Source organism: Lygodium microphyllum, chromosome 3 (genome assembly GCF_053477565.2).
Source record: "Lygodium microphyllum isolate KBCC chromosome 3, Lygodium_microphyllum_v1.1.10, whole genome shotgun sequence".
NCBI lineage: Eukaryota > Viridiplantae > Streptophyta > Polypodiopsida > Schizaeales > Lygodiaceae > Lygodium > Lygodium microphyllum.
In genome coordinates, this window is record NC_141137.1 from 19,066,007 (window position 1) to 19,354,364 (window position 288,358).

The 288,358-nt window shown below is 43.2% G+C and overlaps 1 protein-coding gene across 6 annotated transcripts; it reads right to left on the minus strand.

The window, feature by feature from the left end:
* Nucleotides 1-27,696: 27,696 nt before the first annotated feature.
* On the minus strand, nt 27,697-237,475 carry RNEE/G (RNAse E/G-like protein). Of its 6 annotated transcripts, XM_087669128.1 has the most exons (11): nt 235,945-237,475; nt 213,268-214,560; nt 212,579-212,896; nt 212,442-212,483; nt 173,414-173,538; nt 165,487-165,631; nt 165,337-165,409; nt 117,383-117,495; nt 49,948-50,067; nt 28,992-29,138; nt 27,697-28,823 (listed from the first exon to the last, which is right to left on the minus strand). In XM_087669128.1, exons 1-11 carry the CDS (start codon nt 237,409-237,411, stop codon nt 28,668-28,670), a joined length of 3,999 nt encoding a protein of 1,332 aa, XP_087525254.1. In that variant the 5' UTR covers nt 237,412-237,475; the 3' UTR covers nt 27,697-28,667. The 6 variants fall into 6 exon arrangements, 4 of the variants coding, with proteins under 4 accessions (XP_087525254.1, XP_087525255.1, XP_087525258.1 ...); XM_087669129.1 differs by lacking the exon at nt 28,992-29,138; XM_087669132.1 differs by lacking the exons at nt 27,697-28,823; nt 28,992-29,138 and adding an exon at nt 45,423-45,537.
* Nucleotides 237,476-288,358: the final 50,883 nt, after the last annotated feature.

Sequence of the window (288,358 nt, forward strand, 5' to 3'; positions counted from 1 at the left end):
TCAGATTGCATATTCTATTTACCTTATAATCATTACACATGAATGAACAAGCAATAGGGATATTTAGGTTCTCGTTTAGTACTTGATGTAAAGAGACATTTTTCCTTACATTGAGCATTGTTAAGAGCTCATCCTCTAAGAAAACCTCTAACATTATCATAGGATTATCAATGTTATCTTGTAAGACTTGATCTATTGCTATAATCTTTCCATCCACATAATGTCATCTCATGTAATAGAAAGCCAAAATAAAACTTTGTGATGTTAATAATATATTTACAAACAATGGATTTCCATTCCACTTTGGATGTAATCCCATAAACTTCTTTTATATCCCAGCTTTGACTTACGAAGTCCATGCATTTCTCTGATCTGCATATGAACATTGAATATGTTTTTTGAACTTTGACATCATAAAGGAAGTCCACAAAAACATATAATGACATGAAGATTGTGATCTTCACTTGATGACTTGCTACATTAGATCATAGATATCTTTAAATATTTGTATAAATCTTTAATCTAAAAGATTTCATGTTTCCTATTTTGGAATTGACCACTCTACATTGTCTCGAGTTGGGGGTGAAAGAGGCTTGAGAGATCAAAATCTTGTCATGCTTAATAGTGCATTGTGAAATGTGTAATAAAAGAAAATCCCTTCATCAACTAATGAATTATTTTAGGTAGCTTTATACAATTGCTCGCAATAGAGCCATGAAATACATCAAATATGCTTATCTTGCCAATCAACAATTTTTTGAAATACAAAACCCAGTTTGAATGCTATTGAAATTTTTTGAGCTTACACTTTAGTTTATGGGCATGACATGTCATGGGCTAGTTTTGCAAGCATAAATCTAAGTGTATATATGCATGTTGTATAAGCACCTCCTTGATTTTTTCCCCTGATCCTTTGAACTTAAAATCCTTGACTCCTCCCTTGACAATGTCAATGAATTCATTTTCACATCTTCTCCCTTTCTTTGTTTGTAGCATAATCCAAGTACTGACGAAGATGGTAGTAGGAATCCACCTATTATTTTTTCAAGATCAAAATTGTTGTATATTTTGATTGCTCTGATAGAAGAGGAAGGATGTCAAGGATGTGAAGCTTCCATTGCTCTGATGAAAGAGAAAGTATACCTAGGATGTGAAGCTTCCATTGACATAGAAGATGAAGTAGAAAAAGACATTGAGTGAAAAGAGAGAATAGTAAATCTTGTGCAAAAATGGAGGGAGAACATGCAATTTGTTGAATTATTTGAGATTTTCTTGAAAAAGAGAGTGATAGTACAATGGAGAGAAAATGTTTAGGTATATTAGTCAAGAATTCAAGAAAATGATTGGGAGACTGTGGGATGATAAGAAATGTCCCCATCTAGTATATTTAATTGTACCAATACCTCTTATTTCTTATGCCTTCATGAATTTGTTCTCCAAAAATGCCTAAAATTTATTTTTTTTCAAAAATATATAAAAAGGAGATAAAAGGCTTCAAAATAGGAAAACCCCATATAGCTCTCCCTATTGGTTGAGAGGCTTTCTCTCTCTTAAGAGTTAAAAATACACAATTTAGTATAGTGATTGGAAAGTCATTGCTAGTATCAGTACATAGAGTCCATGAGTATACTTTGAATTTTTCAAAAGATAATGTCCCCTTAATGTGGGATTGTAATTGTTAAAAATCATTGGATAGAAGGGTTTCCTAAGTCTTATGATCATACATTCCAATTGATATTTTGTACTTGGGAGGTTTGGAATTTACATGGCACATGCATAATCAAATTGGTTTTACATACTCCAAAACAAGTTTGCGAATTCAAAACTTACATGATACTACCTTTGGGAAATATAATAGGTGTTAAATATGAAAGGTATTTATTACAATGCTCTTAGTCATTTGCTTCTATCATTTTTGTATCCCTCATATATAGTTATGCCTTCTCTCTCTCTCTCTCTCTCTCTCTCTCTCTCTCTCTCTCTCTCTCTCTCTCTCTCTCTCTCTCTCTCTCTCTCTCTCTCTCTCTCTCTCTCTCTCTCTCTCTCTCTCTCTCTCTCTCTCTCTCTCTCTCTCTCTCTCTCTCTCTCTCTCTCTCTCTCTCTCTCTCTCTCTCTCTCTCGTATTTAGGGTATGCTTGATTGAAAAAATCCCTCAATTATTCTAAGATGAGACCACAAATTCTACATTGTAGAACACATAGTATGGAGCATGAAGGTTAATTATGTGCATGAAGTTGATGAGTACAATGGAAAATTTCAATGTACAATGTGGAGAATGTTTAACCTTTCCGCTATACTTTGAATGTAAAGTTGAAATAGGTTTGTCATAAAGAGGGCTTCTCTATATAGTAAATTAGGTATATTGCAAAGAACATGTACATGCATTGTGTTAGTTTTTTGGGTAGACTTTCAAGTTAGAGAATGTGTGAGATTGAGCCATTGCACATTTGAGGTGGAAAAAAATATTTTTTAAGGATTGGGAAATGTTGTTGTGCTTTCTTATGCATGTAGACAATGTTGGAGATAGAGAAGCCTTCAAAACAAAACTTTGTAGTAACTAGGGTTGTTTATGGAATCTTCATTTTGCTTGTACACAATAAATTCTTGACAGAATCTCATGTAAGATTCAAGAAACTAACATGGTCTTATGAAAGAAGAGTGCTCTCCCTAACATGACACTAATTGTGGCATTTAATGCCTCTGTCAAACACTTATGGCATCATGTGTCACCACTCGCCCATCCATACCCATTAACGGCAACATGTGGCATATAGGCACGCATGTAGACTTATCAAGGTAATGCATGCAGAGCCTCAACCAAGCACACATGATTATAAGCATGCACTATAGTATCGCAAATGAGATCGATATGGTTGAAGTAGATCAATTTCCCAATAAGGATCAAGAAAGCTTCAATGTAGCACAAAGAAAAGGTGCAAGAGGGTGCCAAAATCCACAAGGGCAGCATTGTCTTGCTAGAGTTGGATAGGGTTTGTTAGTGGTATGCTACTCTACTTAGTTTAGGAGTCTATTTCTTCTTCTTGGGGAGCCCCCTTGGAGAGCAACTTCTACAAATAATGTACCAAGGTAAGGTCGACTTGGTATAGTTTTGATTTGTTGGTTGGGCTTCTACTTGGTTATTCTAGACTCCAAAGATGAGAGCAATTGGATCCTAGCTTTGGCGGTGGACTATAGAGGCAACCTTGTTTATGCCCTCTTCTAGTTGTCAACATTTTCTCTAGATCGTGTCCATGCCCCAAAATTTCCAACCTGGGTTGAGTTTTGTGATATGTCACCATGGTCGATGGACAAGGTGGCCTTGATTGTGGGCACATTGGGTAAGGTTCTCTACTCTCCTAAGCCAGCCACAAATTGGGGATTTCTCAAGTCTTCTATTTGGGCATGCATTCTCTAGGATAGTAGGAATGAACCCCCAGAGTTTCTCCAATTTCATGTCAAAGGAGTTATGCATGTGGATCTTAACATTAAATTCTCAGCATTTCTAGATGCTTGTTATCTATGGAAAAAGAATGGCCATTTTTCTCACAATTGTCCCTTGAATGTGGGGACTAATGATGGGCACAATGGTGTGGATGCTAGGGAGAATCAAAAGACTATTGCTACTATTGTGAAGGATCTCTCAAGCTTGACAAGCCTACTATGGTGGAGTTTTCAAAGAAGGAAGCATCGCAAAAAGACCACATCATTAAGAAGATGGCTAGCAAAGAGCATGAGGGCATTGCATCTACATAGACTTGCAAAACTTTTGGCAAGGAGGTGCTACAAATGCTCAAACACGATAGTAAGAGTGACAAAGAAAACTTTGACCCTAAGGCCGTGGAAGGAAAGAGCGTAGTCAAGAGGAACAACAAGAGACCATCTCTCAAGCACCTCGCAAAGACCCCCCTTGTTGACCAAAACTATTTTGTGCCTATCAAAAATCATGAAATGTTGGTTGAGCCACAGGCGATGTAATGAACAAGCTTCTCTCTTGGTGAAACTCAAGTTTTGCACATGGAATGTGAGAGTGCGTGTTCACACATCAGAAATAGATTATCTATGGAATAGTTAGAATATGTAAACCCTAGATGCTTGCTCTACAAGAAATTAAGTTAGATCTAGAAGCAGCTGCCTCCTTCAAGATCCTTGGTTATCTAACCATCTTTGATGTGGCCATTAGAGGGAACGGAAGCTCAATGCTACTAGTGAGAGAAGAAATCACTCCTTCCTTTGTACGAGTGGTGGGAGTTATGTGGGAGAACATTTTAGGATTGATTAAGAGACCTTTCTAGTATTTTTTGGTCTATGCCTCCAATTGCTCAGCCGCCCCAAGGGCCAAACTATGGCATGCATTGTATCAGTAGACGTGGAGTTAATGTGATCATTGAGGGAGATTGGAATATGACTTGTAGAGTGGGAGATTGATCTCGTGGAAGCAATGATATGATTTTGAAGAAAAGAATGCATGGGATCACCTTGCAGCAACTTGTGAGATGGAAGATCTAGCACTCTTATCAAGCAAAGTTGATAACATCAAATTCACGTGGCACAACCAAAATTTGGGCCTAAGCTAGAGAGGAAACAGATTGGATAGATTTTATGCTTCCAATGGTGCTTGGTGGATAGATGGGGGATGCGTCTATAGAATGTTGGAAGAGGTTGTAGCCTTGAATCATGTACCTATTGTGATAGCCTTTAGGCTTATTCTCCCCTGTGGAGCCAATAATGGATCACTCCCATTCTATTTCAACAAATCCTTCCTAGAGGGGACAAATCCTTCGTACAAAGGCTATCTAACGAGTGGGAAAGGGCAAGGGACTCTAGTTCTTCCCTTGGATTAAATTCCATGAAGTAAAAGTTGTTGTTACTAAGGAGTATGAGAAGTGAAAAGTAGCTTACAGAAGGAAAACCCAAAAATTAGTGCATGAGGCAAGGGAAAATGTTCTTGTAGTTCTATATTTCTAGCCACACGATAAAATAATGCATGTATGCTTAAGAGGCATTCAAGACTTCATCAAGATTCACGAGGATGAAGTAGCCAGGCCTACAAAAATCGAGCTAAAAGGCAAATGGAAAGTGTTGGGTGATGGACCTTACTTGTTTTATTTCTCTTATTTAAGGGAGAAGCAAAAAAGGGGGACTATAACATGTTTGGCAGACAAGGATGGTACCTTGGTTCATGATCATTCATCCATTATGAGAGTCTTCAAAGATCACTTGGCCTCAATGGAAGGCAGCAAGCCACCGGCTATCCCTCTATGAAGCCAGAGTGAAAGAATTTCTCTCGGATGTTGTGTCCTCTATCCCTATGGATTTGGTGGCTTCTTCTTGATAGACCTTTCTCTAGGTCAAAGATTAAGGAAGTAGTATTTAGCTTTAAGGGTGGAAAGCCCCACGTCTTAATGGACTCCCAAATAGAGGTTTTCCAAAAATTGTGGGACACTTGTGAACATGATCTAGTGGACCTTCTCAATTGGTTAAGGGCATTTGGCAACATGCCCCTTATCATGAATCAAGGTGTTATTAAGATAGATTCAAAGGCTTAGGACCGTAGGAAAGCTACAAATTACAGCCTTTGACCTACTCAACTTTGCCTACAAGGTATTAGCTAAAGCCCTTGCTCTATGAATTAAATACTTATTAAGGAGGGTAATTCATCCGAAGCATATATGGCTTCGTGGATGGTAGACGCATTTGCAATATGATATTAAATTTGATTCTTTCTATGGACTATGAGCCAATAGGCCTGCTTTATCCTAGTGAACATGGACTAGGATAGAGCATATGATAGGGTGAATTCGGCTTTTATCCTAGCAATGATGGGTACAATGAGATTTGGACTACCTATATACAGATGGTAGCAATGTTGCATTAGCGAGAGTTTGAGGTCATTTTTTGGTTTTTTAGCGAGAGAAGAGAGGGTACACTCCACTAATGAGGAGAAGGCTTTTGTTACGTAACTTTTTTTAAAAAAAATCATTTTGGAATTTTTGAAATTGTTAGTTTTATTGAAATGGCTCAAGTAATTGTTACTTTCTAGTAATAAAGTGGATCGATTATAAGTTTCCTTGAGATGGGCTAGAGTGATTGTCATTTTCCAATAGTAATATTTTGCCATCACATTTTAGCCATTTCCCTTAATGAGATGAATATAAAGGGAGCATAATCCTCCTATTTGAAATATTTTGGTATTCATTTCCTCTCTCTCTTTCCTTCGATGAACAGCCTTGGGAGTTTCTCTTTATTTTTCTCTCCTTTTGCAACATGTTTCTGCTCTCCATCTTCCTATTCCATGGAGGCATATGCTCAGTAGTACCGAAGGCCCAATGCTTCCATTGAGCCATAGTCACTTATAATATTCTCAATGAGAAAGATAGGTGGGTTTCCTTAACCAAAACAAAGGGAAGTTGGATAATCATGCATCAAAAAAGTGAAACATATCCTTAGTCATCACCGGCCCTTTCTTATCATGCTAGAAGGGCAGGATAATGGATTTTAAGCTCGATGGCTCTCCAAGAGGACAATCAAAGAACTGCATGTGCAACATATTTTTATGCATTGGGAGCTTCATCTTGAGCCCAATGCTTTCAATTTGCCTCTACATAGATCCAACTATTAGTACAATTTGGTTGAGTTTACTTTTTGGCATGAATAAAGGTTTGTGTTTCTTATTCATAGTGTGTAACTTATAAGACCATTTGATGATAATAGACTTGTATCTATCAAGTCTTGAGGAGTGACAGCCAATGGAATGTGTGGTAGATATTCTAGATTTCATCCAGGCCTCCATTGGTGAGGAGGTTTATAAGGGGAGGACCATAGTAGCAATAGTTGAGAGAGGCATATTCTTTAATGATCATTTTTCCATATCACCTCTCTCCAATGAGTAATATGGAACCTTGTCCAACCTTCCCCTTGCATATTTTAAGAGCAGAGAGTGACCATTAGCAATCTTAAGGATAAGCAAGAGTTACATGTAAAAATATTTTCACGAGGTGTAGACATTTCTAAAGCCTAAGGCCAGATGCAAATAGCATTGTACAGCTTGTGGATGCATGTTGGGATACAAAGGTGCAACGTGGAATCTCTTACAAGGTGCAACTAGATTCTGTTGTCTACAAGTATATGATTGCCACTCAAAGTTTCATCACATGGCATTCTCATACAAAAGATGGCACCATGTTTGCAAGAAGTTGGTGCCATTAGACCAAGACATGAGGGAGTTTTGTGGAGATTCGATACTAGACATTGATATTTTGCTGAACTGTGAACTATTCATGTTCTTAGTGAAGTGCCCAAATGCAAATAGCAGTGTAGAGTTTGTGGACATAGGCTAGGGGACAGAGACTAGGATACAAAGGTGCAAGTTGGAATCTCTTGCAAGGTGCAACTAGATTCTATTGTCTACAAGTATATGATTACCACTCAAAACTTCATCATCATGACATTCTTGTACAGAAGATGGTACCATGTTTGTGGAAAGTTAGTGCCACTATGCCAAGCCATGAGGGATTTTTTTGGAGATTCAATACTAGACATTGATATTTGGTTGAATGATGAACTATTGATCATTATGAAACGAGGGTCAACATGCACATTACGACATTTGAGGAGGGACCTACACAATGAATACATTCAACTTTCTTCTATATTAGTGGATAAAAGGGTGCATTATATATTTTGCTTTATATTCACATGATTAATGGGCTTTTTTGCATCACATTATCTCTAATTACTCTCTCTTGATGTATACCATGTCTTAATGAGAAAGGAAAATAGCATTACATGCAAAGAGATAACAAACAATGTCATGTATTTGCATATTAAGCATATGGGGCAGCTACAGCCTACACGATGAGATTGTTGTGAGCAGTCATGTTGGGTTTGGGATTGCCAAGGAGGTTGATAAGGAGATCAATGAAGGTCATATCCTTTTTCTTAGAAACAAATGGGATAAGAAAGATATGATTGACATGGTAGTGAAATTGGGGTTGGATTTGGGCTTGGGAGGGTTGGTGTGTAATGGTGTTCTCCATATCACACCATAAAGCTTCCAACCTTGGTCCCCATGTTTGTACCTCCCATGGCCACTCATTCAACAATTGCGATCCGCTCTCCATAGCCTTCCTTGATTGTACTCATTCTTCGATATCTGCCATATTGACTTCAAATTTTTGTTTAGGCCACTCATACTCATGCACATCCACTAACTAAGCTTCTACATTCTAGTGCTAGGCCTATTCTCTGTCTCTATCCACTTCATCTTCTTGAACCACTTCCTCCCTATGGCATTGGGCAATACAAGCTATAATGAACTAAAGGACAATAATCTTGAACTTTTTAACATCAAAATTGGAGTAGCTTCGTAAATTCATATAGTACACCAAATACAAAGTTACAAAATACAAACTTCAATTGGCAAAAGTAAGCTTGCATTGTAGAGACCACTCACATTTGGAAAATTAAATATCATTGATGATCAGAAACACGTTGAGGCATGTTCTCCATCCACAACTCACACAATCCATGTGGTCATTATACCCACAAGGTCCTATTGATTAGCAAGAAGGGTCTCAATGTAGACACCAAGCTTGTGTGTGGCCTTAGAGACGCATGCCTTAAGTTTATTCTCCACGACACCTTCAAAGAGGACAAAGTAACCTCAAAGGAAAAATGTAGGTACTTACCATCGGGCTCTTTTGTGGGTAGCAGCCTTTTCTAGTAGTATTTGTAAAGTAACATATATTTGTCTCCAAATTTTATACTATAAGACTCTAGTTTTCCTTATTCAATCATCAAACAAGATAAGAATTCCAAAGCACTAGCAACAAAACTAGGATAGAAGAAGCTAGTGAGCACAAACAAGCAATGCTCTTGATCAAGCACTTACTATTATTATAGGAAATGAAAATGATTTGCACATCATCAATCCTCATGTAAGGAAAGCTCCTTAAATGCATGGGGTATGATTTCTCATTGTTTTGTAGGGCCCTTGATATTGATGGATAAAGACAATATATAAAAATGTGTAGGGGCAGTGGGGGCAATAAAGTTATAATATAACTATTAAAAACAAGGGGGAAAGATGATTAAAGAAATATAACTAATTAGATCAAGGATAAAGATGAACAAAATAATAATAATAATAATTTATTATTGTAGGGTAGCAATGATGGAGTTGGTCAATAGCTCTTCATGAGGATGAGAGAGCACTTGAATGTCAACATGGTCAATTTCAACCCATTGTCAAGGCCATCATATTATAACAATCTTGATTGGCTCTCAAAGTAGAGTGGGTAGAGGACTTAGTTAACATAAGGTGATGGATAAGGTTTTGTAAGGATTAGGTTAAAATTGCAATAGAAAATCAAGGGTAGGGAGTTGGATGGCAAGAGTATCATCATAAAAGAGCTGATGATCACAACTCCTCTCTCTCTCTTACAATTGGAATTAAAGCATCCTCTCCCACTCACAATTTCTTTAAGTGAAACCCACATCCTCTTTATATATTATTAGAGGGGGCGAGGGTCCCCTTTTAGCATCATAGATTACATCATCAATGATATCATGCCAAGGTTTAAAGCATTGGAGAGAAAAGATGGTGATGCTTTCTTTATCATAGTCAACCTTTATGGTTAGAAAAAAGGAAGAAACAAGACAAAGAATCTTTTAATCCACTCAAACCAAAAAAGAAGTCTATCATTATCCAATCATAATGGTTGTATAACAGTGGGCGGGTATCGCATTAGATAGTATCCCTCATATGGATTATGATGACTAAGGCAATGACCAAGGCATATACCTTGGCATACTTGGTAACGAGGCTATAAAGGCTTTGCTAACATCATTGGTTGCACATAAGGAGCAAGAATTTGATTGAAGGAAAAAACTTCTCAGGAGATCACCCATCCTGGTAATGTCATCACCCCAAGTTCTCTCAACCAAAAAGTGACTATCTATCAATCTACTCCATGTTGCGACTCTATGCTACAAAGATAGTTTTTATAAGCTTTTTTGAAAGAGATCTACAAGTATCTTACACTTATGAATTGGCATACAATACTCCATTAATAGTGACTTTTATCATTATTACTGAGATAGATTAGAGCTACTGGATTTTATATATATATATATATATATATATATATATATATATATATATATATACATATATATACATACATATATATATATGTATGTATGTATGTATATATATACATGTATATATGTATGTATGTATGTATATATGTATGTATGAACTTGGGATACATAATAAAATCCCATGTGTCATGTTCCTTGAATGCATCCATTTCTTCATCTATAACATGATCCCAATGCTCATTATCTGTTGTATCCTCAAACTAGTGGATTTTGTATCATGCATAACCTTAGCCATGTAAGCACAGTGATGAGCTATAAAAATTACATGGTGCAGTAGTGAACAGAATCTGAGAAAGAGATAGAGATAGAGAGTACACAACAGATAAGAGGAGAATTAGAAAATTTCTTTAGCTCCTAACAACTGATACAGAGATGGCTCTGTCCACCCGTGTGCTTCCACAGTGAAGCTTAGATGGCGATCTAGACAGAAGATAGGTGAAGAGCTTAAGGCTAGCTGGAACAACTCTGACTGGGTGAAAGATAGATGATCGATGGCTATGAAGGGGTTTAGCTTTTATAGCCCATTGAAGGCGGTTATGTCGGCATGACCAACCTACCATATGAGCCCCACTAGTCGACCAGAGAATATTCCCTTTACCATCGACCGGGCCAGGGGCGCTGCCCCTGGACCCCCGCCAAGGGGGCCACTGGCCCCCCTGGGACCCCCCAGCCAGGGGCTACTTCCGTAGCCCCCAGACGCCAAAATAGGGGCCCCTTTTAACTCCCTTACCCCACAACTCGATGCAGTGTGCCTCGAGTTGCTACTAGCTTAACTACTTTGTCCAACCCAAAGATTAGACCCACAATGGTCATCTTTTTGCCATCCGGTCACATAGACCTCATCTGATATACAAGTCAGGACTCAACCAATGTCTAGGCTCACATTTGGCTTCTCCTCATAATGGGAGCCTTACAACTTTGAGCACCATGCATCATTGGTGGCACCTTATGAGGGTGGTGGCACCTTCTCCTCATAATGGGAGCCTTACAACTTTGAGCACCATGGATCATTGGTGGCACCTTATGAGGGTGGGGCATTGTGCATATCTAACATGAGATACATAACTATCATATGTTAATCCATAGCATTGTATTTTTCACTCTAGTTGACTTATTGGGACCTAGATCACTACTAAATGCCTTACTATCCTCTTGTGACTTCTTTACACCAAGTATTTTAATGGTTGAAGCCTCAAACTCTTTATTTAAGCTCAACTTAGAGCCATTTGAAACTACAACATGAGAGAAGACTAATGATATATTAGTAATAATAACACGTGAGTCTCCATGGAATCCAATGTACCATGTAACTCATTATGAATATTTACATAAGTAATACATTCAAATACTTTCAGAAGGGACAGATTAGCTTTTTTACTATATACTTCTCCTCACATGTCACATGATGTTCAATCATCATGGGTATGATGTTCATAATGTACATAATAGTAGTATTGCTTTAGCCCAATAGTAATAAGATAAGTTTCTCCAGACACGAATGTACGAGCCACCTTTGCAACATGCTTATTTGTCTACTCAACAACTCCATTTTGTATAGTCAAGAATCTCACTCTCCCATATAGATCAAACAGGCTACAAACTTAATATATCGAATTGGGAGGTTGATGCCCCTGGAAGAGCACTCTACACATGGTGTCCCATAGTTTTTGCACACTAGAGACCATAGTTGTTGTATAACACTCCTAAAAGAAAGAGACAAGAAGAACAAAACAAGAGAGGAAAAGAAGATGAACATAGCTTTTTGGTAATTTGAAATTAGATTCAATTGTCATTATCATACTATCCTGGATATGTCATGAGACCCTATGCCATTAATGTAAAGGATATCATAATCACAATTATGAGATAATAAAAATAAATATTCATTAAAAAATGAGTAGTAATGGTGTATCCATATATATTTTTTCTTTTTTAAAAATGGAACTCCTATTAAGGAGTCTTTACTCCCATTGGTCTAGAGAACTCTCTTTTTACATGCTAAAAGGCATTTTCAAGATCTCTAATATACCATATCTGTAAGTATTATGGCAATCAATGTTAGTCCTATGTATGTAAGTACTATGCCTAGTCCACATAAGTACTATATGTGTGAGTATTATGTTAACAATGTGTGTAAGTACAATGGTAGCCTATATTGGATCCTATTAGTACTCTATGATGATGGTCTATATCAATCTATATTAGTGCTTTGTGTACTATATTAAGTAATATATCAGTCTATGTTGGTAATGACAGGTACTTGTCACTAACCAATAGTTGAAATTCTATGAACTTACTTTGGTACCGAGCATGGTAAGGGAGAGCATGATGCTATGGGTTCTATGATAAAGCATAGTCTAAGAGTTGAGCAATTGGATGCAAATGGTGCCAAGATACAAAATGCCCATGATGTTGAATGGTTGACTTGGAAGATGGTTGATGATGGAAAGCAAAGGCTTTTTGTGGAGTGAAGATCAATGATGTTAACATGAGTAATGTATACACCTAATAAATAGTCAACGGTACTCACAACACACATTGTGTGTTGGGATTTAGGTAGAAGACCTTATACAATTTTTATTTTGAAGCTCCTCATACTTTTTTACCTATTGTGTTGATCAATCTTGGGATAAGTGTGTCAACATAAGCTATGTATAGCCATGAAAATTGGATGATAGAGAGTTGAATGAAATAGGACATGTTGAGCAAGATGACATTGTCTACTCAAAGTAGCATGAGTAATTGGTTGATATTTTGGAGATTGGAGACCATGTAACACTTCTAAAGTCTCTATGAATAGAGAATATGAGGATTACTACATTGTTCTATGAAAATAATTCAAGACAATCCTCTTAGTCAATGTTTTTAACATTGAAGACACGGTGGTGTTATAAAAGAAGAAGAAGAAGAATAGCTTTCACATTTAAAAGAAGAAGAAGAAGAAGAAGAATAGATGGTGTTATAAAAACAAGTAAGGATTTGAAAACCTTGCCTTGATAATCCCCTTGCATACAATTGCATTGTCCCTTCACTTTGCTTCATGGTCACTTGCGAAGTTGCAACCCTCTTCCTCTAACAATGTCCCTAATGAAGTTGTGAATGTAAAAGCTATGGGGGCAAGCCACTCCATCCTCACAGAAGAACAATGGAATCTTGCACCTCACACATCAATAAGGAATTGGTAAAGGATATGGTGGGACACCAAATGCAACAAAGGAAGGAAGAGGAGGGGGCACAAATATATAAAAGAGACCATCAAAGACATTAATGCGGTAATTTTTTTATATATGGCTACAATGCAATGATACTTTATATAGCAATAAATTTCCTTTTGATTATCATTATACTAAGATAGATTTTCTTTGGAAAATGGATTCCAAAGTAGGAAAATAGGGCAATATCAACCAATTGATGAAGCATTTGTGGAAGAAGCAACAATAACTGCACATGAATGTGGAGGCTCAATCTATCATACACTCCATTACAGAGGAGCGGGAGCTTTGGTGCATCATTAGAGAAATCAACAATGCCACCAACATTGAGCAAGATGTTTCACTATCGCCACATTGTAATTGGTCTTTAGCATTATATAATTTTAATTGACTAACTATGGTCCTCTAACTACAATTGCTGAGCCATCCAAATGTTTTTATATTCTCAATATCAAAGCTTGAACTTATTTTTTGTAAGGTTTTAAATACTTACTAATACAATACACAATGTCCTTGTCACATCAATTGATTTTTGTAAGCATTAGATTTTGAAGCTCATTTTGAAGAAGTTGGCTACCATGGTGTGCCTTGTCACATCAATTGATCCTATAAATACTTTCTTTACCTTGTAATATAGAACACATTATTCTAAAAAAGTCATGGTCTTGTAACCATTTTGTGTTTGAATACATAATGCACATTTTTGACAAAAAGAATGTGTTGTTTTATCATATGGATTACTACCAAAGGGTACTATAATACTATGGGTTAGTACTATGGATAGCATAGTATTAACCATAGTACTATTGGCACAAGAACTTTGAACCTTGGTAAAGTGGTAAAATTGAATATTGTTAAGTATTTTGTTAGTACTAACCATTACGAGATTTATTTAGTAAAGTTCCGGCATGGAATTGGCAAATGGAAACTCTGTAAGCTCCTTGTTTGGTTGCATCTAGTGCTCACCATGTAAGAGACTTCCACCTATGTTGTACTCCTTGATTGCTATGCAAGAGATGTGACCTCCTCTTTTTCACCTCTAGTGTGTTCAATAAAATGAGGTCCCAATAACTATTAGTCTATGGATTAAAGGCAAAGGCTAAGAAAACGAACACTTTGATTACCAAAGATATATAAATGTGTCTAATTTTCACTTAGAAGAACTTTGTATACAATGTACATCGTTATATACATACTGATATATGGAACTAATTTACAATATACACTAAATTTACAATCTACCTAGTGGTCATTAATTCATCCATCTACAAAAGGGAGTCAACTCTCTGATGGACTTACAAAATTGGATGTCAACATCTCAATGATTTACCTGACTATTGTCTAGTTTCTTGGTTTTAGAATAACTCTCATGAGTTCCATGTTAGATTGGGTGTTCTCAACACTAGCAAAGTCAACCTAAATTGTACTCAGTAGTCCATGCCGCAAATTTCTATTATTTCTCTTAGCAATCTTTTCAATGACAAATCCTTCATAAGGAAATGTATATGAGAAATGTGGGACGATGCCTTTAAAACTATATAGCCTATGTAGGTATGTCAATGGTGTGTCCACCAACTCAATGTTGGTCGAATGACCATTATATGTGTTCATAGAACAAGTTATCATGCAATGGGATTCAAATACACCTTAGATGGGGCGTCATCTAGGAGTAATGTATGGTGAGTTTCCATATGAATGCCCCATAAGCATGGAGAATAGCTTTAGGACCAAAAGCTCATTGTTTGTGGTAGATGCTTGGTTGCTACACATAGTCTTCTTGTGACTATTTGAATTTGAACTTGAGACCTAAACCAAACACTATGAGTTGTTTCTCTATCAAATCAATAGCAACATGTTCCCAGGGGTCATGCTTTTCCGAATCCCCACATCATAACAACACTCCAACTCTGCAATGAACTCGACCAACTCAGGTCTTAGAGATGTAAGATACTTGTTGAGTTTGTGTATTTGACCATCCTAACACACATGGGGTGGAGCATATTGGTACCATATTTTCACCATAACTCCACTTAAGCAAAAAAAGTAAAAGTCTTGTAGCACAGCTGGTGTTGAGCATTTATCTAAATATAAATTTTATTTTTATTATTTGGATACACAAAAGGTACTAAATAAATGAAAGGCACACTTTAAACTACATGTTTATGAGAGAGATTCTGATATAACAAGAGAAAGGTTATGATATTAAAAAAGAACTTTACTCAATATTAAAAGAGAAGGCGCATTGCATAGAATGCAATGCATTCATAGACAAAGAGCAATACATCGAAATATGCTCAGTTAGAGAGCTCTAGGATCTAGCCAATGAAAACAAGCTATATAGTTTTAAATCATCACCAAGGGATTGGGCAAAGGCCTCATGCTCTTTGACAAGCAACAACATCCTCATGCTTCTCAACATTGACCTTATGTATTATCCTCAATAATGGGTGCCTCCTCATGCTCCTAGGCAATGTCTTGGGTAGTAGGTGCCTCCTCATAATCCAAGGCAATATCCTTGGGTAGTGGGTGCTTTCTCATGCTCCAAGGCAATTTCCTCGATAGTGGGTGCCTCCCCATGCTCTAGCCAATGCCCTTGGGGGAATGCAAGAGCAGCCTCCTACTCCTGGACAGTGGCCTTCTCATTCTCTTGGGCCTCTTCATGGACAATGGGGTCTTGCTTTTTTACTCTATTTCAATAACCACTTTAGCCTCTATTTTATCATTTGGATCATAGGAGTGACAAAGCCCATTAGAATTAGATAAGATAAATATGCAACATAGGAAAAAAAAAAAGAACACATCTTGCTTACTAATCTTTTTCTATCAGTATAACTTTCATTTCATGTTTTTTTTTTTGAGAGGGCGATCCCTTGCACATTATCATGGAAAACCTTACTAGTAGCTGGACTTGAGGCATATTTAAAATACATATAAGGCAACATGCTAGATTTAAATCTATTATATAAACAAGCATGGGAATATGTACACACCTTCACAATGTGCCACCTCTTGTGGAAGAGGAGGTCCACCTGACACCTCACTAAGTAGCTTTTATTATTATGGTTAGAGCTTAAAAGCTCTATTTGGCAACTCAAAGCTTTTTATTGCACTCTCTCAATCACAAGAGCCTTGTGCATCCTCAAGATTATCCAAATTAGGGCTTATTTCCACTCCTTTCTCTACCATATCATTATTGTTAAGGTTGACATGTGTAGAGATAGCTACAAGCTCATTAAGCTTTGCAAATGAGACTAGTGCAGACCTACATGCCTCAACCAAGTAGCTCTTATTACTATGGTTAGAGTTTAAAAACTGCATTTTTCACTTAGAGCTTTCTTGTTGCACTCCTTTTCATCGCTAGAGTCTTCTCCATCCTCCACATCATTAAGCTTTGCACATGAGCCTTGTGTAGACCCATGCATACTTGTTGTTGCTCCTCCCTCATGATGAAGGGTGCAAATGCTTCTAAGCATTATTTAGAACTGACAACTAGATACTACAAATATAGAACTAATTATTGATTAGACTATAGTAGTCATAACAAGAAATAGATTAATATTTGGAGGGAAGGTGCCCCCCCTTGTGGGCATTGAGTATGTGATTCTAATGGAAACAAAAAAGAGAGGAAAAGTCTTTATAGTGCCAACCTCCACTACTCAGAGAAAATACTACTAGTATTAAAAATGACTTCTATGACACTAGTAACAAACCATTTTCATGGACCTAATCTATTCACATGAATCATTTTTTGGTAGATTATTATATTTGGAGCTTCACTATATGATTTTTAAAGCACTTTTATTACCTCATGGATATCTCGTTATCATGGTTGCATTTTTTTGTGAGGATGGGGCTCATGTGCACATTTGTATCATCAACCACCATTATATTTATTGCAACTAAAATAGTTGTGTGGGATAGGTACATGAATTTAAACTTCTAATAGCATAGGCTAGGTCTAATTAGGTCAAGGTAGAAACATGCATCAAGAAGTGACCGCAGATCTAGATCCCATAAAGTAGGTAGGACACCTAAAAAAGGGTTCAAGCTCTAATTCATAGTTGTGGAAACCCAAAAAAAATACAAAAGAGGTGCAAACCAAGAAATGCAAATAGGGTTCCTCTTAGAGAAGGAAATCAGGAATGGAACCCTACAAGAGGAAGAGCTGAAGGAAACATTGATATCAAATTTGGATGGAGTTTTAGGAAACTCTTTGAAAACTCTTGAGGAAATAAGTGCTAGTGAATATGGTTATAATGAACTCAATGATAGTTTATGCATGACGTTTCCTTTAGAGGTAGATGTTATGCATTTTGAGTTTGAGTTACTTCCACTTGTAGCAAAGAGAAGTTTTTACCATCAATTGGAAAAGAGAGGAAGAGATAGGCAAAATAGAGATGTTTGTAAACCTTTATAATGGCTATCATTAAACAATGGTAAGGACAATCCATCACAAGCCATGAAAAAATTTGAGTGTAGCACGAATATGTGAGGGTAATCATGAAATAATAATAATAAACTTAAACGAGGCATTAGAAAGTGAGTGAGAAGTAGTAGTGATTATTGTGAATGGAACGATGCAGCAAATTGCTGAGCTTCAAAAGGAGAGGTTAGAATTTCAACTTAGGGAAAGACAATACATTGGGATAAATTAAGTATTAATATCTTTAAATTGAAATCCATTTTTACTTTCTCAAATTCTTCACTTGACTTACTAACATTAGGCATGCACAAATTAAACAACTATAAAGGAAAATCCTAATAGTGTTAGGAAAATTCTGTAAAATTTTGAGTTTATTCTTTAAAAATAGTAATAACTGAAATTTGATCAAAGTAAGACCCAAGAAACCAATATAAATTTTTTATTTTTTAGGAATGATAAAACAAAAAGAAAAGGCAAGGGTAGGCTAATTCACCACATGATCCATTCAATAAATAATCAACGCCTTTTGCTTGTCATATGGCTATTTGGTTGGATTGTGCTTAACTTATTCTAGATCTATGCTTATGATAGCTAGACAAAAAAAAGAATATTATGTAAACCATTGTTGGGATCCCTAGACCACCAAGTCTCGAGTATCTTCAAGATGCTTAAAAAGTGTCACACACCTTAGAAGGTGATGGATGCTTTCTTTTTTGTTCATAATTGCAAGATAGTTTCCACTTTTATTTCCCCTAGGTCCCCAACCACTTCTAGTTTTATCTCTTTATCTTCCCCCCTCCCCAAGTAGGTTTTTCTCCCCCTAACATCTTACTTTATAGTAAAAAAAAACGTTTTTTGGTGCCTTTCTACAAGAAATGCTTCAAGTTGGATCAATCTCTTACCTTAATGTTACAAAACTTTTAATCAAATCTCTCCTTGTATGCTCACATTGCCATAGCCATATAGTCACCAATCTCTTCTAAGAGCTCTAAACTTCACCCTTTCATCCATCTGCATTTCTATCATTATCCTATTGTCTTTTACTTGCTCCTAAGTGGCACACATATGCTTCTAAGTAGAATTCTTCTTGAATCCATTCCAATTGCATCTACATGTTTTCAAAGGTGTCCTCAAATGATTCTATATGTGCCATTATATGCACAATATGAAGGATAAGCACAACAAATGGGATAGAGCAACAGGATTCATGGGTTTATGTGTAACCTTCATCAATTGAGCCTCATCAAGTCATCTACACGGTGTACTATGGAATCATTGGAAGGTTAGATTGCATGGTTTTTGGCAAGCTCAAGATGGTGGTCCCCTTGCATTAGTTCAACACTTTTATGGTGCAAAGGACTTGAAACTATCCCCTAGGAATGCTCAATATGTCTTCCCCTAAAATTGTAAGTCATTGTTTTTCATGTTCTTGGTTTTTTGTGTATTGATAAGATTTTACTTCTTCAAATTTGTACCAATTCATGTTTTTGTGTATATATTTAAGATCATTGTTAATACATATCATTGTCTCTCTACATTTGTTTGTAAGGACATAAGTGAGGAACCTAGTATTTACATATTTGTACCTACTAGAAAAAAACATAGCTTTTCCTTTGCTTTTATGTTAGTAAAAAAATCGTGATTTGTAATAATCATAATTGATTACTTAGCTTCTCTTGTAGTAGAAAAATAGAAACCAAATCATCAAATTACAAAGCATTGGGATTGCCTTTAATCACATCGAACTAGAGTAGATACAAAACTCTAATAAGAATTAGCAAGACGATTGAGGATGATGTACACAAGTGAACTATTTGGAAAAGCCTTATTTGTAGCAGTTAATTGCTCCTTAAGATCTTTGATCTTTTTCAAAACTTTATCCATAGAGTCACCTTCATCCATAATATATTCATTCTTTGATTACTTACATACACAAGCAAGCAATATGAATCTCATTTCTTCCTCGAGATAAACATACAACTTGCATGAGAAAATGTTCATATTTAATAAATAATGCAATCAAGGCATGACCCTTTCGAACAACAATCCCAACAAATCAGCTCAAGATTAAGTGATGGTGGTGCTCTATATTAACTTGAGCAAAACTAAAACCTGCAATATCATTGATAGCACATGTTTCTACTACATTTGCATATGCCAAAATCCACAAGAGCATCAATGTACTTTAATTTCCTACATAATGTTCTAAATCCCTTGTGCAACTAGTATTTGTTATATTATATAAGCCCTTAGTGGATAGTTGGTTCCATCCAACTTGTCACCAATAGGCAATATACAAAATACATCATTATTTCCAATAATGGCCATTGACTATAGTTGATATAAAAATTTCCTACATAGATGAAAATTTGTGCATATTCAAAGTGTACTATATAGCATAGCATAAAATAAACTATTAGAGACCTTCTCTATTGAAACGATTTCTATAAAAAATTCTATACAAAAGGATAAAATAGCATATCAATACTTCTAATAGTGCAAAAGATGCCTAGATAAATCCAAATAAAAAATGTAGTCATGGCCTATAGGCTTACTAATAGTATTTGTCGACCTGCAAATTCTTGTCCAATCTTGTTTTGATTGAGATGAAGTGGAGTGTGTTGAAAACTCTATATAAGAGCGCGAATCCCATTGCTCTGACACCAATGGTTGGATTTAGGGTTGTAGGAATGCGCACACACACAACTTGGAGAAGAAGAAGCTTCCGATCACACAACACAAAGTGCATTGAGAGTACCAAAGTAGAAGGCTTACAAGACTAAGTATAACCTTAGAGTGAACACACACACACACACACACACACACACACACACACACACACACACACGGCGAGGGAAAAAAGTGTCCCAACAATCCTAAGTTCGCTCACATGTATCACTACCAAAATAAGGTAACATTTAATCAATGGAAGGGATGGTTGTGTATTGAAATTAAAGGTGACAAGTGTGTCATGCAAGCTCGATGGCATCTTTCCTTAATGTGCATTGAATTCCCATGTGGGAAAATGGGCTAGGGGGTTAGATATGGAGGTGTCCAACAAAATATTAATTTTCTTTTTCTCCTTCTAAATAAAGTGAACTTGACTCGTTAGGTATTCTTTGATGGGGAGCCATATCTAGATAGGAAGGTGCAAGAGATTGGGATGAGAGCAATACAAGAATCAACCCTTGGCCATATCTATGGTAGTTCTCGGTAGAACGTTGGTAAAAAAGCTGCATCTTAGCCATGGAAGTTTGGTCAACTTTGGCATTTACTACGTTTTGCTATCTGTGTAAGCTTAGACAAAAGCCCCTTTCTCAATTTGATCAAACCATCTCCCAACAGTGAGTAGATATGTAGTAATGAGCCAATCAATGGTGGAGATGGATGGTATCCTTTTCAGGTCTTGAGGAAAGGAAAGTTCAAAGGATATGGAAACTTTTGCCTTGACTTGTGCTAAAGAAAGTTCATTATTGGATACTTCTAGCATCTCTAACGCATATGAGGTACATCTTATAGTGGATCAAAAAATATGGATCATCTTGTTGACTACCTCTAGGCCCTAGTATGGTAGTTTTGTGGCAGGTCTTCATTAGTATGCTCCTCACTCTGCTCCTAGGACTGGTCTTTAGTTTTCATCTCCCTCTAATCATCGTTGTAATTTGTTGGTGGAGAGGCCACTCAACATGGCTCTAGTGTCACATACATCAATACTTTTCTCTTTTCCTACACTGTCTAATCTCTACCTCTAAGGTCTTTGTGCTATATAGTAGAGACTCATTGATAGTCTATTTGAGACTATTGAAGTTTTTCACTAAGTTTTCATGAGACTACTTGGTGTTTTGTAACTTAGTGGTGAGCACTGTAATCTTGACATTTTCTTGTGCTAATTGCACCTAAAGGTTTGTAACTTGCCTTGATGGTTTTCTAGATTCTCCTTTAGGATTTCTATTTCTTTATGTCAACTCCTAATCATCTTATTTTGCTCCTCTAAAGTTCCTTTGAGTATGTTCTCTTAAGTGGCATCGAGGATCTCTCGAGTTACTTTCTTTATGTTTTCTTGATATAATGTAGTTTGCACCAAGCAGCCTCTGCACCTTGTATTGATCCTTGATAGCACTACCATTATCATTATACAACTCTTGGTAGAGACATTGAAGGGTGGAAATGGAAGCATAACTCTAGGTACCTTGGTGGAGCAACTAGTCTCTATCTTTGTGTCAATTGGCCCTTTTGTATTGGAGGCCAATGCATTAGTGTCCATGGACCTTTTCTCTAAAACCTCCACCTTCTTACCCATCTACTTCACCATTGTTGCTTGGCCTTGTAGGTAGTCAAGGATTTTCCTAGCAAGTTATACCCAGAGGAAGCCATTCCTTCAAGTACTTTTTCTTTTTCCTTCCATGTACTTGAACTTGCTTACTCATGGGCCTTTTGTAGCCTTTTCTCAAAAGTGTTAGATATGCTCAATGCCACACTCTCGTAAGGTGCCAGAAATGATCCATGGTGCTCTAAGTTGTTAGGCCCAATTGATCGGATCTTAACTTCCATGTTAGATGAGGTCTATGTGACCTAATGGCAAAAGGTGACCTTCGTGGATCTAGACTTTGGGTTAGATAGAGTAGTTGTGCTAGTAGCAACTTGAGGCACAATGCACCAAGTTCTAGCCCCTTGCTTTGGGGTCTCAAGAGGGCTAGCAGCCGCCTAACAACGATTCAAGGGCATTTCCATCAACCCAATGATAAAGAGAATATTTCAAGAAAGGGAACATTCTCTAGAATATTTATTGGCTAACTAGGGAAGGTTCATAAAATGGTTCCATAGGCTGACTAGGTGACCTTTCCAGGCTATATAAGGAAGACCCCTCAAAAGCCATTCTCAATCTATATTAAACCTAGTCAAAGTTCTTTCAGCTAGCCTTAAGCCCTTCTATCATTTGTCTAGATCACCATCTAAGCTTCATAATGGAAGTGCATGAGTGGACAAAGCCTATTAGTTTATTTGAAATTAAAATAGTTTATGTTCTTATCATATTTCTTGTGTATTCTCTATTCCTTACTTAGATTTTGTCCGTTGCGCCATGTAATTTTTACAAAAAGCTTGTTGCATAGAGGCTCCTCTCATAGTCCTCCCACTCTTTTTCTCTTTGGGTCAAGGCAACTTCCTATCCCTTTATAAATTACTCTAATGTTACCCTCAGTTCAACTTCTTCTTGCTAGTCAATTGTATCTTGCTTCTTTTGAGACATATTTGTCCTAATCTTTATTCTTAATTTCCTCATTTTTCTAATTTGGAACCTTTCTATTTTGAGATTTCTTAGTTTGACCCTTTTTTTAAACTTATTCCACTATTTTATTCTTAGCTTTCCTAGGAAAGTTGTCATTTCTTCTCCTATAGATACAAGGTTTTGGTTTAGCAAAGTGGGGCATGTGGGTCATTGTTGAGACCTTCCTTGATCATTGTTATAAGCACACTACCAAAGTTGATTATCATAACTTTGGTGTGAACCCCCTTTCTCTTTTGTGGAGTGCTATCTATATCAACAAATGCTCCTCTCATCTTGTAGTTGCCTCATATGCATTCTCCAACTAGTAATAATTTGTATTTTACTCCATGATTGTCTAGGTATTATATCCTTCATTGGGCTCTTCAATATTCTAGTAATATGGCTATGTAGCACATACTTGAGGGCATGATATGGAACATTTGGGTTCTGAGCCTCTAGTTTCATCCTATATGGCTATAAAGTACAGTACATCCTGATTGAGCACGAGAAGGTCTCCTCATCTCATGGTAACTTTGACAACCTTATGACTCTTGCCATATGGCTTACTCTTTTTGACAACCTTATGGATCTTGCCATACGGCTTACTCTTTTTGGCAACCTTATGACTCTTGAAAAATGGCATATTCTTTCTCTTTTTCCTAGTGCTTTATCTATTTTTCTATCAACATTATGGGATGCTCCATTAGACCCTTAGGTATTTCCATGCTCACAATTTAAGTCTTGGCGAGATTCTATAAGATTTTAGAAATCTAATGCACATTCAATGATTGGTGTTGTCGCCCAAGAGTTGCACATAGTGGCATAGACTACACTTCTCTATGCAATGCTTGATCCCTAAATTGCCATGGATCATGCAATCTAGGTTTTGAAAATTTCAAAACTTAAGCTCCTTGAACTTTTTAATCTCTGGATCTATTCAATACCTTGGTTATTCTTCATTTGTGCATGCAAACTATAAAGCACCCTTAGTCTCTTTGATTTCCCTACCATCTACACAAAATATTATTAATATTAAAATATTAATAATTAGCTAAAATAGTTTTCTTACACAAAAAAATTGATATGCAAAGTTTGCGAAAAAGTTATAGTCCCTTTAATGATGGTTTCAATTAATAACTTATGGTCAATGCATGTATGATACTTCTTAGCATTATTGGTACGGATACAAATTCAATAGTGTTAGACAAGCAAGATAAAAGCCCACTCTAAAGCTTTTGCAAACCTTTTGAGTTATTTATTCAAAGATGGGGTGCAATCACCTTTATGCAAAGTTTTTGGAAAAGTTATAGTCCCTTTGGTGATGATTTCGATTAGTAACTCGTGGTCAATGATTGTATAATGCTTTCTAGAATTGTGGGGTACCATAGGTCTTAGATATGCAATTTTCTTATGTATAGGAGCTTCTTAAGTATGGGTAAAAGAATCAACTTTTAAATTTGTATACAAGGAATTCAATTCTTCTAGACAAGCTCATTTGGCCGTGGAAGAAGCCATTCATAGAAATGTAGGTTATATTGGAGAGATATCACATGAGGAAGTGGTGGCCACAAATGTTGGATCACACTTGGAAGTCTTGATGGCCCACCTTTGTTCAAATCAATAATTGAAGCACAAGTGGTATACCATTCTTGTTCAAATGAGTTTTGTCCCTCTATTTTCATTTAGTTTTTATACCTCTAGGCTCTTTTGCTTGATTAGTATGAAAAGATTGAACAAGTGTCAAATCCTTAAAAGTGTCTTTTCAATACGAAGCGGAGGAGTTTGTACAATCAGCAGGTCACATACACACACACACACACACACTCTCTCTCTCTCTCCCTTCTAACATGCCGTTAGCATTGTTTTGTGAAGTTTTATTACTTTTTAGTTATGCCAATGTTTGCTTGTTCAAAGAGAGAGCAAGACTGATCATGGTGAAGATACATGATTGGGTTAGCGTAGTAGATTATGGGTGGCTTTGATAGAAAAGTCAAGATTCGTCTTCAAAGTCTTTAGTATCTCTTTTCTATAAAGATCCATTGGCTTTTTGGCCATTGATTTCTTTTGTTTGTCCATTTTGGTCTCCTCACTAGGTGTTGCTAATGGCATGGATATGCACTTGGATCTCTTGTTTTTGGTCTTTGATTTAGGAGAAGCTTCTATGAAGAAGTGTAATAAGAAAATTTAGATGGTGGTCTAAGTAACCAAATCAACAAATTACTAAGGTAATAAGCTTGAACATCAAACAAGACTTCAAGAACACATCATAGTATCAAACTACTTCCCTTACTACCTATAGAGAAAGATAATAGGTTTCATTGATTTCTTTGTTGGGGCTATTTGGTGTTTCTAGATGCTAGGTTTTGGGGTTATTGTGACCTTAGGAATGCAATGAATGCTCACCTTTGTCTTGTAGGGAGAATTCAGCCAAATTGTTTATATTACTCCCTTTCAACTTTAAGAACCTTGAAGCTCCCTTCAACTTTAAGTACCTCTTCAAGTCCACTTCCATTTTTGTATCTTCAAAACCCACTTCCATTGCCATTGCCAATAGTTGAGTGGTTTGTTAAGCCAAATATGTAGCTAACGATTCTCTATCAACCCCATGGATCTTGTTACAAAAGAATTACATCCAATTCTCTTTATGCAATTTACTTATCAAACATGTTTTCTTGAAATGTCCCAAAAAAATGCATATCCTTTTCATTTTTCCTAAAAAGTATCTAGTCTAAATGAACCTTGTACAAAGATCCTCAATTGGGGGCAGCAGAAGATGTGATACTAAAAAGAAACAAGAACGATAACAAAATCCCAAAGCACTAGTACATGCAAGGAGCTCCACAATTAACCAAAACAACATAGATAATTGGAAAGGACCAATGCTCATGTAGAACCTCCTTGTAGCTCAAAGTTGGATACAATATCACAATCTTTAAACCACAATTAATGAAGCATGGTGTATGTACTTGTCAATAATTCAAAGAAAAATTCCTAGGCAAGGGCATCACCTCATATGCCACAAATACAAAACAACTCTCTACTTTAGACGTGATACTTGGTGTATGCACTTGTTGTCAATAATTCAAAGAAAAATTCCTAGGCAAGGGCATCACCTCATATGCCACAAATACAAAACAACTCTCTACTTTAGACGTGATACCTCCATAGTCAAAGTCATCATCTACAAAAATCACTCTTAGACCCAAGACTTACACCACTCTCCCTTGAAATCTCCAACTTTAATCTTTTTAATCTGAAAGCCACATCAACACCTCCACAAACACACTCTTGAAGTATTTGGGCCATAAACACAAGCACATATGCAAGTCTTTCTTTTTCCATCATGTAACTTGTATTGTATTTGCAATCTCTCCACTACATTCACTTGTATAATTTCCTTTCCTCTTCTTAAGAAAAACTACCACTTCAAATCCTCCACCTCCACAAACTTGGCTTCAACACCACCAAAATAATGCCAATTATACTTTTGCCCTCCTCGACTCTCTTGTATCTTCAATACCATATCCTTGGTCCTTTTCTGCAACAACTCTATGCCTTTGTTCTCCACTATATCAAGGTGTTCTCTCCTCATATATAAGCTCTTCGGAGAGCTTTAAAGTACTTTGTTTTTGTTGCCATCTACCCAATATGACATGCTCCCTCCATTGCTACCTGTAAATGGCATGCTTTTGCATTTTTGAAGTTTTGAATGGTGTTCCATAGCCAACTCTAAATCAACCTATTCATAGGTGTTTGCAAAAAGTACAATATAAACAAGTGCTTTTACCACGACAAAAGCATGTTTCTAGAGTTGATATAGCATGTGATCTTCAACTCATTGGCATGTAGAATTATTATCCACTTGACATGTAGGCATCCATGCAATCATCCTCATCAATCCACCATGTCATCAAGGCTTATAAACCCCCTATCACATGGGAAAATAGACCTATATTCAAATGAAGTATACCAATCATCATCTTGAACACCTTGTCCTCCTATGAGCAACCAGGCATCACTAGTGCATGTCCTTCCAAATCCACCTTCTATATCCATGTTCTTGAAATACTATAAAAAAATCACGTTTTCTTTTCTATTTGGTTACTAAACCAAGATAGAATTTAACTTTACAAACATTAGAAGGAACTACTTGTGTATGGGCCTCCAAAGATTGACCTTGACTCATGTTACACAACATTTTCTTATTTATCGTCTCCTCAAATGGATTGGCATTGGGACATTTGGAATACTACCAATGGGTTATTACACTATGCCACTACTTCATGACTAGAGGTTATGCATAGGACTTGTATTGTTTTTTGTACCTAATATGTAGGACACTCTTAACCTCAAAGGGCATTAAGAAGCTTCAATTCTTTACTATAGCCATGTAGATTTTTTTTGCTTTGGTTCTCCTTTTAGTTGTGCATGCTAGCCAACCAACCTTATTTCATCCATCCTTACAAAAGACTAGTAATGCACAAGCCTTGGTTGGTCACAAAGTAACACCATTTGCTCAAACCATAAAATTAATGAAAACCCCAAAAATAAAATATACCACCCTTTTCGCCTAGATTAGAGACTAAGCGTCAATGGCAGAGATTTTCTATATCGTTAGCTTGCCAATTTTCCCATAATCAAACTAGGGCACATTATGAATAAAATTACCATAAAAGGATCTTTACCTCTCGATTTCTTGTAGTACGAATGTAAATGTTAAAGATTTAAAGCAGCCATACATGAACATGCAAGAACCAATGATTCTCTGTTGCTTGGAGGGAGGTATCGCGTGTGGGGCGCATTCCGAATTGGTTTCCAACCAAGTTCCCATGGCCTAGGGTCAAAAGGCGCAATCCGTGTGCCCACTGTTGTTATTGCAAGAGAGTCCAATTAGAGTACTCTTCTACCTGGTTCACTGCCTTGTGGGGAAAACTTCAGGCCAATTACAAAGTTCGTGTGTATTATTGCCAGGATAGCATGCAGTACAACGAATTAAAGATACATACACCGCAGTGACAAGTTAAGCATGTCAAGGGATACGTAAAATATAACTCAGCATATGTGGCCCCTTCATACAGGTCAAAGCATGCTGTACTGGCAGCCAGACATGGGCCATTATAAGTCAAAATGGCAGCCAAGACCCCTAAAGATGCTGAGGGAGGAGGACCGCTCCAATACCATTGCAGAGGATGGCCCAGCCACTATCATTGCACAAAGCTGGTGAGCATATTAACCCAAAGAAAGATGGATTTAGTTGGACCCAGGGGCCAGAAGTACTTGCACTAGACCTGGATGTTGCTGGTGTATCTCCACTTCAACAATCACGTGAGTGGATTCCTTCGATATGATCTGAATACACTGACAGATTTCTGAAATGGTCAAAGGAGCTCCTCAAGCTTGGTTAAATTCCTGCTGATACAGGAAATAAAAGAAGATTGATGCTCTTAACCAATCTCCTCTACGTTGCTCTCTGTGCCCAATTTTGAAAGACATGGGGTCCCAATCCTCCTCTGGAACATGGGATCTTTAAGCTGTTGAAACAATCAAGATGTCATTTGAGCAGGGCCAAGTGCACCAATCTTAACTTGAACTGTACGAGTGCTGCTCAAGTCTTCAAGCCCGCTGCTTTCTTAGTCACAGAACTGTGTTGTAAGCCTTTACGAGCAAAACTGCGTTTAGGACCTTCTGTTGGCACATGCTTGTCACTTCCAGGATCCAACGGGCTTACTTCAAAGGATCCCCTTGGCATCTCCCTGCCAATCTGCAAAAAGGGCATTAACCATCTAATATAACCTTATGATCACAAACATGCAGTTTAGTTTGGCTTCTAGGATCTCCAAAAACCATCATTACACTGACTGTTGACAGCATGCCTATGCCATGTTCAATTGAACAACAGTAAACATGTAAACCGTTATAATTCATTTACCTTCAAAATAATGTAGACCTTGAGGGAGCTGCTAAGTTGTGCTACACGTTGCCTCCTTGTTAAGAAGTCAAACATGACAGGATCAACTCGAACTAAAACTCGTCGCCATGCTCTACCATCAAAGTGAATGTTCTCAGAGTGATTGGCCTGTTGCATTTGTGAAGCAAAACCCAACTGTTAGATTGAGTGCTTCACTCTTAGATCCCTTAAGATGTTATATAACGGCCTGCCTCCTGCTGGGGGGGGGGGGGGGGGGGGGTTTGGGGGTTGATAAGAAGAAGAGTCAACTTTCCACCTTGCATGAGTGGATTTTTCACTTCCCAATGGCTTCAAACAGAGAATCATTATGTATCAAGGAAATTGATATTGGAGTCTTAAGTAAATGGAATTTTGTTTGAACTTCTCTGGTGGGTTCAATGTTGGATCACAGAAAACATATCATCATCGGTTGAGAATTTCTGAAGTGATTGCCTGACATCTTGTAACAAGTGTCCAGAGGAAATTTCCTGTTAGAGGTGAATGGGCCCTTCCCAACCCAAAATTGCACTCGTGTTTCTCGTCTGAACCTTTTCTTTTCAGCTATTCTATTTAACCTGATTTTTTGGAACGCAGGACTCCAGCGTACTTAGAAGTGGCCCACAGTCAACAAAAAATGAGGAGAGAGAGAGAGAGAGAGAGAGAGAGAGAGAGAGAGAGAGAGAGAGAGAAAAAGAGAGAGAGAGAGAGGTGCTGAAAGCCATCCTGCATTTTGTAATCATGTAAGAGAGAGATGTGCTGAAAGCCATCCTGCATTTTGTAATCATGTAAGAGAAAGATGTGTTGAGAGCACAATGGCCTAGAGCCATGCTGTATCTTGTAATCATGTTATCTTGGACTTTTTCATAATTAATACAGTTACCTCTGACGAAAAAAGAGATGTGTTGAGAGAGAGAGAGAGAGAGAGGAGGAGACCCCTTTCTTTATAGATACCAAGTGCGGGTCTAGTGCAGAGTGCCAGCAATAGTATAGATATAGATCTAGATTAGGGGGAGGGCTAACACTCTGAAACATTGAGATCAAAACCTGAAACAAAGAGGCACTCCCACATGGACAAGAAGCTCAAAAGCAAGGAAAAGAAGCAGACAAGATCACAATCAGCACGCAAGCACATGTCAGGTCTACTGGCAGATTGAAGGTGCACCCTGCAGCTTTCAGGAGGGGGTCATGACCTGATTCAGGGCAGGTCACGGCCCCTTTCAGGACAGATTGTGATCAGATTCTGGTTGTAGATTCAGGGGCAAATTCAGGGCAAGATTTGTGGCAGGTCACGGTGGTCACAACCAAGTTGCAGACCTGTACAAAGAGAGAGAGAGAGAGAGAGAGAGAGAGAGAGAGAGATTTACGGAGAGAGAGAGAGAGAGAGAGAGAGAGAGAGAGAGAGAGAGAACGGTTTGGTTTGTCACACATCCATAATTGTGTTTATGATCAGCTGCCTCTCACCATGACCAAGCTGAACATTGATCAGGCAGTTGAAGCCTTAGGCCTGGATTTGAAAGAGGAGGACATGGTCTCAAATTCTGATTCTGAACATCCTGAGCTGCAAGTAAAACGTACTAAGCATGTCATTGATGCTCCTACGTGTAGGGCAACAACACCATCAGCTGAAAAGCCTCAGTCATTTGTCTCGTACCCAAGCCATCAGCCAATTGGATGCTTCTCAACACTTGGATTGGGAGCATTTTCTTGATTTCGTGGATACATTGCTTGGGGAGTATGTAGAGCAAAAGCAGAATAATCTTCCAGATTTTGATGAAAATGATGTCCTGGACACTTCTGTGGATACAAAGGTGCTGCAATATTTCTCCTCTTGTCATGAAAGAGCTGTGATTTTATTTTTCACTGCTAAAATTCCAATGATATCCTCAATATAGCCATGGCTTCTGGGTATTTTGCAAGAGGAATGCGTTGAAATTCCAATGGTAACCTCGATATAGCCATGCCTTCTGGGTATTTGGCAAGAGGTCTGTGTTGAGGAGATTTCTGTAGGTCCTAAGGGATTTATGATGTTATGCTTAAATCACCTCAGCAACGTGATCTGCTTTTGGGCAGGCCTTCGCTCTTTTTTGATCGAAAGTTAGTGCATATTGTTCCTTGTTTGTCAATGGCCAATTTTTAAAAATAACTTACCCAAGAATGCTGAGTTTGGGTGGAGGTTAAGAGCTGGCTAGCCATATATGGGTCACTTTTGTCTGATGCAATGGCTAAGAGGCAACAAAGTGATGTGCTGCATAAAGTCAAATCAAAGTATTTAAAACGCAACTTGTTTAAGAATTATAATATGATCAGCATTAAACTTTGGTGAGCCACTAGTGGGTGAACTAGGTGGCTAACTGCTTATATTTAGCCAACTTGACTTTCGAATCATACCCTTCATAGAAAACCCACGCAACCAATCATGGAAGCAATGTTCCACACCTGTTCTAAGAACACACGATACACAAACGTATGGCTGTTGGGCCCATGATTGGACCATCTCCCTAGGATCTTACACTTCCTCAAGCATAAGTCACATGCTTTCATATATTTTTCTGCTTGGGTGTTGCTAGTTCATAACCAGACTAGACGTCATGTTGGTTGCATGAGGAGTGATAGCTGTGGTGAGTTTATCTCCCACAAGTTTTCCGAGTTTCTATAGCAGCATGGCATCTCTCGCCAGCTCACCTCTACCAACTCCACCTCTCAAAATGGAGTTATAGAGCATAGGAACTGGACAATCATGGAAATAGCCTGCTCTATGCTATTCGCAGTAGAACTCCCTGAGCGCCTTGGGGTCGAGACTGTTAACATTGCGGTGTACATCCTCAACCAATGCCCGATAGCGGCTCTTCCTCAAAAGACCTTGTATGAGGCATTCTTTGGCTCTCAGCTTGTTATTTCCCACTTCGAGGTCTTCGGGTGTCGTGCCTGCACACACACACACACACACAAGCCTGATGATAAGATAGGAAAGCTCACTCCCCGATCTGGTATCCTTATTTTTGTCGGATATTCCTCTGAAGCGAAAGCCTATCATTTGTTCGATCCTCGGATAAATAAGGCAATCGTTCGGAGGGACATCGTTTTTTACGAGAGGGATATCTTGCAGTCCTCTCTACAGAATCCGATCCGATTCCTTCGAAAACATCATCGGAGATCGTGCCTACTGAGCCAAGTCTACTTCTTGCTCCTGACATTCCTGCAAATTCTTCAACTCTTAGCCCCCCCTTTATCTCACTCCTTGAGCTGATATCCTTATTTTTGTCGGATATTTCTCTGAAGCAAAAGCCTATCATTGTTCGATCCTCGGACAAATAAGGTAAATGTTCGGTGGGATGTTTTTTATGAGAGGGATATCCTGCAATCCTCTCTACCAAATTCCAATCCGATTTCTCCTTCCACATCATCGGAGATCATGCCTACTAAGCCTAGTCTACTTCCTGCTCTTGACATTCCTATAGATTCTTCAACTCTTAGTCCCCCCTCCGCAAGACCTGTTACCTTGCTAGTACTAGCAGACCATGCGGGATTCGGGGATCTTACCACCGGATTCCACTCCGAAGCGACCTAGAAGATCTGCTCGGCTTGCTCCTCGGGCATCATTTGCATCGCTATTTACAACTCATTACATAGCACATTCTAAGCCACATACATGGTAGGAGGCTCTTTAGCACCCTCAATGGCGAGAGGCCATGGAGGAAGAGCTAGAGAATATTGACCGAAATGAGACTTGGACATTGGTGGATTGTTCAAGCCACAAGAAAGTCATTGGGACAAAGTGGATTTTTAGGACCAAGCTAAAAGCTAATGGGATTTTAGACAAATATAAGGCTCACCTTCTAGTGTAAGGGTTTCGATAGAAGCATGGCATTGATTATGAAGAGACCTTTGCCCCTACTGCGTGGTTGAGATCTTTCCAATTGCTTCTCGTGTTAGCCGCTCACCACAATTGGCTGATACATCAGATGGATGTTAAGAGTGCCTTCCTGAATGGTTATCTCGAGGAGGAAGTCTATGTGGAGCAGCCATTGAGCTCTTTATGGGCTGAAGCAAGCGCCGCGGTCTTGGTTCCATAGGATGCATGAGTTCTTACAGACTCATGGATACCATTCTACCCCTTATGACCCAAACTCATATGTTCGATCTACTGCAGAGGGGGTCAGCTATATCTTGATATATGTTGATGACTTACTCATCACAAGCTCAAATTTTGCTGCCATCACAGAAATTAAGGCAAAGCTTAGTGCTCTCTTTGAGATTACAAAGCTTTGTTTGTTGACTTATTTCTTGGGGATAGAGGTAGTTCGATCTGGGGGCTGCATTTTTGTGTTGTAGCAAAAGTACGCACTTAAGCTTGTGGAACAGTACACTACAGATCAAACACGGCTACTGGCCACACCTCTTGATCCTAGTGTCCACTTGTCGAAGGATACCCTAGGTCAGAGCCCTTTAATACACACACCTATCGGTCTGTTGTAGGGAAACTTCTTTGGTTGATTTATACTAGGCCAAATTTAACTTACTCAGTTAGCATATGCAGTTAGTATTTCACATCACCTAGGATGTTACATTGGAATGTATGTCTTCATGTGTTGCATTATTTACGGTGTATTTATTCTTATGGCATGACATATAGTTCTGGTTTATTTTTGCAAGGGTACATTGATTCTGATTGGGCAGGAGATCCTAACACCCAACATTCCCATGGGCTACCTCTTTACCTTGGGCACGACTCCCACTTCTTGGTCTACCCATAAACAGGAGACAGTGTCGGCTTCCACGACAGAAGTTGATTATAGGGCTCTTTTCGATGGCACCACCGAGGCCATCTACCTGAGGAGTTTACTAGCGGCACTTCATTTTCCTTGTTGCAACTCTCCCATCATTATCTACTGTAACAATCAGAGTGTCATTGCCCTTGCGGAAAATTCGATCATCACACCACAGACGTGACATGTGGAAGTCCAATTTCACTTTTTCAGAGAGTAGATTAAGCTAGGCACTATCCGCTTGAAGTTTGTGCCTTCGTCAAATAATTTTGCAAACATCTTGACCAAAGTGGTCAACCGGCCGGTTCTTTAGTACCTGCTACCTAGGATCAACTTTTTTTCTTTTCCAAGTAAAATGTGGCTGATTATATTACTCAAAAAAATTGATTACAACGGAGTGCTCATGCTCAATAGACGAGCTGGAGGTGATGAAAGTCTCAAATACATCATGTATACAAGCCTCTCAAGGCGGTCTAGGGGGGATGGGGGCAAGAAGCCATGGAGGGGAGGTGTATCACCATATGGGGTTTCCTGTCTACATCACAAAAAATAGATCCTGGCCGCCCCAAGTGCACATGAAATGACATCGAAGCTCCTGACGAGCCCTGGACTCGCCCTGCACTTGATCCCATGGCCACGGAGGAAGTGGATAATGGAGGTCTAAAGCTCTACTAAGGTCACCTATATTGAAAGTCTCTCTTCGCCGAAAGCCTCTTGACACTGCACCTTCCAGATATGCCAACTAGTGAGACTCCCTATGATCTCCTATACCTCAAAGCGGTTTGCTGTGGGCTCCAGTACTTGGCGGATGGGTAGAGCCTCCAAACTGACCATTGCGCAAGACCATGCCTCAATAATGAATATCGTGTCCTGCATCCTGGCCTCATAGAGAAGGTGACGGCCTTGGCTAACTACCTCCCAACATAAAGCTCCCATGAGATACATCCAAGGTTGGGTGCTATGCGACAAAGGATGCGGCAACATGAGTTGCACCGCCTTACACGACCAAAGGCAATGCTTTGGGGTTTCTAGAGTCTGTTTTGTGTAGCGCTTACAACCTCCCTTCTTCTACATCTCAGAAAGTCAACTTTCCACCGCCAAGTCTTCATGTGCCACCAGCCATAAGAAATACGATACCCTTCTCGGCCTCCAGCAATCCCATAGGTGGTGCTAGAAGGTCCATTGAAAAGGCTCCGTGATGCTGTGCTCCGCCCAATGCCTACTACTACATGACGGTGCCCAGTCCATATTCTCTTGTATCAGTACCTGTCTACCAATCCTGGTGGGGTACTCCAGAAACCTCGATGGCTTCTTGGTGACTGCAGTGGCCGGCCATAGCCACTCTCCCACATCCCACTCTAGCGCATTAAGTAGCCTGCCCTCCTAGATTTAGAGGTACCACTCCCTGAGCTCTTGCCAAAAGACAAAAGGGTCCAGCCGCCACGTCTTTCCTTGAAGGCCAATCACCTGGATCCTCCTCCATGAAAGGATAGTTGTCCCCTCATCCTGCTGCCCTTTGTCAAGAGCTACACGCCCCCTCTCTATTAGACAGACAGTCAGTGGATAGGAGAGTACGGCAGAGTGCTACGTCAGTAGTACGGATGTCAGCAGCCACGTCAGCAGTCTACGCAGGTGCCACGTGGCAGCCTGCAGTCGGAAAGTTTTTTATTATTTTTTATGCAATCGGGTGCATTTAATGCAGCTGACCTGGTGCTGGGCATTCTTTATTTCTTGGCTATTTATAGTTAGGTTGTGGCACACTCTCCCATATATTCACTTCAGATTCTGATCTTGAGATCTGTTGGCTGGGATAGCGGGCTGACGGAGATCGAGGTCATCAAGTCGGAGACATACGTAGATATTTCCTCTGCCCCCGTGTATATTTTTGCACTCTTATACAGCATACTACACTGCAGATTTTCTGCGTTTACACTGTCTCCTTTTCTCTCTCTCTCTTCTCTCTGTGTTCACTCTCTCTCAGCCTATGTCCTATGCTTTTGCATCACTGCACTCTGACATGGTATCAGAGCGGTGAAGACGGATTGACTGAGGGCTGAATCTATCTGAAGAGGAGATTTGAGCGCAACACAAGGCTGCGTTTCCAGGATTCGAGGGCAAGTGGGAGGGCTGCGCATCAGATCAAGGCTGAAGCGAGCGTGGGCATGTGGAAAAGGAGTCTAATCGGTGAATTTGCTGCGAGTTATTGCTGTTCGAAGGGGAGGAAGGCTGCCTTTGAGGCCTTCCATTGCAGATTTTACTTTTTCATCACCTTCGGCAAGTGAAGAAGGTTTGGGCAGCGGAGGAACCAGCCCTAGAAGGCTGCGTTTACATAGTCAAAGGGGGTTGATTTTGTGTTTGTGTAGGTATTACAAGTTAACATGCCTACAAAGACTGATTTGGAGTTCCAGGCGATAATGGACAAGAAGATGCCTGTCCTACCAGCTCTTCCATCGGATCAAAAGCTTGATGGTGACAATTACCACATTTGGCGGGTGATGATGTTGGCCGTTTTGGAGTCTCGTGATTTGACGGAACTGGTGATGGAGGAGATTCATAAGCTCTCAGGGAGGGATGAGTCCAAACTCTCTTCCAATGCTCATGTGGAGTTGACCAAGGCCTAGTCTCATTGGAACAAACTAAATGCCACGATTCGATCTGCTTTGTTTCTGTCTTGAACTACAGCCGTGATAGCTCATATCGAGCACTTGACGGTGGCTCGAGAGATATGGCTGGAGCTCGAGCAGATGTACAACCGGATGACCCTAATGAACAGGGTTTCTTTGGAGGTACAGATGCGGACCTTGTTCGTGAATAAGTCTCCTTCGCTTCGGGAACACATCAACAAGTTTCAGTAGCTTCAGATGCAGATTCAAAATGTGGGGAAGCCTATTTCCTCCAAAGACTTGGCGATCACATTATTATCCCATTTGCCACCACGATTCGGTACTTTTTATTCCGCTCTTATTGCATCAGGGCGGGAGTCGACTCATCAGTGGAAAGAATTGGCTCCTATGATCTTGGACCAAGGGGAACAGTTGAAGGGACAGAATGCTTCCAAATCGGAGGCTTTGGTTGGTCAAGCCTCTCAAAAGAATGACAACAAATCCAAGAAGAACAAGGAGAAGGAATCAACTTGCCATATTTGTGGTAACACCGGTCACTGGAAGAAGGATTGCCGAGATGTGGTAACACCGGTCAAGCGAGATGTCTACAAGAGCCGAGATGTGCGGTTCGTGGAAGTTCCGGCCACACAGGGGGGTGAGGAGCACCCCGTCCTTGGAGATCCAGGGGAGAGTTGGACTCCTGAGACAGTTCCTTTGGAGCCCTAGCCTTTTGATGGAGATTCTTCTTCTAATTCAGAGTCTTCTCTTCCACCAGCCACCCTCGAGGAGCTTCCGCCAGTGCATATATCCGAGTCTTTAGCAGATGAAGAGTGACAGGGAGAGGTTCATCCTTCTCCTCGTTGGGCCCGTGACATACTCCCAGATTTAGGGATCGAGGGGGTCCTTGAGGAGTGGGAACTGCAGGATGGGCTGCAGAGGTCATGAAGGAATCAGACACATTCTTCAGAGCTTGTTTGCTCCAACTATTGTTTGTTGACCTGTGTTATGTAGGATCATGAGCCCACTTCAGTGAAGGAGGCTTTGCAGTCTGATCATTGGCGGAAGGCTATGAAAGCCGAGTTGGAGGTTATTGAGAGAAATGGCACTTGGTCTCTTGTGCCTTGTCCCTCTCACAAGAAGGTGATTGGCGTTAAGTGGGTCTTCAAGACCAAGTACCTTAGCAATGGTTCTTTGGACAAGCACAAGGCTTGGCTTGTTCCTAAAGGTTTTGCTCAAAGCCTACGCATTGATTTCCATGATACTTTTGCCCCCACTGCTCGTATGGCACCTATTCGAGCTATTCTTGCCTTGGCTGGCTATAGGAGATGGCCTGTCTATCAATTGGATGTGAAGTTGGCCTTTCTGAATGGTGACTTGTAGGAGGAGATCTATGTTGAGCAGTCTCCTGGCTTTGGATCTTCAAATGGGAAAGTTTACAGGTTGAAGCAGGCCTTGTATAGCCTTAAGCAGGCTCCGCGTGCATGAAACGAGAAGATTGACAAGGTTGGTCGTGTGTTGTTTGTGTTGTATGTTGATGATTTGATTCTGACAGGGAATCATGCACAGAAGGTCCGAGAGACCAAGATAGCTTTACATCAGACATTTGAGATGACGGATTTGCGGCTTCTTCATTTCTTCTTGGGTCACGAGATTTATCAGTCTCAGAGGGAGATTTTCATCTCTCAACAGAGGTACATTCAGGAGCTCTTGGTGACTTTTGAGATGGAGACTTGTCAACCCATTACTACTTCTATGGATCTGAATTGGTAGGCCACTTCACACTCAGATTCTCCCGTGATGGATGCTTCACGCTATCGTCAGTTGATTGGATCCTTGACTTGGCTTCTCAACACTCGTGTTGATCTTTGTTTTGTTCTGGGTCTTTTAGCAGGGTTCATGATAGAACCCAAATAGATAAATTGGTAGGTTGTCCTGAGGCTTCTTCGATATTTGATGGGGACCTCTGACTTAGGGATTTCTTATCGCATAGGTACAGATGCTTCCGATCTGGTTCTTGCAGGTTGGAGTGACTCGGATTGGGCTAGCGATGTGGACCGTCGACGGTCTACTACAGGCTATTGTTATACCTTGGGTACAGGTGTTGTCTCTTGGAGCAGCAAGAAGCAGCCCACGATAGCCCTTTCTTCTAATGAGGTGGAGTATCGGGCTACGTCTTCCACCACATGTGAGGTTGTGTGGCTTCGAAGATTGTTGGAGAAGCTTGGCTTTCCCCAGACTCATCCTACTCTTCCACGGTACAACAATGAGAGTTGCATTGCCTTGGTACAGAATCCTGTATTCCATGTTTGGACGAAGCACATTGAGATCCAGTATTACTTCATTTGGGAGAAGATTCTAGATGGGACCATTCATGTGGAGTACTGCAAGAGGAAGGATAATCTTGCAGATTTGTCTACGAAGGCGCTTCCCCAAGCTCTTCTTCAGCAGCATTCCAGATCCCTCAGTCTTTTGACCTGTCTAGGATCTGAGAGGGGATGTTAGACAGTCATTTCCTGGACAATCGGTGGACAGGAGAGTACGGTAGAGTGCCACACCAGTAGTACGGATGTCAGCAGCCATGTTAGCAGTCTGCGCAGGTGCCACATGGCAGCTTGCAGTCGGACAGTTTTCTATTATTTTTTATGCAGTCGGCTGGATTTAATGCGGCTGACCTGGTGCTGGGGATTCTTTATTTCCTGGCTATTTATAGTCAGGTTGTGGCACACTCTCCCATCTATTCACTTCAGATTCTGATCTTGAGATCTGTTGGCTGAGAGAGACTGTGCTTGGGCTGACGCAGATCGAGGTCATCAAGTCAGAGACATACGCAGATATTTCCTCTACCCCCGTGTATATTTCTGCACTCTTATACAGCATACTACACTGCACATTTTCTGCGTTTACACTATCTCCTTTTCTGTCTCTCTTCTCTCTATGTTCACTCTCTCTCAGTCTATGTCCTATGCTTCCGCATCGTTGCACTCTGACACTCACCTATATGGTGAAGAAGGTCCCAGGTGGAGCGCTGCCCACTCTACTTGCCACCTATAAGGGGATGCCTACTGGTGAAAACCTAGCGGCTCAAACATCCCCACGCTCTATCGGCTCTCATATTGGGGGAGCACGCCACTCTTGAGGTATTGCTGCATCCTCGTTCACCATCCTCTATACCTCCCATCATGTCCTAATGGTACGAGCCGGGCCAGCCTCCCAACCAGCCGAGTAGATGTGGGGGCGGTCGCCAATCTGTGCCCCTTTCCGATCTTTGACCTAGGGGTTCCAGATCATTGGCTGATGGTCTATCTCCTCTTGGCAGCCTGGGGGGCTCTAGATTAGGGCCTTAGGGAGGCCTTGCCACACGCGGAGCAAGCTGAATAGGAAAGGTGATCTAGGGAGGTGATCTGGGCTGACGTAAAGATCCATCTTACGAACAGCCTCCACTCACTACTGCTAATACCTAGGATCAACTTGGGTACACCCTCCCTTGCTTCTTCATATTAACAGGGGAGAGGGTGCTTCCCTCTTGCTTTCCCTTCTAGTTTGAGAAGCGATAGCTTTTTCTGTTGAACTGACAGTGATTATGCTTACAGTTTTTAGACATTTAATTATTCTTTTGCATTGTATTATGGACATTTGAAACTTCATCCGCATTATCAGAATGATATGATTGTAAAAGGGCACTTGGGCAAGTGAACAATTCCCATGCAAGGGCACTGTCCAAGTGGCACTGTTGCATAGCATTTTGGATGAGCATGACATCTTGCATGTCCCTTTGCATTGCCTTATGCATTGGCATTCTGTTCATGTAAACATGCATCTGTGCGCATTCATCCCTTTTCGATCTTTTGGAGTGATCAACTCTGGATCCACCATATTTGTAGCATTGCACATGGGAATCTCCAAGGAAGATTTTTCCTAACTTGCTTGCTTGCTTTGCTTCTCTTGCTTGCTTCACTTATTTACTACACCCATACCTTAGTCATTTTCCTTCTTCATTGACACTCAGTAATGGTAGGGATAATATGCTTGTTATTTGAAGGTCTTGGGTCTAACAATCCCTTATCACTCTCTGGTATTGGGGCACAAATACTCAATAGAACGAAAACTGATTTGCAACCCTCATTTAATGGTAAATCTGTTAAATCTAAAAAGTCCTCAAAACAAAAAAGTCCAGAGCCGATTCCATCCACCTTTATAGGGCTTGGGTCACTTGGGCTTCCTTGGTAAGATAACCATTGGCTCTGTGGTCTTCCTAGGCCGTTAGGTAGGTGATGGCGGGCACCCTTTGTCCAATGCTCGGGCTACTTTGGGGTGTTGAGCTAAAAATGCATTAGCTTCACTTAAACAGCCCCAAAACATGTTTAATTAATGAAGTAACCTCATTTCTTTAAAAGAAATGTGTTCCTAGTCAGTGTCTGTGTCCCATAAGCACAAACCCACTTGGGAGGACCCAAACTTTCTATAAATAGGTATGCTGCTCTCCATTCAGCAAAATATCTCATTTTTGCCGGTTTCAAGTGTTTTCAGCTTGCTACCCACATCCCTTTCGTGGAGGACATCACAATCTCAGCTATCCCTTGATGTCATCTAAAGTCTGGCGCGTGTTTCCAACCTTCCACCCATAGTTTGCTGCTATTTGCAACAGAGAGACTGTTGCTGATCACTCTCCAACTGCCGCCTACTCAGTTTTCTCTCTCCTCCCTACTGTCACTATTGTTTTTCTCTCCTCAGCCTGTTGCAGCAAATTTTCTCTCCACTGCCTACATTTGCAGATTTTCTCTCTCCTCTGACTACGTTCAGCTGATTTTCTCTCTACAGCCTGCATTTGCTGTTTTTCTCTCTCTACAATCTGCATTTACTGCACACTCTCTCACTATACTGTCATCTGCTTGAGGTCCAGCCATACACAAGCTGTATTTATTGTTGTTCAACATCCGGAGGCTGCTTTGCTGCGATTCGGGATCCTTTCGGAGTACGACACACTCTCCAGCTCATTATCCTTGCTCTCATACTTGAGATACAGGAGTTCAAGGTTCAGTATTCATTCATTGCATAGTGTGTTTGTTGCATGGCCATTGTATATTCAGCAGTCATATCACTTCATTTATTTTCTGTATTCATTGTCTCTGAGTTACCCTAACCCTAACTCTATTCTTTTATTAGTGTGCACTTTGTTGTACGGTTTCTGTTTGTGTTTGTGTTAGGGTATTTCTTTACATCCACACCTTGTGGAGATTGTCCTTGCAAGTCCGGATTTTCTGGTGGCCATTTGGCATTTTTCACGTATTTATTGTGCCACCAGTAGCATTAAATGCTGATGGACCAGGATTTATGGCATTTCCGACCACACGTCGACCAGTTGAGGGATTTTGCAGCTATTTATAGGTGTCCCCCACTTGGCAATCATAGCTCTTGCTCAGTCTTCTCCCTCTCCAACAAGTCCACATTCCAACACTCCGTTTCCTCTATGCTTGGTGCTGCCATTGTCATCAGCATACTTTGGTGCCCTCATTGACACTATGGGCTGCGTGTACGGACTGATCACTCCCCCTATTGTATTCGGCATTCTTTCCTTGTTCAGTGCAGATTTCTTTCTTCTTTTCTTATAGCCTCTCTGTGTTCCTTTGTCTTTGTGTTCATGTTCCTTCTACCATTGCACACTCTCATAGACACACTGTGAGAAGACAAGGTATAGACAAGAGGAGAGGTTTTGGAAAAGATAAAAAGAAATGACAATTCCAGCTTCAAGGAATGCCAGAGAGAAGAGCTGGAGAATCAGAAATTTTTTTTCCCATTTAATGCAGCAAGGGGAATATTTGTTATTATGGGAGGGGTTTATCGTTTGGCATTTTTTCAGTTTGACCAAAATTTGAATCTTCTTTCCCTCAAAAAAAGAAATTCAAATGTGGCTTGACAAGAGAACCTCCACAATAAATCAATACGTGTGCTGTCCTCCATATTCTTTAACTCCAAAAGGGATTGTCTTTTGATGCGGCAACCTCAAGTCAACCCTTCCCAAAACCGACTAACGTCTCATTTGAGGGGCTGCCCATCCATGCCAAAAGACAGCTACATTGCTGTGCCTAACACATAGTCAATAGCCCCTCCTCAAGCAAAGAAGGAAAAGAAACTTTTCTTTCTTTCACAACATAAATATTTCTCCCCCCAATCGTGGCTTCTCTTTCCACAACTGGAGAGAGATTATGTTCCATCTCTCTCTTTCACGATTTTCCCTATATTTAATATATTCACTCTCCATGAGACACCCTCAAAACTTGACAGTAACATTTACATTAACAATTACTATAACAGTAGCATTAAAATTAATAATAACACTAATGTAAGCACTAAATGTTAATATCGCACTAGCATTTTGATGTTATTTTAATTTTAATGTTGTTGTAGCATTGACAATAAATATAAAAATTTTACTGTCAACTGATATTCTAATGCTCATTTGGGCCACAAGATTTCAGCTTTCGATATCAATCTACCATATAGCCCAGCAGTGGCAACTCCCAAGCATCAACCCAACACAAAACCTGAGCACAAGTACTATCATAACCATCATGGCAAATGCTATCCGGATGTCTATGGACATAAACACTTAGGCCTTTTCTTCCTAGAGGTCCAAAGGTGCTGCATAGCACTACTACGAATCCAATCCTACTCACACTACTAGCCTTGCAGAGACAACACCACCCTGCCAGACATCTCATTCCACACCCTGGAGTTTGATTGGATAGATCCATTTCACTTTGTTGTGCATGATAACCCTATCTAGCAGGACCACAAGTGAGGAGGCCACACCACACTCGATGGATCACAACCATTATCACTAGATACCGAAGACTCACCACCAAGCATATCAATGGAGTAGTTAGGGATTGCATCATAGCTGAGATCATGGGTAGAACTTGAGATAAGCTACAACCTAAAAACTCTACCAAAATTTCCTCTACATAGTTTTGTTAGGAACAATATCCATGCATAGGGTAGCTCTCTCTCCAACTATGAAGAAAGCCAAAATCATGAAACAAATCTGCCATAATAGCAAGCCTCGCACACAACCCACATGACCATGGATATCCAAGGCATTGTGAGTCTGCCAAATGTGCCAAAGACCGGTCCATTGCATGAACTGAAGGAAACAAGGACAGTGACTCTGTGTGCGTGTGAGTGCGTGCGTGCGCGCGCGTGTATGTGCATGTGTGTGCATGTGTGTGCGTGTGTATACATATATAGACGTGCATTTCCCATAGCTTTTGCTTATCACTCTTCGAATCAACATCCAATAGCCATATCAAAATCACTATTCCCACCGACCCCACGTCGTCTCCAACTTTGCCAGCCACTTGTGTGAGATCACACACACGCGCGCATGCACATGGACACACACCATAGCCATTGCTCATCACTCTTGGGATCTACACCCAATAGTGGTATCGCTTGGCCAACACCTACAATGCCACTTGGCCAACACCTACAACGCCACTTGGCCAACACCTACAATGTTGCCTTGTAGTTGTTCTCACCATGCCCTTCCAACACTTCCATCAGCTCCATTGTTAGCTATGTTGCTTGCCTCTCCCAAATGCGCTCAAGTCACCAGTGCTGCCTACACCCAATCCGCCTAGTCCATACCACTTGTATTGCCTTCACCAACTCGTCACCAGCTGCCACACCATGTGAGCATTAGTTCCCTACAATGCCCATTGCCACCACCGAAGACTCCAAATGCCACTTATTAACTACCATGCAACATCACCCAATAAGATAGCATTATCGATGAAGATCCACTAAGCTGTTGATGGTGAAGTATACATCACTCAATCACGACAATCACTCATGTTGGAATGATAGATTAGTCGCTCACCCCCTATCTCACATCACTCGAGAAAAATGATTGAAATTTGTATCTCACATGTGGTTTAGAAATAGACAAGAAAAATGGTTTAGAAGGGAGTATGCCAGCGTGCACATTTGACAATGCATTAATGCATCCCAACTCATCATTTGGTATAGGTGCAAGAAGGAAGGCAATGGAGCCTTGTAGTGCAATGTGCTGAACAGAGAGTGATGTGTGTGTAGTGATGGTGGAGGCCCGTCTTGTGTGTGCATATAGGGGATGCCATCTTGTCTTCCAAATGTAGCATTGTAAAACACCGCCCCAACTAGGGCTTTTATCCCTAGGAATTGTAATAAGACATCCATAACTTCATCCTCACAAATATAACCTTTCAAAACAACATGTAAAGAGAAACCTAATGCATAGTCAAGGCATACAATACAAAACAAGCCTGGGCAATCTGGTCAGAAAGTGTGTCCGTCAAACCAAGAAGACCCACAAAATATTGTCTACACATATGACAGTGGACTGGGGTCTATGACCATCTGACCATCAACATTCTGCAACCTCACCATGTTCTCCCGAGTAGATGATGCAAGCAAACCACAAAAGAATTTGTGGAACTAACAAGAGTTATCCTACATGCCCTCTATCGAGGCTTTCAACTTGGCTTGCTGATCAGCAAGCAGCTGAAAGTGCTTAACAAGATCAGCCAAGTGTATAGACAATGGAGCCAGGAAAGCATTATCCAGAGAGACAAACAACAAGGAATGAACCGAAGCCAATAATTCTTTAGCAGCATACATACACTGCTTGCAAAGTGAAGTATGATGGATCCCATATTGACTGGCATACCTCTACATGTTTCGAATCAACTGTTCAAAGGAGGCACTACATGCAAATGGAAAGTCAAGCAAAAACCTCTCAAGCTGCTGTCCCATGTAACCATCGAAAGTTGCATGGTTCAAAGAGGAGGAATCAAAATGCAAAGGAAGCCAATCCAAAAATTATGCAAAGGGGCTCATGGGCTGCCTAAGCATGTCAAAGTACAGAGGAAAGTGATTAGAGAGAGCATATTGTGGCAACACCTTCATCTCCTTCAGTAAGAAAGTAAAATCATGTATAGCATACATATAATCCAAGTGACTCCAAGTCACAATATGTTGAGCTGAATGAAAGATAAATATTGAAGTCACCCATGAGCAAGCCTGATCTACCAAGGAGAAAGCTCGCTTTCAAATGGTCCCGTAACTTATGTCGATGCAAAGAATCATTCAAAGCATAGACCCCAACCAGCCATAAAACTTCACCTGCAAACATAATCTTCAATCACTAAAAATTGGCCAAACACATCATTTTGTACAAGCAGCAGCTGAAATCATTCATGAACAACCGTAAAGACACCACTGTGATGCACTTCAATGCGAGTGTAAAAAATTAAAGCCCATGGCAGTCAACAATTCTACTTGCTTCGCTATGACTCTTATGCACAACACTGCATGATGCACTCCATTTATTCTCATGCAAGACATGCCACATGTCATGCTATTTGATGCGAGAGCAAACCTCACAAACATTCCAAGTGGTGATCTTCATTTACCAACAAAATGAAAATCGGTTTCAAGGCAGATCTTGCCTTGATTTTAACTCTTTCTACCAATGCCTCAAGTACCCTATCATCTAGAAAATCAGCGAGCACTACAAGGCATTCTGTCTATGATGCTCAAACTTGGATGAAGAGGGCTTATCCTCATTTTTAGAAGCTAAGCATGGGTATCGGCGATCCCAAGGTGTAATCACCTTACCCTATTTATGAAATGGGTAGTTGGGTGTGAATGAATTAGAGGGCAGGGCGAAATCCTAACCCTAGCCTTTAGAGGCTATTTAAATAGCCTAATATCATCGCCAATGTAGAGGAGAGTGTTCTAGTTGTACTTGTAAACAACTCATTAAGCAAGATTTCTTCTTGTACTTGAGCTCTCTCCCTCTTGTGCACACTTTCTCTTGCTCCGAATTTGATATTGCAACATGGTATCAAAGCCATCTCTGATCCAACAAGCGTCCTTCAACTCCATTTCCATTTAAGTGCACATGAGCATGTCATTTTCTCACTATACCTCTTCACCTCCATAGCTACCTACCATAAACACCTATGTTGGAGGACCTGTTGGAGGACCTGGGGAGAGCAAAAGAGAGCATTTCAGCTCAAGACCTCTTCTGAAGATCTCTTCTCCAACTCAAGGCACAATATCCTAGAGCTGTCTGACATTGGGCAGGTAGGAGGCCGGCATTTCAGAAAAATGAAGAAGTGACACAATTTAGACAGCGTAGACTTCTTCGACTTGGTGCAACCTCCAGAAGGCGCAATGTTGGCCTTCAATGGGCTTTTGTCCTCATCCCTCATCTCATTTTGTAACATATCACATTTAAGCCTGCTACTTACTAATCATCTCTTTTGCTTCCGCACTTATTGGCCATTGTGTAAAGGACTAGACACTGCCATTGCCCAGAGCAATCAGTAAGACCTTCCTATCAACACTATGGCCTATGCTGATGTTAGACCTCAAATTTGTAAGTTCGATGGAGAAGAATTTCATCCATGGTAGGTATTAGTGAAGTATAAAACGATGGAACAGGGATATTGGCCCTTCATCAAAGTGACCAAGGTTATTGATCCATCAAACCCACTTGATGTAGAAGATGATGAAAGAGCCCAAGCCATAATCATGCTTCATCTAGATGAATCCTTGATTCATCACATTGACCATCTCTCCACTACTAAGGAAAAAAGGAATGAACTTGAAAAGCTTTATGGCACTAAAGGAAAGAAACCTAAAATTTTCCGTATGATCGAATTTTTCAGCCTGGACTACAAACAAGGAGAAGACCTAGATAAATTCATTTCTCACATGGAGGGCCTTATGGCATAGCTATCCTCAGTTCAAGCTCTAATTCATGATGAAGATACCATTGCAATTTTCTTGAAAGCTATAAAGAAGATATTCCCAACCCTTGTAACTACTCTTACAAATATTCCTAATCTAACCTTAGAAAGCACCATCCAATCTTGTTTACATGAGAAAAAAAGAAATCAGAAAGAAGGCAACACCAATCAGGCATCTACTTCAACGGCCTGTGAGCAACTTTTGGTTCATACTGTCTCCACCAAATGTTCTTTTTGCAATAAGAAATTACATCTTGTCAAGAACTATTGAAAAAAATAACACGACAAAATGAATTGCAATAAATGTCACAAGACTGGGCATATTAGTGGTAAATGTCCTACCATTAATATGTCCTACCATTAATATGGAGGCTCGAAGCATAACCAAACAAATCCCAAACAAACTTGTGAAGGTTATCCCTATCTACTTCCAATATCATGAAAGTGTCAACAGCCAATGCTCGCCCAACATAAAGTTAGCTGCCCAATCTCACCTAGATGCGACAACTTGGTGAGAACCAGATGGGTAGCAAAGTCAAAACCAAGGCACCTAGCCAACCATGCAAGGGCAAAGGGCTTAGTGACACCACCATTCAACATGACATGTAAAGAAGCATCACCACTAATATGTATATCAATTGGGACATGGGTGGTCAAAAACCATGGTCTGCATAAGCTCTACAAGAAAAGACCATTCCAAGTAGTCAAAGGCCTTCTCCAAATCCAACTAGACTACAACAACCTCCTAATTGGACTGTTGATGCATAATCTATGCCCATCTTTGCATTCAAGATATTATGCAAAATATTCCCACTCTTAATGAACCCATTTTCATGGGGGTGCACCATGATAGAGAGGTGCTTGTGGAGGTGATTATCCAATACCTTTGAGAATATCTTGTACATGGAACCCATCAAGGAAATTGGTTTCCAATGTTTGAGCATCAAAAGGGAAGGGACTTTGGCGATCAACTTAATAACCCTTTCTTTCCAAGATGTGGGCATGATTCCAATAACTCAACCTCCTAACACATGGCTATCAAAAGTTTGAACAAACGGGTGGCATAAGTCTCAAAAAATACATTTATGAGACCATCCCAACCAGAGCTTTCATCCCATGGCAAGTGCAATAAAATATCCATCACTCTTTCATCAGAAGTATGAGAATCCAAGGTAGCATGGATGCCACGTGAAACCTGATCCCTGATCAAGGCATAAAATATTGAACAAATGTATCTGATCAGAAGGTGCTTATCCTGAAGATTCACAACCACGAAAGAATTTATGGGACTTGCAACACAACAGCATGCAAGTAGGGGATGTATACAATTTCATAAAAGCTCCATAAGCAAATACTGGCAACCTCCCCTACCTCTGAGTGAAATACAAAGATGGCATTAGTGACCTGTAGATATCATTTAAGACTGCCTGTCACAAGGTTCTTCACCATCTAGAGAACCAAAATGAGCCCACTCTAAATAAAACTCAAGATGACACAACCAAGCCTTGAGTGAATCTGCAAAGTAAATATCCTCCCTCAAATTCCCATCCATAGATGAGTACCTCCGAAACTTCAGAAGATAGTGGCATGAAAATTTTCCTTCAACTTTTCTTCCCTTGTGTCCCAATCTCTACATCAGTACCAGAACTTTGGTTTAGCTCTTCCACTTTTAGTAGAATCCAAAAAATATATATTCTCAAATGCCTAACTAGATTGGCATCAGAAGCATTGTGAACCTTCTAATGATCTAGCAACTTCTGATAATAAGCTGCCCTCACTGATCATTTCCAAGACTTGAAAGGGCCCAAAATCAGGCATGCTTGAAATAAGGATGAAGAAGAGAAAACTGAAGAGGGGGATGTAGATAAGAAGAAGAGGACCTGCAAAAGGGCTGCAGGGTGTGAGGATACAAATTTGGGTGTCAACATGTGGGGATTGGAATGGGAGGGGAGGAGAGTTGGAAGGAGGGCGCTAGGTTCAGAACAAGGAAGGTGGCTGGTGGGCTGAAGAGGAAGAAGAAGTCTGCACGGAGGAGGGAGGAATCAGGGGGGCAGAGCTGGAAGAAGAAGACATGAGGGCTGCAAAGAGAGGCAGAGCAGACAGGCACAGATGTTGGAACTGAAGCAGGCATAAGCATTGATGCTGGAGCAGGCAGGGAGGCTGAAGAGAGCAGGGGCAAAGGATGAGTTGACTGGTGAGAAAGAAGCGAAAAGATGGGGTTGGGAAATGCAGGGCCAAGGCCGGGAGGAGAAGAAAAGGCAAGACAAGGAAAGAGCAATGCAGAAAGGGAGAAAGTGAGCAGCTGAGAAGGGCAGATACAACTCCGGCTAAGGAATCTGAAGACAGGACATCAGCAACAACAGAAAAGGACTGAGAAAGGTATGAGACCACAGGGATTGTGATGCAAGGACTGGAGTAACACTTCTAGCCCAGGGTAAGCACATGGACTTGCAGCACGTCTCATTGGGTTGGGAAGCTTCCATGATTGATTTTTCCATCTCAACTGCAGAGAGCTTCATGTTGAGGCCCCAGTAGTCACTTCAACCTCAGAACATGTGACATCCATTGTGTCTATTTTGAATGGCAGATCATAGAGATGAAATAACCACATCTGTCTCCATGAACAGAAGCTTATAGCAAACAAAGGAAGCTAGGATGAAACAACCAATACAACCAAATAACAAGTACAAGAACATGATTCCACATATTGAAAAAAGAATGCATTACGACTGTTTGTTGTCTAAGCACGACGTTCTCATGGTTGTAAATGACTCACAACAAGGCGAAGAATTGCTCGTTCAATCTTTGAAAGTGTTGACTCCAAAGCTTCAACTCGACCAGTGCCATGACAACATGAGCAAGGATCACTAATCATGAATGTTACACTCGGACGAACCTGGGTGGAAAAAGAATATCAACAAATAAATCATTCATTACAAAAGGCCAATCTGACCCGTACAAGTATCTGATACCAAAAATCAAACAGCAAGATACTATATTATAGAGTTTGGAAGAACATTCCATCTTTTATGCATTAATTTTTGAAAGGCCCCTGCAATATAATGAAAGTTCACAAGATTTTAAAAGTAGCAACTATGAAGATAACACTCGTAGATGATGTTCATTTTCACCATGCTATTAATTGTTGCTAAGATTTGATTAAACTATCACTTAAGATTTTTAAATAAAATGAGTCCTAATTTTGGTACCCCTTGCTCTCAGCATGGGGCATGGTGAGCATTGCACCTATTTGACACTGGGCATGCAGTGGACAAGTGTACCAGCTATGCAACACAACAGCAAGGCAAGAGGAAGAAGGTTAAATGTGAAAATTTCATTAAATTCAAAATTTGTACTCAAGAGTTAAATTGCATTCAAAGTTTTGTCCAATGAGTAGATGTTAAATGCAAAGCAGCCCCTTTGTGTTTTAATGGGATTAGAGAGAGAGAATCATTTCAGAAGGCATGTATTGCCAATTGCAAACCCGCCCCCCCCCCCCCCTCTCTCTCTCTCTCTCTCTCTCTCTCTCTCATGAATAAATGTATATTAAATTTTAATGTTCAAATATTTGCAATAAAAAAACTTGGATTCCAATTTTTGCAACATCCATTTTAACAAGACTTTTGACTGCACCTCAACCCCCAAGGGATAGCCAAGTTGCCTCACAATGTTGCCTTGATGTACAATCTTACCCTGCCATCCTAAATCTAGTAGATTGGAGGTCGTGCAATAATGAAGAAGGATTGTGGCATTGATTCTCATATCACACATGCCCAAATAACTCCCATACATCCAAGGCTAGAACCATCAGCTTTTAAAATCATGAAAGTATCATCAGCCAACGCCTTGCCAACAAACTGTCACTGCAAAGGTAGAGAAAGACCAACTAACTACCCCATATCCACAAGATGCGATAAGGGTGAGTAGCAAGTGCAAACAAGAGTGGGTTGAGAGGAAGGGAAAAGGACTTTGTGACTCCACCATTTAGCATGACATCGGAGATGGCACCCATATTGATGGTGTATATAAACCTTGGCAAGCAAGGTCCAAAACCCAAAGCTTCCATGAGATCTGCAACAAAAGACCATTCGAAGAAGTCCAAGGCATTTTCCAAGTGTGTTTGCACCAAAACCACCTCCTGCTGCGTGTGCTACATATAGTCTACGGCCATCCGTGCATTGAGGATATTATGAAGAATATTTATGCCCTTAATAAACCCATATTAGCAAAGATGAACAAGATCTTATACATGGAGCCCATCAATGAAATCGGTCTCCACTAGGTGTTGCTTGATTCCCAAATCTGTTGGCACATGGTGGCCAAGAGTTTTACCAAAAGAGATACGTAGGTGCCAAAGATTTCATTGGTGACATAGTTGTCAAATATGAAAGGTACAGTAGGATATGATAAAATACGGTACTAAATAGTACCTTATGATTTTGAAAGGTACATTACGATATTAGTACAAAAAAAAAATCACATGATTTTTAAAAAAACCATAAATCATTAAATGATAGAAAACATGTTAAAGTGGAAATAGCCATTTCATTGCAAAATAAGATGAATACATGAGGGTGACCATCGTGGTCACATGGGCTGCGCAAAACATACGATATAACTACTGACTATTGTCTAGACTCTAGTGTATCATAGCGGCATCATGCATGTGGATACAATGATAGAAGATACAAAAAAGAAAGAACTATGAATCTATGATAAGACATCACTATCGTTATCATTATCATCATCATCGTCATTAGAACCATCTAAGTGCTCATCAAGAAAGTCTGTAGATCACTCCTGGGCACTGAATGATGAGACACACTCATACTCATCTTCACTGATGAGGTTACCATCATTATCAAATGATGGCTCCCTAGATGGTAGCTATGTAGGCAAGGGGGAAATATCATCATGAGACAGAAGATGTGAGCTACTTGAGCCCCGCCTTACATATGTTTGTAAGCCACTCGAACCACCCCTCCTCGATGTTGGAGGGTGTCGAATAACCATGCCCCTGCTACCACCTACTCGAACTCCTCGCCCACCAACACGCTGACTACGAGTGTCACGAGTATTTGCTACTATAATCTCTCTATAGAGCTCTACAAAAATCATCTCCTCCTTATCCATCTCCCGATATACACTCGAAAGAGTGTCGCCCGTCAACTTGAATATATCAACATTCATCTACACAATGCACGTAAGATTGTAAATGCTAAAGTCTAAATTGTAAAGTATAAACTTCAAAGTTCAAAGTTTAAAACAACAAATTTTAAATTTTATGGTTAAGTGTTTAAACTTTACCTTTCTCCAACTACCCATGCTCATCATAGCCCTCATCATGCGTAAGTGCAACAATAGACTAGCTGCTCTAATTGTTGTGTGCTAAGCCATCCTAGCTCCTCTAGCACTACATTATGGTCATCCAGAGGAACCACACGAGTCAAATACGCAAGCTCATCTAAACAGAACTCTCTATCATCCATGATCACCGGTGACTTATAGGCCTAATGTACCAATGTGGCAAAACCATGGATGGGCTTATCCATCCATACCCATCTCCTCTGTACTATCTCTAAAACATGAGCACGTTGTGTCTCTGTGATCACTGTACAAGAACATACCTCAACCAATGCCACTCTAAAGAAGTAAACAAGAAGGGCCATGGTGGACCCCTCGCAATCACTCATACATAACACCCTATATGAGAGAGTCACGACAATAACAACGGCACTGATTTTTTAACAAAACTCCTCATTCAGGCACAAGCGTTGCATGGCTATGGACTCCTCTGTCTCACGCTCATCCCACTCATTCTATAGAGTAGACACCACTGTCTGGCACGAGGGAGACTGCACCTCATAAAGGCGCTCCACCAATAACCACATGTAAGCAAATTGACTTGATGAAGGCTTCTTTAACTCCAGTATGCTATACTCATAATACATCCCAAGCACCTTTACCTTTACCGTGAAGAAGGTGACAATTGATGTAACTTTACAGACCACCCTCTTCACCCACTTGAGCTTCCCAATGTCCTCTACGAGAAACTTCAAACAATGACTTGCACATAGAGTCCAAACAATCGTGGGAAACTTGACCTCAAGCAAACGACCCATATGCTGACAATTGGATGGATTGTCAGTAACAACTTGCACCATATTTAAGGGGCCCACCTATAACCACAATTTATAAATTACAAGTACACTGAGAATACTTGGACGTTAGAGAGAGAAAGAGAGACTCGAGAGTTGAGCCTTTCAAGTTTCAACTTTCAAGATTCAAGAATAAAAAGAGATGGGGTTGGGGCTCGCGGTGAAAGAGAGAATCGAGATAGATATTAGAGAAAAAATAGAAATTAGAATAGGGAGATAGATAGTTATACATAAATCAATTATAATAATGAAAGAAAGTAAAACAAATTTAAAAGGCAATGAGAAACATATACCTCGATGATAGCTTCTGGAATGTGGCGGTAGATGAATGCGTCTGTCATTTTCCTCCCCCTCCTGCCACTATCTACAGCCAGTAAAAAGTAAGTGCTGAGTGGACATGACATGAGTATGTTGATGATGCCATGCTTCTTATGATCACTCCATCTGTTGGTGAGAATGTAGCAACCATAATTTATCCATGCTGCCCGAATAGGATCAAGGGCTCTATCAATCCTCTCCTCTTCATCAATATTTTTTCATCCTCATCACACCGGTCCATCCTTCACATGGACCCACATTGGCAATGGCTTTTACCATCCTCTTCCATTGCTCTTGCTTCGGGACATTAAATGCAAGATTGCACTCAATCACCGTGCATGCAATTTCAATGTCCGCAAGGCATTGCCTTTCTCTAAGAAAGGCAATCAATCCACACACATTACCAACAGCTTGAGAGAGAGAGGATTGTCTCTCTGACATCGCATGAGCCTCCACTCTTTGTCTTTTACCAGAGCTGGATGCGGATGTGAAGCCCTTACCTCCAATGGTAGAGGCCTCTCCTGCATTGGTTGAAGATACACATTCGATACTTCCTTGTTAGTAGGAATAGAAGTTAGTGCCGATAAGCCACTTCCTCCTCCTTCTGGAAAGATATTGGAGAAGCTGAGTTGCACCAATTGTATATAGCACTTCTCACAATACTTGCATGTCCAATAGTGGGAGTTGGACTTCTTTGTGTCCCTCTCCACATGGATCGTGTGCAAATGAAGGCCTCATATGGAAATCACCTTCCAAGAAGTCTTACATGTCACGGGAAACTTGATTTCTAACCAAGGAAAAAACGGGCACACAAGCTTGTGCAACCTACGAAGAAGATATTTAACGCAAACCCAAAAGTCTTGTAAAGTATTCCCTACATATAATAACAATTAATCTCGGATCTATGACCATGTCACCTTCCACATCTTGCAATCTCACTATATTTTCTTGCGTTGAGGATGCATGCAAGGCCTTAAAGATTTTGTGAATCTAGCAAGAACTATCTTGAACATTGTGAGTGAGATTCCTTAGCTTAGCTTGTTGGTAAGATTGCAATTGAAAGCCTTGAATAAGTTCACCCAATTGAGCTACCAATAAGATCAAAAAATCATCGTGCAGCAGGTTAAACAACAGCAAACAGAGCGAGGCCAAGATGTCTTCCATAGCATGCAAACGCTACCTATTAAGCGAAGCATGATGGATGCCATAGTGTCTTGATACCTTCTGCAAATTTGAAATCAATCTAGCTAAGCAATCTAATCCTTGTAGTGAAAGATCACATGAAAACCTTTCCAACAGCTCGGTCATGTAGCCCTTGAAAACTGCATGACTTAAAAAGGAAGAGTTGAATCTCAAGGGCAGCCTATCCAAGAGACAGGCAAAAGCATCCATCGGTTGGCTAACCATGTCAAGCTGCAAAGGAAAATGGTCAAATAATACATAGTGCTGTAACACTCACATCTCCAAAATTTCTGGTTAAAAAAAGTCTTCATGCATGGCATAAAGGCAATTAGTGGAGACCAGGAGTCCACATATTGAGGTGAGTAAAAGGTAAATCCTAATGCTGATGGAAAATGCGAGGACCAAAGATCCTGCTTCACGACACCCATCGCAAAGGCTTGCCACGCCCTACTTTTCAGGACTATCCATCAGAGTGTTTTCTGAAGTGGACTTGGATGGGTAAACTCTCTCTATAACCCTCATCAGATGCCTCGTGTAAAGAAAGAAGCCACACTACCGATCAAAAGTTCAAACAAAATATACCAACTATTTTTGGGACGGGATAGTCAAAGAGCACGGAGAATGTTTCATGAGAGACAACCCTGTATAGAGATTTGATTACCCGACGCTTGGCTCCATTAGGAAACACAATTGTGTGCCATAGTATTACAATTTCCAGCCCTCCTTTCATGAACTAGATACAATGGCTTCAACAAATCCAAAAGAACAAGAGTGCAAGAGGCACCCCCGACGCAAAGGATCAAGAGTTTTGAAATGATTTTGCCACATGGGCATGGGTCTTTGCTGTCAATGTCTCCTAGACACCATCTTCAAAGAATTCACCCAGCACCGCAAAGGGATTGAGCCTCTCATGTTGAGCCCATAAGGAGGAAGATCCATCTACACGGTGGGATGTAGAACATGGATACTTGCGATCACATGGAGTGATGAATTGACCAGCAACATCAAAAAGACAACTGGTTTGGAGGCTCACAAGCACACTCTTGTTGCTGTTGCTCTTTGAGGGGCTGTGTATCCTTGGTAGTAGCAGCAAATCGAGCAATAGTCTCATCAAAAGATTTGTCTCAGCAATGTGAATAAGTGTAGAGCAGGTCCTGCAATAAAGAAAAACGAGCAAGGACTATGCGCATGGGAGTCTTCTTCACTTTTTCTTTATTGCATGGGTCTTCCATCCATCCCTGTCTCTCCAAGTTAGAACAAGGAGCTGCTTGCTTTAGACTGGCTAGGCTGAATAATCTGATGGTTGGTAGAACGAAGGGGCATATTTTGATTCTTATCCATGGGCTGGTCCAACAAGGTACTTGCCTGCCTTCAAACTGGGGGGGGGGGGCACCAACACATGACCTACTACAGCCATAATATCCCTGAGAAGAGCCCAGTGAACAACCAAGCAATACTCCACTTCCACCCATACAGGGCATGCCTACTTCAGCAAACATCCCTGAGAAGGGCCCAGTAAACAGCTAGGCAATTCTCAACTTCCACTCGTACAGGGCATGCCTAATTGAGCAAACATTTGAAATCCACCATCGCACAAGAGACAATATGCACCAACTATTTATCAAATGAAAGAGGTTGTTTAGTGAGAAGAAATGTCAGTTATTTCATGATAGCATACCAAGGACCTAGAGGATACAGTAGGTGTCCAAGGCAAAAGTTGTGATAGGTTATGCTAGCTAGTCTTTGGTTGTCAATTGGTGTCAGTTTTGACCCTACGATAGTTGTTTGGCCATTGAGTGTCCATCGTGACACTAGAAACTAGGTTTTAATTAGTTCATTAATGCAAGTCTGAGGGTCAACAGAAGTTGTGGACCACTCCAGGTTGCAAATACCCAAGCCAATTTATTTATGGATACACACATTTAATTTTGGGCAGGGTCAAAAGGGCTGAAATTAATTTTCAGAATTAATTGTGGCGAAGCGGAGCTACACAAGACCAGGAGAAACACTAGCACAACGCGATGTACCATGCCGTCCCTAGGAGGACCTAGTTGACCACCAAGGCTTGGCCTGCTAAGGAAAGATGGGTAGTACTCCAATAGGTCAACTTCCACCTAATAGAGTCGAGTACAAGAAGAAACTGCTGGGCAAGAGTGATGTTGAGTCCCACCTAAAACCCCAGGTATCGGACGGTCTACGCTCTGCACACCCATCTCAATCCCAAGTGGATGCCCCACTCCGTGCTAAAGTTTGGGTCCGTAAGAAAACCAACCGACTTTTGCTAGTTGATTTTCGCTCCCAGTGCAGTGCAAAACACCTCCAGAGCTAGTCTCACTCTCTCCAGCATCAACTCATCGTCCTCTATATATAGTGCGGTATCATCGGTATACTCTGAATCTGACAGCTCCGTCTCCTCCCTCACCGCAAGTCGAAGGCTACATAGCCCGCTCACACGTGACGGGAGGAAGTAGGACATTGCCTCTGCAAAAAGTAGGAACAAGTACGGGGCCAAAGGGCAACCCTGACGGACCGATCTCTCCAGCCAAAACTCCTCTCCCCTCCTGCCACCTCTGAGAACCCTACTGGTGGCCGATCTATAAAGTGCAGAGACCCCGCGGATCCATGCCTGGGGGAGACCCAACCACACCATGGTGCCCTCCAAGAAGTCCCAGTCAACCCTGTCGTAGGCTTTCTCAAAGTCCAGGAGAAGTACAACCAATCCCTGACCAGTGTGGTGGGCCCACTCAGTCGCCTCAAAGAAGGTGAAGACATTGTCAAGGATGCTCCTATCCTAGGCAAAACCTATCTGTATGTCATGAATGATGTCTAGCGGAGTCGCCTATTAATCATCTTAGCCAGTGTCTTATAGGCTATTGACAACAATGTGATCGGTCTCCACTGGGATAGCTCTAGCCGGTCTCCCCCTTTCGGGAGGAGACTGATATAGTGCAATGGAATCAAGCAGTGATGATGCCTCTCAGTATGAACATTCACATGGAGAAGAAGAAAATATATTGCCCGCTGACCTTGGACAAGGCTCACATGATGAACAACAAGCTGAAAATGTTGTTGGGCTAGATGAAGGGCCTTCAAGGCAAAATGAGGTTGATAACCAACAAGAAGAGGAAGACAATAGCAAATCTCTTTTCTGAATTCTCAAAGGATCCTCAAGTTGTTTGATTTTTAAGTGCTCCAAAGAAGGATAGCAAGGACAAGAACGACAACAAGATACACTGAAGGTACTATCAAATTCTTCACGTGAAGCAACCAAAGAAGCCAATGAAGGAAAAGTGTCGATTCCTACAGGGCAAGATATGTATATGCAAGGCTATTATGAAAGTGCCAATCCAATGGATTTTGGCCAACCGGGCATATATACAATGATGGGGCAACTAGGATACTTTGGTGGTAGCACGATTTTTCATGCAATCGTTGAACAAGGACCGCATACGGAAATGTATGGCACAACTCCATATGGTATATAGCAGCCATTATATGGTGTGCAAGGCCCAATGTATTTGGGTATGGCTGAAAATGTACATAATCCTACGTATGGCAACATTGGTTTGATACCCAAGGCATAAAGTGGCATGTTCGGTAATGTATCTATACCCTGAATGCTTATGGGGCTCCAAGAATGAGTGATGTTCATGCAAATGCTTCATTTGGGTTTCATCACAATGTAAATACAGCAAAGGCTGTATGACAACTTGACTCCCAAAGGGGCAACAAAAGACTATGATGAGGGTGAAAAAGTAATGAAATTTGAATCCTTCAATAGTACACAAGATAGGCTGAAAGCTTTGAATTTCATTGAGCAATTTGATGCAACCTATTCAGGGGGAAACTTCACCGAATCCTCTACGATTCGAAAGGCAATCACTTTCTTGAAGAGGAATACATTGCAGTGGTGGTCCACACTTTTGATGCAAGGTAGAGAACCATCAGCATCGGTACAATTCAAGTAAATATTTGCATCAAATCAGTTTTGGGATGCATCGTTGCCCATCACTTCTTATTGTCAGATAGCCCTTCATGAACAAGTAGGAAAATATGTATGTGGACTACCCATAGGAATTAGGGGTTTTTGCATAAAATCCATCGTATCTAGCATGTCTCAACTCTAACAAGCTGCTGCTATAGCCAATGTTTTGTTGCATGGGAAGGATTCCGCTTCCCAGAGAGTGGGGAGAAGCTGAATAAAAAGTTGTTTAAGGTTGAGAAAAGGGACAGATCTGAAAACCAGTCTCAAATGAGGCCAGAAGAGCAAAGAAAGGGTTGGAAATCATTGGCACAACATAGGGAATTGATGGCTATAAATAAATGTTTCATTTCTAAATAGAAGGGTCACATTGTAAAGGACTATCCCAATAGGCAGTAAGCTTGAAAATAAAAAAATCAAGGAAATCAAAAGGAAACAAAGCCCAAAACATCAATGGGATTGGTGCCCGATGTTGTTAGTGATCAGCCCAATGATAATGCTCCCGAGTTATGAAGAGCATAGGGAAAAATCAAGCATCAGCATACATAGAGATACTTTGATAATGGTGGACGAGCCAACTTCATCTTTGTAGATATGGCAGCTCATCAAGGCATCAAAGAGGATGAGATGTGATCCATGGGGGAAGTTCAAATGGCATAAAAAAGATCATGCAAAGCTTGTCACACCGCTCATTGGAAAGCTTTGGTTGCACATTCAAGGATATGTGGATTGCAAAGAGTTCTGTATTGCTCCACTTGAGGGTTGTGATGTGTTGCTTGCTATGCCATGGAGTCACCATATGCATGTACTAATTGATTAATGTACAAAAGAGATCACCATTTAGCATAAGGAAAAGACTCACACTTCATGTAAAGTTGAAAGGGGAATCTATCCTTCTTGTATCTGCAACTGTCATTTCTAAAGTAATGAAAAATCATCTTTCAATATACTTGCTTTTTACTAAGGATAAGGATGATAGTTCGAATGTTGGGAACAAGATTCTCAAGTACGAAAGCTACAATGCGATATGCTACAGTAAAATACGGTACTAATTGATACCTTACGATTTTATAAGGTATGGTACATTATTAGTATGAAACAAAAAATTGCATTGGTTATTTTGGACTATAGATGATAGAGCACATGTTTAGAGTTAAAACAACAATAATACTGAATAAGATGAATATACAAGGGTAACAAGGGAAAACCTAATGTGCAACATGCGCAACACACTACAAACTAATAAAAAACTCTTCGTTATCCATATATCCCTAAATGTGCAACCGAAGCTTTCCAATGAGTGGTGCAACAAGCTCTACATGGCCCTTACATACCATTCAAACTTCCCCAATAGATCCCATCTCATCCTCTTTCATGCCTAGACGAGTAATCATGTCTATAGAGATGAAATTGGCTAATGCATCATTATCAAAGAATATCAATGCATGCTGATCTCTGATTTTTTTCCATGCTCTACATAACTTAGTAATATCATCATTGGGCTGATGACTGACAACATCGCGCATCAATTCAACCGATGTTTTGGGCTTCTTCCCTTACGATCTCCCTGATTTTTTGACTATTCAGTTTGCTGCCTATTGAGACAGCCCTTTGCAATGTGACCCTCTATGTTGTGCCAATGATTTTCAACCCTTTCTTTGCTATTTTGGTCTCTTTTCAGGGTGATTTTCAGATCTACCCTTTGCTCAACATTAAACAACTTTATATTCAATTTCTCCCCACTCTCTTGGAAGCACGAATCCTTCTTATGCATCAAAGCATGGAGTGTATACATCATACATCATACAAAAAACCAAAGTGTAGGGTTGATGGACATAGAGGCTCTTCATTGTTGTGTGCATGTATGTGAGAGAGAGGCTTGGGAGTTTGGGGGAAAAGGGGGAAAAGAAAGACAAAGAGGGAGAGAGAGAGTCTTGGAATTGCATATTCATCTTGAAAGTTGGAAGAGAAATTATGACAGAAGCTTGAAATTATGATAATAAACATAAGGCTTAGAAGTTGGAAGATATTATATGGTCCAATCTTCATGGTAAAAAAGTAGTCTATTTTTTTGTACGAATTGGTAGGGACACGTACACTATGGTACGGTATGAACAGTAAGCCCATGTAAGGGAAGAAATCTGCAAAAAGAAGCACTCCAACAAACCATTCTGTACGTAGTACAAATGCAACTATGGTTCAGAATTTGTCTACATAGAAAAGGATTCCATGTCATTTCTGAAATTTCATGTTGATTGCTTCTCTCAATCACTTCCAAGGCAACTACTACCGAATAGGCCCGAAGATCATGGCATAGATCTTATCCCTAGGAGTGGCCCACCTAATAAGCCACCCTATAGACTTAGCGCAGCTTAGCAAGAGGAGATTACGAGTTGGGTGAATAAGCTATTAGAAAAAGGGCTAATTCAGCCTAACTTATCCCCTTTTTCTTCTCCAATGCTTTTGGTGCAGAAAAAGCCACCCTACAGTGTCTGTGCAGCCCAGTAAGAGGAGATTATTAGTTAGGTGAATGAGCTATAATAAAAAGGGCTCATTCACATCTTTGTCTCTTGCTCTATTGCGCCACACATTTGTAATTTCATTTCCCGTGTGTGGTTCTCGCTGACCCAGCACCGCATACTAGTTCATTCATGGATTATGGGAAATATGTCCTCTATGCCCTCTTTGTCTTCAGATTGTTCCTGTCTATTCCATTTTTTTAGATGGACAGTCTTGGGACACATATGGCGTACTCGTAATGCCTTTATTTTTAATTCAGCATCGGGCATCCATGGGCACGTGGCCTGTGTGCGTGGATTGGTGTTATGGAAAATCACTTCTATGATGTCAGCTGACCTGGTCCTTCTGGACATTGTTGCTCCCTGGCTAGCGATTGTTCGCTCTAGTCCAGCTACTCTTTCTGTCTGATTTATTAGAATTGGTTATGTAATGGGTCGTTCTGAGAGCTTACTCACATCTTGTAAATTTCTACAGAGACTGTGTGAGAGAGATTGAGTATGCTGACCTGATGGTTTGATGTAATAGAATGTAAGAGATAGAGAGAGAATGTTGACATGATGGTCTCATGTAAATATTTACTACTTAATTCAACTATCTTCACGAAAAAAAAAAGATCTGATTAAGCCCAACTTATCCCCTTTTTGTTCTCAAGTACTTTTGGTGCAAAAAGAAGAGGATTCATAGCATATGTGCATTGAGTATTATGCCTTGAACAAAATCACAATTAAAAACCGGTTTTTGATCTCTCGAATCGATGATGTCATGGATAGATTGCAAGGGATAGCCAACCGTATAGATTTGAAAAATGGGTATCATCAAGTACAGATTAGATTCAAGGATGTGCCTAAGACAAGTTTCAAGACATCTTTTGGGTTACATGACTTTCTTGTCATGCCTTTTGAACCTACAAATGCTCTAGCTACTTTCAATCCGATGACGCATTGCATCTTCCGGCCACAGAGGATTTGTGACCACTTCTTCGATGAAATGATTATCTATTCAAAGAAAGATGCAGAGCATAGAAAGCACTTAGACATTGTGTTCAATGCATAGCTTGGTCATTAATTACAAGAAAAGTGAATTCTTTTTGCATAAAATCCACCTTTTAAGGCATATTCTATCAGCTAATGGTATTTGTATGGACCATGTAAAGGTTGAGGAAATACGCTCATGGCCCCCTTTAAAGAATGTACATGAGATCTGCAACTTCTTGGGTTTATGTTATTTCTTACAAGAAGTATGTACTAGGTTTGCTAAAATTGCATCCTTTGCAAAAGAAAAATATGCCATTTAGATAGACAACAGTCGATATTTCAGCATTTGAGAAGTTAAAGGAAAATATGACTTTAGATCCTATGCTTCTATTGGCCAATCTAAGGAGGTTATTTGTGGTTCAATGTGATGCATGTGGAAACAACATTGGGGCTATTTTAATGCAAGATGGCGGAGTTGTGGCCTATGAGAGCCATCTCTCCATGGTGCAGAGAGAGAATTACAAGTCTATGAGAAAGAGCTCTTGGCTGTAGATCATGCAATGTCTACATGGAAACATTACTTCTTAGGAAATGATTTTACAATGTAGACAAACCATCCAATTTTGAGATACTTTTTAAGACACATAAGATGGGTACGCTTTCTCTGTATGTTTTGTTCTCAAATTGTGCATATTGATGATAAAAAGAATGTTGTGGCTGATCCATTATCACATAACCTGGTTTTGTTCTCAAATTTCAGCCATCAACATGGTTTATCATGCTAAGCTAGATGCCATGACGAACAATATGCTGCTGATTAGAACTTTGCTAATGTTTATGAGATGAGTTTTCCAATGGCCAGAGGCGTAAGCACTTTGTTCTAAGAGATTTCTGATTATGCATGGACAATTGTGCATCCCAAAGCAGTTGAGGTCTAGAATGATAACTAAAATTCATGCTCCTCTGTACGCACAACATAGAGGTATTGATACCACGATCAAGGTGGTATAGCATTTCTTTTATTGGCCAGGTTTGATGCATAATTGAGAGCAATTATTCAAGATATGTGTAACCACCCTTCCTTCTGTGGATGGGTGGTAAATCCCTAATTACAACTTCATTACAGCAGCGAACAATTAATGCAAATTTGAAAATACAAATTTACCTACTAATCTTGGACAATGCACACCCCATTGGCCCCAAAATTGGCGCCCCTTTTGGTATTTCTTTAGCTTTATTGAAGAAATTTTTGATTTACAATGGGATTCCAAGGGTGGGTGCTATACGAAGAAGGATGCGACATGCTCCTCTCCACATGAGTTGCGCCGCCTCACACAACCAAAGGCAGTGCTTTGTGGTTTCCAGAGGTTGCTGTGTGCAGCGCTTACAACCTCCCTCCTACATCTAGGCAAGCAAGCTTCCCACTACCAAGCCTCCATGTGCCACCAGCCATAAGAAATACGATACCCTCCTCGGCCTCTAGCTATCCCATAGGCGGCGCCAGAAGGTCCGTCGGAAAGGCTTCGTGATGTTGTGCTCCGCCTAGTGCCTACTACATGACGGTGCCTAATCCATATCCTCCTACATCAATACGTGTCTGCCAATCCTGGCAATGTACTCCAGGAATCTCAATGGCCTCTTAGCGACCGCAATGGACGGCCATCGCCACTCTCTTGAATCCCACTCCAGCTCATTAAGTGCCATGCCCTCCCAGATCCATGGGCACCACTCCCTAAGCTCCGTCCAGAACACATAACGGTCCAGCTGCCATATCTTCGCCATCAGACCAATCCCCCAGATCCACTTCCATGAAAAAACAACTATCCCTTCATCCTACTGTCCTCTATCAAGAGACAGAATCTCCTCATCCTACTGTCCTCTATTAAGAGCCAGACACCCCCCCTCCTGTAGGGTGAAGGTCCCCCGTGGAGTGCCACCCACTCTACTTGCCACCTGTAGGGGGATGCCTACTGGTGAAAATCTAGCAGCCCATACCTCCCCGGGCTCTATCAGCTCTCATATCGGGGGACCAAGCCATTCCTCAAATATTGCTGCGTCTATCTCCCTTCTCCTCAACTCCACTCCTCTCTAGTAGCTTGATACTCGCCACAGTGCCTCGTCCACCATCCTATACACCTCCCACCATGTCCTGATGGTATGAGCCGAGCCGGCCTCCCATCCAGCCCACTGGATGTGGGGGCGCTTCCCAATCTATGCCCCTTCCCGATCTCTAACCTGGGGGTTCCAGACCACCGGTTAATGGTCTATCTCCTCCTAGTGCCTTACGAAGCTCTAGATTAGGGCCTTACGAAGTCCCTACCACAGGCGAAGCAAGCTGCGTAGGAAAGGTGATCTAGGGGGGGGGGGGATCTGGGCTAACGTGAAGATCCATCTCAGGGACAGCCTCCACTCATCGCCAAGCCTCGGTCTACAATCCTGAAGATCCTTCTGCAATAGGACCTTCCAGGTCTGTCCTCCTCGTGTGAGGCCACGCACAACTAGCTTGCCCAAGAGGGCCATACTCTAATACTCTGGGTGTACGATCCCAAGCCCTCCCTTTGAGACCAATGCCATATGATGGTCGCCCATGCCACCTTGGCCCTGCAATCCTTGGAGCCATCTAACCCGGACCAAAGGAAATTCTGCACTAGGCGGTGGAGCTACACTATGTAGGATGAGGAGAAGCACCAAGACGAGGCGATGTACCAGGCCGTCTCTAGGATAACTTGGTTAACTACCAGGGCTCAGCCTGGTAGTAAGAGGCGAGCCGTGCTTCAGTAGGTCAGCTTCCTCCGGATAGAATCGAGGACTCAAAGAAACTACTGGGCGAGAGTGATGTCAAGTTCCACCTGGAACCCTAGGTAACGGACGGTCTGCCCTCTGCTCACCCATCTAAATCCCAGGTGGACGCCCCACTCCGTGCCAAAGTCTCGTTCTGTCAGAAAACCAACCGACTTTCAGCAGTTGATTTTCGCTCTCGCTGCAGAACAAAACACCTAAAGAGCCAGCGTCACTCTCTCCACAATCATCTCATCGTCCTCTATGTAGAGTGTTGTATCATTTGCATACTGTGGGTCTAGCAACTCAGTGTCCTCTCACACTGAAAGTCCGAGGCCGCGTAATCCGCTCACAGGTGACCTAAGAAAGTAAGAAAGTGAGAGTAGGAACAGGTAAGGGGCCACGGGGCAGCTCTGTCGCACCGAGGTCTCCAGCCGAAACTCCTTGCCTCGCCTAGTGCCTATGAGAACCCTGCTCGTGGCCGATCTGTAAAGTGTGGAGTCCCCGCGAATCCAAGCCTCTGGGAGACCCAATCTCACCATGGTGCTCTCTAGGAAATCCCAGTCCACCCTGTCATAAGCTTTCTCAAAATCCAAGAAGAGTACGGCCAGTCTCTGCCCATTGGGCTAAGCCCACTCTAACGCCTCAAAGAAGGTGAATACATTGTCGAGGATGCTCCTACCCTGGACAAAGCATGTCTCTGTGTCATGAATGATATCTGGAAGCACGGGACGTAGTCGCCTACCAATCATCTTTTCTATTGCCTTATAGGCCATTTACAATAAGGTGATCGGTCTCCATTGGGAAAGCTCCAACCGGTCTCCCCCTTTGGGAAGAAGACTGATAAGGTGTGCGGAAAGACTCCCTAGCATTTGTCTTGAAGTGAAAACTTCCTGGAAGGCCATCACTAGGAGGTCCTTCACCACCTCGCGTAGGTAGTAAAGAAGGACTTAGAGAGGCCATCCTCTCTCGGGCTTACTGCCTGTCCTGTGTGTGAAAAGCCGCCTCTAATTCCCTCTCTGTGAATGGGGCTAGGAGGGAACATCCCATCTCCTCTGTGACAAGGGACGGGATGTGATCCCATAACGGCTGTCTACAACGTTGTCCTCTGGTTGAGGCTGTCTCCTACTGGAAAAGGCATCTATAATAGTCAGTGGCAATCTTCATCACCTCATCTGAGCTAGAGCGAATCCTCCCATACTGATCCCGAAGGCTACGTATCTGCTCTCCTAAGGTGCGGAGCTAGTGTGCCTAAAAGAACTCCCTGCACATCGTGTCCCCCTTCCACGCCCAGAAGCCTCTTGAGGTGAGAAATGAGAACTCCGAGTGCCTGTCCTCTAGGCCAGGAATGGCTGCTCGTGCACGCACCTCCTGTGCATGGAGGATGGGATCCCCTGGTGTCTCTTGTAATAATCTCTACGTGGCTGCTAGGTCCCGCCGTAATGTTCTCTCCTCCTCCTAGCATTGTTGCCTGGCCTGTAGAGCTACCTCCTGGTAGATACTGCTTGGCGCGGCTAGTACCTCTGCAACCTCCTCTACGACCTAGTCCCTCTTGCCCACTCCCTAGTCCAAATTTGCTCGATCTAACTCTTCACCTCCTTTCTCTTATCGATCGCGTTAGGGATCCGACAAGATCGTGTGTCTAGGGAAAATGCTGGGGAATCAAGTGTCATGAGAACCAGACAATGATCGGACAACATGGTGGGTGCCTGCCAACTGTCCAGCCTAGCCTCCACAAGAGTATCCCCACTCTCCTACATAGAACTTGTCCAACCGCTCCAACAAACTCCACCTAGCCGTCTATAATCCCAAGAGATGTCCAGCGAGCTCTCCCTCCTGTGGAAGGCTGGGTCTCTCCAACCATATCGTGCTCATACTACCAGTAGAAAGATCTTCCATGCCTTATGCTCCTCCCCAACCATGCTCTAGTATTTTCTACCTTTGCACTGCTGGTCCTATAAAGCTCCAAGTTGTTGAAGTCTCCAACAACAATCCAGGAGTCCACCACTGGGAGTCCTGTGATCTCCACCCAAAACCTGTCGCATGCCCTAACCTCAGTAAGGGCATAGACATTAGGGACTCCCAAGCACGAGTCCCCAATATCCAATCTGATACATAGAACTCTCCCTGCCACTATCGTCCCTTGATATCGTACACACATCGTGAGACTCGGGCCAATAGAGGTGCAAACACTCCCACTCCTACCATGGTACCGATGGCGTGCTCCCAATAAGTGTGTGAGTTGCCCGCGAGTATCTTCCCTACCCGTTGGGCCTGGGCCGGAGTGAGCTTGTACTCCTGTAGAAGTAGAATGTCGATCCGTCCAACAAGGGCAAGCTACAACTCCTTCCAGACAATCAACTTCCTAGAACCACATGCCCCACTATAGTGGAGACTATTCACTTTCCAATAAAACTTTTGGCCTTAACTATTTTGTAATGCATAGTCTTCCATGCATCATGATAAAGCCTTCCTTGAACACAACAATCATGATGTTGGCCATTGATCAACTATTCATAGATTTCAGAGAAATCTTCATCATCAGCATCATGCTCTTTCATATCATCCAATTCATGATATAAGAAATTGAAACAGCTGACACCTGTGGTTTGCCAGAGAAAGCATCTGCAACCACATTCTTCTTGCCTTCCACATGCACTATTTAAAATTGAAACATAGATAGGAAATTTGATGATCCGTTTCCACTACAAAACCAGCACCAAGTAAATAGTGTTTCCAACTAGAGAGTGCATGAATCACAGCCAATAGTTCTTTCTCATAAACTTGGTTTTTTTTTTTTTTTTTTGCAACTAAAATGTGGCTGATTATATTACTCAAAAAGCTTATTACAACAAAGTGCTCATGCTCAACAGACTAGCTGAAGCTGAAGCATAGTCACTAGTACATCATGTATACAAGCCTCTCAAGGCCGTCTAGGGGGGATAGGGGCAAGAAGCCATGGGTGCCTGCATAAAAAAGAACAGACCCTGGCCGCCCCAAGTACGCATGAGGTGACCACGAAGCCCTGGACTCGCCCTGCACCTAATCCCATCGGCCACGAAGGAAATGGATGATGGAGGTCCATAGCTATGCTAAGGTCGCGGCGAAGGGGGTAGGGGGGGGGGGGGGGGGGGGTTTGGGGGGGGTTATTATATCCCCAAATGGGGCTGCCTGCCTACATCAAAAATAACAGGCCATGGCCCCCCCAATTACGCATGAAGTGACCACGGAGCTCCTGACTCGCCTTGGACTCGCCCTGCACCTAATCCTATCAGCCGCGGAGGGAATGGATGATGAAGGTCCATAGCTATGCTAAGGTCGCATGTGTTGAAAGTCTCTGTCCGCCGAAAGCCACCTGGCCTCGTGCCTTTCAAATATGCCATCCAGTAAGACTTCCTATGATCTCCCATACCTCCGAACGGTCTACTGTGGGCGCCAATACTTGGTGGATGGGTAGAGCCTCTAGACCGACCACTGCGCATGACCCTGCCTCGATCATGAATATCATGTCCTGCATCCCGGCTCATACAAAAGGTGACGGCCTTGGCTGACTGCCTGCCAACAGAAAGCTCCCCATGAGATACACCCACGGCTGGGCGCTATAAGTCAAAGGGTACGGCATGCTCCTCTCCACACGAGCTGCACCTCCTCACAAGACCAGAGGCAGTGCTTTGGGGTTTCCAGCGGCTCATGTGTGCAGCGCTTACGACCTCCCTCCTTCTGTATCTGGGTAAGCCAACTTCCCACCGCCAAGCCTCCATGTGCCACCAACCATAAAAAATACGACACCCTCCTCAGCCTCCAGCTATCCCATAGGTGGCGCCAGAAGGTCCCTCGGAAGGGCTCCGTGATGCTGTGCTCCGCCCACTGCCTGCTCCGTGACGGCGCCTAGTCCATATCCTTCTACATCAGTACATGTCTGCCAATCTTGGGAGTGTACTCTAGGAACCTGGGTGGCTTTCTCACGACCGTAGAGCCCGGCCATAGCCACTCTCTCGGATCCCACTCCAGCTCATCAAGTGGTCTGCCCTCCCCTGAAGACCCACCACCCGAATCTGCTCCACAAAAGGGTGGCGATCCCCTCATCCTGATGCCCTCTATCAAGGGCCAGACGTCCCCCCTCCTGAACGGCGAACAAGGTCCCCTGCGAGGCGCCACCCACTCTACCTGCCACCTAAAGGGGGATGCCTGCTGGAGAGAACCTAGCTGCCCATACCTCCCCAGGCTCTATCGGCTCTCGTATTGGGGGGGCAAGCTACTCCGGAGGTATTGCTGCGTCTATCTCTTTTCTCCTCAACTCAACTCCTCTCGGGCAACTTGATACTTGCTGCAGCACCTCCTCGTCCGCCATCCTGTACACCTCCCGCCATGTCTTGATGGGACAAGCCGGGCTGGCCTCCCACCCGCCTCCCACCCAGCCCACTGGATGGGGCGGCGCTCACCTACCTTTGCCCTTCCCGATCTTTTGACCTTGAGGTTCCAGGTCACCGGCTGACGGTCTACTTTCTCCTAGCAGCCTGGGGGGCTCTCGATTAGGGCCTTACAAAGGCCCTGCCACACGCGGAGTAGGCTGCGAAGTAAAGGTGATTTGGGGGAGGTGATTGGGGCTGACGTGAAGATCCATCTCAGGGACGGCCTCCACTCACCACCAAGCCTTCGTTTACAATCCTGAAGGCCCTCCTGCAGTAAGACCTTCCAGGTCTACCCGCCTGGTGTGAGACCGCGAACAACTCGCTTGCCCAAGAGGGCCATACTCTGATACTCTGGGTCTATGATCCCAAGCCCTCCCTCTGATCGATGTCGTATGATGGTCGCCCACACCACCTTGGCCCTAGAGTCCCTGGAGCCATCAAACCCAGACCAAAGGAAATTCCGCACTAGGCGGCAAAGCTGCCCTACGCACGATGAGGAGAAGCACCAACACGAGGCGATGTACTAGGCCGTCACTAGGAGGACCTCGTTAACCACCAAGGCTCGACCCGCTAGCGAGAGGCGAACCATGCTCCACTAGATCAGTTTCCTCCGAATAGAATCAACGACAGGAAGAAACTGTTGGGCAGGAGTGATGTCGAGTCCCACCTAGAACCCTAGGTATCGGACGGTCTGCCCTCTGCTCACCCATCTAAATCCCAGGTGGACGCCCCACTTCCTACTGGAGTCCAACTCTGTTAGGAAACCAACCGACTTTCGCCAGTTGATTTTCACTCCTGCTACAACGTAGAACACGTCAAGAGCCAGTCTCATTCTCTCCAACATCACCTCATCGTCCTCTATGTAGAGGCTTGTGTCATCTACAAACTCTGCGTCTAATAACTCAGTCTCCTCTCACTGGAAGTCGGAGGCCGCCTAATCCGCTCACATGTGACCTGAGGAAGTGAGACATCGCCTTTGGAAGAGTAGGAACAGGTATGGGGCCAGGAGACAGCCCTGTCGAACCGATCTCTTTAGCCGAAACTCCTCCCCTCGCCTTCCGCCTATGAGAACCCTGCTGGTGGCCAATCTGTACAGGCCAAAGAACCCGCGAATCCAAGAGTGGGGGAATCCCAACTTCACCATGGTGCCCTCTCACCATGGTGCCCTCTTGGAAATCCCAGTCCACCCTATCATAAGCTTTCTCGAAATCCAAGAGTAATATTGCTGGTCTCTTCCCACTGTGCTCAGCCCACTCCGTCGCCTCAAAGAATATAAATACATTGTCTAGGATGCTCCTATCTTGGACAAAGCTTGTCTGAGTGTCATGAATGATATCTGGAAGCACGGGGCGTAATCGCCTACCAATCATCTTTGCCAGTGCCTTATAGGCCACTTACAATAAAGTGATCAGTCTCCACTGGGAGAGCTCCAATGGGTCTCCCCCTTTGGAAAGAAGACTGATAAGGCCTGCTGAGAGACTCCCTTGCATTTGTCCTAAGGTGAAGATCTCTTGGAAAGCCCTCAGTAGGGGGTCCTTCACCACTTCCTAGTAGGTAGTGAAGAAAGCCATAGAGAGGCCATCCTCCCTCCGGCATTTCTGCCCATCTTGTGTATATAAAGCCTCCTCTAGTTTCTTCTCTATGAAGGGGGCTAAGAGGGAGTGTCCTATCACCTCTGTGATGAGGGACGCGATGTGATCCCATATAACCGGTTTGCATCTCTGTCCTCTAGCTAAAGTTGTCTCCTGCTGGAAAAGGCGCATGTAATAGTCGGTGGCAATCTCCATCACCTCATTCGGGCTAGAATGAGTCCTCCCATATTGATCCCGAAGGCTGCGTATCTGCTCTCCCACGGTGCGGGGCTAGTGCACCTGAAAGAACTCCCTACATGTCATGTCCCCCTTCCGCGCCCAAAAGGCTGCTGAGGTGCGGAAAGAGAGCTTTGAGCGCCTGTTCTCTAGGCGAGAAATGGCTGCACGTGCGCACACCTCCTGTGCATGGAGGGTGGGATCCCCTAGTGCCTCCTGCAATTATCTCTGCGTGGTTGCAAGGTCCTGCCGGAGTGCTCTCTCCTCCTCCCAACACTGCTGCCTGGGCTGTATGGCTGCCTCTTGGCAGATTCTGCTTGACTTAGCTAGGACCTCTGCAACCTCCTCTGCTATCCGGTGCCTCTTGTCCCACTCTTTGGCCCAAATCTGCTCTATCTGTCTCGACACCTTCTCCCTCCTATAGATCGAGTCTGGGATCCGACAAGATCGTGTATCTAGGGCGGATGCTGGGGGGTCAAGTGTCAGTAGAAACCGGGCAGTGATTGGATAACGTGGTGCCTGCCAACTGCTCAATCTGGCCTCCAGGAGAGCCTCTCCACTCTCCCACATAAAACCTATCCAACCACTCCAGCAAGGCTCCACCTAGCCACCTGTATCCCCAGAAGAAGCCCACCTCTCCCTCTTGTGGAAGGCAGGGTCTTTCTAAGCATCATGTGCTCCGACTGCAAGCAAAAAGACCTCCCATGCCTCTTGCTCCTCCCCAGCCATGCGTTGGTAGTTTCTTCCTCTGCCCTGCTGGTCCTCCAAAGCCTCCAGGTTGTTGAAGTCTCCCGCAACAATCCAAGAGTCCACCTCTTGGAGTCCAGCTGCAATCTCCACCTAGAACCTGCTACGTGCCCTAACCTCCGTAGGGCATAGACACTAAGGACTCCAATACATGAGTCCCCAATATCCAATCTGATCCATAGAACCCTTCCTGCCACTATCCTCCCATGGTCTCGTACACAAGTGGTGAGACTCGAGCCAATAGAGCTGCATAGGCCTCCACTCTTGCCGTGGTCTCCTATGGGGTGCTCCTAGTAAGTGCGCGAGCTGCCCGGAAGTACCTCCCAACCCGCTGAGCCTAGGCGAGGGTGAGCTTGTGCTCCTGCAGAAGCAAGGTGTCAATCCGTCCGGAAGGGCAGGCTGCAACTCCTAGTGAACAATCAACTTCTTGGAGCCACGTGCCCCACTGTAGTGGGGACTGTTGACATTCCACGATGCAAGATGTAAGCTCATGGGAAAACCTGTGACTAACCGAACATGCATCTATTCGGTGTGGATGTTGCAAATGAGGAGGAGAGACTGTGAGGCATGCAAGGGCACTTTGCCGCCGGTCTGGATGGTGAACTCCAGTCCCCCATGGTGGCCCTCTGCGGAACCATAGGGGTGATAGATGCTCCAGGTGCTACTATCAATGCATCTATCAGCCATGCTGAAAATCACGACTCTGTACATTGGTAGAAGCGGGCCGCCTCTGCCGAGGGCCACTCGAACATGTCCCTCGCAGCTCTCCACTGTGGAGGGGCTCGAAAGATAATGCTCAAGTGTGGGACCTCAGAGCCAACCCACTAGTTAAGGTCCATCATGCAACCTGGCCACTGTTATGCAAACAGTGCTAATCCTTCATCTCCCATCCACTGGGAGATGTGATGGCTAGAGATCCTTCACGTGGCTCACCTGACCTAGGCGCGGATCAGGGGGGGTGCTCGGTAGGGGGGACTTAAGGGGGGGAAGAGGATCGAGGGATGGTGGGATGGCTAGAGATGCATGGCGGATGTTGGGAGGGGGGGGTGGCCCTAGCAAGGGGGGGCTGTGGGCCAAGGTTAGTGGGAGATTGGGAGGGCATGGGATGTTGTGGGGGGGGAAGGGGGGGCCCCTGTGGGAGCTCAAGCGAGGTAGTCTATGGCGCCGGTAGAGAACGTGGGGGGCTGCGGTCCTATCGGGTGGGGAGGACAGGGGGGGCTGTGGAGTGCTCTGCCGAGAGGGGGTCGCTCGCCCGCTAACAACTTGCTGACGAGGCTGGGTCTGAGACGTTGGATGCGCCCCCCCTTGCCGTCTCCCTCTCTGTCGTCTTTGGACCCATGTGAAACCGTCAACGTCCACCTGTGGACCTGTGGGTGGAGCCGCCTTGGCTCCAAAAAGCGTACAAGCTGCTACCTAATGCCGAAAGTTGTGGCAGCGCAGGCACTGCCCTGGTTGCCCAGTCACAATGACCTGCTGCCTAAAGGAGTGCCCCCTTGGCCCAATCTCTAGGAACTATGGGATATTCTTGACCTCTTTCACTGCCACCCGTACCTTCGGGACTCCAGCTGCTGTCACTACAACCACGAAAGACGCAGGAAGGACAGTGCCGAAGAGCCGTCCAAAGTCTTCCACCAACTAGTGATACTCAATCGCCAAGCCAAGGAAAAGGAGGGTGACCAGGTGCCGAAGAAACCTGTTGTGGAGAGCAAACGCCTCCACATAAAGCCACTGTACCAAGGGACCTTGTATATGACCCCCTTTGTGGATGCATATGGTGAATTAACGAGTAGCTCGCCAACTATGTCTGCCAAGCTGAGCTGGACCATGAAGATCCCCGGCCCAATAGGACCACCTCCATGATCTGCACTGTGCCGATGCGCAACGTAGAGTGGAGCCAGTCCCAAAGCTGGGCCCTGGCTGGAAAAAGTCCTACTACCTAACCATAAATCATTGTTTCCATTAGCTCTAGCTCTTTAGCTCGGATAGCTAAGAGCTGCTCCTCAGAGAGGACTACGTGCAACATGTTTGACTGGGGGGCACTCCCTAAGTGCATCGGCGTCTAACCATAGGTTTTCATTGCGTGTCCGTTCTGGGAGAACCTACCTATCACGCTGTTGTGCTACTAGAAGGGGAGTTGCTGCACGGGGAGGGAGCAACTTGGAGGGGAGAGGGGAGGAGGGGGGGGGGGGGGGGGGGGGGGGGGGGGGTTTGGTTTGGGGGGGAGGGGGTTGGGGGGGTGGGGAGGGATGTTGGGGGGGAAGGGGGAGATTTCTGTTTTCGATGGGTGTGGTGTGACAGCCTGACAAAGGGCCACGCCTCCCGGTAGGACAACACATGGGGGGCAGCGGGAGGAAAAGATAGGCGGGGGGGCGACGGCCAGGGGGGAAAAAATGGAGGGGATGGGACGGGCGGGACAGGTGCAAGGGTGGGGGAGGGGAAGATAGGCGCAAGCGGAGGGGGCAAGGCGGGCGCAGGGGAAGGCATGGCAGGCGCAGGCGGCGCGAGGGCATAGGCGGTGGCGCAGCGAGCTGGTGATGGGGGCCCTAGCGAAGGCGAAGGGAATGAGGCGTAGGTGATGACGAGGGGAGTGGTGATGGTCCTATCGATGGCGAGAGGGGGTGACGCTGGCGATGGTGTTGTTTCGGTGGGGCATAACGATCACACGAGGCGAGTGGGTTAGCTCACGGGATGTGACGGGCAGGAGAACGTGAGATCTTCTTATTCTCTTAAATTTGGTTAAGTCCTTTCAATGACAAAAAGTACTCTATTCTCGTATGCTACAACTTCGCCATTCTGTATTAATACAGCACTAATCTTGTTTCCACATGCATCACACTACACTACGAATGGCCTAGACAAATCTTGCAAAATAAGTACTGGATCTGTAGTCATTTTCCCCTTCAAACATCTAAATGCTGATTTCTCTTTGTCAGTCCATTGCCATTTGACATCCTTCTTTTCAAGCATGTATAAAGGAGAAGCAATCTTTGCAAAGTGTCTTACAAATCTTCTGTAGTAAGAGCATAGGCCAAGAAAACTACAGACATCATGAACAATTTACAAGTCTGGCCAAGAGACAATTGCTTCTATCTTTGCAGGCTCCATCTTCACACCATCTTTAGAAACTATGTGCCCAAGGAAGTGAATCTCTTCCAAAAAGAATTCACTCTTCTTACACTTAATGAGCAATCGGTTACGCTTAAGCTCATTAAAGACTACAACTAGGAGTTTTCTATGCTCCTCTTCATTCTTTGAAAAGATAATTATATCATCAAAGAATGTGCCAATGAAACTTTGATAAGGGCGGAAAATTCTATCCGTCGTTCTGTTAAACATAGCAAGAGCATTGGTCAATCCAAACGGCATGGCTAAAAATTCATAGAGACCGAATGCCGTTCTAAAAGCAGTCTTATGGATATCCTCTGGCTTGATTCTGATTTTATGGCACCCACTTTTCAAATCTATACTGCTAAACATTTATAATCCCTGTAATCGATCAAGAATGTCATCTATCCTCGGAATTAGAAACTTATTCTTAATCGTGTTCTTATTCAAGGCTCTGTAGTCAATACACATTTGCCAAGAGCCGTCCTTTTTCTGAACTAAGAACACAGGTGAGCAAAACTGAGAACTACTGGGCTGAATTAGTCCCTTCTCTAAAAGCTCATTAACCTGTGTCATAATCTCTTTTTGCTACGCCGCACTAACCCTGTACGGTGGCCTATTGGGCGGACTAGTCCCTGGAATAAGATCTATGGTATGATCTTCAGGCCTCTCAAGGGGTAACTCTCTTGGTAACGAATCTCAGAAACAGTCACTGAATTTATCCAAGAAAGCCCTTCTATTTTCATCTAGTACAGACACATTACTATCAACTTCATTAACTTGCTTTGCAAAAACCAAGTACGCAAAAATATGATTTTTCATTACAGAAGTAATTGGAAAAGCAAAAACAACTGAGACATACTCTCCTTTAAGCTTCACATCTAACACATGAGTCTTGCCCCTTTGTACAAGACTAATCATTCTATTGTAAGTATCCAAGATAGCGTGCTTTCTATGGCACCATGGGATACCCAACAGAACATCACAGTCCTCTAAAGGCATAATATGGAACTCCTCTGTGTCCACATAGCTCTGAATATGCATACGAAGTTTGCCAAGAATGGGGGTGACAGGTTCAGTATGTCTTGGGCATGCCAAATCAGCCTGTCCAGCTGGTCTTATTTCCTCAGGACATATACCTAGCTTAGCTGCCAATGTCAGTGAGATAACGTTTGCACGAGCTCCAAGATAGAAGAAAATAAGCACTGTGGAATCTCAGATCTTTTCCCAAGCTCTGCATAATTATGTAGCGTCATCAACTGATTGATCTCCCACCATATCATGCCCTAAGCCAATGTTGGGCTTCTTTTTACTTGGCACATCTTTATCGTCCGTATATTTAGAAGATTATTGTGGGCACTTAGAAGCAATATGGCCTTTCTGTTCACATATAAAGCATTTACCAGCCATCATTAAGGCTTTCTTTCTTCAAATGATTTGCCAAAAAGTGGCCTCTTCTGTCCTTTACCCTGTTTAAAAGAAGTCTCAGGTTGCTGAAATCTTTTCTTCCAAAAAGACTTCTTTGTAAAGCTGGTCCTTTCTGGAAATTGCTTCTTCTTCTTGCTAGGATCCTGCTTAAACTCAGAATCCTTCTTTTCAATGCCGTTAAAGTTGTAGCTTTTCCTTTCAACAATGCATTTGCCACACCTGCATTTTCAATTAACTATACCATATTTCTAACCCTAGTCTTGGTACAATAATCCTTGATGGCTTCGGGCAAGCCAGAACAGTACTTTTCAATTTGTTCTGACAGTGGCACTATCCTATAAGAACTCACGGACAAAAATGTTTCCCAAAATTTCTTATTGTACTCTTCTAAATACGTACAATTTGCCACGTCGAATTTATGCCAGGCACTCATGACATCTACTTCAAACGTGTTGGTTAACCATGAGGCTGCAAACAACTATTTGAAATGGACCCAAGTGGCAAGTGCATATCCTTGCATCAACAATATGTTCCACCACTGCAAAGCATTACCTTTCAAAAAAGTTACAACCTTCCGCACCTTAGAAGTCTTGGTAAAATTTCCTCCTGTGTAAGCTGCATCAAGCTGTTGTATACATTTCAAAGCTTTCAGCTTATCTTGCATACCACTGAAGGTCTCAAACTTTATTGCCTGACCACTCTCTTTATAGTCTTTACGCTTTGCACATTTTTGGAGTCAGGTTGTCATAGACAGGTGGCTGTAAAAAGGGGAGTCCCTTACACGCATTATCAGCATTCATTTCACTTGTCTTAGCTGCCATATATCCACCAGACTGAAAAAAACCAGTGGCTGCATTTTGTACTCCAGGCATCAAATAAGGACTCTGCAGAGTCTGATAACCGGGCTGTAGACTAATATTAGCATAAACCGGGTTCACTACCTCAATGGACATCATTCCTGGTGGCCCTCAAGGCAAGTATCCCTGATAACCCGTGGATAATCCAGGCATTGCTTAAAAAACTGACCCACCACCAAAGTAACCAAGAGAGGTAGCAAACTGAGGAGGAATAGTCTGTTGTGTCACTTGTGCATTATTGCCTTGACCATTTACTCTCTAGTCCTGTGCTCGTGCTTCTTGTTGCAGTGGACCTGTCTCCATGTTTGGTATTATTTCCACATGCTCACGCACATTAGAAGTTTGCCTTTTTGAGCACTCCATGATATGATGTAATGATTCAGCCTGAGAATCCTCATTATGTGACTTCAAAATTTTTGCATCCGAGGATTCTTTACAAGTTGTTTGAAAGAGCCAACCATACTGAGGAGTTGTGCCATAAACAAGTCCTCCTGTTCTTGCTCCTCATCTTGTGATTCAATGTCGGTTCTAGAAAGTGTCGACGCCTGTGCACCAATACTCTCTCTTCGATGTCTACGAGCAGAAGAACTCTCTTCTTCATGAGGGAGTTTTCCTTTGCCTCTATCCATGTCTGCCATCTCTCTAGTCCTGTAATCTCTGTAAAACCTGTGGTATAGCCTTTTCACCCAAAACTGTCTGTGCTTAAATTCTAACAGAAAAGAATTCAAATCCCAAGAATGAAACCATGCAACCGGTCTATGACTCACATAAAGTGGTAGGTCCTTCAATTAACACCTGTGAATAGTTAAAAGATGGAAAATTACAAAAATGATAATGTTTCAAAATATGTAACCTGTGGACAGTTGGTTTTTATCTCTTCTCAGTAAATCCCAGCTGCATAAGAACAGTACAGCATGTCTAGATCAACATCCCTTTTAGGAAAGCATTTTCTGTGACCAAAACTCAATGATTCCTGTGCAGAATTGCAATCTGCAGATCTCTGAATTCACTGTTCTTACTGTCCAGCATGTGCAGAATTTATTGTTCTTATTGTCCAACACGCTGTTTTTACTATCCAACATGTGCAGAATTCACTGTTTTTACTATTCAGCATGTGACCAAAACTCAATGATTCGTGGGCAGAATTACAATCTGTAAATCTCTAAATTCACTATTCTTACTGTCTAGCATGTACAAAATTCACTATACTTACTATCCGGCATGTGCAGAATTCACTGTTCTTGATGTTGAGCATGTGACCAAAACTCAATGATTTGTGTGCAAAATTACAATCTACAGATCTCTGAATTCACTGTTCTTAGTGTCCAGCATGTCCTGCATTTTCTATGACCAATTCTCAATGATTCATGTGCAAAATTTTAAAGAAAACACAAAATTGTACCTTTGATGGAATTAGCCCATCATGCAAAGCATTTTCTCTGAGAATAGAGAGAGTTGATCAGACGGACCAAGCTCTACCTCCGTACTTGGGTCAGAGATGTAGAAGTACTCTCCATGGCTGATTTTCTTGTAGCAATCTGCCCTCGACTCCTCAAAACTTCATTCTCCCATCTGTCCCTTATGCCTATTACGTTTTTTTAAATACTCTCTCTCTCTTTTGGGAATTTGTACCACATGGCATACATGTAACAATTTTCCCGTTTAAATCTTTTGGTCTAAAATTCTTCATGATCGGTGCAAAATTTGAACTCCGCAAAGACCAGAGAAATATCCCGCGTGCAAAAACGAAGATAATGACACAAACAGATTTTGGGGTCTAAAAATAGTAACTTCCTAAATTTTAGGGATAGTGACCCCTGCATTCCTCAAGTTGTTCTGAGCAACTTTTATCATTGTCACCACATTAAAAAGCGTAATGTGGCTCAGTTACAGTGACTTTTATTCCCTCAGCATTCTCACATGTGCATCTTCTATCTTGGCCATAGGCTCATTGTCCTGCACCATCTCCAATGGCTAAGCACACACTCCCAAACCACTCGCATTCTATTCTTCAGTGCCCATTCAATATGGAACCGGTCCTATGGCTCAGACAATCCATTAGTTCAATTTGTCCCAATGGCTGTCTCTTTTGGCCATGCAAAGATTCCAGCTTATTTCAAGAGAAGTCTGGGGGTAAGAAGAACCAGCAACAAAAGAAAATAAAAATAAAATATTTTAATAAGTAAATGAGAAAAGCAACTGTAAAAAGTATCACCACCTGGTGACACATAGTCAATACTACATTGCGCACTATTGTTCAACCATTCCATATGCCCAACATATGCGGAAAATTACTGACCAACATAACATAACATAAGACTCACAAAGAATCTCAAAAACGTTGCCAGATTATCATGTGACATATCTATTTCTCATGAGCTCAACTCATCTGGCAAAACCAAACCATAGCATAGCATAACCAAGCATAAACCATGGCAGAAACATCAATGGCATCATAAGACATGTTGTCCACAAAACCACCTGAATATCACTGAAAACATAGCATAATCTGATCATAAATTGATTACTTGCTGATTAGGATGGGTTGTAAATCCCTGATTACAACTTAATTACAATAGCAAACAATTAACACAAATCTGAAAATACAAATTTACCTACTGATCTTGGACAATGCACACCCCATTGGCCCCAAAATTGGCGTTTCTTTCGGTATTTATTTAGCTTTATTAAATAAAAAGTTTATTTACAATGGGATTCTCCCGATCCCCTTCGCAATCCCAACTACCCTTGCTGTCAGAAGTGGCCACCAAGTCTTCCATCTCATTCGCCCTGTTGATTTCGGCACTTCATTGGCCTTCACCCACTTCATAGATGATAGACAATGCCCCAAATTCAATGGTTGGTTAGTCCTCCGCTTAAATTTAGCTGAAATTCACATTCGGCCCTAGAAAATCCAAGTCATGGAGCTTCCAATTTCTAGCACGCTTCCCGATATTGTTGCTAAACCCTAATTTTTGCCCTAAATTAGGGTTTACAACAAAGAAATCTGCAATTTCTCAGCCTCCAAGGGTCCAAATGCTGAGATCTTCGGAGCAAGGTTGGAAAATGGATAGGAGATGAGAGAGAAAGCTATACAAAGAGAAAATTCACAGTTTCTTGACGAAGAATTGAAGAAAATCTGTCATTTACTACTACTGCCATGTCTCAACAACTTGTAGATGCAAAGAATTGAAGAAAATCGGTCATTTACTTCTAGTGCCCTGTCTCAACAACCCTGTAGATGCTATCACCTGCTGTTGATTGGTCTTCTTCAGCCCTTGGCTACCTCAGAAGATCGTTCAATGGTTGCAAATCGAACCAACAGCATCTCCTCCCTCTTTCTTGTAAGCTGAATATACTTAAAATGCCTATCTCCAGTCTTTAAAGACGTTTTTAAATCTTGCATGGGGCATTTTTGAGAAGTGGCAACCTTCCCAAATGGTTTTTCTAGCATTATCCATAATTAACTATTAATTTTCAATCTTTAACTATTGAAAATTAATCTAATAATTATTTCGATGCCTTGAAAAATAATTTGACTGGCCAATAATTAAATTGTCTAGACAACTTCCATTCCCGAATGTCTTTGTGCCATCTTTGACCATCAAATTAGCATTACGTACCATTAAATGTCACTTCTCTAAAGTCAGCAACTGACACTTATGGCTAAATGAATGACCTAGGCCAATAACTGGCACCAGATACCACCAAGTACTTGTGCGGCATAACTTATAGCAACTTTTGCCTTTGACATTCCGTGATTTTCTCGGGTCCCGAGCTCGTAAGTTTACTCTAACCCTAGTTGCACCTCACATGTGCAACATTTACTTAATCATGTGATTAAGAATTAATCCATATATTACGTAAGGTTTTCAAAAATACATGTCCTCATGACACATGCATCATATATTAGAAGGGTAAGCATGATAGGCAAAAGATATAACGTTTGTTACAACCCTTGCCTATTCCAAGCAAACCTTAGTAGAGTATTACAATGGATTTTATTTTTGTGCTTCCTAGGACATACAGCGAATGATGGGAAATGGACTATTATTTATAGGTTTAGCAACACATCTTTCAGTATCATGGTATACCAAAGTCGATCCTGACTAATCAAGATCCTCAGGTAATCAATTTATTTTGGAAGGGATTGCTTGATAATATGGGTACCACATTGAAATTCTGATCATCCTTCCGTCGACACAGAGAGAGTTTGTTTGAAGAGGCTAGCTCCATAATGTTGGATCCTCTGAGGTACTATATTTTAGATTATAAGACATAGTGAAAGCAGTATTTACCATTGGTTGAGTTTGCTTACAACAACACAGTCCATAGTTCCACTTGCAAAGATGATTTGAGGTGGTTGAGGGTGACAAGAAGATACCACCTATCTTACAAACTAAGAATAAGATCTTTGAGATTGATCGCTATTCTAATGCCTTGGAGGAAATTGATAAAACATTGCGAACTGATATTAAGGTGCGCTCCTATTTTTATCCGTAGATCACATTTATACTGAAGATTCTCAAGACCTTACTTAGAAACACTTACTGGAGTTTGCCAATATTTTGTTGGGTGATTATATTCAATATAACCGTGAAGCATTCTTTGATTGGGATCAGGATGATGTTTTAGATGCAACCGTTGATACCAAGATAGTACTATGTTTTTTCTTGGCATTTTATGAAAGAGGGGTCATAGTCAAAATCCCAATGCTTTCATGGATTCAAATCAACAAGGCTCCATGACAACGTCTTGGCAAAGGTGCCTTTGTTGGCATTCATCCCCTTCTCCAATAAGAATGCCCGGTTTGGAATGAAGTGCAAGCTTGCCATACTATCTATTGGCCTCTACTTAATGAAGCTATGGCAACCATTGGTACGATCTTCGTGCCCCTAGCTTAACGGCCATCAATCACAATCACATGTGTATGTTGTGGGATACTGCTCGCAAGCGGCCTAACTAGTTAAGGCTAAACTCTCCTAGAATGCCATCCTTCCATTACCGTTTGAAATGGGGCACCTTTGCTATTCATTGTTTCTCTTACGTGCAATTGGGGCATTTTATGGTTGAGTGCCGGGATAAAAAGGTAATTCTAGGGGCCGAATTTCCACCAATGATGATTGACTTGAGGCCACCTAGGCAATCTGAGGATCAATCAGAATAGGGTTGGATGGATGTTCCCCGTTCCAAAAGGAGACAAAAAGATTAATATGGACATCTCAATTGCTAAATCTGGCGCTGTCCAAGCCTCCTTACGGACCTATGTGCGATGTAAGGATAAGCAAACCATGGTTCATCCATCTGCTAGCAAGGTCTCTTTTGCTCCATGGAATGATTTTGCTAGGAAAACACTTATGGATTGCTTTAAAGATCCCCATAGTCACACTTGCTTTTGATACACGAGGTGAGGTCATCACTCCATGGAATCAGCGTCATTCCAAAATTGTTTCCAAGAAGGGAAATGATCCCTCTACCTCTATATCAATGAGTTAACACATGAATTCATTTGCAATATTGGTAGATTTCTCAAATGAGGAAATGCTTCAATTGTTAGCACAAAAAGTTAAAGCCAGACATGGCAAATATGCACGGCATCTGCTCGCGCAACAAGCAATATGACATATGGTGCATCTTGCACGAGAATCAATGGGATGTCTATTTTGAATTGCCATGGCTTTCGTCTCTTTTACGCCGGTGGCTCTATACGACACTACTCTTGCCTTTCGGTGGTGGTTCATTAGAGATACAGCTAGTCCTAGTCAAAAATTATGTGCATAATTACTTTGTGGGGATTGAAATTGTACTTGATAGGCAGGTCTTGTGGCTAGTTGGTCTCTATGCTCCAAATGATCCCATGTCTAGACGTCATCTGTGGAGTAGATTGATAGCCTCTTTGACACTTGGCAAACTGGGGTTGTTGATGGGAGACTTGAATATGTGTGTGGATTCATTGCAGTCTACTTCTAGGCATTCAATGATTAATTCCCACTACTATCCACCAAATCAAACTAATAACACCCTCAATTGGCTAAGAATCACTGAGATACTTAGAGAATGGACTAGAGAAGGCGAGACAATGCTGAGGAGAGAAATTTCTCATTTTTCCATGCAAGAAAACCTGAGAAATGGCTGCTGCCTCTCATAATCAGCCCCAAATGTTGTCGCCTACTGCCAGGGACTGCATTAAATGCTCTCCCTAGCCCCTCTCTCCTATCACTTGCTCCACTAAGGGTCAAAACTGCTGTCACCAAAAGGTCTTCCAATGGCAGAAAAATAGACCAACATCCCTCCTCCCATCTCTCTTGTAGCCTGCACACGTTGAATGAGTCTCTTTAGTCCCCCAAACAGCCTTTTCCCCCATTGCATGGGCATTTTTGCCAAGTGGCAACCTTCTAATCCCATTTTCTAGCGATTTCGAGTCAATTAATTAATTTTCAGAATTAATTAATTCTAAAAATTAATTTCAGCCTTCCTCCTCTTGAAAAGCAGCTGTAACATTAGCATGTCAAACCTATAATGCAAGGGCGAGAGGGAGAAGAATGTAGTGTTACCTCCCAAATGACATGGCGGAATGAAGAACAATTTGGAAACTAAGAGTATTGCCAATTCCCACAACCTTTGTTTGCCTTCAGTAAGGACAAGGATCTTCAGCTCTCACAACACTTATCCTATAATAACAGGTAAAGAAACAATAAGGTTTGAAGGGAGAAACATAGAGTGTGCATGGCAAACATTGACACCCAAAACTGTAAAACTAAATAAGTGAATGAAATAATCAATCATGTACAATGATGAGACACTGGAGCCTCAGGGTTCCATGCCTCAGGGACCGATACAGAGGTGAGCCCATTTAAGTAAATGATGTCGATCAAGGCTCAGAGATGACTGCATTTTCCTAGCTGATTATGTGACAACACTGTGTATGGAGAACGCTCAATGGAGGAAGTGAAATGCGGTCCTCCAAGCAAGGAGGGGTGTTGGAGAAGACACCACATGCTGATGGACCGCAGTATAGGCAGCATAATGCAGTCCTCAGGAGCTGTAGGTGATGAAAGACTGATCTCTAGAGGTTGTTGTACCAAAAGGCACACGTAGACTAGCTAGACACAGGTGCCAAGAGGTAAGTCACTGGCTGGAATGCGAGCAGCAGTCAAAAATATAGGTGAGCGAGGAAGATCAGATCGGCTGCCAGCAAACCCACATCCTGCAGGCGTCGGTGACGGCTGAGAAAGCCTCAAGTAATACTGGGTGGCCTGAATCAGCATGAAACACAGCCAGCTCACAGCAGAAGATGATGCCAGCTCCTGTCCAACAAAACAGGTGGTGGAGGCAGGCAAATCTGGTCACCATCAGTTGGAGGGAAGTCGCCAGGTTGTGGGACTACTCGCCAAGCTTAGATAGGCTCATGGGCAGCTAAATGACAGGGAGAGATGAAGAGGAATGATCTGCTCTGAATGAGAGTGAGTGGGGGGAACATTGGAAGTGATGATATAATGCCCACAACATAACCTATTAATAGGCCCGAGAGAATTTTGGTGCATTTGTCCTACCATGTGAAATAAGTGTCCTATATAGCCACATGGAATGGCAAGATGTGGCCATCCTCATTCCCATTCCCCATTCCATGTGACTATGATAAATACAAATAAAGACTTTTTGAGGCTGTTGCTTGAGACCAAAAATAGTGGATTAATGCAATACAATTAAATGCTAAAGCATCTAATGACTTTGGTTGTTGAAATTCCCCTTGTTCTGAGAGGTTCCAATCATGTTCCGATTCCCCTCTCTCTTCATCCATCATCAACCATTGGTAGTTTGCTGCACTGGGCATCTGTTCCATTGGAATCAGTCTCCAATACACTCCCTCAGCCTGCCACCATAAGAGACAATTGCTGTTGGACAGCACTCTCCTCTTCAACATCTATTGTATGACACCTCTCACACACTGTTTGTTCATTGAATTTTCATTTAGCATTCTTCATTTGACTTTTGTCCAAGTTCATTCCTTTTGCCATGTTGTACATTCCCTAATTTTTCTATACAATCTATTTGTGGTGCGAAGTAACAGGAGAAAAAAAAAATATTTTTGTTAAGGAAGAGATAAAAATAAGAAAAGGAGACTATGATAAAAATGCTGGAATTTCCCTTTGGTCAACATGATGCTTCATACTAAAGAAAAGATTGAAATTCCAATAGTTGTTTCAACTATACAAACATAGAGAGAGAAGAAAAAACTTATTTTCACATAAATTATGACAATGTCAAAGAGGAATGGCAAGACATCAATGAGAGAAAAGGAGAAGATTATATTCATAATGTGGCATCAAGGCGTGTGTCAAAGTTGACTACTACTGGGTAGATCTATCAAAATGATGACAACAAATTTGACAAGATGGTTTATTGGACAATAATTGGATTCAATAGATGGAAATTTAAATGGCCTTTGGCTTGTTTCCGTGAGTAACAAAGTTTCAACTAGTTGTCTATCACAAGGACATAAATGTTTAACTTAATGCTCTTGAGCTACTTAAGTTGTGATGCTCCACTAATGCACATGTGAGATGAAGTTGAATGTGTAACAGTGACACATAATGTCATAATCCTATCTTGGGCAGTAGGGAATATTGGCAAAAGTTGTGGACATGTTCGAGAGAGCTCAAATCTTGGTCAAGGACACTAAATAGCCCCATGGAAATGATTTTTGGTGTGATGGGGATTAGGGATTTACGTGATTGAATGCCCTAGTCTAAGGTTTGTGAAAAGTTTCAACACCTTCAAGTTCAAAGAGTTCAGGAATTTAAAACTAAGGTTGGCCAACATTTCATGTAATTTCAAATGAGGATAAGATCAAAGGGTCATCAAAAATATGAATTTGCATGTGGAGACTCCAGTGAAAAGGAAAATTTGGCAAGCATCATGCTGGTCTAGTTTTGGCTGCCATGCAAGTATATCTTTGATGTTGGGCTCTCTCTGCCATTCTGGTGTAGCTTTTGGACCATGGAAGATTGGAGAAGGCTGTAAAGATCAGCTTTGCAACCATACACAGCAATTGATCCAGATTCTGGAGCAATTAATAGCTGATGAACCTCAATTTGGTGGATTAGACAGTAGAAAAACACTAACAAGATGTAGGTGACAGCATTTAAGGCATAATGAGATACATGCAGCTGCTGTTTGGACATTTTCTGCAACCTCTCTCTCTCTCTTTTCGTGAAGATAATTGAATTTAGTAGTAAATATTTACATCAGACCGTCAAGTCAACTAAGAAAACAAAACAGAAAATCCTCTCTCTCTCTCTCTCTCTCGTCAAGATAATTGAATTAAGTAGCAATATTTACATCAGACAATCAGGTCAACTAAGAAAACAAAACAGACACAAATCAAACCAAAAGTCTAACACACAAATATCACACAGAAAGGACAGCTGGAGTGGAGCGAACAATATCCAGCCAGGGAGTAGCAATGTCAAGAAGAATCAGATCGGCTAAAACCACTAAGGAGAACTGCCATAACACTAAACCACGAATATGGACCACATGACCATGGATGCTCAAGGCAGAATCAAAAATAAAGGCATTCCAAGTACGTCAAAATTTGCCACAATGCTATCCATCAAAGGAAATGGAAAAGGCAAGAATAATATGAATGCAAGGCGGACATAGAAGGCATCCTTCCCATATTCCACGAACGACCTTCAATCCGCTGCTAAGTCGCTGAATCCACACACCAGAAACAAAACTCCAAATCTGTCGAGCAATAGGGCAAGAGACGAAGAACTGATGCAATGTCTCATCATATGTAATGCAAAATACACAACAAGCACTAGAGATCTTGCAAGCACACAACAATCCCCAGTTGGAAGAACCCCAATAAGCAGCCTCCACAAACACTTTACCCTCATAAGCAACCCTAGACTTCCAAAGTTGGAGGAATCTTTCCTACCACTTCTTTTTGCTCTCCCGAATATGCCATATTTTATTGGCCCTTCCAATCACCCATCTCTTGGCCTCAATCATCTAATGATAGATCTGATTAGCTGACCTTTTCTCAAAATCATCAAGAACCACAAACATCCAATCCCGACAAGGAGAGGATGGTTGTAAAGCAAGCAATGGATAGAACCTCAGAAGCTTCTCCTATAAAGACAACCAAATGCCATGATAGCCACGAGGCACCCGAAAGTGCTAATGAATGCACCAGTAAGAAAATAGATGAGGCTGCCTAGGAATGACACCATCATGGATTGCCTGCAACCCCAAGAGAGCCATCCAATTACACTTATCTCGCTCCAAGTCTTTATCAGGCCAGTCCAACAACCTAGAAGTAGCCAGCAATTCTCCTTGCAGTGAATTCTCCTCCTTACGAAGATCACGATAGCGCCAGACTCCAAAAGGAAAAATGTCCTGCCAAGATGCAATCGAAGGAGGAGAAAAAACTAGGAAACCTTCATAGGCCACGTGGGGTTCAACACATGCCACCAACAAACTTCAATAATTGTGCAACCATGTGAGATACCAATCTTTTCAATGAAAATTTTTGGAATATCTCACAACGGATGACTTTGCACACATACTACCTGCAAAAGTGCCAATCTCAAAGCAACCATATACACATTAACATCCAAAAAAGCTGCTCCCCCCATCCTTTTAGGAGTAGTCACATGCTGCCAAGAAATCCACACCTATCTCAAACAATTCCCTTTCTTTTTCCACAACATCAAGCGGATAGACTGAACAAGTTCCAAAAAAAATCTCTTAGTATAAGGAAGTAAGGGCAGAAAAAACGAGACCATACTAATCACGATGCATTGAGCAACTTTAAGTCTCACATGAAGAGGCCAGCCTTGAGATTTCCCGTACATGAACCGATCATGTAAACGGGATGATATCCAATCAAGCAAGGCACAGGGAGCTACATCCACACCAATAGGATAACCCAAGTAACAGGTAATATCTCCTTTGGAAATCACTACTCCTTGCCAATTCAAAGCCTGCAAATCACTTTCCATACAAGAAATCATGGTAGATTTCGGAGCATTAATATGAAGCCCCGACACTAAAGCAAAAAGATTCCATGTAACCATTGCCCCATTAACATTAGTGCGATCAGCCTTAACAAACATAAAAAAATCATCAGTCAAAGATTGACCCAAAAGTACAGCACCACTGAGAAGAGACAAAAACAGAGCAATGGGTGAGTGACCGAGGAAATAGCAAAGGACTGAGAGGGCAACCTTCGCAAAGAGACCGATACAAGGCAATTTCATCTGTGATCCCCCATTAAGTGCAATATGAGCCACGGCACCCTAACTAATGGTATCAACAAGAGAGGTCATGCGAAACCAAATCCCATGGTAGGCATCATCTACCGCAAGAAAGACCAGCTGACATGATCAAATGCCTTTTCAAGATCAAGCTGAAGCATCACAACCTGCTGCTTGAGGCTTTGGCATAATCAATCCCCAATTGAACAATCAAAATGTTATGCATTATATTCTATCACTTAATGAGACCATATTGAAGTCGATGAACCAAGTGCAATAATACTTTCTCCAATCTATTGGCAATGATTTTTGAAAAGATTTTCTACAAAGAACCCATAAGATAAATGGGTCTCCATTGTTTCAAAGAAGTCAGAGCAAGAACGTTGGGCAACAACCAAATCACAACAATCTTTCACTCTGAAGGCATCCTACCAGAATTCCAGACTTGCTGACACATGCGAGTTAATGGGTCCTTAAGTTGCTCAACATGGGCTAAAAACAACTCATTAGGAAGCCCATCCTAGCCAAGGCTTCAACCTCTGAGATATCAACCTCCATCAAATCAACCCATCCAAGCTTAACCTGATTACTTACCAAGTCACGAATGTATCAACAAGCAGAGTGAAAAGCATTAGAAAGAATCTCTTGTGGACCCAACAAAGATTTATAATAGTCCACGCAGATTTAAATGACAGAGGCAGGTTCAGTAACCATAACACCTTGCTCATCCAACAAATGCACAATATTTTCCCAAGTGTATTTCATAGGTTCATAGAGGCAAACGAGCAAGCAGAGCCTTAAGGGCATAAACTAGCCTATGAATCAAATCCAAAACCAAGAGATAGTGATCTGACAAGACATGTTGTCGCTCCACCCACATATCAATCACTACGGGAAGAAAGGAATCACCCTGGCAAATGTAGATCCTATCAAGTCTGGCCCATGTGTTTAGATGCTGAAGAGAACGATAAGTATATCCGGACTATGAAGAATGCATCCAAGACCACATGTCTTGTTTCGAACACACAGCTGCCAGTACATCCCAAGCCTACCGTTGAGGGTCATCCATGACCAAGTGTGGTGAGGTCACCTGATCCACTGATACACATGCATTGAAATCACCCATAACAAAACCTTGACGAGCCATGGAAAGGCAATGCAAGTCCTCCCACAACCGAGGCTGTTCCCAAGCACTAGAAGGAGCATACACGCCCACCATCCACAAGACCTCACCCTCATATATGATTTCTTGCATCAGAAATCTATCCCAAGCATCCTGAGAAACCAAGGGTAGTTGCAAGAAAGATCTAATAACCAACATAACTCCAAATTTATGAGGAACTTGACCACTAAAAAACATTGTATAATCCTTGAATACATAAGAAGAACTTGTCAAAACATTTTATTTGTACTTCACAGCATAGAAAACATCCCAATTTCCAGCTAACACAATTGTCCACAACTGATACTGCTTACTACCCAAAGAGATGCCTTTAACATTCCATAAAGTGACTCTCTCTCTCTCTCTCTCTCTCTCTCTCTCTCTCTCTCCGTAAAAGGTAATTGTATTAATTATGAAAAAAAGGTAGAAGTTTACATGATTACAAGATACACGATGGCTTTAAGCCATCGTGCGCAAAATCTCAGTATCAAACAACAAAAGAGTTACAAAAATCATGGCAAAGACGCAGAGGAAATTGCCATATCCCAAGGAAGTAAGTCCTCCCGAGGGCGTAAGTCAGAGGGCCGAATGAGATCTATCTGCCAATGCAAGAGACCTTTAAGCCTCGCAATATGTCCCGGAACATTAGAGGCCGAATCAAAAAGAAAGGCATTCCGAGTGGTCCAATTGTGCCAACATCCCCAGTATCTAAGAAAGTGAAACAAGATCTTCATATGCGACTGTGCCGGTGTGGGGTATTTTGGTCGTGCAAAAACCCAATCAAAAGGGCTTAGCCAGAAACCAACCACTCCTCGGCAAACCGCTGACAAGAGCGACTAGATATTCTTAGCGAGAGGGAAAGAAATAAATCGATGACGGGCCGATTCCACACTAGTGGTGCAAAACAAACAATTGCCGTTAGAGATTCGACGCTTGGAAAGGGCTAAAGCAAGAGGAAGACCACCAATCATCACCCTCCAAAGAAAGACCTTGCATTTGCAAGGTGTCTTGTTCAACCAGCCCTCCACCACAATTGCCTTCCACCATGACTGAGATTTCCGCAATCCCCATACAATGTTAGCTTTAGTAACCAGCCATTGATGATCTTTAATCAAAAGATGATACACCTGGTTAGCTCAGGCCTTTTCCAAATTCAACCGACCTGCAAGGTCCCAGTCCTGCCAAGGACGATCCAAACCAAGGGCAGGGAAGGGTTGCCTACTCTGGAGCACTAAAAAAAGCTGTTTTCATAAATCAAAGTATCCATGAGGGATTGTGAAAAGCCTCCTGGCTGTACAAAACGATATCAAGACATTACGAATGGCAAGGGTGGCATCTGCAAAACTGAAGTCAAGCCGAAACGTGCCATACGGTTAAATTTTGGTCCGAGCTCATGTTTCCCTTCCTAAGAAAGTAATCGCGAGGCTGCCAACAATTCGAGTTGAAAAGAGTTAGTATGTAAGCGGTCCTCCGATGGATGCCAATGTGCCTTCTGGAGAACCAATTTCCAAGAGGAGACCAAATAAACAAGCAGGGATGAGGAAGGAATAGAAAACCGAGAGTCTGCATTAAGAACATGGCACCAGGAGCTCGGAATTTGAGTATTACCATGCACAAGCCCGTGATTCTCAAGAAAATAACGGGCTACCAAGACTCACGGTGATGATCCAAGCACATGGCACGAAAAAGAGACCAACAGAGTGCCAGCATATGAGTTTCTACATCCAAAATAGCCCCACCACCCATGCATTTGGGGGTATATGCATGTGACCAAGAGATCCATGAAATACCTACATGTAAGGAGTCCTTCCATAACATGAAACGAATGCACTGAGTAAGAGCATTCAATGTAGTAGTCGTCCAAGGCAGCAATGGCAAGAACTATGTGAGCATTGGCAACATAATTGTCTGAGCCACTTTGAGGCGAACATGGAAAGGCCAAGTATGTGACTTCCAATATAGAAACTTAGCTGTCACTTTCCGTGAAATCCACTCTAGTAGTTGCTTTGGCCGAACATCAACACCCAAAGGGTACCCAAGATGCCTAGCAATGGAACCACGGGGAACAACCTGTCCCCATCAGCCCAATGACTGTAAATCGGACTCCGTACCACTAAGAATGGCTGATTTAAAAGCATTGATATGAAGACCAGAACCATGACCAAAGAGCATCCAAACATCTAATGGTTTGTGAAGATTGTCCTTGTCCGCACGCAAAATCATTAAGCTCATCGGCCAAAGATTGAGAAATGAAGTGATGTCCAAAAGGAAGGGACAATCCACCCAACTGAGTAGAAGCTGCCATAGAAGATAACATCGAAAGAACCGAATGAGTCGCAAGAGCAAAGAAGAGAGGACTCAAAGCGCAACCCTGTCTCACAGAGTGTGCAAGGACAAATGGCTCGGTAATACCACTATTTAGCATGACCCACGAAGAAGTCGCAGCAATAATGGTGTAGATCAAGTGGGACATCCAACTACCAAAGCCCATCGTAGACATAAGTTCTGCAATGAAAGACAAGTCTAAATAATCAAAAGCCTTTTCTTGATCCTATTGAATTAATACCACTTGCTGATTAGAGTGCCTTGCATAGTCAATAGCCATTTGCACATTTAAGATATTATGCAGAATGTTTCGGCCTTTAATGAAACCATATTGCAGAGGATGCACAATGGCCGGAAGATGCTTGTAAACCCTACTCACCATCACTTTGGAAAAGATTTTACACATCAAACCCATCAAAGAAATTGGTCTCCAATGTTTCAACATTGACGGCAAAGGAACTTTTGAAAGCAGTTTGATACGACCTTCTTTCCATGAGAAAGGCATGAACCCCGTTTCCCAAACCTGCTGAAACATAGTCATCAATGGTTTCACCAGTTAGGTAGCAGAAATCTCAAAGAATTCATTGGTGAGATCATCCCAACCGGGACTTTTTTCCTTCGGCAGCTGTAACAAAACATCCATCACAACTGCCTCACAAATATCTATCTCCAAAGTAGTTTGCATATCAAGTGGAACCTGATTGCGGACCAGATCATAGAAAACTGAGCGTGCATGAATAACTTGGTCAGAAGGTGAAGGAGAGGAACCAAGAAGGTCTAGAAAATAATTCCTGCACATATTCACAACAGTCTGAGAATCAATGATCATTCGACCTTCCGCATCCTGGAGTCTAGTCATATTTTCTCGAGCAAGAGACGCATGTACAGCTCCAAAGAACTTATGAGTCTCACAAGCACTAGCTTGCAAATTCTCAGTCAATTTTTGCAATTTGGCCTGCTAATAAGATTTCAACTGAAACTCTTTAATAAGATCAACCAAACGCATCGCCAATGACAACAGAAATACATCCTCTGGAGTGTCCACCAGCAGAGAACGAACCAAAGCCAGTAAGTCCTCCGCTGCTTGTCAACGCCGCCGACAAAGAGAGGCATGATGGATCCCATATTGCTGAGCAACCCGCTGCACATTAGAGATCAATCGTTCAAAGGAAGCATTGCCCTCAGAGGCAAAGTCCAATAAAAATCTATCAATCAATTGCAGGATATAGCCCTAAAAGATTGAATGCTTCAAATAAGACGAGTTGAAACGCATCTCAAGCTGTAGAGGAAAATGGTCCAACAAGGCATATTGCTGCAACACTTTCATTTCCAGCATCTCAGGAAGAAAATCATCATCCTGCATGATGTACATGCGGTCCAAGCGCGACCATGTAGTTGCATACTGTGCAGACTGAAAAGTAAACACTGTAGAAGAAGCGTGTAGCCAAGACCAGAGATCTTGCTTAAGTACAGCAAGAGCAAACACATTCCACACACGACTTTCCGGAGCGTCCATCACCGAATGCTCTGATGTGGATTGTGAAGAATCAACACACATATTAAAATCCCCCATCAAAAAGCATCGTCTGCCAAGTAACAAGGAGATCTGCAAAGTATTCCAAAGATCCCGATGGGATAAAGGGTCATTTGGAGCATAGAGGCCCAGCAACCATAAGATCTCTCCTTTAAATAAAACTTCAATAACCACAAAATGGTCATGTACATCATTTAAAATAAGAACAGGCTGATATTTCTCATGTACAATCATAAGCACACCAGAATAATGCATGGCATGTGTCCCTGCATTAAACAAGTGAAACCCATGGCAATCCACAACTTTTCCAACTTCACCATGACTCTTGTGCTCCACACCACACAAGACATCCCACTGATTCTCATGCAATACAGTCCACATGGCATGTTGCTTACGATGAGAACAAATGCCTCCCACATTCCACGTGGCGATCTTCATGTGTATACAAAAAGAAAATCAGGAACGAGACACAACTTGCCTCGATTTAATCTTTTATGCTAGAATGTCAAGGACTCCCTCATCCAAAAAATCAGCTAACACTGCAAAAGAGTTCTGACGGCCAGCTTTTGAGGTAGACGGAATATCCACTGTCTTGGGGATGGAACGGAGATAACGACGATCCCATGGGGTAATCACATTACCTCTAGTATCAAAAGCCAACTTTTCAGGTGGGCCCTTTGGACCGTCGGTATATACTTTCCTAGTAGACTGATTTGCGTATATAACTGTGCATGGAATCTTGTAAAGCATTAGGCCCAGTATCCGCCAGGCCAGCATCAATCTTTTTATCTTTTCTTGCACGTACATCTACCCAGTCATTGCCACCGGAATCCAAACCCGAAACATGTTGTTTACCTTTATGCAAAACTTTAGGTGGCTGGGTTGCATCGTGCGAGGGAGCATCAAGCACCATAACTTCCATGGCCAGCACAACATGCTCAGCATCCGAAGTCGGTTGCTTCTCTGTGCATTCGGCCATAAAATGACCCAATTTTCCACACGAAAAGCAATGCCCTGCAAAGTTTCCCCATTTCAAACGAATGTGCAAAGGATGCATGCCAGAGCAATTAAGACGTAACCAAGGGGGCCTTTTCCTAGCAATGTTCCATAACATACACAAACGGTTACGATTCATGGCCCTAAGGCTCGGGCGGACGAGAACAGTGCCCACAACGGCCATGGAATCCTTTAAAAGTGGCATTCGTGTTGAAGCAAGCGCTGAAAATCTGCCATTGGGCGCCATGGCACAACATGGACCAAACGGCGATCAAAGAACAATGGCAGTTTAGACAGGAGATCAGCACGGTGCTTCTCAGATTTCAACAGTACCTCATAGAAGCCTTGGGGCCCAACAAAAATCTCCTCAACACACTCCCCTTGTAGTAGATTATGCAGCCACTGGCGAATATGGGAAAGCAGTAGGATCCTCCCAGTGAAGAACAGTATAACAGCATGGTCATAAAACACCGAAAATGAGCGCAAGACATTTTTCAGGTCCACCATGGCATCCAAAACATCTTTAGTTCCAGAGTCAGAAAAAACTTCATGATTATGTTGGACATAATCGCCAAGCAGAATGTTGGCAAAATCTAGCAAATGCTCCCAGTCAACATCCTGAGAATCCACTGAATCAGAGGCAACCTGAGCATAAGAACGTTCGTGATGATCCATTGTCTCTCCCAAAGTATGCTTGGTGCATTTGCCCGTGGGCTGGAAGTCAAGACCAGGAGGCATCTGCTCTGTGCAAGGAACGATATCCTCTAGTTCCTCGGTATCAGAATCGCGACCAAGAGTTGGCACTGTTTGGTCGATAAAAGCCATATCCACACGAGCCATGTTGTATCTCCACTTGTGCAGGTCAGATGCAGAGCCAAGAGCTCACGGGCGGTAGAAACTCTCTTTTTCTTTTCGTAGAAGGTAATTGTATTAATTACGAAAAGTTTTCATGATTACAAGATACACGATGGCTCTACCCCATCGTGTGTACAAACTGACTCTTTACAACAACCAGAGGGCCAAATAGTTACAAAATCATGGCAAAGACGCGGAGGAAATTGCCATGTGCCACGGGCGTAAGTCCTCCTGAGAGAGGATGTCAAAGTGCCGGAGAAGATCTATCTACCAATACAAGAAACCGTTAAGCCTAGCAATATACCGCTGAACATTATAAGCGGAATCAAAAAGGAAAGCATTCCGAATGGTCCAGTTGTGCCAACAGCCCCAATATCGAAGAAAGTGAAACAAGATCTTCATATGTGGCTGTGTCGGTGTGGGATATTTGGGCTGCGCGAAAACCCAATCAAACGGGCGAAGCGAGAAACCAACCACCGCTCACCAGACGGCTGACAAGAATGACCAGATTTTCTGAGCAAGGGGGCAAGAAATAAAACGATGAGGGGCGGATTCCACAATGGTGGTGCAAAAGAAACAGTTGCCATTGGAGATTCAGCACTTTGAAAGAGCTGAAGCAAGCGGAAGACCACCAATCATCACCCTCCAAAGAAAGACCTTATATTTGAATGGTGTCTTATTTAACCAGCCCTCCATCACAGTTACCCTCCACCATGACCAGGATTTATGCAATCCCCATAGAATATTAGCTTTCGTAACCAGCCATTGATGATCTTTAATCAGAAGATGATACACCTGGTTAGCTGAAGCCTTTTCTAAATGCAGCCGGCCTGCAAAGTCCCAATCCAGCCAGGGACGATCCGTAGCAAGGGCAGGAAAGGGTTGTCTGCTCTGAAGCACCCACAAAAGCTGTTCCCATTAAAACCTGTATCCACGAGGAATCCTGAAAATCCTCTTGGCCGTATGAAACGACATGAACATATTGCACCTGGCAAGAGTAGCATCCGCGACCGAAGTTAAGCCCAAACGTGCCATACGGTTGAATTGTGGTCGAACTCATGTTTACCGTCCCACGAAATTAACCGCGAGACTGCCAACAGTTCCAATTGAAACGAATTAGTGGCTAAACGATCCGCCGTTGGATGCCATTAAGACTTCCGAAGAACCAGTTTCCAGGAACACACCAAATGGGCAAGCAGAGATGAGGAAGAACTGGAGAACCGAGAATCTGCATTAAGAATATGCCACCAAGAACTGCGGATGTGGGTATTACCATGCAAAAGCCCGTGATCCTCAAGAAAATAACGGGCTATGACGACCCAAGGATGACAATCCGAGCACATGGCGCGAAAAAGAGACCAGCGGAGTGCCACCATATGAGTGTGGGCATCCAAAACAGCCCCTCCACCCATGCGTTTTGGGGTGCATGTATGCGACCAAGAAATCCAGGAACTACCCGCATGCAAGGAATCCTTCTTCCATAACATGAAACGAATAGACTTCGTAAGATCATTCAGTCTCGTAGTAGTCCAGGGTAGCAATGGCAAGAAATATATAAACATTTGCAACATTATTGTCTGGGCTACTTAGAGGCGAACATGGAAGGGCCAAGCTTGAGACTTCCAAAACAGAAACTTAGCTGCCAGTTTTTGTGAAATCCATTGTAATAGCTGCTTTGGGGAAACATCAACCCCCAAAGGGTACCAAAGATGCCTGGCAATGGAGCCACGGGGGACAACCATGCCCTGCGAGAGAAACTCTCTCTCTCTCTCTCTCTCTCTCTCTCTCTCTCTTCTTTTTTTTTCGTAAAAGGTAATTGTATTAATTATGAAAAAAAATACAAGATTACTTGATTATAAGATACATGACGACAATCTAAGCCATCATCTGAAGAGGTCCTAAGTACTACAAGTTACAACATCATGGCAAAGACGCAAAGGAAATTGCCATATGCCAGGGACGTAAGTCCTCCCTAGAGAGCAAATCAAAATGCTGGAGAAGATCTAACTGCCACTACAAGAGGCCCTTAAGCCTCGCAATATGCCGCCGAACATTATAGGCGGAGTCGAAAAGAAAAGCATTCCGAATAGTCCAGTTATGCCAACAGCCCCAATATCGAAGAAAGTGATACATGAGCTTCATATGTGGCTGTGCCGGAGTGGGCTATTTGGGCTGCCCAAAAACCCAATCAAAGGGGCGCTGGGTGAAACCAACCACCCCTTGCCAAACAACCGACAAAAATAACCAGACTTTCTTAGCGATGGGGCAAGAGTAAATCGGTGGCGGGCGGATTCCACAGTAGTGGTGCAAAAGAAACAGTTGCCATTGGAGATTCGTCGCTTGGAAAGAGCTGAAGCAAGCGGAAGACCACCAATCATCACTCTCCAAACAAAGACTTTATATTTGAAGGGTGTCTTGTTCAACCAGCCCTCCATCACAGTTGCCCTCCACCATGACCGGGATTTACGCAATCCCCATACAGCATTTGCTTCAGTACCTAGCCATTGATCATCTTTAATCAGAAGATGATACACTTGGTTAGCAGAAGCTTTGGTTAAATTCAGCCGGCCCTGTAGGTCCCAATCCTGCCAAGGATGATCCGAAGCAAGGGCAGGAAAGGGTTGTCTGCTCTGGAGCAACCTCAAAAGCTGTTCCCATAAAGGCCTATATCCACGACGGGTCCTGAAAAGCCTCCTAGCTGTACGAAACAATATAAGCGCATTGCAACTGGCAAGGGTGGCATCCGCAACCGAATACAAGCCCAAACGTGCCATCCAGTTGAATTGTCGTCTAAGCTCCTGTTAACCTTCCCATGAAAGTAAACGCGAGACTGCCAGCAATTCCAATTGAAAAGAGTTAGTAGCTAAGCGATCCTCCACTGGATGCCACTGAGCCTTCTGGAGGACCTGTTTCCAGGAACATACCAAATGAGTAAGCAGCGATGAAGAAGAACTGGAGAACCGCGAATCAGCATTAAGAACATGCCACCAAGAACTCCGGATTTGGGTATTGCCATGCAGAAGCCCATGGCCCTCAAGGAAATAACGGGCTATATCGACCCATGGATGATGATCCGAGCACATGGCGCGGAAAAGAGACCATCGGAGTGCCTGCATGTGAGTTTGGGCATCTAAAATAGCTCCGCCACGCATGCGTTTCGGGGTGCACGCATGCGACCACGAGATCCAGGAAATACCTGCATGCAACGAGTCCTTCCATAGCATGAAACGAATAGACTGAGTAAGAGCATTCAAAGTCGTAGTAGTCTAGGGCAACAATGGCAAGAAATATGTGAGCATTGGCAACATAATTGTCTGGGCTACTTTGAGGCGAACATGGAAGGGCCAGCCTGAGACTTCCAATACATAAACTTAGCCACCATTTTCTGAGAAATCCACTGCAGAAGCTGCTTTGGGGAAACATCAATACCCAAAGGGTACCCAAGATGCCTCACAATGGAGCCACGAGGAACAACCAGACCTTGCCAGTCCAAGGACTGCAAATCCGACTCCGTGCAACTGAGAATGGCTGATTTGAGCACATTGATACAAAGGCCGGACGCCTGACCAAAGAGACCCCAAACATCCAATGCTTTTCGAAGGTTATCCTTGTCCGCACGCAAAATCATAAAGCTATCATCCGCCAGGGATTGGCTAATGAAGTGCTGTCCTGTAGGAAGCGACAGTCCGGCCAACTGAGAAGAGGCTGCCATATGAGATAACATCGAAAGAACTGGATGTGTCGCAAGGGCAAAGAATTGAGGGCTCAAAGGGCACCCCTGTCTGACAGAGCGGGCAAGGACAAATGGCTCAGTAACACCTCTGTTCAGCATGACTCGCGAAGACGCTGCAGCGCTAATGGTGTAGATTAGACGAGACATCCGAGCACCAAAGCCCATAGCAAACATAAGTTCAGCAACGAAAGACCAGTCCAGATAGTCAAAAGCCTTTTCCAGGTCCAGTTGAATCAGTACTACCTCCTGATTAGAATGCCTTGCATAATCAATTGCCAATTGAGCATTCAATACATTGTGCAGAATATTTCGGCCCTTAATGAAACCATACTGGAGAGGGTGCACAATGGCAGGGAGATGCTTATGGAGCCGATTCGCCATTACTTTGGAAAAGATTTTGTACATTGAACCCATCAAAGAAATTGGGCGCCACTGTGTCAACTTAGATGGCAAATGAACTTTTGGAAGTAGTTTAATAAGTCCTTCTTTCCATGAGGAAGGCATGATCCCCGTTTCCCACACTTGCTGAAACAAAGCCTGCAATGGTTTCGCCAGTTGGGTAGCAAAAGCTTCAAAGAACTCATTGGTGAGACCATCCCAACCCGAACTTTTATCCTTGGGCAAGTGTAACAAGACGTCCATAACCTCTGCCTCACAAATATCTAACTCCATAGTAGCTTGCATATCCTGCGGAAGCTGATTTCGGACCAGGTCATAAAAAACCGAACGGGCCTGAGTAATTTGGGCTGAAGGTGGATAAGTGGAACCGAGATGGTCGCAGAAATAATTCCTGCACATATGCACAATAGTATGCCGATCCAGGATAAGGTGGCCTTCTGCATCCTCGAGTCTGGTCATATTCTCTCGAGCAGGAGAGGCGTGGAGAGCTCGAAAGAACTTATGGGTCTGACATGCACTATCTTGCAAAGTCTCCGTCACATGTTGCAATTTGGCCTACTGATATGATTTCAACTGGAACTCTTTAATAAGATCAGCAACCCACATGGCCAGTGTGAGCAGAAATGCATGATCCGGAGTGTCCACCAGCAGAGAACGAACCAAAACCAACAGGTCCTCCGCTGCCTGTCGACGCCGCCAACAAAGAGAGGCATGATAGATCCCATACTGCCGAGCAACCCGCTGCACATTAGAGAGCAATCTTTCAAATGACGCAGTGCCCTGAGAGGAGAAGTCCAAGAAGAATCTGTCAGCCAATTGCTGCATATAGCCCTGAAAGATTGCATGCTTCAAGTAAGACGATTTGAAACGCAAAGGGAGTCTCTCCAAGAATTGCTTAAAAGATGCAATGGGTTGTGCAAGCAGCTCGAGCTGCAGAGGGAAATGGTCCGACAAGGCATATTCCTGCAACACTTTTATTTCGAGCATGTCGGGAAGAAAATCATCATTCTGCATGATATATATACGGTCCAACCGCAACCATGTTGTTGCATACTGGGCAGAATAAAAAGTAAACCCTGTAGAAGACGGGTGTAGCCATGACCAAAGATCTTGCTTAAGAACAGCAAGAGCCAACTCATGCCACATACGACTTTCCGGCGCATTCATTACCGAATGCTCCGATGTGGACTGGGAAGAATCAACACACATATTGAAATCCACCATGAAGAAGCCCCGTCTGCCAAGTGACAAGGAGGTCTGCAAAGTATGCCAAAGCTCGCGACGAGATAACGAATCATTCGGAGCATAGAGGCCAAGTAACCATAAGATTTCCCCTTCGAATAAAATTTCACTCACCAAAAAGCGGCCATGAACATCATTTTTAATAAGAACAAGCTGATATTTGTCATGTACAATCATGAGCACACCCGAATAATGCATGGCCTGTGTCCCTGCATAGAACAAACGAAAGCCATGGCAATCCACAACTTTTCCGGCTTCACCGTGACTCTTGTGCTCAACAGCGCACAGGACATCCCATTGATTCTCATAGAATGCAGTCCACATGGCATGTTGCTTGTGTCGAGAACAAATTCCTCGCACATTCCACGTGGCTATTTTCATGTGTATTCAAAACAAAATCAGGTACGAGGCATAGCTTGCCTCCATTGGACTTTGTCGGCGAGAATGTCCAAGACTCCCTCGTCCAAGAAATCCGCCAACACCGCAAAAGAGTTCTGAGGACCAGATTTGGAAGTACACGGCATGTCTGCTGGCTTGGGGTTGGAACGGGGATAACGACGGTCCCACGGGGTAATGACATTACCTCTGGTATCAAATGCCAGCTTAGCAGGGGGGCCCTTTGGACGATCCGAATACATTTTCCTGGAGGGCTGATGACAGGGGCCAGAGGAAACCATAGCAGGAGCAGAGCGCTCGGAAGACAACATTTCCTTCCTGCGCATATATGTATGTATGGAATCTTGAGAGGTAGTAGGCACAGTATTCTCCATGCCCGCAACAACCCTGTTGCCTTTTTTTGCACGTACTTCAACCCAATCAGTGGCACGGGAATCCAAACCCGAAACCTGTTGTTTACCTTTGGCCAGAACTTGGGGCGGGTGGATAGTATCCAGCGACGGAGCATCACACACCATATCTTCCATGGGCGGCGCAACATGGCCAACATCTGAAGTGTGTTGCTGCTCCGCACATTCAGCTATAAAATGCCCCAACTGTCCACAGGAAAAGCAATGTCCTACAAAATTGCCCCATTTCAAACGAAAGTGTGACGGATGCATGCCAGAGCAATTGAGGCGTAAGCACGCAAGTCTTTTCCTTGCAGTGTCCCATAACATACACAAGCGGTTGCAATTCACAGACCTGAGACTGGGAGGGACCAGAACAGTGCCCACAGCGGCCATAGCATCCTTCAATAATGGCCAATAAACAGCCGGACAATTTTCCACTTCTACCCACACAGGGCATTCACGTTGCAGCAAACGCTAAAAATCTGCCATTGGGCGCCATGGAACCACATGAACCAACCGGCGATCAAAAAACAAAGGCAGTTTAGACAGGAGAGCATCACGGTGAGTCTCAGATTTCAACAGGACCTCAAAAAAACCTCGGGACCCAACAAAAATCTCTTCAACACATTCCCCTTGTAGCACACTGTGCAACCACTGGCGAATACGGGAAAGCAACGGGATTCGACTAGTGAAGAAGAGTATAACGGCGCAATCATTAAACACCGAAAAGGAGCGTAGGACAGTTTTTGGGTCCACGGTGGCTTCCAGAACATCGTTAGGAGCAGAGTCAGAAAAGACTTCCTGATTATGTTGAACATAATCGCCAAGCAGAGTGTTGGCAAATTCCAGCAAATGCTCCCAAACAACATCCTGAGAGTCCACAGAATCCGAAGCAACCTGAGCATAGGAACAATCCTGATGAACACCTATCTCTTCCGAAGTATGCTTGGTACGTTTACCCGCAGGCTGGATGTCAGGACCAAGGGGCATCTCTTCGGTGCACGGAACCATATCCTCAGGTTCCTCAGCATCAAAATCCGGGCCAAGTGCTGCCACAGTTTGGTCTATGAAATCCAGATCCAAACCAGCCATCGTGTATCACGATCTGATCTCGAAGGAGGACTGATGCACAATGCAGATCGCTGTCAGCTGAGTTAGAAATCTGCACCCCTGTAAGCTGGTTTCTCACACGGCGGAGGACGACCCTCTACTGTATCACTCTCTCTCTCTGTCTCTGCAGGCCTCTCTCTCTCTCTCTCTCTCTCTCTCTCTCTCTCTCTCTCTCTCTCTGTGAACACAGTCAGCACAGCTGCTGTCACGCATAGATGAAAACGAAACCCTAGAACAGTTCTGCAGCTGCTTTCAAAACCCTAAAAACAGGTCTGTACAGGAATTTCGAAACCCTAGAACAGCATCACAGATGAAAACGAAACCCTAAAACAGTTCTGCTCTCTCTCTCGCTGAGGCTGGAATCATCAATCTGCAGGTCGCCTTTTGCCTGCCACGTCAAATTGTTGTCTTCTTTCTTGTCACGCCAATATACACCGCGCTGGTCCCAAAGGCTCTGGACTAGACCCCTGGACTGCGCCTCTGCCCGTCACAACTTGCCCTGGCCTTTAGTGTCACGAATACCCTGCTGCGCTCAGATTCTCAATATTGCCAGGGGCCAGAGCAGGCGTGAGGTCTGACGGGCGTGAGCTCGGATGGTCCACAAGAGGACGGGAGACACAGCTGGGGATGGAGATACAGCGACACCTCAGAAAACGATCTGCACAGCTAGCGGAGTATGTTCAAGTGGCCAGGCGTGCAGCGAGGGAGAGACTGCCTGACGAAAGCAATCAGGCACAGAAGCAGTGGTAGACGGGGGTGCTGCCTGTCTCTCTCTCTCTCTCTCTCTCTCTCTCTCTCTCTCTCTGTGTGTGTGCAGATTCTGCACAACTGCAAATCCAGGTTACAGCAGGGCTGCAGCAACACGACTGCGTGCAAAGTCACATAGAGTGCACAGAGTACAGTAAAAAATGGGCACGATAAGAATCTAGTTCATCAAGCTGAAATGACACTTCCTTTCGTTGACGATCAAGATGAGGGTTTCCTGCAATGTGGCGTCTGTGCAGATCAGGACGAGCTCGATGAGGTGAACCACAGACCAGCAAGGCGTTCGAAATCGGCGAGCGTCTGCAGCGTGGTGCAGCAGGAGATTGTCTGAAGGGGCAGGTCCAGGCGACTGTCAGGCGACTAACGGCTCGTTCCGTCAAAAGGCTCAGCAGGCAAGATGTCGAGGGCAAGGCGTGACATGGATGTCAGGGCAGAGCGAACTCCAAGCAGGTCCGGGGGAGAACTCCAACAACGCGCAGGGTAGGAGGCACGTCGCCAGGTCACGGGGAAACCGGATCTCCCATCGCGTTCTCTCTCTCTCTCTCTCTCTCTCTCTCTCTCTCTTCGTAAAAGGTAATTGTATTAATTACGAAAAAAGGTACAAGTTTACATGATTACAAGATACACGATGGCTCTAATCCATCGTGTGTAAAATCTCAGTACAAAGCCACAAAAGAGTTACACAAGTCATGGCAAAGACGCAGAGGAAATTGCCATATGCCAGGGAAGTATGTCCTCCCGAGGGAGCAAGTCAGAGTGCCGAATCAGATCTATCTGCCAATGCAAGAGACCTCTAAGCCTCGCAATGTGTCCCAGAACATTAGAGGCCGAATCAAAAAGATAGGCATTCCGAGTGGTCCAATTGTGCGAGCATCCCCAATATCTAAGAAAGTGGAACAAGATCTTCATATGCAATTGTGTCGGTGTGGGGCATTTTGGCCGTACCAAAACCCAATCGAAAGGGCTTAGCACGAAACCAACCACAGCTCGCCAAACCACTGACAAGAGCGACAAGATATTCTTAGCGAGAGGGCAAGAAATAAATCGATGACGGGCCGATTCCACAGTAGTGGTGCAGAAGAAACAATTGCTGTTAGAGATTCGACACTTGGAAAGGGCCGAGGCAAGAGAAAGACCAGCAATCATCACCCTCCAAAGAAAGACCTTACATTTGAAAGGTGTCTTGTTCAACCAGCCCTCCATCAGAGTTGCCTTCCACCATGACAAAGATTTCCGCAATCCCCATGTTAGCTTTAGTAACCATCCATTGATGATCTTTAATCGGAAGATGGTACACCTGATTAGCTGACGCATTTTTCAAATTCAACCGACCTGCAGGGTCCCAGTCCTGCCAAGGACGATCCAAAGCAAGGACAAGAAAGGGTTGCCTCCTCTGAAGCACTAACAAAAGCTGTTCCCATAAATCACGGTATCCACGAGGGATTCTGAAATGCCTCCTGGCAGTACGAAACGATATCAAAACATTACGACTGGCAAGGATGGCATCTGCAACTAAAGTTTGGTCTGAGCTCATGTTTGCCTTCCCACGAAAGTAATCTCAAGGCTGCCAACAATTCCAGTTGAAAAGAGTTAGTATGTAAGCGGTTCTCCGCTAGATGCCAACGCGCCTTCTGGAAAACCAATTTCCACAAGCCGACCAAATGAACAAGCAGGGATGAGGAAGGACTAGAAACCCGAGAGTCTGCATTAAGAACATGCCACCAGGAGCTCCGAATTTGTGTATTACCATGCACAAGCCCGCGGTCCTTAAGAAAATAGCAGGCTATAACGGCCCATGGGTGATGATCCACGCACATGGCACGAAAAAGAGACCAACGAAGTGCCAGCATATGAATTTCGACATCCAAAATAGCCCCACCACCCATGCATTTGGGAATACATGTATGCGACCAAGAAATCCATTAAATGCCTGCCTGCAATGAATCCTTCTTCCATAACATGAAATGAATGGGCCGACTAAGAGCATTCAAAGTAGTATTAGTCCAGCAAGTACAGCAAGAGCAAACGCATTCCACACCTGACTTCCCGGAGCGTCCATCACCGAATGCCTTGAGGTGGACTGTGAAGAATCAACACACATATTAAAATCCCCCATCAAAAAACCTTATCTGCCAAGTGACAAGGAGGTCTGCAAAGTATTCCAAAGATCCCGGCAGAATAAAGGGTCATTCGGAGCATAGAGGCCCAGCAACCATAAGATCTCTCCTTCAAATAAAACTTCAATTACCACAAAGCGGCCATGTACATCATTTTTAATAAGAACAGGCTGATATTTCTCGTGTATAATCATAAGCACACCAGAATAATGCATGGCATGTGTCCATGGATAAAACAAGCGAAACCCATGGCCATCTACAACTTTTCGTGCTTCCCCATGACTCTTGTGCTCAACAGCACACAAGACATCCCACTGATTCTCATGCAATAACGTCCACATGGCATGTTGCTTATGGTGAGAACAAATGCCTCCCACATTCCACGAGGCTATCTTCATATGTATTCAAAAAGAAAATCAGAAACAAGGCACCGCTTGCCTCAATTTAACCTTTTCTACTAGAATGTCAAGGACTCCCTCATCCAAAAAATCAGCTAACACTGCAAAAGAGTTCTGACGGCCAGCTTTTGAGGTAGACGGAATATCCACTGTCTTGGGGATGGAACGGAGCTAACGACGATCCCATGGGGTAACCACATTACCTCTAGTATCAAAAGCCAACTTTTCAGGTGGGCCCTTTGGACCGTCCGTATATACTTTCCTAGTAGACTGATTACGGGGAGCAGAAGAAACCATAGTACGCGCAAGGTGCTCTGAAGACAACATTTCTTTCCTGTGCATATACGTGCGCATGGAATCTTGTGAAGTATTAGGCCCAGTATCTGCCAGGCCAGCATCAAACTTTTTACCTTTTTTAGGACACGCCTCTACCCAATCATTGCCACCGGAATCCAAACCCAAAACATGTTGTTTGCCTTTATGCAAAACTTTAGGTGGCTGGGTTGCATCCTGTGATAGAGCATCAAGCACCATGTCTTCCATAGGAAGCACAACATGCTCATCATCTGAAGACCGTTGCTTCTCTGGGCATTCGGCCATAAAATGCCCCAATTTTCCACACGAAAAGCAGTGTCCTGCAAAGTTTCCCCATTTCAAACAAAAGTACAAACGATGCATGCCAGAGCAATTAAGACGTAGCCACGCACACCTTTTTCTAGCAGTGTCCCATAACATACACAAACGGTTACGATTCATGGCCTTTAGGCTAGGGGGGACCAAAACAATGCCCACAACGGCCATGGCATCCTTTAACAGTGGCCAATAGACAGCCGGGCAACTTTCCACTTCAAGCTACACCGGGCATTCATGTTGAAGCAGGCGCGGAAAGTCTGCCATGGGGCGCCATGGCACAACATGGACCAAACGGCAATCAAAGAACAATGGCAGTTTAGACAGGAGATCAACACGATGCTTCTCAAATTTCAACAGCACCTCATAGAAGCCTCGGGGCCCCACAAAAATCTCCTCAACACACTCCCCTTGTAGCAGAATGTGCAGCCACTGGCGAATATGGGAAAGCACTGGGATCCTGCAAGTGAAGAAGGATATAACCGCACGATCATAAAACACCGAAAATGAGCATAAGACATTTTTCAGGTCCACCGTGGCTTCCAAAACATCTTCGATGCCAGAGTCAAAAAAAGCTTCATGATTATGTTGCACATAATCGCCAAGCAGAGTATTGGCAAACTCCAACAAATGCTCCAAGTCAATATCCTAAGAATCCATAGAATCAGAGGCAACCTGAGCATAAGAACGTTTCTAATGACCCATTGTCTCTTCTAAAGTATGCTTGGAGCCTTTGCCCGCAAGCTGAAAGTCAGGACCAGCAGGCATCTCCTCTATGCAAGGAACCATATTCTTCGGTTCCTCTGTATCAGAATCCACACCAAGGGCTAGCATTGTTTGGTCGATAAAAGCCAAATCCAGACCAACCATGCTTCTCTCTTCTCTCTCTCTATCTCGCTCTCTCACTCTCTCACACTCTGTTTCTCGCTCCCTGTACAGGGACAGATCAGCTATCTGAGCTCTCTCTCTCTCTCTCTTTTTTTCGTAAAAGGTAATTGTATTAATTACGAAAAAATACAAGATTACTTGATTACAAGATACATGACGACACTACAAGTCATCATGTGAAGAGGTGCTAAGTACTACAAGTTACAATTTCATGGCAAGGATGTGGAGGAAATTGCCATATGCCAAGGACGGAAATCCTCTGTAGAGAGCAAATCAGAACGATGGAGAAGATCTAACTGCCAAAACAAGAGGCCCTTAAGCCTCACAATATGCCGCTGAACATTATGGGCGGAGTCAAACAGAAAAGCATTCCGAATCGTCCAGTTATGCCAACAGCCCCAGTATCGAAGGAAGTGATACATGAGCTTCATATGTGGCTGTGCGGGAGCAGGGTATTTGGGCTGGCCCAAAACCTAATCAAAGGGGCGCAGTGTGATACCAACCACCCCTCGCCAAACGGCCGACAAAAGTAAACAGACTTTCTTAGCGACGGGGCAGGAAATAAATCGGTGGCGGGCGGATTCCATAGTAGTGGTGCAAAAGAAACAGGTGCCATTGGAGATTCGGCGCTTGGAAAGAGCCGAAGCAAGCGGAAGACCCCCAATTATCACTCGCCAAAGAAAGACTTTGTATTTAAAGGGTGTCTTGTTGACCCAGCCCTCCATCACAGTGACCCTCCACCACGAGCGGGATTTACGCAATCCCCATAAAGCATTCGCTTTAGTAACTAGCCATTGATTATCTTTAATCAGGAGATGATATACTTGATTAGCAGAAGCTTTGCACAAAGGCAGCCGGCCTTGTAGGTCCCAATCCTGCCAGGGATGATCCAAAGCAAGAGCAGGAAAGGGTTGTCTGCTCTGGAGCACCGTCACGAGCTATTCCCATAAAGGCCTATATCCACGAGGGATCCGGAAAATCCTCCTAGCAGTACGAAACGAGATAAGCACATTGCGCCTGGCAAGAGTGGCATCCGCAACTGAAGACAAGCCCAAACGTGCCATCCGGTTGAATTGCGGTCTAAGCTCGTGTTTACCTTCCCACGAAAGTAGACGTGAGACCGCCAGTAATTCTAATTGAAAAGAGTTAGTAGCCAGGCGATCCTCCGTTGGGTGCCACTGAGCCTTTCGAAGGACGTGTTTCCAGGAACACACCAAATGAGTAAGCAGCGATGAAGAAGAACTGGAAAACCGTGAATCCGCGTTAAGAACGTGCCACCAAGAACACCTGAGTCAGGTATTGCCATGCCGAAGCCCATGACCCTCAAGGAAAGAACGGGCGATAGCGACCCACGGATGATGATCATCCGAGCACATGGCGCGGAAAAGGGACCAACCGAGTGCCTGCATGTGAGTTTGGGCATCTAAAATAGCTCCGCCACCCATGCTTTTAGGGGTGCACGCATGTGACCACGAGATCCAGGAAATGCCTGCATGCAATGAGTCCTTCTTCCAGAGCATGAAGCGAATAGACTGAGTGAGAGCATTCAGAGTCGTTGGAGTCCAGGGCAACAATGGCAAGAAATATGTGATCATTGGCAACATAATTATCTGGGCTACTTTGAGGCGAACATGAAAAGGCCAGGCCTGAGACTTCCAGTACATAAACTTGGCCACCATCTTCTGAGAAATCCACTGCAGAAGCTGCTTTGGGGGAACATCAACACCCAATGGGTATCCAAGATGCCTAACAATGGAACCTCGAGGAACAACCGGACCCTGCCAGTCCAAGGACTGCAAATCCGACTCCGTGCAGCTTAGAATGGCTGATTTGAGCGGATTGATACGAAGGCCTGACGCCTGGCCAAAGAGACCCCAAACATCCAATGCTTTTCGAAGGTTATCCTTGTCCGCACGCAAAATCATAAAAGTATCATCCGCCAGGGATTGGCTAATGAAATGGTGTCCTGTAGGAAGCGACAGTCCGGCCAACTGGGAAGAGGCGGCCATACGTGATAACATGGTAAGAACTGGATGTGTCGCAAGGGCAAAGAATAAAGGGCTCAAAGGACACCCCTCTCTGACAGAACGGGCAAGGACAAATTGCTCAGTAACACCTCCGTTCAGCATGACTCGCGAAAACGCCGCAGCACTAATGGTGTAGATCAGACGAGACATCCGACCACCAAAGCCCATAGCGGACATAAGGTCAGCAACAAACGACCAGTCCAGATAGTCAAAAGCCTTTTCCAGGTCCAGTTGAATCAACACCACCTCCTGATTAGAATGCCGGGCATAATCAATGGCCAATTGGGCATTCAAAACATTGTGTAGGATATTTCGGCTCTTAATGAAACCGTACTGGAGAGGGTGTACAAGGGCAGGGAGATGCTTATGGAGCCGATTCGCCATTACTTTGGAAAAGATTTTGTACATGGAACCCATCAAAGAAATGGGGCGCCAGTGTGTCAACTTAGATGGCGAAGGAAATTTTGGAAGCAGTTTAATAAGTCCTTGTTTCCATGAGGGAGGCATGATCCCTGTTTCCCACACCTGCTGAAACAGAGCCTGCAATGGTTTTGCCAGTTGGGTAGCAAAAGCTTCAAAGAACTCATTGGTGAGACCATCCCAACCCGGACTTTTATCTTTGGGCAAGTGTAACAAGACATCCATAACCTCTGCTTCACCAATATCTGACTCCAGAGTAGCTTGCATGTCCTGCGGTAGCTAATTGCGGACCAGGTCATAGAAGACCGAACGGGCCTGAGTAATTTGGGCTGAAGGAGGAGAAGCGGAACCGAGAAGGTCACGAAAGTAATTCCTGCACATATGCACAATAATCTGTGGATCCAGGATAAGGTGGCCTTGTGCATCCTCGAGTCTGGTCAAATTCTCTCGAGCAGGAGAGGCATGGAGAGCTCGAAAGAACTTATGGGTCTGACATGCACTATCTTGCAAAGTCTCTGTTAGATGTTGCAATTTGGCCTGCTGATACGATTTTAATTGGAATTCTTTAACAAGATCGGCCACCCGCAGGGCCAGTGTAAGCAGAAATGCATCATCCGGAGTGTCCATCAGCAGGGAGCGAACCAAAAGCAGCAGGTCCTCTGCTGCCTGTCTACGGCGCCGACAAAGAGAGGCATGATAGATCCAATATTGCCGAGCAACCCGCTGCACATTAGAGAGCAATCGGTCAAATGACGCAGTGCCCTGAGAGGAAAAGTCCAAGGAGAATCTGTCAAGCAATTGCTGCATATAGCCCTGAAAAATTGTATGCTTTAAGTAAGAGGAGTTGAAACGCAAAGGGAGTCTCTCCAGAAATTGCTTGAAGGGGGCAATGGGTTGTGCAAGCAACTCGAACTGCAGAGGGAAATGGTCCGACAAGACATATTGCTGCAACACTTTTATTTCGAGCATCTCAGGCAGAAAATCATCATTATGCATGATATATATGCGGTCCAACCGCGACCATGTTGTGGCATACTGGGCCGAATGGAAAGTAAAGCCTGGAGAAGACGGGTGTAGCCAGGACCAAAGATCTTGCTTAAGAACAGCAAGAGCCAAGTCGTGCCACATACGACTTTCCGGCGCATCCATGACCGAGTGCTCCGATGTAGACTGGGAAGAATCAACACACATATTGAAATCCCCCATGAAGAAGCCGCGTCTGCCAAGTGATAAGGAAGTCTGCAAAGTCTGCCAAAGCTCCCGGCAAGATAACGAATCATTCGGAGCATAGAGGCCAAGTAACCATAGGATTTCCCCTTCGAATAAAATTTCAACCACCAAAAAGCGGCCATGAACATCATTTTTAATAAGAACAGGCTGATATTTGGCATGTACAATCATGAGCACACCCGAATAATGCCTGGCCTGTGTTCCTGCATAAAACAAACGAAAGCCATGGCAATCCACCACTTTACCGGCGTCACTATGCCTCTTGTGCTCAACAGCACACAGGACATCCCACTGATTCTCATACAATGCAGTCCACATGGCATGTTGCTTGTGACGAGAACAAATGCCTCGCACGTTCCACGTGGCTATTTTCATGTGTATACAAAACACACTTAGGTACGAGGCACAACTTGCCTCGATTTGACTTTGTCGGCGAGAATGTCGAGGACCCCCTCGTCCAAGAAATCTGCCAACACCGCAAAAGAGTTCTGAGGACCAGATTTGGAAGTTGATGGCATATCTGCTTGCTTGGGGTTGGGACGTGGGTAACGACGGTCCCACGGAGTAATGACGTTGCCTCTGGTATCAAAAGCCAGCTGTGCAGGTGGACCCTTGAGACGATCCGAATACATTTTCCTGGCGTGCTGATGACGGGGAACTGAAGAAACCATAGCAGGAGCAGAACGCTCGGACGACATCATTTCCTTCCTGCGCATAGATGTTCGCATGGAATCTCTCTCTCTCTCTCTTGGCACATGGCACGAAAAAGAGACCAACAAAGTGCTAGCATATGGGTTTCTGCATCCAAAATAGCCCCACCACCCATGTGTTTAGGGGAACATGCATGCGACCAACAGATCCATGAAATACCTGCATGTAAGGAGTCCTTCCATAACATGAAACGAATGCACTGAGTAAGAGCATTCAAAGTAGTAGTAGTCCAAGGCACCAATGGAAAGAAATATGTGAGCATTGGCAACATAATCCTCTGAGCCACTTTGAGGCAAACATGGAAAGGCCAAGCCTGTGACTTCCAATACAGAAACTTAGCTGTTAGTTTCTGTGAAATCCACTCTAGCAGTTGCTTTGGCCAAACATCTATACCCAAAGGATACCCAAGATGCCTGCCAATGGAACCACAGGGAACAACCCTTTCCTGCCAGTCCAGTGACTGCAAATCTGACTCCATGCAACTGAGAATGGCTGATTTCAAAGCATTGATATGAAGACCAGAAGCATGCCCAAAGAGAGTCCATACATCCAATGCTTTGTGAAGATTATCCTTGTCCGCACACAAGATCATAAAGCTATCATCAGCCAGTGATTGACTACCCTCTGCACATTAGAGAGCAATCGTTCAGAAGAAGCATTGCCCTCAGAAGGGAAGTCCAATAAAAATCTGTCGATCAATTGCTGCATATAACCCTGAAAGATGGAATGCTTCAAATAACACGAGTTGAAACGCAGAGGGAATCTATCCAGAAAATGCTTAAAAGGTGCAATGGGTTGTGCAAGCATTTCAAGCTATAGAGGAAAATGGTCCGACAAGGCATATTGCTGCAACACTTTCATTTTCGGCATCTCAGGAAGAAAAGCATCATCCTACATGATGTACATGCGGTCCAACCGCGACCAGGTAGATATATACTGCGCAGAATGAAATGTAAATCCTATAGAAGAATGGTCTAGCCAAGACGAGAGATCTTGCTTTAGTACTGCAACAGCAAATGCATTCCACACACGGCTTTCCGGAGTATCCATCACCGAATGCACTGATGTGGACTTCGAAGGATCTACACACATATTAAAATCCCCCATCAAGAAACCCCGTATGCCAAGTGTCAAGAAGGTCTTCAAAGTATTCCAAAGCTCCCGGCGGGATGAAGGGTCATTCGGAGCATAAAGCCCAAGTAGCCATAATAACTCTCCTTCAAATAAAACTTCAATCACCACAAAACGACCATGTACATCATTTTTCAATCACCACAAAACGACAATCATAAGCACACCCGAATAATGCATCGCATGAGTCCCTGCATAAAACAAGCGAAACCATGGCAAGCCACAACTTTTCCTCCTTCACCGTGACTCTTGTGCTCAACAGCACACGACATCCCACTGATTCTCATGTAATAAAGTCCACATGGCATGCTGCTTATTACGAGAACAAATGCCTCTCACATTTCACGTGGCTATCTTCATGTATGTTCAAAAAGAAGATCAGGAACGAGGCAACACTTGCCTCGATTTAACCTTTTCTGCAAGAATGTCAAGGACTCCCTCGTCCAAGAAATCAGCCAACGTGGCAAAAGAGTTCTGACTGGCAGATTTAGAAGTAGACGGTATATCCATTGACTTTGGGATGGAACGGGGATAACGCCGATCCCATGGGGTTATCACATAACAACTAGCATCGAAAGCCAACTTAGCAGGTGGGCCCTTCGGACCATCCGAATATACTTTCCTCGTGGGCGGATTGCGCGGAACAGAAGAAACCCTAGCTTGAGGAGGCTACTCTGACGACAACGTGTCTTTCCTGTGTGCATAAGTACGCAAGGAATCTTGTGAAGCATTAGGCACGGGATCCGTCATGCTAGCATCAAACCTTTTATCTTTTTTAGCACGTACATCCACCCAGTCATTATCACGGGAATCCAAGCCCGAAACATGTTGTTTGCCTTTATCCAAAACATTAGGAAGCTGGGTCGCATCCTGCGACGGAGCGTCAAGAACCACGTCTTCCCTGGGAGGCAAAACATGTTCCGCCTCTGAAGTCAATTGCTTTTCTGGGCATTCCGCCATAAAATGCCCCAGTTTACCACACGAGAAACAATGACCTGCAAAGTTACCCCATTTCAGTCAAAAATGCAAAGGATGCATGTCAGAGCAGTTAAGACCTAACCAAGAAGGCCTTTTCCGAGCAGTGTCCCATAACATACACAAACGATTAGGATTCGTAGCACTTGGGCTCGGGGGGACCAAAACAGTGCCCACAATGGCCATGGCATCCTTGAAGAGTTTCCACCTCAACCCACACCGGGCATTCATGTTGAAGCAGGCGCTGAAAATCTGCCATTGGGTGCCATGGCACAACATGGACCAAACGGCGATCAAAGAACAGTGGCAGTTTAGACAGTAGATCCGCACGGTGCTTCTCGGATTTCAACAGTACCTCATAAAAGCCGCGGGGCCCAACAAAAATCTCTTCAACACACTCCCCTTGTAGTAGACTCTGCAACCACTGGCGAATATGAGCGAGCACTGGAATCCTGCTAGTGAAGAAGAGTATAATAGCACGTTCATAAAACACGGAGAAGGAGCGCAAGACATTTTTTGGATCGACCGTAGCTTCCAGAACATCTTTAATTCCAGTGTCGGAATATGCTTCATGATTATGTTGAACATAATCACCAAGCAGAGTGTTGGCAAACTCCAGCAAATGCTCCCAATCAACTTTCCTAGAATCCACAGAATCAGAAGCAACCTGCGCATAAGAACGTTCCTGATGATCCATGGCCTCTTCCGAAATATGCTTGGTGCGTTTGCCCGCAGGCTGGAAGTCAGAACCAGGGGGCATCTCCTCCGTACAAGGAACCATATCCTCTAGGTCCTCCGCATCAGAATCCGGACCAAAGGCTGCCACCGTTTGGTCAAGAAAGGCCATATCCAAACCAGCCATATTGTATCACCACTTGTGCAAATTGGATCACAGATCTCTCTCTCTCTCTCTCTCTCTCTCTCTCTCTCTCTCTCTCTCTCTCTCTCTCTCTCTATTTCTCTCACTATGTGTCTGCCGTATCACAGATCTCTGTCTGCTGTGATGGAAATCTGCACCTCTGTAACTCTCTCTCTCTCTCTCTCTCTCTCTCTCTCTCTCTCTCTCTCTCTCTCTGTGTGTAAAGGAGCAGATCAGCTCTCTGATCTGCGCAGGGTAGGAACCCGTGGGTAGACGCCGTGCAGATGACTGACGGGGCACCAAACGAAAGGTACCTGTTTCTGCAAAAGCCGTGGCCTGTCAAACTGTCCTGTGGACCCCATCCGCTCTGTGGATGGAACAATCCGTCGCTCCTTGCGCTGAGCCCCACTAGTCGCGAAAGACAAACGGAAATGAAGAGGACTGCAGGCGCCGCCTGCAGACAGGGCAGCAGGTCGAAAGATGACGGGCGTAATCTGGACGACGAAGCAAACTGAATCGCACGCAGGTCTGAGGTCGCCCACAACATCGGAATCGCATCGCATGGTCAGGGGGGCACCAGATCCACCATCACCCTCTCTCTCTCTCTCTCTCTCTCTCTCTCTCCATGCCAATTGATGCCTCATCAATGTTCGGCTCCCCCAAGCTTTTAGAAACAGGGGGAAATTCGAGGATGAATGGTGCCAATCACTGTTGATTGATCTTGGTCACTATCTCAAGGCTGGAAATGTAGAATTTTCTCTCATCTTGGTTAGATGCATGTGTAATCTAGCAACAGAAAGTGAAGATGAGAACCTCAAGACGGAACCTAATGTGTTGCCGATTGGTAGTTGTTAATCCTGAGTCTAAAACCAATAAGTTTAGGGTTTCCATGGCCTCATGGGGATACGTACATGCATGCCTCAATACTTTGTGAAAGTTGTGGATGCAAATTTGGTCAATGGACAAAAAATTTGGAGAGAAGCTAGATGTCTATTGCAAGGTTGATTCCCATTTAAAAGTTGTTAGTTACAAAGAACAACAAGATATTTCAAATTCCGTAAGAGATTAGTCAATAGAGGAAGTGGAGACCCAAGGGTCTATCTCTGGAGTTTGTGGTAAGGCCTTCCATCTTCATATTGGATTCAGCCATTCTCTAGGTTGTAAACAAGATTTTGGGATAATGTCTAAAGAAATACCACAAGAGGCTCCAATGTTTTTTGGGGCAAATTGGGTGTCGGTTCATCTTAATTTCTTGAGGGCATTCTAGCCCAAAGTGGTAAAGTGTTGAATTTAAAGCTATTCTTTACTTTATTAACCTATTGCTTTTTGTAATTGTTGTAATTGAAAAGAAAAACCGCAAGAGATGCCGACATTTTTTGGGGCAACTTGGATGTCTGTTTGTCTCAATTTCTTAAGAACATTCTAGCTTAAGGTGGTAAAGTGTTGAATTTGAAGCTATCGTGTCTTGTATTAATTTATTGCTTGCTGTAATCATTGTAATCCAGGGTCACCACCCACCTCTTCTATAAAAAGGAAGGCTGGTTTCATGGGTGGTGGTGGAAACTGTTTAATTTCCCTGAGGAGTAAATGTGTACCTGGTGGACATCCAATGTTAGACAACAACTTCCTTGCAAGCATGGGTGAAGAAAATCACAATCTTTTTGGCAGTGGGTCCAAAAGGATGTGTTAAATAACAACCACGTCTCTTTTTTCCAACATCTTAAGATTTTAAGAGCCTTTCATCATTTTCATGGTTAATATTTGTGGATCTTCGACTCATACTTCTCTCAATCCAAATTCTAAAATCTCATTTTGGCCCAAATGATCGCCCACCAACCATCCATCAGAAGAAAATTCTCTCCATTGAAAAAGACCTTTGACTCCAACGATGCGCACAAAGCCACCTGAGTGTTCACACTGCACACATAATAAAATGTATTCCCAACATGAACTTTTGGGAACATCTATTGTGTGCTAAACCTTATACAAGGACTGCCTCATATGATGAGTCCCTATGCACAATCTCAAGAAAGCCCAACAAGAGGCAATACACCAATTGCTGCCATTGTTTTTAACCACTACTCTTAATAAAGGCACAAAATTCCAGCTCCAGTTGTCAATAACCAGGACTCACAAATAAAATAAAGTTCAATGTAAGTTCTCAAAGAATTGCACGTGATCGAGAGAGGTGTTGCTCTTAAAGGACTGCAATCGACCTTCTTGAATTAATACCGGACTTGTGGTGTTCAATTTTTAATGTTTGAACTTTGAAGACATAATATGGCACCACAAAAGGAACTAGCTAAGGACATTAGCGTTTGTCAAATCCTGTTTTGACTCCAGCGTATTACTGCATTTAAACAAAATACAACTTCCTTACCCTTCTCCTAGTCACTTCCATGAGACCACGTTCAGAAATTTCAGAGATGTGGATGACTGACCGATCTGATTCAATTGCTTTGCTCATCTCCTCATAGACAAGAGTCTCATGTTCTGAAGCAAAGAAACAAAGATAGAGTTATCATCCCTTACAATTCCCTTTACAAACAGAGGATTAGGAAAAAGTATAACATAATTCTGTTCTCATAAAACCATAGTTTTTTTACAACCCATTGTATAATAAGAGACCCTTAATGTGGGGACCACCCTTGTAAAGTTGTTAAATAAAAGCTTGAAAAAAAACCTAGATAAAATGGAACTGTTTGTAGCAGTTTATTATTGCCAAGATTGACTGGAATAGGAGGATTGTCAATTTGAAGTCTAATATCCTTAAATGTAAATAAGAAAGCAATCAGAACAGCCAATCTCATTTCCTTAGACACACAATTGATTAACTAAATGTACAAGTATTAACCGGTGCTTTCTTAACACCATCACTCTATTTACAAAACATATATCCACTCTTAATTTGGGTGAAATAACTGGTTTGACTACGCCAATGTATGATGGGCAATGTACCAAACCTTTTCTTTAGGTCCAAATACCTAATCCCTACTTTTCATCAAGGCAGGCCTAAATTTGAACCACGTTAGTTAGAGTGCAGTGTACAAATCACAAACATAAAAAAGACCTAATAATTTGCCAATTCTATGGGCAGTGCCCAATGTCTTACTTAGTTGGTTTGTAGTGTGAACTCAACTACATTTATAAGTGGTGTCACCACTTCTAGAGTTAGTTCCGGAGTAAAATCAACTCTATAGTTTAGTTAGGGATAGGTGACCTATTGTACTTTCATTCTATCATTCTAGCAATTGCATCTTCTGCATAGGGAACTGCATCCTGCTCTCTCTCTCTCTCTCTCTCTCTCTCTCTCTCTCTCTCTCTTTTTCGTAAAAGGTAATTGTATTAATTACGAAAAAAAGGTACAAGTTTACATGATTACAAGATACACGATGGCTCTAAGCCATCATGTGTAAAATCTCTCTCTCTCAAAAGTAGTAAATGACAAACGGGTTACAAAAAGTCATGGCAAAGATGCAGAGGAAATTGCCATATGCCAAAGAAGTAAGTCCTCCTGCGGGAGTAAGTCAAAGTGCCGAATGAGATCTATCTGCCAATGCAAAAGGCCTTTAAGCCTAGCAATATGTACCTGAACATTATAGGCTGAATCAAAAAAAAAAGCATTCCGAATGGTCCAATTGTGCCAACAGCCCCAGTATCTAAGAAAGTGAAACAAGATCTTCATATGCGACTGAGCCGGTGTGGGGTATTTACGTCCTGCTCTCTCTCTTTTTTTTTTCCGTAAAAGCTAATTGTATTAATTACGAAAAAAAAAATACAAGATTACTTGATTACAAGATACATGATGATGCTAAGCCATCATGTGAAGAGGTTCCAGTATTACTAGATACAAAGTCATGGCAAAGACGCGGAGGAAATTGCCATATGCCAGGGACATAAGTCCTCCCTAGAGAGCATGTCAGAATGCTTGAGAAGATCTAGCTGCCAATACAAGAGGCCCTTAAGCCTAGCAATATGACGCTGAACATTCTAGGCGGAATCAAAAAGAAAAGCATTCCGAATGGTCCAGCTATGCCAACAGCCGCAATATCGAAGAAAGTGATACACGAGCTTCATATGTGGCTGTGCTAGAGTGCGGTATTTGGGCTGCCCAAAAACCCAATCAAAGTGGCGTAATGAGAAACCAACCACCGCTCGCCAAACGGCTGACAAGAATAACCAGACTTTCTTAGCGATGGGGCAAGAAATAAATCGGTGCCTGGCGGATTCCACAAGAGTGGTGCAAAAGAAACAATTGCCATTGGAGATTCGTCGCTTGGAAAGAGCGGAAGCAAGCAGAAGACCACCAATCATCACTCTCCAAAGAAAGACCCTATATTTGAAGGGTGTCTTGTTCAACCAGCCCTCCATCACAGTTCCCCTCCACCATGACCGGGATTTACACAATCCCCATACAGTATTTGCTTTAGTAACCAGCCATTGATGATCTTTAATCAGAAGATGATACACCTGGTTAGCAGAAGCTTTGCTTAAATTCAGCCGGCCTTCAAAGTCCCAATCCTGCCAGCGATGATCCGAAGCAAGGGCAGGAAAGGGTTGTCTGCTCTGGAGCACCATCAAAAGCTCTTCCCATAAATGCCTATATCCACGAGGGATCCGAAAAAAGCCTCCTAGTTGTACGAAACGATATTAGCGCATTGCAACTTGCAAGGGTGGCATCCGCAACTGCAGATAAGCCCAAACATGCCATCCGGTTGAATTGTGGTCTAAGCTCGTGTTTACCTTCCCACACCATCAAAAGCTCTTCCCATAAATGCCTATATCCACGAGGGATCCGAAAAAAGCCTCCTAGTTGTACGAAACGATATTAGCGCATTGCAACTTGCAAGGGTGGCATCCGCAACTGCAGATAAGCCCAAACATGCCATCCGGTTGAATTGTGGTCTAAGCTCGTGTTTACCTTCCCATGAAAGTAACCGCGAGACTGCCAGCAATTCCAATTGAAAAGAATAAGTAGCTAAGCGATCCTCCGCTGGATGCCACTGAGCCTTCTGGAGGACCAGTTTCCATGAACATACCAAATGAGTAAGCAGCGATGAAGAAGAACTGGAAAACCGCGAATCAGTATTAAGAACATGCCACCAAGAACCCCCGATTTGGGTATTGCCATGCAGAAGCCCATGGTCCTCAAGGAAATAACAGGCTATAACGACCCACGGATGATGATCCGAGCACATGGCGTGGAAAAGAGACCAACGGAGTGCCAGCATATGAGTTTGGGCATCTAAAATAGCCCCTCCACCCATGCGTTTGGGGGTGCATGCATGCGACCAAGAAATCTAGGAAATACCTGCATGCAAGGAATCCTTCTTGCATAGCATGAAACGAATAGACTGAGTAAGAGCATTCAGAGTCGTAGTAGTCCAAGGCAGCAATGGCAAGAAATATGTGAGCATTGGCAACATAATTGTCTGGGCTACTTTGAGGTGAACATGGAAGGGCAAGACTGAGACTTCCAATACAGAAACTTAGCCGCCATTTTCTAAGAAATCCACTGCAGAAGCTGCTTTGGGGGAACATCAACACACAAAGGGTACCCAACATGCCTGACAATCGAGGAACAACCATACCCTGCCAGTCCAAGGACTGCAAATCCGACTCCGTGCAGCTGAGAATGGCTGATTTCAGCGCATTGATGCGAAGGCCGGACACCTGACCAAAGAGAGCCCAAACATCCAATGCTTTTCGAAGGTCATCCTTGTCCGCACGCAAAATCATAAAGCTGTGATCTGCCAAGGATTGACTAATGGAGTGCTGACCAGAAGCAAGAAACAATCCAGCCAACTGAGTAGAAGCTGCCATATGAGATAACATCGAAAGAACTAGATGAGTCGCAAGGGCAAAGAAGAGAGGGCTCAAAGGGCACCCCTGTCTGACAGAGCGGGCAAGGACAAATGGCTCAGTAACGCCTCCATTCAGCATGACTCGCGAAGACGCCGCAGCACTGATGGTGTAGATTAGACGAGACATCCGAGCACCAAAGCCCATAGCAAACATAAGTTCAGCAACGAAAGACCAGTCCAGATAGTCAAAAGCCTTTTCCAGGTCCAATTGAATCAGTACAACCTCCTGATTAGAATGCCTTGCATAATCAATCGCCAGTTGTGCATTCAATACATTGTGTAGAATGTTTCGGCCCTTCATGAAACCATATTGCAGAGGGTGCACAATGGCAGGGAGATGCTTATGGAGCCGATTCGCCATTACTTTGGAAAAGATTTTATACATAGAACCCATCACAGAAATTGGGCGCCAATGTTTCAACCTAGACGGCGAAGGAACCTTAGGAAGCAGTTTAATAAGTCCTTCTTTCCATGAGGCGGGCATGATCCCCGTTTCCCACACCTACTGAAACAAAGACTTCAATGGTTTCACCAGTTGGGAAGCAAAAGCCTCCAAGAACTCATTGGTGAGACCATCCCAACCCGGACTTTTATCCTTGGGCAAGTGTAACAAAACGTGCATAACCTCTGCCTCACAAATATCTGACTCCATAGTACCTTGCATGTCCTGCTCTCTCTCTCTCTCTCTTTTTTCTTTCGTAAAAGGTAATTGTATTAACTACGGAAAAAAGGTACAAGATTACATGATTACATGATTACAAGAGACACGAGGGCCCTAGCCCAACGTGTGGGAAATCCCCGTACTAATGCACTAAAAAGGTTACACCAATCATGGCAACGACCCAGAGGCAATTGCCATATGCCAGGGATGCAAATCCTCCCGAGGGAGCAAGTCGGAGTGCCGGATGAGATCTAGCTGCCAATGCAAGAGCCCTTTGAGCCTGGCAATATGTCTCGGTACATTAGAGGCCGAATCAAAGAGGAAAGCATTGCGCGTGGTCCAAATGTGCCAACATCCCCAGTATCTAAAAAAGTGAAAAAAAATCTTCATCTCTCTCTTTTTTTTCGTAAAAGATAATTGTATTAATTACGAAAAAAATACAAGATTACTTGATTACAAGATACACGACGACAATCTAAGCCATCATGTGAAGAGCTTCTAAGTAGTACAAGTTACAATGTCATGGCAAGGAGGCGGAGGAAATTGCCATATGCCAGGGACGGAAGTCCTCCCTGGAGAGCAAATCAGAATGGTGGAGAAGAGCTAACTGCCAATACAAGAGGCCCTTAAGCCTCGCAATATGCCGCTGAACATTATAGGCGGAGTCAAAAAGAAAAGCATTCCGAATGGTCCAGTTATGCCAACAGCCCCAATATCGAAGAAAGTGATACATGAGCTTCATATATGGCTGTGCCGGAGTGGGCTATTTGGGCTGGCCAAAAACCCAATCAAAGGGGCGTAGGGTGATACCAACCACCGCTTGCCAAACAGCCGACAAAAATAACCAGACTTTCTTAGCGACAGGGCAAGAAATAAATCGATGGCGGGCGGATTCCATAGTAGTGGTGCAAAAAAAACAGGTGCCATTGGAGATTCGTCGCTTGGAAAGAGCTGAAGCAAGCAGAAGACCACCCATCATCACTCTCCAAAGAAAGACTTTATATTTAAAAGGTGTCTTGTTCAACCAGCCCTCCATCACAGTTGCCCTCCACCATGACCGGGATTTACACAATCCCCATAAAGCATTCACTTTAGTAACTAGCCATTGATGATCTTTAATCAGAAGATGATACACTTGGTTAGCAGAAGCTTTGCTTAAATTCAACCGGCCTTGTAGGTCCCAATCCTGCCAGGGATGATCCGAAGCAAGGGCAGGAAAGGGTTGTCTGCTCTGGAGAACCCTCAAAAGTTGTTCCCATCAAGGCCTACATCCACGAGGGATCCTGAAAAGCCTCCTAGCTGTACGAAACGATATAAGCACATTGCGACTGGCAAGGGTGGCATCCGCAACCGAAGACAAGCCCAAACGTGCCATCCGGTTGAATTGTGGTCTACGCTCATGTTTACCTTCCCACGAAAGTAAACGCGAGACTGCCAGCAATCCCAATTGAAAAGAGTTAGTAGCTAAGCGATCCTCTGTTGGATGCCACTGAGCCTTCTGAAGGACGTGTTTCCAGGAACATACCAAATGAGTAAGCAGCGATGAAGAAGAACTAGAGAACCGCGAATCAGCATTAAGAACATGCCACCAAGAACTCCGGATTTGGGTATTGCCATGCAGAAGCCCATGGCCCTCAAGGAAATAACGGGCTATATCGACCCACGGATGATGATCCGAGCACATGGCGCGGAAAAGAGACCAACGGAGTGCCTGCATGTGAGTTTGGGCATCTAAAATAGCTCCGCCACCCATGCGTTTGGGGGTGCACGCATGCGACCACGAGATCCAGGAAATACCTGCATGCAATGAGTCCTTCTTCCATAGCATGAAGCGAATACACTGAGTAAGAGCATTCAGAGTCGTAGTAGTCCAGGGCAACAATGGCAAGAAATATGTGAGCATTGGCAACATAATTGTCTGGGCTACTTTGAGGTGAACATGGAAGGGCCAGGCCTGAGACTTCCAATACAGAAACTTAGCCACCATTTTCTAAGAAATCCACTGCAGAAGCTGCTTTGGGGGAACATCAAGACCCAAAGGGTACCCAAGGTGCCTCACAATGGAGCCACGAGGAACAACCAGACCCTGCCAGTCCAAGGACTGCAAATCCGACTCCGTGCAGCTGAGAATGGCTGATTTGAGCGCATTGATACGAAGGCCGAACGCCTGACCAAAGAGGCCCCAAACATCCAATGCTCTTCGAAGGTTATCCTTCTCCACACGCAAAATCATAAAAGTATCATCCGCCAGGGATTGGCTAATGAAGTGCTGTCCTGTAAGAAGCGACAGTCCGGCCAACTGAGGAGAGGCTGCCATATGAGATAACATCAAAAGAACTGGATGTGTCGCAAGGGCAAAGAATAGAGGGCTCAAAGGGCACCCTTGTCTGACAGAGCGGGCAAGGACAAATGGCTCAGTAACACCTCCATTCAGCATGACTCGCGAAGACGCTGCAGCGCTAATGGTGTATATTAGACGAGACATCCAAGCACCAAAGCCCATAGCAGACATAAGTTCAACGACGAAAGACCAATCCAGATAGTCAAAAGCCTTTTCCAGGTCCAGTTGAATCAATACGACCTCCTGATTAGAATGCCTTGCATAATCAATTGCCAGTTGAGCATTCAATACATTGTGCAGAATATTTCGGCCCTTAATGAAACCATCCTGGAGAGGGTGCACAATGGCAGGGAGATGCTTATGGAGCCGATTCGCCATTACTTTGGAAATGATTTTGTACATTGAACCCATCAAAGAAATTGGGCGCCACTGTGTCAACTTAGATGGCGAAGGAACTTTTGGAAGCAGTTTAATAAGTCCTTTCCATGAGGACAGTATGATCCCCGTTTCCCACACTTGCTGAAACAAAGCCTGCAATGGTTTCGCCAGTTGGGTAGCAAAAGCTTCAAAGAACTCATTGGTGAGACCATCCCAACCCGGACTTTTATCCTTGGGCAAGTGTAACAAGACGTCCATAACCTCTGCCTCACAAATATCTGACTCCATAGTAGCTTGCATGTCCTGCGGAAGCTGATTGCGGACCAGGTCATATAAACCAAACGGGCCTGAGTAATTTGGGCTGAAGGTGGAGAAGTGGAACCGAGAAGGTCGCGGAAATAATTCCTGCACATATGCACAATAGTCTGCGGATCCAGGATAAGGTGGCCTTCTGCATCCTCGAGTCTGGTCATATTCTCTCCAGCAGGAGAGGCGTGGAGAGCTCGAAAGAACTTATGGGTCTGACATGCACTATCTTGCAAAGTCTCGGTCAGATGTTGCAATTTGGCCTGCTGATATGATTTCAACTGGAATTCTTTAATAAGATCGGCCAGCCGCATGGCCACTGCGAGCAAAGATGCATCATCCGGAGTGTCCACCAGCAGAGAACGAACCAAAACCAGCAGGTCCTCCGATGCTTGTCGACGCTGCCGACAAAGAGAGGCATGATAGATCCCATACTGCCGAGCAACCCGTTGCACATTAGAGAGCAATCTTTCAAATGAGGCAATGCCCTGAGAGGAAAAGTCCAAGAAGAATCTGTCAATCAATTGCTGCATATAGCCCTGAAAAATTGCATGCTTCAAGTAAGACGAGTTGAAACGCAGAGGGAGTCTCTCCAAAAATTGCTTCAAAGGTGCAATGGGTTGTGCAAGCAACTCGAGCTGCAGAGGGAAATGGTCCGACAAGGCATATTGCTGCAACACTTTTATTTCGAGCATCTCAGGAAGAAAATCATCATTCTGCATGATATATATACGGTCCAACCGCGACCATGTTGTTGCATACTGGGCAGAATGAAAAGTAAACCCTGTAGAACACGGGTGTAGCCAGGACCAGAGATCTTGCTTAAGAACAGCAAGAGCCAACTCATACCACATACGACTTTCCGGCGCATCCATTACCGAGTGCTCCAATGTGGACTGGGAAGAATCAACACAAATATTGAAATCCGCCATGAAGAAGCCCCATCCGCCAAGTGACAAGGAGGTCTGCAAAGTCTGCCAAAGCTCCCGGCGAGATACTGAATCATTCGGAGCATAGAGGCCAAGTAACCATAAGATTTTCCCTTCAAATAAAATTTCAACCACCAAAAAGCGGCCATGAACATCATTTTTTATACGAACAGGCTGATATTTGTTATGTACAATCATGAGCACACCCGACTAATGCATGGCCTGTGATCCTGCATACAACAAACGAAAGCCATAGCAATCCACAACTTTTCCGGCTTCACCATGACTCTTGTGCTCAACAGCGCACAGGACATCCCACTGATTCTCATACAATGCAGTCCACATGGCATGTTGCTTGTGTCGAGAACAAATTCCTCGCACATTCCACGTGGCTATTTTCATGTGTATTCGAAACAAAATCAGGTACGAGGCACAGCTTGCCTCGATTTGACTTTGTCGGCGAGAATGTCCAAGACTCCCTCGTCCAAGAAATCCGCCAACACCGCAAAAGAGTTCTGAGGACCAGATTTGGAAGTAGGCGGCATATCTACTGGCTTTGGGTTGGAACGGGGATAACGACGGTCCCACGGGGTAATGACATTGCCTCTGGTATCAAAATCCAGCTTACCAGGTGGACCCTTTGGACGAACCGAATACATTTTCCTGGCGGGCTGAGGGCGGGGGGCTGAGCAAACCATAGCAAGAGCAGAGCGCTCGGAAGACAACATTTCCTTCCTGCGCATATATGTACACATGGAATCTTGTGAGGTAGTAGGCAGAGTATTCTCCATGCCAGCAACAACCCTGTTGCCTTTTTTTGCACGTACTTCAACCCAATCAGTGGCACGGGAATCCAGACCCGAAACCTGTTGTTTACCTTTGGCTAGAACTTGGGGCGGGTGGATAGTATCAAGCGACGGAGCATCACACACCATATCTTCCATGGGCGGCGCAACATGGCTAACATCTGAAGTGTGTTGCTGCTCCGCGCATTCAGCCATAAAATGCCCCAACTGTCCACAGGAAAAGCAATATCCTGCAAAATTGCCCCATTTCAAACGAAAGTGTAACGGATGCATGCCAGAGCAATTGAGGCGTAACCAAGCAGGCCTTTTCCTTGCAGTGTCCCATAGCATACACAAGCGGTTGCGATCCACAGCCCTAAGACTGGGAGGGACCAGAACTGTGGCCACAGCAGCCATAGCATCCTTCAATAGTGGCATATAAACAGCCGGACAATTTTCCACTTCTAACCACACAGGGCATTCACGTTGCAGCAGGCGCTGAAAATCTGCCATCGGGCGCCATGGAACCACATGAACCAACCAGCGATCAAAAAACAAAGGCAGTTTAGACAGGAGAGCAGCACGGTGCGTCTCAAATTTCAAGAGGACCTCAAAAAAACCTCGAGACCCAACAAAAATCTCTTCAACACATTCCCCTTGTAGCAGACTCTGCAGCCATTGGTGAATACGGGAAAGCAACGGGATTCGACCAGTGAAGACGAGTATCACATCGCGATCATAAAACATCGAAAAGGAGCGTAGGACAGTTTTTGGGTCCACGGTGGCTTCCAGAACATCGTCAGGTGCAGAGTCAAAAAGGACTTCCTGATTATGTTGAACATATTCGCCAAGCAGAGCGTTGGCAAATTCCAGCAAATGCTCCCACTCAACATCCTGAGAGTCCACAGAATCCGAAGCACCCTGCGCATAGGAACGAACCTGAAGAACACCTATCTCTTCCGAGGTATGCTTTGTACGTTTACTCGCAGGCTGGATGTCAGGACCCGGGGGCATCTCTTCGGTGCACGGAACCATATCCTCACGTTCCTCAGCATCAGAATCTGGGCCAAGTGCTGCCACCGTTTGGTCGATGAAATCCAGATCCAAACCAGCCATCTTGTATGACGATCTGATCTCGAAGGAGGACTGACGCACAGTGTAGATCGCTGTCGGCTGAGTTAGAAATCTGCACCCCTGTAAGCTGGTTTCTCACACGGCGGAGGACGACCCTCAGGACGTCACACGAACAGGTTGCAGGCATTGACGGGCGAGGTCGCGAAAGGCAGGTACAGTCGACAGGTGGCAGGCATGCAGGGATAGAGCTCGCAGGAGAACAAAGCCAGAGCTTGCCAAAGGCAGAAAGGGCACAGGCGAATACACAAAAGCAAGGACCCGCAATACCTGTTTTCGTCAACGCCCAGGAGAATTGGCCGGAGTGCAACGGCAGTATGCCGAAACGAGACGGGGGCCTGCGTAAAAAGTGGCGCAGTCCACTAACAGCAACGGAACAGCAACAAGGGCGGTGGGTCGCACGAGCACAGGCGGGCGAGCACGGGCACAAGCGGCAGTTCGCCCGGGCACAGGCGAGCGAGCACGGCGACAGACGAGCACAGGCGGACGAGCACAGGCGGACGGCTACTGTCGCGGCGGACAGGCAAGGCGACTCAAGCGGACAGGCGAGGCGACTGAGGCGGCGGACAGGCAATGGCGTGTCAGGCGACGGCAACGACAAACTCGATGGCGTGTCAGGCGACGGCGGCCACAGACACGACAACGGCGTGCCAGGGTTTCCTCTCTCTCTCTCTCTCTCTCTCTCTCTCTCTCTCTCTCTCTCTCTCTCTCTCTCTCTCTCTCTCTCTCTCTCTCTCTCTCTCTCTCTCTCTCTCTCTCTCTCTCTCTCTCTCTCTCTCTCTCTCTCTCTCTCTCTCTCTCTCTCTCTTTTCGTAAAAGGTAATTGTATTAATTACGAATACAAGATTAGTTGATTACAAGATACATGACGACAATCTAAGTCATCATGTGAAGAGATTCTAAGTGCTACAAGTTACAACGTCATGGCAAAGATGCAGAGGAAATTGCCCTAAGCCAGGGACGTAAGTCCTCCCTAGAGAGCAAATCAGAATGCCGGAGAAGATCCAACTGCCAATACAAGAGGCCCTTAAGCCTGGCAATATGCCGCTGAATATTATAGGCGGAGTCAAAAAGAAATGCATTCCGGACGGTCCAGTTATGCCAGCAGCCCCAATATCGAAGAAAATGATACACGAGTTTCATATGTGGCTGTGCAGGAGCGGGGTATTTGGGCTGCCCGAAAACCCAATCAAAGGGGCGCAGGGTGGAACCGACCACTCCTTGCCAGACAGCCAACATAAATAACCAGACTTTCTTTGCGATGGGGCAAGAAATAAATCGGTGGCGGGCGGATTCCACAGCAGTGGTGCAAAAGAAACAGTGGCCATTGGAGATTCGTCGCTTGGAGAGAGCCGAAGCAAGCGGAAGACCACCAACCATCATTCTCCAACGAAAAACTTAACATTTGAAGGGTGTCTTGTTCAACCAGCCCGCCATCACAGTTTCCCTCCACCATGACTGGGATTTACGTAATCCCCATAAAGCATTCACTTTGGTGACGATCCATTGATGATCTTTAATCAGAATATGATACACTTGGTTAGCAGAGGCTTTGCTTAAGGTCAGTCGGCCTTGTAGGTCCCAATCCTGCCAGGGATGATCCGAAGCAAGGGCAGGAAAGGGTTGTCTGCTCTAGAGCACCCTCAAAAGCTGTTCCCATAAAGGCCTGTAACCACGAGGGATCCTGAAAAGCCGCCTGGCTGTACGAAAAGATATAAGCACATTACGACTGGCAAGGGTGGCATCCGCAACGGAAGACAAACCCAAACGGGCCATCCGGTTGAATTGTGGCTTGAGGTCCTGTTTACCTTCCCATGCAAGTAAACGGGAAACTGCCAGCAACTCCAATTGAAAAGAGTTAGCAGCTAAGCAATCCTCCGCCGGATGCCACTGGGCCTTCTGGAGGACGTGTTTCCAGGAACACACCAAATGAGTGAGCAGCAACGAAGAAGAGCTGGAGAACCGCGAATCAGCATTAAGAACATGCCACCAAGAACTCCGGATCTGGGTATTGCCATGTTGAAGCCCCTGGCCCTCAAGGAAATAATGGGCTATATCGACCCATGGATGATGATCCGAGCACATGGCGCGGAAAAGCGACCAACGGAGTGCATGCATGTGAGTTTGGGCATCTAAAATAGCTCCGCCACCCATGCGTTTAGGAGTGCACGCATGCGACCAAGAGATCCAGGAAATACGTGCATGCAATGAGTCTTTCTTCCATAGCATGAAACGAATGGACTGAGTAAGAGCATTGAGAGTCGTAGTAGTCCAGGGCAACAATGGTAAGAAATATGTGAGCATTGGCAACATAATAGTCTGGGCCACTTTGAGACGAACATGGAAAGGCCAGGCTTGAGATTTCCAATACATAAACTTAGCCACCATTTTCTGAGAAATCCACTGCAGCAGTTGCTTTGGGGGAACATCAACACCCAAAGGGTACCCAAGGTGCCTGACAATGGAGCCACGAGGAACAACCAGACCCTGCCAGTCCAAGGACTCCAAATCCGACTCCGTGCAACTGAGAATGGCTGATTTGAGGGCGTTGATGCGAAGGCCGGACGCCTGACTAAAGAGGCCCCAAACATCCAATGCTCTTCGAAGGTTATCCCTGTCCGCACGCAAAATCATAAAAGTATCATCCGCCAGGGATTGGCCAATGAAGTGCTGTCCTGTAGGAAGTGACAGTCCTGCCAACTGAGAAGAGGCTGCCATATGAGATAACATCGAAAGAACTGGATGTGTGGCAAGGGCAAAAAATAGAGGGCTCAAAGGGCATCCTTGCCTGACAGAGCGGGCGAGGACAAATCGCTCAGTAACACCTCCGTTCAGCATGACCCGCGAAGACGCTGCAGCGCTAATAGTGTATATGAGACTAGACATCCGCGGACCTTCTTTCCATGAGGAAGGCATGATCCCCGTTTCCCACACTTGCTGGAACAAAGCCTGCAAAGGTTTTACCAGTTGGGTAGCAAAAGCTTCAAAGAACTCATTAGTGAGACCATCCCAACCCGGGCTTTTATCCTTAGGTAAGTGTAACAAGACGTCCATAACCTCTGCCTCACAAATATCAGACTCCATAGTAGTTTGCATGTCCTGCGGAAGCTGATTGCGGACCAGGTCATAAAAAGCCGAACGGGCCTGTGTAATTTGGGCCGAAGGGGGAGAGGTGAAACCGAGAAGGTCATGGAAATAATTCCTGCACATATGCACAATAGTCTGCGGATCCAGGATAAGGTGGCCTTCTGCATCCTCGAGTCTGGTCATATTTTCTCGAGCAGGAGAGGCATGGAGCGCTCGAAAGAACTTATGGGTCTGACATGCACTATCTTGCAAAGTTTCCATCAGATGTTGCAGTTTGGCCTGCTGATATGATTTTAACTGGAATGCTTTAATAAGATCAGCCACCCGCATGTCTAGTGCAAGCAGAAATGCATCATCCGGAGTGTTGACCAGCAGAGAACGAACCAAAGCCAGCAGATCCTCTGCTGCCTTGCGACGCTGCCGACAAAGAGAGGCATGATAAATCCCATACTATCGAGCAACCCGTTGTACATTAGAGAGCAATCTTTCAAAAGACGCAGTGCCCTGAGAAGAGAAGTCCAAGACAAATCTGTCAATCAATTGCTGCATATAGCCCTGAAAGAGTGCATGCTTCAGGTAAGATGAGTTGAAGCGCAAAGGGAGTCGGTCCAGAAATCGCTTGAAAGGTGCAATGGGTTGTGCAAGCAGCTCAAGCTGCAGAGGGAAATGGTCTGACAAAGCATATTGCTGCAACACTTTGATGTCGAGCATCTCAGGAAGAAAGTCATCATTCTGCATGATATACATACGATCCAGTCGCGACCATGTTGTTGCATACTGAGCCGAATGGAAAGTAAACCCTGTAGAAGACGGGTGTAGCCAGGACCAAAGATCTTGCTTAAGAACAGCAGAGCCAACTCATGCCACATACGACTTTCAGGTGCGTCCATCACCGAATGCTCCGATGTGGACTGGGAAGAATCCACACACATATTAAAATCCCCCATGAAGAAGCCTCGTCTGCCAAGTGACAAGGAGGTCTGCAAAGTCTGCCAAAGCTCGCGACGAGATAACGAATCATTCGGAGCATAGAGGCCAACTAACCATAAGATTTCCCCTTCGAATAAAATTTCAATCACCAAAAAGCGGCCATGAACATCATTTTTAATAAGCATAGGCTGATATTTGTCATGTACAATCATGAGCACTCCCGAATAATGCATGGCCTTTGTCCCTGCATAGAACAGTCGAAAGCCATTGCAATCCACTACTTTTCCGGCTTCACCGTGACTCTTGTGCTCAACAGCGCACAGGACATCCCACTGATTTTCGTGCAATACCGTCCACATGGCATGTTGCTTGTGGCGAGAACAAATTCCTCGCACATTCCACGTGGCTATTTTCATGTGTAGTTAAAACCAAATCAGGTACGAGGCACAGCTTGCCTTGATTTGACCTTGTCAGCAAGAATGTCCAGGACTCCCTCGTCCAAGAAATCCGCCAACACAGCAAAAGAGTTCTGAGGACCAGATTTGGAAGTAGACGGCATATGTGCTGGCTTGGGGTTGAAGCGGGGGTAACGACGGTCCCATGGGGTAATGACATTACCTCTGGTATCAAATGCCAGCTTAGCAGGGGGACCCTTTGGACAATCTGAATACATTTTTCTGGCGGGCTGATGACGTGGGGCAGAGGAAACACTAGCAGGGGCAGCGCGCTCAGAAGACAACATTTCCTTCCTGCGCATATATGTACGCATGGAATCTTGTGAGGGAGTAGACACAGTATTTTCCATGCCAGCAACAACCCTGTTGCCTTTTTTTGCACGTACTTCCACCCAATCAGTGGCACGGGAATCCAGACCCGAAACCTGTTGTTTACCTTTGGCCAGAACTTGGGGCTGGTGGATAGCATCCAGCGACGGGGCATCACACACCATATCTTCCGTGGGCGGCGCAGCATGGCCAACATCGGAGGTATGTTGCTGTTCTGGGCATTCAGCCATGAAATGCCCCAACTGTCCACAGGAAAGGCAATGCCCTGCGAAATTGCCCCATTTCAATCGAAAGTGTAACGGATGCATGCCCGAGCAATTAAGGCGCAACCAAGCAGGCCTTTTTCTTGCAGTGTCCCATAGCATACACAAGCGGTTGCGATTCACTGTCCGGAGACTGGGAGGGACGAGATCAGTGCCCACCGCGGCCATAGCATCCTTCAACAGTGGCCAATAAACCGCCGGGCAATTTTCCACTTCTACCCATACAGGGCATTCCCGTTGCAGCAGACGCTGAAAATCTGCCATTGAACGCCATGGAACCACATGAACCAACCAGCGTTCAAAAAATAAAGGCAGTTTAGACAGGAGAGCAGCACGATGCATCTCTGATTTCAACAGAACCTCAGAAAACCCCCGGGAGCCAACAAAAATCTCTTCAACACATTCCCCTTGGAGCAGACTGTGCAGCCACTGGCGAATACGGGAAAGCAGGGGGATTCGACCAGTGAAGAACAGTATCACAGCGCGATCATAAAATACTGAAAAGGAGCGTAGGACAGTTTTTGGGTCGACGGTGGTGTCTAGAACATCGTCAGGCGCTGAGTCGGAAAAGGCTTCCTGATTGTGTTGAACGTAATCGCCAAGCAACGTGTTGGCAAATTCCAGCAAATGCTCCCAGTCAACATCCTGGGAGTCCACAGGATCCGAAGCAACAAGAGCATATAAACGATCCTGAGGAACACCTATCTCTTCCGGAGTATGCTTGGTACGTTTACCCGCAGGCTGAATGTCGGGACCAGGGGGCATCTCTTCGTTGCACGTAACCATGTCCTCAGGTTCCTCGGCATCAGAATCCGGGCCAAGTGCTGCCACTGTTTGGTCTATGAAATCCAGATCCAAACCAGCCATCGTATGACCATTTGATCTTGAAGGAGGACTGACCCTGTTTTTCTCTCTCTCTCTTTTTTTTTTTGAACAGATCAGTGGGCACTCTGGCCAAGACGCTGTCTCTCTGACAGCCAACGGGCGTGGGGCTTCACAGAAGCTGGACGCCTCAGCAGAAGACGACACGCACAGGCAGGCTGAGCTGCAAACAGCAGCACAGACGAAGGCAGCAGGGCGACTGGTGACGTGGCAGCGCGATGGGGCAGGGGACAGGATGGGACAGGAGGCAGGACACGGGACAGAAGGCAGAACAGAAGATGACGGCTCTTGCTCTGACGTCTAGGGTTTTCGCTGACGGCGCAGGACAGGGGGTGAACAGCGTGCGAAGGCGGGCGGAACTGCAGGCGTCGGCGTTGCAGACAGGGCACGAACGACAGACGGGCCGAGGCGGAACGTCAGGCAACGACGGTGCTGACGCGCGCGAGAGGTGACGACACGCGGGTCGTCAGTCTTCGACGGCACAGGGCTACGCGACGGCAGGGCGTGCAGTACCAGGCGACGGCAGGGCCACAGGAAACGGCGGCACCATTCGCGACGGCATCCCTCTCTCTCCTCTCTAAACTCTCTCTCTCTCTCTCTCTCTCTCTCTCTCTCTCTCTCTCTCACATCATCTCTTTTTTTTTTTCGTAAAAGGTAATTGTATTAATTACGAAAAAAATACAAGATTACATGATTACACGGGTACAAGAGACACGAGGGCCATAGGCCAACGTGTGGGAAATCCCCGGACTAGTATACTAAAAAGGCTACACCAATCATGGCAAAGACCCAGAGGCAATTGCCAAATGCCAGGAATGCAAATCCTCCCGAGGGAGCAAGTCAGAGTGCCTGATGAGATCTAGCTGCCAATGCAAGAGCCCTTTAAGCCTTGCAATATGTCGCGGTACATTAGAGGCCGAATCAAAGAGAAAAGCATTTCGAGTGGTCCAAATGTGCCAGCATCCCCAGTATCTGAAAAAGGGAAATAAGATCTTCATATGTAACAGTGGCGGCGTGGGATACTTTGGGCGCACAAAAACCCAATCGAAAGGAGTCAGTGAGGACCCCACCACTGTGCACCAGATTTGGGACAAGAGAGACCAGATATTCTTGGCGAGCGGGCAAGAAAGAAAACGATGTCGGGCCGATTCCGCCGTAGTGGTGCAGAAGAAACAACTGCCATTCAAGATTCGACGCTTGGAAAGGGCCGAGGCAAGAGGAAGACCACCAATCATTACCCGCCACAGAAAGACCTTGCATTTGAAAGGTGCCCTATTCTGCCATCCCTCCATCAGCGTTGCCTGCCACCATGACGTTGATTTCCGCAGCCCCCAAACAGAATTAGCTTTCACACACAGCCATTGGTGATCTTTAATAAGAAGATGATACACCTGATTAGTAGAGGCCTTTTCCAAAGTCAGCCGGCCTGCAAGGTCCCAGTCCTGCCAAGGGCGATCCATAGCCAGGGCAGGAAAGGGTTGCCTACCCTGAAGCTCCGACGAAAGCTTTCCCCATAAATCACAGTATCCGCGCGGGATCCTGAAAAGTCTCCTAGCAGTCCGAAACGATGCGAGGACATTGCGAGTAGCAAGGGTAGCATCTGCAATCGAAGTCACACCCAAACGGGCCATGCGATTAAATCTTGGTCTGAGCTTATGTTTATCTTCCCATGAAAGTAATCTAGATACTGCCAACAATTCCAGCTGGAAAGAATTAGTCTGCAAGCGGTCCCCTACAGGATGCCAACGGGTCTTTAGGAGCACCACTTTCCAAGAGCCGACCAAGTGCAGTAACAGAGAGGAAGAGGGGCTGGAAAATCGAGAGTCAGCATTAAGGACATGCCACCATGAGGCCCGAAGCCATGTGTTACCCTGGCGGAGCCCGCTGTCCTCAAGAAAGTAACGGGCTATGATGGTCCACGGATGATGATCCACACACATGGCACGAAAAAGGGACCAACGAAGAGCCAGCATATGAGTTTCTGCATCCAAAATAGCTCCACCACCCATACGCTTAGGGGTACATGCATGTGACCATGAAATCCAGGAAATGCCTGCCTGCAATGAGTCTTTCTTCCATAGCATCAAACGAATGGGATGGGTGAGAGCCTTCAAAGTAGTGGGCGTCCATGGCAGTAGTGGTAGGAAATACGTCAGCATTGGTAGCATAATTGTCTAAGCAACTTTGAGGCGGACATGGAACGGCCAGGCTTGCGACTTCCAATACGTAAACTTCGCGGCCAGTTTTTGTGAAATCCACTCCAGTAGGTCGTTTGGCCGTACATCCACCCCCAATGGGTATCCAAGATGCCTGACAATGGAGCCGCGGGAAACCACCTGGCCCTACCAGCCTAACGACTGTAAATCCGGCTCCGTGCAACTGAGAATGGCTGACTTAAAGGCATTGATGCGAAGACCAGAGGCTTGACCAAAGAGCGTCCAAACATCTAATGCCTTGCGAATGTTGTCCCTGTCCGCCTGCAAAATCATAAAGGAGTCATCAGCCAAAGATTGGCTAATGAAGTGCTGCCCCAAACGAAGAGATAACCCTGCCAGCTGGGCCGAAGCCGCCATGGAGGATAACATTGAAAGGACCGGGTGAGTCGCCAGGGCAAAGAAGAGAGGGCTCAAAGGGCAACCCTGTCTGACCGAGCGTGCAAGGACAAATGGCTTTGTAACCCCACCATTAAGCATAACTCTTGAAGAAGCCTCCGTACTAATGGTGTAGATCAATCGGGACATCCGGATACCAAAGCCCATGACAGACATAAGATCTGCAAGGAAAGACCAGTCCATGCAATCAAACGCCTTTTCCAGGTCCAATTGAATCAAGACAACTTGCTGATTGGAGTGCCGCGCATAGTCAATAGCCATTTGCACATTTAAGATATTATGCAAAATGTTGCGGCCCTTAATGAAACCATACTGGAGAGGGTGCACAATAGCTGGAAGGTGCTTCTGAAGCCTATTTGCGAGTACTTTGGAAAAGATTTTATACATCGCGCCCATCAACGAAATTGGTCTCCAGTGTTGCAGCTTGGACGGCGAAGGGACCTTGGGAATCAGTTTGATAAGGCCTTCTTTCCATGAAGAAGGCATGACCCCTGTTTCCCAAACGTGCTGAAACATGACCACCAATGGCTTTACCAACTGCGTGGCCGAGTGCTCAAAAAATTCATTAGTGAGACCATCCCAACCAGGACTTTTATCCTTAGGCAGGTGCAACAAGACATCCATAACCTCCTCTTCGCAAATATCCGCCTCCAAAGTGGCTTGCATATCAAATGGAACCTGCTGGTGGACCAGATGATAGAAGACCGAGCGGGCATGCGTAACCTGACTAGACGGCAAGGAAGAAGAACCAAAAAGATCCATAAAGTAATTTCTGCACATATTAATAATGGTCTGCGGATCAGTAACCATGCGACCTTCCGAATCCTGGAGTCGAGTCATATTTTCGCAAGCCGGAGAAGCATGCAAGGCGCGAAAGAACTTATGAGACTGGCAGGCACTATCTTGCAATGTGTCAGTCAAGTTTTGCAGCTTGGCTTGCTGATAAGATTTCAAGCTAAATACTTGAATAAGATGGGCCAAACGCCGCTCCAGGGACAGCAGGAAATCATCATCTGGGGAGTCCAGGAGCAAGGAACGGACCAAGGCCAATAAGTCCTCTGCTGCATGTCGACGACGGCGACAAAGAGAGGCATTATGAATCCCATACTGCCGAGCAACCCGCTGCACATTAGAGAGCAGGCGTGCGAACGAAGCCAAACCCTCAGAGGCGAAGTCCAATAAGAACCTCTCAATCAATTGCTGCATATAACCCTGAAAAATTGGATGCTTCAAATAAGAGGAATTGAAGCGTAAAGGGAGCTTATTCAGCAACTGCATAAAAGGTGCAATGGATTGTGCCCGCATCTCAAGCTGGAGGGGGAAATGATCCGACAACGCATATTGCTGCAAGACCTTCATCTCCAGCATCTCGGGAAGAAAATAATCCCCCCGCATGATATACATTCTGTCCAATCGCGACCAAGTAGTTGCATATTGTGCGGAATGAAAAGTAAAACCTGAAACAGAAGGGTGAAGCCACGACCAAAGATCTTGCTTAAGTACGTGCAAAGCAAAAGAGTTCCACACCCGGCTTTCTGGCGTATTCATGACCGAATGCCCTGAGGTGGACTGAGAAGAGTCAACACACATATTGAAATCTCCCATCAAAAACCCCCTGCGGCCAAGTGCCATGGAGCCCTGCAAAGTCGACCATAGATCCCGTCGGGATGCGGGATCATTCGGAGCATAGAGTCCCAACAACCATAAAATCTCTCCTTCAAATAAGACTTCGATTACCAGAAATTGACCCTGCACATCATTTTTAACAAGAATAGGCTGGTATTTCTCATGGACAATCATCAGCACGCCCGAGTAGTGCTTAGCAGGTGTCCCTGCATAAAACAGACGGAATCCATGGCAATCCACAACTTTTCCTGCCTCACCGTGACTTTTGTGTTCCACTGCACACAATACATCCCACTGGTTCTCATGCAAGACAGACCACATGGTATGTTGCTTATGGCGAGAGCAAATGCCTCGCACATTCCACGTGGCAATCTTCATATATTTGCAAAAAAGGAAGTCAGGAACGAGGCGCCTGTTGCCTCGATTGCACCTTTTCCGCGAGGGCATCCAGGACACCCTCATCCAGAAAATCAGCCAATACTGCAAACGAATTCGGGCGACCTGCTTTAGAGGTAGAAGGGAAATCCACTGCCTTGGCAGTAGGGCGGGGATAACGCCTATCCCAAGGTGTAATCACATTACCTTTTGCATCAAATGCCAACTTAGCAGATGGGCCTTTAGGGCCTTCTGAATAGACTTTCCTTGAAGACGGATGACGGGGGGCGGACGGGGCCATAGCACGCGCATCCTGCTGTGAGGTGACCACGTCTTTCCTGCGCGTGTACGTGCGCACGGAATCCAAAGAAACATTAGGCCCAGGATCTGCCAGGCCTGCGTCCAACTTTTTACCTTTTTTTTGTCGTGCCTCAATCCAGTCAGTGTTAGGAGAATCCAAACCCCGGACCTGTTGTTTGCCTTTATCCATGACAGTAGGTGGCTGAAGGGTCTCCTGTGCCGGGGCATCGAGCACCATGTCATCCTTGGGCTGCACAACCTGCGCCTCCTCAGAAGACGGTTGCCGTTCCGGGCATTCGGCCACAAAATGCCCTAATTTACCACATGAAAAGCAGTGACCGGCAAAATTGCCCCATTTCAGGCGAAAATGCAAAGGATGCATGCCTGAACAATTGAGGCGAAGCCACGCAGGCCTTTTCCTGGCCGTATCCCATAGCATGCATAAAAGGTTTCGGTTCATAGCCCTGAGACTCGGGGGAACCAACACTGTGCCCACAACCGCCATTGCGTCCTTCAACAATGGCCAGTATACCGCTGGACAGTTTTCCACTTCCACCCACACCGGGCATTCTCGTCGAAGCAGACGCTGAAAGTCAGCCATAGGGCGCCATGGGACCACATGGACTAAGCGGCGATCAAAGAATAGTGGCAACTTGGACAGGAGCTCAGCTCGATGCGATTGCGATTTCAACAGCACCTCATAAAAGCCGCGAGGTCCAAGGAAAATCTCCTCAATACACTCCCCTTGCAGTAAATGGTGCATCCATTGGCGAATATGTGAGAGCACTGGGATCCTGCCGGTGAAAAAAAGTATAACCGCACGGTCATAAAACACCGAGAAGGACCGCAAGACTGATTTTGGGTCCACCGTGGCTTCCAGCACATCATCCGCAGCCGCAACAGAGAAAGTTTCATTATTATTCTGGACATAATCGCCAAGCAGAGTATTGGCAAAGTCCAGCAGATGTTCCCAATCGATTTCCTGCGAATCCACAGGTTCCGAGGCAACCTGCGCATAGGAACGGTCCTGAGGACCCATTGGCTCGTCTGAAATATGCTTGGAGCGTTTGCCTGCAGGCGGCAGTTCAGAACCCAAAGGCGGCTCCTCCGTGCATGGCACCATATCCTCCGGCTCCTCTGTATCAGAATCAGGGCCAAGGGCTGCCACCGTCCGGTCGAGAAAATCCATATCCAGGCCAGCCATACTGCTGTCTTCTCGCTTTCGCTCGCTCCCTCACTCTCTCTCTTTCTCTCTCTGTGCAAGTCCCGGAGGGCTCTCTCTCTCTCTCTCTTCTCTCTCTCTCTCCCTCTCTCGCTCTCTCTCTCTGTACAAGAGCAGATCAGATCTCGGAGCTGAGCAGGGTTGCAGTCACGTGCTGCTAGATTAGGGTTCCCTTTCCCTGTCACGGCACCGCAAGATGCAGAGGGCAGGCACCCGCGGGCAGCAGACGTAGAGCAGAGGGCGGACAGGACGACTGACGAAGGGGCTGAACTCGCTCGCTCGCTCAACTCCTCTCTGACGAGCTCTGTCTCGCTCACGGGCACGCGCAGAGGTATCCAGCGAAGATGCGTACCTGCGGACGCAGACGCGCAGAAATCGACGGCGACTGACGTGGGCAAACGACGGGGGCTCAGGCGACGATGGCGCAGGCAACGAGGGCTCTGACGGGCGACGGGGGCCCAGACGGGGGCGACGGCGACTGACGTGGGCAAACGGCGGGGGCTCAGGCGACGGGGGAACAGAGGACGGGAGCTCAGGCAGGCAACGGGGGCTCAGGCGACGAGGGCGCAGGCACCCGACGATCCATCGCGCAGCTTACACAGACCTCTCTCTCTCCCACACATCATCTCTCTCTCTCTCTCTTTTTTTTTTTCGTAAATCCCTCTCTCTCTCTCTCTCTCTCTCTCTCTCTCTCTCTCTCTCTCTCTCTCTTGAAGATAATTGAATTAAGTAGCAATATTTACATCAAAACATCAGGTCGGCTGAGAAAAACAAAGCAGACACAAATCAAGGCGAAAGCCTTCCAAGACTCTAACACACAAATATCACACAGCAAGGATAGCTGGAGTGGAGTGAACAATATCCAGCCAGGGATCAGCAATGTCAGAAAGAACCAGATCAGCAATGTCAAAAAGAACCAGATCAGCAAGGATAGCTAGAGTGGAGCAAACAGTATCCAGCAAAGGACCAGCAATGTCAAAAAGAACCAAATCATCTGACACCATAAAGGCAATCTGCTATAACACTAAACCACGAACACACGCCACATGACCATGGATGCCGGAGGCCGAATCAAGATAAAGGAAATGGAAGAGTCTGGAATAATTTGATTCCAAAGCAGACATAGAAGTCATCCTTCCCATAATCCACGAACCAATCGATATCCGCTCCTGAGTCGTTGAGGACAACAAAATATTTACATCAAAACATCAGGTCGGCTGAGAAAAACAAAGCAGACACAAATCAAGGCGAAAGCCTTCCAAGACTCTAACACACAAATATCACACAGCAAGGATAGCTGGAGTGGAGCGAACAATATCCAGCCAGGGATCAGCAATGTCAGAAAGAACCAGATCAGCAATGTCAAAAAGAACCAGATCAGCAAGGATAGCTGGAGTGGAGCAAACAGTATCCAGCAAAGGACCAGCAATGTCAAAAAGAACCAAATCATCTGACACCATAAAGGCAATCTGCTATAACACTAAACCACGAACACACGCCACATGACCATGGATGCCCGAGGCCGAATCAAGATTAAGGAAATGGAAGAGTCTGGAATAATTTGATTCCAAAGCAGACATAGAAGTCATCCTTCCCATAATCCACGAACCAATCGATATCCGCTCCTGAGTCGTTGAGGACAACAAAGAGGAAACAAAACTCCAAATCTATTGAGCAACGGGGCAAGAGAAAAAGAGATGAAGCAATGTCTCATCACATGTAGTGCAAAATACACAACGACCACGGGAGATCTTGTTAGCACGCAATCCATCCCCAGTTGGAAGACCCCTAATAAGATACCTCCACATGAACACTTTACCCTTATAAGGAACCTTAGACTTCCAGAGTTGGGAGGATCTTTCCTATGCCACATGACCATGGATGCCGGAGGCCGAATCAAGATAAAGGAAATGGAAGAGTCTGGAATAATTTGATTCCAAAGCAGACATAGAAGTCATCCTTCCCATAATCCACGAACCAATCGATATCTGCTCCTGAGTCGTTGAGGACAACAAAGAGGAAAGAAAACTCCAAATCTATTGAGCAACGGGGCAAGAGAAAAAGAGATGAAGCAATGTCTCATCACATGTAGTGCAAAATACACAACGACCACGGGAGATCTTGTTAGCACGCAATCCATCCCCAGTTGAAAGACCCCTAATAAGATACCTCCACATGAACACTTTACCCTTATAAGGAACCTTAGACTTCCAGAGTTGGGAGGATCTTTCCTATGCCACATGACCTTGGATGCCCGAGGCCGAATCAAGATAAAGGAAATGGAAGAGTCTGGAATAATTTGATTCCAAAGTAGACATAGAAGTCATCCTTCCCATAATCCACGAACCAATCGATATCTGCTCCTGAGTCGTTGAGGACAACAAAGAGGAAACAAAACTCCAAATCTATTGAGCAACGGGGCAAGAGAAAAAGAGATGAAGCAATGTCTCATCACATGTAGTGCAAAATACACAACGACCACGGGAGATCTTGTTAGCACGCAACCCATCCCCAATTGGAAGACCCCTAATAAGATACCTCCACATGAACACTTTACCCTTATAAGGAACCTTAGACTTCCAGAGTTGGGAGGATCTTTCCTACCACTTCTTTTTGGTGTCCTGAAAATGCCATATTTTATTGGCCTTTCTAGTGACCCATCTCTTGGCCTCAACCATCTGATGATAGACCTAATTAGCTGACCTTTTCTCGAAATCATCAGGAAGCACAAATATTCAATCTCATCAAGGAGACAATGGTTTTAACGCACTCAAACGAGAGAACCTCAAAATTATGCCCTCTATGGAGAACCAAATATCATGATATCGTCGAGGCACCCGAAAGTGTTGACGAATACGCCAGAAGGAATAAAAATGGGGCTGTCCAAGAATGACACCATCATGGATTGTTTGCAACCCCAAACAACCCATCCAATTGAACTTACCTCGTTGCAAATCTTTATCAGGCTAATCCAACAACATGGAGATAGCCAACACTTCTCCTTGCAATGAATTCTCCTCCTTACAAAGATCACGAGGGCGTAAGACTGCAAAGGTAGCATCTCGTGACAGGATGCAATCAAATGAGAAAGAAGAAAAGACTAGCAAACCTTAATAGACCTCGTCGAGTTAGGCACATACCATCAAGAAACTTGAATAACCGTGCTACCATTAGAGATACCAATCTTTTCAATGAAAATTTTTGCAACATCTGAACTGGGATGACTCTGTATACATACTACCGGCAAAAGTACTAGTCTCAAAGCAATCTTATGCAAATTAACATCCAAAAAACCTGCTCCCCCCATCCGTTTAGGAGTAGTCACATACTGCCACGAAATCCATACCTAGCCCAAACAATTCCCTTTCTTTTTCCACAACATGAAGCGGATGGGCTGAACCAATTCCAAAACTGACTTCTTAGTTCAAGGAAGTAAGGGCACAAAAACGAGACCATATTGATCATAATGCATTGAGCAACTTTAAGTCTGACATGAAGAGGCCAACCTTGAGATTTCCAATACATGAACCAATCATGTATACACGATGATATCCAATCAAGCAAGGCACGAGGAGCTACATCCACACCATAGTTGTCAAGTACGAAAGGTACAATACGGTACAATAAAATAAAATATGGTACTAAATGGTACCTTGTGATTTTAAGGTACGGTACGATATTAGTACGAAAAAAATTTAAGATGATTTTTTAAATAACAAAAACCATAAATCATTAAATGATACATCATAGAATACATGTTTAAAGTGGAAATAGCCATTTCATTACAGAATAAGATAAATACATGAGGGTGACCATCATGGTCGCATGGGCTACACAAAACATGCAATGCAACTACAGTCTAGTATATCTAATACAAAAAAAAAGAGACCTATGAATCTATGATGAAGCATCACTATCATCATCATCATCATCATCATCAGAACCATCTAAATGCTCATCAAGAGAATCTGAAGATGACTTCTCAACTTCTGATGATGAGACAAACTCATACTCATCCTCATTGATAAGGTTACCATCATCATCAAATGATGGCTCCCTAGGCGGCCGCTATGTAGGCAAGGGGGAGATATCATCATGAGGTATAGGATGTGAGCTACTACAGGCCCACCTTACATATGTCTACAAGCCACTCGAACCACCCCTCCTCGATGATGGAGGGCGTCGAATGACCATGCCTCTGCTACTACCACCTACTCCAACTCCTCGCCTACGAGCACGCTGACTGCGAGTATCACGTGTATCTGCTGCTATAAGCTCTCTATAGAGCTCTGCAAAAATCATCTCCTCCTCCTCATCCACCTCCTTATGTATACTCGGAAGAGTGTCACCCGTCAACTTGAATGTATTAACATTCACGTACACAATGCAATGACGCACGTAAAGATTGATCATTATAAATGGTTAAGTCTCTTTTAAGTTCAAAGTTAAAAACTTAAAACAACAAATTTTGAATGTTGATGGTTAAAAGTTTAAACCTTACTGACTTCGAACTACCCATGCTCATCATAGCCCTCATCATGCGTAAGTTAGTGCAGCAATAGACTAGCCGCTCTAACTATCGTGTGCTAAGTCGATTACGAATCTTTGTCTGAATGAGAGAATAAGCACTCCAATTTCTCTCACATGCACCCGAAGAGCAATCTTGCGCAAAGACCCTCATGGCTAAGAGCTGAAGGGTCTCCAGTGCGTATCCAAAGTTTTGCCACCAAAATAAAGGCTTTACAAGTAACTCTCTCCTCCAACAAGTGGGAGAAGCAAAAGCCACATGCCCTCTCTGATCTGCATAGCATCCTAGCTCCTCCAACACTACATTGTGGTCATCCACAAGGACCACACGAGTCAAATAAGCAAGCTCGTCCGAACGGAACTCTCTATCATCCATGACCGTCGGTGACTTATAGGCCGGATGTACCAATGCGGCAAAACCATGAATGGGCTTATGCATCCATATCCATCTCCTCTCTGCTATCTCTAAAACATGTGTACGATGTGTCTTTATGATCACTGTACAAGCAGGTGCCTCCACCAATACCCCTTGAAACGAGTCTTGTCATTAAAAGCATGCTTCGCAAACGAGAAACAAGAACCGTGAGGTGTTGGTGAAGAAGGATAACTGAAGTAGGATAGAGGATAAGATGATCGTGGGAGTGTTGAATAAGAAGAAGGAGGTAATGGTGGATAAGTAGAAATAGAATGTTAATGTCCAATGAGTACCAATTGATATAGAGATACCAAAACTACCATAGCTCCATGTGGTACGAAAGCTAGAGATGAAGCATTAGGATATGATAGCCCTATCTAAATGTTGGCTAGGACACAACATAATGACCAAATGGTCCACTAGGTAATACCATAGAGGCAAACTACGGTACCAAACGATCCACACTCGAGTATGTCTAGGATGCACTCCCAGAGGGACAACCTGAAAGTATGTGAGTGGGAGATTGAGCCTGCGTCACACATGCACCACCTGGAAATGGGTATATAGGAGCCCTGGAGATTATGCCTAAGTATGCAGAATCCCCTTGTGTAGTGTGTGGTGATAAATGTGGTACACTCAATAGAAGCAGAAAAGAAAGATGTTGTAGAAAATGAGAAAGGGATAGATGGGAGCCCAAATGGATTAGTGATAGATGTTGTGGGAAACATGATTGGTCCATTTGTCCATTGAATGCATTAGATGAAGATATACTTCAAATTGACCATGAGAAACAAAATCTTTTAAAGAAAGAAGAAGGGAAGGAATACTTACAAGTTCTTCTTTCAACTTCTTACCTAGTTTTAAGTTCATTAAAAAATACGTCTTCCTTATTATTCAAAAACCAAAGGTTATTTTGAAGAGTTCTTTCTTCACAAGAAGCTCCCGATCCAACAGAAAATACAAAATCAGTTGGCATAGAATCTAACATAATAAGATTTGTACCTAACATTGGAGAAAAGAAATACTATAGAAGTGAAGTATAATCTGATCCACATTCCACTTGTGAATGGCCAATCCTTAGTGGACATTCAAAAGGTCCTGCAAGATCATTAGTTATGTGCACCGAATCAAAAGGAGATAACTCAAGCTTACCTTCAACATGCTCTTGAACCCTATACATAAGAATGAGATCATACTTAACTATGGAAATCTAATATGGTCTGTGGACTCCATAGTAGTCCGATGGTTCTTTACCCATGTGGGATCAGGTAGTAGGAAGTTGGGAGCTCCACTTCTAATCGTTTCTATCCATGTTTGGCTGTGCAAAGCGGTGGTGAGAATGCATTGAAAGTCATTCGATCCTTCTATTGTTCTTGCTTCTACGGATAAGCGTCCCAATCAAAGGCCAAGGTTTCTCAAAGAGTATCTAGCTGTGATACCGTCTGAGAAAATACTCTAAATGCAGAAAAGACAAAACCAATTGTACGACAAAGCACAAACTGATAAACACATAGCACAGTTAGGGTTAGGACAACTCATAGATGGTGGATACAATGAATAATGAAGTGAATGACTATTGAATATACAATGCTCATGCAGCAAATACACTATGCAGTGCATACAGAACCTCGAACTCTTGTATCTTTGGCATCAAGAGAGAGATTATGAGTTGGAGAGTGTATCCTACTCTGAAACCGATCTTGAAACCCATCAAGTCAGCCTTCATGTGTTGAACAACAATAAACACAGCCAAAGAGCCTCGATCTGATGCAAATAGGTAGTGAGGAGAGACAAAGAACAAAAACACAGATACGTGAGGAGAGAGAAAAATTCAGCGACAGCTGGAAACAGCAGATAACCATGCAAGAAGTGTAGGCGAGAGCTCAAGGCGAGAAACACAGATTTTGGATTATGGCATCAGTGTCTAACTAATGGCAACAAGTCCAACTAATGACATCAACACAAATACAAGGTGCAAACAATAGGCAATAGCTCAAAGGTACCAAGTGATAGCTTCTACATGCATGCAACAGCTCCAAAGATTCAAGCGACGGCGCACAAATAGAGTTGGAAACTGGAATCAGGTGCTACATAGTAGCACATGGCAAAGGGAAGCTCTGACCAAGCTGTAACCAGCAAAGATATGGCTCCTGAAACCTGCAAAAACCAGATTCAGGGTAGAGTGGTGGTTTGCATGCTGATTCATAGAAAGTTTGGGACACCAAAAATAGGGTTTGACATGTGGGACACAGTTACTCTCTAGGATCCCATTTCATTTTGAAATAATAAGATTTTCTCATTAATTAAGCATGTTTTGGGACTATTTAAGTCAAACTAATGCATTTTTAGCTCAATAGAGACTGTTTAAGTCAGACTAATGCTGATTATCATTCTTTATGTCGATGGCATGCTACTCACTGGACCTAAAGAGAATAAAATTACAAATTTCAAGGCTGAATTGAAACATGCATTTGCTATGTCACATATGGGCTGCCCACACTACCATTTGAAGATTCAATTCATCCAAAATCAGCATGGCATCATCATGTCACAATCACAATATGAAGCCAATCTTTTACATAGATTTAACATGCAACATTGCAAACCTATGTGCACTCCCATGGAGCCAAAGTTGTCTATACATAATGGTGAAGAGATGACAATGTTGCAATTTACATCAAAGCTATTGGTTGTTTTATTTATCTTTGCAACACATGCCATGACATTGGTATGCAGTATCTTAGGTGAGTAGGTATATGCATAGCCCACGTACCATACATATGAAAGCTCTTAAGCAAATCCCCAGATTTCTGCAAGGTGCTCATTCAAATGCATTATTATTTCCCAAAAGGGGAGAGACTTCCCTCTACAAGCTAATAGTGATTCAAATTGGGCTCTTGATGCAAACAATGGGATGAAAGGGTTTCATGTATGCGACCCTACATGAGCACCAAAAAAGCCACGATGACGTGGTAAACTCCTTGTTTGTTGGAGGGAGATATCAAGGTGGGCTGTTGTGACACATTATGTTGTATCACGGTACCGTGCCCTATTTTGGTCATGGGGGCGGCTCCTAGCCCAAAGTAGTAGTCTATTTGCCGTGTGGCATATCAAGTTATGGTACTATCCTGTGTTATATTATTGTGTTGAGATGGTTGATGGCATGACACATGAAGGTGAGACCCACGAGGATCCATGACACTTGCTATAGCCTACTAGCAGACATTGTTTCTTTCTGGGTCACTCATGCATTTCATGGCTAAGTAACAACAAACCTACAGTGGCTACCTCATCTTGCGAGACTCAGTACAAGACAACCTTCACTAGAGCAGTGGATTGTGTATGGCTACATACATTATTGGCTGATCTACAGATTTCTTTGAAGGGTCCTACACCCATTCTTTTTGACAGCTAGAGTGCTATTGAAGTGACATGGAATCCTGTGTTTCATACTTGCACGAAACACATTGAGCTACATTATCATTATGTCAGAGAGAGATGCTATGCAAGAGAGATCAGTTTGATGTATGTTCCTAAACAAGAGAATGTTGCAGAAATTCTTACCAAAGCACTTCCTCGTGAGAAGTTTGAGGCTTTTCGAAAGTCCTTGAACTTGCTACCCTTTGGTGATTGATCTTCATGTACTTCTAGCACATTGGCATTGCAAAGAGGTATTAGATTTTGCCAATTCTATGAGCAATGCCCAATGTTTTAGATAGTTGGTTTGTAGTGTGAACGCAACTACATTAATAAGTTATGTCACCACTTTTAGAGCTAGTTCTAGAGTCAAATTAACTCTACTTGAGTTAGGAATAGGTCTAACTTACTTAAGACCTATGACACTTTCATTCTATCATTCTAGTACTTGCTTCTTCTCAGTGTGGAACTGTTGCCTGTCAAAAGATGACGTACCAGTGAGACGGTAGGGTTTGCAGGGAGGAACACATAGTGAACTTGGCAAACATGGAGAAGAGAAGAGAAGAGAGAAGAAACTCGGATGAATGAAATGATGAAGTTTTGAACCATGGAGTGAATGTGATACAAGGGGACAAGGGTGCCGTAGCACAAGGAAGATGATGAAGACAGCCATGAACTACCAACCACAATGTCCTCTTGAAGGGGTGTGACGGTAGTGGAGAGGCTAGAGAGAAGAGGTGACGCACTGAATGAATCAGCCGTCAGGAATCAAGGAGAGACTGGCTTATAAATAGGCACAGTCAATCTAGGATGGTGCCCCTTTCTAGGGCTGCAAACTCTAAACACAAAACGCAAGCAATTATGGTTTATGTCAACACCTCGCCCAAGAATTTATTTCATTAAGAACTCTATACTTGAATGTTTTTCACAAGTTAAGGTCTAAATCCACATAAGTATTTCCTTTTAGAACACAGAAATACACAACACAAAAGGTTATTATAGAGCATGTGAATTCAAGAACAAAAATAGAAAATTGCCATTAACAGAATGTCATGAATTGTTCCTAAAAGAAAGAAGGCACTACAAACTACGTCTACTCTTTCCATTAATGTGACTATTAGCTCAAATTTATCGTTTGTTTGATGCACGATATGAGATGTAGTGTTATCATACGAAGGTGATTCCATTATTCTTACCACACCCATAAGATTTAAAGCACACTTAAACCTTATTTAAGTTGCTTGTTCAAATTGTAGTCTCAAGGAAGTTGTTCATGGTAAATATTATTCCAAGGTTTTGGATGTTTCTTTTTTTAAATGTATACTTCATGTCAAAAATATTGTTTTAGCAAAGAGCTTCCAGAGATAGCCTCTCGAACTTGAGTAGTCGAGGGTGGGGAAGGGTGGGACTCAGAATGAGCAAGAGGTGGGCAACACTCGTTGTCTCTCAATGGAGCGGACTGGGTAGCCAAAGAAGAGGAAGGAGTCGAGCAGCCACTGTCTTTCGAAGGAGCGGACTAACGAGGAGACGGTATCAAACAATCACTGTCTCTTGATGGAGCAAATTGCAGATCCGTACGTCCTAGAAACCACTATACCAGAAAATAAGTGACAGAAGACTCTCGCTAGCATTGCCACAATCTCCAGGAGGTCGTAGCGCGAATCGATCTTCCATGTGCTCGAAAGGACTTGCGCATCAAATGCGTCTTATTGCCTTGACCATAGTACTCTGAGAGCCGATGCAGAACGTTCTCTGTAGCCCAGAAAGGAGAGGTGGCACAAGGAGTGCCTAGTGGAAGATGCATATACTCCGGGGGGGTGGGGAGCCAAGGTCCAAGTCGGCAAGCATCGGTGGTTCGTCCGGTGATGCCACGGTAGGAGCACCGAGTAGTCCGGTCATCTGTTCGTAAAGAAGCCATGGATACTAGTGTGCCTTGCTGAAGAAGGAAGAGGTCAGCCACCATGAACCATGAACAGCAATGTCCTCCTCAAGGGCTGTGAGAACAATGTGAAGCATGAACCACAATGTCCGCATGGGAGGACAGTGGAAGGGCTCGAAGTGAGTTGTCAGTGGGAGGAGGATGTGACCAACAAATGCAGGTGAGGAGAGAGAAAGACTAAAAACGGAGGAAAAACCAGCAACAACAGTCAATATGCTGAAATCAACTCCGAACAGTGTGTGGGTAGGCTAGAAACAGGTGCCACACTGTTGTAGATAGCAATGGCAAGCTGAAATACCTGGAGTCTGCAAAAACAAGATTGTTTTTTGAATGGAGAGTGATCAGCAACAATCATTGTGCTGTAAACAGGTGCCAGACTATAGATGACAACAAGGGATAGCTGAGATTGCAATGTCCTCTATGAAATGGGTGTGGGCAGCAAGCTGAAAACACCTGAAACCTACAAAAACAAGATTTTGATGCAGCGGAAGAAGAAGAGAAGTGGATGTTCAATCCGCCACAGGTCTTTGCCTTCACTGGAGTGGAGGATCTTTGCCGCTGTTTGAGCAGATCTAGCTTTGATACCATGTCAAAAGATGACATACTAGCGAGGCAGTAGGATTTGCAGGGAGGAACACGCAGTGAGCTCAGCAAACATCGAGAAGAGAAGAGAAGAGAGAAGAAACTCTGATGAATGAAATGATGAAGTTCTGAATCATGGGGTGAATGTGATACAAGGGGACAAGAGTGCTGTAGCACATGGAAGATGATGAAGATAGCCACGAACCACGAACCACGAACCACAAACCGCAACATCCTCCTGAAGGGGTGTGAGGGTAGTGGAGAGGCTGGAGAGAAGAGGTGACGGACTGAATGAATCGGCCATGAGAACTCAAGGAGAGAGTGGCCTATAAATAGACACAATCAGTCTAAGATGGTGCCCCTTTTTGGGGCTGCAAACCCTAAACGCAAAACGCAGAAACACAAAAACGCAAACTGCGGGTGAAGGGTGAAGGGTTTCTCAACACTGCTCACGCTTGTTCATTATCTTGTGTTCACTCTCTCTTTCTCTCTCCTCCTCCACTTCCAACACTTTTTAACAGCTGGTTTTCGCAAGCTGTAATCTACTGCTATTACACAGAGATTGCCAAGTTGGAAGCTTGAAGTAATGGAACTAAAAGAGCTAGCAGCCTCCAAAATGGTTATAAGAAGTCCATACCTTAACTAGATGCCCGAGACCCCCAACCACAAAACTTGCAAAAAAGACTAAAGAGAGTGAGCAAAACGGATCCAACAATGCCAACTGAAACCACACCCTGACTTGCAGTTCTCTAACTGATGCTAAGGTGTAAAACAAAGCATGGAGGGATAATGCAACCAACCAATAATGCGAAAACCAAGTAGACAATGCCACAGAAACATCAGCTTCTTAAGGCCTACTCATTAATGCCAAGTTGACACAATGTCCACTTAAACCTATTCTTAAGGGCCCATGCTCAGAGAACCATGGCAAGGGTGAGAGAACCATAATCTACCATCCAATGACATGCGGCAGCTGGAACAAAGGGCCAACATAGACTCCATAGCTTAATGCATAATGTTTTTGTAATGCATTCCTAAATGTCACCTGCAACAGCCTAAACAAATGGCCAACACAGACCCTATATCCTATTGCGTAATGTTTTTGTAATGCATGCCTAAATAGCACCTTCAAGATGTTGCAACCTTCTTTTGACAGCACTACCAATGCATAAACAGTATATATGCATCAGAGTTTACTATGTGTGTGGTAAGATTTCATGTGTTTCATATTTTTAAATAAATACTAACCCCATTAGCGGAGTGACAGAGAGCATAATGTCATCTGGAAATGTCACGCCCTTTGATGTGAAATATAATGTGTCATGCAAATAGGTTTGTATCATAGGCCCCATCATAAGGATTTATTTATATCTCATGTGTGATCACTAATGTGATGGCACATGTCACTAAAATAAGCTGATGTAATGTTGCAAAGACAGAGAACATGTGGAGAAGCTTTTTCTTCTGTCCCTTAATGAGCACTTTGTGAAGTCCTAGTTCAGGTCAACTTGAAATGTACATTAAGGATTCAACCTCTGATTAGCACCAAAGCTTGAAGAGTATTGGCAAAGCTGGACAAAAAAAAGACAAATTGTCAGAAGTGGATTGCTAAGATTTCTTGAAGCCAATCCTTTAGATGCTAGCATGCAGCCCTAGAGACAGTGTAATCACCTTTTGGTAACAAGGTGATCATTCCTTGCAAAAAGACACGAAATTCTCAACAAAAATGTCAAAAAAAATGGAGAATAAAATTGTCTCCATGTGAGAGAGGATCACTCAAGGAATCATAATAAACTACATAGGTTGCCCCTTAGACCTTGTTGTCTAGGTCTTCACCCTCTTGAGAATCCTCGATAATAGGCTCCAAAGTGTAGTATAGCCACATCTCTACATGTGACATGTTCTTGCACCTTCTCCAATAGCTACTTCTATAAACAAAATAAAATCATGACGACCACTTTATTTGAAAAACATAGAACTATGCAATAGACACATTGCTTTTTTTTAAAGGAGAACTTTACACTTTCCCAAAATTTTCCACACACCAAGACATGCACAACTGTGTGCACATAGCCTAAAAACATGTTCCCATGCACTTTTACAATTCCATACCATTTCTTCCTACCCAAAAAACACCAAATCCTTAACAAAAATGTCAAAACACAAAGCTTTTGTGCAAAACACGATTGTACAATCTGTATCCTTTACTTTCACTAATGTACCCCACAAATATACACTTGACAGTCTTATTATCCAACTTTTTTCTCAATACTTTGGGAATATAAGCATATGCAAGACACCCAAAAGTACGAAAAGTGACCAACTAAAGGTTTATCGTTGCTCCAAGCCTCAAAAGGCATTATATTTTTCAATGCCTTAGTACGGCACCCATGTGAAACATGACAAGCACACATAACTGCTTCCATCCAAAATCCATGTGGCAATTTTTTAGCTTTCAGCATACATCTCGCCATTTCCATGAGTGACTCATTCTTCCTTTATGCAACCCCATTCTGCTCTGGAGTATATGCAGTAGTATATTGATGTGCAATGCCTTTTAGCCTCAAAAAATTATTCAACAATGAAGACATATATTTCCCCATCGATCCGAACAAACGGTCTTAATCTCACAACCAAATTAATTTTCCACAAGTGCACTAAAAGCCAAAAAATGCATCATATACTTCTAACTTTTTAACCAATGAATAAACCCAACAAAAATGTATAAAGTGATCAATGAAGGTGACACAGTCATAACATCCACCCAATGACTTTGTGTGCATGGGTCCACATACATTTGAATGCACAATTTACAACCTACTCCTAGCTTTAAAGGCAACATCACAAGGAAAGTGCATTTTTCCCAAAATGCATCCCTCACATATGTGCTCAAGAGGTCTCTCCAAGAGAGGTAAGCCTTCCAACATCTGAGTATGCTACATAAGCATCAAACTACCATAATTCACATGCCCCATAAGACCATGCCATAACTCTACCTCTGACATAGCAAAAATACGAGTAGATGCCAAATAAACTAACTGATCAACCGCGTGAGCATTTAACTCATAAAGTCCATGATATGATGTGCTAGTGAGTACCAAAGTTAAGAACTCCTTATTCCTAACCATGCATTTATCATCATCAAAAATGATTTGCATTTCACCTTTTGCTAGAGAAGAAATGGACAGCAAATTCTTCTTTATTCATGGCACATACAAAGCATCTTGCAAACGGAGAGTAGAGCCATCAATGGCCTCCAAAATAAGCTCTCCAACACCTCTAAGAGGATAAGATGCATTATTAGCACATTCCACTGATTTGCCAACCAGAGCTACAACAACAGAAGTAAATAAATCCCTACAAGATGTAATACACTTAGAAGAACCACTATCAAAGAACCAAGTGCTAGCATCCTCTATAGAGCTGAATGCTCTATCTACCTAAGAAGAATCATAACTGTAAGTATAAAAATAGTAGTCACGGTCATTGACAAAGGATACAAACTCTGTAGCAGCAACAGTAGAACATGCATCTGAAAATGCCATCCCAAACTCCTTTTTCTCCTTGGCATTACATTTTCTTACATTCTCGATATAATGACTTGGCTTTTCATAGTAATGGTACTTGCCCTTCATGGATTTCGTGCCCCCCTACTTCTTGTTGTTATGTGAAATTTCAAAACTTCAACAACTCTGCAGAGCATTCTTGGACTAATTGCCCTTGCCCTTCTATCTTGCCATAAAAGCTTATTCAAAAGCTACAACATCCACCCCACTATTCTTCCTTGTTCGCTCTTCGTGCAGCAATAAGCTAACCAACTAAAGAAAAGTAAATGGTAAAGCAGAAACCCACATTGTGAAATTCAATGTTGTATGAAAGGCCAAATAAGAAGGTGGCAAACAGTTCAGAGTCATAGAAATCATTTCAGCGTCAGAATAATACTCATCTACATTCATCAACTACTCACATAAGTCCTAAATTTTATTCATAGCAACTAAGAAGCATGTTTCTTTGAGTTTGAAACTTACGAAACGTTTCTTGAAGTATGAAACGTTTCTGAGAGTCAAAAACGTGGGTTTTTTTTTTTTTTTTTTTTGTGAGTTGAAACTCAAAACATGGTTTTTTTTACAAAAACTATTGGGCAATGTTAAACATGATAATGATGATGTGTAATGACTCGTAAGGGCTCGAGATTTTGGATAAGAGACTGATTTTTTTGTGATTTTATTTAGTTATTAGACTTTGTCAATCTAGTATCTATTCTTGTCTTTAGATTTAAATATTATACAACTTTAGTCTCATTTGTGAGTTATTTATGATATATTAAGATTCATTCTCGATTTTGATATTTTGTCAGTTTCTTTTGAAATGAGAATCATGATGTTACAACTTGACTCAGTCCATATTATAGATAGGCTATTTACATGTTAATTTCAATTTTCTTTGTATGATATGTATGAATCATAATGTTTGAGTTCTAAACCATAGTATAGCTTAGACTAACTTTGACTTAAGTGATAAGTCAATAATGGATCATGGATATGTAACGTATAATGTATTATTCTCAATTGACTCTATTTATACTCAAGCTCAATTAGCCATTCTTTGTTTAAGAGAGAGGTACATGGAGGTTTAGAACTTCTTTCCCCAGTCAAAACTATTGAAATTCCCTATATAAAAAAACCTGTGTTTCCTATTTTACCCCCTTTTGAAAGAAAACTTACAAAACATGTTTCTGACGTTTCGTTTCTAAACGTTTCTAACATTTCTAGCTGCTATGATTTTAGTAAGGTAATCTTGTTAAAAGACAGATCTAGAGTATGGCATCTATGGAGATTAAAAGATGTAAACTAGATTCATAATGACATGAACTAACTATTACACAAGTGAATTAGGTTACAAGATGGAAGCTTAGACTCATAAACACAATCTTGTGTAAGAGACTGACAATGACAATGACACTAACTAAATGTACAAAGCATCATGATATTGCATTACTCATCTTAAAAGTGATAGTCAAATACAATGCTTTATAGTAGTTGGGTTATTCCACTCTCCTCAATGTGCATATAGGATTCAAGACATCTCTTCCTGGAGCATACATCATATGGCTATCTTCCATACAAAGCCACTAATGGACAAGCCTCTTTTGGACACATATCGAGTCTCTATGGATATACATATCAAGCATCATTTGCTATCCTCAACACTCCCTCTCAAATTATAAGTTCCTACCCTTGCTGGCTTTTTCCTCCCCCTACATGATGACATGGCCCGGGAGACTAACTCATAGGCAACCTAGTTAAGTTAAAGCTTGAAACTTTACATCTTTGGTAAGGGTTTTGTTTTACAAAGCAAATCCACTAAGGGAAACAAAATCCGCTATGGAAAAACATAAGATCCACTATGGAAAAGATAATTTCTTCAAAACAATCTGTCCGAGTTATTGTTGATGGCGGAAGCATCTTCTTCATTCTTGAACTGATTTTAATGATGGTTACCGTTCTATACTTGTTATGCTCTTTTATGGTGGAAACATTCAGGAGCTACATGGCCACTCTTACCACAATAATGGCATGTCATCCGATCTTTATTGTCGAAGCTAAATCCTTTGCCTCTTTCTTTAGGTCTAGTAACTCCTTTGGTGTATAAGAGGTTTTCCCTAGATGATGGAACACCATCTTTTGCATTTTCATTCTTCTGTTTATTCTCTTCATCAAGAAGAGAGTGCTCAATATCTTTCTATTAAAAATTAGGTACATTGTTGAGAGTAGACACCAGATTTTCATAAGGATCTTGGTTTACACTAGTAAGCAGTACAGCAATGGCTTCATCTTTATCTATTGTTTTCTTCAAAGTGGCAAGTTGAGTTTTTAGACTTTTGAATTTGTTAATATGCATAGTCATTGAAGTGTTGTCTTTTATGTCAAGCTTATAGAACTGCATTAACAACTTGACCTTAGAGTTTTTGGCTTGACTTTTAAAGATCCTGTCAAAAGCTCATCCCAAGTCTTTTTAGCATCTCTGATGCTAGAGATATGGTGTAATACATCGTCATACAATCCGCAAGCAATAATTCCTAGAGCTTTATTATTCGTCTTTTTTCACTCTTTGGACTTTGGTTCTTTAGGCTTTGGTTCGACCCTTCCAAGGATTTTTCCATCTTCACTCTCTTCTTCTTTCTCCTCTTCCTCAAAGAGGTCCCACAAGGCCTGAGGGTTGGGGTAAAGTTAAAAGAGCAAGAGTGAGAGAGAGGGGATGGGAGATGAGAATTGGAAATGCTTTGATAGGGTACGGGATAGAGGGGATGGGAGATGAGATTTGAGAATGGCAAATGCTTCGATAGGGTGCGGAAAAGAGGGGATGGGAGGTGAGATTCGAGAATGACAAATCACAAGTCCATTTAAGAATCAAGATCCAAGAGAGGAAGATGAGAATGGTGAGTCACAAGTACTTGCGAAATTGGTGTAGAAGCATGGAGAAGAGGAGCACCTTTTGTAGATGAGAGAAGGGTCAAAGTTCAAACACTCAAAGAGGGTTCAACGGTCAAAGAGAGGGCTACCAGCTAGAAGGAATCCAAAGAGGACTGAGGAGGGGAGTGCATGGCTAGAAAAGGGGGTGGAGTGAGGTATCCAAGGCTTCCCACCCCCCAAAAAAAGCCACGCAAGCAAGCAAAGTAAAAGTGGAGGCGCAGAAAACGTGTGACGCGGGATCGATGACGCGCAAGCGACGTGGCCCAAATAGTCCCAAAATTTCATACGGATACGTACCGTACGGTTCATACCGTATGAACCTCTCCGTACGACGTATAAAGGCAACTATGGGTACCCATAGCTTAGCATGGTGGTCATTGCACATGCAATGAAGGATTTCACACCTAGCATGCAATAAACGAGTATACAAACTATGTGGTACAAGAGAAACACAAAAGTAACAAGGTGCAACATGAAACTTTTATTGAATTGAAATTGTATATCTTAGAATTAAGCTACATTAAAGGTTTCACCCAATAAGTGGCTCAATTAGGGCACTTGGGTTATAAAGCAAGCCTTGAGCTTAAGTTTGGTCCAATGATAAGCAACTTACCTATGATTAATGACTAAGTCATTAATTAGCCCTTAATCAAAACCGAGATCTAATTGAGAAGCAGCCTATTTTTCATTTGACAAGCTTATCTTGGCTATTTTGGGCTCCTCCTCTCTCATTTTCAATTACCAAAATTTAGAAACGCTCATTTTTCTCTTATTTGCTTTTGCAGAAATTGCATGTTTCAGCCATGGAATATGAGCCAACGGCATGGATAGAGTGTGGATAGCAACCAATTTTCTCCTCTTGGCATAGGGAATCCACTAGGCAACTTTGTATCTCTGGTTATAGCAAGGTGTGCTGCTGATTTTTGAACTAAACATCAAAAAAACAGTTTATTATAGTACTACAATTCTCCTCTAAAATCTCAAGCCTAGTGCATTTTCTAGGCAACTGTCGCAAAGAAAATCGCATTCTCATAGTTTCGTCGTGAGAAATTCCTCTATTTATGAGATAAACGGAATGGGATTGCATGGGAACTATGTAAGACAGTTGTCAAGGCGAATGCTCTCTGCTATGGGTTCAAATGTTGGTCCTAATCTTTAGGGTTTGGCAAGCAAAAAGGTTCATTTGCATTTTTGAAAACACTATAATTGGTTCGAGGCCAACATTGAAGGTGACAAGGTCATTGTGCACCCATGGATCAGTTGTGTCACAAGAAATCGCTGAAAAAAAGAAATGTGTAATCAATTTTAAGTATACATCCATAATCTAAAGAAATACTAAATGGGGCACCAAGCTTTGGAGCCAACAAGTCTCGTGTGTGGTGCACGAGCACACTAGCTTTAGTTGTATGCGAGATTTTCTTGTTGAATTAACTGGTTAAGCTGAATTTAATTGTTTGCTAAAATGTGGTCTACTGCTCTTTGGGTGCTCCCTTCAAGTAGTGAAAATAGCAAGCCAATATTTCTCAAGTGTTTGTCTAACTTTTGGTACTACTTTCTGATTTTTAATAAAGACAATGAGTGCCCACAACATGTCCTTAAATTTTTGGGCATTTGTTTTACTACCAAAATACCATGCCTTTTTAATGAAGAATAAAAAAATTTTGTTGTTTTTTTATAGTTAATTAGGCTGAAATTCATGATAATTTAGCCGTGATTTAGGCCTTTTAATTTGGCTTGCTCAATAAACAAACTAATGGTTGAGCACAAAGGTGACAATCTCACTAGCTTTGATAGTAATTGGCTCCACCCATGAAAACTTGAAGGTATCCTTTGAAAAACTATTCAAACACTAAGTGATGCAATAAGAGATTGTAATGTATGGGTAATACTCCTCACAAAGCACCAATAACTCTACTTGTTGGCTGACCATATACCACAAAAGCCACAACATTCTTCGTCCCAATGTGTAGTGCACCATCACTTCTTTTGGCAATAGAAAGAATTGAAACCTTATTTGAAGTGTTCCTAGACCATAGATATATAATTGGTCAAAGCCTTAGACATTCAAAATAGCCCTAATTTATTAGTTTAATCATCAAAAAGTGCGATCTAATTATTTTACCAATTTTGTAATCATTATAGAAGGTTGGGCCTACTTTATAATTTATTTCAAGAGTTTTAAACTATTTAAAGCAACTCCTCGGTGCTCACTTGTCAAATAAATATCAACAACATCAAGTCTCTACTTTTCTCAACAAGACCTGAACTAGAGTGATCAAGATCTTCTCTTGACGAGTCATTCATGAGCTCATGAGTACAAGAAGGTGCAAGCATGAGCAATTCGACTAAAGAGTGTGGACTCGAGCATTCGTAAGTGCACAAGTTCGAGTGAAGGCTTATCGTGATTGATCGACACTGTCTTGGATTGGGTATGGGCATGCTCCCCGGACACACAGTGCACATTCTATTCTACATAGCTTGGGCTATTGAAGCCTAAACCTTGTATAATCTGATATTTATTCCTATAAATATAAGATTAGAGGATAGTTTCCACCTTTAAGTTCTCTCATCTTTTGTGAGTTGTGCATTTACAACCTATTGTCTTACACCCCACCAACCATCTCAATACGACCTATCCACTTAAGCACGAGTACATGAGCACTTCTTGCATGTGTCCAAAGCATCATGCGATGAAACAAAAAACATCTCACAACAAGAGAATGGAACAAGCCCATGGATTGATCTTCTACATGTGTGGCTCTACACATCTACAATCATGGCCACTTTTACTTCTTATCATCTTTCTCCTTTTTCTTTGGGCAAATCCAAGCAAAGTGATTGTGTTGCACAATTAAACCAAAATTTTTCTTTCTTTGTCTTTGGGATAATCCCCTTTGTTCAATTTATTTTTTTTTTCGTAAAAGGTAATTGTATTAATCCCCTTTGTTCAATTTGACCCCAATGTTTTGCTTTTCTACATAAGTTGAAGTTTTTTACCTTAGGGTAAGTTGATTTTCTTCTAAAGTTTCTTGTGGGTTTAAATGTGTCCAATTTCTTAGACTTGGATCTAGGCATAGTTAGTGGTGACAAACAAATGAACCCAAGAAAAAAAACAACCTTTGTTTTGGGATAATCTTCTTTGTTCAATTTGACCCCAACGTTTTGCTTTTCTACATAAGTTGACGGGTCTTTTCCCTTAGTGCAGGTTAATTTTCTTCTAGAAGTGTCTTGTAGGTTTAAACATGCCCAATTCCTTAGACTTGGGTTTTACAACAATGAGGTTCATAAATGTACTCAAGTGTGTAGTTCTCTTCATAGACTAATGTGAACTTAATCATCTCTTTACAGCTCCCCTTTTACAAGCTTCATCTAGTGCCCAAATGACACCCCTAGTCTTATGAAAGTCATAAACTCCATCTCGTTTGAGGATTATCCCCTAGCACACCACAATATAAGTCAATGAGGGTTGATCCCTTTCTATGACCTTATCCTAATCTTCCCAATTTCTTTCCATTTTAGTTTCACGAAGAAATTCTTTCAGAAATATGGTTTCAAATGGAGCTCAATTTGCAATAATTATGTTGGTCTCTTTTAAGGTTCTAAACCACTTTATGTTGTAGGCCCCACAAATGGACTAGCCTCAAGCACTTGATATTCTTGTGGTGCATGTTTTAGCCTATCCAAGTCTTGTCTTTTTTTCTAAACATGAAAATGTAATCTTTGGTATCTTTTTCCTCCCCATTAAAGTGTGGTGGTTTCATACCTTTAAAACAAGGTTATCCCTTATCCTTGGATGTTGTTCCTTGGGCTGAATCTCAAAGGAAATAGTGATGGGATCCCAACTACCACCACCAACATCCTTCAACACAGAGCATGTATCTGAGTCTAGATGTGCACAAGGTGCACTAACATAGCTAAATGTGACTTTATAGTGTCCAAGGTTTCCATGAACATTTCTAATTGCATTTCCATCCTATCTACGAGACTGTTAGTAAGTCATGTTGCTCATGAGAAGCAACATGGTCTTCCCAATATCCTCAGCATCTTTAATTTTTGAATTAACCATATCCTAATTCTTTTCTATCAGTGTTTGCCTTTCCTTTCCTTTCATGTTTTGTTTCCATTTTCTTTCTTTCTTCTTATTTATACATCAAAATCTCAAAAAGAAGGATAACCATATTCAGAGCCTACTAACAAATATACAAATTAATCATAGTAACAGCGGATGCCTATCCCGCGCCCCCGAGATACCAAAACCCCATCCAAAGACGGGACACCTGCGCAGGACGTGGAGGCAGAATGGGGGATATGTCCTCATTCAGGAGTGTCACAAGGGGACCTAGGTCCTACAGTGAGCAACTGAGCAACCAGCATGGCTTCTTCATGACCGGCTTGTCGAGTCAAAGGGAGAGACAAACGCTCCGACACATGGTCATGGTGGGATGAGGTAAATGTTGAACACCCATCAAGTGAAGGCGGATCATACCCTTGATCATGCAAGTTGTGTCCACACTAGCGTACGAGTGGCGCAAATAAAGTAAGGGCCCATTTATTGCATGATCCAAGATTGGAAGTGCAATTTTGTCCCATTGTCACCCCGGAGAAGAGAAGGGAGCTTCTAGATCATGTGGCTAGACAAGAGGCTCTATTTGCATCGAGGCGTGCATAAGTGGCAATGAATCAAGCTACACTTGCGGCAACGGCAGCAGTAGCAACAGCTAATAGACCTAGAGCTTCATCTACAGTAGCAAGTGTGACATCCACACCACATGGAGTTGCTGGATTGAGTCCATATTCACCATCAGTGCCTTCGTCCTCAACCATTAGACGCCAGACTACTCTCGAGGAAAATTGGAACCCAATCAAAAAAGAGGAGACAGATTCAATAGTGGCTCGTTTCTTCTACCACGACCATATTAACTTTCATACAGCCAAGTTTTGAGTCTTGACAAATTGATATGCTGGAGTCTTTACTATTTACTTTTTTTTCCCCTTAAATAATATAATTTTTAAATTTATAACTTGGTTATAACTTATGTAATATAAACTTATAACTTATTCTAAAATCATGTCATCATGATAATTATTGTGTTTACTATTTTATGTTCTTAGGTCGGAGTACTTTAGAGCCATGTTGAAGAAGGTTGGAGAGTATGGGCCTAACTATGTGCCCCCCTCTTCTGAGACTTTATGCACTACCTTGCTCCATAAGAAAAAGTGTACTGTCAAGCAAGCTGCAGCAAACATAAAGAGAGAGTGGGAGAAAATTCGTGTCACACTTATTCTGATGGATGGAGTGACACAGGAAGAGGTCTATCCATGGCATTGTAGCTTATTCTTGGAGGGACATGTATTTTATGTTATCCCATGATGCTTCACGGACCGGAAAGTCCGCAGATCAACTTGCAGCCATTGAGATTGTTGGGTCAAATTTGGTGGTTGGTTTTGTGATTGATGATGAGCCCACAAATAGGACAGCAAGTGCCATTGTTCAGGAACTGTACAAGCATATCACATTTTCTTATTGCATGGCGCATTTCTTGAATAACCTTTTGAAGGATATTACAAAAGGATATTAGTGAGTTATCATGGATCCATCTTGTGATACATGATGCAAATCAAATGGTTACTTTTATTTTAAATCACCAATACCTTCGCTATGAGTTTACAAAAAGATCAAGAAAGATGTTGTTAAAGTATTCAGACACACGGTTTGCCTACAACTTTTTAATATTGGGACGCCTCAAAGAGTGCATAGGTGTAGTGAGACAGTTGCTTGTCAGCGATGAGTTTAGTACTTCTTCATTGGCAATCACTCTCGTGGGCATGTTATGCAGAGAAAATACAGAGAGCAATGAATTTTGGGATAATGTAAAAAATTTTGATGCAATGGATGTGCCTATTGTACAGTTGTTGAGACTCATTCATGGTATACAACCATGTATTGGCAAAGTTTACGAGACAATGGATAGGATGATTGAGAAGTTAAAAGATTTAGTACCTGATGTTGAGCAATATGAGAATATGCATGATTTGTGTATTGAGAGGTGGAATGCCTATAGCTCTCCTCTGCATTCAACTACATTTGTTTCGGACCCTGAGTTTCAGGGGTAAGTATCAAGAAAATGATGTTTAGGTCAATCCCCATTGGAAGTAAATTCTCAAGCGCATGGTGCTTGATGTTAATACTAGCACAAAATTAGAGATCAGCTTCCTCTCTATAGGAGAGCAAAAAACTCTTATGGTTGTGCCAATGCTCCACATGACCGATGCAGGGTTGGGGCACCTTTGTGATGGAAGGATTTTGGATTAGATGGACCAGAGTTACAGAAGTTGGTTGTTCGTATCTTAAGTCAAGCAGTCCTCTTGCTTGGAGCAATTATGGAGCACCTACAATCATATTGCTTTAAGGAAGAGAAATCGCCTTGGAGTAGAAAAAGCAAATGATTTAGTCTTTGTTAGTGCCAACTTGAGAATGCTTTGCAAAAGTATTACATCACACGCCGATCCATTTACCCAACGGGAGATGGAGCAAGAGGAGGAGCATACTCGTTTTATGGAGACTATGAATGGCACCCATGATCATGAGGCTAGCACTTCAAGAGCTACAGATGCGCATTTTGCTAGAGATGATGATGATTCCCTCTAGATTTGGCCTTATTCCTTGCTAGAGTTCATTTTGTATATTGGTTTATGGCTGGTTATAGCTTGGCATCCAGCTACCAGCTGCCTATAGGTTGTCATGACCTATTGCTACAACTTGTAGATGCTCATTGTTTCCAAATGATGATAATTTCCTCTAGATTTGGGAAATTCAATGCTAAAGTTCGTATTGTATATTGCTTTATGGCTGATTACAGCCTAGCAACTAGCTAGCTGCAGCCTACGCCCTAGGGCCTACATGATGTCATGAATGATAAAGCTACTTTAGTCTTTCGTCTTTTACTACTCGATGTTCACTCTTTTTCTCCTTGAACATTTGTTTTTAGTTCCTATCTTTGAAGTTTGAACTCTTAAGCTTTCATGTCACATGACCAATGATAGGTCACGGTGGAGTTCGGACGCATGCTCTTTTGCAATACATTGATTGTTAAAGTTTTTATCCACACGATTTGTATTTGTCATTTACTCATCTCATGTTCGTTATGTGATATGCTAATAAAATTCAATGAAAAATGATGTTTTTAAAGCTTAAACTGTGCTTGTTTATATATTTCATTACAGTAGAGTCCAAAGCAATGAGCAGAAAACTGTTTTATACATGAAAATGCTTTTTGTAAATATGCCGTTCCCCCCCCCCCCCCCCCCGGTCCCTGGTTTTGGCCGACCTCCGTACCCAATCCCGTCCCCAACCCCGTTCCGGTTCCCGTCCCCCGTCCCTTGTTTCTATGAAATTAATACTTCCCACCGATGTCCCAGGCCGGCAAGGGTCAATTTACAGGTATAAGAGCAATTTCTCAGTCGTGACAGCCTGTAGAGAACTTAAGACAGAGTGGCTGACCAATTGCTGATGTGGCAACCCTATATCAGACTTTCATACAGAAACTCCAGTTGTGTCAGCAAGAAAACAAACCATGGATGTTGCTTAGTTTCCTATTTTCACTGCTGAAGCCGTCATGATCATTAATCATCACATTGCTGTCCTAACACAGGTTGCTACTGGATGGAACAGAAAATGCAGTTGTTCCTCACCGTACAGGAGTCATGAGCACTTTTTTGAAGTCCACATGGCCAGGTTGACCAGCACAATGCAAGTTCACTGCTGTCCTAACTACTAATTTCAGTCAGCAGTATAGTTATTTTTTGCATTTGCTGCAGTTGTGAGCAGGTTAGGGTCTCCTGCCTGATTGAGGGTTCTATTCAAGAATTATAGCTTAGCTGAGAGCAAGAGAGAAAAAGTGTGGGAATTGAGCTGTTGTCTCATCACCCAGCCTTGGCACAACTCCTTGATGATTAATCTAATAATCACTTACTAAGTTTAATGCATGCCTGCCACATCAACTTACTTGGCTTTGGGCCATATTCACACACATTAAATGACCTGATCCGGCTCTTGAATTGGCCTTAGCCAGTATCAACACATGTGCATCCAATCATGCCCCCTTGAACCCTGTACATGTTTATTCTATAACACACAGCCCGTCACAGCTCCTAACAACCTTTCCTGGTAATTGTCCCCTTACATGATAGAGGCAGAACGTGTAGGATGGTGGGTAGGAAGGAAGCAATGGCAAGCAAGATGGTGAGAGAAGGGCAGGTAGGATGACGGGAATGAAGAGGCAACGTTGGGCAGGAAGATGGGGCTGAGAAGGGATCCAGGTCGCAGAGCCACCCCACCACGATGTTTTCAGTAGCCATCCTCCACCACACTTTAAGGTCCTTGCCTCATATCAAAAACCTATTATAGGTAAAATGGCAAAAAGAAGACCTGTACCCGTAGTAGATAACTTAACTCAAAGCAATCCTGTCAAATCTTTAAGAGATTAGGAATAGAATAAACTCACCAGCCTCATCCATGTCAATAAAATCTATAACAATGATACCACCAATATCTCTCAGCCTTAATTCAACAGCAATCTGTTTGGGAAAAACCATCAGTATTTCGTCCATAATCCCATTAGAGCACACAAAAGGTGTAATAGCTTGCAAATCACCTGTCGTGCAGCAGCAAGATTTACTTCAAGGATAGCAGCAGACTTTATATTTTTCCCAAGCATACCAGCACCCCCATTGACATCTATTGAGACCAAAGCTTCAGTCTCTTCGATAACCAAGTAAGCACCATTGGGAAGCTGCACACTGTTGAAAATTTTCCAACAATTAACAAAATGTCTCTTAGGCAGACAGGCTTTCTAAACTCAAACATACAAACGATCGCGTCATAGTCATTAGCATATTCCGATTCAAATTCGGATACATAAATGTTTAAATTTCCTGAATTACAGGTTGCCTATGAAGCCAAACTCGGTACAAAGTTATAAAAGAATGTGCTTAGGAAGAACTCAGACACTACTAAACTGAGCATTTGAGCCGAAAATCAGACTTCACATGTTTAAGAAGTGCTTGCAACAACCCAAAAAATGCTACTGCCCAAAGAAGAATGGTCCATGGAAGAGGAAAGAAATCAACATTAATTGTGTACGATGGCACAGATTGTGCCCTTGAATCACTTTTGTTATCAAGATCGATAACTCCTTTTTTTATCAAGTGTTGCATGTGAGGCTAATTATGTTGCATATAAAATTTGCTGTCATCAGTGTGTTTGTGTTTATCTCTAGGTCTTACTTCATGCTTCCATCAACAATTAGATGTGGCCAATCTGCAACGTAATGTAACATTGACCATTACATAGTAAGAAATGTATGACTATCTATGGCAATTACTACTCAAGCATGACATTGGGGATCAGGGGTATTGACAGGGTTGAGAACAAGAAACCGCCAAAATGAATTCGAGGTGAAAACATAAATGTTTATTACCAGGAGGCTAAGGCATGTATGGAAAAATGGTGCATAAGATAGCACAGGCGGGTAACAGGCCTCTAAAAATGGCCACATAGTGGACGCAATGGCACAACTAACCCAAGCTTGGGCATACTACTTTTGCTTCATGTATTTCTCTTCTTGCCTTCCCATGTACCAATCACCATGGACTTTCATAATTATTTGCATGAGATGTAAAAAGAAAACCAAGCCACATTTATATTCACATGAATCTGTGAAAGCAAAGGGCTCAGTCTTGTTTGCAACGTGTGTCTTGAAAATGATCATCTTTTCAAGCCAACATATGCATGTTCTCTTCCTGTAACCATATCAAATGTAGAAGCATTTGTAGCAGGTGATATCACAGCAACATCCATTTAATTTGCGAGTTGAAAAATGCCTTGAACATCCAAAGTAACACAAAAACAACTTCACATACCCTGAAAGGGCTTAGGTTCAGTTTCTTACCGATTAATATCATCAGTCAGTATCATCATTGTCCTCATTGGCATCCACAAAATGTGTGGCTGTGTTCGTATGTTTAGCCCATAATTCCGCCACTCTTCTGGAATCTATCTGTACCAAAGAAGTGAATGGACAAATCATGATTCAAATTCTTGTAGAAGGCTGTTTGAGTTGCCTCACTATCTTCTTCAGGATCCTCTACCACTTCTTCTTTTCCATTAATTGATGCATCAGAAAGCCCATAGGTAGATAACCCTGGCTCTTCTTTTTTGACTGTTGAGTCTCCATTAAAACAGATGAAGCCTTTCAGGCTTTCTAACGAACTTGTCCAATAGCAACCGTGTCCTTTTGCTTTTGATTGCATTGACTGATCGGTTTCCATCACACACACTTCTCATATGCCATTAGTTGATTCAAATTTTTGAAAGAGGCTGTCAGGATTGCCTTACTATCTTTTCAGGGTTCCTGTACCACTTTTCTTTTCCTTTAATCCGTGCATCAGAAACCATAGGCAGATAACCCTTGTGATTTCCTATTGTTCTTTCCCTTCACAAAGAAAGCCTTTGTGGCTTTCTTAAGAACCTATCCCTTAGCAAACATGTCCATTGGCTTTTGTTTGAATTGACTGATCAGTTCTCTTTACTTGCACTTCACGTGGAGCACCACAGGGAGTTGATGCACATTGAATAGAACTGAATTTTTCAAATAGGAATAACCCCACAAAATTTCTCCATTTCCATTTGAATGGAATATACTAATGAGTTTCCAGATCAATTTCAATGGCAGCATAGATAGATCATTGAATGCAAAACTGCAGAACAAATGAATATAAACACTCAGTCCCTGGGAACACACAACTTTTCCAGGAGATGCCATTACCCAGGGAACTATTTCATCAATGCTAAATAGGTCAACTAAGGATTGTACACTGAAGAGAAGATTATGCTACTGAACTCTTCTGTGTTCATTTATCTTGGAAACCACCTCATCTAAACAACATGCCCCCAGAAAACACCATCTATACAAATGATTTGAAGAAACATCTACAGCCAATACTAGGGGAAAAGTATAGCTGCAGTTTTTTCATTCTTAGAGGGCTGCTCGATTTTATATGCAAGAATGATGTAACATAGCGAATGAAAAAGACCTCCGCATATCTTACAAGCCCCAATGAAAGCCTCCTAGAGAACTGAGAATACTTTATCATACTCTAGAAGTTCCATACTTGCTGGCATTTCTCTCTTCATGACTTCAATCATTCTGTCCTTACACTGACATGGTAGCCTCTTTACACTTTTAAAAAGAACAACTCGAATCATAAAATGAGTAAGCAAGTTTCTGGATTCTCCATGCTAAATCTCTAGCAAAACCGCATCATTACAGCTAGCCCTATACGATGATCAACAAAAAGGGTATCGGATTATATATGATGATTGATCAGAGACTCAGTTAACTACAGAACCCTTAGTCAATGGTGCATCAATGGTGAACCAGTTGATCCATGTGGGCTTTGGGGAATTACAGATGGTCTCTTTACAAGATCCAATCCAGTACAATGAAGATCACACTGCACCATTTTGAAAGTCTGACAAGTCAGAACATGATTTCGTGCGACATGTCTGCAATGTCAATATTTTACACATTATATGCCCTATACCATTAGCCATTACAACCTTTTACATGAACCATATGCCTTTTGTTAACAAGTTTTCGCAGTGCCTGAACAAATGGAGGGATCACAAAACCTTCACCCACTGACTGCTTTCTTCCCTCAAGGACTTGATCTCGAAGATGCATCGATCATTAATCAAACAAAAGTAGTCTGAACAAAAGAGTAATAAAAGAGCTTAATAAATAGGATACCAATTCTACTGACAAGAATCTAATTGTTTAACCTGCAAACAATCCAATTAACATGGGCTCAAGGAAGCGGCAAACATAAAAAAGTCAATCTTCAATATCACAACTTTTTTGATTCTATCATTCTAAGGTGTCTAAATGGTCCAAAAAGCACAAAGCCAAAGCCAGCTTAAAAGGGTCCCAAGCCAATGTAAAGTTGAGTGTGTATCAAGTACCAAAAGAGATGAATGAGAGGTTTTACCTTGAATCGAGACTCCAAAAATCCAGAAATAAACCACCTAATATATTGACACCTTCAAATAAAATCATGAACTATTTCATTTGCTGAAGTGCACCATAATGGTGGTCCTCTTTCTCTCACCTGGCCTGCTTCAACTAATCCTCTTTTAAACCAATTATGCAAATCCCAGAAATTTTTCACTGCCCAGAAAACCAAGGTGGATCTATAAATAATATTTTTAACACACTGCAGCAGTAATATAAAAAAAGCCTCATATGTGAAGAGTATCAGAATATGCAACAAACCAGATAGACCGTAGGGTTTGCAGAAACACAATGTGTGTACAGCAAACACTAAGAGAGAAGAGAAACTTAGAAAACACAAAAGAACAAGATGATGAAACACTGGATCGTGCTATGTCAAGAAAAGCTGATACAGCAGAGCCAAAGCTTAGAAGATGACTGCACTGTCCTGTCTAAATCAAGCAGCAGCACCCAAAGGAAATCTGTATAGTTAAGGGAGTGAAACACGGTCCTTTAGGCAGTCGGCAATCAAAGTAATCACTCGAAGGTTAAGGACAGTTGTCGAGGAAGCAAAGCACAAACCTCTGATGCCATCAAGGATGAAGAAGATGATCATCAGCTGTCGAGGGAGTGAACCATGGTCCTCAGATTCCAAGAAGAGGGCCAGGGCTGCAAACGTAGATGCCTCGAAGGGCCAAGACTCCAAACATGGATGCTTGGGTGTGTGTGAGCTGTCAAACACAAGGAGAGCAACCTAGATGCTCATGCCTAGGGTTGGATGATGATGCCAAATAGTAGGACCATCCACGCATTGCAAATGCAAATGCCTAGGAATGTGTGGCTGGCACCAGATGTGTGGAGGCTGACAACAAGATGGAGAATGTTGACACCAAACTAAAGGTTAATGTCGGCAAGCATTGATGGGGGGTCCAGTAATGCCGCAATGGAAGCACCCAATAGTCTGTCCATCTGCTTGGAGAGAAGTCATAGCACCAAAGTGTCAACCTGTAAATGGGATGGTGGGAGGGAGAGGAAGAGAAGGGTATCTCTATCTCCCAACGACGCAGCAAGAATAAAGGGAGAAACCAATACATAATACCAAACCCGCAACATGTCTTTATTTTCTTCAATAAACAAGATCTTTAGCTCTTTGAGCTCCTACGCTCTAATGACATGTCAAAATACATGACAAACTAGAGAGACAGTATGGTTTGCAAGGAGAAACACAAAGTGTGTATGGCAAACATTAAGAGAGAAGAGAAACTCAAAAAACACAAAAGAAGAAGATGATGAAGCACTAAATCATGCTATGTGAAGAAAAGCTAATACAATGGAGCCAAAGCTCAGAAGATGACTGCATTGACCTATCCGAATCAAGCAGCAGCACCTAAAGGGAATTTGCACAATGAAGGGAGTGAAACACACTCCTACGGACAAGGGGCTAAGCACAATCCTCTCGTGCCATCAAGGATCAAGAAGATGATCATCAACTATTGGGGAGCCAAGCACAGCCCTCTAATGCCAAGAGGAAGGCCGGGGCTGCAAACACAGATACCTAGAAGGACCAAGACTGCAAACACGGATGCCTAGGTGTGTGTGAGCTATAAAACGCAAGGAGAGCAGCCCAAATGATAATGCCTAGGCGTGGATGATGACACCAAATGGTAGGAGTGTCAATACGGTGCAAACGCAAATGCCTAGGAATGTGTAGATGACACCAGATGTGTGGAGAGGGACACCAAGATGGAAGGGGGTAGGAGTGTCAATACAGTGCAAACGCAAATGCCTAGGAATGTGTAGATGACACCAGATGTGTGGAGAGGGACACCAAGATGGAGGATGTTGACGGCAAGCGAGAGATGATGATGCCAAGATGGGAGAGAACCTCCAGACAGCCAAACACAATGACACCAAAGCTTTGTGTGCTGATGCTAGGCTGTAAAAGCTCCAAATGCAAAACCTGATGGTGTCGAACAAGGTGCCTGAAGCAGAGGGTGAAGATGGTGTGAGCCAACCACAAACCTCAAACCACAATATTCTCCAAAAGGGGTGTGAGCAAAAGGGGCGATGCTCGAGAGAGAAGGAAAGGGTGTCTAATGATAGAAGAAGAGTAGTGATGAGTGTGAGTGGTGGTTTCTAAATGAGGGGAGAGGTGGCCTATTTATAGGCCCCAACCAGTCTAGGGTGGTGCATCACTATGTGGGAACCCACTGAAAATTGCTGAGAATGAGGGTGTTAGCCCTTTTTGGGGCTGTCAATGTGAAACCCTAACTAAGAAGATTAAATTGACAAAGTGGTTTCTCAACAAAGAGAACATCCTCTATCGTTTCCTGATTCATTTGAGAAAACAATGGTGTCATATTCAAGCAAAGTATGAAGTGCAGCATTGAATCTTTAAAAGTAAGCAAGCTTTGCACTTCCGGTGACCAAACCTCTAGCATTCTGACAATTTGAAATCATCAAGACAAAATGAGAGTTGTATGATAGAGCTTGAAAGGTGTAAAAATCTTTGAGACTTAGACATGTTGCCACAAAGCCAAGATGTGAAAAGGCAATGTGCACTTTGCTGTTATCATGCAAACCTATCAACTTAAATATTTAGACAAAGCTTTATTCAGATAGTTCAAGGTTGTTCTTTTATATGCACGGTATAGCACACTCAGCCAATGGAAATGTTTGAGGAACAAACTATTTCCAACCTGAAAATCCTACACAATTTCTTTAAGTTTTTAAACCAGTCATCCTCCCATGTGTCTATGAATGGTTGGTATATTGTTTTGCTGATCTTTTATCATACAAAGGAATTCATGAGCAGAGGGTCAAGCTATCAGTCCTATTTTTACACAGTGAATACACAGTGCTAGCAATGTAGCAAACATAAATCTTTTCAATGTCCACTTCCACCAAACATTCTGCTTAGTTTAGTATATCCGTTACATACATTGGAAGTATTTAATTGGAATCTGTCATTTAGGACCATATTGAGCAGGATAAATGAACCTATGTAGTAGGAACCAATCTAACCATGAGCAACTAAGCGATGAGCTAGTTAATCACAACATCAAAGCACTGGCCTCTAAGCTTCGAGTCTGGCTCCTGCACAAGCAGCACTTTTTGAAAGTTGGAACCAATAGAACTGCACCATTAAGCCATGAAAGAACTTATATCTAATGATATGGTGTAGCCACTGTATCTAAATTAGTACTGAGATCTACTGGTATATCATTTTTGGACAACCATATAAGATCTGTCAAGGGTACTATACTACTATGTTAGTGGATTATGAAAGTCACCCGAACGGAAAGCAGATCACAAACATGACTAGGCATTAACACATTGCCAGAACTTAGTGCTCTGAGCAGAAACCACCAGTGCGTTAATTGATCACATTCTAATTTGGACCTTCCCATCTTTTTGTGGTATCCAAATTCTAATAAAACAAACACCAACAACTTTGGAACCTGCCCACGTTCCACTTCAAAAATCGAGGGTCCCAGTTATGTATTCTTTTGTCACACTTAGGAACTCATGCAGAAGCAAGAAGAACAGAAATCAGCTCAATAGAACACTTGGAATAAGGGTGACCAAATCTGTCACATTGAGGAGCCACAAAATGCAGCCTTTGCACTTACTGGCCGTTCATCAAAGCCAAGAGCTATTGACTCCAGTTTCCACATCATGTCCCACAAAAAGGAGAACCTACTCCAATTTCCTTAGGTTCATGAGGATCTTGTACCTTTCCCAGAGAAGTTTCTGGAGAGGGTAGAGTGCTCTCTAATTGGAAGGGAGAATTCTGTGTCATCAACCATATGGGATAAGCATGCAGTATCGAGGATTTATATGGGCTGGGTTGGTACAAAAGGCAAAACATGCACCATCCCAACTATATGAAAGAGAGGAACTTGTCCATCTAATTTTTGTTTAACCTCCATACAGGACAGGTGTTGGAGACAGCGATAGGGAGGGGGATACATATTGCCATCCCTTATCACCATAAGCAAACTGGGATGATACAGGGGACAAAATGGGACTGGGACAGGAAGCTAGAAAATGGCCATTCCATGTCACTATGGCACATACAGATTCAGACCATCTTTCCCCCACAGTGAACTTCTTGACTGATGGACCCCACAAACCTCTTTTGCTGCTTCAAAAGTACAAGCAGAGACAAACACAAGCTGCAAAATTAGCGCAAACAAAATGCCTGCACAAAGGACATATTCCTCCCTCCTTGCATGAGAAAAAAGTGAAAAGTCTACACAGAAAACTGCCTGCCAACAACCAATCTGTTTCTCCCTGATTACCATGCAAGATACCTCCATCCCTCCCCAGCCCCCCATGCCCACCTGCACCTGGGGCCCATTCCTTGCACCCTCCTCCAAAATTACACAGAAAAACTACTAAACATTTTCAAAAAATTTCATATCAGAAGTAAGCCACAGTTATATAATGAGAACTGAATTTTTACAAAGTCAAATGTTCATTGCTGCTTACAAGATAAACCATGCTCTTGTGAGGACCAAAAACATACCGCTCATTCAAAATCTTGTCAATCTCTTCCTCAAGATTGAAGGCATCAAAAATCGGCACAGTTCCAGTGTACAAGTCAACACGGTTCAAGAGTTGCGGAGCAACTTCTTGGAGGTAAGTGATGACCTGTGAATCAATGTCAAATGTATCTATTAAAACTTGTATCTTGAAGATAAAGATTTTTTCAAAGCTAGCAACAAAATAGAAAGTAACTATTTGTAACGGATAAAGAAATTGCTGATAATAGCTTTTGACATTCCCAGCCTTATGTAAACATGTTGCACTAAAGCATGCCGAATTCAGAAGTCCAAGACAATAACAAGGTTTCAGTAGTTGAAACCAGCCTTCCTTGTTGGCAAGAGTGTTGTGTTGAACGACCTGATTTGCCACACATTACAGCAAGCAATGCATACACAAATCTGAAAATGCAAACTTTACCACTTAATCTTGGACACTCGACACCCAATTGACCCCAACAACTAGCACCCCTTGCAGTATTTCTTTATCAGATTTTTGTATGGTTGAAGTACACTGAGATATGGCCTGATCTCCTTCAATCTTCAATACAATGGCTAACCTTAATGACAATACTTCTTGGGTACAATTTGCCCCTTGATTGTATTACAATCTAGGCGAAGTTTGGGTCTCAATCTCTTGCATGCGGCCACAATAATTAGGGAATGGGCTACCCCTTGATTCAGTTGCAAATTTCTTGCCTCCAACTATTATGTCAAGCACTAGGTCTTCATTAATTAGGCATGGAACGTGAGGTGGATGTGGAAACCCTAATTTAGACTCTACACTAGGAATTCAGCAGCAATATCTTCAATTGCTCTTCACCACAAGCTGGAAATAGCTGAGAAGTACTGAGGAATTGTCAACAGATGAGAGAGAAAGCTGTAGAGAGAGAAATTTCCACAATTCTATAGCCACAAAGTATCTAGATACGCTGCTGCCCTGATTTAGGACAGCATAAATGTTTTTGCCTGCACATCTGTGAGCTCCTGATGTTCTCGCCAGCCCCTGTAGGCAGTCAACAGCTGCGGTCATCTTCTATGAGCAGTTGCTTGTTGTAGAAACCCCTCTAGCTGGTTGAAAATGCTCACAAACTGCTGGTGTATGCTGTAGCAGAGCGCGCGGGCGCGCACACACCATAAAAACAGGAAACGGCTGGAACGGCCCCGTGGCACGCCGAATCGCCGTCCCCAACACAAAACCGTTATGGTACGCGTTCCGAAACTATGGAACGATCCCTGTCCAGTTTCTGACTGCTGGGTTCCCTGTCCAAAGCAGGATAGGGGATGCCACGTGGCATCCCACTTACCTCCTATTGCTCCCGTCCGCTCGTTTTGCGCCGTCTACTGCTCCCGCCCAATCCTCGCTTCTGCGCGCTCCTATCTGCCTACAAATGCACGCTCCCGCCCGCCTCTTGCATGCTACAGACAGCCCTGGGCCCCATTGCTCCAACAACCAGTCCCCCTGTCTGCTCCAACCTCTCCTCTTCTTCCTTCTCCTTCTTCCTTCTCTTCCTTCTTCTCCTCTTCTCTTCCTTCTTCTCCAAGTTCCAAGTTCTCCATTCTTCTCCTCTTCTCTTCTTCCTTCTCCCTTCTCTCGTTTTCCCTTTTCTCTTCTAAGTGCCAAGTTCTCATCTTCTCCCTAGGGCCTCAACCCTCACTCTTGACTCTTGAGCCTTCTCCCTTCTCTTAAGACTGTCTCGCTTATCTTGAGCCATTTTTATTTCAATTTTCAGCCTGAAATATCTTCATCATCCCACCCCGCACGTCAAGCCCGTGGTCGAGAAAGGTCCGATGATAATGCTGAGTGGCTTGCAAGCTTTACCCATACAAGCGAACTAGTGGACCAAACAAGGTAATCTGTTGAACCGAGCATTTCTATTTCGAATTTTATTGATTTTAATTTACATGTTAGAATATGGAATACCAATTGCCACTTGTTCTGTTTTATGCATAATTAGGTCCGAGCTCATCTCCTCCATGAGCCAAATTCAGAGGTACAATTTTGTCCTAATGTGACCTTGCAGAAGCAAAGGGAGCTTCGTGACCGTGTAGCAGATCAACAAGCTTATCTTGCATCTAGACCACGACATATTGCAATTAACCCTACAACTTTTGTGACACAATCCCCATTAGATGTGTCTAGAGCAAGGTCAGTATCAAGAAGTGCTACCTCAACACCTATAGTAGGCATTGCATCGGCCATGACATCAACGACACCATATGTTCCACGTAGACAGAGCACACTTGATGCTAGTTGGGATCCCAAGAAGAAGGAAGAGGTGGATACATCAGTGGAACGTCTTTTTTATCATGATCACATTCAATTCCTTGTAGCCAGCTCAGAGTATTTTAAATTGATGTGCAAGAAGATTCATAAGTATGGCCCTTCGTAAGTACCTCCATCATCAGAGACCTTACGCACCACTTTGCTCGACAAGAAAAAGCACCTTGTTAAGCAAGCAACAATGATTAGAAAGAGCCTGTGCGTTAAAAATGGAGTTTCCTTGATTGCTGATGGTTGGAGTGATATACGGAAGCGATCCATTCATAGTATGGTTGCTTATTCTTGTGGGAAAATGAATCACAAAAAAATCAGTCTCTCGTTCAAAATCTTGAACCCTCACAAGTCATTACACATCATCATCATCATGTTTAACTTGCCCAATGGTTTTTGTCAAAAAACCATGTTTTGGGTTCCAACTCACCAAAAAATAAAATAAAATAGATACACCCACGTTTTTTACTCTCAGAAACGTTTTGTACTTTAAGAAACGTTTTCTAAGTTTCAAATTCAAAGAAACGCGTTTCTTAGCTACTATGCTCATTGCTTGAATAACCTGCTAAAGGATATTGGTAACCTGTCATGGATGGCACCTCTCATAGAGCAAGGAGCTCAAATGGTTATCTTTGTTTTGAATCACCAGTTTCTTCGCCATCAGTCCTATTTGCGGTCGAAGAAGACACTTCTAAAATACTCTAATACCAAATTTGCCTTTTAACTTCTTGATGCTAGGCACATTAAGAGAATGCACTCGTATCTTGAGGGAGATATTTCTTAGTGAATAAGTTCACCTCATAGGACCTTTCAAGGTTCTTTTGGTTGTGGGGATGCACAAGATGATCGTTGTAAGATTGGGGCAGCTTTGTGGTGGAAGGACTATGGTTTGGATGGTCCTCAGTTGCAGCAACTAGTCATCCATATTTTGAGACAGTCAGTTAGCTCATCTTATTTGGAAAAATTGTGGAGTACATACAGTTACATTGCTTCAAACAAGAAGAACCTTCTTGGTGTGAAGAGAGCAAACAATTTAGTATTCGTTAGTGCTAATTTGAGGATGTTATGTAACCGTATGATAACAAAGCCCAATCCATTCACAGAGTGGGAGATTTAGGAAGAAGAGAAGACACATGCTCATATTGAAGGAGATGCAGTAGTTCATGGTACACATGATGATGAGGCTAGCACTTCAGGAGTAGCTAGAGCAACCTCGGATCATGATGATGATCTTTGATTTAGTTTACTTATCATGAGTCTCATGATACATGACACATGTACATTGTATATGATATTATGATCATTGATGACAGTGTGACACTTGGACCGTTGTGCCATGCTAACAATATATTTGTACTTGCAGTCTTCCAGTTGCCCTTTGGGCTATTTTGGCATGCCGCATGTTGCTTCAGCCTAATATTAGACTTTATATCTGTATTCTTTTTTGGGGCAATAAGCATGTTCTTTTAAACATTAGATTTCATATTTGTAATCTTTTAAGTTTTTTGGCAATGGGACCATGGGCATTTTCTTTAAACTTAGACTTTAAAATTTAGTTTATTATTCATTGTTTTAAAATTTATGGCATATGTATTATGCATTTTATAATTGAATAGCTTAACTCTTGAGCCTTGTAAGTTGTAATTCAATTCTAATGAGTAGTTTTAGAACGATGCATGATGTCTTTAAAGTCAAAACTTAAAATGATTTGTCCTTCTAGATTGTATATTTAGTTTTAACACTTCACATGCATTATGAGTGAAATATTAAATTTTTTTTCATGAATTTTAGTTATCTAAATGACGTTCCCGTTTCCAAGTCACCATTCCCTAGGTTTGGCATCCTCGTCACCATCCCCGTCCTCGTTCTTGTACCCCGTTTCATGTTTCGATATCACACACACACACACTCTCTCTCTCTCTCTCTTTTTTTTCGTAAAAGGTAATTGTATTAATTACGAAAAAAATACAAGATTACTTGATTACAAGATACATGATGACACTAAGCCATCATGTGAAGAGGTTCTCTCACTCTTTCTCTCTCTCTTTTTTCTGATTACAAGAGACACGAGGGCCCTAGGCCAACGTGTGGGGAATCCCCGTAGTAATGCACTAAAAAGGTTACACCAATCATGGCAACGACCCAGAGGCAATTGCCATATGCCAAGGATGCAAATCCTCCCGAGGGAGCAAGTCGGAGTGTCGGATGAGATCTAGCTGCCAATGCAAGAGCCCTTTAAGCCTGGCAATATGTCGCGGTACATTAGAGGCCAAATCAAAGAGGAAAGCATTGCGCGTGGTCCAAATGTGCCAGCATCCCCAGTATCTGAAGAAGTGAAATAAGATCTTCACCTGCAACTATGGCGGTGTGGGATACTTCGGGCGCACAAAAACCCAGTCGAAAGGAGTTAGTGAGGACCCCACCACCGCGCGCCAAATGTGCGACAAGAGTGACCAGATATTCTTGGCGAGCGGGCAAGAAAGAAAACGATGTCGGGCCGATTCCGCCGGTGTGGTACAGAAGAAACAATTGCCATTCGAGATGCGACGCTTGGCAAGGGCCGAGGCAAGAGGAAGACCACCAATCATCACCCGCCAAAGAAAGACCTTGCATTTGAAAGGTGTCTTATTCAGCCAGCCCTCCATCAGCGTTGTCCGCCACCATGACAGCGATTTCCGCAGTCCCCAAACAGTATTAGCTTTCTCACCCAGCCATTGGTGATCTTGAATGAGAAGATGATACACCTGATTAGTAGATGCCTTTTCCAGACTCGACCGGCCTGCAAGGTCCCAGTCCTGACAAGGGCGATCCACAGCCAGGGCAGGAAAGGGTTGCCTGCCCTGAAGCTCCGACGAAAGCTTTTCCCATAAATCACGGTATCCACGCGGGATCTTGAAGAGTCGCCTAGCAGTCCGAAACGATACGAGGACATTACGAGTGGCAAGGGTAGCATCCGCAACCGACGTCACACCTAAACGGGCCATGCGGTTAAATCTTGGTCTGAGCTGATGTTTATCTTCCCATGAAAGGAGTCTCGATACTGCCAAGAACTCCAGCTAAAAGGAGTTAGTCTGCAAGCGGTCCCCTACTGGGTGCCAACGGGCCTTTTGGAGCACCACTTTCCAAGAGCCGACCAAGTGCACTAACAAAGAGGAAGAGGGACTGGAAAAACGAGAGTCAGCATTAAGGACATGCCACCAGGAGGCCTGAAGCCGTGTGTTACCATGGCGGAGCCCGCTGTCCTCAAGAAAATAACGGGCTATGAGGGTCCACGGGTGATGATCCACACACATGGCACGAAAAAGGGACCAACGGAGAGCTAGCATATGAGTTTCTGCATACAAAATAGCTCCACCACCCATGCGCTTAGGGGTACATGTATGTAACCATGAAATCCACGAAATACCTGCCTGCAGTGAATCCTTCTTCCAAAGCATGAAACGGATGGGATGAGTGAGAGCCTTCAAAGTAGTAGGCGTCCATGGCAACAAAGGCAGGAAATACGTTAGCATTGGTAGCATGATTATCTGGGCCACTTTGAGCCGGACATGGAATGGCCACGCTTGCGACTTCCAATACATAAACTTCGCCGCCAGTTTTTGTGAAATCCACTCCAGCAGGTCTTTTGGCCGTACATCCACCCCCAATGGGTATCCAAGATGCCTGACAATGGAGCCACGGGAAACCACTTGGTCTTGCCAGCCTAATGACTGTAAATCAGGCTCCGTACAACTGAGAATGGCTGACTTAAAGGCATTGATGCGAAGCCCAGAGGCTTGACCAAAGAGTGTCCAAACATCTAATGCCCTTCGAATGTTGTCACTGTCCGCCTGCAAAATCATAAAGGTGTCATCAGCCAAAGATTGGCTAACGAAGTGCTGACCCAAAGGGAGAGACAGCCCTGCCAGCTGAGTAGAGGCTGCCATGGAGGATAACATTGAAAGGACCGGGTGAGTCGCCAGGACAAAGAAGAGAGGGCTCAAAGGACAACCCTGTCTGACCGAGCGTGCAAGGACAAATGGCTCTGTAATCCCACCATTGAGCATAACTCTGGAGGAAGCCGCAGCACTAATGGTGTAGATCAATCGGGACATCCGGGTACCAAAGCCCATAGCAGACATGAGATCTGCAATGAAAGACCAGTCCACATAAGCAAACGCCTTTTCCAAGTCCAATTGAATCAATACCACTTCCTGAGCGGAGTGCCGCGCATAGTCAATAGCCATTTGCACATTTAAGATATTATGCGGAATGTTGCAGCCCTTAATGAAGCCATATTGGAGAGGATGCACAATAGCTGGAAGGTGCTTGTGTAGCAGATTCGCCAGCACTTTGGAGTAGATTTTATACATGGAGCCCATCAAAGAGATTGGTCTCCAGTGTTGCAGCTTTGACGGCGAAGGGACCTTTGGAATGAGTTTGATAAGGCCTTCTTTCCACGAGGAGGGCATGACCCCTGTTTCCCAAACCTGCTGAAACATGACCACCAATGGCTTCACCAACTGCGTGGCCGAGGTCTGAAAGAATTCATTAGTGAGACCATCCCAGCCAGGACTTTTATCCTTCGGCAGGTGCAACAAAACATCCATAACCTCCTCCTCGCAAATATCGGCCTCCAAAGTGGCTTGCATATCAACTGGAACTTGCTGGCGGACCAGATGATAGAAGACCGAGCGGGCATGCGTAACCTGGCTAGAAGGCGAGGGAGAAGAACCAAGAAGTTCCATAAAATAATTTCTGCACATAGTCACAATGGTCTGCGGATCAGTGACCATGCGACCTTCCGAATCCTGGAGTCTGATCATATTTTCGCGAGCTGGAGATGCATGCAAGGCGCGAAAGAACTTATCAGACTGGCAGGCACTATCTTGCAATGTGTCAGTCAAGTTATGCAGCTTGGCCTGCTGATAAGATTTCAACTGAAACACTTGAATAAGATGGGCCAAACGCCTCTCCAGTGACAGCAGAAAATCATCATCTGGGGAATCCAGGAGCAAGGAACGGACCAAAGCCAATAAGTCCTCTGCTGCATGTCGACGTCGGCGACAAAGCGAGGCATGATGGATCCCGTACTGCCGAGCAACCCGCTGCACATTAGAGAGCAGCCGTGCAAATGAAGGCAAGCCCTCAGAGGCGAAGTCCAATAAGAACCTCTCAATCAACTGCTGCATATAGCCCTGGAAAATTGAATGCTTCAAATAAGAGGAGTTGAAACGTAGCGGGAGCCCATCCAACAATTGCACAAAAGGTGCAATAGATTGTGCCCGCATCTCAAGCTGGAGGGGGAAATGGTCCGACAACGCATATTGCTGCAAGACCTTCATTTCCAGCATCTCGGGAAGAAAATCATCCCCCTGCATGATATACATTCTGTCCAGCCGCGACCAGGTAGTTGTATATTGTGCGGAATGAAAAGTAAACCCTGAAAAAGAAGGGTGAAGCCACAACCAAAGATCTTGCTTGAGTACGTGCAAAGCAAAGGAACTCCACACCCGGCTTTCCGGCGTATCCATTACCGAATGCCCTGAAGTGGACTGAGAAGAGTCAACACACATATTGAAATCGCCCATCAAAAACCCCCTTCGGCCGAGTGACATGGAGCCCTGCAAAGTGGACCAAAGATCCTGTCAGGATGCGGGATCATTCGGAGCATAGAGGCCCAACAACCATAAAATCTCTCTTTCAAATAAGACTTCAATTACCAGAAAGCGACCCTGCACATCATTTTTAACAAGGACAGGCTGATATTTCTCATGGACAATCATCAGCACGCCCGAATAGTGCGTAGCATGGGTCCCTGCATAAAACAGACGGAATCCATGACAATCCACAACTTTTCCTGCTTCACCATGACTTTTGTGCTCAACTACACACAATACATCCCACTGGTTCTCATGCAAGACGGTCCACATGGCATGTTGCTTATGGCGAGAGCAAATGCCTCGCACATTCCACGTGGCTATCTTCATGTATCCTCAAAGAAGGAAGTCAGGAACGAGGCGCCTACTCCCTCGATTTCACCTTTTCCGCGAGAGCATCCAGGACACCCTCATCCAGAAAATCAGCCAATACTGCAAACGAATTCTGGCGACCTGCTTTAGAGGTAGAAGGAAAATCCACTGCCTTGGGAGAGGGGCGGGAATAACACCGATCCCAGGGTGTAATAACATTACCTTTGACATCAAACGGCAGCTTAGCAGGTGGGCCTTTGGGGCCGTCGGTATAGACTCTCCTTGGAGACTGATTACGGGGGGCAGACGGGGCCGTAGGACGCGCAGCCTGCTGTGAAGTGACCATTTCTTTCCTGCGCGTATACATACGCACTGAATCCTGGGAAGCAGTAGGCCCAGGATCCGCCAGGCCTGCATCCAACTTTTTACCTTTTTTGGGACGTGCCTCAATCCAGTCAGTGCGACAGGAATCCACACTCAGGACCTGTTGTTTGCCTTTATCCATGACATGAGGAGACTGAAGGGCTTCCTGGGGCGTGGCATCAAGCACCATGTCATCCTTGGGCAGCACAACCTGCGCATCCTCTGAAGACGGTTGCCTTGCAAGGCATTTGACCATGAAATGCCCCAATTTACCACATGAAAAGCAGTGTCCCGCAAAGTTGCCCCATTTTAAGCGGAAATGCAAAGGATGCATGCCTGAACAATTGAGGCGAAGCCAGGCGGACCTTTTCCTTGCCGTGTCCCATAGCATGCATAAACGGTTTCGGTTCATCGCCCTCAGGCTTGGGGGAACCAGCACTGTTCCCACAACCGCCATCGCATCCTTCAACATGGGTCAATAGACCGCCGGACAATTTTCCACCTCCACCCACACCGGGCATTCTCGTTGAAGCAGACGCTGGAAGTCGGCCATGGGGCGCCATGGCACAACATGGACCAAGCGACGATCAAAGAATAGTGGCAACTTGGACAGGAGCTCAGCTCGATGCGTTTCCGATTTCAACAGCACCTCATAAAAGCCGCGAGGTCCAAGGAAGATCTCCTCAACACACTCCCCTTGCAATAAATTGTATTAATTACGAAAAAAAAGGTACAAGTTTACATGATTACATGATTACAAAATACACGAGGGCCCTAGGCCAACGTTTGTAAAATCCCAGGACTAAGCCATGAAAAAGTTACACAAATCATGGCAAAGACCAAGAGGAAATTGCCATGTGCCACGAAAGCAAGTCCTCCCGAGGGAGCAAGTCCGAGTGCTGAATGAGATCTATATGCCAATGCAAGAGACCTTTAAGCCAGGCAATGTGTCTCGGTACATTAGAGGCCGAATCAAAGAGAAAGGCATTCCGCGTGGTCCAAATGTGCTAGCATCCCCGGTATCTGAGAAAGTGGAATAAGATCCTCATATGCAACTGTGGCGATGTGGGGTAGGTTGGGCGCACAAAAACCCAATCGAAAGGAGTTAGTGAGGACCCCACCACTGCGCGCCAAACTTGTGACAAGAGTAACCAGATATTCTTGGCGAGCGGGCAAGAAAGAAATCGATGTCGGGCCGATTCCACAGTAGTGGTACAGAAGAAACAATTACCATTCGAGATTCTATGCTTGGAAAGGGCCGCGGCAAGAGGAAGACCACCAATCATCACCCGCCAAAGAAAGACCTTGCATTTGAAAGGTGTCTTATTCAACTAGCCCTCCATCACAGTTGCCTTCCACCATGACTCTGATTTCTGCAATCCCCATACAATATTAGCTTTCATATCCAACCATTGATGATCTTTAATGAGAAGATGATACACCTGATTACCTGAGGCCTTTTCCAGACTCAACCGGCCTGCAAGGTCCCAATCCTGCCAAGGATGATCCACAGCAAGGGCAGGAAAGGGTTGCCTACTCCGAAGCACCGACAAAAGCTGTTCCCATAAATCACGGTATCCGCACGAGATCCTGAAAAGTCTCCTGGCAGTACGAAACGATGCAAGGACATTGCGAGTGGCAAGGGTAGCATCCGCAACTGAAGTCACACCCAAATGGGCCATGCGGTTAAATCTTGGTCTGAGCTCATGTTTGCCTTCCCATGAAAGTAATCTCGAGACTGCCAACAATTCCAATTGAAAGGAGTTAGTATGCAAGCGGTCCCCCCCTAGATGCCAACGCGCCTTTTGGAGTACCACTTTCCAAGAACCGACCAAATGCAGTAACAAAGAGGAAGAGGTACTGAAAAAATCGAGAGTCTGCATTAAGGACATGCCACCAGGAGCCTCGAAGTCGCGTATTACCATGGCGTAGTCCGGTGTCCTCCAGAAAATAACGGGCTATAATGGTCCACGGGTGATGATCCACACACATGGCGCGAAAAAGAGACCAACGAAGAGCCAGCATATGAGTTTGAGCATCCAAAATAGCTCCACCACCCATGTGCTTAGGGGTACATGTATGTGACCATGAAATCCATGAAATACCTGGTTGCATCTCTCTCTCTCTCTCTCTCTCTCTCTCTCTCTCTCTCTCTCTCTCTCTCTCTCTCTCTCTCATGAAGATAATTGAATTAAATGGCAATATTTACATCAAACCATCAAGTTAGCTAAGAAAAATAGAATAAACACAAATCAAGCCGAAAGGCCTCTAAGACCATAACACACAAATATCACATAGAAAGGACAGCCAAAGTGGAGCGAACAATATCCAACCAAGAAGTAGCAATGTCAAGAAAAACCAGGTCAATTGAAACCATAAAGGAGATCTGCCATAGCAATAAACCACGAACATAGGCTACATGACCATGGATACCCGAGGTAGAATCAAAAATGAAGGCATTCGGAGTAAGCCAAATATGACAGAGCTATCCAACTAAGAAAATTGAAAACGCAAGAATGATCTGATTGCAAGGCGGGCATAGAAGGCATCCTTCCCATAATCCACGAACAAGCTGATATCCACTGTTGAGTCACTGAGGACCACACACAAGAACAAAACTCCAAATCTATTAAGCAACAGGGCAAGAGACAAAGAGATGAAGCAATGTCTCATCGCATGTTATGCAAAATATCATGGTAACCATGAGGCACTTGAAAGTACTGACGACTGCACCAAAGAATAAAGACGGAGCTGCCCAAGAATGACACCATCATGGACTATCTACAACCCCAAGTGAGCCATCCAATTACACTTATCTCGCTCCAAGTCTTTATCAAGCCAGTCCATCAACCTGGAGGTAGCCAACATTTCTCCTTGCACCAAATTCTCCTCCTTACGAAGATCAGGAGGGCACTAAACTATGAAACACAAAATCTCTTGCCAAGATGCAATCAAATGAGAAAGGAGAAAAGACTAGAAGACCTTAATAGGCCTCCTAGAATTCAGCACATGTCACCAACAAACTTGAATAACCATGCAACCATACAAGATACCAATCTTTTCAATGAAAAATTTTGCAATATATCTCCAAGGATGACTCTACACACATAAAGCTTGCAAAAGTGCCAACCTCAACGCAACCATACAGAAATTAACATCCAACAAAGCTACTCCCCCCATCCTTTTAGAAATGGTCACATGCTGCCATGAAATCCACACGTGGCCCAAACGATTCCCTTTTTTCTTTCCACAACATGAAGCAGATAGGCTGAACGAGTTCCAAAAGAGACTTCTTGGTCCAAGGAAGTAAGGGCAGAAAAAGCAAGACAATACTGATCATGATGCATTGAGTAACTTTAAGTCTCACATGAAGAGGCCAGCCTTGAGATTTCAAGTGCATACACCGATCATATATATGGGATGATATCCAATCAAGAAAGGAGTGAGGAGCTACATCCACACCAATAGGATAACCCAAGTGTCGGGTAATATCTCCTCTAGAAATCACTGCTCCTTGCCAACCCAAAGCTTGCAAATTACTCTCCATACAAGAAATCAGTATAGATTTCTTAGCATTAATATGAATGCCCTGTTGAGAAACCCTTCACCCGCAGTTTGTGTTTCTGTGTTTTGCATTTAGGGTTTGTCGCCCCAAAAAGGAGCGCCATCCTAGACTAAGAGTGCCTATTTATAGGCCAGTCTCTCATTCATTCCTTACGGCTGATTCATTCAATCTATCACCTCTTCTCTCCAGCCTCTCCACTACCCTCACACCCCTTCAAGAGAACATTGCGGTTCGTGGTTCGTGTCTGTCTTCATCATCTTCCTTGTGCTACGGCACCCTTGTTCCCTTGTATCACAATCACTCCATTCATCAAAGTTTCTTCTCTCTTCTCTTCTATTCTCAGTGTTTACCGAGTTCACTCCATGTTCCTCCCCGCAAACCCTACTATATCGCTAGTACATCACCTTTTGACATGGTATCAGAGTTGGATCTGCTCACCTAGCAGCAAATATCCTCCACTCCAGTGAAGGCAAAGACCGGTGGCGGGTTCGGCATCCACTTCTCTTCTTCTTCCACTGCATCAATATCTCGTTTGTGCAGGTTTCAGGTGCTTTCGGCTTGCTGCCCACACCTCTTTCGCGGAGGACATCGTAGTCTTAGCTGTCTCTTGCTGTCATCTACAGTCTAGTGCCTGTTTCCAGCCTTCCACCCGCAGTTTGCAGCTGTTTACAGCAGAGAAAATATTGTTGATCACTCTCCATTCAGAAAATAATCTCGTTTTTGTAGATTTCAGGCATTTCAGCTTGCTGCCCACACCCCGGATGTGGAGGACATTGCGGTCCAAGCTGGCCATTGCTGTCTATAACAGTTTTGACGCCTGTTTCCAGCCTACCACACACTATTCGGAGCTGATTTCAGCATACTAATTGCTACTACTGGTTTTTCCTGCGTTTTTAGTCTTTCTCTCTCCTCAACTGCGTTTTTCTACTAATTGCAACTCTTACAGCTGGTGGCATCCTCCTCCCACTGGCAGCTCACCTCCAGCCCTTCCACTGCCCTCCCACCCCTTGCGGCAAACATTACGGTTCGTGCTTCACACTGCCCTCACACCCCTTGAGGCGGACATTGCAGTTCGTAGTTCATGGGGTGACCTCTTCCTTCTTCAACAAGGCACACTAGTACCCACGGCTTCTTTACCAACAAATGAATAGACTACTGGGTGCTTCTAATGCAGCACGAACGGTCATCCCACCAAAGACTGTTGACATAGACCTTTGCTCCCAACCCCTCCGAAGTATATGCCTCTTCCACCAACCACTCCTTTCTGGGCCACAGAGATCGTTCTGCATTGGCTATCAGAGTATTATGCTCAAGGCAATAAGCCACACCCGACGCACACTAAGTCCTTTCGAGCACGCGAAGGCTCTAAGACCTTACGAGGCAATAAGCCCTCCTAGAGACCACCCCACTGCGCGGAGGTTTCCCCCATCCACTTCCAAGTACAGTGGCTTCCACGGCCCACTTCTCCTCCACAGTCCACTCTCTTGAGAGCCCGCAACTCTCATTCATTCCTTACGGCTGATTCATTCAATCCGTCACCTCTTCTCTCCAACCTCTCCACTACCCTCGCACCCCTTCAGGAGGACATTGCAGTTCGTGGTTCGTGACTGTCTTCATCATCTTCCTTGTGCTACAGCACCCTTGTTCCCTTGTATCACAATCATTCCACTCATCAAATTTTCTTCTCTCTTCTCTTCTCTTCTCTTCTCAATGTTTACCGAGTTCACTCCGTGTTCCTCCCCACAAACCCTATTGTCTCGCTGGTACGTCATCTTTTGACAAGCCTGAAGCTAAAGCAAAGAGATTCCATGTAACCATTGCCCGATTCGCATTATTCCAATCAGCCTTGAGAAACATAAAGGAATTAAAGATTGACCCAAAAGTTGGACACCACTGGGAAGAGACAAACCAACAATGTCGTCTTAATCAACCAACTTATCCAACAAACAAAGCATTGGGTGAGTGACTAAGGCAAATAGCAAAGGACTAAGAGGGCAGCCTTGCCAAAGAAAACGAGATAAGGCAATTTCATCAGTGACCCTCATTAAGTACAATACGTGCCACAACACCCTAACAAATGGTATCAACAAGAGACGTCACACAAGGACCAAAGCCTACGATAGACATGAGCTGCTGCAAGAAAGACCACTTGACATGATCAAATGCCTTTTTAATATAAAGCTAAAGCATGACAACCTGCTGACCAGTAGCTTTGGCATAATCAACCCTCAACTGAACATTCAAAATATTCTCATTTATGCATGTTATTCCGTCGCTTAATGAAACCATATTGACATGGATGAACCAAGTGTGGGAATACTTTTTGCAATCTATTGGCAATCATTTTAGAAAAGATTTTATACAAAGAACCCATGACAGAAATGGGTCTCCATTGTTTCAAGGAAGTCAGAGAAGGAACCTTGGCAACAACCGAATCAGTGCAATCTTCCAATCTGAACGCATTAAACCAGAATTCTAGACTTACTGACATAGGTGAGTTAATGGGTCCTTAAGCTCCTCAACATGGGCTAAAAACAGCTCATTAGGAAGCCTATCCCAACCAGAGCACTTCCTATGTGGTAAATAGGACAACACATCCTCCATTTCAACCTCTGAGATATCAGCCTCCATCAAATCAACCATACAGGCTTAACCTAATTACTTACTAAGTCACAAATGTATCGACGAGCAGAGAGAACAGCATCAAAAAGAATGTCCTATGGACCCAACAAAGATTTATAATAGTCGATGCACATTTGAATGATGGAGACAGGTTCAGTAACCATATCATCTTGCTCATCCAACAAACGCACAATATTTTCCTTAGCGTATTTCTGGCGTAAACGAGTAAAGAACTGATGAGATCGATAGTTATTATCATGCAAAGCTTCCACTCAGGACAACAATTTGTATTTAGCATATTCCTCCTCTTGAAGAGATTGGACTCTACATTTCAACCATTCAATGCATGTAACCAAGTCATCAATCATATCCCTTGACTGATACAGAGACAACGAGTGAGCCAACAAAGTTTGTGAATGCTGCAACTCAGCTCGAAAAGAAGAAGCGTGATGAATGGCATACTATCAGGACAACACACATGCATTATCCCTAAAAACAGACCATGCTTTCATACCCCCAGACAGAACCCTCGAGCTAAAAGAAGCAATCAATTGTGGATACACTCCAAAAACTGATTTTGCAGCAAAAAAATTGGTTGAAACGCAAAGGCAAACGAGCAAGCAGAGCCTTAAAGGCATAAACCAACCTATGAGTCAATTCCAAAACCAAAGGATAGTGATCTGATAAGACATGCTCTCGCTCCACCCACATGTCAATCACTGCTAGAAGAAAAGAGTCTCTCTCACAAATGTATATCCTATCAAGTCTGGCCAAGTATCTAGATGCTGAAGAGATCGATAAGTATATCCAGACTGCGAAAGATGCATCCAAGACCACAACTAGAAGTTCAAATTTCCATTAATTTTGAAGCATAAAGCTGATCAAGATTGTGCAAAGTCTAGTTGCAATTACACCCTAGTCCTAATAGTCAATATGGTTCACCTTATCCCATTGGAAGGAAGTTGATTTGACCTATAGTTTTTGGTGGTCATTTGCATTCTAATCTTACCATTAAAATCACCCATAACAAACCTTAAGGAGCCATGGAAAGGCAATGCAAGTCACCCCAAAGTTGACGGCATATCTGAGCAATAGAAGGAGCATGCATGCCCACCAGCCACAAAACCTCACCCTCATATATGATTTCCAGCATCAAAAATTTGCCACAAGCATCCTGAGAAACCAAGGACGATTGTAAGGAAGATTGAACAATCAACCTATCCACTAAAAAACATTGTATAATCCTTATATACATAAGAAGAACTTGCCAAAGCATGTAGTTTGTGCTCCACGGCACAAAAAACATTCCAATTACCAACAAAAACAATTCTCCACAACAGATATTGCTTATTGCCAGAAGAAATGTCTTTAACATTCCATAAAACAAGTCTCATGATAAACAAAAAGAGAGAGAACTACCGAATCACTACTTTCCCTTTAACATTTGTTGCTTTAGCAGCGTGAAATCTCTCCATCTCACTACAGAGCACATCCACAAGATCCGCCCTCTGCAAACTAGTAATCGAAGCACAAGAAGGAAACTGCTATTGCTGAGAATGGAAAACATCCCGAAGGGCAAAAGCCTCCCATGAGTATCAAAGTGCAAAGCAAAATCAGAAGCACTTTTATCAACCACACCAACTATAGATACACGTGAACATTGAAGTTTCATGTAAAAACCCCTACCTCTACATTGAAAAGTCTAAGTAACAAGATGAGAAGATGGGTGAGCAAGAGTCGAATGAGATTCCTGTCGAGCATTGCATCTAACCACAGTGACCCAAGAATCATCCTAAGGAGGCAGATCCCGACCAACTCAATGCGACCCGCACTCAATACCCTGGGAAACATCCTTATTTCTATTATCATGTCCATGCACAACAAGAGGCGCAGGAAGAGCAACATCTTGCTGCTTAGTCAAAGGCTAGGGATCGCGCTCTTGCATATCCATGTTAGGGTCCAAAGAACGCTGTAAAACCTCAGGGCCACTATCACATTCAAAAATAAAATGGCCCAATTGACTACATCGAAAGCAATGTCCAGCAAATGTCTCCCATTTGAGCTAAAAAACCAATGTCGACAACCCAAGGACCTCAAAAGGAATTTTAGCAGGGCGAGGTTTCCCAGTGTCCCAAAGCATACAAGCCATGTTTCTATTGCGGGAGGCCAAACGGGGCTCCACCCACAACTCGCCAAGGGATCTCAAAACCAAAGGAAGAAGTCTCCAAAGATGTGCAGGAAAATTAACTATCTCCATCCAGATTGGGCATGCTTGCCTAAGAACCTCCTGAAACTCAGCCAAAGGTGTCCATGGGACCATATCGACAAACTGACCATCCAAAAAATAAGGAATATGTTGCATAATGCAAGCATGCACATCCAGAGAACAAAAAAGAACCTCGGAAAACCCCTTTGATCCATCATAAATCTCTTCCACAAGAGGAGCCTGCACTTGCCCAAGAACATCATCATCACACACATCACCACTCAAAGCATGGACTGCAGCAGCCAAGCATGAATCCAAGCAATCAAAGGAGTCCTGCCCGTAAGATGGTTGCCCTCTCATGAAAGGCAACAATCCGTTGTAAAACTGGGTCAATTCCCATGACAGCAACCACATGATCCTCCTCCAGCAAAGAGCTCACTTTACCCTCATTAGCATGAACATAATCAAACATAAGATTGTTGGCAGTAGCAAGCATGAACTGGAAAGACTCATCAGCCTGTGAGCAAGAAACACGAACGCCTTGCTGAGGCAAATCTGCAGCACACAAAACCGGTTCATCAACCGTCATCTTGCAGCATTTTCCCATCTCATCCCCTTCCACCAAAGAACCTGTCTCTGTCTTCAGACCCTGAGTGTAGACTGCACCTGTTGCAGTCAGGCTGTGCTGGACTGCAATTGTGCAACAGACCTCACGATGTGCCTTCAAACCCTCAGTGCAGATTGTCAGTCTGCAACTCGTCAGTCAAGCAGGTTGTCCCTGAAGCAGGTCGTCAGTCTGCTGGTGATCTGGTCAGTAAGATAGCAGCAGAACAGGAACAGGGGCAAGGTGGCTTCAGCTCGAGCTCCTCCATAGCCTCTCTCTCTCTTTTTTTTTTTTTTCGTAAAAGGTAATTGTATTAATTACGAAAAAAAGTACAAGATTACTTGATTACAAGATACATGACGACAATCTAAGCCATCATGTGAAGAGGTTTTAAGTACTACAAGTTACAACGTCATGGCAAAGATGCAGAGGAAATTGCCCTATTACAGCGACGTAAGTCCTCCCTAGAGAGCAAATCAGAATGCTGGAGAAGATCCAACTGCCAATACAAGGGGCCCTTAAGCCTAGCAATATGCCGCTGAACATTATAGGCGGAGTCAAAAAGAAAAGCATTCCGAATGGTCCAGTTATGCCAACAGCCCCAATATCGAAGAAAATGATACATGAGCTTCATATGTGGCTGTGCAGGAGTGGGGTATTTGGGCTGCCCGAAAACCCAATCAAAGGGGCGCAGGGTGAAACCCACCACTCCTTGCCAAACAGCCGACAAAAAAAACCAGACTTTCTTTGCAATGGGGCATGAAATAAATCGGTGGCGGGCGGATTCCACAGCAGTGGTGCAAAAGAAACAGTTGCCATTGGAGATTCGTCGCTTGGAAAGAGCCAAAGCAAGCGGAAGACCACCAATCATCACTCTCCAAAGAAAGACTTTACATTTGAAGGGTGTCTTGTTCAACCAGCCCTCCATCACAGTTGCCCTCCACCATGACCGGGATTTACGTAATCCCCATAAAGCATTCGCTTTGGTAACTAGCCATTGATGATCTTTAATCAGAATATGATACACTTGGTTAGCAGAAGCTTTACTTAAAGTCAGCCGGCCTTGTAGGTCCCAATCCTGCCAGGGATGATCCGAAGCAAGGGCAGGAAAGGGTTGTCTGCTCTGGAGCACCCTCAAAAGCTGTTCCCATCAAGGCCTATATCCACGAGGGATCCTGAAAAGCCTCCTAGCTGTACGAAAAGATATAAGCACATTGCGACTGGCAAGGGTGGCATCCGCAACTGAAGACAAGCCCAAACGGGCCATCCGGTTGAATTGTGGTATAAGCTCATGTTTACCTTCCCATGCAAGTAAACGCGAGACTGCCAGCAATTCCAATTGAAAAGAGTTAGTAGCTAAGCGATCCTCCGCTGGATGCCACTGAGCCTTCTGGAGGACCAGTTTCCATGAACATACCAAATGAGTAAGCAGCGATGAAGAAGAACTGGAAAACCGCGAATCAGTATTAAGAACATGCCACCAAGAACCCCCGATTTGGGTATTGCCATGCAGAAGCCCATGGTCCTCAAGGAAATAACAGGCTATAACGACCCACGGATGATGATCCGAGCACATGGCGTGGAAAAGAGACCAACGGAGTGCCTGCATGTGAGTTTGGGCATCTAAAATAGCTCCGCCACCCATGCGTTTGGGGGTGCACGCATGCAACCAAGAGATCCAGGAAATACCTGCATGCAATGAGTCCTTCTTCCATAGCATGAAACAAATAGACTGAGTAAGAGCATTCAGAGTCGTAGTAGTCCAGGGCAACAATGGCAAGAAATATGTGAGCATTGGCAACATAATTGTCTGGGCTACTTTGAGGTGAACATGGAAGGGCCAGGCCTGAGACTTCCAATACAGAAACTTAGCCACCATTTTCTGAGAAATCCACTGCAGAAGCTGCTTTGGGGGAACATCAAGACCCAAAGGGTACCCAAGGTGCCTCACAATGGAGCCACGAGGAACAACCAAACCCTGCCAGTCCAAGGACTGCAAATCCGACTCCGTGCAGCTGAGAATGGCTGATTTGAGCGCATTGATACGAAGGCCGAACGCCTGACCAAAGAGGCCCCAAACATCCAATGCTCTTCGAAGGTTATCCTTCTCCGCACGCAAAATCATAAAAGTATCATCCGCCAGGGATTGGCTAATGAAGTGCTGTCCTGTAAGAAGCGACAGTCCGGCCAACTGAGGAGAGGCTGCCATATGAGATAACATCAAAAGAACTGGATGTGTCGCAAGGGCAAAGAATAGAGGGCTCAAAGGGCACCCTTGTCTGACAGAGCGGGCAAGGACAAATGGCTCAGTAACACCTCTATTCAGCATGACTCGCGAAGACGCTGCAGCGCTAATGGTGTATATTAGACGAGACATCCAAGCACCAAAGCCCATAGCAGACATAAGTTCAACGACGAAAGACCAATCCAGATAGTCAAAAGCCTTTTCCAGGTCCAGTTGAATCAATACGACCTCCTGATTAGAATGCCTTGCATAATCAATTGCCAGTTGAGCATTCAATACATTGTGCAGAATATTTCGGCCCTTAATGAAACCATACTGTAGAGGGTGCACAATGGCCGGGAGATGCTTATGGAGCCGATTCGCCATTACTTTGGAAAAGATTTTGTACATTGAACCCATCAAAGAAATTGGGCGTCACTGTGTCAACTTAGATGGCGAAGGAACTTTTTGAAGCAGTTTAATAAGGCCTTCTTTCCATGAGGAAGGCATGATCCCCGTTTCCCACACCTGCTGAAACAAAGCCTGCAATGGTTTCGCCAGTTGGGTAGCAAAAGCTTCAAAGAACTCATTGGTGAGACCATCCCAACCCGGACTTTTATCCTTGGGCAAGTGTGACAAGATGTCCATAACCTCTGCCTCACAAATATCTGACTCCATAGTAGCTTGCATGTCCTGCGGAAGCTGATTGCGGACCAGGTCATAAAAAACCAAACGGGCCTGAGTAATTTGGGCTGAAGGTGGAGAAGTGGAATCGAGAGGGTCGCGGAAATAATTCCTACACATATGCACAATAGTCTGCGGATCCAGGATAAGGTGGCCCTCTGCATTCTCCAGTCTGGTCATATTCTCTCGAGCAGGAGAGGCATGGAGAGTTCGAAAGAACTTATGGGTCTGACATGCACTATCTTGCAAAGTCTCCGTCAGATGTTGCAATTTGGCCTGCTGATATGATTTCAACTGGAATTCTTTAATAAGATCAGCCACCCGCATGGCCAGTGCGAGCAGAAATGCATCATCCGGAGTGTCCACCAACAGAGAACGAACCAAAACCAGCAGGTCCTCTGCTGCCTGGCGACGCTGCCGACAAATAGAGGCATGATACATCCCATACTGCCGAGCAACCCGCTACACATTAGAGAGCAATCTTTCAAATGACGCAGTGCCCTGAGAAGAGAAGTCCAAGAAGAATCTGTCAATCAATTGCTGCATATAGCCCTGAAAGATTGCATGCTTCAAGTAAGACGAGTTGAAACGCAGAGGGAGTCTCTCCAGAAATTGCTTGAAAGGTGCAATGGGTTGTGCAAGCAGCTCGAGCTGCAGAGGAAAATGATCCGACAAGGCATATTGCTGCAACACTTTTATTTCGAGCATCTCGGGAAGAAAATCATCATTCTGCATGATATATATACGGTCCAATCGCGACCATGTTGTTGCATACTCGGCATAATGGAAAGTAAACCCTGTAGAAGACGGGTGTAGCCAGGACCAGAGATCTTGCTTAAGAACAGCAAGAGCCAACTCATGCCACATACGACTTTCCGGCGCATCCATTACCGAATGCTCCGATGTGGACTGGGAAGAATCAACACACATATTGAAATCCCCCATGAAGAAGCCCCGTCTGCCAAGTGACAAGGAGGTTTGCAAAGTCTGCCAAAGCTCCCGACGAGATAACGAATCATTCGTAGCATAGAGGCCAAGTAACCATAAGATTTCCCCTTCGAATAAAATTTCAATCACCAAAAAGCGGCCATGAACATCATTTTTAATAAGAACAGGCTGATATTTGTCATGTACAATCATGAGCACACCCGAATAATGCATGGCCTGTGTCCCTGCATAAAACAATCGAAAGCCATGGCAATCCACCACTTTTCTGGCTTCACCGTGACTCTTGTGCTCAATAGTGCACAAGACATCCCACTGATTTTCATACAATACAGTCCACATGGCATGTTGCTTGTGTTGAGAACAAATTCCTCGCACATTCCACGTGGCTATTATCATGTGTATTTAAAACAAAATCAGGTACGAGGCACAGCTTGCCTCGATTTGACTTTGTCGGCGAGAATGTCCAGGACTCCCTCATCCAAGAAATCCGCCAATACCGCAAAAGAGTTCTGAGGACCAAATTTGGAAGTAGACGGCATATCTGCTAGCTTGGGGTTGGAACGGGGATAACGACGGTCCCACGGGGTAATGACGTTACCTCTAGTATCAAATGCCAGCTTAGCAGGTGGACCCTTTGGACGATCGGAATACATTTTCTTGGCGGGCTGATATCAGGGGGCAGAGGAAACCATAGCAAGAGCAGAGCGCTCGGAAGACAACATTTCCTTCCTGCGCATATATGTATGCATGGAATCTTGTGAGGTAGTAGGCACAGTATTCTCCATGCCAGCAACAACCCTGTTGCCTTTTTTTGCACGTACTTTAACCCAATCAGTGGCACGGGAATCCAGACCCGAAACCTGTTGTTTACGTTTGTCCAAAACTTTGGGCGGGTGGATAGTATCCAGCGACGGAGCATCACACACCATATCTTCCATGGGCGGCGCAACATGGCCAACATCCGAAGTGTGTTGCTGCTCCGGGCATTCGGCCATAAAATGCCCCAACTATCCACAGGAAAAGCAATGTCCTGCAAAATTGCCCCATTTCAAACGAAAGTGTAACGGATGCATGCCAGAGCAATTGAGGCGTAACCAAGCAGGCCGTTTCCTTGCAGTATCCCCTAACATGCACAAGCGGTTGCGATTCACAGCCCTGAGACTGGGAGGGACCACAACCGTGCCCACAGCGGCCATAGCATCCTTCAATAGCGGCCAATAAACAGCCGGACAATTTTCCACTTCTACCCACACAGGGCATTCATGTTGCAGGAGGCGCTGAAAATCTGCCATCAAGCGCCATGGAACCACATGAACCAACCGACGATCAAAAAACAAAGGCAGTTTAGACAAGAGAGCAGCACGGTGCGTGTCTGTTTTCAAGAGGACCTCAAAAAAACCTCGGGATCCAACAAAAATCTCTTCAACACATTCCCCTTGTAGCAGACTCTGCAGCCATTGGCGAATACGGGAAAGCAGCGGGATGCGACCAGTGAAGAAGAGTATCACCGCGCGATCATAAAATACCGAAAAGGAGCGTAGGACAGTTTTTGGGTCGACGGTAGCTTCCAGAACATCGTCTGGAGCAAAGTCAGAGAAGGCTTCCTGATTATGTTGAACATATTCACCAAGCAGAGTGTTGGCAAATTCCAACAGATGCTCCCAGTCCACCTCCTGAGAGTCCGCAGAATCCGAAGCAACCTGCGCATAGGAACGATCCTGAGTAACACCTATCTCTTCCGGGTAATGCTTGGTACGTTTACCCGCAGGCTGGATGTCAGGACCCGGGGGCAATTCTTCAGTGCACGGAACCATATCCTCCGGTTCCTCAGCATCAAAATCCGGGCCAAGTGCTGCCACCGTTTGGTCTATCTCTCTCTCTCTCTCTCTCTCTCTCTCTCTCTCTCTCTCTCTCTCTCTCTCTCTCTCTCTCTCTCTCTCTCTCTCTGCCAATCGCTGCAGGAACAGGCGACAGGCAGCTGAGATGCAAACGGGTGGCTCACAGGTCACAGTCCCACAGGGGTGCAGTGTTACGCACGCAGGCCTTCGTCACACAAGCAGCACACGCGCAGGCGCAGGGTCGCACTTTCGCTGTCTCTCTCTCGAACCAGGGCGACCCCAGAAGGAAGGTCGCAGCCAACGAGCAGTAGGGGTCGACGGGGTAGTCACAGGACAACCAGCGCGTAACACTGTGGCGATGGGGCAAAACGGACCCGGCAGACGCCTGAGGGGAGAACTCAGGCAGGGCGCAGCTCGCGCGGACAGGTGACGGCAGGGTTAGAGGGGTTAACAGGCGACGGCAGGGTTAGGGTGAACAAGCGATGCAGGGCAGATGGGCGGACAGGCGACGGCCCAGATCTGACGGCAACAGGGCCAACGGGCGACGACCACACGCAGGACACGCAAGTCAGATGGCCGGCGGCAGGGCGGAATCCACCGTCGCGTGCTCTCTCGCCATCGCGTTCATCAGCTCTCTCTCTCTCTCTCTCTCTCTCTCTCCCCTCCTTGTAATGAGTAATTATATTATACCATATCAACGTACAAAATACAAAAGGAGTATGAAATGTCACAGCAAAGAAACAAAAGAAATTGCCATATCCCAAAGAGCCAAATCCTCCCTGGGGAGAAGATTCGCTTGCTGAGTGAGATCTAACTGCCAATCTTGAGTTTTAGTAGCATGTCTTTGAACAACAGTAGCTCAGTCGAAAACAAATGCATTCTAAGTGACCCAGATATGCCAACATCCCCAAAATCACAAAAAGTGAAACAATATCTTCATATGTGGCTGTGCCTAAGTGGGATATTTTGGCTTAGCAAAGACCCAATCAATTGGACACAATATGGGGCCAACCACAGCTCTCCAAATGTCTAACAAGAGCATCCCAATTTTCTTGGCTAAAGAGCATGAAATAAATCTGTGACGAGATGATTCCACACTGGTAATGCAAAAGAAGCAATTTCCATTGGAGATTCGACACTTTGAAAGGACAAAGGCAAGGGGAAGACCTCCAATCAGTACTCTCCAAAAAAAGACCTTGCATTTGAATGGGGTCTTGTTTAGCCAATGCTCCATCACAATCATTTTCCACCAAGTCTTAGATTTTTGCATGCTCCAAATGAAATTGGCTTTAGTGACTAGTGCTTGACAATCTTTAATCATGAAATAATACACCTCATTAGCCAAGGCCTTTTTGGGATTGAGCCAACCCACAAGATCCCTTCAACCAATGACTAGCCAACAAAATGCTGATCAAAAGGAAGGGATAAACTAGTTAATTGTCTAGGGACCACCAAATGGGATAACATGGTAAGCGCCGAATGGGTTGCCAGAGCAAAAACAAAGAACTCAAAGGGCAGCCCTATCTGACCAAGCATGCAAGAATAAAAGGTTTAGTAACACAAGCATTCAATATGACCTGCAAATAAGTGTCGGAATTGAGTGTATCAAATGAGATATTCGCGGGCCAAAATCCATGATATGCATAAACTCTGCAACAAAGGACCAATCCAAGTAATCAAAGGCCTTTTCCACATCTAGCTGAATTAATACCACCTCCTGATTGGAGTGTTTTGAATAGTCAATACCCATCTGCACATCCAATACATATGCAAAAGGTTTCAACCTTCGATGAGCCCATACTAATAGGGATGCACAATCCGAGAAAGATGTTTGTGAAGTCAATTAGCCATCACTTTTGAGAAAATTTTATACCCTCAGAGAGATTGATCCCCAATGTTTCCAGACTGATGAAGAAAACTTTCGAAATCAATTTCATGACTCCTTCCTCCCATGATATAGGCATGACCTCTGTCTCCCCAACTTGTTGAGACATGGCTGTTAAGAGTTTACCTACATGAGTACCAAAAGCCTCGAAAAATTCATTAGTGAGGCCATTCCAACCATAACTTTTGTCTGTTGGGAATAAAGGGCCCTTGTGCCTTTTATATGTGCTCAGGTGTGAACACACCCTTAGCACACTTGTACTTTCATATATATATCTATCTAAAAACCTAAAGTGGTACACTCCTGATTGTACCTACAAGTGTTCACTCTTCTTACTACCTTGCACTCTCTCTCTCTCTCTCTCTCTCTCTCTCTCTCTCTCTCTCTCTCTCTCTCTATGCTACTAGCAAGCACTACGTGTCTCGATTCTCATGCCTCGAAGCTCAACAAACTGGTGTCAGAACCATTAGGTTATGTGCGCTTCCCGAGATCTGACAAGACCAGATGACTGTGCTAATGACCAGCTGACAGCTGGAGTTCTTGGAAACCTATGTGTCGAGCTGAGGCAAAAGACCACGTGCGCAGAGGGTTACCAGCATGGTGATAAGACAGCTCACACGCGAGCAAGAGTCACAGGCGAGCAGGAGTCGCTGGCGCTCAGCAGTCAGCAGATTTGACAGGCTGCAAACAACCAGTCGCTGCAGGCGACCAGACTTGGTTACAGGACCAGCTGCACACTACTAACGGACAGGGACCAATGGGGACAACAGTCGTGTGACAGGCTGGTGATAGGCAAGTGCAGGCAACGACTAGGCGAAGACCTGCACGAGGTCAACCGAAAACCCCCCCCCCCCCCCCCCCCAGTCACATCTTTCGAAAATCAGGTTTTCTTTCCTTAAAAATCTCTTTTATCCCCTTTTCCCTCTGACACGGTTTCACACATGGAGGCACAACTTCCAAACTCGTGCAATCTTGACCCGAATATTTGAGGCTTTTCTCGGATTTGGGAATTGTGATGCAGAGCAAGACCATTTGTCTCAGAAATTGCGAGAATTTGTAACATTTTGCCTCCGACATTTGGGGCTTTTCATATATATGCAAGAATCAGGCTGAAATTTACCCAATTTCTCGACATTGATGCACATTGGACCCCGTGAAATTTGGGACTTTTCCTGTTTGGGAAAAATTTGTGCGCCACTTGGTCATTTTATGTACATGCGGGTTTAATTCCATGCAATTTGGACACCTAGCACTAGAAAATCTTGGGGGTTTTGCTGAAATTGCTCTATTTTGGCAAAATTGACCTATTCTATGCATGTCAAAGACAGTGGAGATGTATGGTTGATGCTTTGAGCACAAAAATTTTGGGGCTTTTGACCTTGTGTGTCAAATTTTGTGCCCATGGGTACATGTACAACAGAAACCGCAACTAAATTTTGGGACTTCTCATGTAATGTGATGTATTTGCCCTTGGAACAGCTGTAATCAGTTGTGGAGTGTTATAGCACATGGTTTGGTGCTTCTAAAAAAATTTACTTACTGATCTGAAATTTATGCTTCTCCGTGGTCATTTATTGCTGGTTGGTACTTGTTTGTACCTTGGTCACTTGTGTGACAGTTTGGGCCTGCATTTGCTGAATTTTTTTTTGTCACATTTGGGCTGAAAATCATGGCTGGCAGCAGTGACAACAGTAATCTCATGCACATTAAGAAGCTTGAAGGAGCACATAACTTTGCAGTCTAGCAAAAACACTGCTACAATATCTTGTTGCAGAAGAAGCAGGCAAAGTTGATTAAGACCAAAGGGGCAAAGCCTACAGATATGGAACAACAAGATTGGGATGAGTTAAACGAGCTTGCACGCTCAACCATCGGGCTATTGATTTCTGATGCCTTGCTGTTTAACATTGAAGGTTTGGATTCTACCTAGGCTATTTGGACTCGACTGGAAAAATTGAATGCACAGAAGAGTGCCGCAAGCAAAGTGTATTGGCTGGAAAAACTTATCGATTTGCGTAGGAAAGAGGGTATAGCAATGTCTACTCACTTGAGTGAGTTTAACTCCATTTTCAACCAGCCGATTGCCTTGAAGTTCTTGATTGATGAAGAATTTAAGGCTACATTCTTGCTTTGCACTCTACCAAAGAGTTGGGATACATTCAGGACTGCTATGACCAATTCTAATGCAATTCTTTTGTATGCTGATGTAGAGACTGCTCTACTCATGGAAGAAATGAATCGGTAGAACAATGCCTCCAATAAGTCTTCTAGTGCTTTTCATACTAGAGGCAGATCACGACAAAAAGGCAAATTTGATAGCAAGGGACGTAGAAAATTACGCGGCAAGGATGTTGAATGCCATCATTGTGGCAAGAAGGGTCACTTGAAACGTGACTGCTACAAATGGAAGAAAGAAAAAGAAAACGCCAAGAAGACAAATGATAGCAAGGAAAATTAAAAAAAAGAGTCTGCCTTAGAATTGCAATGTCAAAATTAAAGAGGTGAATGTAGTCACTCATGACAATGACAGTGGGAATGACGTACTCTTGGTCTCTTCACACTTTAGTACACATGCTTTACTTGTAGATACGGATGATGACATGCATACTTGGATTCTAGATTCAGGTGCTTCCTTTCATGTCACCCCTCATCCTGAGTGGTTTTATGACTATACAGGGGAGAGACATGGTGTTGTCCATCTTGGGAATAACTATGCATGTGACATTACAAGTATTGGCAATGTACAGTTGCAGTTTCAGTATGGTTCTGTCTTCACACTGCAGCATGTACGGCATGTACCTCAACTCAAGAAGAGCTTGATTAGCACAGGGTAACTAGATGACAATGGATTTCAAACCACCTTTGGTGATGGGTAACGGAAAATCTGTAAGGAATCTAGATTGTTTGCTAGAGGTTGTAAAAGTGATACCTTGTATCCCCTCCATGTATCTAGCATGAGTAATCATATTGTTGCCGTGATTGAGCAGCCAAGTGTTTCTTTGTGGCATGGCCGGTTGGGACACATGAGTCAAACTGGAATGAAAGTGCTCTCTCATTTGGGTTACTTGCCTTGTCTTCGTTATGTTGATTTTGAGCATTGTGATCATTGTGTTTATGGTAAACATGCAAACATCTCATAAGAAGTCTCTTTCACTAAAGTCTTCTCCTCAAGAGTTAGTACATTCTGATGTATGTCAGATGCCAGGGTTATCTTTAAGGGGAAAGAAATATTTTGTCACTTTTGTGGATGATGCTATACGGAAGGTATGGGTTTACCCTATTCGTAGAAAGTATGAAGTGCTTGACAAGTTTAAAAATTGATTGGCATTGTTTGAAAATCAGATTGATAAGACACTTAAGTGTCTTCACTCTGACAATGGTGGGGAATATGTGTCCAAGGCCTTTCAAGCATTTTGTGACAGCAAAGGGATAAAGAGGGAGCTCACTGCCCCTCATAATCCACCCAAAAATGGAGTTGCAGAACGTATGAATCGGACCATACAGGATAAGGTCCGTACGATGATCATGCAAAATACACCACATGTCATGCTACTTACTGCCGGAGTAGATTCCACACACATTCAAAGTGACAATTTCCATATATATCCACAAAAGACGAATCAAGGTAGATGCTGGTTTTACCTCAATTTAACCTTTCTGTCGAAATCTCAGGGGTGTCCTCATCAAGGAAATCAGCCAATGCTCCAAATGAATTCAGACCTTGACAATGAGATTTAGAAGTGAAGGAATCATCCCCCTTCTTAGGGGTGGATCATGGATAACGACAATCTCAAGGGGTAATCGCCTTACCTCGATTATCAAAAGCACATCTAGCAGGGGGATCCCTTGAATGGTCCGCAAAAGCCTTCACAATAGGAGATTTCCACGAGGTAGAAGGAACCATATCATTAACGGTACGAGAGAGAGAGAGAGAGAGCAAGCAAGCAAGCCACCTTTTACGAAAAAAAAAAAGCAAGCAAGCAAGCCATCTATGGTCATGTAGGTCGTGTGCAAGGCTTGCTTTTATGGCAGATTTCTTCCGTGATTTCGGCGTGCCTCATAATTGGAGAAGTGGCTGCTCCATACATGGATTCTATTCGCTCCGCCTCTCTTGTACCCCCTGTATGATCCCCTTCTTTTGCTCCTATAAAAAGGTATTTTGATAGCCTTTTGGCTTCATGAGCATTTGCTCTTGGTGGGCTTGGTTGGCCTATAGGCTTGATGTAAATATTTCTATGCATTAATTTAAACTTCTTCATGAAAAAAAAAAGAGAGAAGGTGCCTATGTGCAGCAAAAAGATAAGCCCTCCTTTTTTTGGTAATAGGTAATTGAATTAATTACAAAAAAAGTACAAGATTACATGATAACAAGATGCAAGATGGTTGTAGGCCATCATGCTACATAAACTCACTTTATAAAAGATCAGATAACTAAAAGAGTACAAAAGTCACAGCAAAGAAGCAATCAAGAGACCAAGTCCTCCTCAGAAAGGAGATCAGTGTGTTGAATAGGCTCAAGCTGCCAATGTAGAAGGCAGAGAGAGAGAGAGAGAGAGAGAAAGAGAGAGAGAGATTCAAACCCCAAACAAAAAAAAGAGAGATTCAACCCCCAAACAATCCTCATCCAATTTGCTTGGGTAATTTTGACAAGTGGCAACCTGTTTTGCCACTTGGCAGCCTTCCAATTTATTTTTCAGCATTAATTAATTAATTTTTGAAAATTAATTTCTGAATATTAATTAATTATTTGTTTGACCTACCCAAGGACAAGAATGTCCTAGCCCTAATGGGACATTTAATTTCCCCAGCATTAATTGGCATTGGACTACTATTAATTAATGTCTAGTCCCCCAACATCACCACTGGACATTTAATGGCCCAATTAATGGCCTAGACCAAACTAACACCCCACACCCACAAGTACCTGTTTAGCATAACTTTATATCACTTTCGCCAATGTCACCCACTAATCAATTAGGGTACTTTGGCCATCATTGTAACTTAACTGACTTGCACTTCACATATGCACCTCACATTTGCACAGCTTAATAATGCTTAGGCTAAGCATTAAAAAAGGTTAAAACATACATCCCCGTGACAGTAGTGTATAAGAGTCTCTACTCAAATTAAGTCATATTGCAGTGAAGCAACACAAGTATACAAGTCCTCTTGTCCCTCTACTAGTTAAAGTGAAAACTGAGTAGAAACAATCAGGGGTACAAAAGGACAAAAATACAGACAGCAGTGAAACTACATCTTTGGCTAACCAATCTATTTGGGGAGGGGGGAAGGCAAATGGGCACCAAGCAGTGCTATCTAATTGGACCATGGTCCCCTATCAAAATGGGCAGCACATCATGTAAGAGTGCAGCATTAGATTCAGGGCTGGAGTGCAGCATGGATTCACCATTGGCAGCCTTTACCCCTGCATACATCAATATTACTGCTATAAACATTTGACAAGAGGATTGTTTTTCCCTTTGGGATGTCTTATCTTTCTTTGAGTTGTGCAATTAGGACACTAGTTCTTACACTGTTCGAAAAACAAATGGGTTGGGGTTCTAAGTAGACATGGGATATTATTTGCAGCCTTCTTAGAAAGGGAGGGACAACAGATGTTTTTGTCCATCAAAAATAATCAGCAGCCCCAAAGGAACCTTAGCCTTGGAGGAGTTCAGGGGGCATTAAACATCGACAGAGAATCATACAATACCACAACATAAAATGGTTTGTTGATCCTAATCCAAGTACCCTGTTAATACTCTAGGATGACGCACAAGCCATTCAGACTTGGGAAAGCCTTTTTGGCACAGTCCCGCCTTCCATTAGATGCTCCTAATGCAACATTCTTCTGGAGTTGGGCATGTCTGTGAGATCCAGATGGTCAGGATTGTGAGTACTCTAGTCACAGCAGAGCAATATATGACACAAGATCTATCCCCAAATTTTTTGGCAGAGACTCTGGGACACAGCTTCAGGCCTCGTGGCTATCAACAAAGGATATATCTCAGAGGCAGTTGGTAAACAAGAAGTCATTTTCCACTAGATTATTTCAAAATATGGAACCATTTGAAGACTTGAATAAATTGCTTAAGGTTCCTGCTAGGAGTAAGAATCAATCTTTTACCAGATTAATTCAAATCCAGATCCCACTTGAAGGCTCAGATATGTTGCATTTGGGATTTCCCTGAGAAGATTTGGCAAAGAACTTGCAGGTTCCTATTGTTGGGTTTGTGTGGACAAACTATCATCTTTTACAAGCAGTTACCTTGTCATCTTCTTCAGAGTCAGTCTTGATTAGGAGGATTTTCCAGAACATTACTCTTACAACCACTCCAAATCTCATGTACACAGTGACAGTTTAGTAAGCAGCAAAGTCGCCTGGCATGTCAGGTAGAAAGATGCAGATACTGTAATCAAGAGCACAAGACTTCTTCCACAGAGAACGTTTCAGCCATCTAATTTGATGGAAGTCTAAGTATAACAAAAAGGGATGAAGCAAACACGAGAAACATTTGCCAAGTCATTCCCTCCCAAAAGAAGGGAAGACTCGGTGGCCCTACGAGTGATCAGTGTTGTTCACTGCTGCTTCCCTCTACACAACCAGCCGTGTCACTCCACTTACCATTTGGATAAAAGGAGTCTTTGTGGACCTTTGATAGAAGATCTTGCACTCTCTCTCTCTCTCTCTCTCTCTCTCTCTCTCTCTCTCTCTCTCTCTCGTAAAAGGTAATTGTATTAATTACGAAAAAAGGTACAAGTTCACATGATTACAAAATACACGAGGGCTCTAAGCCAACGTGTCGAAAATCCCAGTCAGGAAAAAGTTACACAAGTCATGGCAAAGACGCAGAGGAAATTGCCATATGCCAAGGAAGTAAGTCCTCCCGAGGGAGAAAGTCCGAGTGCCGAATGAGATCTATCTGCCAATGCAAGAGACCTTTAAGCCGGGCAATGTGTCTCGGTACATTAGAGGCCGAATCAAAAAGAAAGGCATTCCGAGTGGTCCAATTGTGCCAGCATCCCCAGTATCGAAAAAAGAGAACTAAGATCTTCATATGCAACTGTGGTGGTGTGGGGTATTTTGAGCGCATAAAAACCCAATCAAAAGGGGTTACTGAGAACCCCACCACTGCGCGCCAAACCTGTGACGAGCGACCAGATATTCTTAGCGAGCGGGCAAGAAATAAATCGATGTCAAACCGATTCCACAGTAGTGGTGCAAAAGAAGCAATCGCCGTTCGAGATTCGACGCTTGGAAAGGGCCGAGGCAAGAGGAAGACCACCAATCATCACCCGCCAAAGAAAGACCTTACATTTGAAAGGTGTCTTATTCAACCAGCAGTCCATCACAGTTGCCTTCCACCATGACTGAAATTTCCGCACTCCCCATACAGTATTAGCTTTAACACCCAGCCATTGATGACCTTTAATCAGAAGATGATACACCTAATTAGCAGAGGCCTTTTCCAGACTCAACCGACCTGCAAGGGCCCAGTCCTGCCAAGGACGATCCACAGCCAGGGCAAGAAAGGGTTGCCTACTCTGAAGCACTAACAGAAGCTGTTCCCATAAATCACGGTCTCCACGCGGGATTCTGAAAAGTCTCCTGGCAAAACGAAACGATGTGAGGACATTACAACTGGCAAGGGTGGCATCCGCAACTGAAGTCACACCCAAACGGGACATGTGGTTGAATTTTGGTCTGAGCTCATGTTTGTCTTCCCATGAAAGTAATCTCGAGACTGCCAACAATTCCAGTTGAAAAGAGTTAGTATGCAAGCGGTCCTCCGCTGGATGCATCCGCGCTTTTTGGAGCACCACTTTCCAGTAACCAACCAGATGCAGTAACAGAGAGGAGGACGGACTGGAAAACCGAGAGTCTGCATTAAGGACATGCCACCAAGAGCTCCGAAGTTGGGTATTGCCATGCCAAAGCCCGCTGTCCTCAAGAAAATAACGGGCTATAATGGCCCACGGGTGATGATCCACACACATGGCGCGAAAGAGAGACCAACAAAGTGCCAGCATCATATGAGTTTCGGCATCCAAAATAGCTCCACCACCCAGGCGTTTGGGGGTACATGTATGTGACCAGGAAATCCACGAAATACCTACGTGCAATGAATCCTTCTTCCATAACATGAAACGAATGGGGCGAGTGAGAGCCTTCAAAGTAGTAGGAATCCACGGCAGCAATTGCAAGAAATATGTGAGCATTGGCAGCATAATTGTCTGAGCCACTTTGAGGCGGACATGGAAGGGCCATGCTTGCGACTTCCAATACATAAACTTAGCTGTCAGTTTCTGTAAAATCCAATCCAGTAGTTGCTTTGGCCGAACATCAACACCCAACGGGTACCCAAGATGCCCGACAATGGAACCACGGGGAACCACCTGACCCTGCCAGCCCAATGACTATAAATCAGACTCCGTGCAACTGAGAATGGTTGATTTGAAGGCATTGATACGAAGACCAGAAGCATGACTAAAAAGCGTCCAAACATCTAATGCCTTGCGAATGTTGTCCTTGTCCGCACGCAAAATCATAAAGCTATCATCAGCAAAATATTGGCTAATGAATTGCTGTCCCAAAGGAAGAGACAATCCGGCCAGCTAAGTAAAAGCTGCCATTGAAGATAACATTCAAAGAACTGGGTGGGTCGCCAGGCAAAGAAGAGAGGACTCAAAGGGCAACCCTGTCTCACCGAATATGCAAGGACAAATGGCTCTGTAACCCCACCATTGAGCATAACTCGCGAAGAAGCCGCAACACTAATGGTGTAGATCAATCGGGACATCCAAGTACCAAAACCCATAGCAGACATAAGTTCTGCAATGAAAGACCAGTCTAAATAGTCAAAAGCCTTTTCCAGATCCAATTGAATCAATACCGCTTCCTGACTAGAGTGCCTTGCATAGTCAATAGCCATCTGCACATTTAAGATATTATCCAAAATGTTGCGGCTCTTAATGAAACCATATTAAAGAGGATGCACAATAGCTCGAAGGTGCTTGTTGAGCTGATTCGCCAGCACTTTGGAAAAGATTTTATACATCGAACCCATCAAAGAAATTGGTCTCCAATGTTGCAACATTGACGGTAAAGGAACCTTTGCAAGCAGTTTGATAAGGCCTTCTTTCCATGAGGAGGGCATGACCCCAGTTTCCCAAACCTGCTGAAACATAGCCACCAATGGCTTCACCAATTGGGTAGCCGAGCTCTCAAAGAATTCATTGGTGACACCATCCCAACCAGGACTTTTATCCTTAGGCAGGTGTAACAAAACATCCATAACCTCCTCCTCACAAATATCTGCCTCCAAAGTGGTTTGCATATCAAGTGGAACCTGATGGCGGACCAAATCATAGAAGACGCTCGAGCGTCCATGCCTAACCTGCTCAGAAGGCGATGGAGAAGAACCAAGAAGATCCAGAAAATAATTCCTGCACATATTGACAATGGTCAGCGGATCAGTGACCATTCTACCTTCTGCATCCTGGAGTCTAGTCATATTTTCTTGAGCCGGAGAAACATGCAAGGCACGAAAGAACTTATGAGTCTGACAAACACTATCTTGCAAATTGTCAGTCAAGTTGTGCAGTTTGGCCTGCTGATAAGATTTCAACTGAAATTCTTTAAGAAGATCAGCCACACGCATCGCCAGTGACAACAGAAATTCATCATCTGGGGTGTCCACCAACACAGCAAACGAACCAAAGCTAGTAAGTCCTCCATTGCGTGTCGACGCCTCCAACAAAGAGAGGCATGATGAATCCCATACTGCTGAGCAACCCGCTGCACATTAGAGAGCGGTCGTTCAAAGGAAGCCGAGCCCTCAAAGGCGAAGTCCAATAAAAACCTCTCAATCAATTGCTGCATATAGCCCTGAAAGATTGGATGCTTCAAATAAGACGAGTTGAAACGTAAAGGGAGTCTATCCAGCAACAACTGCATAAAAGGTGCAATGGGTTGAGCAAGATCTCAAGCTGGAGAGGGAAATGGTCCAACAAGGCATATTGCTGCAAGACTTTCATTTCCAACATCTCAGGAAGAAAATCATCATTCTGCATGATATACATTCGGTCCAGCCGCGACCATGTAGTTGCGTATTGTGCGAAATGAAAAGTAAACCCTGTAGAAGAAGGGTGGAGCCAAGACCATAGATCTTGCTTAAGTACCTCAAGAGCAAAGGCATTCCATACCCGACTTTCCGGAGCATCCATCACCGAATGCCCTGAAGTGGACTGAGAAGAGTCGACGCACATATTGAAATCCCCCATCAAAAAATCCCTCCTGCCAAGTGCCATGGAGCTCTGCAAAGTCTTCCAAAGATCCCGTCGGGATGAAGGGTCATTCGGAGCATATAGGCCCAACAACCATAAGATCTCTCCTTCAAATAAAACTTCGATTACCACAAAGCGGCCCTGTACATCATTTTTAATAAGAACAAGCTGGTATTTCTCATGGACAATCATTAAGCACGCCAGAATAGTGCATAGCATGTGTCCCTGCATAAAACAAGCGAAACTCATGGCAATCCACAACTTTTCCTGCTTCACCATGGCTCTTGTGCTCAATTGCACACAAGACATCCCACTGATTCTCATGCAAGACAGTCCACATGGCATGTTGCTTATGGCGAGAACAAATGCCTCGCACATTCCACGTGGCTATCTTCATATCTCTCCAAAAAGAAAATCAGGAACGAGGCACCGCTTGCCTCGATTTGACCTTTTCTGCAAGAATGTCAATGACACCTTCATCCAAAAAATCAGCTAACACTGCAAAAGAATTCCAGCGGCCCGCTTTAGAGGTAGAAGGAATATCCACTGCCTTGGGAGTGGAACGGGGATAACGACGATCCTAGGGTGTAATCACATTACCTCTAGTATCAAACGCCAACTTAGCAGGTGGGCCCTTTGGACCGTCTGTATATACTTTCCTCGTAGACTGATTACAGGGAGCCGAAGGAACCATAGTACGCGCAGCATGCTGTGAAGAGACCATTTCTTTCCTGCACAAATACGTGCGCACGGAATCCTGCGAAACATTAGGCCTAGAATCCGCCAAGCCAGCATCCAACTTTTTACCTTTTTTGGGACGTGCCTCTAGCCAGTCATTGCTACGAGAATCCAAACCTAGGACCTATTGTTTACCTTTATCCAAAATATTAGGTGGTTGGATGGCCTCCTGTGACGGAGCATCAAGCACCATGTCCTCCATAGGTAGCACAACATCCGCATCATCTGAAGACGGTTGCCTCTCTCGGCATTCGGCCATAAAATGCCCCAACTTTCCACACGAAAAGCAGTGTCCTACAAAGTTGCCCCATTTCAAGCGAAATTGCAAAGGATTCATGCCAGAGCAATTAAGGCAAAGCCACGCAGGCCTTTTCCTGGCAGTATCCCATAACATACACAAACGGTTTCGATTCATGGCCCTTAGGCTTGGGGGAACCAGCACCGTTCCCACAACGGCCATGGCATCCTTTAACAATGGCCAATAAACAGCCCCCGCAGACATACTCCACTTCAACCCACACTAGGCATTCACGTTAAAGTAGGCACTGAAAGTCTGCCATCGAGCGCCATGGCACAACATGGACCAAACGGCGATGAAAGAACAATGGCAATTTGGACAGGAGCTCCGTCCGATGCATCTCCGATTTCAACAGCACCTCATAGAAGCCTCGGGGCCCACAAAGATCTCCTCAACACACTCCCCTTGTAGTAAATGGTGCAGCCACTGGCGAATATGGGAAAGCACTAGGATCCTGCCACTGAAGAAGAGTATAACCGCACGGTCATAAATCACCAAAAAAGAGCGCAAGACAGTTTTCGGGTCCACCGTGGCTTCCAGAACTTCTTCAGTTCCCGATTCAGAAAAAGCTTCATGATTATGCTGGACATAATCGCCAAGCAGAGTATTGGCAAACTCCAGCAAGTGCTCCCAGTCAATCTCTTGCGAATCCACAGAATCAGAGGCCACCTGCGCATAGGAACGTTCTTGATGACCCATTGTCTCTTCGGAAGTGAGCTTGGAGAGTTTGCCCGCAGGCAGAAAGTCAAAACCAGGAGGCATCTCCTCTGTGCAAGGAACCATATCCTCCAATTCCTCTGTATCTGAATCCGGACCAAGGGTTGCCATCGTCTGGTCGAAGAAAGCCATATCCAGCCCAGCCATGCTTCTGTCCTCTCTCTCTGTTTCTCGCTCTCTTGCTCTCTCACTGGCGCTCACACACACACACACTCTCTCTCTCTCTCTCTCTCTCTCTCTCTCTCTCTCTCTCTCTCTCTCTGTGTGTACAGATCAGTGGGCACTCTGGCCCAGATGCTGCCTCTGCCAATTGTCGGGCTTAGGGTTTACAGCAGCTGGGCGCCTCTACAGAAAAGGACAAGCAAAGACAGACGGAGCCGCGAACAGCAGCACAGTCGAAGGAAATGGGGCGACTACAGACGTTGCAGCACGATTGGGCAGAAGACAGGGCGGGACAGAAGGCGGGACCGAAGGCGAGACAGCAGGCGGGGCGAAGCAGGGCGGCGCTCAGGAACAGGACCAGGACGAAACGAGGGCCCACGGCCCACGGGACTGAAAGGCGACGGCAGGGACCCCCGCCCCCAGAACAGACGACGGGCAAGCAGCACTGACGCCGTCTGCACGCCTGCTGATGCTCGGAAGGAACAGACACGACGAGAAGAATATTACGATTGAAACGCGGGGGGCGACTGCACCACGAACCTCGATGAGCGGACAGGGATTGCCATCGCCTCCTCTCTCTCTCTCTCTCTGAGTTCCACACCGCACTGGGAGTACCTCTAGATTGTATCTAGTCCAGATATCATTTTGTACCTACTCAATTTAGTTCAACATAGCATAAATGTTAGCTTCACTGGGACTTTTGAAATCTCCCAGACATTTGTATGCAACATTTTGGTCTCATAGGCCAACTTGGCCTGTTGTAGACGTTAATATAACTTTCTTTCTTCTTTCTCTCTCTCTCTCTGAAGAAGTAATTCCTCCCTCAAATTTTAATTAAAAGGTAAATCGTGCATGCTCCTACTTAAGAACTAGATTAGGGCAGTCCCAACAAGGTTATGAAAGGATCTGAGGACTTTGGTCAATCTAGACTGTTGGAACAAAGCATAGAAAGCCAGAAGGCAGGTGTGCCTTATGGTTCATGAATAGTAGGAATGATGGCTCTTTAGGTGTGGTTGATGCCACTCATGTGCAATATGTCAAATGTAAAAGCACAAGATGTATCCCAAAAAGAGGTGATTGGAGGCCTGCATTGCTTAGTCAAGTTCTGACACCAAATTGCAAAGAAAACCGAGCTCATCACAAGTGGCATGGACAACATGCACTTTACAATGGGTTGCAATGTGGCAAGCTCGCTCTGTTATACAAAAGTGAGAGCCACATGCAGTAATGTGGCTGGCTTTGCTTGACAATCAAACCATCCCAACTTAAAACAACTGAGATCCAAATACAGAATTTGAACAAAAACATGTGGAAACCTATAAACTCAATGACCGAGCTGTAAATCAGTCATAGCTCTGCCAATCAAATAAATCAGTCAGACCTCGCTTAAATGCCACTTAAAGCAAAGTAGACGTGATCAGTATTGCAATCATTTGCATTCTATCCTATTTAACCACAATACAGGTCCTATTATTTCTAAATTTAACCATGCCAGCTTTTCCAGGTCATTCACTACTGATCAGTGAAAGTTTATGTTTGGCTACTCCCTCTCCGGTCGCCATATTTCAAACATTTCTCAAGCAAAAAATCATTCAAGCACCATTGATTTTACTTAATAAGACCATCAGATTGCAATGAGCCATACCTCGTTGTAGGTCTGAGCAGAATCAACCACCATACGATGGACCTGTAAATGGCACATGGTATGTAGAATTGAGATGTTTTGTGTAGTGAAAAAAGAGGATAATATACAAGTTTTTGTAACATCAAGGCACAACTTACTTTTTCTGCAAAGAAGTCCCTCACAATTGACAAACTTTGACCCATGGCTCGATGCAATAGTGCAGGCACTGCACCTTCTTGGCCATTTTCAACAGCATTAGCCACAGCTTCAGCCTGGTCTCGGATATCCTTCCATGTCTCCAGCAAGCGTGCCAAATCTTTTTCAAGATCTTCTTGAGTTTGACCAGCTGCCTCTGTTCTAACAGTCAGCTCATAACCTGATTTCCGAAGGAGGTTAGCCAGATCCTTCAATCTTTTTCGTTCTGGACCTTGAATTTTCTTAGAAACTCCTGTTGTCTTGCCACGTACTCCCAAAATCTGCATACAGTGCAGAAATTAAAGAATGGGATATTCACATACCAAGACAACTACATGAGAAAGATACCTGCATTCTATCATGATTGCCCAAATCGCCCACCCTTTCTAGTCTAGAGAAACACAGAGATCTTCAGTGCAACACTACAGATAGATAACCTTCAGTGCTTTGTTTTGACCTCTGTCTATTGTCATGTATGTGCATTACAGCAAGTTAGGTTTTGACTAACCCTTTTAACAATATTTGCTGTTCGTTATCTTCTAAACCAGTATATGAGGTTCTCTAAGGCCAAATGGGTGATCAAACACATGAATGCGTCAACCTTGTTTTTCAGTTACAACTGTAAAAGTGCAAAAAGGGAAAATAAACTGACCCAAAATCTGCCAGCCAGCTGTGGGAAAGCACATACTTTTGGTCCTTTTTTGCCTAACGGCTCCCTTTTCACTTGCACAATTATCCTCATTCCTTCCTCCAATTTTCTCCACTTCGTAAACCTCTGCCCAAAATTTACTGTGTTTGGCCTGTTCACGCTACCTTCCAATTCATCAAAGAAATGCATTTCATCCTCCTCTCCATCTTCATCTCCAACTTCCCAATCTACTTGCATGTCATCATCAAGCGCACAATCTCCTTCCATAACTTGTTTCTCTACCAAAAGATCTTCCTGCTGATCTACAGAATGCCCATCAACATCATTGACAGCATAATCAGCTTGAAGATTGCTGGATTTTACTATGCCTATTGGAGGAAATGTAAATGGATACATGTTTTTGGTGATTGAAAGCAAGGCAACTCGAGAATACCCAATGTCAACAAATACACCAGTCATGCCTGGCAATAGCTTCTTCACAACCCCTAGGTAAACATTTCCTACGTTTATATCGGAATTAACTGGCTTTAGCAGTAGTTCTACAAGTTTTCCATCTTCCAAGATTGCTATTCTTTCCATGGTACACTTGGAGGAATTGATAAGAATTTCTGTTGACACCTCTAACTTTTGTGATTTTCGAATATGGGACTCCTCTTTCTTGCTCAATAGCAAATTGTTATCTTCAGTGTCATCATCATCAAGTTGGGGGACTGATCTTTTTGATTGCTCTACTCTTTCATTCAAAAGCATTGACTCCATCAACCAAGGTTCCTCCCTGGGAAATACTTTTTTTCTAATGAACCTTCTCATCCTAGTAGTTAATCGGTTCGAGTCCTCTGTCTCTGAAAGAGAAGCCGGCTCATTAAGTCTGGATGCACCATCTACGTCTAGCTCATCTGCCACTATTTCAGTAGAAATAGACTTTGCATACTCTTTTGAGAGATTAGATGCTTGTGACTTTTCATATTCCACATAAATATTATGTTCACTGTAATCCACTACAGAAGTTGTGCTTTGTTCTAAAGTTTCTTCTGCAATGAATTCATTGCCCAGAAATCTCTTCAACTCACTAGGATATCCAATCTCCTTATGTAGGTGTTCCCATCGAAGAGATGGAAGTTTGTTTTCCACATTGAAGTCCAAGCTATCCTTCACTATAAGCTTCTTATGTTTCATCTCATCCAATGGAGGGATAATAAGATGTAACCTAAAGCCAGGCCTCCAAACTAAATGCCACTGGCCTTCTTCATGAACTCGAATGAAGTAATTATATTCAAAGTCTGTTCCAAATGGTACCTGCACAAAAATTTCATAGGTCCAATATGGTCATACAACCAGCAAATACGGACACTATAATTCAAATAGCCAATCACATCAATTCCAAGACAATTATAAAAGTTTTGCAATTTTCTGACTCTAGAAAACATACTCCCACATGGGTGATGCTCTCCCTTACCTCTTTTATCTTAGTTAAGGAGCTTTAACACACAAAGGCAACCAGTTGAATGTTAGATCCAATTGCTAGTTCAAGTTCAAACTCATACGCACATACCATAGAAAGATGTTTGCTCTAAAACAATTATTTGAGTTTCCCCATCAAAGATGCATTTTCACGACCAGATACTGAATTGCCAAGAGAAGGGATATACAGAAAACCAGTATTTCATTGTAGGCTTTGCCCATAGCTAGGTGAACTAGCCCTGTATGCATAGCCCTGTGCTTGCTGGAAACCCACATCTCTCAAGATGCCTACAAGAATATAGATGCCCTGATGGTGATACAGCAACACTACTGGTTCTACCTATTAAGTGACTCGGCAAAGTAGCCCCGTAGGATATCTACTAATAGCTACACAGCCCATTAACCCATATTTGGACACCCATGGTTGGCTGAACAGTGACGAACTTTGCCACCACACACATCAGTCAACATATATATCATCAACCCAAAATATGAATTAACCTCGGTTTTTGCTTTTCAATAAGAAGCCTTACTTTCACTATTTCGCAAGTGAAAGCTGCTGCTGCAATTTCCCAGCCATTAGTGATCAGTCCCATCCATTGAAGATTGTCAAAGAGCTGCCCCCAGCTGGTCATGAGTTCATTAGAGGCAAGTGAAAGCCCCTGTAGGCTGCCTACAAGTAGGTGACAGCAAGTTTGGGGCCCATAATGGCAGCTGACTGCATGTGGGGCTTCTCTTGATAGTGGGCTACATTAAATCAGCCATTCACAGCATGGAGGCATCAAATTTCAGCCAATTTTGGCAATGAAAATCTGAAATTTCTATCTCTCTAGCTTCCTCTCCATGCTCTCAACCAATTCACAGTTTCCTTCTAAGAGATGTCTGCCAAATTTAGTCCCAAGAGGGTGCAATAGAAGAATTTCTCCTACTAAACCCTGATTTACAGCAGAAATTAGGGTTTACTAGTCACCTTGGGAAGAGTGCTCAAAATTCAGGGCCTACTACTGGAAATTCAGCGACTGAAATATAGGGATTTCAGAGAACCTCAAGAGGCCTGCCAGCCAACATTAAGTTTGCGGCACAATTTGTCATCTAAGGAGCAAATTGAAGCCCAATCCCTAAACAAACCCAAGGGCAATTTGGTTTGAAAGCTTGCTGGTTGCTATGGACAGCGAGATGTATTGACGATTAAAGAAGATCACATTGGATCTCAGTGTACTTCATTCAACCTTTAGCAATACAAGTTAAAGAAATACTACAAGGGACACCAAGTTTGGGGCCAACTAGGTGTCCAATGTCAAAGATTAAGTGATAACATTTGCATTTTCAGTCTATGTGAATTTTATGCTTGTTGTAATTAGTGTTAAATCAGATTATTTGCCACCCTATCCGAGGAGGAAGACTAGTTTCAATGGCTCCTTCCTCCCTTAGCCTCTACATGCTAGAATGACCCTTAGCCAATCCCCCAAACAACCTTCTCTCAACTTGCAAGGGCAATTTTGACAAGTGGCAGCATTTTTTGCCACTTGGCAACCTTCTAATTGTAATTCTCAGCTTTAATTAATTAATTTTCAGAATTTCAATCTGAAATTTGACTAATTATCCATTTGACCCTAGCCAAGAATTAACTACTACCCATTCACAATTAATATGCCAACCCCCATGGGACATTTAATGTTGGGAATGAAGGGCTACCATGCCTTTTATATATAAACGGGTGCGAAGACACCCTTAGCACTTGTACTTTTATATATCTATCTCAATAAACCTAAAAGAGATACACAATATTGTACCCACACATCGTGCATCTCTCTCACTCTCTACTACTCTACTGCTGCTCACGTCTTTCTCTCTATCTACCATCGCCATCCCTGGTACCATTGCATCTCCGCTACATATCGCTCACTTCAAACTAGTATTAGAGCTTGAGTTATTGCGAGCGCGCTTCCTGAAGTCTATTCGAGCTATATCAACTCATCCCACACAAAGAAAACAGCTTCCACGTCTCATTTTCAATCAGGCGACACCTTTTTCAGGTCAGCACAGGTCAGGTGCAGCCATTCCAAGTCAAGTGCAGGTCATGCAAGTCAAGCGACAAGCAACAAGATAGGCAATGGGCTGATTGAGCTCACTCGCGGCAATTCAAGTTTTTTATTTTCTGGTGAAAACCATGCATCTGCTATTGTCAAGCTGATGCAAGGCTTATTGCCTGAGTTTCATTCTCAGCTTTAGCATTTTGACTTAGTGTCAAAGTGATGGGCACACTTAATTGACCGCTATGCGGCTCGGGATAGAACCTGTCGAATAAAAGCTTCAGAACTTTAAAATCTTTGACAGGGATGACTTGAAAGTCAAGTTGGTTGAGTATCAGCATTTCCTTGCTGAATCCTCCACTACCAAGACTCCCAAGTCCTCTGATGATTAGGTCACATTGTTTCTTAACAAGCTACTGCGTAAATATTTCAATTTTGTGCAACAAGTGGTTTCTTTGCCCAATTTACCCACATTCTATAAATTTGATCATCAATTATTGCAATATGTACGGCTCTTCGATCAGTTTCATATAACTAATCACTTAGAGGGGGCTCTTGTTGCTCATACTCATAAGGGGCAGCAAGGGAAGGGTAATCAAAATCAAACTTCAAATCAAAATCAAAAACAAAATCAAGCAAGGGAATCACAAGGAAACTCCCAGTTTGAACTCAAACCCAGGTGGCAAGGCAAGAGGCACAGCACCAAAACCCAAGTCACAGCCCCTCGCCCCTCAGTCAGGAAACCCCCTTCAGGGGAGGCAGGGTGATGGCAAGGGGCAGTGGAACCTACTGCGTTTGCAGATTTTCTATCACCTCAGTTTGCATTTCTAGCACTCTCTCTCTCTGGACTGTCGTCTGCATCAATTCCAACCACATACAAGTTGCATTTACTATTGTTCGACACTCGAAGGCTGCCTTGCTGCAATTCGATATCCGTTCAAGATATAACACACTCTCCAACTCATTACCCCTACCCTGATCCTTGAGATACAAGAGTTCAAGGTTCGGTATTCATTCACTGCGTAGTGTGTTTGCTACATAAGCATTGTATATTAAATAGTCATATCACTTCATTCATTCTCTGCGTTCATTCTCTCTAAGTTACCCTAATCATTCTTGTGTTCTTCTATCGGTTTGTGCTTTGTCGTATGGTATTATTTTTATGTTTCTATGTTAGGGTGTTTTTCTTCACATAACCGTCATACTTTAAGGAAGCAATGGACAGAGAGGATAGAAAAAATGGCATAAAGCTATGTTGTCAGAGATGGAATCTCTAAAGAAGAATGGCACTTCGGATTTGATACATTTGCCTAAGTGGTAGAAAGTCCTACTATACAAATGGGTTTACAAGATGAAGGTCACTTCTAGTTCCTCGCCAAAGTACAAAGCATGGCTTGTTGCAAAGGGATACAAGCAAGAACATGGGATTGATTTTGATGAGATCTTCTCTCCTGTAGTCAAGATGACTACTTTCCAAACCATATTAGACTTGGTTGCATGTGCAGATTTGAAACTCATATAGATGGATGTAAAAACTGCTTTCTTATATGATGATTTGCACGAGGACATCTATATGCAATAGCCATAAGGTTTTGTGGCAAAGGGGAAGGAAAAGATGGTATTTAAACTCAACAAAAGCTTGTATGGGCCGAAACCAGCACCACGTGAATGGTATCAAGTCTGATACATTCATGCAATCTCTAGGATTTAAAAGATGTCAAGTGGATCACTGCTTATATACCAAGAAGGCAACAAATGGCAGATTATTATGTTGGTTTTGTATGTGGATGGCATGCTGATTGCTGGTAGGGATGTTCATGCTTTGGATACATTGAAGCAAAACCTATACAACAAATTTGACATGAAGGATCTTGGTGGGGCAAACAACCTTACGTGGAAATTAGCATGGAGTATAAGCCATTTCTGCTCCACCTTCATTCACTCCCGTGTCATGTACGCATGCTACTATTCCTCTAACTTTTGATTTTACTCCCTCTTTTCCACAAGATATCAAAGATGCTCATGATGAAGGAACCCTTTATACCTAGTATTGGTTCATTAGTGAAATCAACTTTCCTCCTCAAATAGGATGGTACATTGCCTCATCAAGCACTAATTACAAGAAGCATAAAATTCACATATATTGAAAAGGGACATTTACCACTTTTTAATCTTGGACATTGGACACCTTGTTGGCTCCAAAAATGACGCCCCTTACAGTATTTATTTATCTTATATTGCAAATGCAAGGAGTACAACTAAGATTCTTTAATCTCCTTCACCAATCCAAGTGTCCCTTCCTATCAAAACTGACAAGTAAGCCTCCAAACCAATTTACTCCTTGGTTTGCTTGGGGATTGGCCTTTACCCTGCTCCTTCAAATATAAATTCAGCCCCAAATCTAATATTAGCTGGCTGGCCTCTTAAATCTCCCTAAAATTCCTCAATTTCAGCTTTTAGAATTCAAGTCCTAGGCCCTCAGTCTTGAGCATGCATCCCGAGGTGGCCATCAAACCCTAACCCTAGTTTCTACTATAAATTAGGGTTTAAAACAGAGATTGACTTAAATCACTTTCTCTAATGGCTCAAATTGCTAGAAAATGCTGAGATAACTTAAGAGATGGCTATAGAACAAGAGAGAATACTGTAGAGAGAGAAATTTGAGAGTTTCATCCCAAGAAATGCTAAAAAGTTGTGTTGCTCTACTCAAATAGCCATGGAAGATGTTACCTATAGCTTAGGACTACCAGAAAGACTACTACCCCCTCTTATATGGTGTAATCTATTCCAGAAGAACCTTGGGCTATTATCACCTACTCCTAGAGGACTCCAAACTGCTGTCATATGCTTTAGGACTAATCCTTGGTGACTGCAAATTACATTAGAGCCTCGCCTTGCTCTCCAACAACCTCCTTCTCTCTCACAATGGCTAGAATAGCCTTCCACTGGCCCCTAAAAACGTTTTTCTCACTTATATGGGCAAGTTTTGCCAAAAAGTGACAACCTTCTAGTCCCATTTTTAGCATTATCCAGCTTATTGAATTATTTTTCATAATATTAATTTAAAAATTATTCTAGTGCTCAAAACTTTAATTTCACCAGCCAATAATTAAATTGGCTAGGACACTTTGTCTTTCCAGTAAACTTGAGCAATTATTAGCCCTTAGACCAACATCAATTAATTGATTAATGCCTAGTCTTTAATGTCACCACTAACATTAGTGGCCCAGGTCAAAATCTGACATGGGGTACCACCTAGTACCTGTCAGACATAACTTATTACAACTTTTGCCATTGGCACCAGTTGATATCTTAGTTAATCAAATGCTAAGCGAAGCAATAAAATTTCACGTCCTTGTGACAGACCACCCCCTTGAAATCTCTGCAGCCCTTCTTGATTGCACTGAATTGCATCCGAGACAGTTGTCAAACCCTAATTTTTGCTATAAATTAGGGTTTGCAACAGAGATTGACTAAAATCTCTTCCTCTACTGGCTCAAACTGCTAGAAAATATTGAGATAACTTAAGAGATGCGTTGTTGTAGAGAGAGAAATTTCAGAGTTTCATCACGAGAAACGCTGAAAAGCTACGTTGCCCTCCTCAAACAGCCATGGAAACTGCCACCTACAGCTTAGGACCACCAAAAAGACTATTGCTCCCTCTTGAATGTGTCATCTGTACCACAAGGATCTTGGGTTGCTGCCATCTACTCTTAGAGGGCTCCAAACTCCTGTCACATGCTGTAGAACTAATCCCTAGTGGTCACAAATCACATCAGTGACCTCTCCTTACTCTCTAAAAGTTTCCTTCTCTCACAATGGCTGGAATAGACTTTTATCAGCCCCTCAAAACGTTTTTTTTTTACTTGCATGGGCAAGTTTTGCCAAGTGGCAACCTTCTAATTGTAAAGAAATACCCTAGTACAGAAACGTAAACAGAAACCGTACGACAAAGCACAAACTAATAAAAGAACACAGTTAGGGTTAGGGTAACTCAGAGACAATGAATACACTGAATGAATGAAGTGATATGACTACTGAATATACGATGCTCATGCAGCAAACACTATGCAGTGAATGAATATTATGCCTCGAACTCCTATATCTCAAGAATTAGAGCAAGGGTAATGAACTAGAAAGTGTGTCATACTTTGAATGGATCCCGAATCACAGCAAGGCAATCTCCAGATATCGAACACCAACAAACGCAACAGTGAGAAGCTAGATTTGATGCAAACAGCAGTGAGGAGAGAGAGACTAAAAAAGCATGCAAGACAGCCTGCAAGAGAGAGAAATACTAAAAACGTAGACACCACAGCTTGCAAAAGAGAGAAAGACTAAAAACGTAGACTGCAGGACTTTGATGACGTGGCAGGCTGTACGGTAGCAGGTTTGCATAGTAACAGCAGTCACCTAGCTGGAATCAGCTCCAAACTGCATGAAGAGGGCTGAAAATCAAGCCCCAACTAATGGACACAACAATGGACAGCTTCGGCTAAGATGTCCTCTGCAAACGGGGTGTGGGCAGCAAGCAAAAACACCTGAAATCTACAAAAACGAGATTTAGAGCTGAATGGAGGGTAGCATACGTATTTAAAGAAAGTTTGGGCCCTTCCAAGTGGGTTTGTACTTATGGGACACAAAAACTCTCTAGGATCTCGTTTCTTTTAAATAAACAAGGTTTCTTCGTTAATTAAGCATGTTTTGGGACTGTTTAAGTAAAGCTAATTCATTTTTAGCTCAACAACCACTCTCAAGCCCGACAACGGTGCCACGAGAATAAAGACCAGCCAAGCCCCTTCTTTGTTTATCTTTTACCCCAAGGCGTTCCACCCCAAAGCAGCCAGAGCATCGAACAAAGGGTGCGCATCCGCTGCCCAGTGACCTACTAAGACTACAGAGGCAATGGTTATCTTACCAAGGGAGCCCAAGTGATCACCCCAGAGAAGACAGGCATCGGACAAAGGGTGTATGTCGGCTGCCCAATGGCCTACCAAACCCTACAAAGACAGATGGAACCAGCTATGGACTTTTTTTTTGTTTCTTTTTCTAGGGCTTTTTAGGTTTGCTAGATTAAGCATTAAGTGAGGGTTTCAAATCAGTTTTCGTCCTATTGAGTATTTGTGCCACAAACGGGAGAGTGATAAGGGATGGTCAGGACCCAAGATCTTCAGAAGACAAGCATACTATCCCTACCATTACTAGGTATCGATGACGAAGAAAATGACTGAGGTGTGTGTATAGCAAATATATCAAGCAAGCAAGCTGGGAAAGACCGCCTTGGAGACTGCCATGTGCAATGTCACGAATATGGTGGATCCTAGAGTCGACCACTCCAAACGACCAAAAGAGATAAATGCGCATAATGCATGTTTACATAAATAAAATGCCAATGCATGGGGTAATGCAAAGGGAGATGCAAGATATCATGCTTATGCAATATGCTATGCAAGCAAGGGTGCCACTGAGACAGTGCCCTTGCAAGGGAATTGTTCACTTGTCCAAGTGCCCTTTTACAATCATGTCATCCTAACAATGCAAATGAAGTTACAAATGTCCATAATACAATACAAAAGAATAAATCAATGTAATGTTTTTTTTTGTAAGCATCATCACTGTCACTATCAAGAGTCAAAGCCGCCCCCTCTCAAATTGGAAGAGAAAGCAAGAGGAAAGAACCCTCTCCCCTGTCAAAAGATGACGTACCAACAAGACAATAGGGTTTGCGAGGAGAAACATGAAGTAAACTCGGCAAACATGGAGAAGAGAAGAGAAGAGAGAAGAAACTCTGATAAATGAAATGATGAAATTCCGAATCATGGAGTGAATGTGGTACAAGGGAACAAGGGTGCCGTAGCACAAGGAAGATGATAAAGACAACCACGAACAACAAACCGCAATGTCCTCCTGAAGGGGTGTGAGAGTAGTGGAGAGGTTGGAGAGAAGAGGTGACGGACTAAATGAATCAGCCATAAGAAATGAATGAGAGAGTGCCCTATAAATAGGCATAGTCAGTCTAGGATGGCACTCCTTTCTGGGGCTACAAACCCTAAACGCAAATCCTAAATACAAAACGCAGAATCGTAAAAATGCAAACTGCGGGTGAAGGGTGAAGGGTTTCTCAACACCCCCTCTCAGGCCCAAAAAAAGAAACAAGAGAAGAGTAAGGTGAAGATGCAATGCTTATGCAGCAGGTGCCACTTGGACAATGTCCCTCGTGGAAAAATTGTTCACTTGCCCAAGCCTCCTAGTACAAAGATGATGAAAACATACAATGCATAGGAGGAATGTCGGAGTTTATGTGGTGCCGAGAACCATAAGGATATGCCCATACTCAATCTTGGGAGTTTGCTCCATGCTGACCAAGTGACCAAGGCAAGAAGAAGAGAAGGAAGAAAATGTAGAGGATCGCTAAGATCCAAGATTTCCACCGGAAAGACAACCTGCACTAAAGAACAATAGACAAAGTGAACCGGAGAACCCGAGACTCAACCTCGAGAGAGAAGCCACTAGCTCTCTGTATCCATGTTGGAAGAAATGCAAAGACCTCGTCACCAAGTCGCGGCTGAACCTTTGAGGTCCCGATCTTGGTGGTACCTGAAGATCCTCGGTATCAGTAGAAGAGATGACTAGTTGAAGACAACCACCGCAAGAAAGTAAAGGATGGGTGAAAAACTGCATTTGGAGTAGATTCCCCCTCTGAGGTGAGAGATGGAAGAGTCCCCGCTGAAGTCGAAGAAGAAGTAGATGCCCCCTCTGAGAACAAAGAAATAACATCCCCCTCCGAATCCCCCTCTGAAGTAGATAGGGAATCCAAAAACTCATGGATCACGCACTCCGAAATGTCTGATAACGAAGAAACTGCCACCGATCATGCTGAAGAAGATATCTGGGGTGCCGAAGAGCTCCCAGAGGTAGCCTCTCAAACCTAAGTAGTCGAGGGTGGGGAAGGGTGGGGCTTAGAATGAGCAAGAGGTGGGCAACAGTCGCCGTCTCTCAATGGAGCGGACTGGGTAGCCAAAGAAGAAAAAGGAGTCGAGCAGCCACTGTCTCTCGAAGGAGCAGACTGACGAGGAGACGATATCAAACAATCACTGTCTCTCAATGGAGCGGATTGCAGATCCGTAGATCATGGAAGCCACTATACCTGAAAATAAGTGGGAGAAGACTGCCGCCGGCATTGCGACAATCTCCAAGAGGTCATAGCGCCAATCGATCCTCCATGTGCTCGAAAGGACTTAGTGTGCATCGGATGCGCCTTATTGCCTTGAGCATAGTACTCTGATAGCCAATGCAGAATGATCCCTGTTGCCCAGAAAGGAGAGGTGGCACAAGGAGTGCCTAGTGGAAGACGCATGTACTTCGGAGGGGTGGGGAGTAAAGGTCAAATTCAGCAACCATTGGTGGTGTGTCCGGTGATGCCACAGTAGGAGCATCCAATAGTTTGGTCATCTATTGGTAAAGAAGCCATGGATACCAGTGTGCCTTGCTGAAAAAGAAAAAGGTCAGCCACCATGAACCACGAACTGCAATGTCCGTCTCAAGGAGTGTGAGGGCAATGTGAAGCATGAACCACAATGTCCGCCTCAATGGGTGGGAAGTGGAGGAAGGACTGGAAGTGAGCTGCCAGTGGGAGGAGGATGTGACCAATAGTAAGAGATTGCAACCAATAGGAAAACGCATGTGAGGAGAGAGAATGACTAAAAACGCAGGCAGCAATATTGTGATGACGTGGCAGGCTATACGGCAGTAGGTCTGCACAGGAACAGCAATCGCTTGCCTGGAATCAGCTCCAAATTGCATGAAGAGGGCTGAAAATCAGGCACCAACTGATGGAGACAGCAATGGACAGCTTCGGCTGAGATGTCATGTCCTCTGCGAACAGGGTGTGGGCAGCAAGCTAAAACACCTGAAATCTACAAAAACGAGATTTTGATGCAGCGGAAGAAAAAGAGAAGTGGATGCCGAACCTGCCACTAGTCTTTGCCTTCACTGGAGTGGAGGATCTTCGCTGCTGGGTAAGCAAATCTAGCTCTGATACCATGTCAAAAGATGACGTACCAACGAGACAGTAGGGTTTGTGGGGAGGAACACGAAATGAACTCGGCAAACATGGAGAAGAGAAGAGAAGAGAAGAGAGAAGAAACTCTGATGAATGGAATGATAAAGTTCCAAATCATGGAGTGAATGTGATACAACGAGACAAGGGTGCCATAGCACAAGGAAGATGATGAAGACAACCACGAACCACAAACCGCAATGTCCTCCTAAAGGGGTGTAAGTGTAGTGGAGAGGCTGGAGAGAAGAGGTGACGGATTGAATGAATCAGCCGTAAGGAATGAATGAGAGAGTGGCCTATAAATAGGCAAAGTCAACCTAGGATGGCGCCCCTTTTTGGGGCTGCAAATCCTAAACGCAAACCCTAAAGTTAAAATGCAGAAACGCAAAAACGCAAACTGCGGGTGAAGGGTGAAGGGTTTCTCAACATCCCCGTCAAGCTGAAGAAGTAGGGGAGGGTGTACCCAAGCCGGTCCTAGATAGCAGGTACTGAAGAACCGGCCGGTTGATCGCTTTGATCAAGATATGTGCAAAATTATCTAATGATGGCACAAACTCTAGGCGAATAGTGCCTAGCTCAACCTGCTCTCTGGAAAAGTGAAAGTGGACTCCCACATGCCGCGTCCGTGGTGCAATGATTGGATTGCCCGCAAGGGCAATGGCACTCTGGTTGTCGCAGCAGACAAATGTGGAAGAGTCACATGGAAAGTGAAGCGCTGCCAATAAACTCCTCAGATAGATGGCCACGGTGGTGCCATCGAAGAGAGCCCGGTACTCAGCCTCGGCCGTGGAAGCCGCCACCACCTCCTGCCTACGGCGAGACCAAGAAATGGGAGCCATGCTCAAGATAAAGAGGTAGCCACCACAGGAACGTCGGGTGTCAAGATCTCCTTCCCAATAAGAATCAGTCTACCCCTACAAACATAAACCAAAACCATATGCCATGCCATAAGAATAAGTACACTGTAAATAACGCACACCCGAAGACATGCAATCCAAAGTGACATCCTAGGTGCTGTGAAATACTAACTAAGTAAGCTAAATCTAGCCTAGTGTGAATTAACCAAGGAAGTTTTCCTACAACAGAATGATAGGTACGTTCATTGAAGGACTGTCCTAGGGTATCCTTCAACAAGTCGACAGTAGGATCTAGAAGCGTGGCCACTTGTCGTGGCTCATCCTGAGTATACTGTTCCATGAGCTGAAGTGTGCACTTCTGTTGTGACACAAAAATACAGTCCCCATAACGAACTATCTCCGTCCCCAAGAAATAGGACAACAAACCAAGTCATCTCAAATGTAGCTTTAAGCTTAGCCTTGAATTCCACTAAAGCAACAGAATCTCAGCCTGTGATAAGTAAGTCATTAACATATAACAAGATATAGCTAACCCCCTCTACAGTAGATCGAACATATAAGTTCGGGTCATAAGGTGTAGAATGGTATCCATAAGTCTACAAGAACTCATCCATCCTATGGAACCAAGACTACGGCGCTTGCTTCAACCCATAAAAAGCCTTATGCAAGCAGAATACCTTATCCCTTGGGTTCCCTGAAGAAAAGCCCGGTGGCTACTCCACATAAAGTTCCTCCTCCAAAAAACCATTCCGCACTCTTGACATCCATTTGATGTATCGACCAACCATGATGAGCAGCTAGCGCAAGTAGCAACTGAAAGAAAGTCAACCACGTAGTAGGGGCGAAGGTCTCTTCATAATCAATGCCATGCTTCTGTCAAAACCCTTCCACAACAAGGTGGGCCTTATACTTGTCTAAAGTCCCATCAGCTTTTAGCTTGGTCCTAAAAATCCACCTTGTCCCGATGACTTTCTTGTGGCTTGGACAATCCACCAATGTCCAAGTTCATTTCGGTCAATACTCTCTAGGTCCTTCACCATGGCCTCTAGACATTGAGAGTGTTGAAGAGCCTCCTGCCATGTATCCGGCTCAGAATGTGCTATATAATCAGCTGTAAACAGCGACGCAAATGATGCCTGAGAAGCAGGCTGGGCAAATCTTCTAGGTTCCTCTCCAGAGTGGAATCTAGTGGTAGGATCCCCAAATCCCGCATGGTATGCTGGTATCAGAGAGGTAATGGGTCGTTGTAAAGAAGACTGCTCACCGAATCGACAGAGCTGTTGAACAAATAACAAGTTTACCCCAAGCTGAGAGACATGATATACATTGTCCAGCGAAGCCAAATTCGGACCCTTGTCAATGGAAAAACTGACGCAACCTTGAGCCTGAAGCTTGATCGAGGAGTTGTTTCCTACGCAGACCCGTCCGACTGCAAGGGCTCGGAAACGGAAAATGTCCACTATAGAAGTCATATGATATATAGCTCCACTACCCACAATCCAAACAGGAGCTAAAGTGCTCAACTATGACGAGTGGCCCTCTGTGGTAAACTCATCAGGAGGCAACTCACAGATGTGGATGAGACTCACATTTGATGTCTCTATGGAGACAAGTGGACCTCTGCAGACCAGTGAGACAAGCCCTCTGGAGTTGAGAATGTTGTCGACTGAGATGGTTGAGCGGTGGCAGTATGAGTTCGACCTTTAAACTGCAACTTGCCATTACCCTGTCTCCCTTGCTGGAGATTGCTTGACTGAGGAGCGGGGGTCTGTGACTTAGATTTTAGTATTGTGCCTTTTGCCTTTGATCGACACTTGTCGTCAAAATGCCTAGACTTTTGACAATTTTGACAATACTTGTTCTTTTTAGATACATTCTCCCACCCAGGTTTGAGATTGGGATGTTCCTTGTGATTCCCGAAATTGATTTTGCTTTTGATTTTGATTTTGAGTGGAGGTTTGATTTTATTTTCCCTTCCCTTGTTGTCCTTTCTAAGACTGAGTAACAAGAGCCCCCTCTAAAGAGAAATTGATATGAAACTGATCGAACAACCATGGGTAACACAACAGCTGATACTCAAAACTCATAGAATCTAGGCATGGTAGGCTTTGAAACTATACCTTCTACAAAATTGAAATATTTCCTGGGGAGTTTATTTAGGAACAATGTGACCTAATCGTGAGAGGACTTGGGAGTCCTCGGTAATGGAGAATTCAGCAAAAAGACGCCGATACTCAGCCAACTTGACTTTCAAGTCATCACAATCAGTGATTTTGAAAAGCTGGAGATCATGGTCAAGATTGATACGACGGGTCCGGTCCCGAGCCGCATAGCGGTCAGTCAAGTGTGCCCATCACTCAGAGGCTAAGTCAAAATGCTAAAGCTAAGAATGAAACTCAGGCAATAAGCCCTACATCAACTTGACAATAGCGGAGGTATTTCTAGCCTTCCGTGAGCGGACAACCTCATATGGGACAAGTGCAGGATCAGGTTGGGGTTCCAATCCCTGCACAAGATCCCATAGGTTTTGGGAGTCAAGGACATGTATCATCAAGTTTCACCCGTTAAAATGAGTCTTGTCATTAAATGCATGCTTGGCAAAAGATGAGCTAGAACCATGGGTAGGTGGGGTAAGATGGATATGGGGGATAAGATGGTGGAGGTGGATATTTCTGATAGGTAAAAGAGGGTAGAGGTGGATAGACAGAAGTAGGCTCTGAGTGTCCAATGAGTGCCGATTGAGGCGGAGACACTAGAACATGAATATTTCCATAAGGTGCCGACGTAGGTGGAGGCACTGGGACACGGAAATCCTATCCAAAGTGAGACTGGAGAATAGCAATATGACCAAAAGGTCCACTAGGTAAACCCATGGAGGCAAACTGTGAAGTCAACTGATCCACACTCGGGAGAGACTAGGGGGGATACCCAGGCTGCAATGATCCCAAAAATGTGTGTGAAGTAGGTGGAACACCACTCGGTTGAGGAAAGGATGAGATTCTAAAGGATGTATCTATATTTCCATAACCCCCCGGTATGATATGTGGTGCGACATGAGGTGTCTAAAATGGAAATGTAAATGGTGTGAATGGAAGTGGAGAAGCAATGAAAGAATGTGGTGGGATGGGTGGATTTTGAAAATGCGGTATGTGAGGTGTAGATGCATTTTGTTCATTTTTATCATTTCATGATTGGAAATGAAAATGTAAAGATGATGATGCACCATGTAATGAAGAAAAAGGAACACCAAATTCATTCTGATTTTGTGAAGTAGACAGAAAAGAAGGAAGGTTAAAAGAAGAGGTACCTAGCTTTTTCTTATAATCCCCACGACGTGTGTTAACATACAAGAATTGATCCTCAAGAGGACCTTTTCTATAATCAACAAACTAGACTCTTTCTTCCGCATGATCTCTACTAGAATATTGCAAAGCAGAAGAGGTAAAAGAAGAAGGAACAATCTCTTCTCTTTTCCATGTTTGCTGAGTTCACTCCGTATTCCTCTCCGCAAACCCTACTGTCTCGCTGGTACGTCATCTTCTTTTGACAGGGGTTCCTTCACTCATAGGCACGTCTTTTAGGACCTTGTATTTTCCCCAGCTAGGTGGTGTCTTCATAATGGAGGTTCATCCTTCCATCCCCACACTTTCGGGTTTTTCACAACTTGGGAATGCCACCTACCCACCATTGAGTGTGAATCAATTGGTACCACAGTTTGCCTCTATGGCATTACCTAGTAGGCCTTCTGGTCATTTTGTTGTGCCTCAACCATCTCTTGGACAGGGCTAATGTGTCCTGACGCCTCCACCTTCACAAAAACTTTCTGGAACCATTCATCTTCTAGTGCCTCCGCATCAATCGGCACCCATTGGACACTACCATCCTATTTCTACCTACCCACCTCTCCCTCCTACTTATCCCCCTCCACCTCCTCCTTCCTACTCCACTTATCTAACACCTCATGCTTCTTCCTCATCATCAGCCCACATGCCTTTAATAATAAGACTGGTTTTAATGGGTTGAACTTCACTACTTGGTCAAATCTTATGAGATATGTCCTTGACTCCTGGAACCTATGGGATCTTGTGCAAGGTTGGAATACTAACCTGATCCAACACTTGTTCCATATGAGGTTGTCTGCTCATGGAAGGCTAGAATACCTTCACTATTGTCAAGCTAATGAAGGTCTCTTACTTGAATTTCATTCACAACTTCAACATTTTGACTTAGCATCCGAGCATCAGGCACACTTGACTCACCACTATGCGGCTCATAATAGAACCCAGTCACATCCATTTGGATCATGATCTTCAAAGTTTTAAAATCACTGACCAAGATGACTTGAAAGTAAAGTTGGTTAAGTATCATTGCATTCTCGCTAAGCTCTGTAAGACTGTGACTCCTGAGTCCTCGGATGATCAAGTCATATTGTTTCTAAATAAGCTACCAAAGAAATACTTCTAATTTGTGCAACAAGTAATCTCATAGCTCACCATGTCCACATTCTATGAATTTGAGTGTCAGTTATTGTGTTACGCTCAGCTCTTCAATTAGTTTCATAGTTTGATCTTTACAAAGCGGGCTTCCATTGGTGCTTCTCAAAAGGGTCAGCAAGGGAAGGTAAACAAAATCAAAATTCCAATCAAAATCAAAACCATGGTTGTTTTAGAAGTGAAGGAAAGGCCATGAAAGAATAGATTATATTTTACATACAAGAGAAGAGAAGGAAAAGAGGGAGAGAAAGAGAGTTTTATAATGAAATGTTCCGGCTACAAGTCAGAACTAGTGAGACCCAAGGAAACTCCCAATCATCTCTAAAACCTAGGTGGTAGAATGTACCAAAGAAAAATCAATATAGTCAACATTCTCAAAAGGCTAGCCATTTTGACAATGAGTGTTAATCGAAGGCACGAGATACAACACCAAAAGCTAAGAGTCACAACCCCACCCCTCAGTCAATAAGCCCCAACCGGAAAGGCACGGTAGTGGCAACCCTCAGTAGGAACAGTGGCGAGGCTAGACCCACATTGCCACCAGTCAACCATCACAGTCGACAACGTTCTCAACACCAAAGGGCTTGTCTCACTAGTCTACAAAGGCCCACATCATCTCCATAGAGACATTTGAGGATGCAAGTCTCATCCACATTTGCGAGTTGCCTCCTGATGAGGTGACTGCAAAGGCCCACTCATCACAACCAAGTACTTCAACTACTCCTTGGATTGTGAACGGTGGAGCTTTACGAACATTTTCATTTTCCGAGACCCTGCAGTCGAGCATGTCCAAGTTAGGAATAACTCCTCGGTCACGATTCAAGCTTATGGTTGCATCGGTTTTCCCACTAACCAGGGCCAAATCGCACTACACTGGATGATATATACTATGTCCCCCAACTAGGGGTGAACTTGTCATCTATTCAATAGCTTTGCCAGTTGAATAGAGCAATCTTCTTCACAGCAACTACAGTCAAGGTCCTTGACTCTCAGACTAGTTTAGTGATTGCTCGCAATGAGGCACAACCTAGTGGCTTATACCACATGACACAATTTATTTCCGAGCCAACGGCCGAGGGCTCTAAGTTCCACTACTTCCAAGCTTTCAACCGCTACATGGGAGCCTACAAGCACTAAGCGTCTTTGTTGGGGCATCTCGAATATGACTATTTTTATGAGTTATCACGTCAACCAACGATTAATGACCTTCCCTACCTAAAGCTTTCACGGAACATCTGTAAAGCTTATCAACTCAGAAAACAGCACCATACCCCGTTCCCTCAACAGTCTCCACATAGAGCTAAGGCACCTCTTAGAATAATTCATGTTGATCTTTGTGGGCCAACATCCACTGCCGCCTTAAACGGCACACTGTATTTCTTTTTTATTGAGGATGATCATTCTCGTTACATGTGGGTGTACTTTCTCAGGTGTAAGTCTAATACCTTTACATATTTTTCTGCTTAGGTATTGCATAACTAAAATGGTCGTCATGTGGGATGCATGAGAAGTGACATTAGGGGCAAGTTCACCTCGCACAAGTTTTCCAAGTTTCTACAGAAGTATGGTATTTCATGCCAACTCCCCCTCAAAATGGAGTCATAGAGTGTAGGAACCATACCATCATGAACATGGCATACTCTATGTTGTTCGTGGCAGAGCTCCCCAAGCTACCTTTGGGTTCAGTGTATATCCTCAGCCAATGCACGACTGCGATTGTTCCTCAAAGGACTCCGTACGAGGTATTCTTTGGCTCTCGGCCTATAGTTTCCCATTTTAGAGCCTTTGGCAATCGGGCTTACACACACACCCTTGATGACAAAATAGGCAAGCTCACTCCCCTAGCTGATCTCCTGATTTTGGAAGATACTCCTCTAAAGCAAAAGCCTATCGCCTATTCAATCCTCAAACAAACAAGTCGATCATTAGGAGAGATGTAGTGTTTAATAAGAGGGACATTGTGTATTCTTCTATACCAAATTTTGTGCCCTTTCCTTACATTGTTCCTACTGAGATACTGCCTTCTGAGCCAGGTCTACTACCTGTTGCTGACCCACTTGCAAATTCTTCACCTCCCACGCCCCCTCCATGAGACCCGTTACCTCGCTCATACTAGCAAACCGTACAGGATTCGAGAATCCTTCCATCGAATTCCACTCCAAATGGCCCTAGAATATCTTCTTGGCTTGCACCTCAGGCTTCATTTGCATCATTGTTTACAACTGATTATATAGCACATTCTAAGCCGGATAGTTGGTAGAAGGCTCTTCAGCATCCCCAATGGCGAGAGACCATGGAGATGGAGCCAGAGAGTATCGACCGAAATGGGATTTTGACCTTTCCGAATCATCCAAGCCACAAGAAGTCATCATCACAAAGTGGATTTTTAGAACTAAGCTAAAAATTGATGGTACTTTAGACAAGTACAAGGCTCACCTTGTGGTGCAAAGGTTTTGACAGAAGTAAGATATTGACTATGAAGAGATCTTTGCTCCTACTACGTGGTTGACATTCTTTTGTCTATTAGTTGTGCTCGCCACTCAACCACACTTGGCCCATCTATTAGATGGATATCAAAAATACCTTTCTAAATTATTATTTAGAGGAGGAAGTCTATGCAAAGCAACTTCCCAAATTTTCTTCTACTAACCAAAAAGATAAGGTCTTTTGCTTGTGGAAAGCTCTTTTACATGCTGAAACAAACACCTTGTGTTTCATACTCCAACAAAGCATATGGAGATTCAGTATCACTTTGTATGGGAGCAGTTCGTGGATTCTAAGTTAGAAATGGTCTACTATCCCACGGAGGGCAATGCAATAAATATCTTCACAAAGCCTCTTCCACAAGCTTCTATGCTTCATCATATGAGATTATAGGGACTTCAAACACTCCCAAGATCTAAGAGAGGGTATTTAGCCAACCATATTTTGTCTCCTTGTTATCTCCTAGTTGTGAGCTCCATCACAATCTGATAGAGACATAGGAGCTCTAACTGTGTTTGCCTATTCAGTATGTGTGCATTTCTTTTTCAGTGTGTGTAGGCTGTGTTCACACTATGCAATGGCCAATTTCAACCTTTGCAAGTGCCACTCAACCTGCTTGATTGCGATTAAAGCAGGTCAGGCATGCATGAGACTAGTGACAGCATTTTCTTTTTTGGACAGGCTTGTCAGCCATATTTTGGCTGGCCGGTTGAATATTTTTTGGGCCAATTTGTAGGTCAGCCAAAGTTGGTGGACTTTGGCTATTTATAGACAATCAGTTTGGGGCAAATTATCATCTTTTCTTTTGCAAGTTGCACACTCCGAGCCTGTCCATATTTTGGCTGGCTGGTTGCATATTTTTTGGGCCAATTTGTAGGTCAGCCAAAGTTGGTGGACTTAGGCTATTTATAAGATAGTCAATTTGGGGCAAATTAATATCATCTTCTCTTTTGCAAGTTGCACACTCTTGCATCCATCTCCATGTCTAACTTTCCTGCTTCCATCGTCATCTTCAGCCTGCTCCAGTGCCCTCGCTGACGCTTTGGGCTGCATGCAAGGACTCATCAGTCTATCATTGTATTCAGCATTCTTTTCAGATTCAGAGCACATTTCTCTTCCATTCTTGTTGTCTTTCTCTTCTGCTTTCTCATCGTGTTTGTGTTCGTGTTCTCGTCTATCGTGCACTCTCACAGTAAAGGCTCATTTTCAATATTAAACAAATACCATATGGGGCACTCACCTTGAGGGCCACTCTGGTGTTGTCTACTGTGCAATAAGCTCTAGCTCTCAAGTTCTTTGTGTCATTTATTATGAATTTTTGCTGAATTGAGCAATATGTATATGTGCTGTAAGTTTATGTTCATTGCCCTATGAATCAGATCTATAAGCCAGTTCCAAGGTCCTTCCATTTGTTCCACTTTATTTCCTAAAAATCATTGGGCTTCTTGATCAGCCTCTTTCACTGCTTAGGCTTTCTTTCATGGAAGTAAATAGGTTACTGATGGAGTTGACTGCTGCAGATGAGATGAGGGATGAAGGGCAGCCAGTACAGCAGCGGAACGCCGGGCTGGAACTGATCTCAGACAGCTGGAGAGAGAATGATGATGACACTAGCAGCTACATGCCCTCCTGCTCAGCAAAACGCAGTAGTTAGACAGGCTGGAACTGGTCACAATCTGCATGCGAGAGTTGCCTGCGAGCAACTGCAGATTGTTGATGCAGTGAGGGATGATGTGGACAGCCATGTGGCCTATTGGAGACCCAAGCACAGCAATGGCAACAGAAGAGATGAGGACACCAGCTGGTTGGAGAAGAGAGAGCCTGATCTGCATGTGAAGAATGAACAGATAAATTCCCACAACATGCCCTATTTATGGGGGATTTTGGAATGTTTGTCCTACCATGTGAAATAAGTGCCATAAAATGCAATTCAAACCTTTTTGGGGCTGTTAATAAAAACCAAAATTTAGTGTTAATACACTACATGCACTACAGTTAATTGTATATGCATGTAAGGATTTTGGTTGCTCTCTAAGCAGGTTCACTACAATGTTGTAACTAAAAATTAGGTTGCATATGAGCTTTGGACACAAAGAATCTTTATGACAAGTAGAGTCTTGCGTCTCAAATGTACTGGTTGAAACTGTTGATGGACCTTTGCATGAAGGAAGGGACTTCTATGTCTGCACACTTGAATGAGTTTCACTCCATCATTATCCATTTAGCTTTGCAGGAAATTGAGTTCAATGATACTTTTCATCCTTTATTTCTACTCGGCACTCTACCTAAGTCATGGGACACTTTTTATATAGCTCTTTCTACTAAGGATGGACTAAAATTGCAAGATGTTGAGTATCCTCTTGACAAAAGAGATGAATAGAAAGAATGTGGATGCTTCCCATATGTCCCATCCATTCACTGTGAGAGGCTAGCAGGATAAAAATGGCCATAGTAGAGACTCTAATAGGTCTCAATCTAGGACACATGGATAATCTCGCAATAAGTCTCGTGGTTGTAAGTCTGGTCTTGTCATTATTATGGAAAAGTAGGTCATATTTGGCCACAGTGCTATAAAATGCACGAAGACCCCGGGGAGGTCAGTCATAAATATATGTGTGTTAGATGAGCAAAAAGGAATTAGGCTAAATCAGTTACTTCTCTAACAAGTCATTCACCTAATTCAAAATTTCTTCCTGGGTTAAACTCTATTGGTGCCCTATTTGGTGGAGTGTCACCAAGCAAGAAGTCAATGACATGATTATCAAGCCTTTCTGATGGGAGTCAAGCAAAGACTTAGAAAACCCATCCTGAAATTCAACAATGAATTCTTTCTGCTCTTTACCAAGTGCTGAGTATGTTCTCATTGGCAAGGCTCTCATCAAAGGACATTACCAACAAGCTACACAAATGGGTGATGCTGAAAACAAGAGTTAAACCAGGGTACTAAAATCTAGGGCTCTAAGAATCACCATGTTTTCCTTCCCCACATAGCATAGATAAAAGTCAGGTGGACACTTCACCTTAATTGGCCACCACTCAGACAATCACTGAAGCCAGTGTGACTAGCCCAATCACAGGTATACTCTACACAACACTGTGCTGATCTAATTACCCACAGGCTGGAAAAACACCTTTGTGTTGAATCATCCAAGAACCGTCAACTGTGCTTGTCAGGCAACTTGCACAGTGCCAAGTTTCAAAGGAATGCATGTAATGGCAAACCAAAGAAGCACCATGCCACAATCAAGAGTAAAGCACTTTTAGACAAATACAAACAGGAAAGAAAGCAAAACCTGAGTTTGTGTTTGCCATTGGTGTCCTTGTCGTGCATCTTCACATGGTACAAAACTTAAAGCCAAGGATGGATCCCATGCACCTAGACAAGGCGGTGCTCCAACAACAAACAGATTTTGATTTGGCGTCAAATGTGCTTCCACAAGCCATTTAACAGTACACAAGTCTAATTTCTGTTCTGCCTTTGCAATTTCAATCGAGGTGGGCTCCATGCTCTCAGCCTTTGTATAATCAACATCCAACTCGCCTTGTACTTTGAAAGGATTTGCATCTACTTCAGCCCTCTGCTTCCTCTGCCCCTTGCTCCTCCTAGAACCTTTCAGTGTTCTAACTTGTCTTGGTTGTGAACTCTTGGAATGAACCCTGATCACAGAATTTGCATCCATATTTTGTCTCTCTTCTATATTTGTTACTGGCAAAACATCAGTGGCAGGTTTCTTTGAACCTGCTGTTTTGGCGCATTCATTTTCTAGCTTCAACTCTGCAGCCATGTGTTTTTCTCCCTCATCTTCACCCAAATGAGATATGGCTAGTCCATCTATCTTGATTGCATTTACTAGATCAGATGATCCATTGATCGTGTCAGACTGTCCCACTTTAGCTTTCTTCCTTCTTTTGGGTTTCTTTCTACTTTTTGTCTGACCAGACTGAGAACTTGAGAGCTGTGTTTCTGCCATTGCATTGAGGCTGTGTGGATTTTCACCAAAGAGAGACATGTGATCACCTTCCCTCTCAATATTTGCTGCCTCATCCCCATCTGAGTGGACATTAAATGCAAAGTCCTCACACTCAGCCTGCATTCCCGTTGAATACGTCAGGTCCATGCCAGACAAATCCATGGATGCTCCTTTTCTGGATCTCCATTGTGTTTTTACCTTTATACCTTCGTTTGCCCAGTTCAGAGCACCATTCAAATCTTCAGTGCTGATGCTTTCACCATCTGTATGGACCTGTTGACTGCTGTTAGAGCTACTAATATCAACCACAGGACCATGGTTGGCCTCATTAGAGCTGTTTTCGGCGTTCACGACTGTCCTAACTTGCAACATAGCTGAAAGTTGCTTGTCTTCTGCTATTCTTGACTCGTCATTAGATGAGCTAACTTCATTTGCATCTTTCGTCAAAGGACAAACTACTGGCCTTTTCCTTCCCCTTCTTTTAACCTTTGCCTGTGTTTCATTGTCTGACTCTTGCTCAGTATTAGCGGATAACTTTGACGTTTTCTTCCGTGCTTTTGATATGTTTAGATGGCCGTCCTCAATTTCTGCTGTTTCGAATGCAGCTTGAGGAGAGGATGCCGGTCTTAATATCACCTCCCGATGAAACAAGCACTGTTTTTCAAAGCAATGGCGACCATGAAATCCCACAAAAGGCCTCCGTTTGCTCTGCATGAAGAGGCTCTGAGACGAACATTTGTCTACTCTTGCAAAGACGCAGACACAGCCAGAGAGGGAGGACACAGCCATGGATCTTCAAGTACGCATGTCAGCTTATTCATTTACATGTAGGCTATGTTAGTGAGGGAGAGGACCCAGGATAAATCCTCTTTCAAATTTTAATATTTGATAGTAAAATATACAGAAAATCGTGATGAAGGGCTAGTTCACACTAGCTGGTCTTGCTCCACCCTACTAAGGGAAGTGTCACGCGCCGGTCAATTTGCCTGTGTCAACTAAATACATAGTCACTTTCGTGTGACCTGTGTTAGCCGAAGGCTGATTGATGTGCATATCTGTCCAGATTACTTGGAATGTTTTTCATGGGACTCCTTGGAATCGATAGAGGGCCCTTATTTTCAGACGCAAATAGATATTAATATTGAGAATGAAAAAGAATACACGCTTAAAAGTTTAGGGTGTCGCCCAACCTAAAAGAGTGGCAAGTTTAGCCAAGCCTCTTTTGTCTAGGGTATGGGACCCATTGGATTGTCAGGAAAAAATAGCCCTATTGGAATTGAATGAGCTTCGCAAATGCATGAAGAAGCTAGAAAATTCATTCATGGCAATTGATGGCTTCTTGATGGGGAACCCTTCATAAAAATAGCTGACAGTCAAGGACAAAAACAAGGGAAATTTGTGATAAGATGTCCAGGTCTTCTTTTTCAAATTCCACCAATCAACTTTCTCAAATCGCTAAATGGAAATTGTCACTCTATTGGGGAGGGATACATCAAGTTACAGGGGGCCCTCAATCTATCAGCCCCCATACCCCAATTTACCTTCCATACATGCGATACTCCAATAGTTTTAGACTTTGTCCTTGATCATCCCCCAAACTGACTTCATTGCCCTCCCCCTAAAAGATCGGTTTATTCCTAGCATCTTAGATTTCCTGGAGAGTTAATACTCCTATCATGTGGATAGCTAGGAATCACAATAAGGCCTAGCACTATATACCCACAGCAATATAGTTGTCCCATAGCATATTTCTAAAGGTCTCCCCTTCTCCACATTGACAATGTCCATTTGAGAGTCCTCTCTTCTTGAGTGAGGTAGCAGGCAAGAAGACCCCTGTTACCACCCTCCAAGCAAAAACTATATCTTTAAAAGGAAGATTCAAAGTCCAAATCCTCTTGAACATCTCATCCAATTTGTTTCTACTAGAGAGTTTTGCCCCCCAAACTTTGCATACTTGTCCACAAGGGGAGCTTCTTCATGAAAGTGTCTTTACTTTTGCTTCCATCTCCTCAATGTGCCTATTCCCATAATGTACGTGATGAACACCTCTTGATGTCCCAAAAATACCTCAATTGGCCACACCATGCAATTTGGTAGCAATTAACTCCTAGATCAACTTTGATTCTTTTGCCATTTTGCCATCCCCAATTCACATTATACATATTTTCAGTGACATCAAGCCAATGCTCCACTGCTCTGCATGCACCCTTCCTTACTAAAGAAAGTGCTATTTTAATAAATATTGATGCAAGAGGAGGCCAAAATCCCATGTCTAATAGATATTTTCCTCCTTGCGCAACTAATGACGATGATAAGCTTACATGGCCTTTGAGATTAGTGACTTCCATGTGTTTATCAACTTGAGGGTGTAGTAGTCCCTTGAGCTTTCATTCTATAAAATGCTATTGTGCTAAATATATGCTATTGGTTCAATCCTCAAATCTTACGAAAACCCTCATTCCAATGAAAAATTAATTCCCTCGAAAGCCCAGCCCAAGGAGTTTCTTGGAACCAACAACTCTTCAAAAGTTTAGCTATTAGCATGTCTACTTCCATAAACACTTTGATTAGCACAAAGCCACCCTCTTCCAAACAATTGATCCCAATTGAAGCAAGGTTTTTAGGCTCACCATATTTCCTCTTAAGGAAAAACCTGATACATGAATCTTGGTCATTTTAATGTTTCTTGCTCTAGCTCATTTTGTGGGGGTAGAACCTAAGCACAAGTTTAATGAAAATCCTGAGAATCTTGAGCCTAACACGATGACTAGTTACTTGACCTCCAACTATTGACTTTCTTCTTTAGTTTATCAAGAATCCAATAAGATTTGGTCAAGCTCGATATGCCTACTCATTTGGAAAACCCCAAACATCTAAGTATCATCCCTTTATTCATTGTTTTACCTTTCAATCTAGCTCCAATAGTGTGTCCTTTGTCACACTAATCAAGCATGATTTATGGAGGTGGATTCTCATATCTACTTCCTTTTCATAGATCTCCAACATACCCATTACTTTCTCAAGGTTGCCTTTTCTAGCTTCAATGATCATAAGGAGATCATCAACAAATCCTTGATCGGCCATGTAATTTGCTCTAATAGGAAATTGGCAATCTCCTTTGCGTCACCCTTTCTCATCGCTTGTCCTTCCCACCACTTTGTAAAATCACATTGTACCTAATTCCTTCCAATCCACCCATTTGAGCCATGTAATCCAGCAAACAAAAGGGTGGGTGAGTGGCAATGACTAAGGGGGCAACCTTGCATTACCGCTCTTAGGAATTTGAAGGGTTCCATTAAAAGATTCATTTATTACTATGTACACCTAAGCATTTCTTACCAACACAAATGGTATGTTGGTAATTCTTTTATCAAAACTCATTTCATCCATGACCAATCAAATATGCATCTAGTTGGATGAATGAAAAGCTTTTACTACATCAATTTGAAGGAAGATAGTCTTCTATCTTGAGGCCTTAGCTCATTCTGAGGCATAATCGCTTTTAATACATTATCAATCGGTAAGCTTTCTGTAATGAAGCCATGCTTTTGAGAGTTGATAAGCTTTTATGAAAAAGGACCTAGCTTATGAGCCATCTCCTTAGCAAATATTTTGTGCAAGACACCCATAAGTGAAATTAGCCTCCAATGGCTAAGCTATGTTGGTTGCATTGTACTTGCTCAGGATTCAAGATAATGATGCTTTTGGTCCATGATTTAGGGAGCTCCCCTTTGTTCCAATACATATTAATCAACTTCATCACACAATCTTGGATTTTGGGCCAAAGGTGAATCATTATCTCATCATAATGAGGCGACTCCCTCTCCTCCAATATGTATTAATCAACTCCATCACACAATCTTGGATTTTGGGCCAAAGATGAATCATCATCTCTATTGCAATGTTGTCATAAATGAGATGAATTCCTTCACCCCAAGTTCTTCAGCAACAACGAACTCTTTGACTAATCATTGATTTGCTCTTTTAGAAATTACCCTTTGTATTGGATCAATAATTTTTCTCACAAAAGAATGTTGCATAAGCCCGACTAATGATACAACAAGCTATACGTATTCCTATACATGGAGGCAATTTCCTCCTACTCAGTGACCTAGACACCATTGTCTCTCAAACGCATCAAAATGCACTCCTTGAGCCTTTTTCTATTGAGACCCATAATAAATGATGAAGACACGCATTGTAGGTCACCTAGAAGTCCTTTGTTATAAACTCAATAGTTTTGTTTACTAAACATAGTGTAACATGTGGTATGACCTCATTGCCTAGCTTCAAGCTACCTCTCTCCTTTTGTATTTCTCTTAGTGTAAGTTTATTCTCAATGCACTAAGTCCATGGAGACTTATACATGCATGTGGTTGGTGTATTTCGTAGTTCATTTGCCTTCACCGCAAGTTAATGAACTTTGTGTGTGGAGGCTCTTTAAATGCTCACATTACATCCGTGTTGGGAAAGTTATGACATCAACCAAGTGAAAGTGAGGTGCAACAAGCTAGTCATACTTATTTTACCTAGGCTTGAGGGCCCTAGAGAGCAATTTTTACAAGTTAGGTTACTTACTTGGCGAAGAGTGAAGAGCCTACGTGGAAGCATGAGCAAGCAGAAGCAAGAGAGATGCAAGCTATGATGGATGGAGCAAAAGAGTAAGAGAGAGAGACACACACAAGATGTGGAAACTCCAATAGCTAAAATTTTCCTTATTCAATGGTCACTAAAAGAATAAATAATAAAGTGAAATGATGGATACTTGCCACCTGAAGTGTATATGTGTGTGGTCATGATGTGCGTAGTAAATATGGGGCAGCGTAGGCACATGTGCTTTTACTCCCAACAACCTCACACTTAAAGGTGAATGTGTTTGTAGTGAGATGAGAATAAGAAAAAAGTGACAAAGTACAAAATGTATATAAAGTACAACAATATGAGAAATAGATGTCATCTCATCCTAAGCCCATCATCTTCCTAAGGAGAAGGCAAAACCACTGAGTGAGTAGATCTACAAGATTCTCATCAATCTTGTCGAGATTTAACAAGCTCAATACACTTGTCCTCTACGATCTTCCTAATGAAGTAATAGGACACCTAAATGTGCTTTGTCTTCGCATGAAAGATCGCATTATTGGCCAACTAAGTAACACTTATGAAATCCAAATGCAATGTAGGAGTAACAATAATACCAAGGTCTACCACTATAGATGGGCTAACCATAGGGCCTCCTTACAAGCCTTAGTTGTTGCAATATAGTCTATCTTAGTAGTAGATAAGGCCATGCATTTTTGCACCTTGGACATCCAAGAAACAATACCTCTAGCAAAAGTGAAGACATACCCAGAGGTGGACTTCCTACTATCTGCATGTCCTCTATAGTCCGAGTCAATGTAACATATGAGTGTAGTATCATGGCCACCATAGCAAATGCACATATCTGCAATGCTTTTCAAGTATGCCATGATATCCTTCATGGCATCCCAATGTCACCATCCAAGTGTTGCCATATAGCATATCACAACTTCCACTGCAAATGGTATGTCAAGGTGAGTGGCTATCATGGCATATATCAAATTGCCCCCACTGTGGATGCATAAGGGATCTTGGCCATCTCAACCTTCTAATCATTTGACCAGGAATAATTGACTTGACTAACCTTCACATGGGAAGGTAAAGGATAGTCAATAGGCTTAATATCCTACACATGGAATCGCTCAAGTACCTTTTGTATGTACACCTACTCTGATAGGTAAAGGAGCCACTTAGAGCAATCACGCATGATATGTATACCAAGAATAGGTGAGGCCTGCCCTATGTCCTTCATGTTAAAGCTCTTCTTAAGTTGAGTCTTCAAGGTATCCAAATCATCATGAACTCTCCTAGCAATAAATATATAATCTAAAAGATGGAGCCCGAGTGAAAGCACACAAGTGGAAGCAAGAGCTATGATGGATGGAGCAAGAGAGAGAGACATCGTATGTAGGAGCTCTAATAGTCACAATATACGAGTGACTTTCCCTTATTCAAATGTCACTTAAAAAAAATGAGGTGATAGTGATGGGCACCTATCACCTGTAGTATACAAGTGTTTAAGTATTGTTAGTGTAATGAATACACATGCAATTAGGCAAATCTGTCTTTATCCCCAACAATCTCGCACTCAAAGGTGAATGTGCTCCTAGTGAGGAGAGAACAAGAAAAATCTGACAATGTACAAATGGACATAAAGTACAAAACAAGATGAGGAATAAACATCATCTCATCTTATGGCCATAAAGTACAAAACAAGATGAGGAATAAACACACAAAGTTCATTTGCCTTCACCGCAAGTTAATGAACTTTGTGTGTGGAGGCTCTTTAAATGCTCACATTACATCCGTGTTGGGAAAGTTATGACATCAACCAAGTGAAAGTGAGGTGCAACAAGCTAGTCATACTTATTTTACCTAGGCTTGAGGGCCCTAGAGAGCAATTTTTACAAGTTAGGTTACTTACTTGGCGAAGAGTGAAGAGCCTACGTGGAAGCATGAGCAAGCAGAAGCAAGAGAGATGCAAGCTATGATGGATGGAGCAAAAGAGTAAGAGAGAGAGACACACACAAGATGTGGAAACTCCAATAGCTAAAATTTTCCTTATTCAATGGTCACTAAAAGAATAAATAATAAAGTGAAATGATGGATACTTGCCACCTGAAGTGTATATGTGTGTGGTCATGATGTGCGTAGTAAATATGGGGCAGCGTAGGCACATGTGCTTTTACTCCCAACAACCTCACACTTAAAGGTGAATGTGTTTGTAGTGAGATGAGAATAAGAAAAAAGTGACAAAGTACAAAATGTATATAAAGTACAACAATATGAGAAATAGATGTCATCTCATCCTAAGCCCATCATCTTCCTAAGGAGAAGGCAAAACCACTGAGTGAGTAGATCTACAAGATTCTCATCAATCTTGTCGAGATTTAACAAGCTCAATACACTTGTCCTCTACGATCTTCCTAATGAAGTAATAGGACACCTAAATGTGCTTTGTCTTCGCATGAAAGATCGCATTATTGGCCAACTAAGTAACACTTATGAAATCCAAATGCAATGTAGGAGTAACAATAATACCAAGGTCTACCACTATAGATGGGCTAACCATAGGGCCTCCTTACAAGCCTTAGTTGTTGCAATATAGTCTATCTTAGTAGTAGATAAGGCCATGCATTTTTGCACCTTGGACATCCAAGAAACAATACCTCTAGCAAAAGTGAAGACATACCCAGAGGTGGACTTCCTACTATCTGCATGTCCTCTATAGTCCGAGTCAATGTAACATATGAGTGTAGTATCATGGCCACCATAGCAAATGCACATATCTGCAATGCTTTTCAAGTATGCCATGATATCCTTCATGGCATCCCAATGTCACCATCCAAGTGTTGCCATATAGCATATCACAACTTCCACTGCAAATGGTATGTCAAGGTGAGTGGCTATCATGGCATATATCAAATTGCCCCCACTGTGGATGCATAAGGGATCTTGGCCATCTCAACCTTCTAATCATTTGACCAGGAATAATTGACTTGACTAACCTTCACATGGGAAGGTAAAGGATAGTCAATAGGCTTAATATCCTACACATGGAATCGCTCAAGTACCTTTTGTATGTACACCTACTCTGATAGGTAAAGGAGCCACTTAGAGCAATCACGCATGATATGTATACCAAGAATAGGTGAGGCCTGCCCTATGTCCTTCATGTTAAAGCTCTTCTTAAGTTGAGTCTTCAAGGTATCCAAATCATCATGAACTCTCCTAGCAATAAATATATAATCTAAAAGATGGAGCCCGAGTGAAAGCACACAAGTGGAAGCAAGAGCTATGATGGATGGAGCAAGAGAGAGAGACATCGTATGTAGGAGCTCTAATAGTCACAATATACGAGTGACTTTCCCTTATTCAAATGTCACTTAAAAAAAATGAGGTGATAGTGATGGGCACCTATCACCTGTAGTATACAAGTGTTTAAGTATTGTTAGTGTAATGAATACACATGCAATTAGGCAAATCTGTCTTTATCCCCAACAATCTCGCACTCAAAGGTGAATGTGCTCCTAGTGAGGAGAGAACAAGAAAAATCTGACAATGTACAAATGGACATAAAGTACAAAACAAGATGAGGAATAAACATCATCTCATCTTATGGCCATAAAGTACAAAACAAGATGAGGAATAAACACACAAAGTTCATTTGCCTTCACCGCAAGTTAATGAACTTTGTGTGTGGAGGCTCTTTAAATGCTCACATTACATCCGTGTTGGGAAAGTTATGACATCAACCAAGTGAAAGTGAGGTGCAACAAGCTAGTCATACTTATTTTACCTAGGCTTGAGGGCCCTAGAGAGCAATTTTTACAAGTTAGGTTACTTACTTGGCGAAGAGTGAAGAGCCTACGTGGAAGCATGAGCAAGCAGAAGCAAGAGAGATGCAAGCTATGATGGATGGAGCAAAAGAGTAAGAGAGAGAGACACACACAAGATGTGGAAACTCCAATAGCTAAAATTTTCCTTATTCAATGGTCACTAAAAGAATAAATAATAAAGTGAAATGATGGATACTTGCCACCTGAAGTGTATATGTGTGTGGTCATGATGTGCGTAGTAAATATGGGGCAGCGTAGGCACATGTGCTTTTACTCCCAACAACCTCACACTTAAAGGTGAATGTGTTTGTAGTGAGATGAGAATAAGAAAAAAGTGACAAAGTACAAAATGTATATAAAGTACAACAATATGAGAAATAGATGTCATCTCATCCTAAGCCCATCATCTTCCTAAGGAGAAGGCAAAACCACTGAGTGAGTAGATCTACAAGATTCTCATCAATCTTGTCGAGATTTAACAAGCTCAATACACTTGTCCTCTACGATCTTCCTAATGAAGTAATAGGACACCTAAATGTGCTTTGTCTTCGCATGAAAGATCGCATTATTGGCCAACTAAGTAACACTTATGAAATCCAAATGCAATGTAGGAGTAACAATAATACCAAGGTCTACCACTATAGATGGGCTAACCATAGGGCCTCCTTACAAGCCTTAGTTGTTGCAATATAGTCTATCTTAGTAGTAGATAAGGCCATGCATTTTTGCACCTTGGACATCCAAGAAACAATACCTCTAGCAAAAGTGAAGACATACCCAGAGGTGGACTTCCTACTATCTGCATGTCCTCTATAGTCCGAGTCAATGTAACATATGAGTGTAGTATCATGGCCACCATAGCAAATGCACATATCTGCAATGCTTTTCAAGTATGCCATGATATCCTTCATGGCATCCCAATGTCACCATCCAAGTGTTGCCATATAGCATATCACAACTTCCACTGCAAATGGTATGTCAAGGTGAGTGGCTATCATGGCATATATCAAATTGCCCCCACTGTGGATGCATAAGGGATCTTGGCCATCTCAACCTTCTAATCATTTGACCAGGAATAATTGACTTGACTAACCTTCACATGGGAAGGTAAAGGATAGTCAATAGGCTTAATATCCTACACATGGAATCGCTCAAGTACCTTTTGTATGTACACCTACTCTGATAGGTAAAGGAGCCACTTAGAGCAATCACGCATGATATGTATACCAAGAATAGGTGAGGCCTGCCCTATGTCCTTCATGTTAAAGCTCTTCTTAAGTTGAGTCTTCAAGGTATCCAAATCATCATGAACTCTCCTAGCAATAAATATATAATCTAAAAGATGGAGCCCGAGTGAAAGCACACAAGTGGAAGCAAGAGCTATGATGGATGGAGCAAGAGAGAGAGACATCGTATGTAGGAGCTCTAATAGTCACAATATACGAGTGACTTTCCCTTATTCAAATGTCACTTAAAAAAAATGAGGTGATAGTGATGGGCACCTATCACCTGTAGTATACAAGTGTTTAAGTATTGTTAGTGTAATGAATACACATGCAATTAGGCAAATCTGTCTTTATCCCCAACAATCTCGCACTCAAAGGTGAATGTGCTCCTAGTGAGGAGAGAACAAGAAAAATCTGACAATGTACAAATGGACATAAAGTACAAAACAAGATGAGGAATAAACATCATCTCATCTTATGGCCATCATATTTCTAAGAAAGGCAAAATTTTTGCTTAGAGACTTTTAGTGAGTAGATCTGCAAGATTCTTATCAGTGAAGCTCGAGAAACTTGTCCTCTACCACCACCCTAATGAAGTGATAGCACACCTCTGTGGGAGCTCTCGCTCAACCGCCACCAAGACCCACGGACCGCTTATTGTTTCAAGCGTTCCAAGCCGAGCACTAATGGCTACCTCTCACATAGCCGACGCGCCATCCATATCTACAAGTGTAGTGATTTTGGTGGTGGTGCTGAGGAAGGTCGTTGGGGGCATGTTGTTGGCCTAGGTGGCTGGTGATAGTGTTGTTGAAGTGGGGGATAGGGCTGGCTTTTGTTGGGAGTTGCACTCATGGGTTGGCACAGGTATTGATGTTCGAGGGATTCTGGGAGGGGCGACGATTCCTTGGTGGGATTGCATGATGATGAAGGATAAGAATTTAGAGTTGAGTGTTGATGAAGAGCTGAGGATACTTTTGTTGGAGTTTGCAATACCTGCAATTGAAAACCTCTCATATGTGGTCTCTCCCTGGGGTAGTGCTAATCTTCTTATCATGCACAAGACATAGTTTTATTAGTTTGGGAGACTAGTCGAACTCTAAGCATGCTGAGAGTAATGTCCTGCACTTGAGGGCCCAAACTGTGTATATATTTTGGTGCAGACATTATGTGAGTGCTCGTGCATACTTAGATATTACGTAGTTAAAAGATTGCGGGTTGGTTCCTCGTAACAACATGTGGATGAAGCAAAGTTGTCCATGTTGAGGAGAAGTACACATGAAGGTGTATGAGACATCCTTTGTGTTGTGATAGCAGGATGTAGCATAATCGAACACATTGACACCAAACTTTTAGTAGCTGGTAGCTATTGGGCGTGCTCGATGAGTACGGTGTACTTTTCATGGCCATTCGTGCGGTGCTTACCACGATCGATTGTAATGGTATTAAGGCAGAGTGCAAAAAGGAATCGTGCAAATGGGTTAGGGTGATAGGTCTAACCATATGCGAGACAAGCTCCCTAGGTATGTCCTGCCCTTGATGTGCCCTGAACAATTGTGGGGGATGTGTAGAGGGCTAGGGAACTAGGGACGGAGCTAGCTGACCAAGGTCACTAGGTGTACCTAATTTGAGGACCCTTAGGTGTCATGCTGTGATTGTGAGTGCTTTTTCTTTTCTTTTCTTTTTCTTTTCTTTTAATTCGTTTCTTTTTCTTTTCCACTTTTTTAAAAAATAGAATAACATGAGTATAACCATTGCAATACATTGAGGCTATGAGCCTTTCACTTGGGTTGGGAAATGTCAAGATTCAAAGGCTGCGAGGATGGATATTACATCGACAATTGTGTCCCAGCCTCGTTGCTAGAGGAATAGTTATTGAGATGGGGAGATACACTAGAGATTCTGCAAAACCTCTTTATAACGTGCGATGCTAGTACAATTGAGGTAACAGTTGCCGTGATGCCAGGTGTAGAGTTTGACCCAGAAAGAGAAAGTGGCCACTGATCATGCTTTGGGCCATGTGATATGGGCGATCAGCAAGGGTGATTTTCACTTTCGATGGTGTGGATTCGTCATGGCTCTTTGTGAGGTTGGTGGTCTTACGGTGACTTGGGCATTGAACACTTTCGCACAAAGACCCGTGCCGTCCTGCATCCACTTGACACTTCGTGAGAGTATATGCAAGTCACATGCCTCAATTATAATGAACAAATGCATCACAAAAAGATATTACTTTATCAAAATCCTATGGTGCTGACTGCAATGCATATCATAGGCGCTTGTTAACGACGTGACCTGTATCAGTAGTCAGTAAGGGAAGTTTGTACTACTGGGGAGGCTTGCCCCTTTAACCACTTAAAGACAAAAAGTTGTGGCAGGATGGCGTTTGGCAAGCAACTCATACAACATAGATCCTACTCGATTTGTATGAGGTGGGGTGAATTTGAGTGGTCAGGCGATTGGGGCTGTGCCGGTGACGGGCTCCTGGGGTAGGCTGGGTAGGGAAGACGTCGGTTGGGACCCAAAAGGTGTAGTCCCTGGCCACCTCGATCTCAAGAATGCCTCGAAAAAATTCATGAAACTTCTTCTTGAATCGAGCTTGCTTCTCCTCGGCAGCCTGCTGAGACGCTCCGCCACCTAGTCCACGTGTTCCCTCCTAAGTCAGACTGCGACGGCAGTTCTGCGGGCCGCTTCGCCACCTAGCTCCCCCCCCGGTGACATTTTCTTCCCCCATCAACTTGACGTAGGCCACGTAGGCCTCTAACCCTAAAAATAAAATGCCTAAGGTCAGATGGAGGGGGAGAGTACCTCTCAAATGAGTTGGCAAGGTTCTTGAGGAGCATGGCATAAAGCAACAATATTCATGCAGTCATACCCCACAACAAAATGGAATTGCAGAAAGGAAAAATAGGCATATTGGAGAGGTATCTCGTGCCATGCACCTAGTGCTCGAGTTTCTGGGGAGGGCCCACACGGCCGAGGTTGCCACTCTCTGGGCCTGGGAAGTTTTTGGCCTACGTTCGGAGCGGTGTCACTTAGGGCCTCTCTTTGGTGTGTACCTCTTAAGGGTAGGCACATATCACTCTAGTGGAGGCGCTTGTGCCTTATGCTCCCTTCTACGGAGGAGAGCTTCCTTGCACGCCAACTGCATTGTGCGCTCCATGACGGCTATTGTGGGGAAATCTGCAAAATGTGAATCAAGGTTAGGCTTTGAGGCATGATATAATTATTTGCATGAAAGGGATTAAACAATGGATTATCAAGCATATATGAGGAGGAGGGATGAGGTGAGGCATGAAGTGTTTGTTGTAGAGAGACGGTCCTTCGTGATGATGTTGGTCCTGCCTGGATTGTGGGGTGTATTCCAGCCTTTAGTAGATCTTGGCTTATGCTAAGTTGTGTGGACTAGTTGTCATGGAGTGGAGCAGGGCTCGTCCCTGGAAGGATAGATCAAAAACAGGGGAAAAGCCTGTAGGAAGGGACGGCCCCCCATCTACGCTCGCAGAGGTGTTGGTCAGAGCTTCCTATGGCGGTAATGAGGGTTGCATGCCCTCCACTTGGATGCGGGGATGGTCACACAACTTCTAGATGTGTGGTGAGAGGAGGACATGAGGAGCTCAACCTATCAAACCCAACTCTTCTCCTGTGCTTGACTATCATTGCTTGCGTGTGTTGATATTATCTGTACATGGTCGCAAAACTCATTGTTTATTTATGTACATATTTACGAATCCATGTCACTTTGTGAGGATAAAAACCAATTGTAGAACTCAAGATTGCACTAGAGCATGGCACACACATCCAGTACTCGTGGCAGCTTACTCAATAACAAATAGATATTTTGCAACATCGTGTAGCATGGTACCTTGTTCGAGTGTACTGGCAACATGTAACTCCTCCTCAGTGAGAACCCTATCAGCCAGAGAGTTCTCTTGGCTAGTTTCGGCTAAGTCCATACCCCGAATGATAGTCAGTACTTGAAAGGAAGTCGACGCCACATAGGTTGGGTCTCTTTGAGAGCGCCAATTAGCCAATCGCTCCTCTGAGACTGTCATAATCTGCGCTCCTAGTTCGGCCATTGCAAGGCGGTTTTCAAACCAGTGTTTTTCAAATTGACTTCGACCCTCTGATCGTCGCTTTAGTTGCTCTATCTCTAAGAGATTCGGTTGGCAGAGCACATCATTGAATGTTACACTTAAGCGTAGTTCGTCGGCTTCCTCGTTAGAGGTGAGTTGCATGCATTCATGCAAGAGGCTGTCATAGTGCTCGTCAAGATGTTCTTGCTCTTTCCAGGATAGGGAAAATGGCAAGTATTCCCCAAGCTACTTCTTGGGGAATGCACCCATGTCCGCAAGGATGTAGACACGTGTGAATACTTTGAGTTTAGCATCCAAGTTAGTTAAGCATTTTGCGACACTTCCTATGTTCAATGAGGGCTTGCTCAGTTGCTATCTCATGCAAGGTTCTAGGAGTTTCCCTAGGCTTTAGCATAGCTGGAAGCTCAGGCCTAGATGAGAACGATTTGTCAATGCTAGGATTGCTTATGCTCTCGGGGTTTCCATGTTTCTCCTGAGGCCTTGCTGCTATTGTGCCATGCTTCTCCTCGGATGTGATCGATATAGTTTTGTCACCCTGTTGTGACAGTGTTGTATCCACTCTTGATTGGTCAATGTAAGTTCTGTTATCGATGGATTGAGTGTTGCAAGCAATGCTAATGGTGATGGTTGTTTTGATTTTTCAGAACACATGGATGTGTCTGAGATTTTACCGATGTTAGGGGAGATGGCAATGGGCTCATTGGTGGATGGGCTTGATGTTTTATTCCTCAGCTCTTTAGCGCTCTTGGTCTCGATCATCTTGGTGTCTATCACCACTTGTACTGCCATTGTTTTCGTTGTTTTCTCCTCTTTTTCTTGGTTAATGAAGGTGTATCCCTTAACGACTCAGAAACCTGAACTAGGTCGGCTGTTGATGTGCTTGGTTGGGCCTTAGCTTTCTCCTTCTCTGGTGTGTCCTCGTGGGACATAGTCGCGACCTGTTGGACAGCCTTGCTAGGTTGATTGGTCAGATGCACTATCTCCTTGGCTACATCTTCAAGAGGATTCTCCTCAAGCCTAGGCTTTAGATGCTTCGATAGTGCCGAGGGTGTCAAGGATGTTGGTTGCGATACGTCTTCCACAGGTGAATAGCTAAGGACATGTTCCACAAGGGGCATTGTCACGGCCAAGGGCTGTGACTGCTGTGATCCCTGATTGAAAGTAGTAATAACTGGTTCAGTGGACTGGCTACTATTGTTGGATTGTGGTGTCAAGTCCTTAGGCTGATCAGAAGTGGTTGTGTCTTTTGTTGCCCTTTGAGCATCCATTTGTGTAGATTGAGCATCAGTTGATCTAGTCACTTTAGGTTGCACATGCATATCCTTGGCCGAGAGGTACGGGTTGTGTCATGTCCCACCTCTTGGACATCTGGAAGCTTAGATGGAGATAGAGGTTGGCATTGAGCAGCTACGCTTTATGCTGTTGTTGTGCTTCCTGCCTTCGTTTAGGGAAAGAGGGTGTAGGAGATCTGGGACTCTTAGGTGGACTTGGAACTGGCTGAAAGATTTGCTCACGACTGTTAGACGATTGTGCCATTTGCTTTGTTGAGCAATTAGCCTTCTTATGAGTAGCGTTGTGCCTGTGGTGCTCATTATCCTTAAGCACTAGTGGTCTTTGTGCACTCTCAATGATTACATTTGACATCTGCTTATTAAGCATGCTAGGCTCTTCCTTTCTAACACTCATGTTTGGTTTCTTGCCCCAAGACCTGGATTTTCTCTTAGATTTCCTCCTGTGTTTCTTTGCTTTTGATGCAGTCTGGCCTTCAGCTGATAGAGGTGGTTTAGCAGGGGGTTTTGGTACCCAAATCCATTGGTTACCTGCGTAATACCCTTGAGCATGTAGCAACGCTTTGGATATCCATCTCAGTGTTGTGTTGGCTCTCCATCGATACCTTTGTCTATAAGGCTTGGGCTTCTTTTGGGGTCTTCTACGATATTTGTAAGTCCAAAGCCCATCCTTAGCATTGTCCGCTAACCTTCTTGTTTTAAGCCTGACCTCACTCACTGGTTCTCTCTGTTCAACATGCACTTGTAACAACTCTTTCAATAAGTCCTTGCTCTCATCACTAGGCTTGCTTGGCATGTCGGAATGTTCCTTGTCTTTTCCTCGAGGTTTGATTAGGTCACCCTTACTAAAGGTTGTGATTATCCTCACACCCGGTAGTGTCAAGTGTATTCTCTATGCGACATAGTCGGCCTCACACTTGGTTGTCCTTTTGAAGGGTCGTCTAAGGATGGTTTCCTTTCCATAACTAGCACTATTTGGAGGAACATGGAATAGGACAGGTAAGCTTTCAGTTTCAATAGTTACAAGGATTTTACACTTTCTTATGAGTGCTTGTGAGTGTCCCCTGTATGGACTAATAGTTGCATTAGTCTATGTGAGCTTTGGTTGGCCTAGCAGAGTCCATGCTTCATTGGTCAAGATATTAAAATATGCCCCTTCATCGATGAGAGCATCAATAGTATGCTCTCTTTTTGTGGTGAGTTTAACCCTAAGATAAGCATGTAGCACTATGTCTTCATCTTCCGGGTCTTGGCTTATGAATCTAAGCCTTCTAACAAATGCCCTTGAGTCCCAAACTGCACGACCAGATGTGGATTCTCCACTGCTATCTTGGATAGTTTGTGCAATGCTATTCAAGGTGCATCTATTGTCAGGATTGTCATATCTAGTCATACTCGCAGTTGTAGCTTGATGTTGTTGATTTTTGCTTTGACTAGATGCAGTCTGAATGCAACACATACATGTTTTTGCGGTATGGCCTTTTTGCCCTTGTTGGCTAGGTTGGCCCATTGAGGTTCTAGGGTCTCGATTTGTCTTTGTTTAGGTACAGGATTTTGGTTGCTCTTTTGCAGGTGTGAATCCATGCTTACGTAGAGCCATGACTACACTAGGATCTAATTTGGAGGACCTGTCACTACGCGCATTTTCTCTCCAATCTACTTGGGGGAGGTGCGGAGGGGGTAGAGCCCCCTCTGTGGGGGTCCAGAGAGGGGGGGTGGGCAGTCCCCCCGACTTGCAGGGCCGTTACGGTAAATGCCATGCGCAATTTGAAGGACCATTCGTAGCCAAATTTTGAATTATTTGCTCTAAATTTTAGCCCTGTGATCGATCTATGATATGGTTTCGGCTCTATATGGTCTCTCGGTCAGTTTCAGGGTCTACAGGTTAAAATTTGAAAGAATGCAAATTCGGCCCAATAGGTCCTAATTACAGGGGTCGAATGCCCGATTTGGCCTGAATGAGAAAATGGCCGAATGTAACTGGTCCAAGTGTTAGATTCGGCCAGTTTGAGTGTGGTTGTCCGAGGGCCGAGTAGGTAAGTGGGCTGAGTCAGGTGGGCCAAGGCAGGTGGACCGAGTTGAGTGGGCCGAGGGCCGAATGGTAAATTTGGTCGGGCCGAATGTCAACTTGTCTGAGTGGGGTTGGGCCGAGTCGGTAGGGCCGAGAGCCAAATTTCAAAGTTGGTTCGAATGCTTCACTCGGACGGGCCGAGTGAAAGGCGTCCGAGTGTGGTCGAGGGTTGAATACTAAAGGGCCGAATGGTCGAGTGGTTCGAGGGCCGATTCTGGGACTTGGCCCAGAATTGCCGTCACTCGGACGGACCGAGCGCAACATGATTTTTGCCGGACTTCAAAGAATTCATCACACCAAGCAATCAAGGCCTTCCTACCTGTTGAGCACCTCCACATCCAAGCTACTCAGGTAGAGGAAGGTGTGGAATTACCTGGGCTGGGCAAATAACTCCTAGATGACTAGATCGAAGCAAGTCTAGATGATGAAGCTCTCTCCCTCTCTCCTGCTCTCTTGAAACCCTGCAATGCAAAATGTGGCCTTCCTTGCGCCCCTTATCACCCTGCCCAAGCCTGCACTCACCTTAGTCTTGCTCCCTTCACCAACATTTAACCCAAAAATTTAATTTTTGCCCTTCTTTTTCTTGTTTCAGCTTATTATAAGCAACATAAAACCCTATTGCATGCTCCAATGTTTTGCTCCTATTCTTCCTAAATGCAAGAAAAAATCATAAGGGAAATATCTATACTGCTCCATTGTGCTTTTCCAAGTCCAAAAACCAAAAACCTACTTGCTAAGGAGATCGGATACCTCTTCAAACTCCCTCATTTCCTACCTATGTACCTCAAGTACCAGTTCGGGGAAAACCCTACTTCGATACTCGATTTGAAGTGTGCAAGCACTCACAGCTTGAATCCGTTGGTCCTAGCAATGGAACCAAAATGTGGGAGCTCTCGCTCAACCTCCAAGACCCATGGACTGCTTATTGTTTCAAGCGTTTCAAGCCAAGCACTAATGGCTACCTCTCACATAGTCGATGCGCCATCCATCTCTACGGGTGTAGTGAGCTTACCTCCATGCCGATCGAGTTACCTCCTCTCTCACGCACTCCGGTAGCTCCATGATTCAAGTGCAAGCTTCAACCAAGCTCCATCCTCAAGCTCCATTGCCGCGAGCAAGAGAAGAGAAGAGAAGAAGAGAGGAGAAGATGGAGAGCTTCTCCTCCCTAGTCCCTCACCCTCACACACTCACTTCTTCACACTCTCACACTCCCTCTCTCAAGCACAAGCTTAAGCAAGCAAGAAGAAGAAGAAGAAGAAGAAGAAGAGAGCTCCTTTTGGCCACACACAAGAATGAGCTTCTCATTCACTTTTCAACTTTATATACAAAACCTTAAATCTCTTTTGGGCGATCATCCCCTTATCCCCTTTTTTACATGATCGGCCATATCGTAGGCCATTTTTCCCATAGTCATTCTATCTTCCTAGCTTCTTTTCCACTGCGCGTCTACATTTACAAATTGCACGGGTGAGAGCCCGACACTCTTAAAATAAATCACGGTGCGCCTTACGCTTTTTTACAAAAGTATAGACTCACACTTTTTTGTGTGCACCTTTTTCCTTGATTTAGGACTTTTCTACACTACTTGTGTTTCCAAATTCTTCTTGGTGCGCCTTTGTCTTCTGTTTCACTTTTGCCTTTGCCTTGTCTTCTGCTTAGATTTTCCAGCTTTTCCACCTTATTCGTTTGAGGATTAACGTATGTGCAGTGCTATTCAAGGTGCATCTATCATCAGGACTGTCATATCTAGTCATCCTCGCAGCTATAGCTTGAGGTTGTTGCTTTCCGCTTTGATTAGATGCAGTCCGAATGCAACACACATGTGTTGTTGCGGTGTGGCCTTTTTTTCCCTTGCTAGCTAGATTGACCGATTGAGGTTCTAGGGTCTCTATTTATCTTTGTTCGGATATGGGCTTTTGGTTCCTCTTTTGCAAGTGAGAATCCATGCTTGTATAGCGCCATTACTACACTAGGATCTAATTTGGAGGTCCTGTCACGTCGCACGTTTTCTCCTCAATCTACTTGGGGGAGGTGCGGAGGGGACAAAGCCCCCTCTACGAGAGCCGAGGGGAGGGTAGTCCCCCCTGGCCCGTAGGGCCGTTATAGTAAATGCCATGCACGATTTGAAGGAACGTTTATAGCCAAGTTTTGAACTACTTGCTCTAGATTTAAGCCTAGTGATCGATCTCTGATATGCTTTCGGCTCTATATGGTCTCTCAGTGAGTTTCAGGGTCTACATGTTAAAATTTGAAAAAATCCAAATTTAGCCAAATAGGTCTGAATTGCAGGGGCCGAATGCCTGATCCGGCCCATTCGAGGGCCGAGGGCCAAATGAGAAACGGCCAAATGTAACTGGTCCAAATGTCAGATTCGACCAGTCCGAGTGTGGTCGTTCGAGGGTCGAGTGGGCCAAGGCAAGTGGGCCGAGTTGAGTGGGCCGAGGGAAGTGGGCCGAGTCGAGTGGGCCGAGGGCCGAATGTTAACTTGCCCGAGTGGGGATAGGCCGAGTCGATAGGGCCGAGGGGTGAATTTCAAAGTTGGTCTGAATACTTCACTCGGACGGGCCGAGTGAAAGGTGTCCAAGTGTAGTTTGGTCGAGGGTGAATACTAAAGGGCCGAATGACTGAGTGGTCTGAGGGCCGATTTTGGGACTCGGCCTAGAATCGTCTATTCACACGATTTAGGTCATGGCCTATTGCACACATCTCCAGATCAAAGCTATGGGTGGAGGGGAAGAGTTGTATATACTTGGAATAGACAATAAACTCCAAAATGCAAATCGCCAAACGAATCAAACTCTCATGCCCTGTTATGACAGCAGAAACCCTGGTGCTTCTTTTTCTTTGTTTTTTCCTACCCTAATGCATACGAATCACAAAGCAAATATCTACACTACTCCAACATGCTTTTTCAAGTCCAAAAACCAAAAACCTACTTGCTAAGGAGATCGAATACCTCTTCAAACTCCCTCACTTCCTACCTATCTACCTCAAGCACTGGTTTAGGAAAAACCCTACTTCAATGCTTGATTCGAAGCGTGTAAGTGCTCAAGGCTTGAATCCCTTGGTCTCGGCAATGGAACCCAAATGTGGGAGCTCTCGCTCAATTGCCAAGACCCACGGACCGCTTATTGTTTCAAATATTCTAAGCCGAGCACTAATGGCTACCTCCACATAGCCGATGCGCCATCCATATCTACGGGTGTAGTGAGCTTACCTCCATGCCGATCGAGTTACCTCCTCTCTTGCACACTCCGGTAGCTCCACGACCCTTGTGCAAGCTTCAAGCAAGCTCCATCCTCAAGCTCCATGCTCCAAGCTCCATTGTTGCGAGCAAGACAAGAGAAGAGAAGAAAAGAGAAGAAGAGAGGAGAAGATGGAGAGCTTCTCCTCCGCGATTCGTCACCCTCACACACTCACTCCCTCACACTCTCACACTCCCTCTCGCAAGCACAAGCTCAAGCAAGCAAGAAGAAGAAGAAGAAGAGGAGAGCCACTTTTGGCCACACACAAGAATGAGCTTCGCATTCACTTTTCAACTTTATATACAAAACCTTAAATCCCTTTTGGGCAGTCATCCCCTTATCCTCTTTTTTACATGGCAAGCCATGGCCTTGGGCATTTTTCCCATTGTCCTCCTATCTTCCTAGCTTCCTTTCTACTGCCCATCTACCTTTACAAATTGCACGAGTGAGAGCCCGGCGTTCTTTAAATTAAATTATGATGCGCTTGCGCTCTTTTACAAAAGTATTAACTTGCACTTTTTCTTGTGTACCTTTTTCCTTTATTTAGGACTTTTCTGCACTTCTTATGTTTCCATATTTTTCTTGGCGCACCTTTGTCTTCACTTTACTCTTGCCTTGGCCTTTGTCTTCTGCTTTAGATTTTTCAGATTTTCCACCTTGTTCGTCTGAGGGTTAACAATCTCAATGTGCTTTATCTTTGCATGGAATATGGGACTCTTGGTCAACTGAATGACACTAATATAATCCGAATGTAGTGTAGGGACTACATCAATAATACCAAGGTCTATGACGAGATGGCCTAACCAAAGTATCTCCTTGCAAGTCTTAGTGGTTGCAACATACTGTCTCTATACTAGATAGGGCTGTGCATTTTTGTATCCTAGACATCTAAGAAACAATGCTGTCAACAAAAATGAAAACATAGTTAAAGTAAAACTTCATGTTGTTTGCATATCCTACAGAATCAGAGTTAGTGTATCCCACAACTCCTATATCTTGGCCACCATAACATGTGCACATAACTAATATGCCCTTAAGGTACATCATGATACCCTTCATGACATCCCAATATCACCTACTAGCTATAGCCATATAGCGTGTCATAACTCCCATTGCAAATGCTACGACAAGATGAGTGGCTATCATGGCATACATCAAATTGCTCATTGCAAATACATAAGGGATCTTGTCCATCTCGACCTTCTACTCATTAGACTGTGGACAATCAGCCTAACTAACCTTCACATGAGAAGGTAAAGGACAACCAAAAGGCTTAAAATTTTGCATATGAAACCGCTCAAGAACCTTTTGGATGTGCTCCTGTAATACGTAAAGGAGACCCTTATAGTGATCATGTGTGATGCACATCCCAAGAATATGTGAGGCATGTTTCATGTCCTTCATCTCAAAGCTCTTATTGAGCTGATTTTTTAGGGCATCCAACTCATTATGAGCACTTCTAGCAGTGAACATATCATCAACATAAAGTACAAAAATCAGAAGACTACCATCACAAGCCTTCTTTGTGTATAAACATAGATCTCTATTACTATAGATATGCCCTTGGGAATGCATGAAAGTGTCAAACTTGTGGTACCATTCCTTAGGTGCTTGCTTAAGGCTATAAAGGCTCTTTCTCAACTTGCATACTAGGCATTCCTTGGATTTTTTCTCAAATCCCTTAGGTTGCTATATATAAATCTCATCATGCAAGTCCCCATGTAAAAAAGTTGTCTTGATATCCATCTGATAGATCTCCAAATCGAGTTGTGTAACCAAAGCCAAAAGCAGGCGTAGGGTAGTCATCTTGACAATAGGAGAGAAGACTTCATTGAAATCAATACCATACTCTTGCTTAAAACCCTTAGCAATCAATTTGGCCTTGTAGGCTGGCTTGGGGCATCCAAGGATACTCTTTAGCTTGTACACCTACTTGCATAGCAAAGTACATTTTTCACTAGGCAAAGGAACCAAATCCCACATATGATTTTTCTACAAACGACATACTCTGACTACCTGGCCCTCTTCCAAGAATGACTATCACATCTATGCATGGCTTTATAATATGTAAGAGGCTCACCAACATCTATCATCCTAACATAATCCACAGAGGGTGCAAATCAATAAGGCTTACGTCTATCTTTGGTAGACCGCCACAATATAGCATATGAAGCACGTACCTCTTATCTAACATCATGGTCTTGGGCTATTGGAGCATTAGATATTGTAGGTTGTCTAGCTAGTTGTACAATAATAAGAGGTTTCTCTTGAAATATCATCATGTGTATCTCAACGACATGCTTAAGCTACTTATGCATTTTCTCCTTATAGAAAACAACATCATGGGTGCACATGACCTTCCAAGCCTGTGGATCCCATATGCAATATCCCATCTCACTTGCATCCCCGTAACTAAGAAAGATGCATTTCATGGACTTAGGATTTTGCTTTATACACTTATCCTTGGGAACATGGCAAAAAGCCTCACAACCAAAGACACCCAAATGAGCATATGATGGAGGTTTTCTAGATCATACCTCCTCTACAACCTGATAGTCAAGAGTAGTGCATGGGGATCGATTAATCAAATGTATAGCAACAGTAATTGTCTCAGTCCAAAAGTGTTGCACTAGGCCTGCCTACAAGGCTTAAAATATATACTTTCCCCCATTGTTAGATGCGCTTAGTGATACCAAACTGTGGTGGGATGTATAGGGTAGTCATTTGATACTTAATACCCATCTCATCACAAAACTACTCAAAGGCTTAAAATATATACTTGCCCCCATTGTTAGATCGTAGGCATTTTAGCCTACACCTAGATGGATTCTCAACAAAAGCAAGTCAATGCTGAAAGGTAGTCAAGAATTTCAATATCTACTTTATGGGATATACCTAGTTCTTATGCGAATAATCATCGATGAAAGCAACATATTACTTTGCACCACTTAATGACTTGCAGGGCATAGTCCACAAACATTAGAATGAACAAGAGTTAGAGGCTCACTCATGTGCATAATGCTAGACTTCTTATGTGAGTTACGAGTTTATCTGGGATAAATATAATGATCGTAAGAATCAAAACACTTGTAGTCAAGGGGCAAAAGATACTAAAAATGGATAATCAATTTCATTCCCTTTAGTGATATGAGTCCAAGGTGACAATTTCATAATGATACATGTGGTACGGTAGTAACGATACATGTAGTACTACCAAAAAATGTTCAATAGACTTAGATACAAGTAAGGGATAAAGAGCGTCAAACTTGGCACCTTGTGTTAGGACAAGATTCCCATGAGTAAGCTTCCATGAAGAGACATCAAAAGATACAACATAACTTGTATCATCCGATTGTCTAACTGAAAAAAAGATTCTGGTCAAAGCCAGAACATGGCATACATCATACAAAGCAAACATACTACTTGAAGGAAAATTCAGCTAAACATCTCCAATACCAAAAATATCCAATGCTAGATCATTACCCAATCTGACAGATCATATCATGCTACGATAGGAGTGGCACCACTCTCGATGAGGGGTGACATGAAATGAGACCCCTGAATTAAACAACTAATATGGAGCCTAGGTAGATAAGGCATCAAGCAACTGCAAATGAAGTGGGAGCTCACTCTTGACCACCAAGACCCACGGACCACTTATTTTTCAAGTGTTTCAAGCGAGCTTTAATGGCTATCTCTCACCTAGCCTATGCGCTTCTGATCCTATGAGTGTAGTGAGCTTACCTTGATGCCTAAATGAGTAGCCTCCTCCCTCAAGCACTCCGGTAGCTCCACGATTCGTGATGCGAGCTCAAGAAAGCTCAACCCTCTATCTTTAAGCTCCATCCACCATAGCCACATGTGTAAGATAAGAGAAGAGAAAAGAAGATAGGAGAAGATGGAGAGATTCTCCACCATAGTCCCTTACCCTCACACACTTACTCCCTCACACTCCCTCTCTCAAGCACAACCACAAGCACAAGCACAAGAAAGAGGAAGAGAAGAATAGAGTTACTTTTGGCACACACCAAGAATGAGCTTCTCATTCACTTATTGAGTTTATATACAAGCTAAATCCTTTGGATACCCATCCCCTTTTTTACATGACCGAATGTCTTGCCAAGGTCCTCTTTTTTTATTCCCTTCTATTTACCTTATCCCTTCACTTATGCCCATCTAGATTTTACAATTTGCATAGGAGGAAACTTGGTACTCTTTTACAAATTGTAGGGGCGTTTTTTATTTAAAAATACACCTTCCATCTTTTGCATTCTTCTGAGGTTGCCTTTGCGCCTTTTGCCTTTTCTCCTTCTTGTTGACTTCATTGGGTCTGCATTTCAGAAATTTCTTGGATTTATTTTTGCTTTTCTTTTTTCTTGTCCTACACTAGGGTTAATAGCAAAAATATCAAGAGAAGAAGGTGCAAGTATGTAGTCAACACCAAAATTAGTATGCACGATATTAATCTCTTCAACCTTGACACTACACTTGCTTGAGACAATGCAGAGCCACACTTGCCTGTCCAAATTTGAATAAGCCTTCTGTCTATCCTTGGCAGCTTTTGGTCTTGATTAATTGCTTTAACATGTTCATCCATTTCTTCTAGCATCTTCTCGGAAGCCTCTACCCTTAAAGTAGGGTCTGAGAAATTTAATGGAGAACGGCAATCATGCCCATACAATGCTTGGAAAGGTGTCATTTGAATGCTTTGCTGGAAGGAAGCATTGTAGGTGAACTCCACCAAGGGTAGATATTGGATCCACTCCTTGGGTTCGTGACATCAATATGCTCTAAGCATATCTTCAATCACTTGATTGACCCTTTTTGTTTGGCCATCAGTTTGAGGATGATAGGCTGTACTAAAACAGAGCTGAGTCCCAATAGCTTCAAATATCCCTCTCCAGAAATGAGATGTGAAAAGGGATTCTCATCACTGATGATCCTTTTGGGTAGACCATAGAGTCTAAATATCTCCTTAATGAACAACCTAGCAATATTTGAAGCCTTATAATTTGTCTTTATTGGGATGAGATGTGCAACCTTGGTGAGCATATGTACTACAACCATAATTGAATTGTACCCACATGGAATTAGAGGTAAACTGACAACAAAGTCCATGCTGATAAATTCCCACTTCATCTGAGGGATGTTGAGGGGTTGTAGCTTTCCAGGCATCTTGACATGCTCTGCCTTGATGCATTGGCAAGACAAACATTCCGTGACATATTTGAGTACATCCTCCTTAAATCTTTCCCAATGATAGCTCTTTTTGACCATGTTGAGGATCTTGGCATATCCTGGATTACCAAAGAAAGGGGAATCATGTGCTTCCCAGAGTATCTGTTGTTTAAGTCTTTGGCTCGAAAGAATACATAGTCTTGTCTTGAAATAAACTAGGCCTTCATAGACAGAGTACTCTTGGTATTTAACTTTGAGTTTGGGACTTTGGTCCTTTTCTAGGATCTCCTTTATCATTTTTTGATATTGTGGGTCATGTTTAGAGTCCTTCCTAGCCAATTCAAGGATAGGGTTGCCTAGCATTGACACCATGGTGGCTAGTGATCCGGTCGTCGAAGGTTTCTCCATAATGAGAGAGTTGAGGAACGTTTTAAGACTTAAGGCATCATCGATCACCTTTTCCTTGCCAGGTCTATATCTAATTTCAAAGTCATACTCTTGTAGCACCTCGATCCAGCAATGTTGCCTCATGTTGAGGTCAGTAGCCTGGGAGAAGATCCATTTGAGGCTCTTGTGGTTCGTGACTAAGGAGAATTTGCTGTTGAGCAAGTAGTGCCTCCAGAGTTTGAGGGCATGAATGATAACCAATAGTTCCAAGTCATGAATAGCATAAATTTTTTCATGGGTTTTTAACTTCCTTGAGGTATATGCCACGTAATGACCTTCTTGCATTAGTACACATCCTAGTGTAAGTGAGCTGGCATCTATAACAACTTCAAACTCCTTGCTCAAGTCTGGGAGCTTTAGAATTGGCACTATCACTAAGCTATGTTTGAGTTGGTTGAAGCTCGCTTGTTCAGTGGCTGTCCACACTATGGCGATCTACTTCTTTAGTAGATCTGTGAGGGGTGCCGTAACTAAGGCGTAATCTTTGATGAAGATTCTATAACATCCTATTAGACCAAGAAAGTTGCGCACTTTCTTAATAATGGTTGGTGGGGGCCATTCTTGTACATCTTTAACCTTTGCAGGATCCGCCTTTTCTGATACAATGAAGCCTAAATACTCAATCTGTCATTTGAGGAAGGCAAACTTCTTCTTTTTGGCATAAAGCTTGTGCATCCTCATGATTTTAAGGACAATGTGAAGTTGAGGCTCATGGTCTTCTTCTTCCTTGGAGTAGATCAAGGTGTCATCAAAGAAAACAAGTACAAACTCATCAAGATATGGCCTAAAGATATCATGCATTAGCCTATTGAATGTAGCAGGAGCATTGGTTAATGCAAAGGACATTATTGTGAACTCAAAATGACCATATCTGGTGTTGGAAGCTGTCGTTGGAATATCCTCATCCTTGATGCGGATTTGGTAATACCTTGACCTTAAGTCAATTTTTGAGGAGATTTTTGCCCCTTATAGGCGATCGAGTAAGATATCCCTGGGATAGGATATTTATTCTTGACAGTTACTCAATTTAGCCCTATGTAGACGATGCATAGCCGAAGCGTTCCATCCTTCTTCTTTTGAAACAACACAGGGGCTCCCTATGGCGAACTACTAGGCCGAATGAACCCCTGATCTAAAAGTTGTTTGAGCTACTCCTTTAATTCGATAGCTTCGGGAATAGACATTTTGTAAGGTCTTTTTGCAACTGGTACTTCCACAGTCAATCAAGGTTTTGAAATTCTTACCTTGGTAGTGTGAAGGGGTTTGGATCATCGAGAATTGGCAATTCGGTCCCTTTTTATGGAGAGCAGCATGGACAATCGCCTTTTTAATATTTGTTTCCATAGTTGGTTTTTCCTCTTCATTTACTTTCTTGATAGTGATATTGGAAGTCCTTGCCCTCCCCATTGCTGCTTGACCCCGACCATGTGCAGCTCTAGTTTGCTCATGGAATCGTCCTAGGCGGTGGTCCTCACTAAGTTTGGGACACTCTCTTTATGAAGTGCCCGGGTTCCTTATAGTAGAAGCATCGTAGGTTTTGGTCATTTCTTTGTGTAGGAACAAAGTCATCGACTGCATTCACCTTTGGCTTCTTCCCCTATCCTTGACCTTGTCCTTGTACTCTTATCTTGCTTATGTTGTTTGTTAGTTTGCTCTGATACCAATTGTAATGTGCCTAGGTTGTCACACGTTTTAGTAGTCCATTGGGAGTTTGATCTAAAAGATGCCGCTTGGCACTCCCACAGCATGTCACAGGTTTTAGTGGTTAGTGACTCCTGAGTCTACTCCACAATGAAACATATCGGCCAACTCTATTAGGATCGACCTAAATCTTCCTGGTCAAGTCATTCTATAGCCTTCTACGTTGGCCTTCATATCTACTTTGTGCAGAGCATTTAAACCGAGGCAGACTCATATCACACTTGATTCAAAGAGAGTGGGAAACAAGAGGGATGCACGTTTTTCGTATTTGCGGTCCCGTTGGTTGTGGTGGGAGTTTCAGTGTTTGGAGAGATCTTTCGCTTGGGGGCCATCGTCCGCAAGTGGATTCGAGAGATAAAGAAGGAGGAATGGATTTGAGATGGGAGAGCATAAGAGAAGATGGCTTAGTCGAAGACCAAGATAGGGGGAATTGAGCTAAGTCTCTCCCTCGCAACCTCTCGGGGTAGCTCCTCTCTCTCTTTCTCTCTCTCTCTCTCTCTCTCTCTCTCTCTCTCTCTCTCTCAAGCTCCTTCTTGCAATCTCGTGGAGGGGTATCCTTCTACCTCCCTCTCTTACCTCTCTCTCTAGCCTCTTGGGGTCTCCTTGTAATTCTCTGACTACTCTCCATGACTCATATTTATAGCTAAATAAGAGAAGAAGGGTTGTGGCTGAGAAGAAGAGCTCATTTACAACTAACCAACTAATTTTTAATTGTGTGGAAGTATTACAACTTTCATAACATGGAAAATTTAGGACAAGAGCTAGACAATGATTTTGTGTACGGTTTGGTATTAGAATCCAGTTACACACCATTTTTGGGGAATGAAGATGAGGTACCTAATGAGCAAAGGGGTGGAGTTTAGCTCCCCCTCGTCTCTCACCCACTATGAACTAAGTACAACGTTAGACCCACTCTTGGTCTCGATGGATTGCGAAGTGATCATCCTAATTGAGTGCTACAATCTTGTTAGAGACTATTAGGTCTTTAGGAACTTTCAAGTCGATCCCCATTGGTCGAAGCCAAGTGCTTCACTATGAGGTAGACTTAGGGCTGTTGAGTTTGTGGAGTGCAAATGGCAATAGTAGCTAGGATAGACCTTGGATAACTACCAAGCATTACATTCTATAATTAATTAGTGGGTGCATCACATCCATCTCTTCCTTTGAAATATATAAACATTTGAGTTGTGAAGCTTCAATTGTAGAGATTGATGATGAAGATGATTTCCAAGTTCAAAATGAGAACTTGTTACACAAGTCAAAGAGATAGGACACACTAAGAGAAATCAGTTGATTTTGTTTGAGTGATTGTTGATGAAGCCTAGAATTTTCAAACAAAAAATACAGGCTACTTGAGTAGGGATTGGGGGTAGAGCATAGATGGTGTTCATCTAGAACACCTATATTAAACACTATCTTTTTCTTCATACAAATAATTCAGATAAAAAATAAAAGATCCCATTGCATGGAATCCAATTAATGGCTACAAGGAATTCCATGCGATTTTTCATAAGGTTTTACACGATGAACCACGAATGACGTATATGCAAGCACTTTTTCTCTCTTACTTTGTGTTATTTTGTGGTAAAAGTTTGAACAGTTTTAGATTAACACGTATGAAATTTGTTGATACATGTATGTGTTGTTAGTTGATGACATTGGATTTATTCAACATTGTGTGAGTAATTATACTCTTCTATCTCTCTTTATATTCACAAAATTGTTGTGAGTATTTATACATTCAGTTTGTGTAATGAAGCTCTAGTAATTGTATGTGTGGTGAATCTTATGCATGTGGATGACATGGAGTTTGAGTCATAGGGTTTAGAGAAGTTGGTGTCTGAATTGATACTTCTAACCTTGTTGATGAATTTTCTATGATTTTGACAAACAACTTAAGCCTATTGTCTTGCCTTTAATTTTACAACTTCTTGCCCCTCTTCCTATCCATGTGTATGCTTTTGGTGAGAAATCCCCTCATAGCCTTGCACAATGCTAGCATTGTCAAATTTATCTACAAATTGACTCTCAAAAGTCTTATTGTATTCATGCATGACTTATAGGGTATTTTGTCAAAAGCAAGTGTACAAGCTATTGGACCCAAATTTGCCTCTTTCTATGTTCACAAAATTGATGTAAGTATTTGTATATTCAATTTGTGTGATGAAGTTCTACCGATTGAGAGTGAACCTTCATGGTATTGCCATTGTTTTGCAAATGGAGTGGTGTGGTTATTAGAAGTTGAAGGGCTTTAGTTAGATTTGTTTGATATGACAAGTACATTAGTTTTAGACCTATTGCCTTAGAAAGGGCCTCTCAAAAAGAACGGATAGGGAGGGAGCATAGTGTAGACTAATGTAGCAATGTGGTGAATCCCACTCATGTTGATGACATGGAGTTTGAGTCATAGGGTTTATAGAAATTGGTCTTTGAATTTCCTCAGGATATTTCTAACCTTGCTAATGAATTAGCCTTGGATTTAGACAAAAAGCTTGAGCCTACTATCTTGCCTTTAACTATATGACTTCTTACACTCGTTCTTGTCCATGTGTATGCTGTTGGCGAGAATCACCCTTGTAGCCTTGCACAATAGCGACGTTGTGAAATTTATCTACAATTTGATCCTCAAAAGTCTTATTATGTTCATGCATGACTTATAGGGTATTTTGTTAGAAACAAGTCTACTAGTAGTTGGTTGGTTGTCTCTCTTTATGTTCACAAAATTCTTGTGAGTATTTGTACATTTAGCTTGTGTGATGAAGTTGTATTGATTGAATTCTAACCTTTGTGCCATTTCTATCATTTTGCAAATGGACCAATGTATTTATTATGAGGAGGTTAAATGGAATTAGCAAAGGGTGTTCTGTGTAGCTATGTGTGTGATTGATGGCTTCAAAGGAGTAATTTCACAAGTGATGTCCTTGCATAGAAGCTCATGGCCATGGTCCCTTGCAATCCAATTGTTCGTTCAAGGATTACTATGCTCATCATTAGGCCCTTCCTCATGCTTGTAATCTCTCCCCACACACACACACACACACACACACACACACACACACACACACACACACACACACACACACACACACACACACACACACACACACACACACACACACACACACACACACACACACACACACACACACACACACACACACACACACACACACACACACACACACACACACACACACACACACACACACACACACACACACACACACACACACACACACACACACACACACACACACACACACACACACACACACACACACACACACACACACACACATGTCATTATTATGCACTATGAACACATGTCACACCTTCTGTATTGACCATCCATGAGCCTGAGCCCATCCCCCTTGCCACTTGCACTAGTGACCAGAATATCTTGGGGTGTAGGCTGCAAAGTTACCTAATGGAGCAAGTCCCCTATTCTTCTTCTAGACTATGTTGATAGCTATGTGGATATTACAGCTTTGTTTGAAAGTCAATTCACATAGTGGCCTTGCTCAGTGCATGCTCTCCACTCTGGGATGTTGATGTTGCGGGCAAGCAAATACACATTGAGATTGTGCAATATGCATTGGAGACAAAAAGTAATGTATATGGTACCCTTGTGGAAATGCAGCTTGCTTGTTGAAGCACATTAAGTTTTCAAAAGGCTGCCTATTCAAAATCCAGTTTCCTAGAATCCGCTCGTCGTAGGGTGTGCTTAATAGGGTCTCAATCAAGAAATAATAGATTCTTACAAATAGATGTAGCTTGAAGGATTGCCTACAAATGCATCACATATGTTCACAACTTGAAAGCTTGTGCAACCATAGGGATTATGGAAACCAATAAAAAACTACATGTAGAGATCATTTAAAATGGGTTGATGTAAGAGTTTCATGTTAACACCACACTGGTGGATATGTATGCCAAATGCAACTTGCTCATTGAAGCATGCATGCCAGCTATTTGACATAACGAGTTAAGGATGTTGTCTTGTGGACTTCTCTACTAGTAGCATATGTTCAACATGGCCATGTGAAAGAGTCTTTAGTTGTTTCAATCAAAAGCACGTCCATTGTTTCCTCTTTTAGACTGTACTAATAGCTATGTGAATATTAGGGCTACGTATGATAGGCAAATCACATACTGGACCTGTTGAATGCTTGCTCTTTTATCTAGGATGCTAATGTGGGTAGGAAAATAGATACTCATATTGTCCAACATGCATTAGATAAGAAAGTAATGAGTATGGTAGCCTAGAGGAAATGTAGCTCCCTCACTATAGCACACCAAGTTTTCAAGAGGCTACCTATTCCAAATGTAGTTTCCTAGTTTGCAATCATTGTAGGGTATGCTAAATAAGGTCTCAATCAAATACTAGATTCTTACAAACAAATGCAGCTCAAAGGATTCTTGGAAATGTTGTTACATATACTTGAAAGCTTGTGCAACCATAGGGATTGTGGAAATAGACTGAGATCTACATGAAAAAAATCACTCAAAATGGGTTGGAGTAAGAGTTCCATGTCAACACTACACTGGTGGATATGTATGCTAAATGCAATTTGCTCATAGAAACACACAAGCTAGTTGACACATTTCTAGTTAAGGATCATGTCCTGTGCATAGCTCTACCTACAACATGTATTGAAAATGGCCATTGTGAGAAGTGTTGGGGAGGCGCCTCTACCTAGCCGCCGGTGTATTACTACACTGACAATCACCGCCATTGCACACTACAAGTGGCGGGCGCTCGTCTCACTGTCACTTTATTCTTTATTCTTTTAGTGACAGTTTGAATAAAGGAAGGCCCAGTCACACATTGTGATTGCTGGAGTTCCCATTTCTTGTCTCTCTCTTTCTTGCTCTTGCTCTCCCGCCATAGCTCTCGAGTGCAAGCTTCGATCCTTCTCTCCTTTCAACTGGTATCAGAGCATGACTTCTCGACTCTTGAGCTTGGCTCGTGGCATTCTCAGCTTCCCATTGACTCCCCACTTGCATTGGGTCTCCTTCCTGACAGCCATAGCTCATTCTCTTGAGCTCTCGTCACTCCCTGGCTTCCTGAGCTTCTTCCCGGTCTATCGAGGCACCATTAGGACATTGATATTGAGGTATTGCTTCATTATTTCAAAGATTTTTCTTAGTCCATAGGTCTAGGTAAACAGGGTTTTCATAGGTTATGGGCAGCTGTAGCTCACACCTCTTGGAGCTTCCTTCACCTGGATCTTGTAGCCTATCAAGGCTTGCTGAGGCTTGGTGTAGGCCTTCTTTGGCCCCCATTTGTGCCCCATTGCTGACACGTGGGACAGTAGACCCCCTAGCCAGCTCACGTTTTTTTTGCGCTTGTTTCAAAATCTAGCCCAAAAATCACTCTTTTTGACATATCTCGAACATTCGGAACCCGATTCAAGCAAGGTAAGAGTCTAAGTTGGGGTTTTGGCACGCTCGGACATGATGGTGATGTCGGATTTGCCAAATTCTGATGACAAAATATTTTGCAACAGATTTCGGGTCTGAGACAGCATGTATTTGTATGCTTATGGCTCATGTGATGCTTCTACTGATGTCTATTGATACTGGATCACTTGTGGATGTTATGCCTCTTATGTGAGACACATTTGGAGCTGATTTAGCTCAGCCATTGACTGTTTTGAACAATCCCAGATCTATCCAAAACAGGGCAGCCACCTGTTACTTCAATTTTATGCTTACAGGTCTTGGCATTTGATGCCCGATTATGCGTGGTTGGTGCCTATACATATAGGAATGTATGCCTATAGTTTGCCTATGGATTTGAGCTTGGATTGAGCACTGATTTGCTCAGTTTAAAGAGGTTATATGCTATTGGAAACTTCAGGGCTGAAGCTATTTATGTTATAGTTGGGTTATGCCTATTGGTCACGGGGTGCTCCTGGCTACTCGGCATGATGTCATGATGTATTTGGACTATGCTACATGTCTTGTTTATGCTCCGAAATGCTCTTGAGCTGAGATTAAGCTCGATTTGGGTTTGACTGTTACTTCTTTGCAGCTAGCATTTCATCTCTGACATGGTTTATGCCTAGGCTACCCAGTATGGGTTATGATGTCTTGGTGAATGCTTTATGCTTTGGTTGTGGAAGGTAGTTGTTTGAGCTCATCTCGATATTCATTTGAGTACTCCCTTGAGCAGTTGGACATTGACTTGGATTTTTCCGTTATGACTTGGCTTTTTTCATTATGACCTTGGATACTATTGAGGTATTGTCTTGGTTACTTGTCTTTGGGACTTTGACTTGGTTTGCTTGAGTTGTTGGCCTTTTGAGCCAGTGGGAGCATCTTGTATGCTTGACTGACATTGAGCAGGAGTTTTATACTATTTTGAGCATTTTGCAAATACTTGAGACTTTGGGATCTCTTACACTTAAATCTTGCATGGTTCATGCATTGATATCTTGGAGTTGCTTTTGACCTGAGCTTGGGCTTTGCACTCTTGTGAGCATACACCTACTGGTATTAGGTCTTGCCAGTGTTATGTATACTTTGCCCTATTGTCTAGGGGGTATGCCTACTCACTGATGGATGCTTTGGTGACACGTTTGGGTGTTTGCTCAGGGTCGATGATTTTTTGGTGCTGATTTATGCTCGTTTATGGCTAGTCATGTCTTGGCTGTCATTTCTTGACTTGGTGTAGTGATTTGGTCAGCAATTGCCTCTCACAGTACCCTGTTATCATTTATTATAGCAAGCATGTAACTCCGGATTGACATGGATTTTTCATGCTGAAATATTGTGAAATGGTATACTTTCACTAGTACTTGGTAGGCAACAACTTTGGTTACACTTTTCTCCCCATTTTCTCTCGATTTTGGTGATTTTTTGGTCATTTTGTGTAGTAAATAGCAAGCAGTTTTGAACTATCTACAATCTTCTAGCTTGCATTATGGCGAGTTCGTCCATTGATCGTGCTATTTTCAACATCACTAAGCTTGATGGTACAAATTACTCTTATTGCAAGAGCCAGATTTGGCAGGTATTGGTGCAGAAATCGCAGATCAAACCATTGAGGTTCAGCGGGCAGTCGCCTGCAACTATGCTAGATGAGGAATGGTTTGAGCTTGATGAGTTATGCAAGTCCACTATTGTATTATCTCTCATAGAACAGGTTCATTACAATGTATTTGAGGAAGAACAGAGTGCATGGCAGTTGTGGGATAAAATCAAGAATCTCTATGACAAGAAAAGTCTAGTGAGTCAAATGTATTGGCTGAAGAAGCTTATGGATCTGTCCATGAAGGAGAATATGACAATGTCTGCTCATTTGAGCCATGTTCCATGCTATACTCAAGAACTTAACTTCGCAGAATATCACTTTTGCAGAGGATGTCACTCTTCTTTTCTTGCTTGGTACTTTAATGAGTCATGGGATGTATTTTGCACAACATTATTTGCCTCTGCTGCTATCTTGAAATTATTTGATGTTGAGAGTGCTCTTCTGCAGGAAGAGGTTAACCGTAAGAATTTGGATGCCTTTCGTGTGTCGCATGCTATGACAGTTAGAGGCATGAATGATGGATATGGAAAGCATGGCAGTGGTAGTGGCCGTGGACGGGATTCTTAGAAATCTTAGTCCAAGTCTCGTGGGAAGTCACGTAGCGAATCTTATGGCAGGAATGCAGATATTGTCACCATTGTGGGAAAAAGGGCCATATTAGGCCACAATGCCATGAACTACGCAATGAAAGGCGCAAAGATAAGGGAAAATAAAAAGTGCATGATAAGTCTTCTGATCGCAACATAGTGCCTACAAAGTCTAGTGTTAAAATTGAAGAGATCAATGTTATGCAACGTGAGGATGTTGATGATGATGATTATATCATTGCAGCTTCTTCTAGTGCTTTGCAAATAACAGAGATACACTCTATGTATGCACAGTGTTGGCTCTTGGACTTAGGTGCGGGACTTAGGTGCGTCCTTTCATGTGACACCTTGCTAAGAGTGGTTTCATTCATATCGTACTGTTTCGGGTTCTGTACGCTTGGGTGATGATATCTCTCTTGATATTGTGGGCATTGGTGATGTTAGGCTGCGGTTTCCTTCTGGCAGCAGTTTTGTTATGCAGGATGTACGTCATGTACCTGCTTTGACATGCAGTCTCATGTTAGCTGGACAGCTTGATGATGCAGGTTATCATGTATCTTTTGGAGACTCTGCATGGAAGATCACTCGTGGTAGACTTGTGATTGCGAGAGGTGCCAAAGATGGTAGCCTCTATTCCATGATTGTATCCGCTTATTCCCTTGATCATTTTTTGTCTGTGGGTTCTATCCCACATGTATCTCTTTGGCATGCCTGTTTGGGCCATATGTCTTTGAAGGGAATAAAAATGATTTTTGGTTTGCTGTACTTACTGCCCCTTGATTATGCATGTTTTGATTCATGTGAGCATTGTCTTTATGGCAGGCAAACTAGGTCTATGCATAAGAAGTTTGGTAGGTCATGCATGAGTGAGCCCTTGGCATTGGTACATTCGGATGTCTGTGGGCCTCAGTCTATAGGTGGTGCAAAGTATTTTGTTATGTTCATAGATGATTTTTCATGGAAAGTTTGGGCTTATCCCATTAAGTTGAAATCCGATGTCTTGGCTGTGTTTCAGAGATGGCTTGCATTGGTTGAGAACCAGTATGAGTATAGGCTAAAATGCCTAAGGATAGATAATGGGGGTGATTATGTCTCATATGCTTTTTGAGAAGTTATGTGATGAGAGGGGTATTAAGCGTCAGTTGACCACCCCCTATACCCCCCCAGAATGGTTTGGCTAAGCGGATGAATAGAACCATCCAGGATTTTGTACGCAATATGCTTAGTCATGCAGGCCTACCATAGAGCTTTTGGGCTGAGGCAGTTAGTAGAGCTGTGCATGTCATAAATAGATCACCCTCTAGTGGTTTGGATTTCTAGGTTGCAGAGGAGGCATGGACTGGAAAACCTCCCTCTTATGCGCATCTCTGTGTCTTTGGATGTGAGACATTTTGCCATGTGCCCAGGGACAAGAGAAGTAAGCTGGGTCCTAAAAGTATCAAATGCATTTTCCTTGGTTATGGGGATGCATGCGAGATGGGTTACCGTCTCTGGGATCCGTAGGCGCGGAAAGTCATCCGCAGTCATGATGTAGTCTTCCATGAAGATAAGATGTATGGACAGCCTGAGAGAGTTGTTGAGATCCGTAGGGTTATATTTCAGGAGGAGCCGAGAGCTCCAGCATAGCCAGTTGGATAGCCTACAGCTGTAGAAGATGCTCATGGTCAGGGTGTTGGATAGGCAGCTGGGCAGGCAGTGGAGCCTGCCGTGAGATGGTCTACTAGAGATAGACGTCCACCTGATAGATTTCAGCCCTCGATGCATTATGTCTTGGTTATAGGTGTAGGAGAGCCTTTCACTTATGATGAGGCTATGCGCAGGGGCGACACTCACTCCTAGGAGAGGACTAGGCAGTCTGAGATAGACTCCTTGCATAAGAATGAGACTTGGGATTTGGTTTCCTTACCTAAGGGCAAGAAGGCTTTGCCATGCAAGTGGGTGTACAGGCTGAAAAGTACCCCTGGACACCCCAAGCTGGCATACAAGGCTAGACTGGTAAAAGGGTTTTAAGCGGGAGCATGGTGTGGATTTTGATGAGGTCTTTTCTCTTGTGGTTAAGGTGACCACCTTGCGCTTAGTCTTGGCTTTGGTTGCTCAGCTTGACTTGGATTTATGCCAGATGGATGTCAAGATAGCTTTCTTACATGGGGACTTGCATGATGAGATTTATATGGAGCAGCTTAAGGGCTTTGCAGAACCTGGCAGGGAGCACCTAGTGTGCAAATTGAAGAAAAGTTTTTATGGCTTGAAGCAAGCACCTAGGGAGTGGTATCATACGTTTGATGTCTTTATGCAGTCACAGGGCTACAACAGGAGTGCTATGGATCTGCGTCTTTATACGAAGAAAGCTTGTGATGGTTCTTTATTGATTTTGGTACTCTATGTGGATGATATGCTGATAGCAGGGAAAGCTCATGATGAGCTAGATACTCTTATGTCTCAGCTCAAGAAGAGCTTTGAGTGAAAGATCTGGGACAGGCTGCTCACATACTTGGTATGCGCATTAGACACGACATGCATCAGGGACTCCTCTACTTGTCACAGAGGGAGTATATTCATAAAGTCCTTGAGCGCTTCCGCATGTAGGATGCAAAGCCTATTGGCTGTCCTTGAGCACTTCTGCATGCAGGACGTAAAGCCTATTGCCTGTTCATTGCCTTCTTATGTGAAGGTCTCATAGGCTGATTGTCCGCAGACAGATGAGCAGAGGGCCGAGATGGCCAAGATTCCCTATGCATCCGCAATGGGTAGTCTTATGTATGCCATGATAGCCACTTGTCCAGATATTGCCTTTGTAATTGGTGTTGTGGCATGCTATGTGGCTACACCTAGCAAGAAGCATTGGGATGGTGTGAAGGGTATCATAAGGTACCTAAAGGGCACTGCAGAAATGTGCATATGCTATGGCAGCCAGGATACAGGAGTCATGGGGTACATTGACTCTAATTATGCAAGACATGCAGATAGTAGGAAGTCCACTTCTGGCTATGTATTCACCTATGCTGGAGGTGCTGTTTCTTGGATGTCCAGGGTGTAGAGATGCACGACCCTTTCTACTACAGAGGCCAAGTATGTTGCAGCCACTAAGGCTTGCAAGGAGGCCATTTGGTTGGGTCGTTTGGTTGCTGACCTTGGTATTGATGCTATCCCTACAATGCATTTGGATTCTATGAGTGATATTTAGTTAGCCAAGAATTCGATCTTCCATGCGAAGACGAAACACATTGAGGTGAGGTATCACTTCATATGTGGGGTCGTTGAGGACAAGTTTGTTGACCTTGTCAAGATCTCAATTGACCAGAATCCTATAGATCTACTCATGAAAAGCCTCTCTACAGAGCGCTTTGCCTTCCTCAGGAAGTTGATGGGCGTGGGATGAGATGACGTCTTTTCTCATCCTGTTGTACATGTTATACTGTCTTTTTTTCTTTTTATTTTCACTCCTCACTAGGGCAGATTCGCCTTTAAGTGGGAGGTTATTGGGGGTAAAGGCGCCTCCGCCTAGCTGCCTGTGTATTACTACACTGACAGTCACTGCCATTGCACACTACAAGTGGCGGGTGCTTGTCACCGTCACTTTATTCTTTATTCTTTTAGTGACAAGTTGAATAAAGGAAGGCCCAGTCACACATTGTGACTGTTGGAGTTCCCATTTCTTGTCTCTCTCTTTCTTGCTCTTGCTCTCCCGCCATAGCTCTTGAGTGCAAGCTTCAATCCTTCTCTCCTTTCAAGAAGAATTCATGAGCTATTTCAATCAATTGTAGCTAGAAAGTTATCCAGAGATGCTTCACATTCATTCTCAGCTCAAAAGTTTGTGGGATCATTGGAGCCTTTGAAGTGGGCTGGTGATTACATGCCAAAAACCAATTGGCAAGATTAGAAAATCATGCATTCATGACATGTATGGAAGACACAGCTCTGTAATTGAAGAGAAAAAGCGTTTGACAAGATTCTAGCTCAAGAATAGTGAAATCATAAGCAGAGGATTCAAGAGACTTCTATAATAGCAACACTTTGGTGGGAAATGCTCCGGTGTATATGTATCTTGAATGTGCCATATTTGTGTTGGGGGTAAAGGCGCCTTTGCCTAGCTGCTTTTAGTGACAATTTGAATAAAGAAAGGCATGGTCACACATTGTGACTGTTGGAGTTTCCATTTGGTCTCTCTCTCTCTTTCTTGCTCTTGCTCTCCCACCATAGGTCTTCCAAGCAAGCTTCATCCTTCTCACCTTTGAACTAGTATCAAAGCATGGTTGCTCGAGCATTCTGACTTAGTTCATGACTCCTTCAGCTTCCTATCGATTACCTACACTCATTGGGTCTCCTTCTCGACAGCCATAGTCGACTTTCCCGAGCTCCTGTCACTCCTCAACTTCCCGAGCATCTATCGCGCCCATTTGGGCACCCTCATGGAATTTCTTTAGAGGTATTGGAGCTTTTTTTTGTTATTTTACTTCAGTCTACAGGTTTTGTGAAGTAGGGCAACCATGTTCTCTTGCTTCTTGTGATGCCTACTCTCTACCGGTGACTTTTCCCTTTAAGAGGGAGCTCCTAGGGGTCCTTGACTACTCCCCCACCCTTGCCTTGACCTTGCCTAGCCCTTCCATTGACCCCATACCAGTTTGGGCCAGCTTGAAGATCCGCAAAAAATTCGTTTTTTACTTCAGCCCTCCCTTAGCACTCATTGGCAACTTGAAAACACTTCATTTGGCACTTGGGAACACCTCGTTGATGCTCGACATTGGTGGTTATCATTGGCATTGATTTTTGGACTGATTTACCTCAATCCAGAACTGTTTTTCACAATCCACATGCAGCCACAAATAGTGTTACATCAACACTTTATGTTTATGCTTGGTTGGCATTGACATTGGTTGCTTGGTTGGATGCACCTCGAATGCTAGGTGGAATTTATGCCTATGATGTGAGATGCCTTTGGGGCTGAATTTACTTTGTCATTGATTATTTTATACAGTCCACAAGCAACCCAAAAGAGGGCAGCCCTCTGTCATTACACTTTATGCTCATGCTACAGGGTCATTTGATGTCGGATTATGTGTGGTTGGTACCTATACATATTGGAAAGTAGGCCTATAGTTTATCTATGGTTTTATGCTTGGATTGAGCCATTGTTTGCTCAGTTTTGGACATTTATTTGCTGCTGAAATATTCAGGGCTGAAGCTATTTCGCTTATGTTTGGATATGCCTATTGCATTCAGGCTCTGTCTTGGATGTATACATTGATGTAGTGACTCTCGGGGATCGACATAGAGCTTGGATTTGCTCTTGAATCATTGGTGGAGCTTGAGCTCGCTTTGCATTGCATTTGGATCTTCATCTCTACTGTACTTATAGCATGTACTTTGCTTATGTCTGACCGGGTCTTGACATGCTTGGCTTATGCTACTACTACATCCCTACTACATTGTTTGGAGTTGGATACTACTAAGCCTTGCTTTGGCTTGGCATTTGAATGCCCGGAGCTTACTTTGGTTATTTCTTGGCTTGCCAGAGTTAGAGTTTGGATGTCTGACCGGGTCTTGACATGCTTGGCTTATGCTACTACTACGTCCCTACTACATTGTTTGGAGTTGGATACTACTAAGTCTTGCTTTGGCTTGGCATTTGAATGCCTGGAGCTTACTTTGGTTATTTCTTGGCTTGCCAGAGTTAGAGTTTGGATGTACTTGATGTCTATGGATGCTGATGCTATGCACGGATGCTACATGGCCTATATGCTAAGGAGGTCTTATTGATGCTTGATCTTGGATCTTTTGGCAATGGTGCTGTCATATGCCCTTGTTGAGCTTCTTTGCTTGATATTTAAGACTTTTGTGCCAGTCAGGGAGCATCTTGATACGCTTGACAGTTTATGCTACTTGAGCATTCGAATACTTGAGACTAGGATCTTCACTTGGATGTTGCATGGTTGATATGCGGTGGTTCTCTTAGATGTACTTGGATTGATTTGGGCTTTGCACTCCCTGAGCATATACCTTTTTTTGTCTCAGGTCTTGCCAATGTTGTGTACACTTTGCCCTATTACACAGGGGGTGTGCCAGCTTACTAAGAGATTCATTTGACATGCTTGGGTGTTTGCTCAATGTCCATATGACTGTTACATGCTGATTTATGCCCACTTGATGTTGGTTATGTTTTGACAGTCAATGGTTGACGCGGTGCATTCATTTTGCCTACAGCTTGGTCTCATTGTACCTAGTTGTAATTTATTACAGCAATCTATTATGCATGGACTGATGTGGACTTTTCATGTTGAATCATCTTGATTTTATGTATGTTCAATGGTACTTGGTGGGTAGCATCATTAGCTATCAGTTCGTGGTCATTTTGCCTTGGTTTTGGTGGTATTTTGATTATTTACAATAGAAAACAGCAAGCAGTTTTGAATAGTTGGCACCATTTTGATGGCATCTTCTTCCATTGACATTGCTATCTTCAACATCATGAAGCTTGATGGTACGAATTATGCCTATTGGAAGAGCCAAGTTTGATAAGTATTAGTGCAAAAATCTCAAATCAAGCCACTAAGGATGCATGGCGAGTAGCCTGAAACTATGATTGATGACAAATGGGATGAGCTTCATGAGTTATGCAAGTCCAGCCTCATCTTGTCTCTCACTGAACAGGTGCATTACAATGTGGTTGAGGAAGCACAGAGTGCTTGGCAGCTTTGGGATAAAATTAAGAATCTCTATGACAAGAAAAATCTAGCAAATCAGATGTATTGACTGAAGCCGCTTATGGACCTACCCATGAAGAAGAATAGACAATGTCTGCTCATTTGAGCCAGTTCCATGCTACTCTCAAAAACTTGACTTCACAGGGCATTACCTTTAATGATGAGGTTACTCCATTGTTTTTCCTTGGGACTTTGAGTGAGTCATGGGATGTATTCCGCACTGCCTTATGTGCTCTTGCTACTATTTTGAACTTGCCTGATGTAGAGAGTGTTGTTCTGTAGGAAGAGATCAACCGTAAGAACTTGGATGCCTCTCGTGTGTCACATGCTTTGACTGTTAGAGGTAGAGATGGTAATGGAAAGAATGATCGTGGGTATGGATGCGGCAGAGACTTGCAGAAGTCTATATCTAAGTCAGGGAGCAGGTCTCGTGGAAGAAATGCTAATGTGACATGTCATCATTGCGGCAAGAAGGGTCACATACACCCACAATGTCATGAGTTGTGCAATGAGAAGTGCAAAGAGAAGGGGAAAGACAAAGTACACGAAAAGTCCTCTGATCATAGCATTATGCTTGTGAAATCTAGTGTGAAAATCGAGGAGATAAATGTGATGCAGATTGATGACTCCGATGGGGAGTACATACTTACAGCTAGTTCTTGTGATGCTACGTCGTTGACCGAGGTTCACTCTATGTATGCACAGTGTTGGCTTTTGGATTCTGGTGCTTCATTTCATGTTACACCATGTCGTGAGTGGTTCCATTCCTATTGCATTGTCTTTGGTTCAGTTCACTTGGCTGATGACATGTCACTTGCTATTGTTGGCATTGGGGATGTACAACTACAGTTCTCTACTGGTAGTGCTTTTCTATTACAGGATGTACATCATGTACCTGCGCTTACACAAAGTCTTATGTCTGCAGGGCAGCTTGATGATGCTGGATTTCATGTTTCAATTGGGGATTCTGCCTGGAAGATCACTTGTGGTAGACTTGTGCTTGCTAGAGATGCCAGGGCTAGCAGCCTCTATCCTCTTGTAGTTAATGGGTCCTCTGTTGACCATGTTTTGTCAGTCATTTTCATCCCACATGTATCTCCTTCGCATGCCTGTTTGGGCGATATATCCTTAAAGGGAATGAAAATGCTTTCTAGTTTGCAGTACTTATTGCCCCTTGACTATGCATGTTTTGATTCGTGTGAGCATTGTCTTTATGGTAGATGGACTAGGAATACACATAAGAAGTCTGGTAGGTCATGCATGAGTGAGCCCTTAGCATTGGTACATTTAGATGTCTATGGGACCATGCCATGTCAGTCTATGGGTGGTGCAAAGTATTTTGTGATGTTTGTTGACGATTTTTTGTGTAAAGTCTGGTCTTACCCCATTAAGCTTAAGTCAGATGTCTTGGCTGTGTTTTAGAGAGAGCTTACATTGGTTGAGAACCAGATTGGGCATAGGCTGAAATGCCTTAGGACTGACAATGGGAGAGAATATGTGTCCCATGCCTTTGAGCAGCTATGTGACGAGAGGGGTATTAAGCGTCAGTTGACCGCCCCTACACCCCACCTGAGAATAGTTTGGCTGAGCGGATGAATAGAACCATCTAGGAACATGTATGCAATATGCTTAGCCGTGCAGGCCTACCACAAAGCTTTTGGACTGTGGCAGTCAATACATTTGTGCATGTCATCATAATAGATCACCTTCTAGTGGTTTGGATTTCCAGGTTGCAAAGGAGGTATGGACTCAAAAACCTCCGTCTTATGCGCATCTACGTGTCTTTGGATGTGAGGCATTCTGCCATGTGCCCAAGGACAAGCAAACTAAGTTGGATCCTAAGAGTGTCGAATGCATTTTCTTTGGCTATGGAGATGCATGCGAGATGGGTTACCACCTCTGGGATCCGCAGGTGTGGAAAGTCATTCGCAGCGATGATGTAGTCTTCCATGAAGACAAGATGCATCGACAGCCTGAGAAGGTGGTAGAGATACATAGGGTTATATTCCAGGAGGAGCCACATGCTCCTACACAGTTAGTTGGACAGCGTGCAACAGTAGTTGGTACATATGGCTAGGGTGTTGGACAGGATGCTAGACATGCAACAGAGCCTATAGTGAGATAATCTACTAGAGCTAGATGTCCACCTGATAGATTTAAGCCCTTGATGCATTATGTCTTGGTTACAGATGCAGGAGAGCCTCTCACCTATGATGAGGCTATGTGCAGGGGTGACAGTCACTCTTGGGAGAGGTCTATGCAGTTTGAGATGGATTCCCTGCATAAGAATATGACTTGGGATTTGATTGCATTGCCTAACGGCAAGAAGGCTTTGCCAAGCAAGTGGGTGTACAAGCTGAAAAGTACCCTTGGACATCCCAAGCCGGCTTATAAGGAAAGACTTGTTGCTAAGGGTTTTAAGTAGGAGCATGGAGTTGACTTTGATGAAGTCTTTTCTCCTGTGGTCAAGATGACCACCCTACGCTTGGTTTTGGCCTTAGTCATGCAGCTTGACTTGGACACGTATCAGATGGATGTTAAGATTGCATTCTTGTATGGGGATTTGCATGATGATATTTACATGGAGCAGCCTAAGGGGTTTGCATGGGGATTTGCATGATGAGATTTACATGGAGCAACCTAAGGGCTTTGTAGAACTTGGTAGGGAGCACCTAGTGTGCAAGTTGAAGAAAAGTCTTTATGGCTTGAAGCAAGCACCTAGGGAGTGGTATCATAAGTTTGATGCCTTTATGCAGTCACAGGGTTACAGCAGGAGTGCTATGGATCCATGCCTTTACACGAAGAAAGCTCATGATGGCTCATTGCTTATTTTGGTACTTTATGTGGATGATATGTTGATAGCAAGGAAAGCCCATGATGAGATGGATGCTCTTAAATCTCAGCTGAAGAAGAGCTTTGAGATGAAGGATTTGAGATAGGCCTATCACATTTTTGGTATGCTCATTAAGCGTGACATGCATCAGGGACTACTCTACCTCTCACAGTGGGAGTACGTTCATAAAGTCCCTGAGCATTTTTGCATGCAGGACGTGAAGCCTATTGGCTGTCCATTACCCTCTTATGTGAAGGTCTCACATGTCGATTGTCCGCAGATAAATGAGCAGAGGGCCGAGATGGCCAAGATTCCTTATGCATCAACTGTGGGCAGTTTGATGTATGCCATGATAGCCACTCGTCCAGATATTGCCTTTGCAGTTGGTGTTGTGGCATGCTATATGGCTACACCTGGCAAGAAGCATTGTGATGCCGTGAAGGGTATCATGAGATACCTGAAAGGGCACAACAAATATGTGTATTTGCTATGGTAGCCAGGATACATGATTTGTGGGGTAATCCGATTATGCAGGACATGGAGATAGTAGGAAGTCCACTTCTGGCAATGTATTCAGCTAGCCAAGAATCTGGTCTTCCATGCGAAGACGAAACACATTGAGGTGAGGTATCACTTCATATGTGGGGTTGTGGAGGACAAGTCTGTTGACCTTGTCAAGATCTTCACTAACGAAAATCCTAGAGATTTTCTCACGAAAAGTCTCACTATTGAGCGCTTTGCCTTTCTCAGGAGATGGATGGGCATTGGATGAGATCATGTTTTTCCTCATTGTGTTGTACATGTGTACATTGTACAGTCTTTTCATTTTCTTTTCACTCCTCAGTGGGGGAGATTTGCCTTTAAGTGGGAGATTGTTGGGGTGAAAGGCGCCTCCGTGTAGCCTCTCGTGTATTACTACACTAGCAGTACCCGCCATTGCACACTGCAGGTGGCGGGCGCTCGTCACTGTCACTTTATTCTTTATTCTTTTTGTGATAATTTGAATAAAGGAAGGCCCGGTCACACACTGTGACTATTGGAATTTCCATTTGGTCTCTCTCTCTCTCTCTCTCTCTCTCTCTCTCTTTCTTGCTGTTGCTCTCCCGCCATAGCTCTTCCAAGCAAGCTTCGATCCTTCTCACCTTTCAATTTGTAGAATCATAGCATGTGTTTAATGGAGTGCGAGATCAAAGTATGTCTCATAGTCTCAGATGATTTATTAAATGTGCTAAACATGTACTTACAAAGGAAATTTTGAGCTATTTCAAACATATAGAATTGGAAGGGGCATATATGGACTTGCCCATTTTTATCTAATGTTTGAAAGCATGTGTCACAATATGATCTCTTGAAATAGGTTAACAAATCCATGCTTACAATGCAAAAATAGGACTAGATAAGGAGCATGTTGTGGGGTGTGGAAGGTGCTTATAGACATGTATGGAAAATGTGCTTGAGAGGAAGATGGATGTGTAGTTTTCCATAAACTGTTGTTTCAAGATCTTATATCATGAACTGCAATGATAAAGACTTGCAATCAAAATCATGAGGTCAGTGTCTCACTTGTGTTTAGCCATGTGGAGTGATGCTAGCCTACTCAATGAGGGCGAGACTATTTTAAGAGAATAAATAGAATGATATTGAGCTAACGTTTGACCATTATGCTTGCATGATCGAACTTTTTCCTAAAGTAGGAGACATTTGTCAAACAAAGAGCTTCCAACAACAAAGGGTCTTCTACTTAGGAATATAGTAATGGCTCTTCTTAGTGCATGTAAAGTTTATGGAGAATTGGATTTCGGGTAGAGATGATTTTAATAACTTCTGGAGGCAAATTAGGAAGGTACTTCTACCGACTTTGGTGATGGCAAATATATATACACACTGTGGACAATTGAATGAAGCAAACAAACTAGATAACAAGAGAAAACGTACAAATTCAAAGAAGTAGCTTGGCATCGCAGCAATATTATTGAATAATAGAAAAACTACATATCTTTGTTGTTTGTATGAATCAGATCAAGGAAATATTTTCATTGCTAGAAACTATGTATTCTTGTATGAAGGGTATCTTCCAAATGTAGATCTAGAAACTATGTATTCTTGTATGAAGGATGAAGGGTATCTTCCAAATGTAGATCTAATCCCAAGATAGTACCTAACACGAAGCAAGATGGAACATTATAATCTGTAACCATATATTGATTGACTCTTTGATTAGCAATGCTTGTCTGAGAAACTTTGGGGTGTACATTGGCTCTTCCTCATGAATTGTTTGTATGGCACTTAACGACCTAGAATGGGTAGGATGCTAGTTGGTCCAATGAGTAATGCTAGAATGGTAGTTGTCATTCAGTGATACAACTTTACACGGATGGTGATGAATGTTAATCATAAGTGGTACCTCTCTTTCTTGAGCCATAGGCATGGATGATACTTGTACATCTTTTGCAAGTTCAAAAAAAAAGTCTGTTTTGAATAGCTCTTTGGCTGCATAGTAAGAATAGGTTAGCAAATGCATAGGCTCCTAGTTGGCTTTGGACTTGCATGGCATTCTCTATGAATGCTATATGTCTCTATCTAGATTATTGAAACCGATATTGTGGACTTGATGGAGATGTAATTAGAAGTACTATCCTCTACACCCCACAACTTTATTTCAAACTTGATAAAGATAATGTTGTGCTAAATTTCGAAGGATCGTCCAAAAAAAAGTGGGAAAAGGTGGGGAAGAATATGACTGAAAGGTGAAGTTTTATGAACATGCAATTGAGAAACCTATTCTAAAAATGATCTTAGATGGACTTCTGAGTTTAGCTCACTATCCAACATACAACAGAGTTGCTGAAAGCAATAATAACATGGATTTTAGTAATTTTTTTGCTAGTTTTTAGGTGAATGATTCACAAAAGTAGTTGGCTTTCATTGTCACATCCCAATGCCATCATGGAGCAATCAAACCATCAAATCTAGCTTCATATGATCATGAAAGGCCCTAAAGACTCCCAAAGTGAGGTCTTGGAATGCACAACACCCTATGGGGATTTTGCTTCTTGTTTTTAAGAGAGTAGAAAGAAGAAGCTATAAACGTGCGTATATTTGAAGGCATTTTCATTTGCATTCCACATTTGAAAGGTGAAACATCTGAGACTGTGGCACCAAAGAATCCTATGTTCTAGTTTAAGATGAGAGACTCTTAGACATTGGGAAAACAAGTAACTATCATTAACAATTTGCACTCTTCCTTGATAAAAACATCAAAATATATTCCACCATCACCTTCAAATGCCTTCTATTGGCACCTTTAGAGCAAGCATGGGCTCATAGAGGAATAGTAGTTTCTCAACTGTAGCCAAGCCCTCACAAATTCGTGATCATATAATAGCAAAGCAAAGGAGATGAGAGAAGCTCAACTAGTGCTTCACAACATTGTTTATGATAGTGCCTAGATAGAAAAAGATGTGCATTTATGTTGGACTCTTGCTAGAAAACTCTTTTCATTTTTATGCTAAGAGTGAGTAGCATAAACTATTCATGTTTGTATTAGATGAACAAAGAAACTATGCTTGATGATGCTATCAAGTATGTCAAGCAATGGAAAGAGCATCTAAAAGTACTAGAGGATGAGCTTCCAAATTAGCTATTCATGGAGGTATAAAAATTTGACAAATTTGGCAATAAGACTAGCACCTGTTCAACAAGCAAAAATGATGAAAATTCTCAACAAAATGACACCCCTCTCTAGAAAAACAAATAGTAAAAAATAAAAAGTATAGATTATGCCCAAGGAATGAAAAAAGTTATACATGTTGACTGGAAAGTGTGTCAAAGTTGGGGTACCCAAGATACCACTCCCACTATATAGTTGCTTCCACTCTTTAAAATTGAATTCAAATGCATTTGGATAGTCTTCATTACATTGTCCCTCCCCCTACTTTTCTCATGTTTTTGTATCACAAAAATACAACATTGACGAGTTTATATTGCAAAAGTGCCTCAAAAGTTGGGCACCTAGGAGATCACTCCTCTCTATTTGTTTCAATGCATAAAGGAAATTGTATAGTGATTGACATTTTGTAAGACATGAGTATGTACTTGGATCTTTCAATATGTTTGAGAATTTCACTAACTCCATTCTTGGTGACAGTTTCCTTTTGATGGGTGTACTTGGTGTCCACCCACCCAATTTTGGTGATTGGGTTCTATTCCGCTCCTTCTTGCATGACAACATATGAGGGCATTGATTATATATAATCTTGTTAGAGGCTAGACTATTTTACATAATTCCATTTGTTAATCTTCCAATCTCCTAGCCTCTCTTTTCTTGCACACAATCATGCATTTTTTGTTAGAACACTCTTGTGATGCCAAAGTGCAAGTTGTAGAGAACAAATTGGGGGACGGAATAAAGTATTGCAAGTAAATTCATGGTGTAATAGGTGTGCTAACTTGATCGTTTATAAATGGCTCGAAGACAAATGCATACTACCAGTGTTATGTTTTATGAAGCACATTTGATGTTTACTTTAAACTTTGTAGTTTCACTTGAGACATTACAATTTAGATTTTAGATGGGTTATGCATAATAAATATACGAATTGTTGAGACTTATCGCACTTTAAAATATTAGGATCAAGTTCTAAATTTGTGTTTCCTTTCATGATACCATTTGAAAGATGAACCCTCTGAGGCACCCACTAGCTAAACTCATTCCCTTGAGCTAGAAGTTCAAAACTTCATGTACCACCTTGCCACACATATAGATCTCCACTAGGTATTATTGCACATGTTTGGTATTCATCACAAGCAACATGTTGAATACTACTATTTGCTAATGTTTCCACTAATTGTGGATGTGCCGCATCTGAATCAACTCCATGGCTAAGCCTACCTCTAGGCTCCTCCCGCCAACAAAGTACTCCTCATTTCCTATTAAGAAGGGCATGCCGTTTACCACATGCACTATTGTGCTTATCTAATACCACGACTAACTCTAAATGCTGAGCCCTTGTACATCCTATCCTATACTACGTTATTTTAACTCTAAATGCTCAGGTGCATTCTCTCTCTCAGGCCTTGTTTGCTGCGAGGGAGGGCCTTGTGGGATATGTGGTGGTGTCGGTCGGGAGTTGCAAGAGGGGGCAGTGCAGGGCACGTGGTGACGCCGATTAGGAGCCGCAAGGGGGCCACCGCATTGCACGTGTACGAGACACATGATTTATGATTATGTGTATACAATACAATATATCTATGTGAGAAAATGAGTGCGTGTGGTGTGAGTATGTACTCCATGGAAGTCTCTTTGCAACAAAGGATGGATGTAGATTTACGACTTTGTTCGTTTGTGATGCCAAAGATTGATTGTGATACTCTTTCATATATAAGAATTAAGGTCAATGTTTTAAGTTAAGATACATGTAGACACGTGCACACATATGCACGCACGCGCGCGCGCACACACACACACACACACACATGTAGAAGCCTCACCCTAAAAATACTCTCCTCTCAAACCCTAGTCAGAACCCTCTAATGATTCTTTCATATATTCAAGTTAGCTTTAAGTCAGATTGTGTTGGAGGTTGATTTAAAACATGTTTATACACACACAAACACACACACTGAGAGAGAGAGAGAGAGAGAGAGAGAGAGAGAGAGAGAGAGAGAGAGAGAGAGAGAGAGAGAGAGAGAGAGAGAGAGAGAGAGAGAGAGTGTGTGTGTGTGTGTGTGTCTCACCTATTGCCTTAGGTCTTATGCCATGTAACTTTTTAGGATTGAATAGAAAAATCCATTGTCATAGGACTTTGTCGAAAATCAAAACACTAAGCCTAAAACTTAGACCCATGCCCATAAGGCATAGGATTTAACAGAAGAAGATGTTCCAAATTGAAGTTCTAATGTAGAAATATGGATATACTTGCCACTCAAATTGAAACCCTAAGGTGAGACCACCCACCTAAAACCCGAATCCATGCCCATAAGGCATAGGACTTAATAGAAGAAGACATTTGAAATTTAATTTCTAGATATATGGATATACTCTCCACCCAAGTTGAAGATCTAAGGTAGATTATGCTAAACTCTATGCCTATCAATTCAATTAGTGGTATCATAATTTTTGGGCCCTACATTGTTACATCCCCACACACCCGTGTGAGTGCAATAGGTCCCTAGGTCTCTCTCTCTCTCTCTCTCTCTCTCCCCACACACACATGTGTGTGTGTGTGTGTGTGTGTGTGTGTGTGTGACACACATGAAACTATGATTATGTGTATACTTATGTGAGAAAATGAGTGTATGTGGTGTGAATCTTTACTATATGGAAGTCTCTTTGTGCCAAAGGATGGATGTAGATTTAGAACTTTATACATATGTGATGCCAAAGATTGATTATGATCCTTCCACATATAAGAATTAAGGTCAATGTTTTAAGTTAAGATATACACGTAGATGCATTCACATAGTATAGAATCTTGATGCAAAAATATTATATTTTATTTGCATTGTAAACTAAATTAATTTCTATATTAGAAATACTTTGTTGATATAGACTTAATAGAAGAAGACATTCAAAATGTAAGTTCTAATAAATTAAATCTCTAAGGTAGATTGCAATAAACCCTCATTCTATCATTTGGATTAGTGGTGTCATTATTCATTGTAACCATCTCGATGTACAATTGATTTCCTATGCTTCTTTTGATCGATCATAAAATCATAACCATATAAACTTCTTGCTATGTAACGCTAGAATTTCCTGGCCTCATATTAAAGACTACATATTAAGGCCAATACTAAGCCACAATAGTGATTTGTCACTTTCTATTTTTTATATTCATTGTATAAGTGTTCTTATCTCAATGTAGGAGCTTTTACATTCCTATATATATATATATATATATATATAT

Bases quoted from the DNA above. Each gene is read 5' to 3' on its own strand.
- RNEE/G (XM_087669128.1), bottom strand. From the start codon at position 237,411: ATGGCTGTGTCCTCCCTCTCTGGCTGTGTCTGCGTCTTTGCAAGAGTA. The intron at 165,632-173,413 runs GTATGTTTTTGG...AATTTTCAACAG, and splicing joins GACAAGATTTTGAATGAGCG to TGTGCAGCTTCCCAATGGTG. The intron at 29,139-49,947 runs GTGAGTCATTTA...CAAATGCAACAG, and splicing joins GAGCAATTCTTCGCCTTGTT to GCCAATCACTCTGAGAACAT.